At 28.1% G+C, this 234,496-nt stretch overlaps 18 protein-coding genes and 2 long non-coding RNA genes across 25 annotated transcripts in view; 10 read left to right on the top strand and 10 right to left on the bottom strand.

Annotated features, from left to right (window-relative positions):
* Nucleotides 1–38,060: 38,060 nt before the first annotated feature.
* Nucleotides 38,061–44,413, bottom strand: LOC130674340 (beta-1,4-mannosyltransferase egh). Its single transcript, XM_057479642.1, has 3 exons — nt 44,310–44,413; nt 41,857–42,659; nt 38,061–40,906 (listed from the first exon to the last, which is right to left on the bottom strand). The coding sequence occupies exons 1-3, from the start codon at nt 44,323–44,325 to the stop codon at nt 40,334–40,336; spliced, it is 1,392 nt and encodes a 463-aa protein (XP_057335625.1). The 5' UTR covers nt 44,326–44,413; the 3' UTR covers nt 38,061–40,333.
* A 115-nt stretch (nt 44,414–44,528) lies between these two features.
* Nucleotides 44,529–47,365, bottom strand: LOC130674342 (mitochondrial inner membrane protease subunit 1). The gene is made up of 3 exons (XM_057479644.1): nt 47,121–47,365; nt 45,850–46,047; nt 44,529–45,592 (listed from the first exon to the last, which is right to left on the bottom strand). Exons 1-3 carry the CDS (start codon nt 47,223–47,225, stop codon nt 45,443–45,445), a joined length of 453 nt encoding a protein of 150 aa, XP_057335627.1. The 5' UTR covers nt 47,226–47,365; the 3' UTR covers nt 44,529–45,442.
* A 266-nt stretch (nt 47,366–47,631) lies between these two features.
* Nucleotides 47,632–55,978, top strand: LOC130674341 (uncharacterized). The gene is made up of 8 exons (XM_057479643.1): nt 47,632–47,894; nt 50,233–50,434; nt 50,503–50,725; nt 51,706–52,021; nt 52,085–52,202; nt 53,185–53,400; nt 53,466–53,576; nt 55,477–55,978. The coding sequence occupies exons 2-8, from the start codon at nt 50,258–50,260 to the stop codon at nt 55,684–55,686; spliced, it is 1,371 nt and encodes a 456-aa protein (XP_057335626.1). The 5' UTR covers nt 47,632–47,894; nt 50,233–50,257; the 3' UTR covers nt 55,687–55,978.
* Nucleotides 55,979–56,011: 33 nt separating this feature from the next.
* Nucleotides 56,012–59,939, bottom strand: LOC130674339 (prion-like-(Q/N-rich) domain-bearing protein 25). The gene is made up of 10 exons (XM_057479640.1): nt 59,743–59,939; nt 59,426–59,665; nt 59,121–59,294; nt 58,791–59,033; nt 58,544–58,717; nt 58,048–58,290; nt 57,808–57,978; nt 57,455–57,697; nt 57,096–57,386; nt 56,012–57,025 (listed from the first exon to the last, which is right to left on the bottom strand). Exons 1-10 carry the CDS (start codon nt 59,825–59,827, stop codon nt 56,955–56,957), a joined length of 1,935 nt encoding a protein of 644 aa, XP_057335623.1. The 5' UTR covers nt 59,828–59,939; the 3' UTR covers nt 56,012–56,954.
* A 666-nt stretch (nt 59,940–60,605) lies between these two features.
* Nucleotides 60,606–65,089, bottom strand: LOC130674480 (fibrillin-1-like). The gene is made up of 14 exons (XM_057479821.1): nt 64,938–65,089; nt 64,425–64,676; nt 64,099–64,350; nt 63,772–64,023; nt 63,446–63,697; nt 63,122–63,373; nt 62,798–63,049; nt 62,481–62,723; nt 62,250–62,420; nt 61,939–62,190; nt 61,616–61,867; nt 61,179–61,541; nt 60,806–61,099; nt 60,606–60,736 (listed from the first exon to the last, which is right to left on the bottom strand). Exons 1-14 carry the CDS (start codon nt 65,029–65,031, stop codon nt 60,666–60,668), a joined length of 3,252 nt encoding a protein of 1,083 aa, XP_057335804.1. The 5' UTR covers nt 65,032–65,089; the 3' UTR covers nt 60,606–60,665.
* A 6,397-nt stretch (nt 65,090–71,486) lies between these two features.
* On the top strand, nt 71,487–74,894 carry LOC130674438 (uncharacterized). Of its 2 annotated transcripts, XM_057479764.1 has the most exons (5): nt 71,487–71,823; nt 72,259–72,387; nt 74,319–74,468; nt 74,541–74,672; nt 74,739–74,894. In XM_057479764.1, the coding sequence occupies exons 1-5, from the start codon at nt 71,685–71,687 to the stop codon at nt 74,801–74,803; spliced, it is 615 nt and encodes a 204-aa protein (XP_057335747.1). In that variant the 5' UTR covers nt 71,487–71,684; the 3' UTR covers nt 74,804–74,894. The 2 variants fall into 2 exon arrangements, with proteins under 2 accessions (XP_057335747.1, XP_057335748.1); XM_057479765.1 differs by lacking the exon at nt 72,259–72,387 and having other exon boundaries at nt 71,490–71,823.
* Nucleotides 74,895–76,673: 1,779 nt separating this feature from the next.
* LOC130674439 (uncharacterized) lies at nt 76,674–77,349 on the bottom strand. Its single transcript, XR_008991045.1, has 3 exons — nt 77,269–77,349; nt 76,782–77,027; nt 76,674–76,688 (listed from the first exon to the last, which is right to left on the bottom strand). It is a non-coding gene; the product is annotated as an uncharacterized LOC130674439 (long non-coding RNA).
* A 128-nt stretch (nt 77,350–77,477) lies between these two features.
* LOC130674256 (uncharacterized) lies at nt 77,478–78,037 on the bottom strand. Its single transcript, XM_057479525.1, has 3 exons — nt 77,896–78,037; nt 77,614–77,808; nt 77,478–77,509 (listed from the first exon to the last, which is right to left on the bottom strand). The coding sequence occupies exons 1-3, from the start codon at nt 78,035–78,037 to the stop codon at nt 77,478–77,480; spliced, it is 369 nt and encodes a 122-aa protein (XP_057335508.1).
* Nucleotides 78,038–82,131: 4,094 nt separating this feature from the next.
* Nucleotides 82,132–88,972, bottom strand: LOC130674436 (uncharacterized). 2 transcript variants are annotated; one of them, XR_008991044.1, is made up of 7 exons: nt 88,786–88,972; nt 87,708–87,824; nt 87,532–87,628; nt 86,381–86,455; nt 86,042–86,287; nt 84,048–84,403; nt 82,132–82,332 (listed from the first exon to the last, which is right to left on the bottom strand). XR_008991044.1 is itself a non-coding variant. In XM_057479763.1 (6 exons), the coding sequence occupies exons 2-6, from the start codon at nt 87,795–87,797 to the stop codon at nt 84,219–84,221; spliced, it is 693 nt and encodes a 230-aa protein (XP_057335746.1). In that variant the 5' UTR covers nt 87,798–87,824; nt 88,786–88,972; the 3' UTR covers nt 82,962–84,218. The 2 variants fall into 2 exon arrangements, 1 of the variants encoding a protein (XP_057335746.1); XM_057479763.1 differs by lacking the exon at nt 82,132–82,332 and having other exon boundaries at nt 82,962–84,403.
* Nucleotides 88,973–89,445: 473 nt separating this feature from the next.
* On the top strand, nt 89,446–91,552 carry LOC130674255 (alpha-latrocrustotoxin-Lt1a-like). Its single transcript, XM_057479524.1, has 2 exons — nt 89,446–89,449; nt 91,134–91,552. The coding sequence occupies exons 1-2, from the start codon at nt 89,446–89,448 to the stop codon at nt 91,550–91,552; spliced, it is 423 nt and encodes a 140-aa protein (XP_057335507.1).
* A 175-nt stretch (nt 91,553–91,727) lies between these two features.
* LOC130674435 (prion-like-(Q/N-rich) domain-bearing protein 25) lies at nt 91,728–99,062 on the bottom strand. 2 transcript variants are annotated; one of them, XM_057479762.1, is made up of 10 exons: nt 98,969–99,062; nt 95,165–95,281; nt 94,991–95,087; nt 94,304–94,546; nt 93,998–94,144; nt 93,716–93,910; nt 93,371–93,445; nt 92,884–93,129; nt 92,551–92,796; nt 91,728–92,015 (listed from the first exon to the last, which is right to left on the bottom strand). In XM_057479762.1, exons 2-10 carry the CDS (start codon nt 95,252–95,254, stop codon nt 91,831–91,833), a joined length of 1,524 nt encoding a protein of 507 aa, XP_057335745.1. In that variant the 5' UTR covers nt 95,255–95,281; nt 98,969–99,062; the 3' UTR covers nt 91,728–91,830. The 2 variants fall into 2 exon arrangements, with proteins under 2 accessions (XP_057335745.1, XP_057335744.1); XM_057479761.1 differs by lacking the exon at nt 98,969–99,062 and adding an exon at nt 96,181–96,308.
* A 3,398-nt stretch (nt 99,063–102,460) lies between these two features.
* On the top strand, nt 102,461–149,481 carry LOC130674434 (uncharacterized). 2 transcript variants are annotated; one of them, XM_057479759.1, is made up of 8 exons: nt 102,461–103,069; nt 139,925–140,224; nt 144,208–144,357; nt 144,432–144,794; nt 145,657–145,734; nt 145,821–145,866; nt 145,956–146,214; nt 146,988–149,481. In XM_057479759.1, the coding sequence occupies exons 2-8, from the start codon at nt 140,003–140,005 to the stop codon at nt 147,625–147,627; spliced, it is 1,758 nt and encodes a 585-aa protein (XP_057335742.1). In that variant the 5' UTR covers nt 102,461–103,069; nt 139,925–140,002; the 3' UTR covers nt 147,628–149,481. The 2 variants fall into 2 exon arrangements, with proteins under 2 accessions (XP_057335742.1, XP_057335743.1); XM_057479760.1 differs by having other exon boundaries at nt 102,462–103,069; nt 144,432–144,779; nt 146,988–149,480.
* On the bottom strand, nt 114,833–115,698 carry LOC130674440 (uncharacterized). The gene is made up of 3 exons (XR_008991046.1): nt 115,586–115,698; nt 115,352–115,480; nt 114,833–115,151 (listed from the first exon to the last, which is right to left on the bottom strand). It is a non-coding gene; the product is annotated as an uncharacterized LOC130674440 (long non-coding RNA).
* Nucleotides 149,482–154,954: 5,473 nt separating the features above from the next.
* Nucleotides 154,955–161,818, top strand: LOC130674878 (nanos homolog 2). Its single transcript, XM_057480317.1, has 3 exons — nt 154,955–155,346; nt 160,428–160,650; nt 161,572–161,818. The coding sequence occupies exons 1-3, from the start codon at nt 155,208–155,210 to the stop codon at nt 161,720–161,722; spliced, it is 513 nt and encodes a 170-aa protein (XP_057336300.1). The 5' UTR covers nt 154,955–155,207; the 3' UTR covers nt 161,723–161,818.
* Nucleotides 161,819–167,107: 5,289 nt separating this feature from the next.
* LOC130674680 (uncharacterized) lies at nt 167,108–169,168 on the top strand. Its single transcript, XM_057480083.1, has 4 exons — nt 167,108–167,337; nt 168,316–168,348; nt 168,465–168,554; nt 168,993–169,168. Exons 1-4 carry the CDS (start codon nt 167,243–167,245, stop codon nt 169,081–169,083), a joined length of 309 nt encoding a protein of 102 aa, XP_057336066.1. The 5' UTR covers nt 167,108–167,242; the 3' UTR covers nt 169,084–169,168.
* Nucleotides 169,169–179,778: 10,610 nt separating this feature from the next.
* On the top strand, nt 179,779–183,226 carry LOC130674323 (uncharacterized). Its single transcript, XM_057479621.1, has 6 exons — nt 179,779–180,148; nt 180,229–181,397; nt 181,707–181,866; nt 181,933–182,204; nt 182,649–182,860; nt 182,926–183,226. The coding sequence occupies exons 1-6, from the start codon at nt 179,832–179,834 to the stop codon at nt 183,043–183,045; spliced, it is 2,250 nt and encodes a 749-aa protein (XP_057335604.1). The 5' UTR covers nt 179,779–179,831; the 3' UTR covers nt 183,046–183,226.
* Nucleotides 183,227–188,678: 5,452 nt separating this feature from the next.
* Nucleotides 188,679–204,654, top strand: LOC130674715 (uncharacterized). Of its 2 annotated transcripts, none has more exons than XM_057480129.1 (7): nt 188,679–189,261; nt 190,161–190,250; nt 192,163–194,274; nt 195,358–197,497; nt 198,704–199,241; nt 202,014–202,878; nt 204,155–204,654. In XM_057480129.1, the coding sequence occupies exons 3-7, from the start codon at nt 192,249–192,251 to the stop codon at nt 204,454–204,456; spliced, it is 5,871 nt and encodes a 1,956-aa protein (XP_057336112.1). In that variant the 5' UTR covers nt 188,679–189,261; nt 190,161–190,250; nt 192,163–192,248; the 3' UTR covers nt 204,457–204,654. The 2 variants fall into 2 exon arrangements, with proteins under 2 accessions (XP_057336112.1, XP_057336111.1); XM_057480128.1 differs by having other exon boundaries at nt 192,041–194,274.
* A 1,270-nt stretch (nt 204,655–205,924) lies between these two features.
* Nucleotides 205,925–209,862, bottom strand: LOC130674716 (transmembrane protein 230). Its single transcript, XM_057480130.1, has 4 exons — nt 209,629–209,862; nt 207,248–207,399; nt 207,062–207,184; nt 205,925–206,196 (listed from the first exon to the last, which is right to left on the bottom strand). The coding sequence occupies exons 2-4, from the start codon at nt 207,377–207,379 to the stop codon at nt 206,059–206,061; spliced, it is 393 nt and encodes a 130-aa protein (XP_057336113.1). The 5' UTR covers nt 207,380–207,399; nt 209,629–209,862; the 3' UTR covers nt 205,925–206,058.
* Nucleotides 209,863–212,707: 2,845 nt separating this feature from the next.
* On the top strand, nt 212,708–219,904 carry LOC130674774 (uncharacterized). The gene is made up of 5 exons (XM_057480187.1): nt 212,708–213,190; nt 214,712–214,824; nt 215,219–215,335; nt 216,914–217,473; nt 218,081–219,904. Exons 2-5 carry the CDS (start codon nt 214,714–214,716, stop codon nt 218,559–218,561), a joined length of 1,269 nt encoding a protein of 422 aa, XP_057336170.1. The 5' UTR covers nt 212,708–213,190; nt 214,712–214,713; the 3' UTR covers nt 218,562–219,904.
* Nucleotides 219,905–224,163: 4,259 nt separating this feature from the next.
* Nucleotides 224,164–234,496, top strand: part of LOC130675148 (myb-like protein A) — a 33,894-nt gene continuing 23,561 nt past the window's right edge. The window contains exon 1 of the mRNA XM_057480667.1: nt 224,164–224,324. Within this exon, the coding sequence (XP_057336650.1) occupies nt 224,310–224,324 (15 nt within the window). The 5' untranslated portion in view covers nt 224,164–224,309. The remainder of the gene's footprint in view (nt 224,325–234,496) is intronic.

Raw genomic sequence — 234,496 nt, 5'->3', positions numbered from 1 at the left:
CCCTAGACTATAAGAAAATACTACTGTTCTAATCTATTGTGATGTGTAAAATATTTTAAAACGGCCTGGAACCCGAAATTACGGAAAATCTGAATACTTCGCTGTGACCTGTTAATTTTGAATTATTTGAAAGGCCCAATAGATTAGTACAATGGATTCTGACGACAATCAAGACCCTAGACTATAAGAAAATACTACTGTTCTAATCTATTGGAAGGTGTAAAATATTTTAAAACGGCCTGGAACACGAAATTACGGAAAACCTGAATACTTCGCTGTGACCTGTTAATTTTGAATTATTTGAAAGGCCCAATAGATTAGTACAATGGATTCTGACGACAATAAAGACCCTAGACTATAAGAAAATACTACTGTTCTAATCTATTGGAAGGTGTAAAATATTTTAAAACGGCCTGGAACACGAAATTACGAAAAACCTGAATACTTCGCTGTGACCTGTTAATTTTGATGTATTTGAAAGGCCCAATAGATTAGTACAATGGATTCTGACAACAATAAAGACCCTAGACTATAAGAAAATACTACTGTTCTAATCTATTGGAAGGTGTAAAATATTTTAAAACGGCCTGGAACACGAAATTACGGAAAACCTGAATACTTCGCTGTGACCTGTTAATTTTGAATTATTTGAAAGGCCCAATAGATTAGTACAATGGATTCTAACGACAATAAAGACCCTAGACTATAAGAAAATACTACTGGACTAATCTATTGTGATGTGTAAAATATTTTAAAACGTCCTGGGACACAAAATTACGGAAAACCTGAATACTTCGCTGTGACCTAATAATTTTAAATTATTTAAAAGGCCCAATAGATTAGTACAATGGATTCTGACAACAATAAAGACCCTAGACTATAAGAAAATACTACTGTTCTAATCTATTGGAAGGTGTAAAATATTTTAAAACGGCCTGGAACACAAAATTACAGAAAATCTGAATACTTCGCTGTGACCTGTTATTTTTGAATTATTTGAAAGGCCCAATAGATTAGTACAATGGATTCTGACAACAATAAAGACTAATCTAATCTATTGGAAGGTGTAAAATATTTTAAAACGGCCTGGAACCCGAAATTACGGAAAATCTGAATACTTCGCTGTGACCTGTTAATTTTGAATTATTTGAAAGGCCCAATAGATTAGTACAATGGATTCTGACAACAATAAAAACCCTAGACTATAAGAAAATACTACTGTTCTAATCTATTGGAAGGTGTAAAATATTTTCAAACGGCCTGGAACGCGAAATTACGGAAAATCTGAATACTTCGCTGTGACCTGATAATTTTGAATTATTTGAAAGGCCCAATAGATTAGTACAATGGATTCTGACAACAATAAAGACCCTGGACTATAAGAAAATACTACTGTTCTAATCTATTGGAAGGTGTAAAATATTTTAAAACGGCCTGGAACCCGAAATTACGGAAAATCTGAATACTTCGCTGTGACCTGTTAATTTTAAATTATTTGAAAGGCCCAACAGATTAGTACAATGGATTCTGACGACAATAAAGACCCTAGACTAAAAGAAAATACTACTGTTCTAATCTATTGGAAGGTGTAAAATATTTTCAAACGGCCTGGAACGCGAAATTACGGAAAATCTGAATACTTCGCTGTGACCTGATAATTTTGAATTATTTGAAAGGCCCAATAGATTAGTACAATGGATTCTGACGACAATAAAGACCCTAAACTATAAGAAAATACTACTGTTCTAATCTATTGGAAGGTGTAAAATATTTTCAAACGGCCTGGAACGCGAAATTACGGAAAATCTGAATACTTCGCTGTGACCTGTTAATTTTGAATTATTTGAAGGGCCCAATAGATTAGTACAATGGATTCTGACAACAATAAAGACCCTAGACTATAAGAAAATACTACTGTTCTAATCTATTGGAAGGTGTAAAATATTTTAAAACGGCCTGGAACCCGAAATTACGGAAAATCTGAATACTTCGCTGTGACCTGTTAATTTTGAATTATTTGAAAGGCCCAATAGATTAGTACAATGGATTCTGACGACAATAAAGACCCTAGACTATAAGAAAATACTACTGTTCTAATCTATTGGAAGGTGTAAAATATTTTCAAACGGCCTGGAACGCGAAATTACGGAAAATCTGAATACTTCGCTGTGACCTGTTAATTTTGAATTATTTGAAGGGCCCAATATATTAGTACAATGGATTCTGACAACAATAAAGACCCTAGACTATAAGAAAATACTACTGTTCTAATCTATTGGAAGGTGTAAAATATTTTAAAACGGCCTGGAACCCGAAATTACGGAAAATCTGAATACTTCGCTGTGACCTGTTAATTTTGAATTATTTGAAAGGCCCAATAGATTAGTACAATGGATTCTGACAACAATAAAGACCCTAGACTATAAGAAAATACTACTGTTCTAATCTATTGGAAGGTGTAAAATATTTAAAAACGGCCTGGAACACGAAATTACGAAAAACCTGAATACTTCGCTGTGACCTGTTAATTTTGAATTATTTGAAGGGCCCAATAGATTAGTACAATGGATTCTGACAACAATAAAGACCCTAGACTATAAGAAAATACTACTGTTCTAATCTATTGGAAGGTGTAAAATATTTTAAAACGGCCTGGAACCCGAAATTACGGAAAATCTGAATACTTCGCTGTGACCTGTTAATTTTGAATTATTTGAAAGGCCCAATAGATTAGTACAATGGATTCTGACAACAATAAAGACCCTAGACTATAAGAAAATACTACTGTTCTAATCTATTGGAAGGTGTAAAATATTTTAAAACGGCCTGGAACCCGAAATTACGGAAAATCTGAATACTTCGCTGTGACCTGTTAATTTTGAATTATTTGAAAGGCCCAACAGATTAGTACAATGGATTCTGACGACAATAAAGACCCTAGACTAAAAGAAAATACTACTGTTCTAATCTATTGGAAGGTGTAAAATATTTTAAAATGGCCTGGAACCCGAAATTACGGAAAATCTGAATACTTCGCTGTGACCTGTTAATTTTGAATTATTTGAAAGGCCCAATAGATTAGTACAATGGATTCTGACGACAATAAAGACCCTAGACTATAAGAAAATACTACTGTTCTAATCTATTGGAAGGTGTAAAATATTTTAAAACGGCCTGGAACCCGAAATTACGGAAAATCTGAATACTTCGCTGTGACCTGTTAATTTTGAATTATTTGAAAGGCCCAATAGATTAGTACAATGGATTCTGACAACAATAAAGACCCTAGACTATAAGAAAATACTACTGTTCTAATCTATTGGAAGGTGTAAAATATTTTAAAACGGCCTGGAACACGAAATTACGAAAAACCTGAATACTTCGCTGTGACCTGTTAATTTTGATGTATTTGAAAGGCCCAATAGATTAGTACAATGGATTCTGACGACAATAAAGACCCTAGACTATAAGAAAATACTACTGTTCTAATCTATTGTGATGTGTAAAATATTTTAAAACGTCCTGGGACACAAAATTACGGAAAACCTGAATACTTCGCTGTGACCTAATAATTTTAAATTATTTAAAAGGCCCAATAGATTAGTACAATGGACTCTGACGACAATAAAGACCCTAGACTATAAGAAAATACTACTGTTCTAATCTATTGTGATGTGTAAAATATTTTAAAACGTCCTGGGACACAAAATTACGGAAAACCTGAATACTTCGCTGTGACCTAATAATTTTAAATTATTTAAAAGGCCCAATAGATTAGTACAATGGACTCTGACGACAATAAAGACCCTAGACTATAAGAAAATACTACTGTTCTAATCTATTGGAAGGTGTAAAATATTTTAAAACGGCCTGGAACACGAAATTACGAAAAACCTGAATACTTCGCTGTGACCTGTTAATTTTGATGTATTTGAAAGGCCCAATAGATTAGTACAATGGATTCTGACAACAATAAAGACCCTAGACTATAAGAAAATACTACTGTTCTAATCTATTGGAAGGTGTAAAATATTTTAAAACGGCCTGGAACACGAAATTACGGAAAACCTGAATACTTCGCTGTGACCTGTTAATTTTGAATTATTTGAAAGGCCCAATAGATTAGTACAATGGATTCTAACGACAATAAAGACCCTAGACTATAAGAAAATACTACTGGACTAATCTATTGTGATGTGTAAAATATTTTAAAACGTCCTGGGACACAAAATTACGGAAAACCTGAATACTTCGCTGTGACCTAATAATTTTAAATTATTTAAAAGGCCCAATAGATTAGTACAATGGATTCTGACAACAATAAAGACCCTAGACTATAAGAAAATACTACTGTTCTAATCTATTGGAAGGTGTAAAATATTTTAAAACGGCCTGGAACACAAAATTACGGAAAATCTGAATACTTCGCTGTGACCTGTTAATTTTGAATTATTTGAAAGGCCCAATAGATTAGTACAATGGATTCTGACAACAATAAAGACCCTAGACTATAAGAAAATACTACTGTTCTAATCTATTGGAAGGTGTAAAATATTTTAAAACGGCCTGGAACACGAAATTACGGAAAATCTGAATACTTCGCTGTGACCTGTTAATTTTGGATTATTTGAAAGGCCCAATAGATTAGTACAATGGATTCTGACGACAATAAAGACCCTAGACTATAAGAAAATACTACTGTTCTAATCTATTGGAAGGTGTAAAATATTTTAAAACGGCCTGGAACCCGAAATTACGGAAAATCTGAATACTTCGCTGTGACCTGTTAATTTTGAATTATTTGAAAGGCCCAATAGATTAGTACAATGGATTCTGACAACAATAAAGACCCTAGACTATAAGGAAATACTACTGTTCTAATCGATTGGAAGGTGTAAAATATTTTAAAACGGCCTGGAACACGAAATTACGGAAAATCTGAATACTTCGCTGTGACCTGTTAATTTTGAATTATTTGAAAGGCCCAATAGATTAGTACAATGGATTCTGACAACAATAAAAACCCTAGACTATAAGAAAATACTACTGTTCTAATCTATTGGAAGGTGTAAAATATTTTAAAACGGCCTGGAACCCGAAATTACGGAAAATCTGAATACTTCGCTGTGACCTGTTAATTTTGAATTATTTGAAAGGCCCAATAGATTAGTACAATGGATTCTGACAACAATAAAGACCCTAGACTATAAGGAAATACTACTGTTCTAATCGATTGGAAGGTGTAAAATATTTTAAAACGGCCTGGAACACGAAATTACGGAAAACCTGAATACTTCGCTGTGACCTGTTAATTTTGAATTATTTGAAAGGCCCAATAGATTAGTACAATGGATTCTGACGACAATAAAGACCCTAGACTATAAGAAAATACTACTGTTCTAATCTATTGTGATGTGTAAAATATTTTAAAACGGCCTGGAACCCGAAATTACGGAAAATCTGAATACTTCGCTGTGACCTGTTAATTTTGAATTATTTGAAAGGCCCAATAGATTAGTACAATGGATTCTGACAACAATAAAGACCCTAGACTATAAGAAAATACTACTGTTCTAATCTATTGTGATGTGTAAAATATTTTAAAACGGCCTGGAACCCGAAATTACGGAAAATCTGAATACTTCGCTGTGACCTGTTAATTTTGAATTATTTGAAAGGCCCAATAGATTAGTACAATGGATTCTGACGACAATAAAGACCCTAGACTATAAGAAAATACTACTGTTCTAATCTATTGGAAGGTGTAAAATATTTTAAAACGGCCTGGAACACGAAATTACGGAAAACCTGAATACTTCGCTGTGACCTGTTAATTATGAATTATTTGAAAGGCCCAATAGATTAGTACAATGGATTCTGACAACAATAAAGACCCTAGACTATAAGAAAATACTACTGTTCTAATCTATTGTGATGTGTAAAATATTTTAAAACGGCCTGGAACCCGAAATTACGGAAAATCTGAATACTTCGCTGTGACCTGTTAATTTTGAATTATTTGAAAGGCCCAATAGATTAGTACAATGGATTCTGACAACAATAAAGACCCTAGACTATAAGAAAATACTACTGTTCTAATCTATTGTGATGTGTAAAATATTTTAAAACGGCCTGGAACCCGAAATTACAGAAAATCTGAATACTTCGCTGTGACCTGTTAATTTTGAATTATTTGAAAGGCCCAATAGATTAGTACAATGGATTCTGACGACAATAAAGACCCTAGACTATAAGAAAATACTACTGTTCTAATCTATTGGAAGGTGTAAAATATTTTAAAACGGCCTGGAACCCGAAATTACGGAAAATCTGAATACTTCGCTGTGACCTGTTAATTTTGAATTATTTAAAAGGCCCAATAGATTAGTACAATGGATTCTGACGACAATAAAGACCCTAGACTATAAGAAAATACTACTGTTCTAATCTATTGGAAGGTGTAAAATATTTTAAAACGGCCTGGAACACGAAATTACGGAAAACCTGAATACTTCGCTGTGACCTGTTAATTATGAATTATTTGAAAGGCCCAATAGATTAGTACAATGGATTCTGACAACAATAAAAACCCTAGACTATAAGAAAATACTACTGTTCTAATCGATTGGAAGGTGTAAAATATTTTAAAACGGCCTGGAACACGAAATTACGGAAAATCTGAATACTTCGCTGTGACCTGTTAATTTTGAATTATTTGAAAGGCCCAATAGATTAGTACAATGGATTCTGACAACAATAAAAACCCTAGACTATAAGAAAATACTACTGTTCTAATCTATTGGAAGGTGTAAAATATTTTAAAACGGCCTGGAACCCGAAATTACGGAAAATCTGAATACTTCGCTGTGACCTGTTAATTTTGAATTATTTAAAAGGCCCAATAGATTAGTACAATGGATTCTGACGACAATAAAGACCCTAGACTATAAGAAAATACTACTGTTCTAATCTATTGGAAGGTGTAAAATATTTTAAAACGGCCTGGAACACGAAATTACGGAAAACCTGAATACTTCGCTGTGACCTGTTAATTATGAATTATTTGAAAGGCCCAATAGATTAGTACAATGGATTCTGACAACAATAAAAACCCTAGACTATAAGAAAATACTACTGTTCTAATCGATTGGAAGGTGTAAAATATTTTAAAACGGCCTGGAACACGAAATTACGGAAAATCTGAATACTTCGCTGTGACCTGTTAATTTTGAATTATTTGAAAGGCCCAATAGATTAGTACAATGGATTCTGACGACAATAAAGACCCTAGACTATAAGAAAATACTACTGTTCTAATCTATTGGAAGGTGTAAAATATTTTAAAACGGCCTGGAACCCGAAATTACGGAAAATCTGAATACTTCGCTGTGACCTGTTAATTTTGAATTATTTAAAAGGCCCAATAGATTAGTACAATGGATTCTGACGACAATAAAGACCCTAGACTATAAGAAAATACTACTGTTCTAATCTATTGGAAGGTGTAAAATATTTTAAAACGGCCTGGAACACGAAATTACGGAAAACCTGAATACTTCGCTGTGACCTGTTAATTATGAATTATTTGAAAGGCCCAATAGATTAGTACAATGGATTCTGACAACAATAAAAACCCTAGACTATAAGAAAATACTACTGTTCTAATCGATTGGAAGGTGTAAAATATTTTAAAACGGCCTGGAACACGAAATTACGGAAAATCTGAATACTTCGCTGTGACCTGTTAATTTTGAATTATTTGAAAGGCCCAATAGATTAGTACAATGGATTCTGACAACAATAAAAACCCTAGACTATAAGAAAATACTACTGTTCTAATCTATTGGAAGGTGTAAAATATTTTAAAACGGCCTGGAACCCGAAATTACGGAAAATCTGAATACTTCGCTGTGACCTGTTAATTTTGAATTATTTGAAAGGCCCAATAGATTAGTACAATGGATTCTGACGACAATAAAGACCCTAGACTATAAGGAAATACTACTGTTCTAATCGATTGGAAGGTGTAAAATATTTTAAAACGGCCTGGAACCCGAAATTACGGAAAATCTGAATACTTCGCTGTGACCTGTTAATTTTGAATTATTTGAAAGGCCCAATAGATTAGTACAATGGATTCTGACAACAATAAAGACCCTAGACTATAAGGAAATACTACTGTTCTAATCGATTGGAAGGTGTAAAATATTTTAAAACGGCCTGGAACACGAAATTACGGAAAACCTGAATACTTCGCTGTGACCTGTTAATTTTGAATTATTTGAAAGGCCCAATAGATTAGTACAATGGATTCTGACGACAATAAAGACCCTAGACTATAAGAAAATACTACTGTTCTAATCTATTGTGATGTGTAAAATATTTTAAAACGGCCTGGAACCTGAAATTACGGAAAATCTGAATACTTCGCTGTGACCTGTTAATTTTGAATTATTTGAAAGGCCCAATAGATTAGTACAATGGATTCTGACAACAATAAAGACCCTAGACTATAAGAAAATACTACTGTTCTAATCTATTGTGATGTGTAAAATATTTTAAAACGGCCTGGAACCCGAAATTACGGAAAATCTGAATACTTCGCTGTGACCTGTTAATTTTGAATTATTTAAAAGGCCCAATAGATTAGTACAATGGATTCTGACGACAATAAAGACCCTAGACTATAAGAAAATACTACTGTTCTAATCTATTGGAAGGTGTAAAATATTTTAAAACGGCCTGGAACACGAAATTACGGAAAACCTGAATACTTCGCTGTGACCTGTTAATTATGAATTATTTGAAAGGCCCAATAGATTAGTACAATGGATTCTGACAACAATAAAGACCCTAGACTATAAGAAAATACTACTGTTCTAATCTATTGTGATGTGTAAAATATTTTAAAACGGCCTGGAACCCGAAATTACGGAAAATCTGAATACTTCGCTGTGACCTGTTAATTTTGAATTATTTGAAAGGCCCAATAGATTAGTACAATGGATTCTGACAACAATAAAGACCCTAGACTATAAGAAAATACTACTGTTCTAATCTATTGTGATGTGTAAAATATTTTAAAACGGCCTGGAACCCGAAATTACGGAAAATCTAAATACTTCGCTGTGACCTGTTAATTTTGAATTATTTGAAAGGCCCAATAGATTAGTACAATGGATTCTGACGACAATAAAGACCCTAGACTATAAGAAAATACTACTGTTCTAATCTATTGGAAGGTGTAAAATATTTTAAAACGGCCTGGAACAGGAAATTACGAAAAACCTGAATACTTCGCTGTGACCTGTTAATTTTGATGTATTTGAAAGGCCCAATAGATTAGTACAATGGATTCTGACGACAATAAAGACCCTAGACTATAAGAAAATACTACTGTTCTAATCTATTGGAAGGTGTAAAATATTTTAAAACGGCCTGGAACACGAAATTACGAAAAACCTAAATACTTCGCTGTGACCTGTTAATTTTGATGTATTTGAAAGGCCCAATAGATTAGTACAATGGATTCTGACAACAATAAAGACCCTAGACTATAAGAAAATACTACTGTTCTAATCTATTGGAAGGTGTAAAATATTTTAAAACGGCCTGGAACACGAAATTACGGAAAACCTGAATACTTCGCTGTGACCTGTTAATTTTGAATTATTTGAAAGGCCCAATAGATTAGTACAATGGATTCTGACGACAATAAAGACCCTAGACTATAAGAAAATACTACTGTTCTAATCTATTGAAAGGTGTAAAATATTTTAAAACGGCCTGGAACACGAAATTACGGAAAACCTGAATACTTCGCTGTGACCTAATAATTTTGAATTATTCAAAAGGCCCAATAGATTAGTACAATAGACTCTGACGACAATAAAGACCCTACACTATAAGAAAATACTACTGTTCTAATCTATTGGAAGGTGTAAAATATTTTAAAACGGCCTGGAACACGAAATTACGGAAAACCTGAATACTTCGCTGTGACCTAATAATTTTGAATTTTTTAAAAGGCCCAATAGATTAGTACAATGGACTCTGACGACAATAAAGACCCTAGACTATAAGAAAATACTACTGTTCTAATCTATTGTGATGTGTAAAATATTTTAAAACGTCCTGGGACACAAAATTACGGAAAACCTGAATACTTCGCTGTGACCTAATAATTTTGAATTATTTAAAAGGCCCAATAGATTAGTACAATGGATTCTGACGACAATAAAGACCCTAGACTATAAGAAAATACTACTGTTCTAATCTATTGGAAGGTGTAACATATTTAAAAACGGCCTGGAACACGAAATTACGGAAAACCTGAATACTTCGCTGTGACCTAATAATTTTGAATTATTTAAAAGGCCCAATAGATTAGTACAATGGACTCTGACGACAATAAAGACCCTAGACTATAAGAAAATACTACTGTTCTAATCTATTGGAAGGTGTAAAATATTTTAAAACGGCCTGGAACACGAAATTACGGAAAACCTGAATACTTCGCTGTGACCTGTTAATTTTAAATTATTCAAAAGGCCCAATAGATTAGTACAATGGACTCTGAGGACAATAAAGACCCTAGACTATAAGAAAATACTACTGTTCTAATCTATTGGAAGGTGTAACATATTTAAAAACGGCCTGGAACACGAAATTACGGAAAACCTGAATACTTCGCTGTGACCTGTTAATTTTAAATTATTCAAAAGGCCCAATAGATTAGTACAATGGACTCTGAGGACAATAAAGACCCTAGACTATAAGAAAATACTACTGTTCTAATCTATTGTGATGTGTAAAATATTTTAAAACGTCCTGGGACACAAAATTACGGAAAACCTGAATACTTCGCTGTGACCTAATAATTTTGAATTATTTAAACGGCCCAATAGATTAGTACAATGGACTCTGACGACAATAAAGACCCTAGACTATAAGAAAATACTACTGTTCTAATCTATTGGAAGGTGTAAAATATTTTAAAACGGCCTGGAACACGAAATTACGGAAAACCTGAATACTTCGCTGTGACCTGTTAATTTTAAATTATTCAAAAGGCCCAATAGATTAGTACAATGGACTCTGACGACAATCAAGACCCTAGACTATAAGAAAATACTACTGTTCTAATCTATTGGAAGGTGTAAAATATTTAAAAACGGCCTGGAACACGAAATTACGGAAAACCTGAATACTTCGCTGTGACCTAATAATTTTGAATTATTTAAAAGGCCCAATAGATTAGTACTATGGACTCTGACGACAATAAAGACCCTAGACTATAAGAAAATACTACTGTTCTAATCTATTGGAAGGTGTAAAATATTTTAAAACGGCCTGGAACACGAAAATACGGAAAACCTGAATACTTCGCTGTGACCTGTTAATTTTAAATTATTCAAAAGGCCCAATAGATTAGTACAATGGACTCTGAGGACAATAAAGACCCTAGACTATAAGAAAATACTACTGTTCTAATCTATTGGAAGGTGTAACATATTTAAAAACGGCCTGGAACACGAAATTACGGAAAACCAGAATACTTCGCTGTGACCTAATAATTTTGAATTATTTAAAAGGCCCAATAGATTAGTACAATGGATTCTGACGACAATAAAGACCCTAGACTATAAGAAAATACTACTGTTCTAATCTATTGGAAGGTGTAAAATATTTTAAAACGGCCTGGAACACGAAATTACGGAAAACCTGAATACTTCGCTGTGACCTGTTAATTTTAAATTATTCAAAAGGCCCAATAGATTAGTACAATGGACTCTGAGGACAATAAAGACCCTAGACTATAAGAAAATACTACTGTTCTAATCTATTGGAAGGTGTAAAATATTTTAAAACGGCCTGGAACACGAAATTACGGAAAACCTGAATACTTCGCTGTGACCTGTTAATTTTAAATTATTCAAAAGGCCCAATAGATTAGTACAATGGACTCTGACGACAATAAAGACCCTAGACTATAAGAAAATACTACTGTTCTAATCTATTGGAAGGTGTAAAATATTTAAAAACGGCCTGGAACACGAAATTACGGAAAACCTGAATACTTCGCTGTGACCTGTTAATTTTAAATTATTCAAAAGGCCCAATAGATTAGTACAATGGACTCTAAGGACAATAAAGACCCTAGACTATAAGAAAATACTACTGTTCTAATCTATTGGAAGGTGTAAAATATTTTAAAACGGCCTGGAACACGAAATTACGGAAAACCTGAATACTTCGCTGTGACCTGTTAATTTTAAATTATTCAAAAGGCCCAATAGATTAGTACAATGGACTCTGACGACAATAAAGACCCTAGACTATAAGAAAATACTACTGTTCTAATCTATTGGAAGGTGTAAAATATTCAAAAACGGCCTGGAACACGAAATTACGGAAAACCTGAATACTTCGCTGTGACCTAATAATTTTGAATTATTTAAAAGGCCCAATAGATTAGTACAATGGACTCTGACGACAATAAAGACCCTAGACTATAAGAAAATACTACTGTTCTAATCTATTGGAAGGTGTAAAATATTTTAAAACGGCCTGGAACACGAAATTACGGAAAACCTGAATACTTCGCTGTGACCTGTTAATTTTAAATTATTCAAAAGGCCCAATAGATTAGTACAATGGACTCTGAGGACAATAAAGACCCTAGACTATAAGAAAATACTACTGTTCTAATCTATTGTGATGTGTAAAATATTTTAAAACGTCCAGGGACACAAAATTACGGAAAACCTGAATACTTCGCTGTGACCTAATAATTTTGAATTATTTAAACGGCCCAATAGATTAGTACAATGGACTCTGACGACAATAAAGACCCTAGACTATAAGAAAATACTACTGTTCTAATCTATTGTGATGTGTAAAATATTTTAAAACGTCCTGGGACACAAAATTACGGAAAACCTGAATACTTCGCTGTGACCTAATAATTTTGAATTATTTGCAAGGCCCAATAGATTAGTACAATGGATTCTGACGACAATAAAGACCCTAGACTATGAGAAAATACTACTGTTCTAATCTATTGTGATGTGTAAAATATTTTCAAACGGCCTGGAACACGAAATTACGGAAAACCTGAATACTTCGCTGTGACCTGTTAATTTTGAATTATTTGAAAGGCCCAATAGATTAGCACAATGGATTCTGACAACAATAAAGACCCTAGACTATAAGAAAATACTACTGTTCTAATCTATTGGAAGGTGTAAAATATTTTAAAACGGCCTGGAACACGAAATTACGGAAAACCTGAATACTTCGCTGTGACCTGTTAATTTTGAATTATTTGAAAGGCCCAATAAATTAGTACAATGGATTCTGACAACAATCAAGACCCTAGACTATAAGAAAATACTACTGTTCTAATCTATTGGAAGGTGTAAAATATTTTAAAACGGCCTGGAACCCGAAATTACGGAAAATCTGAATACTTCGCTGTGACCTGTTAATTTTGAAGTATTTGAAAGGCCCAATAGATTAGTACAATGGATTCTGACAACAATAAAGACCCTAGACTATAAGAAAATACTACTGTTCTAATCTATTGGAAGGTGTAAAATATTTTAAAACGGCCTGGAACACGAAATTACAGAACCTGAATACTTCGCTGTGACCTGTTAATTTTGAATTATTTGAAAGGCCCAATAGATTAGTACAATGGATTCTGACGACAATAAAGACCCTAGACTATAAGAAAATACTACTGTTCTAATCTATTGTGATGTGTAAAATATTTTAAAACGGCCTGGAACCCGAAATTACGGAAAATCTGAATACTTCGCTGTGACCTGTTAATTTTGAATTATTTGAAAGGCCCAATAGATTAGTACAATGGATTCTGACGACAATAAAGACCCTAGACTATAAGAAAATACTACTGTTCTAATCTATTGTGATGTGTAAAATATTTTAAAACGGCCTGGAACCCGAAATTACGGAAAATCTGAATACTTCGCTGTGACCTGTTAATTTTGAATTATTTGAAAGGCCCAATAGATTAGTACAATGGATTCTGACGACAATAAAGACCCTAGACTATAAGAAAATACTACTGTTCTAATCTATTGTGATGTGTAAAATATTTTAAAACGGCCTGGAACCCGAAATTACGGAAAACCTGAATACTTCGCTGTGACCTGTTAATTTTGAATTATTTGAAAGGCCCAATAGATTAGTACAATGGATTCTGACGACAATAAAGACCCTAGACTATAAGAAAATACTACTGTTCTAATCTATTGGAAGGTGTAAAATATTTTAAAACGGCTTGGAACCCGAAATTACGGAAAATCTGAATACTTCGCTGTGACCTGTTAATTTTGAATTATTTGAAAGGCCCAATAGATTAGTACAATGGATTCTGACAACAATAAAGACCCTAGACTATAAGGAAATACTACTGTTCTAATCTATTGGAAGGTGTAGAATATTTTAAAACGGCCTGGAACACGAAATTACGGAAAACCTGAATACTTCGCTGTGACCTGTTAATTTTGAATTATTTGAAAGGCCCAATAGATTAGTACAATGGATTCTGACAACAATAAAGACCCTAGACTATAAGGAAATACTACTGTTCTAATCTATTGGAAGGTGTAAAATATTTTAAAACGGCCTGGAACACGAAATTACGGAAAACCTGAATACTTCGCTGTGACCTGTTAATTTTGAATTATTTGAAAGGCCCAATAGATTAGTACAATGGATTCTGACGACAATAAAGACCCTAGACTATAAGAAAATACTACTGTTCTAATCTATTGTGATGTGTAAAATATTTTAAAACGGCCTGGAACCCGAAATTACGGAAAATCTGAATACTTCGCTGTGACCTGTTAATTTTGAATTATTTGAAAGGCCCAATAGATTAGTACAATGGATTCTGACAACAATAAAGACCCTAGACTATAAGAAAATACTACTGTTCTAATCTATTGTGATGTGTAAAATATTTTAAAACGGCCTGGAACCCGAAATTACGGAAAATCTGAATACTTCGCTGTGACCTGTTAATTTTGAATTATTTAAAAGGCCCAATAGATTAGTACAATGGATTCTGACGACAATAAAGACCCTAGACTATAAGAAAATACTACTGTTCTAATCTATTGGAAGGTGTAAAATATTTTAAAACGGCCTGGAACACGAAATTACGGAAAACCTGAATACTTCGCTGTGACCTGTTAATTTTGAATTATTTGAAAGGCCCAATAGATTAGTACAATGGATTCTGACAACAATAAAGACCCTAGACTATAAGAAAATACTACTGTTCTAATCTATTGTGATGTGTAAAATATTTTAAAACGGCCTGGAACCTGAAATTACGGAAAATCTGAATACTTCGCTGTGACCTGTTAATTTTGAATTATTTGAAAGGCCCAATAGATTAGTACAATGGATTCTGACAACAATAAAGACCCTAGACTATAAGAAAATACTACTGTTCTAATCTATTGGAAGGTGTAAAATATTTTAAAACGGCCTGGAACACGAAATTACGGAAAACCTGAATACTTCGCTGTGACCTAATAATTTTGAATTATTTAAAAGGCCCAATAGATTAGTACAATGGACTCTGACGACAATAAAGACCCTAGACTATAAGAAAATACTACTGTTCTAATCTATTGGAAGGTGTAAAATATTTTAAAACGGCCTGGAACACGAAATTACGGAAAACCTGAATACTTCGCTGTGACCTGTTAATTTTGAATTATTTAAACGGCCCAATAGATTAGTACAATGGACTCTGACGACAATAAAGACCCTAGACTATAAGAAAATACTACTGTTCTAATCTATTGTGATGTGTAAAATATTTTAAAACGTCCTGGGACACAAAATTACGGAAAACCTGAATACTTCGCTGTGACCTTATAATTTTGAATTATTTAAACGGCCCAATAGATTAGTACAATGGACTCTGACGACAATAAAGACCCTAGACTATAAGAAAATACTACTGTTCTAATCTATTGTGATGTGTAAAATATTTTAAAACGTCCTGGGACACAAAATTACGGAAAACCTGAATACTTCGCTGTGACCTAATAATTTTGAATTATTCAAAAGGCCCAATAGATTAGTACAATGGATTCTGACGACAATAAAGACCCTAGACTATGAGAAAATACTACTGTTCTAATCTATTGTGATGTGTAAAATATTTTCAAACGGCCTGGAACACGAAATTACGGAAAACCTGAATACTTCGCTGTGACCTGTTAATTTTGAATTATTTGAAAGGCCCAATAGATTAGTACAATGGATTCTGACAACAATAAAGACCCTAGACTATAAGAAAATACTACTGTTCTAATCTATTGTGATGTGTAAAATATTTTAAAACGGCCTGGAACCCGAAATTACGGAAAATCTGAATACTTCGCTGTGACCTGTTAATTTTGAATTATTTGAAAGGCCCAATAGATTAGTACAATGGATTCTGACAACAATAAAGACCCTAGACTATAAGGAAATACTACTGTTCTAATCTATTGGAAGGTGTAAAATATTTTAAAACGGCCTGGAACACGAAATTACGGAAAACCTGAATACTTCGCTGTGACCTGTTAATTTTGAATTATTTGAAAGGCCCAATAGATTAGTACAATGGATTCTGACAACAATGAAGACCCTAGACTATAAGGAAATACTACTGTTCTAATCTATTGGAAGGTGTAAAATATTTTAAAACGGCCTGGAACCCGAAATTACGGAAAATCTGAATACTTCGCTGTGACCTGTTAATTTTGAATTATTTGAAAGGCCCAATAGATTAGTACAATGGATTCTGACGACAATAAAGACCCTAGACTATAAGAAAATACTACTGTTCTAATCTATTGTGATGTGTAAAATATTTTAAAACGGCCTGGAACCCGAAATTACGGAAAATCTGAATACTTCGCTGTGACCTGTTAATTTTGAATTATTTAAAAGGCCCAATAGATTAGTACAATGGATTCTGACGACAATAAAGACCCTAGACTATAAGAAAATACTACTGTTCTAATCTATTGGAAGGTGTAAAATATTTTAAAACGGCCTGGAACACGAAATTACGGAAAACCTGAATACTTCGCTGTGACCTGTTAATTTTGAATTATTTGAAAGGCCCAATAGATTAGTACAATGGATTCTGACAACAATAAAGACCCTAGACTATAAGAAAATACTACTGTTCTAATCTATTGTGATGTGTAAAATATTTTAAAACGGCCTGGAACCCGAAATTACAGAAAATCTGAACACTTCGCTGTGACCTGTTAATTTTGAATTATTTGAAAGGCCCAATAGATTAGTACAATGGATTCTGACAACAATAAAGACCCTAGACTATAAGAAAATACTACTGTTCTAATCTATTGTGATGTGTAAAATATTTTAAAACGGCCTGGAACCCGAAATTACGGAAAATCTGAATACTTCGCTGTGACCTGTTAATTTTGAATTATTTGAAAGGCCCAATAGATTAGTACAATGGATTCTGACAACAATAAAGACCCTAGACTATAAGAAAATACTACTGTTCTAATCTATTGTGATGTGTAAAATATTTTAAAACGGCCTGGAACCCGAAATTACAGAAAATCTGAATACTTCGCTGTGACCTGTTAATTTTGAATTATTTGAAAGGCCCAATAGATTAGTACAATGGATTCTGACAACAATAAAAACCCTAGACTATAAGAAAATACTACTGTTCTAATCGATTGGAAGGTGTAAAATATTTTAAAACGGCCTGGAACACGAAATTACGGAAAATCTGAATACTTCGCTGTGACCTGTTAATTTTGAATTATTTGAAAGGCCCAATAGATTAGTACAATGGATTCTGACAACAATAAAAACCCTAGACTATAAGAAAATACTACTGTTCTAATCTATTGGAAGGTGTAAAATATTTTAAAACGGCCTGGAACCCGAAATTACGGAAAATCTGAATACTTCGCTGTGACCTGTTAATTTTGAATTATTTAAAAGGCCCAATAGATTAGTACAATGGATTCTGACGACAATAAAGACCCTAGACTATAAGAAAATACTACTGTTCTAATCTATTGGAAGGTGTAAAATATTTTAAAACGGCCTGGAACACGAAATTACGGAAAACCTGAATACTTCGCTGTGACCTGTTAATTATGAATTATTTGAAAGGCCCAATAGATTAGTACAATGGATTCTGACAACAATAAAAACCCTAGACTATAAGAAAATACTACTGTTCTAATCGATTGGAAGGTGTAAAATATTTTAAAACGGCCTGGAACACGAAATTACGGAAAATCTGAATACTTCGCTGTGACCTGTTAATTTTGAATTATTTGAAAGGCCCAATAGATTAGTACAATGGATTCTGACGACAATAAAGACCCTAGACTATAAGAAAATACTACTGTTCTAATCTATTGGAAGGTGTAAAATATTTTAAAACGGCCTGGAACCCGAAATTACGGAAAATCTGAATACTTCGCTGTGACCTGTTAATTTTGAATTATTTAAAAGGCCCAATAGATTAGTACAATGGATTCTGACGACAATAAAGACCCTAGACTATAAGAAAATACTACTGTTCTAATCTATTGGAAGGTGTAAAATATTTTAAAACGGCCTGGAACACGAAATTACGGAAAACCTGAATACTTCGCTGTGACCTGTTAATTATGAATTATTTGAAAGGCCCAATAGATTAGTACAATGGATTCTGACAACAATAAAAACCCTAGACTATAAGAAAATACTACTGTTCTAATCGATTGGAAGGTGTAAAATATTTTAAAACGGCCTGGAACACGAAATTACGGAAAATCTGAATACTTCGCTGTGACCTGTTAATTTTGAATTATTTGAAAGGCCCAATAGATTAGTACGATGGATTCTGACAACAATAAAAACCCTAGACTATAAGAAAATACTACTGTTCTAATCTATTGGAAGGTGTAAAATATTTTAAAACGGCCTGGAACCCGAAATTACGGAAAATCTGAATACTTCGCTGTGACCTGTTAATTTTGAATTATTTGAAAGGCCCAATAGATTAGTACAATGGATTCTGACGACAATAAAGACCCTAGACTATAAGGAAATACTACTGTTCTAATCGATTGGAAGGTGTAAAATATTTTAAAACGGCCTGGAACCCGAAATTACGGAAAATCTGAATACTTCGCTGTGACCTGTTAATTTTGAATTATTTGAAAGGCCCAATAGATTAGTACAATGGATTCTGACAACAATAAAGACCCTAGACTATAAGGAAATACTACTGTTCTAATCGATTGGAAGGTGTAAAATATTTTAAAACGGCCTGGAACACGAAATTACGGAAAACCTGAATACTTCGCTGTGACCTAATAATTTTGAATTTTTTAAAAGGCCCAATAGATTAGTACAATGGACTCTGACGACAATAAAGACCCTAGACTATAAGAAAATACTACTGTTCTAATCTATTGTGATGTGTAAAATATTTTAAAACGTCCTGGGACACAAAATTACGGAAAACCTGAATACTTCGCTGTGACCTAATAATTTTGAATTATTTAAAAGGCCCAATAGATTAGTACAATGGATTCTGACGACAATAAAGACCCTAGACTATAAGAAAATACTACTGTTCTAATCTATTGGAAGGTGTAACATATTTAAAAACGGCCTGGAACACGAAATTACGGAAAACCTGAATACTTCGCTGTGACCTAATAATTTTGAATTATTTAAAAGGCCCAATAGATTAGTACAATGGACTCTGACGACAATAAAGACCCTAGACTATAAGAAAATACTACTGTTCTAATCTATTGGAAGGTGTAAAATATTTTAAAACGGCCTGGAACACGAAATTACGGAAAACCTGAATACTTCGCTGTGACCTGTTAATTTTAAATTATTCAAAAGGCCCAATAGATTAGTACAATGGACTCTGAGGACAATAAAGACCCTAGACTATAAGAAAATACTACTGTTCTAATCTATTGGAAGGTGTAACATATTTAAAAACGGCCTGGAACACGAAATTACGGAAAACCTGAATACTTCGCTGTGACCTGTTAATTTTAAATTATTCAAAAGGCCCAATAGATTAGTACAATGGACTCTGAGGACAATAAAGACCCTAGACTATAAGAAAATACTACTGTTCTAATCTATTGGAAGGTGTAACATATTTAAAAACGGCCTGGAACACGAAATTACGGAAAACCTGAATACTTCGCTGTGACCTGTTAATTTTAAATTATTCAAAAGGCCCAATAGATTAGTACAATGGACTCTGAGGACAATAAAGACCCTAGACTATAAGAAAATACTACTGTTCTAATCTATTGTGATGTGTAAAATATTTTAAAACGTCCTGGGACACAAAATTACGGAAAACCTGAATACTTCGCTGTGACCTAATAATTTTGAATTATTTAAACGGCCCAATAGATTAGTACAATGGACTCTGACGACAATAAAGACCCTAGACTATAAGAAAATACTACTGTTCTAATCTATTGGAAGGTGTAAAATATTTTAAAACGGCCTGGAACACGAAATTACGGAAAACCTGAATACTTCGCTGTGACCTGTTAATTTTAAATTATTCAAAAGGCCCAATAGATTAGTACAATGGACTCTGACGACAATAAAGACCCTAGACTATAAGAAAATACTACTGTTCTAATCTATTGGAAGGTGTAAAATATTTAAAAACGGCCTGGAACACGAAATTACGGAAAACCTGAATACTTCGCTGTGACCTAATAATTTTGAATTATTTAAAAGGCCCAATAGATTAGTACTATGGACTCTGACGACAATAAAGACCCTAGACTATAAGAAAATACTACTGTTCTAATCTATTGGAAGGTGTAAAATATTTTAAAACGGCCTGGAACACGAAATTACGGAAAACCTGAATACTTCGCTGTGACCTGTTAATTTTAAATTATTCAAAAGGCCCAATAGATTAGTACAATGGACTCTGAGGACAATAAAGACCCTAGACTATAAGAAAATACTACTGTTCTAATCTATTGGAAGGTGTAACATATTTAAAAACGGCCTGGAACACGAAATTACGGAAAACCAGAATACTTCGCTGTGACCTAATAATTTTGAATTATTTAAAAGGCCCAATAGATTAGTACAATGGATTCTGACGACAATAAAGACCCTAGACTATAAGAAAATACTACTGTTCTAATCTATTGGAAGGTGTAAAATATTTTAAAACGGCCTGGAACACGAAATTACGGAAAACCTGAATACTTCGCTGTGACCTGTTAATTTTAAATTATTCAAAAGGCCCAATAGATTAGTACAATGGACTCTGAGGACAATAAAGACCCTAGACTATAAGAAAATACTACTGTTCTAATCTATTGGAAGGTGTAAAATATTTTAAAACGGCCTGGAACACGAAATTACGGAAAACCTGAATACTTCGCTGTGACCTGTTAATTTTAAATTATTCAAAAGGCCCAATAGATTAGTACAATGGACTCTGACGACAATAAAGACCCTAGACTATAAGAAAATACTACTGTTCTAATCTATTGGAAGGTGTAAAATATTTTAAAACGGCCTGGAACACGAAATTACGGAAAACCTGAATACTTCGCTGTGACCTAATAATTTTGAATTATTTAAAAGGCCCAATAGATTAGTACAATGGACTCTGACGACAATAAAGACCCTAGACTATAAGAAAATACTACTGTTCTAATCTATTGGAAGGTGTAAAATATTTTAAAACGGCCTGGAACACGAAATTACGGAAAACCTGAATACTTCGCTGTGACCTGTTAATTTTAAATTATTCAAAAGGCCCAATAGATTAGTACAATGGACTCTGAGGACAATAAAGACCCTAGACTATAAGAAAATACTACTGTTCTAATCTATTGTGATGTGTAAAATATTTTAAAACGTCCAGGGACACAAAATTACGGAAAACCTGAATACTTCGCTGTGACCTAATAATTTTGAATTATTTAAACGGCCCAATAGATTAGTACAATGGACTCTGACGACAATAAAGACCCTAGACTATAAGAAAATACTACTGTTCTAATCTATTGTGATGTGTAAAATATTTTAAAACGTCCTGGGACACAAAATTACGGAAAACCTGAATACTTCGCTGTGACCTAATAATTTTGAATTATTTGCAAGGCCCAATAGATTAGTACAATGGATTCTGACGACAATAAAGACCCTAGACTATGAGAAAATACTACTGTTCTAATCTATTGTGATGTGTAAAATATTTTCAAACGGCCTGGAACACGAAATTACGGAAAACCTGAATACTTCGCTGTGACCTGTTAATTTTGAATTATTTGAAAGGCCCAATAGATTAGCACAATGGATTCTGACAACAATAAAGACCCTAGACTATAAGAAAATACTACTGTTCTAATCTATTGGAAGGTGTAAAATATTTTAAAACGGCCTGGAACACGAAATTACGGAAAACCTGAATACTTCGCTGTGACCTGTTAATTTTGAATTATTTGAAAGGCCCAATAAATTAGTACAATGGATTCTGACAACAATCAAGACCCTAGACTATAAGAAAATACTACTGTTCTAATCTATTGGAAGGTGTAAAATATTTTAAAACGGCCTGGAACCCGAAATTACGGAAAATCTGAATACTTCGCTGTGACCTGTTAATTTTGAAGTATTTGAAAGGCCCAATAGATTAGTACAATGGATTCTGACAACAATAAAGACCCTAGACTATAAGAAAATACTACTGTTCTAATCTATTGGAAGGTGTAAAATATTTTAAAACGGCCTGGAACACGAAATTACAGAACCTGAATACTTCGCTGTGACCTGTTAATTTTGAATTATTTGAAAGGCCCAATAGATTAGTACAATGGATTCTGACGACAATAAAGACCCTAGACTATAAGAAAATACTACTGTTCTAATCTATTGTGATGTGTAAAATATTTTAAAACGGCCTGGAACCCGAAATTACGGAAAATCTGAATACTTCGCTGTGACCTGTTAATTTTGAATTATTTGAAAGGCCCAATAGATTAGTACAATGGATTCTGACGACAATAAAGACCCTAGACTATAAGAAAATACTACTGTTCTAATCTATTGTGATGTGTAAAATATTTTAAAACGTCCTGGGACACAAAATTACGGAAAACCTGAATACTTCGCTGTGACCTAATAATTTTGAATTATTTGCAAGGCCCAATAGATTAGTACAATGGATTCTGACGACAATAAAGACCCTAGACTATGAGAAAATACTACTGTTCTAATCTATTGTGATGTGTAAAATATTTTCAAACGGCCTGGAACACGAAATTACGGAAAACCTGAATACTTCGCTGTGACCTGTTAATTTTGAATTATTTGAAAGGCCCAATAGATTAGTACAATGGATTCTGACAACAATAAAGACCCTAGACTATAAGAAAATACTACTGTTCTAATCTATTGGAAGGTGTAAAATATTTTAAAACGGCCTGGAACACGAAATTACGGAAAACCTGAATACTTCGCTGTGACCTGTTAATTTTGAATTATTTGAAAGGCCCAATAAATTAGTACAATGGATTCTGACAACAATCAAGACCCTAGACTATAAGAAAATACTACTGTTCTAATCTATTGGAAGGTGTAAAATATTTTAAAACGGCCTGGAACCCGAAATTACGGAAAATCTGAATACTTCGCTGTGACCTGTTAATTTTGAAGTATTTGAAAGGCCCAATAGATTAGTACAATGGATTCTGACAACAATAAAGACCCTAGACTATAAGAAAATACTACTGTTCTAATCTATTGGAAGGTGTAAAATATTTTAAAACGGCCTGGAACACGAAATTACAGAACCTGAATACTTCGCTGTGACCTGTTAATTTTGAATTATTTGAAAGGCCCAATAGATTAGTACAATGGATTCTGACGACAATAAAGACCCTAGACTATAAGAAAATACTACTGTTCTAATCTATTGTGATGTGTAAAATATTTTAAAACGGCCTGGAACCCGAAATTACGGAAAATCTGAATACTTCGCTGTGACCTGTTAATTTTGAATTATTTGAAAGGCCCAATAGATTAGTACAATGGATTCTGACAACAATAAAGACCCTAGACTATAAGAAAATACTACTGTTCTAATCTATTGGAAGGTGTAAAATATTTTAAAACGGCCTGGAACACGAAATTACGGAAAACCTGAATACTTCGCTGTGACCTGTTAATTTTGAATTATTTGAAAGGCCCAATAGATTAGTACAATGGATTCTGACGACAATAAAGACCCTAGACTATAAGAAAATACTACTGTTCTAATCTATTGTGATGTGTAAAATATTTTAAAACGGCCTGGAACCCGAAATTACGGAAAATCTGAATACTCCGCTGTGACCTGTTAATTTTGAATTATTTGAAAGGCCCAATAGATTAGTACAATGGATTCTGACGACAATAAAGACCCTAGACTATAAGAAAATACTACTGTTCTAATCTATTGTGATGTGTAAAATATTTTAAAACGGCCTGGAACCCGAAATTACGGAAAACGTGAATACTTCGCTGTGACCTGTTAATTTTGAATTATTTGAAAGGCCCAATAGATTAGTACAATGGATTCTGACGACAATAAAGACCCTAGACTATAAGAAAATACTACTGTTCTAATCTATTGGAAGGTGTAAAATATTTTAAAACGGCTTGGAACCCGAAATTACGGAAAATCTGAATACTTCGCTGTGACCTGTTAATTTTGAATTATTTGAAAGGCCCAATAGATTAGTACAATGGATTCTGACAACAATAAAGACCCTAGACTATAAGGAAATACTACTGTTCTAATCTATTGGAAGGTGTAGAATATTTTAAAACGGCCTGGAACACGAAATTACGGAAAACCTGAATACTTCGCTGTGACCTGTTAATTTTGAATTATTTGAAAGGCCCAATAGATTAGTACAATGGATTCTGACAACAATAAAGACCCTAGACTATAAGGAAATACTACTGTTCTAATCTATTGGAAGGTGTAAAATATTTTAAAACGGCCTGGAACACGAAATTACGGAAAACCTGAATACTTCGCTGTGACCTGTTAATTTTGAATTATTTGAAAGGCCCAATAGATTAGTACAATGGATTCTGACGACAATAAAGACCCTAGACTATAAGAAAATACTACTGTTCTAATCTATTGTGATGTGTAAAATATTTTAAAACGGCCTGGAACCCGAAATTACGGAAAATCTGAATACTTCGCTGTGACCTGTTAATTTTGAATTATTTGAAAGGCCCAATAGATTAGTACAATGGATTCTGACAACAATAAAGACCCTAGACTATAAGAAAATACTACTGTTCTAATCTATTGTGATGTGTAAAATATTTTAAAACGGCCTGGAACCCGAAATTACGGAAAATCTGAATACTTCGCTGTGACCTGTTAATTTTGAATTATTTAAAAGGCCCAATAGATTAGTACAATGGATTCTGACGACAATAAAGACCCTAGACTATAAGAAAATACTACTGTTCTAATCTATTGGAAGGTGTAAAATATTTTAAAACGGCCTGGAACACGAAATTACGGAAAACCTGAATACTTCGCTGTGACCTGTTAATTTTGAATTATTTGAAAGGCCCAATAGATTAGTACAATGGATTCTGACAACAATAAAGACCCTAGACTATAAGAAAATACTACTGTTCTAATCTATTGTGATGTGTAAAATATTTTAAAACGGCCTGGAACCTGAAATTACGGAAAATCTGAATACTTCGCTGTGACCTGTTAATTTTGAATTATTTGAAAGGCCCAATAGATTAGTACAATGGATTCTGACAACAATAAAGACCCTAGACTATAAGAAAATACTACTGTTCTAATCTATTGGAAGGTGTAAAATATTTTAAAACGGCCTGGAACACGAAATTACGGAAAACCTGAATACTTCGCTGTGACCTAATAATTTTGAATTATTTAAAAGGCCCAATAGATTAGTACAATGGACTCTGACGACAATAAAGACCCTAGACTATAAGAAAATACTACTGTTCTAATCTATTGGAAGGTGTAAAATATTTTAAAACGGCCTGGAACACGAAATTACGGAAAACCTGAATACTTCGCTGTGACCTGTTAATTTTGAATTATTTAAACGGCCCAATAGATTAGTACAATGGACTCTGACGACAATAAAGACCCTAGACTATAAGAAAATACTACTGTTCTAATCTATTGTGATGTGTAAAATATTTTAAAACGTCCTGGGACACAAAATTACGGAAAACCTGAATACTTCGCTGTGACCTTATAATTTTGAATTATTTAAACGGCCCAATAGATTAGTACAATGGACTCTGACGACAATAAAGACCCTAGACTATAAGAAAATACTACTGTTCTAATCTATTGTGATGTGTAAAATATTTTAAAACGTCCTGGGACACAAAATTACGGAAAACCTGAATACTTCGCTGTGACCTAATAATTTTGAATTATTCAAAAGGCCCAATAGATTAGTACAATGGATTCTGACGACAATAAAGACCCTAGACTATGAGAAAATACTACTGTTCTAATCTATTGTGATGTGTAAAATATTTTCAAACGGCCTGGAACACGAAATTACGGAAAACCTGAATACTTCGCTGTGACCTGTTAATTTTGAATTATTTGAAAGGCCCAATAGATTAGTACAATGGATTCTGACGACAATAAAGACCCTAGACTATAAGAAAATACTACTGTTCTAATCTATTGTGATGTGTAAAATATTTTAAAACGGCCTGGAACCCGAAATTACGGAAAATCTGAATACTTCGCTGTGACCTGTTAATTTTGAATTATTTGAAAGGCCCAATAGATTAGTACAATGGATTCTGACAACAATGAAGACCCTAGACTATAAGAAAATACTACTGTTCTAATCTATTGGAAGGTGTAAAATATTTTAAAACGGCCTGGAACACGAAATTACGGAAAACCTGAATACTTCGCTGTGACCTGTTAATTTTGAATTATTTGAAAGGCCCAATAGATTAGTACAATGGATTCTGACAACAATCAAGACCCTAGACTATAAGAAAATACTACTGTTCTAATCTATTGGAAGGTGTAAAATATTTTAAAACGGCCTGGAACACGAAATTACGGAAAACCTGAATACTTCGCTGTGACCTGTTAATTTTGAATTATATGAAAGGCCCAATAGATTAGTACAATGGATTCTGACAACAATAAAGACCCTAGACTATAAGAAAATACTACTGTTCTAATCTATTGGAAGGTGTAAAATATTTTAAAACGGCCTGGAACCCGAAATTACGGAAAATCTGAATACTTCGCTGTGACCTGTTAATTTTGAATTATTTGAAAGGCCCAATAGATTAGTACAATGGATTCTGACAACAATAAAGACCCTAGACTATAAGGAAATACTACTGTTCTAATCTATTGGAAGGTGTAAAATATTTTAAAACGGCCTGGAACACGAAATTACGGAAAACCTGAATACTTCGCTGTGACCTGTTAATTTTGAATTATTTGAAAGGCCCAATAGATTAGTACAATGGATTCTGACAACAATGAAGACCCTAGACTATAAGGAAATACTACTGTTCTAATCTATTGGAAGGTGTAAAATATTTTAAAACGGCCTGGAACCCGAAATTACGGAAAATCTGAATACTTCGCTGTGACCTGTTAATTTTGAATTATTTGAAAGGCCCAATAGATTAGTACAATGGATTCTGACGACAATAAAGACCCTAGACTATAAGAAAATACTACTGTTCTAATCTATTGTGATGTGTAAAATATTTTAAAACGGCCTGGAACCCGAAATTACGGAAAATCTGAATACTTCGCTGTGACCTGTTAATTTTGAATTATTTAAAAGGCCCAATAGATTAGTACAATGGATTCTGACGACAATAAAGACCCTAGACTATAAGAAAATACTACTGTTCTAATCTATTGGAAGGTGTAGAATATTTTAAAACGGCCTGGAACACGAAATTACGGAAAACCTGAATACTTCGCTGTGACCTGTTAATTTTGAATTATTTGAAAGGCCCAATAGATTAGTACAATGGATTCTGACAACAATAAAGACCCTAGACTATAAGAAAATACTACTGTTCTAATCTATTGTGATGTGTAAAATATTTTAAAACGGCCTGGAACCCGAAATTACAGAAAATCTGAATACTTCGCTGTGACCTGTTAATTTCGAATTATTTGAAAGGCCCAATAGATTAGTACAATGGATTCTGACATTAATAAAGACCCTAGACTATAAGAAAATACTACTGTTCTAATCTATTGTGATGTGTAAAATATTTTAAAACGGCCTGGAACCCGAAATTACGGAAAATCTGAATACTTCGCTGTGACCTGTTAATTTTGAATTATTTGAAAGGCCCAATAGATTAGTACAATGGATTCTGACAACAATAAAGACCCTAGACTATAAGAAAATACTACTGTTCTAATCTATTGTGATGTGTAAAATATTTTAAAACGGCCTGGAACCCGAAATTACAGAAAATCTGAATACTTCGCTGTGACCTGTTAATTTTGAATTATTTGAAAGGCCCAATAGATTAGTACAATGGATTCTGACAACAATAAAGACCCTAGACTATAAGAAAATACTACTGTTCTAATCTATTGTGATGTGTAAAATATTTTAAAACGGCCTGGAACCCGAAATTACGGAAAATCTGAATACTTCGCTGTGACCTGTTAATTTTGAATTATTTAAAAGGCCCAATAGATTAGTACAATGGATTCTGACGACAATAAAGACCCTAGACTATAAGAAAATACTACTGTTCTAATCTATTGGAAGGTGTAAAATATTTTAAAACGGCCTGGAACACGAAATTACGGAAAACCTGAATACTTCGCTGTGACCTGTTAATTTTGAATTATTTGAAAGGCCCAATAGATTAGTACAATGGATTCTGACAACAATAAAGACCCTAGACTATAAGAAAATACTACTGTTCTAATCTATTGTGATGTGTAAAATATTTTAAAACGGCCTGGAACCCGAAATTACGGAAAATCTGAATACTTCGCTGTGACCTGTTAATTTTGAATTATTTGAAAGGCCCAATAGATTAGTACAATGGATTCTGACAACAATAAAGACCCTAGACTATAAGAAAATACTACTGTTCTAATCTATTGTGATGTGTAAAATATTTTAAAACGGCCTGGAACCCGAAATTACAGAAAATCTGAATACTTCGCTGTGACCTGTTAATTTCGAATTATTTGAAAGGCCCAATAGATTAGTACAATGGATTCTGACAACAATAAAGACCCTAGACTATAAGAAAATACTACTGTTCTAATCTATTGTGATGTGTAAAATATTTTAAAACGGCCTGGAACCCGAAATTACGGAAAATCTAAATACTTCGCTGTGACCTGTTAATTTTGAATTATTTGAAAGGCCCAATAGATTAGTACAATGGATTCTGACAACAATAAAGACCCTAGACTTAAAGAAAATACTACTGTTCTAATCTATTGGAAGGTGTAAAATATTTTAAAACGGTCTGGAACCCGAAATTACGGAAAATCTGAATACTTTGCTGTGACCTGTTAATTTTGAATTATTTGAAAGGCCCAATAGATTAGTACAATGGATTCTGACAACAATAAAGACCCTAGACTATAAGAAAATACTACTGTTCTAATCTATTGGAAGGTGTAAAATATTTTAAAACGGCCTGGAACACGAAATTACGGAAAACCTGAATACTTCGCTGTGACCTGTTAATTTTGAATTATTTGAAAGGCCCAATAGATTAGTACAATGGATTCTGACAACAATAAAGACCCTAGACTATAAGAAAATACTACTGTTCTAATCTATTGTGATGTGTAAAATATTTTAAAACGGCCTGGAACCCGAAATTACGGAAAATCTGAATACTTCGCTGTGACCTGTTAATTTTGAATTATTTGAAAGGCCCAATAGATTAGTACAATGGATTCTGACAACAATAAAGACCCTAGACTATAAGAAAATACTACTGTTCTAATCTATTGTGATGTGTAAAATATTTTAAAACGGCCTGGAACCCGAAATTACAGAAAATCTGAATACTTCGCTGTGACCTGTTAATTTTGAATTATTTGAAAGGCCCAATAGATTAGTACAATGGATTCTGACAACAATAAAGACCCTAGACTATAAGAAAATACTACTGTTCTAATCTATTGTGATGTGTAAAATATTTTAAAACGGCCTGGAACCCGAAATTACGGAAAATCTAAATACTTCGCTGTGACCTGTTAATTTTGAATTATTTGAAAGGCCCAATAGATTAGTACAATGGATTCTGACAACAATAAAGACCCTAGACTTAGAGAAAATACTACTGTTCTAATCTATTGGAAGGTGTAAAATATTTTAAAACGGTCTGGAACCCGAAATTACGGAAAATCTGAATACTTCGCTGTGAACTGTTAATTTTGAATTATTTGAAAGGCCCAATAGATTAGTACAATGGATTCTGACAACAATAAAGACCCTAGACTAAAAGAAAATACTACTGTTCTAATCTATTGGAAGGTGTAAAATATTTTAAAACGGCCTGGAACACGAAATTACGGAAAACCTGAATACTTCGCTGTGACCTGTTAATTTTGAATTATTTGAAAGGCCCAATAGATTAGTACAATGGATTCTGACAACAATAAAGACCCTAGACTTAAAGAAAATACTACTGTTCTAATCTATTGGAAGGTGTAAAATATTTTAAAACGGTCTGGAACCCGAAATTACGGAAAATCTGAATACTTCGCTGTGACCTAATAATTTTGAATTATTCAAAAGGCCCAATAGATCAGTACAATGGATTCTGACGACAATAAAGACCCTAGACTATAAGAAAATACTACTGTTCTAATCTATTGGAAGGTGTAAAATATTTTAAAACGGCCTGGAACACGAAATTACGGAAAACCTGAATACTTCGCTGTGACCTAATAATTTTGAATTATTCAAAAGGCCCAATAGATTAGTACAATGGATTCTGACGACAATAAAGACCCTAGACTATAAGAAAATACTACTGTTCTAATCTATTGTGATGTGTAAAATATTTTAAAACGTCCTGGGACACAAAATTACGGAAAACCTGAATACTTCGCTGTGACCTAATAATTTTGAATTATTTAAAAGGCCCAATAGATTAGTACAATGGACTCTGACGACAATAAAGACCCTAGACTATAAGAAAATACTACTGTTCTAATCTATTGGAAGGTGTAAAATATTTTAAAACGGCCTGGAACACGAAATTACGGAAAACCTGAATACTTCGCTGTGACCTAATAATTTTGAATTATTTAAAAGGCCCAATAGATTAGTACAATGGACTCTGACGACAATAAAGACCCTAGACTATAAGAAAATACTACTGTTCTAATCTATTGGAAGGTGTAAAATATTTTAAAACGGCCTGGAACACGAAATTACGGAAAACCTGAATACTTCGCTGTGACCTGTTAATTTTAAATTATTCAAAAGGCCCAATAGATTAGTACAATGGACTCTGAGGACAATAAAGACCCTAGACTATAAGAAAATACTACTGTTCTAATCTATTGGAAGGTGTAACATATTTAAAAACGGCCTGGAACACGAAATTACGGAAAACCTGAATACTTCGCTGTGACCTAATAATTTTGAATTATTCAAAAGGCCCAATAGATTAGTACAATGGATTCTGACGACAATAAAGACCCTAGACTATAAGAAAATACTACTGTTCTAATCTATTGGAAGGTGTAAAATATTTTAAAACGGCCTGGAACACGAAATTACGGAAAACCTGAATACTTCGCTGTGACCTGTTAATTTTAAATTATTCAAAAGGCCCAATAGATTAGTACAATGGACTCTGACGACAATAAAGACCCTAGACTATAAGAAAATACTACTGTTCTAATCTATTGGAAGGTGTAAAATATTTAAAAACGGCCTGGAACACGAAATTACGGAAAACCTGAATACTTCGCTGTGACCTAATAATTTTGAATTATTTAAAAGGCCCAATAGATTAGTACTATGGACTCTGACGACAATAAAGACCCTAGACTATAAGAAAATACTACTGTTCTAATCTATTGGAAGGTGTAAAATATGTTAAAACGGCCTGGAACACGAAATTACGGAAAACCTGAATACTTCGCTGTGACCTGTTAATTTTAAATTATTCAAAAGGCCCAATAGATTAGTACAATGGACTCTGAGGACAATAAAGACCCTAGACTATAAGAAAATACTACTGTTCTAATCTATTGGAAGGTGTAAAATATTTAAAAACGGCCTGGAACACGAAATTACGGAAAACCTGAATACTTCGCTGTGACCTAATAATTTTGAATTATTTAAAAGGCCCAATAGATTAGTACTATGGACTCTGACGACAATAAAGACCCTAGACTATAAGAAAATACTACTGTTCTAATCTATTGGAAGGTGTAAAATATTTTAAAACGGCCTGGAACACGAAATTACGGAAAACCTGAATACTTCGCTGTGACCTGTTAATTTTAAATTATTCAAAAGGCCCAATAGATTAGTACAATGGACTCTGACGACAATAAAGACCCTAGACTATAAAAAAATACTACTGTTCTAATCTATTGGAAGGTGTAAAATATTTAAAAACGGCCTGGAACACGAAATTACGGAAAACCTGAATACTTCGCTGTGACCTAATAATTTTGAATTATTTAAAAGGCCCAATAGATTAGTACAATGGACTCTGACGACAATAAAGACCCTAGACTATAAGAAAATACTACTGTTCTAATCTATTGGAAGGTGTAAAATATTTTAAAACGGCCTGGAACACGAAATTACGGAAAACCTGAATACTTCGCTGTGACCTGTTAATTTTAAATTATTCAAAAGGCCCAATAGATTAGTACAATGGACTCTGAGGACAATAAAGACCCTAGACTATAAGAAAATACTACTGTTCTAATCTATTGGAAGGTGTAACATATTTAAAAACGGCCTGGAACACGAAATTACGGAAAACCTGAATACTTCGCTGTGACCTAATAATTTTGAATTATTCAAAAGGCCCAATAGATTAGTACAATGGATTCTGACGACAATAAAGACCCTAGACTATAAGAAAATACTACTGTTCTAATCTATTGGAAGGTGTAAAATATTTTAAAACGGCCTGGAACACGAAATTACGGAAAACCTGAATACTTCGCTGTGACCTGTTAATTTTAAATTATTCAAAAGGCCCAATAGATTAGTACAATGGACTCTGACGACAATAAAGACCCTAGACTATAAGAAAATACTACTGTTCTAATCTATTGGAAGGTGTAAAATATTTAAAAACGGCCTGGAACACGAAATTACGGAAAACCTGAATACTTCGCTGTGACCTAATAATTTTGAATTATTTAAAAGGCCCAATAGATTAGTACTATGGACTCTGACGACAATAAAGACCCTAGACTATAAGAAAATACTACTGTTCTAATCTATTGGAAGGTGTAAAATATTTTAAAACGGCCTGGAACACGAAATTACGGAAAACCTGAATACTTCGCTGTGACCTGTTAATTTTAAATTATTCAAAAGGCCCAATAGATTAGTACAATGGACTCTGAGGACAATAAAGACCCTAGACTATAAGAAAATACTACTGTTCTAATCTATTGGAAGGTGTAAAATATTTAAAAACGGCCTGGAACACGAAATTACGGAAAACCTGAATACTTCGCTGTGACCTAATAATTTTGAATTATTTAAAAGGCCCAATAGATTAGTACTATGGACTCTGACGACAATAAAGACCCTAGACTATAAGAAAATACTACTGTTCTAATCTATTGGAAGGTGTAAAATATTTTAAAACGGCCTGGAACACGAAATTACGGAAAACCTGAATACTTCGCTGTGACCTAATAATTTTGAATTATTTAAAAGGCCCAATAGATTAGTACAATGGACTCTGACGACAATAAAGACCCTAGACTATAAGAAAATACTACTGTTCTAATCTATTGTGATGTGTAAAATATTTTAAAACGTCCTGGGACACAAAATTACGGAAAACCTGAATACTTCGCTGTGACCTAATAATTTTGAATTATTTGCAAGGCCCAATAGATTAGTACAATGGATTCTGACGACAATAAAGACCCTAGACTATAAGAAAATACTACTGTTCTAATCTATTGGAAGGTGTAAAATATTTTAAAACGGCCTGGAACACGAAATTACGGAAAACCTGAATACTTCGCTGTGACCTGTTAATTTTAAATTATTCAAAAGGCCCAATAGATTAGTACAATGGACTCTGACGACAATAAAGACCCTAGACTATAAGAAAATACTACTGTTCTAATCTATTGGAAGGTGTAAAATATTTAAAAACGGCCTGGAACACGAAATTACGGAAAACCTGAATACTTCGCTGTGACCTAATAATTTTGAATTATTTAAAAGGCCCAATAGATTAGTACAATGGACTCTGACGACAATAAAGACCCTAGACTATAAGAAAATACTACTGTTCTAATCTATTGGAAGGTGTAAAATATTTTAAAACGGCCTGGAACACGAAATTACGGAAAACCTGAATACTTCGCTGTGACCTGTTAATTTTAAATTATTCAAAAGGCCCAATAGATTAGTACAATGGACTCTGAGGACAATAAAGACCCTAGACTATAAGAAAATACTACTGTTCTAATCTATTGGAAGGTGTAAAATATTTTAAAACGGCCTGGAACACGAAATTACGGAAAACCTGAATACTTCGCTGTGACCTGTTAATTTTAAATTATTCAAAAGGCCCAATAGATTAGTACAATGGACTCTGACGACAATAAAGACCCTAGACTATAAGAAAATACTACTGTTCTAATCTATTGGAAGGTGTAAAATATTTTAAAACGGCCTGGAACACGAAATTACGGAAAACCTGAATACTTCGCTGTGACCTAATAATTTTGAATTATTTAAAAGGCCCAATAGATTAGTACAATGGACTCTGACGACAATAAAGACCCTAGACTATAAGAAAATACTACTGTTCTAATCTATTGTGATGTGTAAAATATTTTAAAACGTCCTGGGACACAAAATTACGGAAAACCTGAATACTTCGCTGTGACCTAATAATTTTGAATTATTTGCAAGGCCCAATAGATTAGTACAATGGATTCTGACGACAATAAAGACCCTAGACTATGAGAAAATACTACTGTTCTAATCTATTGTGATGTGTAAAATATTTTAAAACGTCCTGGGACACAAAATTACGGAAAACCTGAATACTTCGCTGTGACCTAATAATTTTGAATTATTCAAAAGGCCCAATAGATTAGTTCAATGGACTCTGACGACAATAAAGACCCTAGACTATAAGAAAATACTACTGTTCTAATCTATTGTGATGTGTAAAATATTTTAAAACGTCCTGGGACACAAAATTACGGAAAACCTGAATACTTCGCTGTGACCTAATAATTTTGAATTATTTGCAAGGCCCAATAGATTAGTACAATGGATTCTGACGACAATAAAGACCCTAGACTATGAGAAAATACTACTGTTCTAATCTATTGTGACGTGTAAAATATTTTCAAACGGCCTGGAACACGAAATTACGGAAAACCTGAATACTTCGCTGTGACCTGTTAATTTTGAATTATTTGAAAGGCCCAATAGATTAGTACAATGGATTCTGACGACAATAAAGACCTTAGACTATAAGAAAATACGACTGTTCTAATCTATTGTGATGTGTAAAATATTTTAAAACGTCCTGGGACACAAAATTACGGAAAACCTGAATACTTCGCTGTGACCTAATAATTTTGAATTATTCAAAAGGCCCAATAGATTAGTACAATGGACTCTGACGACAATAAAGACCCTAGACTATAAGAAAATACTACTGTTCTAATCTATTGTGATGTGTAAAATATTTTAAAACGTCCTGGGACACAAAATTACGGAAAACCTGAATACTTCGCTGTGACCTAATAATTTTGAATTATTTGCAAGGCCCAATAGATTAGTACAATGGATTCTGACGACAATAAAGACCCTAGACTATGAGAAAATACTACTGTTCTAATCTATTGTGATGTGTAAAATATTTTAAAACGTCCTGGGACACAAAATTACGGAAAACCTGAATACTTCGCTGTGACCTAATAATTTTGAATTATTCAAAAGGCCCAATAGATTAGTTCAATGGACTCTGACGACAATAAAGACCCTAGACTATAAGAAAATACTACTGTTCTAATCTATTGTGATGTGTAAAATATTTTAAAACGTCCTGGGACACAAAATTACGGAAAACCTGAATACTTCGCTGTGACCTAATAATTTTGAATTATTTGCAAGGCCCAATAGATTAGTACAATGGATTCTGACGACAATAAAGACCCTAGACTATGAGAAAATACTACTGTTCTAATCTATTGTGACGTGTAAAATATTTTCAAACGGCCTGGAACACGAAATTACGGAAAACCTGAATACTTCGCTGTGACCTGTTAATTTTGAATTATTTGAAAGGCCCAATAGATTAGTACAATGGATTCTGACGACAATAAAGACCTTAGACTATAAGAAAATACGACTGTTCTAATCTATTGTGATGTGTAAAATATTTTAAAACGTCCTGGGACACAAAATTACGGAAAACCTGAATACTTCGCTGTGACCTAATAATTTTGAATTATTCAAAAGGCCCAATAGATTAGTACAATGGACTCTGACGACAATAAAGACCCTAGACATTAAGAAAATACTACTGTTCTAATCTATTGTGATGTGTAAAATATTTTAAAACGTCCTGGGACACAAAATTACGGAAAACCTGAATACTTCGCTGTGACCTAATAATTTTGAATTATTTAAACGGCCCAATAGATTAGTACAATGGATTCTGACGACAATAAAGACCCTAGACTATAAGAAAATACTACTGTTCTAATCTATTGTGATGTGTAAAATATTTTAAAACGTCCAGGGACACAAAATTACGGAAAACCTGAATACTTCGCTGTGACCTGGTCAATTTGTGATATTGGAAGCAGTTACCTGGGAAAAAATTATTTTGCCTAATTATATGTAATTATACATCACAAATTACTGTAACAGAGGTTAACATTTAAGCTTCTAGCTCGGTGGAATACGAAGGTAGATAAAAATTGATAAGGACCTTTTTTGTAGGCAATGAAATTTACTACAAAAAAGGTCCTTAAGTATTTTAGTGTAGGATTCATCCTTAACCTGGAAAAGGTCAAAGAAAATAAATACAGTTATATTTGAAAATTTGATTTCAAAATTCTCTTTTACTAAAATTGTAGGACAAGTTACAGAAATTGAGGTAAATTGATGAGGACCTTTTTTGTAGACAATTGAATTTACTAAAAAAAATGTATTATAACATTTTTTTATATAACGCATCCTTTAGCCATAGAAATGATTTAATTAAAATAGTTATTTAAAAAATTACCTCAGCGTTGCCCAATATTTTTACTATCAAATTTTCTTTATAAAAAAAAATTACTGACGTCGGCTGGGATTGAACCCGGGACCCGTGAGTTAGAAGTCTCGCCTCTGACCTACGGCGCCGACGTAGTAAATTTTTAATGACTAACTTAAAATGTTCCCTTTTATTGTTTAAATATTGATCTGGGAAAAAAGTCATCAGGAGCTTTTTTGTAGGAAATTTTACGCTCTACAAAAAAGGTATCTCTGACTTTTTTGATATTTTCAATCCTTGAGGCTTAAAATTAATAAAACACAATTCTAATGAATAATTTTTTTTAATTATCTTTATTTTAATTTAATATTTAAATACAATCTAACAAAAGTTATAATTAATTTCACAGTTGACTTATTTTTATAATTAACCTCATTTTTTTTACATTACATACATTTATTAATCTACAATAATGAAGACAGTTGATAATTTAAAGAAATTAATTATGTGCGTTCATCAAAAAAATAATTAACTCGATTTTTAAATTATTATTATTAATAATAACAATAATAATAATTGCTCATTTATTAGTAATACTTATTTTTATCTTTGATATGATTGTTATTATTAATTTTAATTATTATTATTATTATTAATACTTTGGTAAAATAAAAAAAAATTTGTTTGATTGCTTACGAATCTCATTTTGTTCAATGATTACTAATTTCTTTCTCTAATTAATAATTTTAATTGGAAGATTTTTTATTTTACTAAACCCCGCGAAATTTTCAAAAATTTAAATTTCGTTATTTTTTTATTTAATAAAAATTAAAATTCTAAGCGAATTTTTGAAATTACGTAAAAATTCCTCAGGATCTTTTTCGTAGGAAATTAAATTCTCTACAAAATTGCTTTCATTAATTTTTTTCGTATCCGTGATATTTCGCCCAGAATTTGAATTCAAAGTTCAAAAATTTTTCGTACAGGTTACGAAATTCTGTACGAAGTATTTTTTTCGAAATAATTTCAAAACTAACGTACAGATTGACTTCAAAATTTGATGAGCTACAGAACACAGCCCTCTTTTTCAATTCCCGCGAAAAAAATTCAAATAAATTAATTAGTTTTCCAGATATACGCAACTCGTACATCCGTACATCCGCCCGCGGGCTTAAATTTAAACGCGAACACTCAGAAATTGACTGATAATTTTTTTTTTCGTTGTTTATAAATTAGTTAATAATTTAATTGATCAGTTGATTGATTAATTTTTAAAATCAAAAATTTATGCCGCCTATGACTAGACATTTAAAAAAAAACCAACAAAATTAATCAATTAATTAAACATAAAAAAAGTCAAGAGCAAAGATGGCACTAATTTAATTTAATCAAAGTGTTGATCTTAAATACTAAATAATAAAAGCGTTTTTTAACATTAATTGATTGTTTGTTTCTTTGAATAATTTAATACCCATGTAATTAATAATTAAAAATATGTAACTATCAGCGATTGTCGTTTTTTAAAGTAATTATTAAGTTAATTAATAAATGTAAATTAATTGATTGATTTAAAAAAAATTGTGGGTGTCCACTTGTATGAAAAATTATTTTACGTTGGCGCGGTACGAAACTTGGCATCACGAGCCGAAGGCAAGCGCTGCCAACGCGCCGCTTTTCTACTCAGAGCGTCTTATCATTTAGCTTCTAGATCGCTAAAATATGAAGATACGTAAAAAGTGATGAGGACCTTTTTTGTAGACAATTAAATTTGCTACAAAAAAGGTTCTTAGGTATTTTAATGTAGGTCGCGTCCTTGAGGCGCAAAAGGACAAAGAAAATAAATGTAGAAATATTCGGAAATTAGTGATTTAATTTTTAAAAATTTAAAAATTAAATTGCGAGTGAAGTTACAGAATTTAAGGAAAATTGATAAAGACCTTTTTTGTAGGCAATTGAATTTGCTAAATAAAATGTATCTTAACATTTTTTCGTACAACGCATCCTTCAGCCGTAAAAATAATTTAATTAAAATAATTATTAAAAAAATTACGTCCGCGTTGCTCAATATTTTTACTTTCTAATTTTCTTTATAAAAAAAAAAATACTGACGTCGGCTGGGATCGAACCCGTGACCTGCGAGTTAGAAGTCTCGCCTCTGACCCACTAGGCCGACGTAGTAAATTTTTATTGACTAAGTTAAATTATTTAAATTTAATATTTAAATATTGATCTGGGAAAAAGTCATCAGGAGCTTTCTTGTAGGAAATTTTACGCTCTACAAAAAAGGTATCTTTGACTTTTTCGATATTTTCAATTCTCGATCCTCAAAATCGATAAAACAAAATTCCCATTGCTATTTTCTATCAATTTCATTACTCGAGCTTCTAACTCTCTACAATATGAAGATACGCAAAAATTGATGAGGACCTTTTTTGTAGACAATCAAATTTGCTACAAAAAAGGTCCTTATGTGTTTTAATGTAGGATGCGTCCTTAAGCCGCAAAAGGTCAGGGAAATAATCATAGAAAAATTTGAAAATTAGTGATTTGATTTTTTAAAATTTAAAAATTAAATTGCGGGTGAAGTTACAGAATTTAAGGAAAATTGATAAGGACCTTTTTTGTAGACAATTAAATTTGCTAAAAAAAATGTATCTTAACATTTTTTTGTACAACGCATCCTTCAGCCGTAAACGTTATTCAAATAAATACATAAATAAATAATTCTCAAAATTGACCCATACAAGTGGACATTTTATCAAAACGTTCAAATCTAAACAGTAATCGCCGGTCCTAGTTCCTTACTGACAACATAAAATTTATGTTTCTTACCAAAAAGTGCCCAAATCACAGCAATATTTTCAGTTATCAAATTAAATGGAATAATAGCCAGGGCACCGGAAATAAATACTAAGTACCTCATTAACCCAAAGCGGTTTAACGAGAATGATTTAACTACACCAAATATATACATATATATACTTATTGCACCGATGAACGCACAAAGTGCGTCCATTATCACCGGACAGTTGATAGGACAGAGTCCAGCCAACAGAATGTTTGAAGTACTAAGAGGTAAAGTTACCCACGAGTACCAGGAAATCGCTAGGAATATTTTTTTTTTCAAAGGAATTAGCTTGGAGTGTACGACTAAGTAGATACCTTGGATCCAGCGCTTGCGCTGCTGGATGAAGTCCGATATCGTGAATGGCGACTTTTCCCACATCTCGCCCTCGATGAAGTTGAAGGTGTACCCGAGGCTGTAGGCCTTCAGCGCGAAGAAACAGTCCTCGGCTATGGAACCGTCTAGCCCATTGTCAAAGGACACGTGTTTCTCGGCACCAGTCTGTCAGGTCAGAAGAAAATTAATTAAGGGGGGGGATAGGGTTTTAAAATTATTTTTTTTTTTATTTTTTTTCTGAATGAACAATATGTCGAGAATATTGTGTACAAATTTTAAATCAATCCGAGTAAAACTAACGGAGTTACAGCGTTTCAAATGACCGGCCGGTATACCTGATTTTTAAACCTGCCCGACCTGCCCCTACATACCCCTAGTAGAAATCAGCTGCAATTTTCTTTGTTCTTCCGAATCCCTTTCTCCGGCTGTGTGTCTTTCAAATGATGTAAACTGATGACTCAATATAAGTATAAAAATTCATATTCTTTTATTGATAGTTTATTTCAAATTTTCACGAATAAAAAACTTTAAATGGATTTTCCCGAAAACGTTATTTTTAAAGTCCGTGAACATCATAACTCAAAATGTACTGAACCGATCCCTTTGAAAATTTGAACATTACTTCTTCACATAAATCAACAGGTAACTACGAAGAGTTTTTTTTTGTTTTTCATTTTTTTCTATTTTTTAATAACAAATTAACCGCGATTTTTTGAGCTAAAATCGCGTTTTTCACTTCCAAGTGCTGCAAAAAATCGAAAAAAAAAAAAAAAAAAAAAACTCTTCGTGGTTACCTCGAGAAATACATCAACTTTAAAATGCATATCAATTTTTTTTTTCCGATGATCCGGTAACGAGTTATGATGTTCACCGCAAAACGACTTTTTTTCGAGGCGCCTCCGGAGATTCAACGTCACCGGCTTATTAATAAATATTTTTCGTTGAAAATTTTTTCTGATATTCTTTAAAAGTTGTACAATAATAAGTGATTAAGTTTAATAAAATTATATTACTCATCTCGCCGGGAAAAAATCACAAAAATATGCTTCTTTTTCGCCTTTAAAACCCTACTCCCCCTAAATGAATATCAGCTGGAGCTTAAATGAATTACTGACCTGGGTGACGACGTAGGAACCTTTCATACTAAAAAGCGGCCTGTGGAACATGACGAACTGGAACCTGAGCTTGCCCATGTCGTCAGCGACCCTGAAGCTGTCGGCCATGGTGGTGATCCAGTTGACGACATTCTCGTTCGCGTAAGTGATGAGACCCTGGCCGAAAGGATGCTTGCCGTCGAGGACAAAGTTCAGGATCCCGTGGATCGAGTTTTCTGTAAGAAGAGTTTCTTCGTCGAGATGGACGATCCAGTCATGGTCAGCCAGCTCGTTGACCCCGTCCTCGAGGCAGTACTGGAGCGCGCGCGCTTTGAACAAGGCCCCGGACTTGGTCCGGTACTCGCTCGGAACCACCAGCTCCCGGATTCTTCTGTGCGACATCAATCCAATCGGCTTGTCACTGACGACTTCTATCTGGAAGTTCTCCAGACCCGCGTCTATGCACTTGTTCAGGTTACGGGTCACATTCGTTTTGACCAACTGCGGATAATCCCCGCGGGTCACTACCCGTATGTTTATAAATGGCGCCAACAATGGCGAGCCTTTGAGCGTTACCTTGTCGGGAAACGCGTTGTATATTGTCAGTCCCAGGAAATTGAACAACGTTTGTGGCAGTGCCAGTAATGTTAGCAGTCTCAATAAATACAACAGCAAAGTTATGAAGCCATAACGCTCCCAGGAATCCACTACTGGCTTTGGTTCCGCGAATGAAAGTACTCCGGATGTGTATTCGAATGTTGTTATTAATAGTATTAGAAAACAACAATGTGACACGTGTTTTACTGTACTTGTTAATAGTATACCTGAAAAATAAATGAGATAATATTAATTAATGTAGGGCTTGTGGGTACTCTTTCCAGAGAGAATTTAATTTCCTACAATTTTTTACTCTTTGAATTTTTGGATAAAGTTGATAGTTTACGAGATAAATATACTGGATACTAATATATGTTCTTACTACTTCTGTAAATATCAATGAATATATGTCTTGTGGGTACTCATTCCAGAGGAAATTTAATTGCCTACAACTTTTGACTCTTTGAATTTTTTGATAAAGTTGATAGTTTACGAGATAAGTATACTGGCGACCGTCTTTTTCTTCTCATGCAATAATTTCTTGCGACAAAATTTCTCAGCAATAATTTCTCGAGGCAGATTTTCTCACCACAAATATGAAGAAACAACAGCAGGTAAACAACAGCGAGAAATTTTTGTGTCGGATCAATTTTTGTTTGAGTAATTATTGCTGAGAAATTTTTGCATGAGAAATTATTCCGGATTTATAAAGGCAGGGAGCCAGTATATTTATCTCACAAACTATTAATTTTATCCAAAAATTCTAAGAGTAAAAAATTGTCGAAAATTGAATTTCCTCTGGAAAGAGTACCCGCAAGACATATATTCATTGATATTTACAGAAGTTGTAAGAACATATATTAGTACCCAGTATATTTATCTCGTAAACTGTAAATATCAATGAATATATGTCTTGCGGGTACTCTTTCCAGAGGAAATTCAATTTCCGACAATTTTTTACTCTTAGAATTTTTTGATAAAGTTGCTAGTTTACGAGATAAATGTACTGGGTACAAAGATATGTTTTTATTACTTCTGTAAATATTATTAAAAATATATCTTGTGGGTACTCTTTCCAGAGGAAATTTAATTTCCTACAATTTTTGACTCTTTGAATTTTTTGATAAAATTGATAGTTTGCAAGATAAATATACTGGGTAATAATATATGTTTTTATTACTTCTATAAATATTAATAAAAATATGTCTTGTGGGTACTCTTTCTATATAAAATTTAATTTCCTACGATTTTTGCCTCTTTTAATTTTTTAAGAAAATTGATAGTTTGCGAGATAAATATACTGGGTGCTAATGTATGTTCTTACTACTTCTGTATATCAATGAATATATGTCTTGTGGGTGCTCTTTCCAGAGGAAATTTAATTCCCTAACACTTTCAACTTTTTGAAATTTTTCATAAAGTTGATAGTTTACGATATAAATATACTGGGTACTAATATATATTATTATTTTTGTAAATATCAATAAAAATATATCTTGTGGGTACTCGTTCCAGAGGAAATTTAATTCCCTACAACTTTTGACTCTTTGAAATTTTTCATAAAGTTGCTAGTTTACGAGATAAATACTTTAGGTACTAATGTATGTAATTATTACTACTTTTATAAATTTTAAAAATAATTAAAACTTGTGGGTACTCTTTCCAGAAGAAATTTAATGGGCATCAATAAAATTATACCGAAATTTTTATAATTTTGCAAAAATAAAAATTCATACATTTATGAAGTGCGAATAACCAACAAATTTCGCAAATACAATTGATAAAAATTTAGCACTATTTTAAAACCACAAATTAGTGTTTTTCGTAATTACGTAATTACGCAATTACTTACAATTACTACAAATAGTTTAATTTACCTGATAATATCGTCATGTTGTTGATAAAAAAATTTTAATTGTTCAAACTTTTATCTAGCGTCTTTATATTTATGTGAATATAATACATGTACATATATATGTGTATATATTTATATATATATGGCCTGGAGTCGGGACTAAAAAGTAATTAGTGGCGCTAGTGTCTAAGTCTAGCCGATAGTGGGATTTCCTAAATTACTGGAATACGATAAAATGTTCAATGATATTTTGACATTAGTTTCATATATTTATTTATTTATATAAATTAATAAATTATTAATTAATTAATCCAATTAAAATAAATTAAGAATGGAAAAAATTTACTACTGGTAATTTTTTTTAATTTATGAATATTAAAATTAAAATACTGGCGAAATTATTGAAGATATGATAAAAATGATGAGGAATGAATTTGTAGGAAATAAAATTCTCTATCGAAATGATTTCGATAAAATTTTTGATAAATTTTATAGTTTCCGAGGAATTTTGATTCAAAGTTTTGCTGTCAAATTACGAAAATTTTTTACTCGAACTGAATTTGAATTTTCAAGGAAAGTATCAGAGATACGATAAAAATGATGAGGACTAAATTTGTAGAGAATAAAATTTGACATCAAAATGGTGTCCGTGAATTTTTTGATAAATTTGATAGTTTTCGAGAAATTTTGAGTCAAAGTTAATTTACATTAAAACTACAAGTTTTCTACGAAAATTTTAAACTCTACAAACTTTGAATTCAAATTTTCGAGGAAACTATCAAAGATAAGATAAAAATGATCATGAATAAATTTGTAGGGAATAAAATTCTGTAAAAAAATGGTCTCAATCCATTTTTCTCTAAATATCATATTTTAGCTATTATTCGAATCCAAAATAAACTTCAGTCAAAACTAGGCTTCAAAATTCTTCCCACAAAATTTCTTATCAAAAAATATAAAATTCTGGGACAACTATCAAAGATACGATAAAAACTATCATGACCTTTTTTGTAGGAAATTCAATTTCCTTTAAAAAAGGTCCTTGTAAATTTTACCGTAAACTCATTAGTTTAGACAGAATTCAATATCAAAAGATAACTATATAAATTTATTGTTAAAATTCCGTTTAAAAAAAAAAATTAATTATTCAATAAATTATTTATTCAAAAAAGTGATATCACTAAATGGCCAGACTTTACAAACCGCACGACTTATAACTAATCCTTTGGGTATTGCTCCGTAAGAACGTGAATCTGATGAATTACTAGCATTATCTCCTTCTAACCATAAGTGTCCTTGCGGTACCTATTAATTACACCAATTAATTATCATACATACATAAAATGATAGACCATTCAATGCCCTGTAAAATGAGTACCCACATGCCGTACTTATATTCCACATATTTTTGATATATATGCAAAAATATATATAGGTCTTATAAAATATGAAAAATAAGTATGGCTTGTTGGTACTCATTTGAAAGGGCATCAAATTCTCTATCTAGTCATACATTCATATATCTATATATATTTATATTAGATGAGTAAAAATAATCTTACGACATAAGAAGTGAATCCGCAGTAAATTCTGTCACCTTCGACTCCACCAATACGCTTGCAAATAATTTCACGTGGATTTGTTGGACTTTTGGCAATTATTATATCTCCCTTTGACAGTTTATCAAAACGTGGAGATATATGTTCGGTAAATAATACATCATGTGTATGGATCGTTGGCTCCATTGATGGGCCGATGCACTAAAACGAAAATCATTACAGAGGATAAATTTTTACTTTGAAGTGAAATTGCTGAAGAACTATAGAATCTATTAAAAAGTTTATAAGGACCTTTTTTAAAGGAAATTTAATTTTACACAAATTTATTTCTCATCATTTTTACTGTATCTTTGATAGTTTTCAAGAAAATGGGAATTTAAAGTTTGTTAAGCCGGAAATTTTCATTATTTTGGTGAAAATTCACTTGGAATTAAAATTTCTTGGAAACTATCGAATTTATCAAGAAATTGATATGAATATTTTTTATAGGAAATTTCCTTTCCGACAAATTCATGTCTCTTCATTTCTACGGTATCTCTGATAGTTTCCTTGAAAACGGAATTTAAAGTTTGAAAAGTTGGAAATTTTCATAAGTTTTGTGAAAATTCACTTTGAATTGAAATTTCTTGGAAACTATCAGATTTATCAAAAAATTTCTATGGACTTTTTTTATAGAGAATTTTATTTCCTACACTTTTACTCCTTATCATTTTTATCGTATCTTCAATTCTTTACCCAGAATTTCAATTCAAAAATTTTAAAATTAATTCTAAAGAAAATTATAAAATTTTAAAAAGTTCCCGAAAATTCTTCAGAAATTTTCTTTTAAAAATTCAAAATTCCCATCAAATTATCCCCCTCCCCCACTCCCCCAAACCAAACAAAAAATTCAAAATTCAAATTTTCCCAAAAATTTCAGAATTTAATTTCCAAATTTTCTGAAAAATTCCCAGAATTTCCCTTTAAAAGAAAAACCACAAATAATTTCCTACAAAAATTTATTCCCACTATTTTCTTCACTTTCCAAAATTCTTATTTTCAAACTAAAAAATTTTCCCGCCACAGTTAAAATTTCCCGCGAATTTCAAATTACCCAGATGTCATTACTGTGAAATTTCAAATAAAAACAACAAACAATTAGTTTTTATTTACAATTACAGTGCGAGTCACATAACCCCCAAATTTTCCGAAATTTAAATTTTTAATTAAAAAAAACAACAATTTTTATTAATTAATTATAATTACAATTAAAAGTAATTAATCAAAATAATTACCATATAAAATTCTCCACCATAATTAAATGCGCAGTGCACAATACACGAGTATTTAATAACAGTGCCCGCAAAACTTAATATTTTAATAGATAAATTTTTAACCATTTTTTAAAAAATTTGAAAATCCCGCGGGAAAAATTTAAAATTTTAAAATTAATAATTTATCTCAACAAATAAAAAATTCTATTAGAACTTTAACCAAGAAAATTTAGTAAACAATCGATTACTCGACAGTTCGATATATCGAGAGTTCTAGAACACATATACATATATATATATATATCTTATATATTTTTTTATCTCATAAATATCACGACTCATTTTTTCCTACGAGTTGAAGTTTTCAGCAAAAAAAAAATTATCTAAAGATATAAAAATATATATGACGTGAAATTTTTATTACTCATTAAATAAAATTAATTAAAAGTGTTTTTTATATAAATATAAATATATATAAATATATATATAAATAATTACATAATAAAATTGAATATTTAAAAATTGTTTTGTTGGTTAGAAAAAAATTGTGATCAGTGAAATTAAAAATAGTTTTTTTAAAAATAATAACAAATGTAATTAACGATAAATAATTAAAGTTAATGATGTGGAAATTGAAATATATGAAATGTATGAATGATAAAATTTATTTTGCCATTTTTGGTTTCGATAATTTAATATTTTCTTAATTAATTTGAATTGTCAGTTTAATTAACGAGTACGTGGTGAAAAAAGTATTTAATTAATCGATTAATTGTTAATTGATTCGTGAGTAAGGTGAGAATTTTTTTTTATTAATTAGTCATTAAAATTATTTTAATTATGAAGTTTACAGAATTCAAAATTTGACACTGAAATTAGCCGATTAACTTTTGGATTTTTTTACCAGACAAATTTGCAAAAAAAAAAATATTTTGGAAAATTGCACTTATAGTTTTTTTGATTCTCTACATGTGCATTTTTTTAGTTTTTTTTTTTTTTTAAATTAAACTCTAGAAAATAAAATCCGAAAATTTTTAATTGTCTGCTAATGGAATCATAAAAATTTTTGGATTTTTTTTTTTTTGACAAATTAATTCAAAAAATAAAAAAACAAAAAAAATGCACATGTAGGAAATTTAAAAAACTACAGGTGGAATTTTTCAAAATAATTTTTTTTTTGTAAATTCGTTTTGTAAAAAAATTCAAAAATTATTTAACGTCGACTGACTCCAAAATCATTTTTTTTTTATTTTTTCTTTCAATGAGTAGATTTTGGGATTTGATTTATTATATAAGTATTTATATATATTTAGTTGTGATGATAAATATAGAAATTTGTCATATTTATATATATTTTATATAAAATTTTTGAACTAAGATTTGAAGATTTATAAATTTTTGACATGGAAATCAAAAATTTTTTTAATTGATTCATGTGTTATATGTATATATATTTATGTATATATATTGTAATATATGTTCATAAATTTAGCCATGAATTAAATTCCAATAAAACAACAACCAATATTTTTCCCAATAAAAAATTAGAATTTAAATTCCGTCTCTCCCTTAAATATCTCGGTAACTAACAAATATATCAAAAAAATCACTGATATCTTTTTTGTAGAAAATTTAATTATCTACAAATTTGTTCTTATACATTTTTGTCGTATCTTGATAAATTAACCCACTAATCTTATTTTAAACCCAACAACAAAAATAATTTTTTTTCTTCTACGATTTCTTATAAAATTATTTTGTAGAAAATTAAAATTTCATAGAAAAAAAAAAAATCTGTAATTTTTTTTTAAATTTACTTAATAGTTCACTCTTAATCTAAAGTAATCGAAATAAATCTAGTCAATTTAAATTTAATTTTATAGTTAATCGTCATGGGATTTTTATTTCTATGCTCTGATTCATTAAACTAAATATGTATATAGATATATACATATGTACATACATATGTATATGTAATACTAAGAAATAATAAATTTAAATTATTTTTTCACGAAAGTTTTTTAACAAAACAACAGATTAAATTTGTTTGAAATTTTTCTTAATAAAATTTTCTATGAAAAAAAAAAAAATTTTTTTAATAGATTGAAAAATATATAAATACTTGTAAGATAATAAAGAATAAATAATTTTTTTTTGACTTATCCTAAGATTAAGTGATTTACTTATGATAAAGAAACAAAGAGATAAGTTTTAGTAATAAGTTTGTTCTTTATTGTTATTATTATTTTTTTTTTTTTCACGTAATCGAGTGATAAGATTTATGAATTAACTAATAAATCTAGGGTAGCTTGTATTTTATCTGTATTTATTTATGTTTGTTCAAAAATACTTTTTTTAGGCATAGTTTCTATATTTTAAATTTTTGATAATTTTAAATTCGAATTCTCAGAAAATTATTGAAGTTACAAGAAAAAGTTTTAGACATTTTTTGTGGGGAATTTTATCCTTTACAAAATTATCTCAGTAACTTTTTCTTGTATCTCTAGTAGTTCGGCCAGAATTTTCAAAATATTGATTGATTACTTATATTTGCTGCGTGAGCCTATGGCGCGTGCTGCCAATACGCTCTAAATTAAAATTCTGACGAAACTATTGAACTTACAAAAAAAAGTTGTGATCATTTTTTGTAGGGAATTTTGTCCTCTACAAAATTATCTCAGTAACTTTTTATCGTAGCTCTGATAGTTTGGTCAGAATTTAATTTAAAAGTAAACGAAATCAAAATTAAAAAAATGAAATTTTGTAATCCACTTTTACTTAAAATTCTGACTAAAATCTTGAAGTTAAAAAAAAAAGTCATGAACATTTTTTGTTGGAAATTTTGTCCTCTACAAAATTATCTCAGTAACTTTTTTTCGTATCTCCAGCAGTTTAGCTAGAATTTTAAAAATACTGACAGACTACTAATTTTTGCTGCGCGAGCCTATGGCACGCGCTGCCAACATACTATGGATCAAAATTCTGACTAAACTATTGAATATACAAAAAAAAGTTGTTGACATTTTTTATAGGAAATTTCATCCTCTACAAAATTATCTCAGTGACTTTTCCTCGTATCTCGCGTAGTTTACCCAGAATTTAAAATAAAAAATTTATAAATTTATAATTACAGATAAATAAAAATATAAAAACAAACAATGGGTCGTTACACTGGTAAAAAATGTCGTTTATTGACGATGTTATGGCTGACAGCATTTTTTTTCCTAGTCGAAATAATAGTCGGTTACGTAACCAATTCGATGGCATTAATCGCGGATAGTTTTCATATGCTATCGGACGTTGCTGCCCTCGTTGTTGCATTTCTTTCTGTCAAAGTAAGTCTGCAGTTGATTAATACCTCAACTGATTAATTAATTAATTAATAACAAATAATTAATTACAGATGTCGCCAAAAAAATGGTCGAAAAATACATTTGGATGGGCACGTGCTGAAGTATTAGGTGCATTAGTTAATGCTGTATTTTTAGTCGCATTATGTTTTAGTATAACAGTTGAAGCTTGTAAGAGATTTATTGAAGTTGAAGAGATTCACGAAGCTAAATTACTTGTTATCGTTGGCGCATTGGGATTATTTGTTAATTTGATAGGCTTGTGTTTATTCCATGGTAAGTTTACTTCTCTACACTTCCTCTCAAATTATTATTAATGAAAAAACTCTACAAAGTCATTAATCCTGAGGTCTTTGCTGCATAAGCCGAAGGCTCGTGCTGCCAACACTTTTTTAAATTTAAGTTTCTGACTTAAATATCACAGTTATGAAAAAATTGATGAAGAGCTTTTTTGTTGGAAATTTAATTCCCTACAAAAATATCTCAGTAACTTTTTTTCGTATCTCTGATAGTTTACGTAGAAATTTAAATTCAAAGTTTTGGGGAACAAAAATTTTTTTTAAAAATATAAAAAAAATCAGTTTATTAAAATTCAAATTTCTGGCAGAAATATCAAACTTATGATAAAAGTGATCTGGACATTTTTTGTAGTAAATTAAATTCTCTACAAAAATATCTCAGTAACATTTTATCGTATCTCTGATAGTTTACCCAGAATTCAAATTCTTGGTTTGGGAAATAAAAATTTTTTTAAAAAGTATAAAAAAAATCAGTTTACTAAAATTGAAATTTTGTCAAAACTATCAAACTTACGGTAAAATTTACTCAGACCTTTTCCGTAGTAAATTCAATTCTCTACAAAATTATCTCAGTAACTTTTCCTCGTATCTCTGATATTTAACCCAGAAATCTAAAATATTATAAATCTCTCACTGTTTGCCGCACGAGCCAAAGGCGCGTGCTGCCAACCTGTCACTGACCGGCTTCCCACCCCCACAAAAAAATTCCTCCATATAACAGTACCTAAAATAAGTACTTTATACTAAATAATAAGTGTATTTTCCTCCAGAAAAAAAAGATAAAAAAATAATAAAACACGAAGAAATAAATTTATATCGACTGTGTCCTCTGTCATGTCCACACACGTGTCCTTACATCCTTCCTTCAACTTCCTATCTAGGTTTGACTCACTTCCTTTTCTACATGACCTCAATTTAAATTTTCCATCTAAAAATTAAAATTTTTTTAAAATTTAGAACATGGGAGTATGCACGGACACTCGCATGGAATATCAAGAAGTCACAATAGATTGAGTACACTAGTAGGTACTGATGAGAATGACCCTGACCCTGACCATGACCATGACCATGATCATGATCATGAGAATGATAAGAGTACAAGCAAGGGAACTTATCGCAGCGCGACTCCAGTAAAAAAAGCTCATGGGCACAGTCACGATGCGAGTCAGATGAACATGCGCGGAGTATTTCTTCACGTTTTGTCAGATGCTCTGGGATCAGTGATCGTCATTGTGTCGGCGCTGATTGTCTGGAAAACTCAGTGGGAGTACAGGTAATTAATTAGAAATTGATAGAAATTTTTAGTGGCAGTTTTATTAAATTATTTATTTTACAGGTTTTATATCGATCCAGCTTTGTCACTGCTCCTGGTACTTCTTATTCTAAGATCAGTGTGGCCGTTGCTGCAGGAATCGGCTTTGATTCTCTTGCAGACTGTGCCGACGCACATTCAGGTCATTTCATTTTTGGAGTTTTTTTTTTAGAAATTAAATTGCGGGTGAAGTTACGGGTTTTGGGGAAAATTTATGAGGACCTTTTTTGTAGGAAATTTAATTTACTACAAAAAAGGTCCTTAGGTATTTTAGTGTAGGATGCGACCTTAAGCCGGAAAAGGTCAAAGAAAGTAAATAAATAAATATTTTTAAATTGGGGAATTTGATTTTGAAATTTAAAAAATTTAATTACGGGAAAAGTTACGGAGATTAAGGAAAATTGATAAGGACCTTTCTTGTAGAAAATTTAATTCTCTACAAAAAAGATTCTGAGGTATTTTAGTGTAGGATGCGACCTTAGGTCGGAAAAGGTCAAAGAAAGTAAATAAATAAATATTTTTAAATTGGGGGATTTGATTTTGAAATTTTTAAAATTAAATTGCGGGAAAAGTTACGGAGATTAAGGAAAATTGATAAGGACCTTTCTTGTAGAGGATTGAATTTTCTATAAGAAAGGTCCTTAGGTATTTTAGTATAGGATGTGTCCTTAAGCAAGAAAAGATCAAAGAAAGTAAATAAAGAAATATTTTTAAATTTGAGAATTTGATTTTGAAATTTTTAAAATTAAATTGCGGGAAAAGTTACGGAGATTAAGGAAAATTTAAAAGGACCTTTCCTGTAGAAAATTTAATTTCCTACAAAAAAGGTCTTTAGGTATTTTAGTGTAGGATGTGACCTTAAGTCGGAAAAGGTCAAAGAAAGTAAAAAAATAAATATTTTTAAATTAGGGGATTTGATTTTGAAATTTTAAAAATTAAATTACGGGAAAAGTTACGGAGATTAAGGAAAATTGAAAAGGACCTTTCTTGTAGAGGATTAAATTTCCTACAAAAAAGGTCCTTATCCATTTTGACGTATAGTCAATACTTGGGCAATAAAAATAATAAAAATGATAATCATTTTATTTAACTGACACAAAAATTAAAAATTTATTTAAAAACAGGTTGAAGCCATTCAACAGCGACTGCTAGAAAACATTGACGGTGTATTAGCAGTACATGAATTCCACGTATGGCAATTGGCTGGTGATCGTATTATTGCCTCGGCACACATTCGCTGTAGGAATTTGTCCGAGTACATGAAAATCGCTGAACAAGTCAAAGAATTCTTCCATAATGAGGGCATACACTCTACGACAATACAACCAGAGTTTATAGAAGTAATTTTTATTTTTATTTCTATTGAAAAAAAAAAAATTATTTCTAATTAACATTTTTTTTATAGTATCATTCAAATAGTGAAGTTAAAGAAACTCCTACTGAAGACTGCGTATTAGATTGCCCTAAAACAGACAAACCATGCAATCAAGCAACTTGCTGTGGCCCATCTAAACAGGTATTTAATATTTTTAATTAATCATTCCGTCACCTCAATCATCAATTCAATGCGTAATTAAAGTTATGGCTCAGGTCATATTAAATTTATGTTCCTTATTCGAAGCCCTTTAGAATGAGTACCAACATGACTAGGTTCCGCTTAAAAAATTTTTGAAAAAAAAAAAATTCAAAAATTTTGCAATTTTTTTTTAATTTACATTTTCTTGGGTTCCTGGAGAAATTTCCTCTAGAATGAGTACCCACAAGCCATAACTCTGATGAATTTTTAAAAATGTGGAAAGCCAAAATTATGCATTGAATAAATAAATAATCCATCCTAAATTTAAAAAATTATCCTTCAGTATGATCTCAAGAGAAATCCTCCACCTTTATCACTTTTTGGCCGTTGTTGCGAAGCATTACAGTCCGAATCCAGTTCCATTGATTATTCGTAATCCAAAAATCCATTTTTTTTTTTTTTATCAAAATAGGGCAGCATTGAATAATTACATGGCCATTTTACCCAAATATTTAATACTGCCCTCATTAGTTTGCATATTTTTTTACGCTTCTAGTAAGAATAGAAACTTTTACTGACGTTGGCAGCACTCACCTTAGGCTTTCGCGACAAACAATAATCCCTAACACTATTTCCTACTAAAAAAACTGATTACATTTAGTGACAGTAACGATGTGTATTTTTTAATTAAAATTACACAATTTTACTTACCTTGTCATCACGGACCTTCGGCTTTGGCATCAAAGAAAACCTTCTATGACTACTTTTTACTAAATACGCTAGTGATTACTTTGAATTAATAATAAAATTCCTGATGTTTATCACATAATGACAAGTTCACTTACGTTGGCAGCACAAACCTTCGGCTTCTGCAGCCAAAGTTTTTTCTTACGACTTATTTTAACTACACAATCTATTGATTACTTTTCTTAGACCATAAAAATAACAATATTGAGTGTAATAATCCAATGTCACTAACGTTGACAGCACTGACCTTAGGCCTATGTCGCAAAGAACACTTCCTATGACCAATTTTTACTCAATCAACTAATAATTACGTTTACTTTATAATAAAAATTTGAATTTTCATTACAAAAAGACAATCACACTTACATTGAGTGCACGAGCCTTCGGCTTCTGTAGCCAAAACGTCCCTTCTTTCGACTTATCTTTATTAAATAATCTATTAACTACTTTTTTGACAGTAAAATATCAACACTGAGTATAAAAAGTCAATTTAACTTTCATTGGCAACACAAGCCTTTGGCTTATGCGGCAAATATCACTTCTTATGACTAATTTTTACTGAATCAATTAACAATTACGTTAACATTAAAATGGAAATTCAAATTTTCATGACAAAAAGACAATTTTGCCTACATTGGCAGCACTAGCCTTTGGCTTATGCAGCAGATATCACTCCCTATGACTAATTTGCACCAAATAAATAACAATTACGGTGACTTTCTAAAAAAATTTAAATTTCCATCATAAAAAGACAATTTTGCTTACGTTGGCAGCACAAGCCTTTGGCCTATGCGGCAAATATCACTTCCTATGACTAATTTTCACTAACTAACCTGATGATTGCGTTTATTTTACCATAACAATTCAAGTTTTCATCACAAAAAGACGATTTTGCTTATGTTGGCAGCACAAGCCTTTGGTTTCTGCGGCAAGTATCATTTCCTATGCCTAATTTACACTAACTAACCTGATAATGGCGTTAATTTTACCATAACAATTCAAGTTTTCATCACAAAGAGACGATTTCGCTTATGTTGGCAGCACAAGCCTTTGGCTTATGCGGCAAACAAGACTCGCTACCACAAATTCTTACTAGACGCGGTAATAAATGGCTTGAAATTAATACTAAAAATGTATATTTACTTATTTTAAGGGCCGTGAAACACCATCACCAGGTGAAACACCATATATGTGTAGACAACGTAATAGCTTAGCCCGTTCAAATATTGCAATAAGTGGTATCGGTTTTAACAGTAACGTAGTAGGTGGTAGTGGACAAGAAAATCAGGAAGTTAATGAAATGGAACGTGGATATTTACTGTCACAATTCCGTCCGACTGCACCAAATGATCCTCAAGTTTAAATAATTATTAATTATAAGTTAATAGACCAATAAAAAATTTGAGAATTTTTTTTTTTATTGACCCAAATTTTTGCAAACAATTCAGAAAGATTATAATTATTATTGATTAATAAGTAATTATTTAATAGAACTGATCATTATTATAGTGATAAAATTTTTTACTGTTTTAAATGTACGCTAATTTTTAAAAAGAAATTTTTCATTACCATATAAATTTACTGAACTATCGATGCATCGTTTTTCAATTTTTTTCTATGTAAATACAAAACTTAATAAATAAATTTTAAAAATATATTTTTTATTTATTTATATATTAGACTGTGCCGAAAAAACCGACTATTTTTTTCGTGAATGGTCTTAAAATTTTGGTGAATGGTACAAAAATTAAGGTCCTGTTTAAATTTGAGCCCTTAATATTAATATCAAGAGGTCGCTAATCGTAACTTTTCATTTCCCATTTAAATAACATGGGAAATTTTTTTTTTTCATTTGGAATTTTATAACTCGTCAGCGAATCAGTGGATCGAAAAGGTCGACTTACATTTTTTGTTGGAAATTGAACGCTCTAAAAAAAAGGTCTCTTATTATTTTTCGATAAATTTAAGTTTTCAAAAGTTATTCGAGGTCAAAGTTGAATCCATAGTAAATTTTAGTATTATGTGACTTTTCCGGCGAAACTATCAAAGTTTTCACAAAATGTTATCAGACCTTTTTTGTCGGTCATTTTATTTCCTACAACTTATCTCTGACAAAGTTTTCAAAATTCCTGAAAGCTCTTTAGCTATTTGCATTTAAATGTCAATTTGACAGGAAATCCTCTGGCCGATTTTAATTCATTACTTTTCAATGCGAATAACTAAAGAACTTTCAAAAATTTCGGAAAATTTGTAAAAGATAATTTGTAGGAAATAAAATCATCTACAAAAAAGGTCCTATAACATTTTGTGATAAGTCTGATAGTTTCGCCGGAAATGTCACATAATACTAAAATTCACTATAAATTTAACTTCGGCCTCGAATAACTTTTGAAAAATTAAATTTATGGAAAAACAATAAGAGACCTTTTTTGTAGAGCGTTCAATTTCCTACAGACAATATTCATCGAACTTTCCAATCCACTGATTCGTTGACGAGTTATAAAATTCCACAGAAAAAACAAAATTTTCCATTTTATTGAAATGAGATATGAAAAATTACGAGTAACGACCTTTTAATGTTAATACTGACACAGTATAATAGATATAATATATATACATATGATTTGTAAATTACATAAAAAATTCGAATACAAACATTAAAGTTATTAACAACAATGAGGCAACGACGCCCCCAGCGCCATCTACAAAAAACAAAATTTCGATAATTTACAAACTTCTAATCTTATAAATTGATACAAACATCAAACTTACCGCAATATGTCTCATTTAATCTCGTAAACCCTTCAGCACAAGTGCATTGACTACGACAATCAACACTAGCATAGTGGGATGTGACGAAACATTGACTCACATGATCACAATCGTCACCTAATTTTTTCGTCACATGGCATTTGCTGCCATGATGATGTTGTCCGGCACTGCATTGACATTTTTTTCCTTCGCCGTTGCCAGTGCCATCTGTCGCGCTTGATATACAAACTGCATTTTCGGTGTGCGCATGACATTGTATGTCGTACTCACATTGTTTGTCGAACAAAGAAACTGCAATGAAAAGTTTTTCATAGAATTTCGTAAATTTATGTGACGATGCACTATAGCAATAAACAAACCGGCTACGCAGCGCCCGGTTGATTGTTTAACATAATTTTCTTTGCATTGACACTTATGATCAACGCAACGGGCGTTTTCTATCGCTGAACAATCATTGTTGCTGATACAAAATGCATCGAGCCCTTGTTTGCATCGACCGTCATGAGAAAAGTAATCTTTTATACATTGACACTTATTATCAATACACTTTGTATTAAGAAGTTGCATACAATTGTCGTCGTTGTCGCACTGAGCGCCAATATCTGAAACAAAGCGATTTACTATGTACTACAACATAGCCTCGAACTCAAACAATGAACAAACAATGCATTGACACAAATTTTAAATAAACAAACATTGTTTGCGTTGGTACCTTGTGCGCTGTGGACACAAGCGGTTCTTCTGAACGCATAGTGAAAGTCAGCAGGGCAACCACATTTATGGTCCCAACAAACAATATCCTTGTATGACTCATCCAGCCGACACTTGTTAAACAAACACGAGCATTGTTCATCTTGTTCACACGGTTCGCCATAAGATCTCACTGTAAATCCATAAATATTAAAAATATTGTTCGAGTCAATGTAATTGTTTTATTGTTTTTAAAGTGTACCGGGAATACAGCGATCGATCGAAGCAAAAATATGTCTCGGGTGACAAATACAATGCCCAGTTGTCGCACACATGGAATTGTTTGCTCGACATTCGCTGCCCGAACAAGGCGCTCCGATTCCAGGCAAACAATATTTTCCTACTTCATAGTAATATTGTTTACAGCTGCATTGACTATTAGTACACTCCGTATTCACGAGAGAACAGTCCGTGTTGTTCGAACAATGGCCACCTAGATCTGAAACTAAGATTGCGACAAATAAACAAACAATAAAAGTCCATTGTTTTGGGTTGTATAAAATAATCGATTGTTTGTTATAAGTGTTGAACTAGATGAATTACTTTGTTTGGTGATTACTGACAAGTTCTGACAAGAAACAATGAGAAAAATTCAACTAATTCTATTAGAACAAAAGGAACAAAGTTATGTATCATGAGGTTTCTTTAGAAAACAATCAAATAATCAAAGCTTTGTATAAACAATACATTCGTCCTACCTTTTGGAGCAGAAACACAAGAATATCTTTCGGGGTCATAAAGATAGTCAGCTGGGCAATCACATTTGTTGTTCAAACAAACGAGATCTTTGTTCGTCCCGCCTAAGTAACAGTTTGTTTCATGCTTACAAGAACATTGTTCGTTTATTTCACATGATTCGTAGAGTGCTTTTGCTGTAGAATATTAAACATTTAAATTACACATTGTTTATATACAAACAATCAATTTATCTTTGTTTGAACCTACTTGGAACACATTGTTCGACAGATAACTTAACGTGATTGGATTCACAACTGCAACCATTGAATAGCGAACAGTATGAATTGGTCGCGCTGCAGTTACTGCTCAAAGAACAAGAAGCGCCGATTCCAAGCAAACATTTATTGTTTTTTATAAAATGATTTTCAGGACACGCGCATTGTTTGTTAATACACCGCGAGTTTGGAACAGTCAGACAGTTGTCATTTGTTTCACACTCGTCATTTAATTCTGAAATGATTCTATTTGTTACGACCGAACTTAAATTCGTATCAAACAATGAAAAGATTTTCATTGTTCTGTACTTTGTTTGTTTACCTTTTGCACTTTTAATGCAGGAATTTTTACTGGGCACGTAATGATAACCTTCGGAACAGGAACAAAGTTTTTCTTTGCAGGTAAGATCGACATATGTCTCATTAACAATGCAGTTATCATTGTTTTGACATGCGCATTGTATGTCATGCTGACAAGAATCTCCGTGAGACAGACCTGGAAATAAAATTTTTGAAACAATAGAACCCTGGGAAGGGATTTGGGCGTTTGTTGGCAGCACTCGCCTTAGGCTCGTGCAGCCAATCGGCGCGCTAGAGGTCATTCAATCACTCAGTAATAAAACTTACGTTCCAAACATTGTTTGTTGTCCAAATTAACATGAGAGTAACGGCATTGACAATTGTTCTCAATGCAACTTGAGTGATCCATTAGACAATCGCTGTCACCTTCACACCCTGTTCCAATTAACGCAATACAATTTCCATTCTGCTCAAAATAACCTTCCTCACAGACGCATTTGTCATGTAAACAATGCGACCCTCTTAGATTTTCACAATCTAAAGTTTTATTGCATTTGTCACCAAGAACTGAAACGAAATCAATGCAATTTAATTCTACGAATTAAAAAACTTTACTATGTACGATAACAACAAATGAATATTACCAGTAGCTGATGCACTTTGATACAAATATGTGAAAGTTAGTAAATAAACACTAATTATTGCAATCCATTTATTCAAATTAGACATTTTCGGTCTCTGATTTTTTTCAATCTGCTACTGGAGCCGTAGAATGAAAAGAAAAGTCAATTACTTTAAATTCAAAGTTCGATTTTATATTGCGTTTAATTTCAATCATTGATAGACCTCTATAATCTGGATTTGGTGATAAGCGAGTGATAGCGCTATCATATGTAAAGATATTCGCGATTATTCAAAATAAATTATTGCGTTTATTTAAAGATACGTTAAGATTTTTGTATTTAATCCAAGATAAATTGGACTCGGCGCCCGAATAGGTCATGTTTGATCATAACCTTCAAAGTTACCCTCATATTTTTTGGGTACACACGTCCCGTAGATCCCCATCTTCTCCTAGTCGAAACCTACATCGGAAAATGTAATCAAGTGACGACCAGGCTGTAGGTTAACTGGACGTTCAAAGAACTCCTGCATTGATATTTAGTGACTAATCACAATCACAATCACTATAAATCCTTGCATTATTGGTCTAAAATATCTTCCGTCTCAGGAAATAAAGAGACTCTGGACAAATTAGGCTTAGGAAGGCCTGCCCATGGCGCCCATTCCCCGTAGTGGTCAACAGGCCGCTTCGAAATAGAATGATAAGACGCAACTTTGTCTTTTTACACTAAAACAGACCCTAAGCAACAGACTTTTCCAAGCTTTCGGGTATTTTGATTTTTTTTAGTCAAAACAAAGATGGCGCCCACTCGGAAAACTCGAGTTATCAACAAAATTGCGAATAAAAAGCGATTGGAAAATGAAATTTGTGAAAAAAAAACACTAGAATTAATATTTTTATTAAATTATCGGAAAAAAATTACACTGTAACAATAATATCTTATTAAAATATATATTTGATAGTAAACATTGAAATCATTAATAAAATTGAAGCGACAATACTTCCTGCGCCACCTGTAAAAACACAAATTTGATAAGAGAAATAACAATAATTATATAGATAAATTAAAATATTCAACTTACTGCAATAAGTATCATTTAGTGCCTTATATTCTTCAGAACAAATGCATTGATTTTGACATTTAACCGTCTCAGGTTTGGATGTGACGAAACATTCATACAAATTATCACAATTTTCGCCTAATTTTTTAGTTGCATAGCAGCCGTTGCCTTGATAGTGTTGACCGTCGCTGCATTGACACTGCTTTTGTTTTTCGCTATCAGCGCCATCTGTTGGATGTAATGATTTACAAATTGCATTTGGTGTGAGCTCAGTACATTGTACATCATAGTCACATCCCTCGTTGAAAGCAGAAACTGGAATGAAAATAAAAAACCAGTAACTTTTGTAACTGCATTGATTTTGGATGACGATGTAAGTTGATAACAAACAAACCTGGCATGCAGCGTGTAGTTGATACTTGAACGTTATGGACCATACAGTTACAAGTTTCATCAATACACCGAGCATTTATTACCCCTGAACAATCATCGTCACCTGAACAAGGTGTGTTTAAAGCTTGTTTGCAGCGACCATCAGATAGAAAGTAATTTTCGATGCATGAACATTTTTTATCAATGCAGTTTAATTTACTTTCTGTATCACAATCTGCGATATTGCTGCAAGAAGCGCCAAGGTTTCCAACACATTTTCCATTTTTCTGGCAATAATCATTTTTGCATACGCAATTATTTTTTTGACAATTTGTATACATTACGGAACCACAATCTTCATTTTTTTCACAGAAATCGTCAACAGCTAAAGCGAATTTCAGTATAAAAGTATTTTTTTTTCAATCAAAACCATAAAAAATATGGGCGCCACTGACTTACCTGCAGCGTTTCTTATACAAGAAGTTTTATTTAGAGCTAAATGCATGTCTTTTGGACAAGAACATTTTTTGTCTGAACAAGAGACATTTTCAATGTTACAATCTGAAGGTTTGTCGCAGGAAGCGCCAAGTTCTGCAACGCATTTTTCACTGCTTGCAAAATACTGTTTCTGGCACTTACATTTGTTGCCTGAACAATTTGTATGCATTACGGCACTACAATCTTTATCTTCTTCACATAAATCGGAAGGAACTAAAACAAAATCAAGTTCATAAACTTTCTTTATTACAAGACCCGGGAAAATATGGGCGCCACTGCATTACCTATAGCGTTTTTTATACAAGAGGTTTCATTTAGAGCTAAATGCATATTTTTTGGGCAACTGCATTTAGAGGCAGTACAAAGAGAATTAATCACTCGACAGTCGCTGTTACGTGAACAATCGGCGCCAAATCCTTTGACGCATTCTTCGTTTTGCACAAAGTGATTTTTCGCGCATGTGCATTTTTTATTAGAGCAAATTGAATATCTTAGTAATTTACAGTTGTCATCGGTATCGCATTGGTCATTTAAAGCTGAAATAGTAGTCGAAGAATGTACTCAAAATTTTATTCTAACCTCTCAAACTTTTTACCTTTTGCAGTATGAACACAAGAGAATTTTTCGGGAATATAATGGTAATCGTTTGGACATTCGCATTTTTCGGAACAAACAAGATCAATATAAGTCTCGTTCAGGAAACAATGGGGGTAGTTTTTACAGGCACATTGTTTTTGATCGGTACAAGAATTTCCGTAACTGGAAACTGTAAAAAAATCATTTGTATTTTTGTTTTTGTCGAGAATTGTTTAACAAAGAAACTTACTCTCCTTGCATTGTTTGTTGGACAAAGCAACGTATTGCTTTTCACACTGACAAGTGCTTCCGTAACATAAAGTATTCAAAAGTTGACAATCATTATTTTGTTTACACGGAATTCCGATTGTTGCAACACATTGTTTGCCTTGTTCCACATAGTTCTCTATACACTCGCACTTACTACTATTAGAACAAATTGAGTGCATAACATTCTGACAATCTTGAGATAGTTCACAAAAATCACCAGGAGCTAAAAAAAAGTTCCACAACTTATTTGTATTGTTTACAATATTGTACAATCGAAACTGGGCGCCATTGATTTACCTGTAGCGTTTCTTACGCAAGAAGTTTCATCTACAGCTAAATGCATGTTTTCTGGACAAGAACATTTTTTGTCTGAACAAATGGCATATTCAATATTACAATCTGTATGTTCGTTGCAGGGTGCGTTAAGTTTTACAACGCATTTATCATATATCGCGGAATAATTTCCTTTACACATACATTTGTTATTCTCACAACTTGTATGCATTATGGGACTACAATCTTTATGTTCTTCACAGAAATCGAGGGGAGCTGTACCGAAATTCAATCTATAAGTATTTTTTATTACCAAATCAATAATAAATATGGGCGCCATTGACTTACCTCTAGCGTTTTTTATACAAGAAGTTTTATTTTTATCTAAATGCATGTTTTCTGGACAAAAACATTTCTTGTCAGAACAAAAGACATTTTCAATGTTACAATCTGAAGGTTCTTCACAATAAGCGCCAAGTTCTGCAACGCATCTTTCATCGCTTACAAAATACGGTCCCTGGCACTCACATTTTTTATCATCACAACTTGTATGCATTACGGCACTACAATCGTCATCTTTTTCACAGAAATCGAAGGGAACTGAAACAAAATCAAATTAATAAACTTTCTTTATTAAAAGACCCGTAATAAATATGGGCGCCATTGCATTACCTGTAGCGTTTTTTATACAAGAGGTTTCATTTAGAGCTAAATGCATATTTTTTGGGCAACTGCATTTATTTCCAGTACACTCAGAATCAATTACCATGCACTCAGATTTATTTGTACAATCTGCGCCCATTCCTTTAACGCATTGTTTGTTCTGTTCAAAATAATTATTTTCACACTCGCATTTACTACTAGAACAATTTGAGTGCTCAACTTTCTGACAATCTTCAGCTCGTTCACAAAAATCACCAAGAGCTAAAACAATATTGATAAACTTGTTTACATTGTTTTTGAGCAAGAACAATGAAAACTGGGCGCCATTGACTTACCTGTAGCGTTTCTTATACAAGAAGTTTTATTTTCAGCTAAATGCATGTTTTCTGGACAAAAACATTTCTTGTCAGAACAAAAGACATTTTCTATGTTACAATCTGAAGGTTTTTCACAATAAGCGCCAAGTTCTGCAACGCATTTTTCATTGCTTGCAAAATACGGTTCCTGGCACTCACATTTTTTATCATCACAACTTGTATGCATTACGGCACTACAATCGTCATCTTTTTCACAGAAATCAAAGGGAACTGAAACAGAATCAAATTAATAGACTTTCTTTATTATTATAATACCCGTAGGAAATATGGGCGCCATTGACTTACCTGCAGCGTTTCTTATACAATAGGATCGATTATTAGCTGGATGCATATTTTCTAAGCAGTGGCATTTTTTTTCAGTACACTCTGAACCAATTACCTTACACTCGGAATCCTGTGTACAATTTGCGCCTATTCCTTTAACGCATTGTTCGTCCTGTTCAAAATAATTATCTTTACACTCGCACTTGCCACTAGAACAATCTGAGTGCTCAACATTCTGACAATCTTTAGCTTGTTCACAAAAATCACCAAGAGCTAAAACAATATTGATAAACTTATTTACATTATTTCTGATCCCGAACAATGGAAACTGGGCGCCATCTAATTACCTATAGCGGTTTTTATACAAGAAGTTTTATTTCTAGCTAAATGCATGTTTTCTGGACAAAAACATTTCTTGTCTAAACAAGAGACATTTTCAATGTTACAGTCTGAAGGTTTTTCACAATGGGCGCCAAGAGTTGCAGTGCATTTTCCATATGAAAAAGTATATGAACGTTTGCAAACACATTTATGACGACGTGAACAACGACCGTTTATTGAAGCACAATCGCTATCTGTACTGCATTTATCTCCATGACCTAATATTGTTCCGTTAAATTAATAAATAATTATCAAAATTAGGCAAATGCAAATAATTCAAATTTCGAAAGTATTCGAACCGAAAAATTCAAATTATTGGTAACATTTGATTTCAAATTAATCAATTCAAATTCGGTGTTCGGTTCGAATAAGTTAATTTGAACTATTCTTGCACCGCTCATGCGTATCAGAAAAATCTGGATAAAATAAAGTCCCGAGAAACTTTTTATTGTCAAGTGAAAATAAAAAAAAATCATTACCACGAAGAGAAGAATTCCTGGGTAGCCCAGATGAATTTTTGACAATTATAAAGCAAATAATCAATGCAAATATCCACTTATTTAATTTTAACATATCGATATTAGACCCGGAATTTATTTTACTGGAAAAAATTTGAGAACTGTCTTATGTAAATTTAATTTTGCCTTTTATATAAATTGATATCAAGATGTAATAAATATTCAACACTATCTGATCCAGTCGATAATTTCAGCTGATAGTGCTATCGAATTTGGTTATATTCGATTATCTAAATACCCAAAATACCAACAGGGCTAATTGTATATTTGTATATAATTGATTTGTACTCGAATTCTCGGAAATGATAAATCCGTTATATAAAACTTTATAATATTACAGTATTGCAATCTCTTAATTAGCGATAACGACACTGTGAATAATGTTTTTTTTATCATGATTATGATAACTAGCGGGATAAAGATTTATATATTAGCAAATTTTATTAAAAGTATTTTTTTAAGAAAAGATTTGCAAAACAACAAGAGATAATTTTTATAACTTTTTTTACGAATATTGATTGTGATCAATTTAATTGAGACTGACTGACTAAAACTTGGTATCTCAAGTCCTAGTTTAGCAGAACGAGCCTACATTTGCCTAAATTGTCATCCCCAATTATCAGAAGAATTATTTCTAGAGTTTTCGTATTTCTTTGACTAGAAGACATCATTAGGAATAAAAAACGTCGCTACTACTATCTGGTCAAAGTATTGGACATAATTCAGAAAAATCGCGATCAGCATCAGTCATCGCTCACTTAAAATATTCAATATCGCTTTCTGCGTAAATACAAATTTGAATCTAATTCGTATCTTAATTAGATCCCAAGATGGTCCGTGACGATAAATTATAAATTATAGCAATAATTTATAAAAAATAAAATTTTTTTTTTCGTGAATTCTACTCGGCAAGGATTTACTATAGACAAAAAAAATCAGCGTAGCAACAGAACAATTATTTACCAAGTTATAAACAATCAAAAATGGCGCTTAAATTTATACCCCTCCAAAACCACGTTTTTTAGGCTTCAATTGTTTATATCTCGGGTAAAAAATTTTTTAGGTTCATGAAATTTTGGATAGCAATAGAAGAGACTTTAATCTAACGATCTATATGTTTCATGTTCTAATACGATTTTTTTAAACACAAGCCCTAGCAGATCCGAATTACAGTAAATTACAGCAATTTACCGTAAATTACCGCAACTTACCGTAATTTCGCCGAAACTCTACGATAATTTACCGTAGATTACCGTGATCTACCGCAATTTACCGTAATTTCGCCGAAAATCTACGATAATTTACCGTAGATTACCGTGATTTACCGCAATTTACCGTAAATTGCGGCAAATTACCGTACCTTGCGGTAATTTACGGTAAATTACCGTAGATTTTCGGCGAAATTATGGTAAATTGCGGTAATTTACGGTAAATTGCTGTAATTTACCGTAATTCGGATCTGCTAGGGTAACATCTAACACCGCAAAATAAGATCATACTACGGGAAAAATAGCGTAAATATACTGGAATAGAAATACGGCATTCTATATTGATGAATGTAGATCAAATTATTAATTTTTTACATTTATTAGAAAAAATCAAAGTAGATCGAAAAATTAAAAAATTATTAAATTGTATAGATTCTAATCTATACCTTTAATGTGAGAAAATCTAAGTTATCTGAATACTTATAATGATATCAATGTAGATCTACAATTTGAAAGTTCGGTCAACACCGATGAGAACAGATTTCTTTACGATTTGAATAATATCCAGCACTACACAATACTAAATCCTAAAGACACGGTACCGAAATGTCAAGTAAAGTCAGTTGTTTACAGTCAAATATCCGATTATCAACAGACATTCCAGTGAAAAGCTTCACATTACAGTAAAATACAGCAAATTTACCGCAATTTTATGGTGGAATACCGCAATTTTACAAAACTTCTACGGTAAAGTACTGCACTGTTACCACAACTTTACGGCAAAAATGCGGCACTTTGCCGTAAATTACGGAAATTTACCGTAATTCGGATCCGCTGGGGGTTATTCATGTTTTAAATTTAGGGTCAATACTTTATGACCCGATAGTAGGTACAGTTATTTCCAACAAAAAAAAAGTTAAGGGCAAGTTTCCATAAAAATACTCGAGTGTCCTCCATATTAAGTCTCGAATGAGTCATAAAAGTCAAAAATAAAAATTTTCTGGGACTTTCTGGGGTTTCTTCCACCAGAGGGCATCATAACAAACGAAAAAACGTCTGTCTAATTCGTTAATTAATCAAATTTTAATACGGCTATGACGCTACTTTTAGGTTATGAAATATTTTCAACAAGCGGGGGTAGGGGGGGGGGCTTTGACAAGACCCTTAATTTTCCAAGGCATATATTTTTCTCCCATTCTAATTACATTACATTAATATTTATATTATTTTGTTCACCTAGTTATTAATTAATTTTCATACTCGAGGATCGTGACTTATAACCTTGACCTCTGAGCCACAATATAAACCTATAATAACTATTATATTGTACAACAGCGTTTAAATAACGCAAAACTCAATTCCATTTTAATCCACCCCATTTCTACCCAGTCTCCCTCCCCCAAACGACCTGACGTGTGTTCACACACGCGATCCAATAATACAAAACGACTAAATAACTCAGTGTTCAAATTACACTGTAAATTGTATTTTACAAATTAACATTAATATTACTTTTTTATCTCCATACTTATTTTATATTATTTTTATTTCCGTTTTATTGATTGCTATTGATATGAATATCATATTTTATGAGGGATATATATATTAGACTGTGCTAGAAAAAAGCGACTACTTTTTTTCAGAAATGGTCTTAAAATTTGGTGGATACCAAAATAAAGATCCTGTTAAAATTTTAGCCCTTAATATTAAAGGTCGCTAATGATAACTTTTCATTTCCCATTTAAATAAGATGGGAAAATTTTTTTTGTCATTTGAAATTTTATAACTCGTCAGCAAATCAGTGGATCGAAAAGGTCGACTTACATTTTTTGTTGGAAATTGAACGCTCTACAAAAAAGGTCTCTTATTATTTTTCGATAAATTTAATTTTTCAAAAGTTATTTGAGCTCAAAGTTGAATCCATAGTAAATTTTAGTATTATGTGACTTTTCCGGCGAAACTATCAAAGTTTTCACAAAATGTTATCAGACCTTTTTTGTCGGTCATTTTATTTCCTACAACTTATCTCTGACAAAGTTTTCAAAATTCCTGAAAGCTCTTTAGTTATTTGCATTTAAATGTCATTCTAACAAGATATCTGCTGGCCGATTTTAATTCATTACTTTCAAATGCAAATAACTAAAGAATTTTCAAAAATTTCGGAAAATTTGTTGGAGATAATTTGTGGGAAATGAAATGATCTACAAAAAAGGTCCTATATCATTTTGTGAAAACTCTGATAGTTTCGCCGGAAAAGTCACATAATACTAAAATTTACGGTGGATTCAACTTTGACCTCGAATAACTTTTGAAAAATTAAATTTATCGAAAAATAATAAGAGACCTTTTTTGTAGAGCGTTCAATTTCCAACAAAAAATGTAAGTCGACCTTTTCGATCCACTGATTTGCTGATGAGTTATAGAATTCCAAATGAAAAAAAAAAAAAAAAAATTCCATGTTACTTAAATGGGAAATGAAAAGTTACGATTAGCGACCTCTCGATATTAATATTGGGGGCTTAAATTTTAACAGGTCCTTCATTTTGATATCCTTTACCAAAATTTTAAGACGTTTCATGAAAAAAAAAAAATAGTCGTTTTTTTGGCACAGTCTAATATAAATATTTAAATTCACCGGTTGAATATCGACAATATGGCGGTCAATGGCGTGCGCTATCAAGATAGCGTCGCTTCCTTAACCTCAATCTCTTTGTTCATCACTCCCCTTCATTCGGACTTAGATCGACGGTGGACGTCAACGAAGACGAGGTTGGCTGTTTGCATGGATGACCTTTCAGTAAAAAGGTCACGTGTGTTGGCTGTAATTTGTTGGTTCTCATTCTCACAAACTGATTGACTGATTGAGTTTAAGTTGATTTTGGCACTCAATAAATTCTTATATATATTCATATATTTAAAGAGAGGGGATCAATTAGAATCGATATTACTGCCACAGTATTGAAAATATGACAAAACTTATGAGGAATGATTTTGAAAAGGTCAAAATTCTCTACAAAAAAGGTCTGATTGATTTTTAACGAGAATTTAATAGTTTGGCGGGAATTTCAAATCAAAGTTTTTTCAAACTCGCGAGTTGAATAACGCGATTTAAAATATGAGTACAAAAAAAATATTTAATCCTCAGGGCGTAATGAGAGTCGATACTAAAACACCTTGACCTCACATCCTCGGCGTTAAGCTTGATGACGTCACATTTCTTAGGGAAAACGTCATCAGAAACCGGTATTATAACAAAGGACGCGCTTGCACGGACATTTTGTTTGCCTCTGTCGCACATTCGTGTTTCGGTTAAATTTAAGGACGTTGCGTGTTAACAATCGTGATTTTTCAGCTTTCTTATCACACAAGGAATTTTTTTTTCTCTATTATTTTCTTATTTATTATTATTTTATTTTTTTTATTGGTTTCTTATACTTATCTAGAATTTTTGTAATTGCTACTTAGATACACTTATTCGGTACCTATTATTATTTATCGCATTCTTTTATAATTTTGTTGCATTTTTTTTTTTAGGTCATTTCATTCTTAGAGTAATGTGGGGCAAGTGTGCGCAAACCCATTCATTTCGGACTTAAATGCATGGGGTTTGCGCACACTTGCCCCATATGAATCTAATGTTATTATTTTTATTGTGAGTAAATTCAATTTATTATTATACTTATTTTGTTGTCATATTTTTATTGTTGTTGTTGTTGTTGTTGTTGTTGTTGTTTCAGTTGTTGTCTTTATTGTTACCGTTGTTGTTTTTGTTGTTGTTATTGTGGTAATTGTTGTTGTTGTTGTTGTTGTTGTTGTTGTTGTTGTCGTTATTATTATTGTTGGTGTTGTTTTTGTTGTTGTTGTTGCTGTTATTATTGTTGTTGTTGTTCTTGTTGTCGTTATTATTGTTGTTGTTGTTGTCGTTGTTGTTGGTGTTGTTGTTGTTGTTGCCGTTGTTATTTTTGTTTTCGTTGTTGTCCTTATTGTTGTTTTTTTTGTCTTTGTTGTTGCTGTTGTTTTTGTTGATGTTGTTGTTGTTGTTGTTGTTGTTGTTGTTGTTGTTGTTGTTGTTGTTGTTGTTGTTGTTGTTGTTGTTGTTATTATTATTATTGTTGTTGTCCTTATTGTTGTCGTTGCTGTCTTTGTTGTTTCTGTTGTTGTTGCTGTTGTTTTTATTGTTGTTATTTTTGCCGCTGTTATTTTTGTTTTCGTTGTTGTTGCTTTTATTTTTGTTGTTGTCCTTATTGTTGTTGTTGTTGTTGTCTTTGTTGTTGCTGTTGTTTTTGTTGATGTTGTTGTTGTTATTATTATTATTGTTGTTGTTTTTGTTGTTTTCCTTATTGTTGTCTTTGTTTTCGTTTTTGCTGTTGTTGTTGTTGTTGTTGTTGTTGTTGTTGTTGTTGTTGTTGTTGTTGTTGTTGTTGTTGTTGTTGTGGTAGCTGTTGTTGTTGCTGTTGTTTTTATTGTTGTTTTTGTTGTTGTTTTTGTTGTTGTTTTTGTTATGGTTATTGTCGTTGTTTTGTTGTCGTCGTAGAGACTGCGTTGTTATTGTTGTTATTCTAATTGACATGCAATTACATACAATTCGAATAAAATCGATTATAATTATTTATGTATTCAAGTAAAATGACATTGCAAATACTGCGAAAGTATAAATAATTCATCAAACAAAAAATAATCATCAAAAAGTAATATTGCAATAATTACTCTGAAAAATATTTAAAAAATTACTACATCCGATTGAAATATTCACAGATAATAGAAGTAAATCAATACTATAAATACTTCTAAATAATTCGATTATTGAATTATTAGAAGAATTAATTATTATATTAAAATGTCAAATTGAATGCTAATATTTTTTATAATTTTATTCGTAAATAATTCCTGCACCTCTAAAATTCAAAATAAAAAATTCTATCATTCCCGCCATTATTTAAATGTCATTTGTACCTTATTATAAACAAATACTTATAATAGCCTACTTATGTTAATGTACTTTTGAATATAAATGTAATTAACATTAACATCAACAACAAAATAAATATTTTATTTATAAATAACAAAATAATTACAGCTATTATTCAATTTTTTTCGTATCATTACATATGTTTATTTAATTTTTACTTTTATTCTGCGGCATTAAGGATCAGGATAAAAATAAATTCAACGGCAATAGTACGTACTTTCGTTCACTTTTCTAATTTATATTCGTAAAAAATATAATAAGTTAAGAATAAGGAGTAGGGATTATTTTAAGCGGGGGAATTCGAGCGAAGCTTTAAAAGGACTTAACTTTATTGACTACCACTCAGTACAATCTTAACTCGCGTCTTATAAATATCCTGCAATTAATCCTGTCGCTTAATAATTTTATTTGGATTCAAATAATTAACTGGTGACCTTACAAGTGCTCAGTGTAAATTTTATTTATATCAAAATTTTTTTGTAAAAAGAAAGAAAAGAAAATTAGTTTGATTTTTTTTTAATTTTCTCAAAAATGAAAAAATATTTTTTGTTTTTAAATTTATTGAGTTTTATTATTTTTTTGGTTTTATTTCCGGTGAAAACAAGTGCGTTGACGACTTTTGGTAAAACTAATCCACAAAATCAAAATCCACCCCCACCACCTACTCCAGGTAATTTTTTTTTAAATTTGTATTTTTTTGTAAATAATTCAAAATTATTTTTTTTATTTTTCAAAAACGATTGTTTTTAATTTTTGTAAATAAAAAATGTTTTTCTTATTTTCTAATTTTTTGCACTTTTTTTAAAAATTTACTTCCTTATTAAATAAAAAAAAAAATTTTGAAAAATCAAAATTTTTTTTTTTTCGAAAAATCAATTTATGCAGAGCAAAAAACGAGGGGGTAAAATGGGCCTTCAAAATTTTTCAAAAGTCTACTGGTCCATTTTGCCCCCGTTCTTCTTCAGTATAAAAAAAATTATTCCAAAAAAAGCTTAAATTTATAATGATCAATTTTTTCTCTTTACTAAACAATATTTAGCTGTTTTATTACGTAGTTAATATGTAGATAGTAGAGTTAGCCATAGATAGTATTTTTGTTTTATAGCTTACAATAACGAGGTGATAGTGGTCAATAAAACAGCTTTTGAATTAGCACGATTAACTAGTATGGGAAGAAGCGGAATGAGACCTACCGGAATGAAGAGTTCTTCAGCTCATGTAGGACATAACAGCTGTAAATAGTTTTATAGATTCATCAATAAAAAAATATTTCAAATTAATATTTTAATAAGCACACTTTATTTATTTATTTATTCATTTTCTGCTGTAATGGGGGTGAAATGAAACCATCATAAATTTTAGGCGCAAAATGAGACGATTTACAAAAAAATATATATATAGATATATATGAATTCATAAAAAGATAGAGAATTTTATGCCCTTTCAAATGAGTACCAACAAGCCGTATATATTTTTTAATATTCTGATACATATATTTTAGTAAATATATATATTATCAAAATATGAAAAATAAATATGACTTGATGGTACTCGCTTAAAAGAGAATTTTACGCCCTTTCAAATGAGTACCAACAAGTCATATATATTTTTTAGTATTCCATTACATATATTTTACCAAATATATATATATACATATATATCATACAAAATATGAAAAATAAATATGACTTGATGGTACTCTTTGAAAAGAGAATTAAATGCCCTTTAAAATGAGTACCAACAAGTCATTTATATTTATTAGTATTCCAATACATATATTTTATTAAATATATATATATCATACAAAATATGGAAAATAAATATGACTTGTTGGTACTCGTTTAAAAGAGAATTAAATTCCCTTTGAAATGAGTACCCACAAGCCGTATATATTTTTTAATATTCTGATACATATATTTTAGTAAATATATGTATCAGCAAAATATGAAAAATAAATATGACTTGATGGTACTCGTTTAAAAGAGAATTAAATTCCCTTTGAAATGAGTACCCACAAGCCGTATATATTTTTTAATATTCTGATACATATATTTTAGTAAATATATGTATCAGCAAAATATGAAAAATAAATATGACTTGATGGTACTCGTTTAAAAGAGAATTTTACGCCCTTTCAAATGAGTACCAACAAGTCATATATATTTTTTAGTATTCCATTACATATATTTTACCAAATATATATATCATATATATATCATACAAAATATGAAAAATAAATATGACTTGATGGTACTCTTTGAAAAGAGAATTAAATGCCCTTTAAAATGAGTACCAACTAGTCATTTATATTTATTAGTATTCCAATACATATATTTTATTAAATATATATATATCATACAAAATATGGAAAATAAATATGACTTGTTGGTACTCGTTTAAAAGAGAATTAAATTCCCTTTGAAATGAGTACCCACAAGCCGTATATATTTTTTAATATTTTGATACATATATTTTACTAAATATATATATATCATACAAAATATGAAAAATAAATATGGCTTGTAGGTACTCATTTGAAAGGGCATTTAATTCTCTTTTAAACGAGTACTAACAAGTCATTTATATTTATTAGTATTCCAATACATATATTTTATTAAACATATATATCATACAAAATATGAAAAATAAATATGACTTGATGGTACTCTTTGAAAAGAAAATTAAATGCCCTTTAAAATAAGTACCAACAAGTCATATATATTAATTAGTATTCCAATACATATATTTTATTAAACATATATGTCATACAAAATATGAAAAATAAATATAGCTTGTTGGTACTCATTTTAACGGGCATTCAAATCTCTATCTATATATATTATATATAAAAATTTTCACCCGTTTAGAGTGACCAATTTACCCAATTTTTTAAATTTTCCTTCCAAAATTTGTAACACAAATTTTTGTATAAATATAAGCGACTTATTTCGCCCCGCCATACATAAATTTAATGATGGTCTCATTGAACCACCGATTCTTTTGGACTTGCCGCTAATTAAAAACGCAATTTTATTTATATATATTATAGAAATTAATAACTATAGATTTCAACATCACGGCCAGCATGAAGTAATTTTTTAATTTAAAAATTCCATAAATTCAATTATAAGTAAATCATAAAAAATTTTTTTCGTAATGTTCAAGTGGGCAAAGCGCGAGAATGCAAAATAGAGTCAGATTGCAGTGCAATACAAAACACAACATGTGTGCAAGATCCAAATGGTGACAAAAAACGTTGTCTCTGTGGTGATTTATCGGCTCCTGTCAATGGATACTGCAGTTATCAATATAAAGGTAATTAAAATAATTATTTTTTTTTTGGGCTTTTGAAAAATTATTATTCAGTATTATAATTAATATATGCAGCATTACATTCAATGTGTAATGACGATAACGATTGTGGTGAAGGCGCGGAATGTATTCCCGAAAACACAACATCTTCAGTAAAAAAATGTACATGCAAGGAAGATTGGGTCGAGGAAAATTTCAAGTGCAATGGTAATTTTTTTACTGTACTTCGACTAACTATTACTATTCATATATAACAATATACATTTTTTTCAGGATCTATAACATTGACTTCGTCATTATTTCTATTAATTTTTTCTATATTAATTGTAAAACATTAAAATAATTTAAAACGATCATAATTAATTTTGAGGACATTTCGATTTATTTGATACTGGACAAAGAAGAATTGAAATTATTCATATATATTTATTATAATTATCATTAAAATTATTATTTTGCTTGAATAAATATCTGTTTTATTTAAAATAGCCTCTGCCAAAATTTATTTATTACCCCAGTCCTCACCTAGAGGGTCGCATTATCACGATTAATAGATTTTTTCATAATATAGTTTTATAATTTTGATATTTCAGTAGCTTATTCAACTTTCAACCCGGCTCGAAGGACCAGAAAGTAGTTTTTAGTGACAGAAATTATTTTAAAAGAATTATTCATGGATTTACTTATAATAATATGGTCAAAAAATGTTACTTTCCATCTTTTTGAGAACTTTTACGTTGGCTCGAAAGACCATTAAATTTTTTGTGACTTAAATCTTTTTTAAAAACGTGATTTATACATATGTTTACACTATTGTGGTTATAAAATGACACTATAAACTTTTTTGAGGACTTCTAAGTTGGCTCGAAAGACCAAACAAATTTTTTGTGACTAAAATCATTTTTGAAAACATCTTTTATGTATTTGTTTATGCTATTGTAGTTATAAAATGTAACTATGAACCTTTTTGGGAGCTTATAAGTTGGCTCGAAGGACCAAAACAATTTTTTGTGACTAAAATCATTTTTGAAAACATGTTTTATATATTTCTTTATGCTATTGTAGTTATAAAATGTAACTATGAACCTTTTTGGGAGCTTATAAGTTGGCTCGAAGGACCAAAACAATTTTTTGTGACTAAAATCATTTTTGAAAACATGTTTTATATATTTCTTTATGCTATTGTAGTTATAAAATGTAACTATGAACCTTTTTGGGAGAATATACGTTGGCTCGAAGGACCAAAACAATTTTGAGTGTCAAAAACTAATTTATTTTTGCTTTGCATCGTAAAGTATTTTTTAAAATCCACAGAAATATTGGGAGTCAAGATGGCGGATGTTGAAAATTTATTCTAAAACTAGCGGATTAAATAAAAAAGAAGTATTGCATTGTCAACAAAACTTTATTCAATATTTTTGTTTGGTCGTGTTATGACAATTTTTCTGATTATTTATGTAATGTTACAACAGATTTGTAATGTTAGACATTGACATGAATGCTAAAGCTATGAACGCCGGTATTTTACACATTTAGTTCTTTCATTGACGTATCCTGGAGGACAAGCGCATTTACGAGTTCTGAGGTCGCAATCTATTCCGCTCTCGCCAGTGCAGTGAACACCATCCTTGCCGCAGGTTTTTGTGGGGATTCCTGAACACGCCATAAAGTTGTAGCAGTGATCACCCGGATCTGAAAAGAAATGATGATCATAATAATCATAATACATCAGTAAATTATGACCTTCGTTTTATTGTAATTACGGAAATATATAATGTATGTCAAGTAAGTTTAGCGGCTAAAATCTTTTTAGAAGTAAGATTTATATATTTGTGTATACCATTATGGTAAAAAAATGTTACTTGACGCTTTTTTGAGGACATACAGGGTGGCTCGAAGGACCAAAACAACCTCAGAGTAGAAACAAGTAACTAAATTCTGGTTTGGATAATGAATTGGTTAAAAAAAAACACTTACAATAAGCTCTCCGATAACACTTGCTTCTTTCTTGATAATGAGTGTCAGGACATTGACAGTAGTGGTGTCTGCATTCAGCGATTCCTTCAATACATTCAGTTTTATTTTCACACTGGGCATTGAGTGTTGCAAAGCAAGTACCGTTAATTTCAACATAACCTGGTTTGCAATGGCACTTCATACCCTGACAACTCGCGTACTTGAGGCCCTTGCATCCCAAATCGAGTCCGCAGGTATCACTTAACTCTGAAACATTCGAAATAGTCGATTTCGGAGGCTGGTTATAAATAGGGACCACCTAAGCTTTAGATAGATTGCAGGTAAGAAAAATCAACTCACTCTCGGCAAATTTCCAGCAAGTGTGTCCTCCTAGGTAATGATTTTCGGGACACTGACATGTCTGATTACAAATCGAGTTGGTCACTATACAGTCGGAAACTTCTCCACAGACAGCTCCGTTGTACCCAAGACAGACACCTCCGATGTTCTCATATTTTGGTTTACAGACACACATATTCTCAGTGCAGTTTGCATATTTCAAATTACGGCAGTGATGGTCGATTTCACAGTAGAAGTCATCAAGTTCTGGTTTTACATATTAATTAATAAATATCAATGTATATTTGTATCTATGGGAACTCTGGATTCACATGAGAATCCACGGGGATCAGCATAGGAAAATAATGGTTTATATATGAACCTAAAGGAAACCACCCGAAAACGCCATATGGGAATCTAAACTGGATTCCCACGTGGATTTTTTTGATAGGTAATATTTATAAGAATAGCCTCGTTATTGTCTTTATGTATGAATATAAAAATTTACCTTCCACGTATTCCACACACTCTTGTCTAGTCGGATCATAATAAAATTCTTCATCATCACATACAAATTGGGGATCTAGAAATAAATAATTAATCAAATTACGAAATTATAACATCTTATATTTATTAACATATGTATGTAAATTGTACGCATGACTGGTTTCACTTAAAAGAAATACTCTTTTGGTCCTTCGAGCCAGATCAAAAATCTCAAAAATCAGTCATGCTGACAAAATATTGAACTATTGAATGCAAAAATATATTAATAGTGTGAGTAAAACCCTCCAGATTATGAAAACTATCCCATTCTAGCTTTGTATGTAGGGAAAAATAATTATTTCCTTACCAGATACACATTCGTCACTAGCCACGTAAGTGTGATATCTCTGACATCTGGTTACATTGAATTCATTACAAATGGTAGTGGGTGTTTCTACAGCAGTAGATTCTTCAGTTGATTCTTCAGTAGATTCTTCAGTGGACTCTTCAGTGACACTTGTAGTGTTGACGGAATCCGGTTGACTGCAAGTTTTTCCAATACCTGGATGTTTTTTAATACTTTATGTTAACAATTATTGCTTACTTTGGCTAATAAATTTCACCAGAAATAAAAATATAAAATAATAACCTGCTGTGCTGTTTTTACATGACAATTCTGGCAACAGAAATTGGGTGTCTTTAGGGCATTTACATTCGCCTTTGTCACAAATCACGTTTGGGAGATGTAGATTAGCACAATCTTTATTAGTTTCACAATATTCTCCGTACATCAATACTATAAAAAGAAAAATAATATAAAAAGCCATTTGAATCTCCTCCGTACATGCGGTCGCATGACTATTAGACTGAATAAAAATAAAAAGATGGCAATGAACTAACATTATTTTCAATAAGCCTAAGGCTATTGCTACCAACAAACTCATAGTAGAGTTTTGTGTGCCTCATTTTTCGATTTAATTTAGTTTTTTGGCCCAAAGGCTAATGCTACCAACCAACCATGGGATCTTTGAGGCTAGTTTTATAAGCCTTAGACTAGTGCTAATAAAGAATTACTGTATCAAATTCTGAATGTGTTTCAGTAGCCAATGGCTAATGCTACCAATTAACTCATAACATAAAATTATAATATTTATTTATCAGCCTAAGGTTACTACTATCAAAGTACAAATTATCATATCATTACTCAGGACAGTTGTTTGCATCACCAGCCTAAGGCTAACGCTACCAACAAATTTTAAAGACTCACTTGATTCTCTTCGTTGTGCAGTTGCTGACAAATAACTTTTCCTTAAATGACAGATCTTGTAGCCGCAATCGTATTCCTTATAAAATTCGTAATTGGGATCGTTTTTAATTGTTTTCGGGATACATGTTTTTTTATCATACTCAGCTGTTCCGAACTGACAGATACATGTATTATTTTCAGAACATTTTCCAAATTCAATAAGTGTACAATGAGAATTTTGTTCACAGTGTGATCCTAATGTGCCTGCAATATTAATTTTCGGATGTTAAAACTTCGCTTGCTTATATCTTCATAAATATATAAGATACATATACATCATATGAGCTTGTTGGAAAGCAAATTTCCTGAGTTACAACTTTAGTCCTCACAACAATTGCGATAAAATCAATAGTTCAAAAGTTACAGGCCTTTAAAACTAGCGCGCAATTTAAATTATTTGAAAATTCCCGCGATTTCAACAATTGAAGATTTTGAAATCTTTAAACGGCCATATCTTTTAAACTGTTGGATTTACGAGAATTTTTTATCAGACCAAAGTTGTAGGAAATTAAATTTCCGTTTCAGTGACCACCTTAAACGTTCATTTATTTCATATACCAACTGAGATATAGCCACTCATTTAATTTTTGGAAAAAAATATTACGATTTCATTCGAGTATTTACTTATCAGTTTTTTTTTAATTACCTTGTGCAATACAAATATATTGGTATAAATCGATGCCGTTTCTCATACATTTATCATGCGGACTGCTACACGCATCTGTTTTAAAGCGGGGATCACACTATTTTATAAAAAAAAATTTATTGTTTACTTCTCAAAGAAAAAAAAATAATAGACAATGGTAATAATTCATTACTTACTGCTTCATCTGTAAGGGAGAATTTACTCGGGAATTCTACTGATGCAACATAAGTTGCCAGCACAAAAAAAATTAAATAATTGATGATCATTTTATAACAATTTAGCTTCGATTGTTTCTATAAAGCATAAAATAGTAATCGATTAATTATCTTAGAAATTTGGGAATTTAATAAAAGTTTAAGCTCTGCAACTACGGGCGCCACAGCAACCGGGCGGTCGAGGGTTCGAGTCCTGGGCGTTGATTTTTTTGGAAAAAAAATTTTTTATTGAAAAAACTCGTTATTAGTAAAGTTATTAATTTTTTTATAATAAACGATTCATTTAAAATAACAATAAATTTGTAATTATGTGGGCGGACGTTGTACGGAAATTATTTTTATATAAACTCGACAATATTTATTAATTTATGCGTTGCAAACTCGTGTTATTTATTTATTTTTTGAATTGACCGCGAAATAACCGCCAGCAAATAAAATTCAATTGATCCAGATTTCGACTGAAAAATTTCTATTATTATTTCTCGTTCTGTTTAATAAAAGTTGACAAGCCAAAAGTATTAAATACTGCGCGACAAAAAATATTTATTATCCTCTTAATAATTAATAATCTAATTAAATATTATCATAATTATTTTTATTTTAAATTTCCCTCCATTTTAATTCATCGAAAATTTAAATTTTAATTATTCCCTATCAGAGATACGTGAAAAATTACAATGACCTTTTTTATTCAGAATGTAATTCTCTACAAAAAAGGTGTCTTGTAATTTTTTCACAAAATCAATAGTTACCCCATAATTTTAATTTAAACCCATCGATAAAAATAAATCCCCCAAAATTAAATATTGCTAAAAATTTCCTTCCTTCCAACCTTCGACTTAAAATTCTAGCCAACCTTTTAAAGATACGACAAAAATGTGTATGACCAATTTTGTAGCTTATTAAATTCTCTACAAAAAAGGTCTCTTTTATTTTTTATATAAAACCGATAGTTTTTTCGTAATATCATTTTGAAATTCAAAACTACGCAATTGTTGAAATAATACATTAATTTACGTCGTATATTATTTGTACTCACGTTGGTTTTTTTCGAGCGTCTATTCTGAACGAAAAGTGACCACGTATTAATTAAAAATTATATTTATAATAATCAAATTTACTTTGTCCCTCATCAATTATAACAATAAGGATAAAAATGCTGATGTCAGCAGTTTCTGATTAGTCGAAACAAACAACAAATTTATCAAATTATGAAATTTATTTCCGCACTTAGACGCTAATGACTTCTAAAAGACATTAAACTCATAGAAAAATACAATACTGCTCTTATTAGATTTTTTTAACGACAAAAGTAATTTCATTAACAGAATTCCATATTTTTATCGTTTCTTATAAATCTACTAATGACTTGTTATTTAATTAAAACTATCTCAAGTTCTCCTCTTACCAACTTGTCACAGATAATGCATCAAATTTATATTAGAATGTCTAACGCTTATATTTCTATTGTTGACCAAGAATCTATCACGTATAAGATTTTTATTACTTGAAATTCATACGAAACTTACTTTTCAAGTCAATCTTTTTCGAACACAAAAAAAAAGTTTCAATTTTTTTTTTCTTCGATTTTTTTTGACATTTTTTGGAAATTTTTTTTTTTTTGTTATTTCCTTGCATTTGCTGAGTCACCAACGTAAAAATTTGTGAAAAGTCGAAAAAAAATAATTTTTTCATTTTGATTATGATTTCACAATTAAAGGAACAAAACTTGTTCATTTAATTGTTTAGCAAAACTTGGATCGGTGATTTCCAAAAAACGGTTCAATAGATCAATTTAAAAATTTACAGGGGTCTTGGGGGTACATTAAGCTAAAAAAGTCCCTGGCAACATTATTTTTTTTATCGATATTTGCAGAGTAGCAGTTGATTTACTAAAAAACCAAAAAAAAGTCATTTTTTTGTGCTTACTTCTAATGGATGTTAAAAATAAAAAAAATTTTTTTTTTCAAAAATGATGACAGGATCTTGTAGGGAATTCATTCAAGTTTTCAACGCTGCCCTTCAACTTTCTGTGCGACCATTAGTTGCTGAAATATCGAAAATCAAAGCCAAAAGAATTATTTTTTGTTTGAAGGCTGATGTCTCTGCGACAAATCGTCCTACGAGGTTAAAAAAAAACCAAATTAAAGCTGAATAAATTTGCTAAACGAGATATGCATTCGTTTAATTGAAAGAATTTTTTCACGGTCCGTGGGCTCTTTGGAAAAAAAAAAAAAATCTAGAAATTTTTTGTCTCGCGGTATTTCTCATGTTTGCGTAATAACCGGAGCTTTAAAAAAATTTTGAAAAAAATGCACCAAAACTAGAGATTTTAAGCTATAAAATGCGTTTTTTTAATCTTGATACGATTATTTTTCACCAAGTTACAGCCTTCCAAAAATCACTAAAAAATTTATAAAATTTTTCTGCTCCTTCAATTTTTTGCATTCGTGTATTTAAATTCGTTTTAATTTGGACAAAGTCTGGTTTTCCTGCCGAATTAGATAGAATTCATTTTTAAGTTAGCTACCGAATTAACAGAATTCATTTGAATTATATAGGATTAAAAATTCAATTCTGTTCAATCTGATCTAATTCAGTTGTTTAATCAGGGTAATGCTTATTTATTTATTTACACATACTTTTATTAATTATCAATTTATCATAAATATTTTATTATTTAATTTTTAAATCATACATTCATTAATATTTTGGCGCTGTCTACTTGAATTTAAGAACATTTAATAACTTAGATCTACGATCGGCAAGTAAGCAAGTCGACAACATATGTATGGTATACAGAAGAAGGAGCCATAAAATATCCTACTTGTAAGTGGAAATAAAAACAGAGGTTAGGGATTAGAGATTCCGAAATATCTAGTGTAATCTTTACGAGTGGTAAATTTCTGAGGCTAAAACCTACAAAAATTAATCAATATTAATTTTAATCTTAAGCAGTTACGAAGTAAACCCTGGTTAAAAAAGAGAATTAAAAATGAATTGAATCCTTTTTAATTCTCTTTAGAGAATTAAATAGAATTAAGGAGAATTCATATTTTGAAATTTTTAATACTTTTAAATTCTCTTCAGAGAAATCGAATAGAATAAAGAACTATTCCCAAGAAAAATATAGAAAGCCCGAACTGGGATGGATATCCCGAATTGTTCATGGAGAAGACCACTGGTTATACCAAATATAATATATTATCTATACCAGATATATATACATATATAGGAGAAGTCACAAGTTCGGAACCTCAGTCAATTATCACTTTTTTTTCTTTCTTTTTTTGAATTATTTATTTAAAAAACATATAAATAAATTATTCAACTAATATTCCTACTTAAACACATTAAACATATCGATATCTAAGAAATTAATTTTTTTATCTCAGTATAACTTCGGTATAATTTGTTCAAAAAAATACCTAAATTATTATTATGAATAAGTATAATTTGAGTATACTTTTAGAATTCTACTGAAAACATACCAAAATGATACTCAAATACCAGGTATGTTTTAGATATTTTTTCGGTGTAACCAAATTCGCTAGGGATTAAAAAGAATTAGTTAGAATTAAATTTTTCCGAATCCTCTTTTATTCTCTTGAATCCTCCGCGAGAACAGAAATTGAATATTATTTTAGAATTAGTTAGAATTATACTTTTTGAATCCTTTTTTATTCTTTTCAATCCACCGCGAGAACATAAATTGCAACATTATTTTAGAATTAAAAAGAATTAGTTAGAATTAAACTTTTTCGAATCCTCTTTTATACTTTCGAATCCTCCGCGCAATCAGAAATTGCAATATTATTGCACGCCTCGGAAGCGAAGCGGAGAGGTTGTGCTTTATAACCGACCTGTCAAGGTCACACGATTTCCACTCATTAAAGTGCATATATTTTTTTTCTATTACTCTTACACATTATGAAAAACACATCAATATAAAGCTGAAACACTAATAAATAATCCTGATACTTTTTTTAATTTGTCTAATATGTATTAATATAAAAAAAAGTTCATTAAAAAAAATTTATCGTGGACGTCCATTAGTCTGTGGTTCAAAAAAACGGCGTGGTACGGATATCTCGAGAACGACTTGACGAAACTACTTAATTTTTTTTTTTAAATTTTCAGAAATAAGCAAAGAAGGTTCCTTTCGAAAATCACTACTGTAGGCCTTCTCGTTTTTTTAAAAATAAATCATTACGGTTAAAACCGGCAATCTTACATGTAAACAAACACACACTGCCGCCATTTTTCATTAGGAATGTTCTCCTTATTTATTTTTTTTTTTACTTTTATTACCGTATATTTACCATGGAAATTTCTATGGGAAAAGAGCGGGATATTCAATTTTATTCGAAATTTCACTTTTAAAAAAAAACATAACATGAGCGTTCGAGGCGTGCACTTTTGGATTTTCCAAATTTTTTAGAATTAAAAAGGATTCATTTTATGTTCGATCTGAATTCTCCGGAGAATTAAGAGTATTGAAGAGTATCAAGTAGTATTAAATATGTGTGCTTTTTTAATCCACTTTTTTAACCAGGGATGTAACTATGAACTTTTTTGAGAATTTATAAGTTGGCTCGAAGGACCAAAACAATCTTTTAGTGTCAAAAACTCACTTATTTTTGGTTTGGAACGTAAAGCATTTTTTTACAATCCACAAAAATATTGAGAGTCAAGATGGCGAATGTTGAAAATTTTTTGTGTAGTTGTGTAATCGCAATTTTTATGATTATTTATGTAATGTTACAACAGAATTGTAATGGTAGACATTGACGTGAATGCTAAAACTAATAACGCGCATATTTTACACATTTAGTTTTTTCATCGACGTATCCTTGAGGACAAACGCATTTATGAGTTCTTCGGTCACAATCTATTCCAGATTCGTCAATACAGAAATCACCATTACTGCCGCACCATTTCTTAGGGACTCCAAAACACCCGACATTGCTGTAGCATTGATCTCCCGGATCTAAAAAAAAATGATGTTCATAATTATCATAATATATGAATGAATTATGACTGTCTCATTGTAATTACGGGAATATAAAATGTATGTAAAGTAAGTTTATCGGCCGTGTAGTTGACTAATCATTGTACAGAAGTATATTTAATATACATCGTATAGAATACGCACGCGCGCTTGCGCGAGTAAGTTCATAATACACAGTTGAGTTTATGTCGCACTAAATATGACTAATTATATTAATAGCTTAATGAATATGTTCGTTGATAAATCAGTAAGAAATATATGACTTTTTTTATTAATGAACACTGCTATTACGATTAACTACCCGATGAAAAAAGATTTTATACAATTGTATAGAATTATATATCAATTATATATGGACTATATATAATTATATATAGACTACATATAATTGGATAGAAAAAATGGCCCGATCCAATTGTATACAACTTGTATAGAAATTGTATACAATTCTATACAAATTGTATACAATTCTATATGATTATATACAATTCTATATATTGCAATTATATAGAATTCTATATATTGCAATTATATAGAATTCTATATAATTTGTATAAAATTGTATATAATTATATAGACTTGTATACAATTTGTATAGAATTGTATACAATTTCTATACAAATTGTATACAATTCTATATATTGCAATTATATAGAATTCTATATACTGCAATTATATAGAATTGTATATAATTTGTATAAAATTGTATATAATTATATAGACTTGTATACAATTTGTATAGAATTTTATACAATTTCTATACAAATTGTATACAATTCTATATAATTATATACAATTCTATATATTGCAATTATATAGAATTCTATATACTGCAATTATATAGAATTGTATATAATTATATAGAATTGTATGTAATTTGTATAAAATTGTATATAATTATATAGAATTGTATATAATTTGTATAAAATTGTATATAATTATATAGACTTGTATACAATTTATATAGAATTGTATACAATTTCTATACAAATTGTATACAATTCTATATAATTATATACAATTCTATATATTGCAATTATATAGAATTCTTTATATTGCAATTATATAGAATTGTATATAATTATATAGAATTGTATATAATTTGTATAAAATTGTATATAATTATATAGACTTGTATACAATTTGTATAGAATTGTATACAATTTCTATGCAAATTGTATACAATTCTATATAATTATATACAATTCTATATATTGCAATTATATAGAATTCTTTATATTGCAATTATATAGAATTGTATATAATTATATAGACTTGTATACAATTTGTATAGAATTGTCTACAATTTCTATACAGTTGTATACAGTTGGATCGGGCCATTTTTTGTATATAATTTTATACAATTGTATAAAATCTTTTTTCATCGGGTAAAAAAATTAAAATCTTCTTAAAAGTAAGATTTATATATTTGTGTATACCATTATAATGAAAAAATGTTACGTGGCATTTTGAGGACTTATGAGTTGGCTCGAAGGACCAAAACAACCTCAGAGTGGAAATACGTAACTAAATTCTGGTTTGGATAATAAATTGGTTTTTTCATAGAATTTTTCGATTTTTTAAAATTATATTATAGTTAAGAAAATAAATACTTACTATTAGCATTCTGATAACAGTTGCTTCCGACTTGATAATGACTGCGAATACATTCGCAGGAGTTGTGTCTGCATTCAACGAATTTACCAATACATTCGGGTGTATTTGTGCACCGGGCATTGAGTGTTGCAAAGCAAGTACCTTTGTTTTCAACATAACCTGGTTTGCAATGGCACTTCATACCCTGACAACTCGCGTACTTGAGGCCCTGGCAATCCACATCGAGTTCGCAGGCATCATTTAACTCTGAAACATCAAAAACAGTCGATTTCGGAGGCTGGTTATAAATTCGGACCACCTAAGCTTAAGATGGATTGCAGGTAAGAAAAATAAACTCACTTTCGGTTAACTTCCGGGGAGTGACTTCCGTTGGTGGAACGGGAGTCAATGAATTGATGTTGGAACGTTGATTCCCTATATTTTCGTAAATACATAAGATAAATAGACGTTAGAAATATAATAGACGTGTATATACGCTTTTTGGAAAAAAAATTTTCTGAGCTACAATTTTGGTTCGTAAGTTACGGCCCGGGAAAAAATGATCAGACCTGATCAGACATGAACAGGCATGAGTCTTCAGGCCTGATCAGACATGAAAAATGACCATGCCTGACCAGGCCTGATCAGGCATGTTCAGGTCTGATCAGGTATGTTCATGTCTGTTCATGCCCATCCGGGTAAAAAAATTATATATAAAAAATGGCCCTATATAATTATATATAATTATGTATAACTATATTCAATTATACATGTGTATAATTATTGCTATAAAAATAAAAAAAATAAAAAATTCGGGCGTGTGCAGGATTTGAACCGTGGACCTTGCGCTCGATAGTGTAACTCGCTACCCACTGACCTAAGAGATTTAGTTGAAAAGTAAGTTTCGTATGAACTTCAAGTAATAAAAATCTTATACGTGATAGATTCTTGGTCAACAAAATTTTAGATCTATGAGCAGACATGAACAGTCATGAACAGACATGAACATATATGATCAGGCATGAACAGGCATGGACAGGTATGATCAGGCATGAGCGTATTTAACGCTTCAGACATGAACAGACATGAACAGGCATGGACAGGTATGATCAGGCCTGATCATGTCTAATTTCAGGCCTAATCATACATGAACAGGCATGATCAGGTCTAATTTCAGGCCTGATCATACATGAACAGGCATGGTCAGGTCTGATCATTTTTTCCCGGGGGGCCTTAAAAACTACTGCGCAAGGTTAATTGTTTAAAAATTCGCGCGACTTTAACAATTGGAGATTTTGAAATCTTTAAACGGCCATATTTCTTAAACTGTTGGATTTACGAGAATTTTATATCAAACCAAAGTTGTAGGAAATTAAATTTCCGTTTCAGTGACCACCTTAAACGTTCATTTATTTCGTATATCCACTGAGATTTCATTACTCATTTAATTTTTGGAAAAAAACATTACATTTTTATTCGAGTAATTACTTATCAGTTTTTTTTTTTATTACCTGGTGCAGTACAAATATATTCATATGAAACGATGCCGTTTCCCAAACATTTATCTTGCGTACTGAGGCACGCAGTTTTTCCGAAGCTGGGCTCACACTATTTGATTAAAAGAAATTTATTGTTTACTTCGAAGAACAAAAAAAATGGTAGATAATTGTAATAATAAATTACTCACTGCTTTATCTGTGAGGGCAAGCCTTCCCGGGAGTTTTTCTGATGCAACATAAGTTGCCAGCACAGACAAAATTAAATAACTGATTATCATTTTATGGAAATTTAGCTTCGATTATTTCTATAAAGAATAAAATAATAATCGATTAACTATCGTATAAATTTTGGAATTAAATAAAAGTTTAAGCTCCGCAACTACGAGCGCATCGGCAACCAGAGGATCGAGGGTTCGAGTCTCGGGCGTTGGTTTTTTTGAAAAAAAATTTTTTATTCAAAACATTCTCGTTATTAGTAAAGTTATTAATTTATTTATAGGAAACGATTCATTAAAAAAAAAAAATGAATTTATAATTATGTGGGTGGACATTGTACGAAAATTATTTTAATTTAAACAACAATATTTATTAATTTATGCGTTGCAAGCTCATGTTAATTATTTATTTTTTAAATTGGCCGCGAAATAACCGTCAGCAAATTAAATTCAATTGATCCAGACTTCGACTGAAAAATTTCTATTATTATTTCTCGTTCTGTTTAATAAAAGTTGACAAGCCAAAAGTATTAAATACTGCGCGACAAAAAATACTTATTATCCTCTTAATAATTAATAATCTAATTAAATATTATCATAATTATTTTTATTTTAAATTTCCCTCCATTTTAATTCATCGGAAATTTAAATTTTAATTATTCCCTATCAGAGATACGTGAAAAATTACAATGACCTTTTTTATTCAGAATTTAATTTTCTACAAAAAAGGTATCTTGTAATTTTTTCACAAAATCAATAGTTACCCCATAATTTTAATTTAAACCCATCGACAAAAATAAATCCCCCAAAATTAAATATTGCTAAAAATTTCCTTCCTTCCAACCTTCGACTTAAAATTCTAGCCAACCTTTTAAAGATACGACAAAAATGTGTATGAACAATTTTGTAGCTTATTAAATTCTCTACAAAAAAGGTTTCTTTTATTTTTTATATAAAACCGATAGTTTTTTCGTAATATCATTTTGAAATTCAAAACTACGCAATTGTTGAAATAATACATTAATTTACGTCGTATATTATTTGTACTCACGTTGATTTTTTTCGAACGTCTATTCTGAACGAAAAGTGACCACGTACTAATTGAAAACTATATTTGTAATAATCAAATTTACTTTGTCCCTTATCAGTTATAATAATAAGTATAAGAATGCTGATGTCAGCAGTTTCTGAGTGGTCGAAACAAACAACAAATTTATCGAATTATGAAATTTATACACGCACTTAGACGCCAATGACTTCTAAAAGACATTAAACTAATGGAAAAATACAATACTACTCCCATTAGATTTTTTTAACGACAAAAGTAATTTTATTAACAAAATTCTACATTTATATCGGATCTTATAAATCTACTAAGGTTATGGACATAATATACTAGTAGGAAGCCCAAGACCCACTACAGCATTCCATAGAAGCTCACAACACAAAAGCGGCCCTCGGAGGGGTTGACCCCGCAGCAAATTTTTTTTTTTAACTTCCGACATTGAAAAGTTGGTTCTCAGGCACCTCTAAAAAATACTCAGAAAGTTTGAGCTCTTAATATTAATAGGAAGATCCTCCTCATCGCAGTTTTCCATTTTTTCTTTAGTCCCTTATAACAAACATCATATCTCATTATTAATCAATTTTTTAATAAAATCTTTGTACACTTTTTTGTAGGAAATTGAATAATCTACAAAAAAGATCTGATATGTGTAAGCGATTACTTTAACCATTTCAAAGATATCCGAGATCAAAGTTTAAAGAATTTATCAAAAAAAATTTTTTTTATTTTTAATTTTCCACCTCATCAAAAAATAATTATTGTCGAATGAGCGTGACATGTTTTTGTAGGAAATTTAACGCTCTACAAAAAAGGTCTGATGTGTTTAATTGATTACTCTAAACGTTTAAAAGATATTTGTATTCGAACCCTAATGCTTTCTGATTTTAATAACTTTTTCAAATTTATCCATTAAATTTATGAATTTCACTCATATTAATAGAATTAAAGTATTTCCTTTATACTTAATTTTTTTTCTAGGTGTATAATATTTTCTCATTAACTTTTATTAAATATTTATTTTTGAATTTATTTTTCCTTCAAAATCACGACTTACTATTTTTAACTGGTTTATTAAAAATTTTATTCTAAATTTTTTTCTCATAAAATTAATAATTGAATATATTTTTCCGGTTAATCTGAGAGTTTTATTTTAAAATTTGAGAATTTTATTTTAAACGTTGGTAGTTCTGTTTTTTTTTTTTTTTTTTTAATTAAAGCGAGCCTGGTCACTTTTAAACAAGAACGCTTGGGAACACAGATCCATTGAGCTCAAGAAAACCCAGTCCACAGATTACATCACACCAAATTAAATTCATTTTCTTTATACCGATCTTATTTAAATGTCTGCATCGGGACGAATCTCAGGTCCAAAAGACCTCACACTTTATGCGTGAAAAATTCTTTCGGCTTCCACTGGGATTCGAACCCACGCCTGGCCAACGATCGTGTTCGAGAGATCTAAGTCTTACGCCTTAGACCGCTCGGCCGGGATCGCCGGTTAGTAGTTATAAAGAAGCTCCAATCACGGCAGCAGCAAAGACCTCCTAATAGAGCCTATCATTAGACCCCAAAAAGAATTATTGATCGTGCAATAGCATAAATATTATCTGTACATATTGTAAATATTACATAAACTCGTTCCCACCTAAACCCACATCCTATCCCTCCCTTTACCTCTCCTTAAGATTATAATGCCGTAAAGGCAACCTAATATTACAATGGTTTTTTTTATATTTAATATTTATTTTTTTTACCATAGCTCATAATTATAATGAAGAATTTAATTCATATTTAAAAATGTTAATGATCAAAAATAAGGAATAACTAAAGAAATAAGTTAAGCAAAGGTTAATTGGCAAGACTCATCGCTAGATGACAACCAATCATAAATTATTAAAATCTAGTGTTTAAGTTGTTATAAGGATCTTTATTACTTATATATTATGTAATTGAAAAATTTTATAAATAAACATCCTTTTGAAAACCAAAAAAAAGCCGGTTAGTAGTTGTCTGATGGTTTTTTTGTATTTATTATTTTTACTTTTTTTTACCATCATTTATATTAACTGTATTAGTCATTAATTTTATTACTATAATTAAAACATTCATTTAATATTTTTACGGAGTCCTAGAGAGACGCATCAGCAGATGACCACTAGGCGCATATGCAAATTAGAGATTAAGTTGTTTATAAGATGTTTTTATTACTTATATATGTAAAAAAAAAATTTGGAAAAATAAATAACCTTTTTCAAACCAAAACCAAAAAAAAGCCGGTTAGTAGTTCTGTTGATTAACTTATCGTACTGATGAGATTGTTAAATATTTGATAGATAAAGGTGCTGATGTAAATGCTGTTCATTATGATGACTCGCCATTAAATTTTGCTATTGAGACCAGGCGAACTGACATAGCTAAATATTTAATAGATAAAGGTGCGAATATAAATCGTGTTTGTAAAGATACATCACCATTATATCTAGCTATTCGTGAGAATGCAACCGATTTAGCTAAATGTTTAATAGATAGAGATGCCAACATAAATTTCATTTCGGACTCGGACAATTTAACGTTACTACATTTAGCTATCAAGAGTAGAGAATATGATATAGCTAAATATTTAGCAGTTAAAGGTGCCGATGTAAATGCTGTTTGTAATGATCAATCGCCATTATATTCTGCTATTATTAACAGTGAAACGGATTTAGCTAAATATTTAATCGATAGAGATGCCAACAACAATTTATGCTGACAAGCTCTTTCGATAGCCGCCGTAACAATTAAAATCAGTTGATTCGTTAAAAAGTTATAGAGAGTTTACAGACATGCACACACACACACATACATACATGCAAACACACACACAGAATTTTTCAAAATCTTCGATTTTCTTAGCGGGAAGTTTAAAATTGCATTATTGAGAAAACTTTATTTTATTCATTCGTCTGGTTTTATTATGACAATTATTATGATTATTTGTGTAATGTTACAATAGAATTGTAATTTTAGACATTGAATTCAATGTTTAAATTATAATTTCAGATATTTTACACATTTAGTTTTTTCATCGACGTATCCTTGAGGACAAACGCATTTGTGAGTTCTTAGGTCACATTCTATTCCAGATTCGTCAATACAGAAATCACCATTACTGCCGCACCATTTTTTTGGGACTCCAAAACACCCGGCATAGTTGTAGCAGTGATCTCCCGGATCTGAAAAAAAAAAAATATAATAATTATAATATCTTTGTTATTAACAAAATATACATTTTATGTAGAGTAAGTTTATCTGTTGTGTGATTGGTTAATCAATCTACAGTAATACACATTGTAGTTTATGTAACTTTTATTCGGCTCGACGGACCAAAAAACATTTTTTTGGTTGAAATCTTTTCAAAAAAATTATTTATACTTATTTGTTTATACTATTATGGTCTAAAAATGTCACTTGCCACTTTTTTGGGAACTTATATGTTGGCTCGAAGGACCAAAGTAACCTTTCAGTGGAAGTAACCAATTTATATTTGGTTGGGGTTGTAATTTTATTTTTGTGAAAGTGTTTTTTAATTCGCTACTGTAATTATTAATAAACTATCCTGACTATCTCGAGCCTCTATTTTTATACTGTTTTTATAATTATATGTAAATAAATCAAATCTTCCGCTGATACTAATAACCCTTGAAGTTAATGTTGAACAAGCATACGATTTTTTGATATCGTATTATAGATAAGGAAAAAAATGCTTACGCTGAGCCATCGGATAGCACTTGAACCCATCTTGATAATGACTGTAAGGACATTGACAAATATTGTGCCTGCATTGAGCGATTCCTTCGATACATTCGGAGTGGCTGTCGCACGCGCCATTAAGTTTTGAAAAGCATGTACCGTTGATATCAACATGATTTTGTTTGCAAAGGCATTTACCATTCTGACAACTTGCGTACTTCAGGTCCTTGCATCCTAAATCGAGTGCGCAGGTATCATTCAAGTCTGAAACATTCAAAATAGTCGGAGGTTGGTTATAAATAGGGACCACCTAAACCATAGATAGATTGCAGGTAAGAAAAATCAACTCACTCTCGGCAAATTTCCAGCAAGTGTCTCCAGCTAGGTAATGGTTCTCGGGACACTGACATGTCTGATTACAAATCGAGTTGGTCACTATACAGTCGGAAACGTCATCACAAACAGCTCCGTTATACCCAAGACAGACACCATCGATGTTCTCATATTTTTGTTTGCAGACACACATATTCTCAGTGCAGTTTGCATATTTCAAATTACGGCAGTGATGGTCGATTTCACAGTAGAAGTCATCAAGTTCTGGTTTTACATATTAATTAATAAATATCAATGTATGTTTGTATCTATGGGAACTCTGGATTCACATGAGAATCCACGGGGATAAGCATAGGAAAATAAAGGTTTATATATGAACCTAAAGGAAACCACCCGAAAACGCCATATGGGAATCTAAACTGGATTCCCACGTGGATTTTTTTGATAGGTAATATTTATAAGAATAGCCTTGTTATTGTCTTTATGTATGAATATAAAAATTTACCTTCCACGTATTCCACACACTCTTGTCTAGTCGGATCATAATAAAATTCTTCATCATCACATACAAATTGGGGATCTAGAAATAAGTAATTAATCAAATTACAAAATTATAACATCTTATATTTATTAACATATGTATGTAAATTGTACGCATGACTGGTTTCACTTAAAAGAAAGACTCTTTTGGTCCTTCGAGCCGGAACAAAAATCTCAAAAACCAGTCATGCTGACAAAATATTGAACTATTGAATGCAAAAATATATTAATAGTGTGAGTAAAACCCTCCAGATTATGAAAACTATCCCATTCTAGCTTTGTATGCAGGGAAAAATAATTATTTCCTTACCAGGTACACATTCGTCACTAGCCACGTAAGTGTGATATCTCTGACATCTGGTTACATTGAATTCATTACAAATGGTAGTGGGTGTTTCTACAGCAGTAGATTCTTCAGTTGATTCTTCAGTAGATTCTTCAGTGGACTCTTCAGTGACACTTGTAGTGTTGACGGAATCCGGTGGAATGCAAGTTTTTCCAATACCTGGATGTTTTTTAATACTTTATGTTAACAATTATTGCTTACTTTGGCTAATAAATTTCACCAGAAATAAAAATATAAAATAATAACCTGCTGTGCTGTTTTTACATGACAATTCTGGCAACAAAAATTGGGTGTCTTTAGGGCATTTACATTCGCCTTTGTCACAAATCAGATTCGGGAGATGTAAATCAGCACAATCTCCATTAGTTTGACAATATTCTCCGTACATCAATTCTAAGAAAGAAAAAATAATATAAAAAGCCATTCGAACCTTCTTCGTGAAATTGCTCGCATTACTATTAGTATTGAATATAAATGTAAAAACGGCAATAAAGGAACATTTTTTTCAATTAGCCGAAGGCTAATGCTACCAACAAACTATTAAAAACTCACTTGATTCTCTTCGTTGTGCAGTTACTGATAAATAACTTTTCTTTAAATGACAGGTTTTGAAGTCACAATCGTACTCCTTGTAAAATTCGTAATTGGGATCGTTTTTTATTGTTTTCGGGATACAAGTTTTTTTATCATACTCAGCTGTTCCGAACTGACAGATACATGTATTATTTTCAGAACATTTTCCAAACTCAACAAGTTTACAGTGAGAATTTTTTTCACAGTGTGATCCTAATGTGCCTGCAATTATCATTTTAAGATGTTAAAATTTTGCTTGCTTATATCTTCATAAGAATATAAGATAAGTATACATCATATGAGCTTTTTGGAAAGGAAATTTCCTGAGCTACAACTTTAGTCCTTACAACAATTACGATAAAATCAATAGTTCAAAAGTTACAGGCCTTTAAAACTAGCGCGCAAGTTTAATTATTTGAAAATTCCCGCGAATTCAACAATTGGAGATTTTGAAATCTTTAAACGGCCATATCTTTTAAACTGTTGGATTTACGAGAATTTTTTACCCAACCAAAGTTGTAGGAAATTAAATTTCCGTTTCAGTGACCACCTTAAACGTTCATTTATTTTATATACTTACTGAGATATAGCCACTGATTTAATTTTTTGAAAAAAACATTACATTTTTATTCAAGTAATTGTTTATCTGTTTTTTTTTTTTATTACCTTGTGCAATACAAATGTATTCGTATGAACCGATGCCATTTCTCATACATTTATCATGTGGACTGCTACACGCAGCTTCTTTGAAGCCGGGCTTACACTAGTTTATAAAAAAAACTTTATTGTTTACTTTCAAAAAAAAAAAATGATTGAAAATTGTAATAATAAATTACTCACTGTTTCATCTGTAAGTGCAAATTTACTCGGGAGTTTTACCGACGCAACAGAAGTTGCCAGCACAAAAAAAATAATATAATTGATGATCATTTTATAACAATTAAGCTTCGATGATTTCTATAAAAAATGAAATAATAGTCGATTATTTATCTTAGAAATTTAGGAATTTAATAAAAGTTTAAGCTCTGCAGCTACGGGCGACGTAGCGTCTGGGCGGTCGAGGGTTCGAATCCCGGGCGTTGATTTTTTGAGAAAAAAAATTTTTTATTTAAAAAACTCTCGTTATTAGTAGAGTTATTAATTTTTTTATAATAATCGATTCATTTAATCAATATTTATTAATTTATGCGTTGCAAACTCGTGTTATTTATTTATTTTTTAAATTGACCGCGAAATAACCGCCAGCAAATAAAATACAATTGATCCAGATTTCGACTGAAAAATTTCTATTATTATTTCTCGTTCTGTTTAATAAAAGTTAACAAGCCAAAAGTATTAAATACCGCGTGACAAAAAATACTTATTATCCTCTTAATAATTAATAATCTAATTAAATATTATCATAATTATTTTTATTTTAAATTTTCCTCCATTTTAATTCATCGAAAATTTAAATTTTAATTATTCCCTATCAGAGATACGTGAAAAATTACAATGACCTTTTTTATTCAGAATTTAATTCTCTACAAAAAAGGTATCTTGTAATTTTTTCACAAAATCAATAGTTACCCCATAATTTTAATTTAAACCCATCGATAAAAATAAATCCCCCAAAATTAAATATTGCTAAAAATTTCCTTCCTTCCAACCTTCGACTTAAAATTCTAGTCAACCTTTTAAAGATACGACAAAAATGTGTATGACCAATTTTGTAGCTTATTAAATTTTCTACAAAAAAGGTTTCTTTTATTTTTTATATAAAACCGATAGTTTTTTCGTAATATCATTTTGAAATTCAAAACTACGCAATTGTTGAAATAATACATTAATTTACGTCGTATATTATTTGTACTCACGTTGATTTTTTTCGAACGTCTATTCTGAACGAAAAGTGACCACGTACTAATTGAAAACTATATTTGTAATAATCAAATTTACTTTGTTCCTTATCAGTTATAATAATAAGTATAAGAATGCTGATGTCAGCAGTTTCTGATTGGTCGAAACAAACAACAAATTTATCGAATTATAAAATTTATCCACGCACTTAGACGCTAATGACTTCTAAAAGACATGAAACCAATGGAAAAATACAATACTACTCTCATTAGATTTTTTTAACGACAAAAGTAATTTTATTAACAGAATTCCATATTTTTATCGTTTCTTATTAATCTACTAATGACGTATTATTTAATTAAAATTATAATAAGTTCTTCTGTTATCGACTTGTCATAGATAATGCATCAATAATTATATTAAAATGTATTTAACGCTTATATTTCGATCAAGAGAACTGATTAATTAAGGTAAATGTCCCTATACCCGAAGAAGACTCAATACCGGAACGATTTGATGATCATTATATTATATTAGGAGTGTGCAAATACTCGAAACTTCGAATTATTCGAGGCGAATCGAATCGCCCGCATGAAAAAAATTTATAAAAAAAATATATGTTAAAATATAAAATAAATATATTTTTCATATAAAAAAAATATATTAAAAATACATAAAAAATATATAAATATATATAGAAGATGTATAAAAAATATATTTTAAATAGCTAACTTTTGGCCGATTTTCGTACATATTTTATATATTTTAAATATATTATGTTAAATATATGATATTAAATATCTAATGAATTCTATTGTAATTTATGTACAAAACCAAATTCCTCATTAGGTGGATATCATATGATATCTCACGAACGAATCGACCGATTTTGATGGTTGAGGCGGCAATCGACGTGTTTTATTGAGTTCTAGAGCTGACTAGATTTTGAAGTCGATCGTTCGAGTCGTTTCTGAGAAATCACTAAAAAACTAAAAAAAAACAAATTTTTTTTCCGTAATTCGCCAATATTTTCGAGTCTACGTGATCAAATGATCTGAAATTTTCAAAAAATTTGATGGCCAACAAGCTCTTTCGATTGCCGCCTTAACCATCTAAATCGGTTCATTAGTTAAAAAGTTATAAGCCGGTCACACACACATACACACACACACACACACACACACACACACACACACACATACATACATACAGACACTCGGACATCATTCTGAAAATAGTCAGAATAACTTCCTATGACCTCAAAACGTCGACATCTGATGAAATTTCGATTTTCGCAAATCGGGGTGAAAACAATAACTTCCCAATTTTTCGAAAATCGTCGATTTTCTTAGCGGGAAGTTAAAAAAATAAATTATGCCCTAATGGACCCAAATTACGGTAAACCCACCGTAAATTACGGTAATCCACCGTAAAATACCGATTTACCGTAATTTACGGTGGATTTTCCGTAATTTACGGTGGATTTACCGTAAAATACGGAAATACGGTAATCCACCGTAAATTACGGTAATTCGGTAATCCACCCGAATTTTTTTACGATAGATTTATCGTATTCGACGGTAAATTTACGGTATATCCGCCGTAATTTACGGTAATCCACCGTAAAGTACCGATTTACCGTAAATTACGGTGGATTTACCGTAAATTACGATAAATCTACTCGAATTTTACGGTATTCTACGGTAGATTTACGGTAAAAATACCGTGAATTTACGGTAACTCAGGTCTGCTAGGGCAAATGTATTTCCTGACTCAGCTCGTTGAGCTGAGTTTAGAGGTAGCAAAATTTTTCGAAAATTCCATCATGAAGACAAATACAATAGTTAGATTTTTATGAAATCTACTAAAAATATACTTTAGAATATATGAATATTATAATGTGATATATTGCACAATATATAAAATAATATTTATATTTTCGCCGTATTAATATATGATAATATATTGAAAAAAAATATATTGCTACAATATATTAATTATATATTTATCAATATAACTTTTCTTATGTATGTTCAGCATATATATCTTGATATATTTATTATATATTGATATATTGTACTGAAAATAGTATATTTATTAACATACAGTATGATGTATATTTTTTATATAAGTTTTCCAGTATATTGCTAAATATATGGTACTATATATATTTTGCAATATATAACGTCCAATATATTGCAAAATATATGGTACTATATATATTTTGCGTACTATAATATGTTACATAATAAAAACCAGGCATTTTAGTTTGTAATTTTCATTTCTATGCTATCGGGCAGCTTTTCAAAAAATGCAGGTATATAAAGACTAATTTTAAATATATCGAGAAAAATATATTTTTTAATATATTGGAAAAATATAACTTAAATATACCGCAAACCATAGATTTAAACATATAAGTTCTTCCATGTATGATCAATTATATACAGACAATATATCACTAATTATATGAGTCAAAATATATATAAATTTGATTATATTATACTTTATAAATTACATATATACCATCTATATATGACAAAAATATATTGAGCATTATATGAGATAATATATATAGAGAAATATAAAAAGAAATATATTATTAAAAATATATAATCCAATATATGTAAAAAACATATATTCATAAATACATATATTTTTGCCGCCATATATTTATCACATATTCACCATATATATTTTTATATATTTTTAACAATATATAGCTTTTCCATGCGGGTCATAGTTGACCTGTAATCGAAATTTGAAGCTTTGAAAAATAAAAATTGTAAATTTGTTGACTTATACCTGAATATTTAAACGAACTATCACACGACGAATGCTAAAATGTAACTGCGGAAGTATTAAAATTTACAGAAGTAAATGGTCACTTTTCATGACGTCAGAGCTTGTTGATGGAAAAGTAATTATCTGTAGATCGTAATTACAAAAGACATTAGTCCCGACGGCCTACACAGAAAACAGAGAATTTGTTGGCACAAAATAACTTTCGCTCTTCTTAAGAAATTTTTGCATGATGAATTCAAAACAGTAATTTTTTGTGCCAATTATTTTTTCGCAGTCTCCAGAATCAGTACATTACACATCGGGGGAGAAAAGTAGGACATTTTCTGCCGAGCGCGTAATCGCCTATCCGATCCCATGTCGGTCGCAAACATGCGTATTGCCCCCTACTTTCCTGCAGGAAAAATTGGAACCCGACTGGTTACTCCAGAGAGGAAAATACGACGGGCCCAGGCTTGGCCCAAGCTTGTAAGCCAGCCTTGGCCCAGCCTTGGTAGGACTCTGGAATGATAACATTGGGCCAGACCTGGTTGCTAGACCTGGCCCATGCTTGGTTGCCAGTCCTGGCCCAGCCTTGGTAGGACTCTGGAATGATAACATTGGGCCAGACCTGGTTGCTAGACCTGGCCCTGACTTTTTTGCCAGACTTTGCCCATTCCTCGAGGAAACGAATAAATTTAATAAAAAAAAAATTTATTATTATTAACCTCGTAGAATTTGTGATCATTAACATTTAAATAATAATCTACTCTTTTTGGGTATAAGTATTATTACGGTATACCCACGGTATAAATGCGGTATGTTTGTGAAATTTTATTACCGTATTTACGCTCTTGCTATACCGTATTTGTACGATGATTAGACTCCATTTATATGGTTTTTATGCTGTTTTTAAACGTTTTATAATCCCACTACACACTTAGAAATTGCACATACGCTTAACTTATTAAATATAATTTATTAAATATTTTCGCCCTACCCGAGATTCGAACCTACAACCTAACGCTCGCCAGACTATCGCTTTACCTCCTACGCTACGGCCGATATATTTGGACCTTGTCTGAGGTGGGTTATAAGTTAGTCGTAAAATAATAATAAGTCATAATAATAATAATAATAATAATAATAATAATAATAATAATAATAATAATAATAATAATAATAATAATAATGGGTGCGTTAAAAAATAATAATAATGGTACATCTTTTGATAACCTTTACGATTAAAACGGTACTGCTCAGGTCTGGTTTAATCGTATTTATTTTCCGAAACCGTCATCTACGCTCAAAACAGGTCTCGTTTTAGGTAAATGAGACTTCAAAGGGTTTGGAAACTGTTACGATTAAAACAGCCTCCCTCACGGAATTGCCATAACGGTATTTCTACGGTATTTTCCTAGTATTTTTTGGGTATAAGTATTATTACGGTATACCCACGGTATAAATACGGTATGTATTTTTGCGACACTTGTAGCTACTCCAAAACAGATATGTAATTGACAAATATACTGTATATTTATTATGGTTCAACATTTATATTATTTATGGAAAACATCATATAGTTGATCATAAATTTGAAAATTTCTTGGGTTTTTTTTTCTAAATCACTCTAGAACAAATTTTTTGTCTTTTTAAATTTGACATTTAAAAATGTGCGCTCGACGAAATTCGCGATTGTGCTGCTCTCTTGCGGAGGAGTTTGGCAAAACGGAACTCCATTGATACGTCAAACTTAAGACGCTAGATAATTTACCTGGAGTCAATATTACCACTAATTGTTGGTAAAAAAAATTTCCTGCGATAACCAGCCAAAGTTAAGTTGGAACTCATCCAATTTTTTAAAGTAATTGGAAGGGAAAAATTGACATCCAAAAAATTATCATCCGTATGCTGTCAATTTGTCTGAAATTTGGATTTTAAAAAGTTAGAGTCAGATTGATGTCAAAGCACGGGAGGGTAAATTGGTTGCGAGTGGATGTCAATTTGTTGATGCTGGTAGATGTCAATTTTACAGGTAAAAGTTGCTGTCAGCTGGGATTCTATTAAATTTAAATCTGACCGTCACAATTTTTGACAGCCATTTGACATCCATGGGACAGCAGATTGACCTCGAATTGGTAAAAAAATTTGACGTTATTTTGCTATCAAGTAATTGGGGTACCGAAAAAAATAATTCTTAGATCTTAGGTAACTGTAGGGTATATTTTTTTATTGTGAATTTCGGATTTAGGGAAATTTGTCATGGGGAACAGCTGCAGCTTTTCCGGATTTCAAGAAATGGTTGGGTTGAGTTTTCTTGAAAATGTGTCCGTTAGAGTAAACGATGATCCGATTCATAGTCTTTTTGATGCACATTCATCAACTCTTGAGTTTAATTGATGTATTTTCCGAGTTTTAAATTTTTCTTATGACTTTTTTGAGTTTTTCCTACTAGTAGCCATCGTAAGAAACAGAAAATGTTTATATTGTATGGAGTTCCTCCTAACACAAGAAAAGTTACAGGCCATTTTCCAAAAATACAAAGACAGTTTCATTTGCCCCCAACTGCCTCATGCCTGAATTTCAATAAAAACTTTTTTCCGAATTTTCTTCTTTCTCCTCCAAAACGTCATCATAGAAAAAACATTTAAATCCTCTAGTTATTTCCAGAAAACCGAAATTTCCCATTTGAATTATTCAAAAAATTTCAAATTTCCCGCTTAAAAATTCAAATTTCTCCTCATCTAAAAAAAATTTAGGAAATTCGCTTTCTACAAAAAAATCAAAAATTTTCAAAACATCAATTTCCTTTCCAAACTTTCTCCCAAAATCTCAAAATTCAAATTTTAAATTTCCCGCTTAAAAATTCAAATTTCTCCTCATCTAAAAAAAATTTAGGAAATTCGCTTTCTTCAAAAAAATCAAAAATTTTCAAAACATCAATTTCCTTTCCAAACTTTCTCCCAAAATCTTAAAATTCAAATTTCAAATTTCCCGCTTAAAAATTCAAATTTCTTTTCCATCTAAAAAATTTATAAAATTCGCCTTCTACCAAAAAATAAAAAATTTCCAAAACATCAATTTCTTTTCCAAACTTTCTCCCAAAATTCTAAAATTTAAATTTCAAATTTCCCGCTTAAAAATTCAAATTTCTTTTCCATCAAAAAAAATCTATTAAATCCGCTTTCTACCAAAAAATAAAAAATTTCCAAACCATCAATTTCCCTTTCAAACTTCCTCCCAAAACCCCATAATTCAAATTTCAAATTTCCCGCCAAAAATTCAAATCCCTATTTTCTAATTTTCTCTCTCTCTCGACTCCCCTCCCCTTCTTCCCAAGCCCTACCCGCCACTAAATTTAATTTCAAGTCTTCCCGCCTTCCCCCGAGCGCGTCCCCCCTCCCCACCGACTCTCAACCGACGCTTCCCCCTCCAGTTCACTTTATAATAAAATAAAATAAAAAAATGAATTTTAAACGGCATCTAGCGACTTGGAGTCCGTTAGTTAGTCGCCAGTGCTGCCAGTCGATCTTTAGCCCGAGACTACGCAGCATCGTAACAAAACCGTGTGTGTGTTCTGTGCGCTCAGTGTCACTGTGTGTGCTCTGACTCAGTGCTGTGTGTGTGTTTTTTTTTTTTTTTTACTATAGTCCAGACCAAAGACTATACACAATATACTATACACATATATATATATATATACATATATATATTTTTACCATACGATCACGATCTCACGACATTCCGGCATTTTCCACCTGATTGTGTGCGGGCGGGTTAACGCCATCTTGTATCACACGTTTTTTTGTTATTTTTTTATTATTATTATATATTAATATATATATTAAACATATATATATACATATATTAATTATAAAGACCAATAATTACTGATAATAATTTAAAACAAGTGAATTTATAAAGTGAAATTTAAAAAATTTAAATTAAATGTATACGCGACACAAAGCGTCGCCTCATTTGTGGGGTTAATTTTTTTTTTTAAAATTAATTATTTATTTTTAAAAATTCTAAACAAATAAGTGAAGTGCAAGTGCCAGAATAATTGACATTTTTAAATAATTTTTTTTATTATTTTGGTGTTCAAACGGAAATTATTTAAATTTGGTGAGTTTTTGAATTTTTTTTCTTTTTTTTTTTTTTCATTGATGGAAAGTTTGAAAAAAAATATGAGGAATTTTTTGAGGGCAATTTAATTGAGTTAATTTCTGTCATACTTTTGGGGACAATTGTCAAATTTTAGGAAATTTTTAAATTTTTATGAGAAATTTTTGAAATTAAAAATTTTTTTTTTGTGGTTATGGAGAATTCTAGAGTTTTTTCAGATCCTATGGGAAATATGGAAAAAATTTCTAATACTTTTTTTTAGGAAATTTAATTTTCTGTAAAATTTTTGGAATACATTTTTTTTGTATCTGTCATATTTTGTGAGATATTTATATATTTTGTAGTAAATGTCACAAATGTCAGTTTACTTTTTTTTTGTAATTATTAATTATCTGGGTAATTATTGAAGCTACTGAAAAATTTTTTTAGACTTTTTTGTAGGAAATTTGATGAGCTACAATTTTGAATAGAGATCATTTTGAGCTATCTGTGATATTTTAAGAGATATGAGCAATTTTAGAATTGGCTGTATAAAACTTGAAAAGTCAAATTTTGACATCTTAATTAAAAGTAATTAAATATCTGGGTAATTATTACAGATAGAGGAAAATGGTTCTATACTTTTTTGTAGGAAATTTTATAAGCTACAATTTTGCAAAGGGGCTATTTTGAGCTATCTGTGATATTTTGAGAGATATGAGCATTTTTAGTGTTTAGTGTATCATAAGTGAAAAATCAAATTTGGCATTTCAATTAAAAGTAATTAAATATCTGTGTAATTATTACAGATAGAGGAAAATGGTTCAATACTTTTTTGTAGGAAATTTTATAAGCTACAATTTTGCAAAGGGGTTATTTTGAGCTATCTGTGATATTTTGAGAGATATGAGCATTTTTAGTGTTTAGTGTATCACAAGTGAAAAATCGAATTTTGACATTTCAATTAAAAGTAATTAAATATCGAGGTAATTATTAGAGATAGAGAAAAATTGTCTCATAGTTTTTTATAGGAAATTTAACGAGCTTCAATTTTGATGAGGAGCTATTTTCAGCTATCTGTGATATTTTCAGAGATATGAGCATTTTAAGTGAAGGCAATCGAGTGCCGCGAAAAATATATTTGATATCGCGTTTTATTTTTTTTACTGCACGTGTGGAAAAGAATCGCGAGTTAGTCAGACTATTGTATTGTTACATATATTATTGTTATATACATATGTATATATGTTGGTATGTATATATAGGGTTAGGAACGGAAATAACAGAGTTTCTCACTCGTGCATTGGAGTAAAAATAAAAAATAATAAAAAGTAAAAAAATAAAAAATTTTTATAATAAAAATGATAATGATAATAATGTTGTAGTAAGCGAAAAATTAATTAAGTTTAAATTAAATTCTTGGAACTCATTTCTTGTCATATATATTTTTTTTTTTCTTTTAGTCAGTTTTAATTTATAAAAATGACATTTTTATTATCGTTATAAAATTTTTTTTTAGATTTAATTAAAATTAATAAAAAAACAATTTTTTATTATTATCAATTTGAATTAGAATTAGAATTTTAATTGATTAGTTTTTTTTTAATTACGGAGATAAAAATAATCGATTTATTTTACCATTCGATATATCGATGAAAAATTTTTTATTAAAAAAATTTTACTTGTTTGAGAAATTTGAAAATTTGAGCAATCGATTTTTTAATCGATTATCGATTTAATTAATCGATATATCGATTTGGGTAATTCGACCTAATATTTAATTTTCATTATATCTGATTATTATTATTATTTTTTTCTAAATTTGAAAACGAGTGATCGATTTCTTAAATCGATTATCGATTTAATTAATCGATATATCGATTTGGGTAATTCGACCTAATATTCAATTCTCATTATATCTGACAATAATCATTTTTTGTTAATTTGAAAACAAGTGATCGATGTCTTAAATCGATTTTCGATTTCTTAAATCGATTATCGATTTAATTATTCGATAAATCGATTTTATTTTCCCGTTAGTTGACATGTCATTTCAATGATACTTGATTCAAATTTTTTTTTAAGATTATCGATTTAAATCGATACAAGATTGTAATCGATATGAGATTTTAATCGATGCATCGATTTATTTCGATTAATCATTAATCTAAGAACTGTAATATTTGAAATAATTTTTTTTACGACGACAATTTTCTTCACTCTCATTTATTGATTCGGTTTAATAAATCGATACCTCGATCTGTTCTAGTAAATCGATTCCTCGAACACTTTCGACATATCGAACTCAAAAATTCCATAAACACAAAATAATTCAAATTTTGTTTTTAAATATTCTTAGCCAAATTTTTTTTCAAATCGACTGATCGACTTTCGATGTATCGAATCGTTCCAATAAATCGATATCTCGATAACCTACGATCTATTGAATTTGAAATTTTCCAATAACTAAACAATTTTTAATTTTCTGAAATTTTTTTGTTTATATTTCTTGAAAATATCGACTAATCGATATTCGATATATCGAATCGTCCAAATGAATCGATATTTCGACCACTTTCGATATATCGAAATCAAAAAAACTAAAAAATTCCATCATCAAATTTTTTTTACAAAATCGACTAATCGACATTCGATATATCGAATCGTTTAAATAATCGATATATCGAAAAAAAAATCTAAAAATTTCAAATTTTTTTCTGATTTAAGTTTTCCTCACAAATTTTTTCGTCTTCCACATTCGACTAATAAATCGATATATCGAATAATAAAACCATAGCAATTCGATACATCAAATCGATTAATAAATAACAATAAAAATAAAAAAAAAACGAATAATAAAATAAAATAAAAAATTACAATTCTATACAGCAACAATAAAAAAGTTTAATTAAAATTTTTTTCTATCGTTCAATTCCGTCCAATTTAAAAATTAAATTCATAAAGTAAAGATGAGATACCTCCCCCTTTCCCTCCTTTCCCGTCGCCTTCCTCTTTCCTCCCGCGCCTTCACTCCCACCCTCCCTTCTCTCCCTCTGCCCCTCGCCCTCTACCTCCTCCCTACAACCTTCTCCTTTCCTTCCCTATCTCTCTCTCCTTCCCTCCGTCTCTCCTTCTCTCTCTTTCTTCTTCGCTTCCTATACATCTTCGTCTTCTCCTCATATTTTTTATTACCATTTTTTATTTTTTTTTATTTTTAATATTTTTATTTTTTAACATTTTTATTTTCCTCTCCTACTTTGCGTTCGATAACAGCCAGACTTCCCTCCCGCCTTTTTTCCTCTAGTTTCATTCCCCCCTTTTTTTTTTTTTTTTTTTTTTTTTTTAATTTTTTTATTTTTCTCGTTTTTACTTGAACTTTTTTTTTTTTTTTTTTAAATTAAAAAAGAGGGGCCATTGAATCGATATTAATTTTGTACTCGACGACAACGTCGATGAGTAATATATATATATATATAAATATATGATTTATAATTAAGTTAATTACATTATATTAGAAATTTATTAGTTTACACAGTTGATTTCATTTTTTACTTATTTTTGTGACTAAACTATTGGAATTAGAGACTATTGGTATTTAACTTTTTTATTTATAATTTTATCGTCTACAAAAAAGTATAAGAAGATTTTTTAATATTTTTAATATTTGAACCGGAAACTCGAGTTTATTAGTGTAATAATTCGATATAAATTTTATTTTTAATTATTTTTATGACGATATTTGATAATTAGAGCTCTTAACTATTTTAGAAAAAAATAACTGTGGAATTTTTTGTAGAGAATTTTATGAGCTAAAAATAAGCTCTGAGTAATTATTTTGATATGGGGAATTTTGGGGCCAGAATTTTAAATTTTCTCAAATAAGTTTTGGAATTGAATAATTTTTACTTCAGAATTTGAGTCTTGAAAGCCTCTAGAGCTTTGGGATTGAATTTTATCAAAAATATGAATCAGACATTTTTTGTAGGAAATTTCGTAAGATACAAAAAAGTTCTGAGTGATTTTTTAATATGGGGAATTTTTGAGCCAGAATTTTAAATTTTCTTAAATAAGTTTTCGAGTTAAATAATTCTTACTTCAAAATTTGAGTCTTGAAAGCCTCTAGAGCTTTAGGATTCAATTTTATCAAAAATATGAATTATACATTTTTTGTGGGGAATTTTATGAGCTACAAAAAAGTCCTTAGTGATTTTTTGATATGGGGAATTTTTGAGACAGAATTTTAAATTTCCTCAAATAATTTTTTGAGTTAAATAATTTTTACTTCAAAATTTCAGTCTTGAAAGCCTCTAGAGCCGTAGGATTCAATTTTATCACAAATATGAATCAGACATTTTTTGTAGGAAATTTCGTAAGATACAAAAAAGTTCTGAGTGATTTTTTAATATGGGGAATTTTTGAGCCAGAATTTTAAATTTTCTTAAATAAGTTTTCGAGTTAAATAATTCTTACTTCAAAATTTGAGTCTTGAAAGCCTCTAGAGCTTTAGGATTCAATTTTATCAAAAATATGAATTATACATTTTTTGTGGGGAATTTTATGAGCTACAAAAAAGTCCTTAGTGATTTTTTGATATGGGGAATTTTTGAGACAGAATTTTAAATTTCCTCAAATAATTTTTTGAGTTAAATAATTTTTACTTCAAAATTTCAGTCTTGAAAGCCTCTAGAGCCGTAGGATTCAATTTTATCACAAATATGAGTCAGGGATTTTTTGTGGGGAATTTTATAAGCTACAAAAAAGTTCTGAGTGATTTTTTGATACGGGGAATTTTTGTGCCAGAATTTTAAATTTTCTCAAATAAATTTACGACCAAAATATTCGCCACTCAAAAATCAGAGTTTCAAAAGCTTCTAGGGCTTTAAAATTCACTTTTATCAAAAAAACATCTCTAATCTTTTTTGTAGAGAATTCAAAGCTCTACAAAAAAGGTCTCTATAAATTTCTTCATATTTTCAAAACTACGTCCCTAATTTAATTAATTAACAAAAAAATTCCTCAAATCTCTTAAGTTTTATCTCTTCTCCCGCTTCTCCAGCTCTAAATTCAAATTCTACAGCAAAAGTTCCCAGAGCTTTTTTGTAGATCTCAAAATTTCCTAAAAAAAACCTCTGATTAATTTTTTCTCTAAACTCGATATTTATCCCAGAATTTTGATTTGAATCATAAAAAATAAATAAAATTTAAATTTAAAGTAATGAAAGCTAATTATTTATTCGTACTCCATACTAGAGTAACTCATACATTTCGTTACACGTCGGTAATTACATTTTTATTGGCAATATTTTTTTTATTATATTTAATAACACATATATAAATATAAAAGTAATGACAAGGGGAATTTAAAATTATAAAATCGTATATCAAGTCTGGGAAAAAAAAATATAATAATAATTAATTATTTAAATATATGTACAAGTGTAATTTATTAATAATAAATAATAATAACAATTTAAGAGGGATAAGGAGAAAAAAAAATATATATGTGATATTAAATATAGCAAGAGTAATATATATAAGGGCTCTTTAGCTCACTTGTGTACACTCACTTGTAAAAGACCTCGATCGTTGCACCGGAAGTGAGATCTGTAATGAAAAAAAAAGTGTAGCAATAATGATGATAAAAAAGTTGAATTAAAAAAATTAAAATAAAAAAAAAGGAGGAATAAAAAATTAAATTTATTTAAGTCAGAAAAAACGTTTGACTATCAAGGTCAGTGCTCTTATTTTTATTTTATTTAAATAACAATTTTTATTTATTTATTTATGGAAGTGAAATTTGAAGGTAATCTTTTTTAGTAGGGGTTTTGGAAAGGAAATTTAGTGAACTATGAAATTGGTCTGATAAAAAAATTTCGTAGGATTGATGGTTTCGGAGATATTGAGGTTTGAAGAATGGGAAAAATGGCGGGAAATTTAAAATTTTGAAAATTATGATGCAAGAAAATTTTTTTGAACGGCGAAAATTATTAAGGAAAAATATATTTTGTGGTTCAAAAAAATTTTTCGGTAAAAAAATTTGGGTTCTGTCGAATTCCAGAAATTTTCTTGATTCAAGAAATTTTTTAGTTCAAAATTTCGATTAATATTGAGTCTTGATTCAAGAAAATTTGGACAGATTCCAGAAATTTTTTATTTTAAGAAAATTCGGTTTTTTGATATCGAGTTTTGATTTAAGAAAATATTTCCTGTAACAAATTCGACATTTTCTTGATTCAAAAAAATTTATTTTAAAGAAATTTTTCTTTCAATATTAATATTTTAGATGCAAGAAAATTTCTCTTGCAAGATTCCAGAAATTTTTAAGTTCGTAAAAATTTATCCGATATCGAGTCTTGACTCAAGAAAATTAAAACTGAAATTCTAGGAATTTTCTTGCTTTAAGAAATTTTTTACTTCAAGAAAATTCTGCTTTTCGTTATCGATGGTCTTGATTTTTAAAAATTTCCCCTGTAACAGATTCTAGAAATTTCTTGACTCAAGAAATTTTTTCTATTCATATCGACTTTTATGTTTCAAGAAAATTTCCCTTACATTAGATTTAAGAAATTTCTTAGTTCAAAAAAATTTTTCTGATATCAGTCTTGACTCAAGAAAATTTAAACTGACATTCTAGGAATTTTCTTGCTTCAAGAAATTTTTTACTTCGAGAAAGTTCTGCTTTTTGTTATCGATGGTCTTGATTTTAAAAATTCCCCCTGTATCAGATTCTAGAAATTTCTTGATTCAAGAAAATTTTCTATTGATCTCGACTTTTTCTTGATTTAAGAAAATTTCTTTCGCATTTGATTCCAGAAATTTCTTAGTTCAAAAAAAATTTGTCCGATATCGAGTCTTGACTCAAGAAAATTTAAACTGTGACAGATACCAGCAAATTTCTTGATCCAAGAAATTTTTTTAGTTGAAAAAATTTATCTTTTGAAGTCGAGTCTTGATTCAAGAAAATTTCTGTTGTACGAAATTTCATAAATTTCTTAGTTCAAGAAAATTATTTTCAAAATCGATATTTTTGATTCAAGAAAATTTATTTACAAAAATTTTTACTTAAAATTAATTCATTAAATTTCTTAATTAAAAAAAAATTTCTGCAATCGACCGTACGTTAACTTAAAAAAATCCCATTTTGAACTAAAAATTTTTTTATCGACTCAAGAAAAATTATAATTCCATAGAAGTAAAAGGCAATGGATTAAAGTCTTGATAATTAAAACTCTAAAGACTCATCTTCATATAAATATTGACCCATAACTTGACTCCAATCACTCCCACGCAAATTTTCAAAGAGACCTAAATTGTAGCCCACAAAATTTTCGTTTTAATGACATACTATGATATATATTTATCTCATATATTTTATAAGTAATAGCAATACAAAAAAAAATTTATGAAAATTAATTCAAAAATTATATATATTTAAAACAATGAAGAATAAATTAGATAATAAAATACAAGTGCTTTTAATAACTCGCGCTTATTGATATGAATATATATATCATATATTTACATTTACATCATATGTATGTTTATTTTGTTACTCATTCATTTACACTATTTTAATTTTTATATATACAATATGTATATATATTTTTTTTTTTTTAATATATTCTCATATTTTAAGTCTGCTACTGCACTCAACAATTACAATGCAATCGTAATTGTAACGTCAATGTACGCTACGGATCATTGATAAGATTTATTATTATTTTATATAAATGAATAAAATTTTATATAAAAAAATTTGAGTCCCAAATTTTATTAATGAAAACGAGGGAAATATATGAGATAAATATATGTTATAGGTGATGGTTGGAAAGGAAATTTTGAGGGCTACAATTTTTGTTTCTGTGAAAATTTTGGTGGGAGTGATTGTTTTTGAGTTACGAGCCAAAAATAAGACGGATACTAGTTTTGAGTTTGAAGAAATTTTTGATTCCTAAATTTTATTAATGAAAACTAGGGAAATATATGAGATAAATATATGTTATAGGTGATGGTTGGAAAGGAAATTTTAAGGGCTACAATTTTTGATTCTGTGAAAATTTTGGTAGGAATGATTATTTTTGAGTTACGGGCCAAAAATAAGACGGATACTAGTTTTGAGTTTGAAGAAATTTTTGATTCATAAATTTTATTAATGAAAACTAGGGAAATATATGAGATAAATATATGTTATAGGTGATGGTTGAAAAGGAAATTTTAAGGGCTACAATTTTTGATTCTGTGAAAATTTTGGTAGGAATGATTATTTTTGAGTTACGGGCCAAAAATAAGACGGATACTAGTTTTGAGTTTGAAGAAATTTTTGATTCATAAATTTTATTCATGAAAACTAGGGAAATATATGAGATAAATATATGTTATAGGTGATGATTGGAAAGGAAATTTTAAGGGCTACAATTTTTGATTCTGTGAAAATTTTGGTAGGAATGATTATTTTTGAGTTACGGGCCAAAAATAAGACGGATACTAGTTTTGAGTTTGAAGAAATTTTTGATTCATAAATTTTATTAATGAAAACTAGGGAAATATATGAGATAAATATATGTTATAGGTGATCGTTGGAAAGGAAATTTTAAGGGCTACAATTTTTGTTTCTGTGAAAATTTATAAAAATCATTTGTTTAAAAATTACAACACCAATGAATTTAATTATTTTTTCAAAACTTCAAATTTCAAATTTTGGTTTTTTAAACCAGGTTTAAAATTGATTAATTTTTTTTTACAGAGTATAAATTTATTCGGTATCTAATATCCCTTTCCGCCCTCTCCTTTCCCAGCATCAAATTCCCAAATTTTTTAAATTTCAAATTTCCCGCCAATTTTCCCGCACTTCAAACTCCCATATCTCTGAAACTATCAATCCTACGCCTTTTTTCCTCAGGACCAATTTTGTAGCCCAGTAAATTTCCTATCCAAAACTCCCCCTTACTCCTCAAAAATTTTTTTTTTTCTCTAAATTTTTTAAATAAAAAAAAGAGCGCCAAATTTTTTTTTTATCGAAATAATTTAAAATTTAAGCGAATAAATAATTCCATTAAAATTTATAATTAAATTTCATTTTACTTAAAAAAATAAAATTTCTATTTACAGAAATATATATATATATATATTTATATATATTAACTGCACTTTCTCTTTCACAATTTTTTATTATTTTATTATTTATTCATTTTTTTTTAATTTTTTACTCGACTCTGCTTAACTTTACCCGACATTTTTTTTTTTTTTTATTTTATTTAATTTAACTTTTTTTTTTTTTAACACAACTCGGTCTATATAAACTCAGTCGGTCTTTTTATGTTACAAGACTCTTGAACGTCAAAAGCGTGTGTAAGTCCACTTGTGTAAATTGTATGACGTATATATACATATATATATAGGTATACAATATATGTACTTTATATATTACTGTGTATGCAGTTTAAATAAAAGTGATAATAAAAAAATTTGACAAAAAAAAAGATCAAATAAATATGAAAAATTTTATTTGCTATTTAAATCGATTTAATTGAATTAATCAAATCACTCATTCATTAATTTTTTTTTTTTTTAAATAAAATGAATCGATTTTTTACAAAAATTGGTCGATAATCGATTTATGAAATTCTAAATTTTTGTTTCTTAAGCAAAAAATTAAAAAATATAAAAAACCATCAATTTATTAAATCGATTGATCGATTTAATGTTAAATAGATTAATCGATTTGATGTTAAATCGATTGATCGATGAAATGAAATATTGTAATTTTGAACTGTAGAATTTTTTTCTAAAAATTAGAAAATAATTTTACATTTAATAGAGATATCGATTTGTTGTAAATCGATGCATCGATTTAATGTTGAATCGATTAATCGATTAGATGTAGTTTTGGTATATTGAAATGTTAAAATTTTTTTCAAAGATTGAAAGATAATTCTATGTTGAATTAAAAAATTGATTTATCGATTATACTATATATCGATTTATCAAATCGAGTTTAAATCAATAACTTACGTGTAATTTTTAAACTGATGCATTTATAATAATTTTTTAAAAGCGTGACTTTAAAATAATCGATTATAAAGTAATCGATAAATCGATTAGTTAATATTAAGTAATCGATATATCGATTAGTTAATATTAATCAATCGATTATAAAGGAGGTAAAAAATTTAAACTTAGAAACAAAATCAAATCGATTTCTCGAATATCATCTAATCGATATATCGATATTCATTTAATCGATATATCGATTTTCACTTAATTGATATATCGATTTTAAAATCATTGAAAATTTATTAAGTCAACCACCAAAAAATACTCAATCGATTATCAACTAATCGATGTGTCGATTATCAATTAATCGACGTATCGATTATCAACTCATCAATGTATCGATTATCAACTAATCGATGTATCGATTATAAACTAATCAATATATCGATTGTCAAATAATAAATGTATCGATTATCAACTAATCGATGTATCAATTGAAAAATAAAAATGTATCGATTATCAACTAATCGATGTGTCGATTATCAATTAATCGACGTATCGATTATCAACTCATCAATGTATCGATTATCAACTAATCTATGTATCGATTATAAACTAATCAATATATCGATTGTCAAATAATAAATGTATCGATTATCAACTAATCGATGTATCAATTGAAAAATAAAAATGTATCGATTATCAACTAATCGATATATCGATTGTTAGTACAAGTATATCGATTTCCTGTTTTGGATTAAAATTTTTTAATTTTCCGAAAAAAATTAATATATCGATTGAATCAATAATCGATGCATCGATTAATCTAAAAGTTTCTACGTCAATTTAAAAATAAATTAAAATTGAGGAGATAAAAATTCTATTTCTCCGGTAATTAATAAAGTAATAAAATAAACATCTCATAGTAACGAAATCGACAAAAATAAATTTTTTTTATTTTTAGTGATAAACTAAATGTTTTCTGACGATAAAATCGATTTAAAAAAAAAGTAAAGTGTAATGACCTTTTCTTCTTATAAAAAATTAAATTTACAACAGAATCATTACTTACAATTTTAATGATAAAATCGATAGTTTAAGCTCTAGGAAGTATTACAGCTATACACGGAAAAAAAATTCACGGATTTTTTACGATTTAACTATCGTAATTTTCATTATATAGTATTGTAACGCTGGACTATAAGTTTTCAATAATAATTTTTACAATAGACTATCGTAATTTTTATTTTATAATTTATACTACTACCTGAAAGAAAAAATCAGATACTATAGAGTAAATTATACAATTTGCGTCAACATAAATTCTAATACAACTATCGTAAAATGAATGAGTCGGTAATGTAGAATTTCTTTAAATATAAAATAATAATTAGAAGTCAATGGAGTAAAATATATTTTTCTCCTCGACGGGCGGAAAGCGTCAACTTTCGTCCCGCTGTGCAAAACAAAGTTGCCGCTTTCCGCCTCCGTCGAGGAGAAAAATAGCATACACTCCTCGGGAAGTAAATAAGAAAGCCTCAGATCACATGTTTGTTGACCTCGGCTTCGCCTCGGCCAACAATTACATGTGATCTGAGACATTTCTTACTTTACTTCCCTCAGTGTGTAATATACTATTCTTAAGAAAGTAGAACTTATAATTAATAGAAAAGAAAAATTTATCATTTGGAATTTTTTTTTTTTTTTAACAGTTAAATTAAGAAGGAAAATACAATCTCGAAATAAAAATAAAACATGTTGAAGTAGTAATAATAAAATATTTATTTAATATTTTTTCAAATATATTTTTTTGGTGTATATAAAATTTAGTATTAATTATTTTAACTTTATAAGTTATAATATTACATCAGATTCCAAAAGTATTATAATTTTTTCCTTTTGAATAAATAACTCATTTCTTTGTATTCAAAATACGCACATGTAGAAAATTTAAAAAAACCATAGGTGCAATTTTTTCGAATACTTTTTTTCTATAATTTATCATTTGTAAAAAAATCCAAAAATTATTAGGCGTCTGCTAACTTCAGTATCCATAAAGAAACTTTAAATGTCCATAATTTGAGGTTATTGTCGACAAATGAAGAATATCCTGTAACAAAATTAGGAGAATTGAATTTATTAGAAAAAATAAATTTTCATTCATTTAGAATCATTTATCCTATGACCACATAATACTACTAAATTGTTTATAAAAATAAACTTCATGTCCAGATAAATAATTTTAAAACGAACGATATACCCACAGAATATTCAGTTTAATAAAAATTAAATAGTATAAATTATACTTACACTACCAAATTATTATATTCCAGAATCTATGTAGGTTTGTTATGAAGAAAGCACAGTTTTTTTTTTAAATTTCTTATTTACAATTGTCCGAAAAACGTCATGAAAAATAACCTCTATTTCTGCACTACACTGTGGATAAAGATGACCTGATTTATAAATATATATAGTTGAACCACAAATAATACAGACAAAGTAGATGTCATCATTTGTATATATATATATATATATACTCACACAAGCATCACATCATGGTATTGTGACATTTGTCTTTCATACGGAAACGCTTCAGATGGCATATACTATACCATGTCAAAAAATTTACAATTCAACTATCGTAATTTTTGTGACTTGTATTGTAAAAACATAGAGGCAGCACTGTAAATTAAGAGGAAGAATAAAAGAATAAATATTATAATTAAATCTCATTTTTTATTCTTTTACTATTTACGATAGTAACATTGTAATATTTCTTATTGAATTTTATACAACAAGCTCTTAATAAAATTACGATAGTGAATAGTAAAAAATCTTTTACAAACTGTAAATTTTCGTATCATATATTTGAAAGTTACAGATAATAAAAGTATAGTCCAGGATTACGATAGTAATATTGGAATTTTTCGTCGAATTTTTTTTCCGTGTAGTAGTATTAAAATATATATGTGTATACATATTAATAATTTTACAAATATCAAAGATACGTTAAAATTCCAGAGGACGAATTTTATAAAGAATTTAATTTTGTATAAAAAAGGTCCCAATGACCTTTTACGTAATTTCAATATTTTACCCGCTAGAGGAATTTATTCAAAATTCCAAGCGTATAATATTTGACGTCTTTTGTTGGCACCAACTGACCGATGTAAAAATAGTGTAATAAAAAAAAATTTATACACATATATATCCCTCACATATATATCTATGAATCTATACAAATTTTTTTTAACTCAAAATAGGAATTCTGGGTAAACTATCACAGATACGAAAAAAATTAATCAATAAAATTTTGTAGAGAATTAAATTTTCTACAAAAAAAGTCTCTTATAATTTTCCATTAAAATCAATAGTTTAGGCGTAATTTCAAATTAATTAATAAATTCGCGCCGGAAATTAATTTGGTAAAAAATTTTTTCGAACTGAAAAATCAAATTCTGGGTGAACTATCAAAGATACGAAAAAAATCAATGAATACAATTTTGTAGAGAATTGAATTTGCTACAAAAAAGTTCTCCTTTAATTTTCCATTAAAATCAATAGTTTATGCGTAATTTCAAATTAATCGAATTAATTAATAAATTCGCGCCGGAAATTAATTTGGTAAAAAATAAAAATTTTTCGAACTTAAAAATCAGATTATGGGTGAACTATCAAAGCTACAAAAAAATTCAATGAATACAAATTTGTAGAGAATTAAATTTGCTACAAAAAAGGTCTCCTTTACTTTTTTTTTTAAATCAAAATTTCACTCAGAATTTTGATAAAATGAAAAGTAAATTTTAAAAAAATTATTTAAAAATTTATTTAAAGAAATATATATATATATGTATATATATATATATATGTATGAAGATTAGAAACGAAATAAATTGAGTATAGAAAGCTGAATAAATGCTAGGGACTGTACATGTGACAAAAGGGGGGCAAAGAGGCCGTGAGTTGCAAGGGGGGTGCAATCTAACCCCCTTTTTATTGACGTTATTACTCACTCGCCGTCACACAATTTTTAAACGAATAATGCAAATTGATTTTTTTTTTTTTAGCCTTTATGTTTTTAGTATCATCTATCGTTTATTTTTAATTTTTTTCATTTATTGTTATTTTTATAAATAACTTTATCAATCTAAAAAAAAAAGTACTCATGTGACATCAATCCGAGTTCTTATGAAAAAAAAAAAAAAAAAAAAAAAAAAAAATAGATTTTTTTTTTCACATAAAACCGTAACCTGGATTCGATCCGCGTACTTCAGGCTCGAAACCAAAAATTTTAATCTACTAGTTAATTTTGGAAAAATTGATAATTAAAAATGGCGCGAAAATTTTCAATTTTAAACTTTAATTAATTTGATTTCAAATATTGGATTAAAAATTATTTTTTTCATTCTATATTTACAAAATTTACGAATGTAGAAAATTTTCAATTTTAAATTAATGAAAAAAAAATTTTTATTTTTCTTTATTCCGAAAATCCCTAACGTGGATTCGATCCGCGTACTTGAGGTTGCGAATATGAAAATTTTTATTTACTAGTCAATTTAAATTTAAAAATGGCGGGAAATTTTTTTATTTATTTCTGAATCAATTTTACTTATAAATTTATAAAATGAAATTTTTAATAAAAAAAAAAAATAATAAATAAATTTGGAGGATTCGAACCCAGTTCTTAAGATTTAAGAAAAAATTTTAATGATTATTTTATTAAAATACTGAGGTTTGGATTCGAACTGTGTTCTTTGGAGTTTAAAAGTTTTTTCAAAGGTATATTTTAGTTTTCTTTATATTTATTGGACAGTGGGGGGGGGGGGGGGGTATTGGCATTATGGTCATAAGAGTTCAACCTACATAATAATAACAAAGGATCTGTACAATTCTCGCTTTCTTTCTTTGTTTGTACTTGTGTTTTTTTTTCTTGTTTATTTTTACTCCTAAATTTTTCATTTAAAATTGGAAATTGTCGCGCCAAATGTCCGCGAAAATGCCATTACGGATATTAAATGCCAAGAAAAATAAATAAAATTGCAGTAAAAAAAGTCAAATTATAATAAATATAAAAATAAAAAATAGACATAAAATTACCCATAAACTAAATCCATCGAGACTATTTTATAACCGCCATAAATAACGTCTATAAAATGTATGAAAAAATAATAATAATGATAAATTTATATGATATATTAAAGAACAAATAATAATTGCAATTAATTAATTTTCATTTTTAAATTCAAAAAAAATTTTAACTATCCATATAAATCTCGATTCGATATATCGATTTACACTATATCGAGACATCGATTTTAGTTTACTTCAATATTTTTTTGAATTTTTTAAAATTGAAATTCGATTAATCGATTTCGATATATCGATTACTCACTTCGATATATCGATTGTAAACTTTTCATATTGATATTTTGACACAAAAAAAGAGGAAATCTGATTAATATCGATATATCGATTTTGTAATTCGTTATATCGATGTATCGATTATGTAATTCGATAAATCGATAATTATAAAAATTTAATTTGAATAATTTTAAACAATTTACAAATTTTTGGATTTTTGGACAAAAATGATCACATCGATTTATTGTTCATTCATTCGAGATATCGAGATATCGATTCATTTCGATTTATATCGATGTAGTTTTTTTTCATAAATATTCATTGATAACAATGAAATTATTAAAATTTTTATTGAATCGATTATTTTTGTTCAATCTCTCGATCTTACGTGTTTCGAGATATCGATTAGCGTCAAGTCGAGATATCGATTTTTTTGTTATAATTTATAAAAATTTCCAATTCTTCTCACAATTAATAATTCGACTAAAATAATTTCGATGTCTCAAAAATTATTCATTCGAGATATCGATTATTTCGATAAATCGATTAAAAAAAAAAAAATTTTACAAAAATTAATACTAATTTACAAAAAATCATCAAATTACATTCGATCTATCGATTTAGATTTTTCGAGATATCGATTGGTGTCGATTCGAGATATCGATTTTTTTTTTTAAATTTTTTTTTTCTCTTCAACTAAAAAAATTAAAATTAATTTCTTTATATAAACTTCTAGACCTTTAAATATCGATCTTGGGCAAAAGTCATCCAAAACTTTTTTGTAGAAAATTCAACGGGCTACAAAAAAGGTCTGAATAATTTTTTCGATACTATTAATATTTGAGCAGTTATTTTAATTATAACAAATAAATCGAAATTAATTTCGAATATTATTTTAAATTAAAAAATTCCTTTCAAATAAATTGACGCTAAAAATTCTAAAGCTTTAATTAATCACCCAACATATATATATACACATATATATATATATCTATATATATACATATTTTCCAATATATCCACATTTCCCGTCCCTTTTTCTCTCCACATCTGCCATTTCTCCTTGACTCCAAAAAAAAAATAAAAAAATACTAAAAAATTTCAAAAGTATATCCAACAATTTTTTCTCTATAAACTTCCCCTCGCTCAGTCACGTGGTAACCATCCGCGATCTAACGGTAGTGGCGACGCGGGGGTCGCGGAGTCGCGGGATATGCGCACGATTTACCCCCACTTTTAAAAAAGTAGTAGCCAATGATAAACTTGAATTGAATGGTAAAAGTTATATAGTAATCCCCACTACTAACGCTTCTCCGATCGGCGAGTTCTTTAGCCCGCGTCTTTTATCCCTACTCTTAATAAATGAAAAAAAAAAATTTTTTTTTTTTTTTTTAAATATCGAGTCTACTCTGTCGTATGTTGATAAAAGAAAAAGGGGCGATGTAAAAAATAAAAATAATAATAAAATACAAAAATTAAAAATAGGGTGAGGGTGGAAGTGGGGGTGGGTAAGGATGGGGAGTTAAAATTTAAGTTGAAGTGGGAGTAAAAGTAAGAGATTTTTAGTAGTGGGGGAAAGTTCACTGGTTGTTCGTACGTCCATCCGCTTATATTGCTCGTTCGTTGGCTTGGCTTGGCTTATATATATATATATATGTACATATATATGTGTATATATATATATTGCTATACTTTAATGTTACATTAATAAAAAGCAACAATCAATATCTTGCCGGTAAAAAAATTTAATCTATAACAGAATTCCCGAGGAAAGCCGCCCGGCGAGTCGCGTCATTCCGCGCCGCAAGCGCCGCCTCGATCACTACAGACTACTCAGGAGAAAGACCACGACCACGACTATAACTATCACTATGACTATGAGAATACAGGACGGTCATGTGCCACTGCGATGTTGCCACAGTCAACCTTTTTCATTTTTTACTCCCCATTATTTATTATACTATAAATTAGTGATTACTTGTCTAGGAGCTACGGCCGTTGGTATTGATTTTAGGCTAAAAGACACTCAGAGCTTTTTTGTAGGAAATTTAAAGCTCTACAAAAAAGGTCATTGTGAATTTTTCGATATCTCTAATATTTGAGCTGTTATATTAAATTTTTTAATTTATTGAGTACTTGTGTTTAAGCTCGAAATTTTTCCATAACTTTGAACAGCTCCTAGAGCTTTGGTATCGATTTTAGGAGGAAAGGCAACGAGAGCTTTTTTGTAGGAAATTTAAAGCTCTACAAAAAAGGTCATTGTGAATTTTTCGATATCTTTAATATTTGAGCTGTTATATTAAATTTTTTAATTTATTGAGTACTTGTGTTTAAGCTCGAAATTTTTCCATAACTTTGAACAGCTCCTAGAGCTTCAGTATTGATTTTAGGGAGAAAGTCAATGAGAGCTTTTTTTGTAGACAATCTAAAGCTCGACAAAAAATGTCATCATAAATTTTTAATTATCTTTACAATTTAAAGCGTTATTTTAATTTTCGGTTGCTCAGAATATTGAGCTTGCAAACTTATGGGTCTAGGGAAAGGGGCTTGAAAGCTCGAAAATACAAAATGGCCGTAAGAGCTTCTAATATCCGGAATAATATTAATAAGCTCTCCTAAAAGCTCTGCAAAATGTATATCTTGCAAATTTAACAAATTAATTTTTGTTTTTAAAAATTGAGCTTGCAAGTTTTCAGCCCGGGATGGGCTTGCAAGCTCACAAACAAAATGTCTACAAGCTCAAAAATTCGAGAATTACCGTCAACGATCCCTGTACTTTCAGAGCTTTCAGTACCAATTTTGCCAGCCGAAGCTTTTGGCAAAATCGAAAGCTCAAAAAAGCTCGCGCGAATTTTCATTTTTAAAACTTTTGTTGACAATAAAAAATGAGCTTTAATTTTCAAGCTCTAAATTTTGCTGGCGACCGCAAGCTCAGCCGCCCAGCAACTTTGCAAGCTCCCAGAGCTTTCGGGATCAATTTTTTGGTAAAAATGAACTGGAATCTTTTTTACAGGAAATTTAATTCTCTACAAATTTGCTCCAGTAAATTTTTCTCATAAGTCCACTAGTTTCGTCAGAATTATCGATTGAAATTTAAATTTATCTTAAAAAAAAAAATTTGTTTCTAAAATATATATAAGATAATAATGACGTAGATTACTGAATTACGTCAAAAAAACCAATGGCCTCGGGCAATCTCGTGTCGCTCATACAATTCATTCTTTATACATATACATATGTATAAATATATAACAGTTACAATGCGTAGGTCAGGTTATGTTACAACCGCGTGTTCACTAGATTTCAATCACTTTTACACTTTTACTACAATAAATTATTATTATTATTATTTTTATTATTATTAAAATATTACAACGAAATTTATTATTTATAAAACGCATTAAAGTGTAGTACGCATTACAAAAGCGATAAAAACAATTTAAAAAAAAAAGTTAAAATAAAAAAAAAAAAATTGCCATGACGTCTAATCTACTGTGATAAGGAATTTGGTCGTTAGAGCGTTTTATTTAATTTAAGTACAAAATGAAAAACAGTAATTACAACAAAAAAATTATTATTATTAATTATTGAGGTCATTTTTAATTATTTGTTTAATTTATGGAAAGTTTTTCATTTCTTATCACCTGTTAGTTGTACATAAATTAATTACCTGTAATTCGATAATTTTTAATTTTTTTATATTTTGTTGAGAAATTTTATTCCCGTTTCTAAGACCAGTAATTAAGTGTCATTTTTAATTACGCGACAGAAATTTGAAAATTGGTAAAAAATCAAAAGTTGGTACACCGATGGATCGGAAATTTTCCGCAGTACAATTTTGGATTCATTGAAAAATTCTGTAAGATTGATAGTTCAAAAGTTACAGCCATTTTTAAATTTTAAAAAATCAAATTCTTAAAAATCATAATTTTTTTTTTTTCAAAGCGACGTAACTTGGAAAATAATGAATTTTTGAAAATTTTCTAAGAGACCAAAATTGTAGCTCATTAAATTTCCTTTGAAATGATACTAAACTTTTTCAAATTTGGATCTTTTTGACCGTTTTGTAAAGTATTTTTCAAAAATTTCGTGATTTTCATTTGGTCATCATGCAGAATCGGGTTCGAATCCCGGCGAGGGTAAAAAAATTTTTATTAAAATTATTTATAGACTAAAATGTGGTTCAGTAGTCAATCCTATGAAAATATAAATAATAATAATAAATTATAATTTAAAAAAATTAAATATGCATTAAAATGGTAACGGAAAAATTCCCGCAAAAAAAATTATGCCGAATAAAAAAGCCGGTTAAAATTTAAATTAAAAAATAAAAAATAAAAAAACATGATACATTTGGTATAAATGGGGGATCTTTATCAAAGTCGAGGCAAGTCGGTCGTCATGGCAACAAAATTGGATTTTTTTTTTGTTAAATTTTTTTTCCTCGGTACATTTTTATTTTTATTTCATTTTTATTTTAACTTTCTCTTTTTTTTTTCTTTTCTTTTTCGACCCTCCGACCATTTCCCCTTCCGTTTTAGTGCCCCCGTGTCCCCACGTTGCGGCGCATCGTGTTCTCGGGCCATCTAGACTTTTTTCTTTCTCGCTATTTCTCATCCTATATTTCTGCCCCTACATTTCTTCCCCTTTATCTGGCGACCGGCCCCTCCGCCAGTTTTAGTTGAGTGTGTGGAATATACCGGCGCCCCTTTGCCGCCAAACTTTCACCCTGTACCGGGAGAGAAAGTACCCAAGACACAGCCCCAAAAGTCGGAGAGAGAAAAAAATTATTAAAATTTAATCTTTTTTTTTTTTATTTTTTAAAGCAAATTTGATTACTTCTAATGCTTTTTTTTTAACTCAAGTATTGATTTTATGTTTTAAATGCATACTTTTTTTTATTATATGCTCTCAAGAAATTAGTTTAATATTTTTATTAGACAGAGCTTTCAAAGCGTCTAGAGCTTTGGATATTTAATTTCTGATAAAAGTGTCTGAGGCTTTATAGAAAATTTTAACCTCTATAAAAAAAGAATTTTATTAATTTTATTGTATTTTGTGAACTAAAGCCACAATTTTTATTCCAAATATTAAAAAATAACTTTTACAATTTTTTAGTAGAAAAATTTTGTTTCTCTATTTTAAAGACTAGACCTTTTAGTTATGATTTTAGTAAAAAAATGATCAAGTCTTTTTTGTAGGAAATGTAAAGGGCTACAGAAGTTGTCTGATTAACTATTTTGATATTTTTAATATTTAACAAGTTATTGCAATTTTCAAAACTCGGATTTTTAAAATCGGTCATTATAGATTTTTGATCATTATTAATTTATATAAGCTTCTAGACCTTTAAATATTGATCTTTGGGAAAACTTATCTAGAACTTTTTTGTAGGAAATTTAAAGGGCTACAAAAAAGGTCTGATTGATTATTTCGATATTTTTGATATTTAATTAGTAATTATAAAAATTCAAAATTAGTCATAATAGATTTTTGATCATTATTAATCTATATCAACTTCTAGATCCTTCAATATTGATCTGAGAGAAAAATTGTCTAAAACTTTTTTGTAGGAAATTTTGAGAGCTACAAAAAAGGTCTGGTAACTTTTTTCGATATTTTTGATATTTAACAAGTTATTCTAATTATAAAAATTCATAATTAGTCATTAGGGATTTTTGATCATTATTAATCTATTTTTGCCTCTAGATTTTTAAATATTGATCTAGGAAAAAAATTATCTAACACTTTTTTGTTGGAAATTTAAAGGGCTACAAAGAAGGTCTGATTAATTATTTCGATATTTTTGATATTTAATTAGTTATTCGAATTCTAAAACTTCCAAATTGTCAAAATTTGTCATTACAGAGTTTTTGATCATTATTAATCTATATAGGCTTCTAGATTCTTAAATATTGATATGGGAGAAAAGTCATTGAGAACTTTTTTGTAGAAAATTCAAAGGGCTACAAAAAAGGTCTGAATAATTTTTTCGATACTATTAATATTTAAGCAGTTGTTTTAATTATAAAGTTTCTATAATAATAAAAAAAGTTTATTCGAAAAATATAAATTTTAAATTATTCACCCCTCAATAAAAATTCATAATTAAAAAAAATTTGGTTATTTAACGTATTCACATTTTCGGCCGCAAGTAAATAAATTTAAAAAAATGAAATTCGTACAAAAAAAAAGAAGTTGAATTATTTCTGTAAATTTATATTTTTTATTTTAGTATTTTTTATTCCATAAAAACTTTTAATGTGAGTTTACTGTGGGGAATTTATAATATAATACATGTACACACACAAATCTACATGTCTGTTACAAAATAAAAAATTATAATAATAATAAAAATGAGGGTGAAACGAAGAAGGAATAAAAAAAAATGAAAAAAGGCGAGAATTTTTTTTTTGTTTTTTGCACTAGAGGTCGTAACTTTGAGTAATAAAAAACTTTTTTTGTTGTTATTTATTACTACACCGTATTTTTTAATTAAAAAACTTATAAACAATAATTACTTTTAATATATTTATATTTAAATGGAATAAAAGTTTAAATTAAATTTTTTTAATAGAATCAGGATATTCGATTTTATTTTTTAAACTTTTAATAACCCGTTAAATATTGATATTACGATAAATATGAATCTGTACTTTTTTATAGAGATTTCTATTCTCTACAAAAAATGTATCTTTGGTTTTTTTGTTAAAATTAATATTTAACGCGCGAGGGGCGTTTGAAGTTTACAATTAAAAGTTCAAAATTTATGTCTATTTGGTTTTAAAAAATATTTAAAAATTTGTCGGAATCTTTTTTTGTAGTTTCCAAAATTCCCCATAAGAATGATAAACTTTTCAAAATTTCTTTCCAAAAATTCCATTAAATTTGCTCTGATTAAAATTTAAAATTCTCCAAAAATTTTCAAAAATCACAACTTTGTGAAAATCAAAATTCCCCATAATTAATTTGTCAAATTTCCCTAACTTCGAAATTCCTACTTCTGCAAACTTTCGTCTTCCAAAATTTCAAAAAATGCCCCATAATTATTTGTCTCCCTTTTTTTAAAATATCCCATCAAAAAATCACCTCTGACATTTTTTGTAGCTCTCAAAATTCCCCACAAGCATCTGCCCACAAAATTCCCTTTACTTAAAAATTCCCCATAAGCATTTTTCTTTTTTTCAAAATTCCCGCTCGAATATCCCCATTATTAAAAAATAACCTTTTACCTTTTTTGTATCTCTCAAAATTTCCCACAAAAAAGCTGCCCATAAAATTCCCCTTACTTAAAAATTCCCACTCCCGCAGGCATCCAAACCCCTCAAAATCTTTCCAAAAATTCCCCATAAGCCTTTTTCCTTTTTTTCAAAATTCCCGCTCAAATATCTCCATTATTAAAAAATCACCTCTTACCTTTTTTGTAGCTCTCAAAATTCCCCACAAAAAATGCCCCATTAATTTTTTGCCTAAACCAACTTTCAACATTCCAATTCTTAAAATTTCCATTCCCAAGTAATCAAAAAAAAAATTGTAATAAAAATTTCCCTCAACTCTTACATTCTATACCATAAATAATTATATTAATGAACCAATTAAATCAATTACACATGTAAGCTCAATTAAATCAATTTATAATTATAATTCATAAGAAATAATAATAATAATAATAATAATAATAATAATAATAATAATAATAACACCATGAGAAATATTATTATTTTATTTACAACAATAAAAGTAATTATAACAGTACTACCATAAGTGTAAGCATAACTATTATTATTATTATTATTATTATTATTATTATTATTATTATTATTATTATTATTATTATTATTATTATTATTATTATAGAGCATAAATATGTGTATGATAGTCTCACGACACGAGTTAAGTAAATTAGAAAGAGAAACGTATGATAGTAAACATTCAAGTTCAACTTTACCTTTATTATTATTATTATTATTATTATTATTATTATTATTATTTCATCTCTTTTTCCTTAAAAATATTTTTATTCTTATGTCTTACTTTGTCTTACTCACTTGTTTATACCGACAAATATATATATATATATATATATATATATATATATATGTGGTTTTTATTTGTTCTGTAAGTTGTAAAGAGAGTAGAGCGTGAGGTATTTTCTTCTCTTTTATTCGCGCTCGCATCGCGTCCTGGGTCAACTTTGTCTGTTTGTCGTAGTCTCACAATCTTTAACATATATATTACTTTACAGTAATAACTATACTTAACTATACTAACAATAATAATAATATATATATATATAATATATTTATTTACTTATTGAGATTTGAAATTAAATTTTTGAAAATTTGCTTAAAATCGTAATTATATTTTTTTAAATTTCTACACGGGATTTAAATATGAATTTTATGCGTTATTATTATGGGTAATTAGAATTCAAGGGCCCAAAGAGGGATCGGGTTTTCAAATGGTGTGAATTTTAGAATTTTGTAGGTAATTTAGTTTTCGCGGGAAATTTGAATTTTAAAATAGATTGTTTTTTAATTATAGATCGCAGAGCTGTTAATTATTATTTTAGAGAAAAAAGTTGTGATAACTTTTTTTAGGAAATTTAATGGGCTACAAAAAAGGTCTTTATGAATTTTTTGATATGAGCGATATTTATCGAGATATTTGAATTTTACGCGGGTGATTACGACAAACTTATTAATAATGTTTATTTTTGAAAATTCTTACATTACTACTTATTTAACTATTCTATTGGTATTTTTTATTGATAGAATATCGATTCTTATTAACAGAATATTCAATAATTACTAACGTTGAGTAATACCTTTAATTATACGATAAAACTATTTTTGTTATGTTAAAATATTAAAATTAACTAAAAGTATCTATCAAATACTGGACGATATAAAAAAAGTTTCTGTCTCTATAGTAATTTATGTAAATCAGATCAATAGGATAGTGTTGAGTATTACACAGCAACTACTAATTACTGTGCAGTTTGTAATTATTCTAAAGCAGACAGATTTAATTAACAATTGCTAGAGACATCCTATAAAAATCTATAGTACAAGTTCAGAGACTGTCGTTCAAAGGAGACGTCGGGCCGGCAGACTGAGGGCAGAATTCCCGCGCGGGAGATCAGGGTTCGAATCCCGGCCCAGTCTAATTATTTTTAAAATATTTAAATTCACGCCGACACTAATACACTTGCCGTTAATAATAATCATATTAATAATAACAATAATAAGAAGTTTAAAAACCAATAAAAATTAAATTTTATTTAATTCCATTGTAATAGAGTTAAATTAATCTAAATTTATTTGTAAAATTTACTATACTACATAATAAAATTTATTAAATAGATAGTAAAGTTTGCTAACGCAGTTTATATTTAGTTGCATACCCACATTATAAAAATTATAAAATATAAATAATAATAAAATTAATATCAGATTGTAGAAATTATAAAATTTCAATAGCGTTTTCCCTTAACGATATAAATTAACTATTTTTATTCCATACTTTTTAACAAATGATCCGATCAATCAATTCCAAAATAAGTCGGTAATTCATTAAGAAATATCGCTTAAGAAATAATCAAAAAATTATACTAGAAATTTTTCTACAATTTATTTTAATTACTTCATAATGTAACCAACTCGTAGTTTAAGGCAAGAATTTTTTCGAGTTTCTAAGCTCGAAAATAGAGGAAAGTTTTAGGACTGACCTTCAAGGTCAGTCGTTTTTAAGATATTTTTCTCCGTACATAGAAAAAAAGGATTTCTTCAAGCAGAAAATTTTTGCTCATCTCAAGAAATTCTTTTCTTGCTTCAAGAAAATTTTTACATTATGAATTGGAAACAAAAATTTACTTAGAATTAGAAATAATTTCTTGCCTCGGAAAATTTTTTTTTGTTCCAAGAAAATTTTTGTTGTTTTTAATTCGTAATGCAAAAATTTTCTTAGAATTAGAAATAATTTTTTACCTCAAGAAAAATTTTTTTTTACTCCCAGAAAATTTCTGTTGTTTTCAATTCGTAATGCAAAAATTTTCTTAGAACTGGAAATAATTTCCTACCTCAAGAAAATTTTTTCTTGCTACAAGAGAACTTTTTCCTGTTCCAAGAAATTTTTTTTTTGTTTTTAATTCGTAATGCAAAAATTTTCTCAGAACTGGAAATAATTTCCTACCTCAAGAAAATTTTTTCTTGTTACAAGAGAAATTTCTCCTGCTCCTAGAAAATTTTTGTTGTTCTCAATTCGCAATGCAAAAATTTTCTTAGAACTAAAAATAATTTCTTACCTCAAGAAAATTTTTTCTTGCTCCCAGAAAATTTTTTTTTTTGCTCCAAGAAAATTTTTGTTGTTTTCAATTCGTAATGCAAAAATTTTCTTAGAACTAGAAATAATTTCCTACCTCAAGAAAATTTTTTCTTGCTACAAGAGAACTTTTTCCTGTTCCAAGAAATTTTTTTTTGTTTTTAATTCGTAATGCAAAAATTTTCTTAGGACTAAAAATAATTTCTTACCGCAAGAAAATTTTTTCTTGCTCCCAGAAAATTTTTTTTCTTTGCTCCAAGAAAATTTTAGTTGTTTTCAATTCGTAATGCAAAAAATTTCTTAAGACAAGTAAAAATTTTTTGCATCGAAAAATTATTTTCCTCTGTGCTCATTATTAAAGTAAATAATTAAAAAAAAAAAATTATGAAAATAATCTCATACTTATATTTATATCCATACCCTAGAAAACCGTTTAAAATATAAAATAGCAAAAAATCGTCCAACTCACTTCCTCAATCCCATGACCTCAACATTGAGGTTAGATCACATCGTTTTCTTACAATACTTTCACACACTACACATTCTCAATACATATATATACACATATATATATATATATATATATATATATATATATGCCATCTAATGATTACCAAGAATCTCTTATACATTACATTACATTAGCGTGGGTTCAATGTAATTTTTTATTTATTTATTTTCTTATTTAAAAAAAAAATCAAAATTCGTAAAAAACGAAATTCAGTAGAATAAAATGAAGCGAAAAATCTTTGGAATTTTTAATTAAAAAAATTCACAATTTTTTATTTTATTTTTGTCTGTACTTTATTAATCTATTCTTACCGCACCCCTTTACCATTTTATATTTTTAAATATTGCTATACTATTATTATCATTATTATTATTTTTTTTTATATTCTCCCACTTGGGGCTCGAGACAGACCCCCAACTCTTATAAAGTCGAATGAAGCTCTTCCATTATGGAAATTTTGAACTCATTCGAAAATCAATACTCAACCCGATCGCCATTTTAACTATGCTATTTAGCTAACTTAATTAGATTTATGATACATTACCTATTATTATTATTATTATTATTATTATTATTATTATTATTATTATTTATTATTAATTATTATTGTTGTAATAATTAGTAATTTCTATTGTTGCAATTATTCATTTTTGTGCGATTGTTGTAATTTTTGTTATTGCCATTCTTCGATTTTTTGCTGTTGGGTGGGTTTTTTAATTATTGTTTTTGTTGTTGTTGTTGTTGATACAATTTTTCATTTTTGTTACTATTTTTGTCGTTGTAATTTTTGTTGTTGTTGTTGTTGATGCAACTCTGGTTTGTTGTTGCTATTTCGGTGGTTTTTGTAATTTTTTTTTTTTTATTGTTGCGATTCTGCATTTTTGTTGCTGTTTCTGTCGTAATTTTGTTGTTGTTGTTGTTGTTGTTTTTAATGCAACTCTTCATTTTTGTTGTTATCTTGTGGTTGTTATGATGTTTGTTGTTGATGTCATTTGTTATTATTGTCGCTGTTGCTGTAATTTTCACCACTTTTGTTGTTGTTGTTGTTGTTACAATTTTTAGTTATTGTTGCTATTGCTGCAATTATTATTATTTTTGTTTTTGTTGCTAGTCTTCATTTTGTGGCTACTTCGGTGGTTTTTGTTGTGATTTTTCATTTTAGTTGCTATTCCTGTCGTAATTTTGTTGTTGTTGTTGTTGTTGTTGTTGTTAATGCAACTCTTCATTTTTGTTGTTATTTTGTGATAGTTATGATGTTTGTTGTTGTCATGTGTTAGTGTTGTCGCTATTGCTGTAATTTTCATCACATTTGTTGTTGTTGTTGTTGTTGTTGTTGTTGTTGTTGTTGTTGTTGTTGTTACAATTCTTAGTTATTGTTGCTATGACTGCAATTGTTCTTATTTTTGTTTTTGTTCCTAGTCTCCGTTTTGTTGTTATTCCGGTGGTTTTTGTAATTGTTGTTGTTATTGTTGCGATTCTTCATTTTTGTTGCTGTTTCTGTCGTTGTAATTTTGTTGTTGTTGTTTTCGTTAATGCAGCTCGTCATTTTTTTTATTATGATGTTTGTTGTTGTTGTTATTATTGTCGCTTTTGCTGTAATTTTCATCACTTTTGTTGTTGTTGTTGTTGTTATTGTTGTTGTTGTTGTTGTTGTTGTTGTTGTTGTTGTTGTTGTTGTTGTTGTTGTTGTTGTTGTTTATAAAACTTAATTTACAAATCATTAAAATGTAAATTACGAGCTAATTATAAAAAATTTCAAAAAATCTATAGAATACTTTTTTGTAGAGAATTTAATTTTCTACAAAAATGTATTGATTGATATTTTATCTAAAATCAATAGTTAAAGCCCCAGAAGCGTTTGAAAAATAAAAACCTACAGAAAGTTCAAATTAAATTTTATTTGAAAAAAAAAAAAAAAAAAATCATAAAAATATTCAGAGGACATTTCCTTAAGATTACATGGAACAAAGAAGGTTCAGTAATAATAATAACAATAATAATAATAATAATAAAAATGTTAAAGAATTTTTAAAAATTACAGTTGAGTAAAAAAATAAAAATGAAGAATTTAAGCTAGCGGTTTTAAAATAAAAATAAAAATATATAAATGTAAGATAGATTTAAAAAAAAAAAGTAAAAGATCGGAAAGAAGGGTTCGGTTTTTTAGTTTCACAAACTGGTTCGAATTTTTAATGAAAAAGGCGGGTGAATGTGCGCTCGCGCACAACTCCATGGAAAAACCGGTTATTTCTACTCTATAACCCTCTATATTTTGCTTTTGTACGTATAAATTTACCTTTTATATCTAACATTATATTTTTATAATATTTCAACTTTATTTAATTTATCAAAAAAACAACTCATTATTTTTTTTTTCTTTATCAGACATTTAATTTTTAATTACGAGTTATCTCTTAACTATCAAAAGTTTAAAAAAATTCCTGATTTGTGAATTTTTTTTTTATTGATAATTTTCTTAGGTCGTTGTTACTTTCTGTAACATTTAATTATACACTCAAAAAAATCGATCACTTGTTTGGATTTTCTGCAACAATTTTCAAAATTAGTCATAAATTTTTTCATCATTATTTATCTATATAAGCTTTTAGATCTTCAAATATTAATCTGGGAGAAAAGTCATCAATAACTTTTTTGTAGGAAATTTTAAGGGCTACAAAAAAGGTCTGATAAATTTTTTCGATATTTTTGATATTTAACAAGTTTTTGTAATTTTAAAAATTCCGAATTTTCAAAATTCATGATAAATTTTTGATCATTATTAATTTACATCAGCTTCTAGATCTTCAAATATTGATCTGGGAGAAAAGTCATCCAGAACTTTTTTGTAGGAAATTTTGAGGGCAACAAAAAAGATCTGATAAATTTTTTCGATATTTTCAATATTTAACAAGTTATTGTAATTTTCAAAATTCCAAATTTTCAAAATTCATTATAAATTTTTGATCATTATGAATCTATATAAGCTTCTAGATCCTTAAATATTGATCTAGGAGAAAAGTTATCTGGAACTTATTTGTAGGAAATTTCAAGGGCTACAAAAAAGGTCCTTATAAATTTTCGAATATCTCTGATATTTATCGGGATATTACAATTTTTAAATTATAAAATACCAATTTTTTTCTTACATGTAAATTATTGATACTTAGTACCATTTTTTTGCAAGTATGTAAAGATATATGTATTGATGAATAACATATAATAATATATATATTACTAAGAGTATAGAATAGTGTAAAGACATATGTGTACAATACAAGGAACGTTTTAAATGTGTACAGTAACTCCATATCTGTACTCTAGTTTATAAACGCGTGATATCTATAGTAAAATACATACACGCAATTTATATTATACATCGTGGAAATATGGCGGAATTTACCGTACTTGTAGTAAGTACACGCGACTATAAGCTAATACTTAGTAGTACAGCAAATTTATAAAATTTTTAATAACTCATTTTTAACTTCGAAAATAATTTCTTTTTGCATTTGACATTTTAACCTCGTAGAGTTTCAAATATCGATTTTTGGAAAAAGGTCATTAAGTCTTTTTTGTAAAACACAAAATTTCCTATGAAAAATGTCTTATTGAAAATTTCGAAATTTTTGATAGGAAAGTCAGAAAATTAATTTTTTAATTCATTCAAATCTTGAAAATTTTTCGGACTGCGGACAATTTTGACAAATAATTGAAATAACTCATAAATTTATAGAGATACGTAAAAATTTATAAGAAACTTTCTTGTAGAGAACAAAATTTCCTATAAAAAACGTTCTATTGAAAATTTCAAAATTGAGCATAGGAAAGTCGGAAAATTAATTTTTTAATTCATTTAAATTTTGAAAATTTTTTGGACTGCGGACAATTTTGACAAATAATTGAAATAACTCATAAATTTATAGAGATACGTAAAAATTTATAAGAAACTTTCTTGTAGAGAACAAAATTTCCTATAAAAAATGTTTCATTAAAAATTTCAAAATTCCCCATAGGAAAGTCAGAAAATTAATTTTTGTAAATTATTTAATCCTAGAAATTATTCGTACTGCGGATTATTTTTACAATTCATTAAAATAACTCATAAATTTATAGAGATACGTAAAAATTTATGACAAACTTTTTTGTAGAGAACAAAATTTCCTACAAAAAATGTCTCATTAAAAATCTCAAAATTCCCCATAGGAAAGTCGGAACATTAATTTTTGTAAATTATTTAGTCTTGGAAATTATTCGTACTGCAGATTATTTTTACAAATACTTAAAATAACTCATAAATTTATAGAGATACGTAAAAATTTATGAGAAACTTTTTTGTAGAGCACAAAATTTCCTATAAAAAATATTTAACACTTTTCGATGTAAAGAGATTAGTTTCGATGTAAATGTTAATTAAAAAAAAAAAAATAAAATAAAAAATAAAAAATAAAATAAATAATAATTAATTGAATAAATAAATAAACGTTAGAAGTCACCGACATTTGCGAGTAGCGTCTGTGTAGTAATAGTTGTTGTGTTAAATTTTTAGTGGGAGAGAATTCACCGAGGGGGAATGTACACGGAATAAAAGAGAATAAGCAAAAAATTAGTAGTAGGGGAATGAAATTCGCGAGGGGAATTCGCGTCGCGAGTTTAAGAGTCACGGTGCGGGAGTTAAGGGGTACAAGACGTAACAGAGGGTAATATAGCTATACTACCGGCCAGAGAGCGTCGGATGGAACAACAAAAAGTATAAAAAATTAAAAAAAAAAAAAGTTTAATAAAAAAGTAAAATAAAAATGAAATAAAAATAAAAATAAAAACGCGAACGAACGGAGGAAAGATTAAAGAGTGGGGGTAAGAGAAAATGACCAATATAAAATTGTGTGGGTGGGGGGTAATGTATAAAGAAGAAAAAGTGGGGGAGGAAAAAGAAAAGACGATGTATAGTATCGAAGAGGAGGTGGTGGGGGTGGGAGAGGGGGAGGGGGAGGTACATCGTTGCATTTCGTTGTTGCTGTATTAGTAGTTATTGTAGGTCGTTGTATTTTATAACGTTATTTATTATTATTATTTTTATTCAAATGTGTGGGTATCAGAACTCGAGATATTCGGGAAATATCGAAGTTGATTTCGATATCTCGAAATTACGATAAAAATGACAAATTAAATTTTTTTTTAATAAATTATTGTAGAGGTTTTTTGACAGATCTTATTCGATTAATCGAATTTTGAAAAATCGATTAATTGTTTTCTAATAATCGATTAATTTTTAAGTAATTCGAGTAATCGTATTTGCTAGAGAATCGATTTACTGAATTTTTTAAAAATCGATTAATTTATATTTCATTCGACTAATCGAATTTTTTAAAAAATCGATTTATCGAAATTTTAATGTCGATTAATTAAATTTTCAAAAATCGATGTTTAATTTTTATCCGATTTATCGATTTTTTAAAAAATCGATCAATTTAATTTTCAATCGATTAATCGAATTTTTGAGAAAGATCGATTAATTGAATTTTCTAACAATCGATTAATTTCTAATTCATTCGAGTCATCGTGTTTGCTAGAGAATCGATTTACTGAATTTTAAAAAAATCGATTATTTTATATTTCATTCGACTAATCGAATTTTCTAGGAAATCGATTTATCGAATTTTTAATGTCGATTAATTAAATGTCAAAAATCGTTACGTTTAATTTTTATCCGATTTATCGATTTTTTTTTAAATCGATTAATTTTCATTCGATTAATCGAATTTTTGAAAAAGATCGATTAATCGAATTCTCTCAAAAAAACGATGAATTGAAATTTAAAAAATTCGACTCAGAATTTTCGAGAAAATCGATTAACTGAACGTTTATTTGATTAATCGAACGTTCATTCGATTAATCGAACTTTTATTCGATTAATCGATCCTCTAAAATTTCTAAAAAAATTAATTTACTATATTTTCAATTCAAACTAATCAAGATGACTCATTAATAAAAATCGATTAATCGACTTTCGATTACTGTTTAAACTTCCGAATTTCCCTAAAATTTTTTTTTTTAATTTTAACGTAAGAAATAATTTTTGAACATACTTTTAAAGTATCAATAATAACACTAATAATAATAATAATAATAACAACAATAATAAAGTTTATAAACAGATGATTGTTTTTTAATCATTGAATTTTTTTTTTTAAATGATTAAATAAAGTCAATATACTTAATATTTTTGTTTACTAAATTCTACGAACGAAAACGATAAAACATTAATTGTTATTTAATTATATACGCGCACTATATATGTTTGCGTATATAAATAATAATTGAATGTCTATGTATCAGTAATACGATATATTAGTATGTATATCTTAATTGTTACGATAACGATGACTCACATTTTTCTAATTTTTATTTTTCATTTTTAATTAAATTTTATATCTTTCTCGCCTTATCTACGCCTGTTTCTTTTTTTATTTTTTTTTTTTTTTCATATCAATCTTTTAAACATTTTTTATATTAAATTTATGCACTACATTTCAATTTAAGCTCCTACATGATTTTCAAATCTCCCGCTATTATTTTTAATTCCCAGCTGTTTTAGTCTTTTTTCAAAATTTTCTGAGCTCACACGTTTTAGAACCAGACATTGAAATTTCTTTTATAAAACCCTTACACAACTTCTTAATATCTACCCCTCCTCAAAATTTCTCAGACTACAGTTTCTGGATCAGAAATTAAAATTTCAAAACTCCCCATAATTCCATTATTTTAAACTTTACTTCTAACCCTCATATCTTCTAAAATATCTACCCTACCCCATTTTTTCTCATAACCAATTTTATTCCTCATCAAATTTCCTATCCAAAACCCTCCCTAAACCTTTCAAAATATTCCTACCTAACCCTTTTTGAAAATCCCCCATTATTCCATTATTTTAAACTTTTCTTTAAATCCTCATATCTTCAAAAATATTCATCCTATGTAATTTTTCCTCATGACCAATCTTATTCCTCATCAAATTTCCTATCCATAACCCTCCCTATACTTATGAAAATATCCCCACCTAACCCAGTTTCAAAATTCCCCATTATTCCATTATTTTAAATTTTTCTTTAAATCCTCATATCTTCCAAAATATTCATCCTGTGTAATTTTTCCTCATAACCAATCTTATTCCTCATCAAATTTCCTATCCATAACCCTCCCTATACTTATGAAAATATCCCCACCTAACCCAGTTTCAAAATTCCCCATTATTCCATTATTTTAAATTTTTCTTTAAATCCTCATATCTTCCAAAATATTCATCCTGTGTAATTTTTCCTCATAACCAATCTCAATCCTCATCAAATTCCCTATCCATAACCCTCCCTATACTTATGAAAATATCCCCACCTAACCCAGTTTCAAAATTCCCCATTATTCCATTATTTTAAATTTTTCTTTAAATCCTCATATCTTCCAAAATATTCATCCTGTGTAATTTTTCCTCATAACCAATCTTATTCCTCATCAAATTTCCTATCCATAACCCTCCCTATACTTATGAAAATATCCCCACCTAACCCAGTTTCAAAATTCCCCATTATTCCATTATTTTAAATTTTTCTTTAAATCCTCATATCTTCCAAAATATTCATCCTGTGTAATTTTTCCTCATAACCAATCTCAATCCTCATCAAATTCCCTATCCATAACCCTCCCTAAACTTCTCAAAATATCCTTAACCAGCCTAGTTTCAAAATTCCCCTTACTCCATTATTTTAAAACTTTCTTTAAATCCTCATATCTTCCAAAATATTCATCTCATATAATTTTTCCTCATAACCAATCTTATTCCTCATCAAATTTCCTATCCAAAACTTTCCCTAAACTTCTCAAAATATCCCTCCCTAGCCTAGTTTCAAAATTCCTCATAATTCCATTAGTTTAAACTTTTCTTTAAATCCTCATATCTTCCAAAATATTCATCCTATGTAATTTTTCCTCATGACCAATCTTATTCCTGATTAAATTTCCTATTCAAAACCCTCCCTAAACCTCTCAAAATATCCCTACCTAACCCTTTTTGAAAATCCCCCATAATTCCATTATTTTAAACTTTTCTTTTAATCCTCATATCTCTAAAAATATCCATCCTACCCCATTTTTCCTCATGACCAATCTTATTCCCCATCAAATTTCCTATCCAAAACCCTCCCTAAACCTCTCAAAATTTTTCTCCCCTCTCAAAATATCCTCACTCAAAATATCACTAAAAAAAAAAATTAAAAATTTCCATACAAAATAAAAATAAAAATAGTAATAATAATTACGCCGAACCGGAAGTGACTAATTTTCTCTAATTTGACACGTAACATCTCAAAAAAAATTATTATTAAAAAATTTTTTTTTATTTAAATCCGTACGAGTTACGTGCAAGTATTCCAGTACATATTTATAAATTAACTATGTAATAGTCATATATGTATTCACTAGTATATATAGCAAGTGGTATATATCCATGTGCGTTTGTTTTGAAATGATACGAGTGAGTAAAAGAGTAAAAGAGTTTAAATAGAGTTGAGTGAATTCATTTAACGCGGGTTAAAAAGAGACAAACAATCGCATCGAGCTCGCGGTGATTGAAGGAGTAGAGGGAAAAAAGGGTCTTGTGAATGGAAGCTTTTACGTGTTACGTACGTGATAACACACGCTATCATATATACATATATATTATTATATATGTATTTAAATTTTATTCAAAAATAAATTTTACAAACTTCCGTTGTTATCTACATCTTTTACGGATATATCGATAAATATCAGAGATACGTAAAAAATTATTAAGACTTTTTTTTAGAGAATTTAATACCGAATAAAAAAGGTTCTTATCAACTTTTTTTTATCTCCAATATTTGAGCCGTTATTTCAATTTAATAAAAACGGAAATAGTGAAATTTTGAATCAAGCAAAAAATTTTTGATGAATTTTTATGTCCAGAGCTTAAAATTTTGAATTTTGAGAAAAAATTATTAAAACTTTTTTTTAGAAAATTTAAAGGGCTACAAAAAAGGTCATCTTCAATTCTTTGATATCTGTGATATTTATTGAGATATTTGAATTTTAATTGGGGATAGATGGAGAATATTTTTTTTGTTAATTAATTTTTTAAAAAAAATATTTAATGAAAGTTTTCGCATTGAAATAAAATTTTATAATCATGAAATCGTGACGTTATACAATAGAAAGTTGTTGTAATATAAGTTAGTGTACACTAGTAAACTATTTAATAAATATTAAAAATACTTTAGAAAGTTTTTATTACGAAAAAAATAAATAAAAAACTTTTTTTTTTAATTTAGATTATTATTGTACAATTGTACGATTTACTCGTTAAATAACGGTTTCATGAAAAAAATTGTTGATAACTTTTTTGTAGAGCTTTCAATTCTCTACAAAAAAGATTCCTGGTGTTTTTACTTTAAAATCAAAATTATAAGCTCGCTATCAAATTTTTGATGCAAGAAAATTGTAGATAATTTCATAGACTCAGCTATCGATTTTAAAATTCGAATACCTTAAGAAATATCGATAATATCGAAAAATTTGTAAGGACCTTTTTTGCAGCCCTTTAAATTTCCTACAGAAAAGTTCTGGATCACTTTTTTCCTGGATCAATATTTGGGGATCTAGAAGCTTATATAGATTAATAATGATCAAAAATCCCTAATGACTAATTATGAATTTTTATAATTAGAATAACTTGTTAAATATCAAAAATATCGAAAAAAGTTATCAGACCTTTTTTGTAGCTCTCAAAATTTCCTACAAAAAAGTTTTAGACAATTTTTCTCTCAGATCAATATTTAAGGATCTAGAAGCTTATATAGATTCATAATGATCAAAAATTTATTATGACTAATTTTGAATTTTTATAATTACTAATTAAATATCAAAAATATCGAAATAATCAATCAGACCTTTTTTGTAGCCCTAATAATTTCCTACGAAAAATTTCCCGATAACTTTTCTCCTAGATCAATATTTAAAGATCTAGAAGCTTAAATAGATCAATAATGATCAAAAATCTATTATGACTAATTTTGAATTTTTATAATTACTAATTAAATATCAAAAATATCGAAATAATCAATCAGACCTTTTCTGTAGCTCTTTCAATTTCCTACAAAAAAGTTTCAGATAACTTTCCTCCCAGGTCAATATTTAAAGATCTAGAAGCTTAGATAGATTCATAATGATCAAAAATCTATAATGAACTTTGAAAATTTGGAATTTTGAAAATTAGAATAACTTTTTAAATATAAAAAATATCGAAAAAATTAATCAGACCTTTTTTGTAGCTCTTAAAATTTCTTACAAAAAAGTTCTTGACAACTTTTCTCCTAGATCAATATTTAAGGATCTAGAAGCTTAGATAGATTCATAATGATCAAAAATCCATCATGAACTTTGAAAATTTGGAATTCTGAAAACTAGAATAACTTCTTAAATATCAAAAATATCGAAATAATCAATCAGACCTTTTTTGTAGCTCTTAAAATTTCCTAAAAAAAAGTCCGGGTCATTTTTTCCCTAAAATCAAAATTGAACCCTCTAGAATTTTTCAAACTCAAAAATTCCATTTGTTCTCCATTTACATGTCCAAAAAATTGATTAATAAACAAATTGTTGTTTTTTTGTTTCAGATCGATGACACCGACTTCTACAGTGTATAGTCACAAAAACGTAAATTAAAATAATAAACTAAATGTAAAAAAAAATAAATGCGTATGAAACCTAAAGCATATATCCGCAACTCAGACGGAATTTATCACAACATTGAAGACGTATCTAAAGAAATGACAAACATGTTTCCACAACAATATTGTTTGAGGTGGAAGTACCACCATAGTAATTTACAGACAATGTTCTCACAGCTGTTAGAAAGACAAGCGTATTGTGATGTTACGCTTGCCTGTGAGGGACAAACTCTACGTGCACACAAGGTATATATTTATATATATATTATATTTACTTTACTATTAAATTTTTATTTTTTTTTCAAAAAATTATGAATATTAAAAAATTATGTCGAGCTCATAATTTTTTCTACTTTTCTTTATAATTGAGAAAATAAAAAAATTTCTTAGTCTTTTCCCCGGAAGTGGAAAAAAAAATTTCAGTTGGTAATGAATTGGAAAATTTTCTTTTCTATTATTTTAAATTTTTTGATGAAGAATAAAAATTGTCAGCATGACAAGGATTTTTTTTTGTTAATTTTCTTATACATTATATACATTTTTTGTATAAGAGCGTATTTCAAAATTGATTATCTACAGTAAAATAAAAATGATATTGACGCGCTGATAAAACCTTAGAAAAAAAATTACAACACATTTTATCGTGACCTGAATAATTTTTAAAATTTAATGAGAAAAAATTTAGTTTTTAAAAAAATATATGAGTCCATAAGTATTTTTGTTAATTTGTCGGTTTTTAAGATTTGAGGAGAAAAAAATTTTGAAAATTTGATGAGAAAGTAAATATCTTGGAAAATATGAGAGATATGAAAAAAATGAAGGAGAGCTTTTTTGTAGAGAATTTAATTGTGCATAAAAAAGGTCCTCATGGCATATTGTGTAAAGTTGATAGTTTGAGGACTAGAAGCTGTGGAAGATGAAAGCAAATTTTTGGAAAATGTGGTTTTTATTCAAAATGAAAATTTTAGGTTAAATATTTGAAATTTCAAAAATATTGTCTGGACCTTTTTTGTTCGGCTTGAAATTCTCTACAAAAAAGCTCTGGGACATTTTCATGTCACTTTTATAGTTTACGTTCTAGAAGCTTTTAAACCCTAGATCTTCAACTCAAAATTACCCATAAATATTTTTAAACTCCATTATCAAAATTACTCCCGAATATCAAAATTTTCATCCGGGTCTTTTTTGTTCTCCTCAAAATTCTCCATAAAAAAGTCCTCATACATTTTTATCTCAAACCATTGAAAGGTCTCTTAAAAATCCCCATCACTATTTTCCTATTTCTTCCGATTTAAATTCTTTAAACTCCAATTATCTCTCGACCTATCACTCAAACTCAAAAATTTCTCATAACTTTTTTTTTAATTTAAAAATTACCCACAAAAATTTCTCGTCTATTTTACTCAAGACCTTTTAAACGCTCTCTTAAAAATCCCCATCGCAAAATTTCTAATCCCTTCCAATTTAAAAATTTTAAACTCTTCTTATCTCTTAGGCTATCACTCCTACCTAAAAATTTCTCATGACCTTTTTTATTCCTCTCAAAATTCTCTACAAAAAATTCCTCATCCATTTTTACCTCACCTTCATACTTTAACCTCTATCCGCTTTTAAACCCTTACTCACTAAAAATTCCCCATAACCATCTTTATCTTAATTCTCCCATAACTCCTAAAATATCACAAATATCAAAAATATCAATCAGACCATTTTTGTTCCTCTCAAAATCCTCTACAAAAAATTCCTTATCGATTTTTACCTCACCTCCATACTTTAACCTCTATCCGCTTTTAAACCCTCACTCGCTAAAAATTCCCCATAACCATCTTCATCTTAATTCTCCCATAACTCCTAAAATATCACAAATATCAAAAATATCAATCAGACCTTTTTTGTTCCTCTCAAAATTCCCTACAAAAAAGGTCTCTTTACCATTTTCCCTAAACTCAATATTTCCACCCCTAGCCCTTCATCCCTTAAAATTTTTCGTCATAAAATTCATAAATTTAAATAAAAATAATGATAATAATTAATAACAATAATATTAGTAATTAAAAATAGTAATCAATAAAAAAATGTCAATAATAATTAAAAATATTTATAATTAAAAAAAAAAGTTATGATTAAAACCCCGCCCAGAATTTTCGATTGACGACAGGTACGACGTTGTTGTCAACGTCAACGTCGACGATCACACTACAACCACATTAACTAAATATATATCTAGTATATATATATATATATATGACTACTAGTACATAGTCAATATAGCTTGAATATTTAATATCCAAGTCTTGTGTATTGATTTTCTTGAATTTTATATACCGTCCGCAAAATAAGGTAGTAAAGAAAATGGGGCCGAAAGGCGTCAACTTTTCACTACACATTTATCCGCCACTTTTATTATTATTTACTTTTTTTAACCCCCGTACTATTTTTTTTTATTCTGTCCTAACTCTCTACCACCCCCACTGCCGGAGCTTTCCACGAGCTTTTTTTTACCGTCCTCGAGCCGAGCGGTCTATTACTTTTTTTTCTTTCCACCCACTCACGATCCGCGACGAGCTCTTTATTTAGTTTTTTTTCTATGCACTTTTTATCTATTTTTAACGGTCTGTAGATATCTATATGGGTTTATTACATTTCGAGGTACCGAGCTTTTATTACTGAGTATATAAAACTTAAGCTTACTGATGCTATACCTCATTATTTTTATATACTTTTATATGCTAATTAGGGGGCAGAGGGAATTGAGGACTTGAAAGGTCTGTAAGTTGGTAAAAAATGGTTGTAGAGAAAAAAATTCTAGATGTTTTTTGTAGGGAATTTTGAGAGGAACAAAAAAGGTCCGATTGATATTTTTGATATTTGTGATATTTTAGGAGTTATGGGAGAATTAAGATGAAGATGGTTATGGGGAATTTTTAGCGAGTGAGGGTTTAAAAGCGGATAGAGGTTAAAGTATGGAGGTGAGGTAAAAATGGATGAGGAACTTTTTGTAGAGAATTTTGAGAGGAACAAAAAAGGTCTGATTGATATTTTTGATATTTGTGATATTTTAGGAGTTATGGGAGAATTAAGATGAAGATGGTTATGGGGAATTTTTAGCGAGTGAGGGTTTAAAAGCGGATAGAGGCTAAAGTATGGAAGTGAGGTAAAAATGGGTAGGGAACTTTTTGTAGAGAATTTTGAGAGGAACAAAAAAGGTCTGATTGATATTTTTGATATTTGTGATATTTTAGGAGTTATGGGAGAATGAAGATGAAGATGGTTATGGGGAATTTTTAGCGAGTGAGGGTTTAAAAGCGGATAGAGGTTAAAGTATGGAGGTGAGGTAAAAATGGATGAGGAATTTTTTGTAGAGAATTTTGAGAGGAACAAAAAAGGTCATGAGAAATTTTTAGGTAGGAGTGATAGCCTAAGAGATAAGAGGAGTTTAAAATTTTTAAATTGGAAGGAATTAAATAATTTGCGATGGGGATTTTTAAGAGAGCGTTTAAAAGGTCTTGAGTAAAATAGACGAGAAATTTTTGTAGGTACTTTTTAAATTAAAAAAAAAGTTGAGAAACTTTTGAGTTTGAGTGATAGGTCGAGAGATAATTGGAGTTTAAAGAATTTAAATTGGGAGAAATAGGAAAATCGTGATGGGGATTTTTAAGAGACCTTTCAATGGTTTGAGATAAAAATGTATGAGGGCTTTTTTTATGGAGAATTTTGAGGAGAACAAAAAAGACCCGGATGAAAATTTTGATATTCGTGAGTAATTTTGATTATGGAGTTTAAAAACATTTATGGGTAATTTTGAGTTGAAGATCTAGGGTTTAAAAGCTTCTAGAACGTAAACTGCAAAAGTGACATAAAAATGTCCTAGAGCTTTTTTGTAGAGAATTTCAAGCCGAACAAAAAAGGTCCAGACAATATTTTTGATATTTCAAATATTCAACCTCCAATTTTCATTGTAAACAAAAACGACATTTTCCAAAATTTGCTTTTACCTTCCAAAGCTTCTAGTCCTCAAACTATCAACTTTACACAAAATGCCATTAGGACCTTTTTTACGCACAATTAAATTCTCTACAAAAAAGCTCTCTTTCATTTTTCCCATATCTCTCATCCTTTCCAAGATATTCACAATTTAATTAAAAATACCATAGTAGACATTCTTCATTGCATTCAATTGCAATTAATTACCGATAATTGTCAATAAATAATTGAATAATTTTTTTCAGGTGGTACTAAGTGCCTGCAGTACATACTTTGACACAATATTATCACAGTACGAGGAAAAAGACCCGATCGTAATAATGCGTGACGTCAAATTTTCCGACATCAAAGTACTGGTGGAATTTATGTACAAGGGAGAAATAAATATCGATCACGTAAGTATCAGTTATACTCAGTCATATTATTCGATAATCATAATAATAATAAATATATAAATATTTAAATACAGACAAGACTGTCATCATTGCTGAAGACCGCTGAAGATTTGCACATAAAAGGATTAGCGGAAGTGAGTTGGAGAAGCGACTCAGCGCAAAATGATTCAAATAACAGCGGGCATAGTCCTGGCAGTGGTAGCGGCGGTAGCGGAATCGGCGGCAGTGGAGGTGGCGGAGGGGGAGGGGGTGGTAGTAGCACCGGAACGCCGGGGGTTGAAACGGTACTGAGAGAAGGCGATTTAGATGACACACCACCACCACACAAACAGCGACGTCGGGGTCGACCGCCGTTAGATGATCCACCTTCTCAACATGACGTATTTACACCAAAAGTATCGTGTATTACTGGAAGTGGAAACGTACGAACTTTTTCCGTAAGATTTTATTGAGAAAAAAAAAAAATTTTTTTTGATTTTTTTTTTTCGATATATCGATTTATTTTTATGGTTATCGATAGTTCGATAGTTATCGATAACATCAATTTATAATATAATTTAAATATTTTTTTAATGAATTCATTTTTTTTTCATTTTCGATATATCGATTTATTGTGATATATCGATTTATTTCTTGATTTTGATATTTTTGTAGTGCATCGATAAATCGTTTTTTTTTGTAATTATTGATATATATCGATATTTTTCATGATATCGATATATATCGATATATTAATTTTTTTCGATATATTTATATATTATTTTTTTGATATATCGATATCTCGAAATATCGATATATTTTGAAGTATCGAAATATTTTGATAAATCGATGTATCGATATATCGATATATTTTGATAAATCGATGTATTGATATATCGATATATTTTGATATATCGATGTTTCGATATGTCGATATATTTTGATATATCGATGTCTCGATATATCGATATATTTTGAAATATCGATGTCTCGATATATCGATATATTTTGATATATTGATGTCTCGATATGTCGATATATTTCTAAGTATCGATATATTTTGTAAATCGATGTCTCGATATATCGATATATTTTGAAATATCGATGTCTCAATATGTCGATATATTGTGATATATCGATATATTTTGTAAATCGATGTCTCGATATATTGATAAATTTTGATATATCGATGTATAGATATATTGCGATATTTATTATAATCTCGATATATGTACACAATTTTTTTTCTACATATCGAAATATTTCGATATATCGGTATATTATATCGAGATAAAAAAAATTTTATTGTTTTAATTACAGGAAGAAATGATGAGTGAAGGCGATCATGAGAGTTGGGATGACGAAACAATGATGACTGACAATGAACCTGGACAAACGGTAAGTTTACACCCAAAATATTTAAAATGAATAAAAAAATAAAAATTATTATTACAAATTAAATTTTTTTCTCTGGTTTTTGTCAGATGCCGTATCTAACAAAGGAAGAAAATGCTAATGAAGAAAAAAAATGTAACCACTTATTAAATAATTGTAATTACGTTGATAACAATATTAATAATAATAATAATACTAATAATTATTTTCGTTTTAAATTTTAGCAAACCAACAAGCGACGAATTCAAATGCAACAAATCCAGCAGTACCAGAACAATTTCGCGATGTAATTAAAATGAATGATTATTTAACAACTGGAAGACGACAAGAATTCTGGGAAGAACCTTTTACTCGTCGGGTAATGGATGCTATTAAGAGTAAAGAATTAGAGATGAAGACTGCTGCTGAGATTCTCGGCGTATCTTATGGTACATTGTACGGTAGATATCGTGACAGTTATGGTTGCCTTAAACATCCTTATAGGTAATTATTTTCTTCAATTATTATTCTTTTACTGTATCTCAAAAAAATTCCTTTCATTTTGCTATATATCGAAAAAAAAATTTTTTTTCGATATATCGATTATGTTCAAATATCGATATATCGATTGTAACGTTTCGATGTATTGATTCTGTTCAGATATCAATATATCGTTTCCGCAATTTCGATATATCGAATGTGTTCAGATATCGATATATCGATTGTGCAGTTTCGATATATCGAATGTATGCCTGATATCGATATCTTGACTGTGTGTCAGATATCGTTACATCGACTGTTCAGATATCGATACATGGATTCTGTTCAGCTATCGATGTATCGATTGTACAGCTTCGATATATCGATTGTGTGTCTGATATCGATACATCGATTTTGTTTAGATATCGATTGTGTTCAGATATCGATACATGGATTCTGTTCAAATATCGATATATCGATTCTGTTTAGATATCGATATATCGATTGTACAGTTTCGATATATCGATTGTGTTTAGATATTGACTGTGTTCAGTTATCAATACATCGATTCTGTTCAGATATCGATATATCGATTGTGTAAAGGCATCGATATATTGACTGTGTGTTGGTATATCGATATATCGAATTGTGTCAGATGTCGATTTATCGATTTTCCAATCGATTTATCGACCATAGTCTTCGATATATCGATTCAAAATTTCGATATATCGCAAAAAAAATTCGATATATAAAAAAAATGTCTGAGAAAAAATAAAAAAATAAAAAATTATTTCTAGAGTTCGTGATTTTTGGTCTGAGCCCGGACCAGCAGATGTCCTCGCAAAGTTACGCCGCAAGGAGATAACACTTTTCCGAGCAGCCGAATTTCTAAACGTAACCGTCCACACACTAGCAACATATTTATCAACATTACAAGGACCAGACCGCATATCTCTAGCCGGTGAACTGAACGCGAGCGTTCTCGACAGCGTAAACGACACCGACGACATTAACGACGTGATACAAAAGTACAATACGTCGGAAAAAAATTCATCGACACCAGCGTCACCAACTCTACCACCAACAACTTTATCACTTTCATCAAAACGTAGCAGTAGCAGTAGCACCGAATTAGTTAGTAATTTAGTCGACGTTAGTATTAAAGCCAGCGCTGCAGTCTTAGAAAATAATCCTGACATAACTATCGTTAAAACTGAAAATCTACAGCAAATTTCAACATCATCATCATCATCATCACGTAAACGTGATCACAACAAATCATCAACGGCAACAGTCACCGCCATTACACCGACAACAACAAATTCTGATAACAATAACGCGAAATTAATGAGCGGGGGCGGTTGCATCAGCGACTCATCATCATCACATAAATTAAATGATCATCAATTATCATTAAATAATGATCATAAACCCTAACTATTCAGGCCTTATTTAATTATTAATAATAATAATAATAATAATAACAATAATAATAATAATTATGATATCAATCAACAATTAAATATTAATAATAATAATAATGATTATTATTTAAATGACTATTTTAATGATTATGATAACGGTAGATTATATAATAATAATTATAATGGTGGTAATCGTATGCAATTTTATCAACGTAAATTGTCACGTAAATTGGTTCGATTTTTAACGAATAATTTGCGTATGAACTGATAATTGTGTAATTATATATTAATGTATGTAATTTTTTTTTTTTTTTTTTTTAGGTTAAGTTTTTATTTTTTATGTTTTTGTGAGAAAACTTGGGATCGATACAATCGAAATGGGAGAGAAAATAGAGAAATAACAATTTTTTGTTGATATATCGATATATCGAATTTTTAAAGATCGATATTTGGAAAGAGGGATGAAATTTAGAAATAAAGATTTTGGGGTTAATATATCGATATATCGAATTTTTAAAGATCGATATATTGAAATTCGAGAGATCGATGTATTGATTTCGATATTTGAAAAGAGGGATGAAATATAGAAATAAAGATTTTATGGTTAATATATCGATATATCGAAATTTTAAAGATCAATAAATTGAAATTTGAGAGATCGATGTATTTTTTTCGATATTCGGAAAAAAGGATAAAATATAGAAATAAAAATTTTTTGGTTGATATATCGATATATCGAAATTTCAAATATCGATATATTGAAAATCGAGAGGTCGATGTATTGATTTCGGTATTTGAGAAGCAGAGTAAAGAAGAAAAATGACGATTTTTGGTTGATATATCGATATATCGAAATTTCAAATATCGATATATTGAAATTCGAGAGGTCGATGTATTGATTTCGATATTTGAAAAGCGGAGTAAAGTAGAAAAATGACGATTTTTTGGTTGATATTTCGATATATCGAAATTTTAAAGATCGATATATTAAAATTCGACCGGTCGAATTTTTGCATACTTACAAAAACTTAAAAAAATTCCTACTTAATGTTTTCAATCAGTACATCGATTCAGATTGTCCGTGTATCGATATCGAACTTCAATAAATCGATCTATTAATTCGATTCTTGAACATTTTATTTCCTACTATATCATTTATTACTTTTTAAACAAAAACCAAACAATTGAATATAAAAACAATCGATAGACCCAACAATAATCTATAAATCGATCCATTAAAAATTGATGTATCGATAATCAAGGTATCGATAGTTGAGAAATCGATGTATCGAAATTTTTGAAAATCGATCTATCAACAGTTAAAAAATTTATCTATCGATACATCGATAGTCAAAACATCGATATATCGATAATCAAGGTATCGATAGTTGAAAAATCGATGTATCAAAATTGTTTAAAATCGATCGATCAACAGTTGAAAAATTTATACATCGATACATCGATAACCAAAACATCGATATATCGAACATCAATATATCGATAATCAAGGTATCGATAGTTGAGAAATCAATATATCGAAATTGTTTAAAATCGATCAATAAACAATTAAAAAATTTATATTTCGATACATCGATAACTAAAACATCAATAATCGATATATCGACAATCGATGTATCGAAAGTTCAAAAATTCGATTTATCGAAATTAAAAAAATCGATATATCGATACATTAAAATTCGATATTTTTTAAATTTTGTACTTTATAATAAAAAAAAATTTTTTTTTCGTCTTTATATATTTTCATCAATAAAAAAATTCCATTAAATTTTTTTTTTTTTTTTTAATTTTTTATAAAAAAAAATGCATTTATCATAATAGTAATACAGCCATTTCTAATTAAACGATAATAATAAATAAAAATAAAAACACAAAATACAGAATGAAAAAAAAAAAAAAAAAAAAAATTATTTATAATAAAAAACTAAAAATAATGACATTAAAAATAATATATTCTATACAACAATTAAATAATAGTAAATAAATGAATAAATATATAATAATAACAATTAAAATAACGCAGTACATAAACAAAGAAAAAAAAAAACAAAAAATGTATACACTAGAAATATTTTCTGCATGTCTGTATTTTTAGGCATTATTATTATATTATATAAACAATAATCATAAATAAAATAGACTAATAATATTAATATTAATAATAATAATTAATAATTAATAATACTTATAGTAATGAACAATTAAAAAAAAATAAAATAAAATAAAGAACAAGACAAAAAAAAATATAATGAACAATTGAAAAAAAAAAAAAGTAAACAATAGGACAATATATATCTTGTTTTATTTATGCAGTAACAATTGAACAATTATTTTAAAACAAATGGTTATTTATTTAAATTTTAAACAGATGGTTAAATAATTTAATTAATAAAAAAAAGCCTTAAATGACACTTATCTATAACATGAGCAACTAAAATATATCAGTAATTAAAAAATATATATAAATATATATATACTGTATTTATAAAATGTCTGTTCTATTATTTTTCGTGTGATATTTATTTGACTAAAAAAATTCATTGAGAAAACGAGCGCCATTTTCTCCGGAGTCAATTTTCTTTTTGTTAATGAGTATTTTGGGGGTAAGGAAATTTTTTAAAAATAAAATGAGGGTGGGATTGGAAAGGAAATTTTATGCTGGACAAAAAAGGTCCTCAGGAGTTAAGCGATAGGACGAAGGGTTCGAGAGTTAGAGAGCGGGAAAGTTGGGTAGTAAATTGGCTACTGGGAAAATTTTGTGGAGTCAATTTCTTTTTTGTTAATGAGCATTTTGGGGGTAAGAAAATTTTTGAAAAATAAAATGAGGGTGGGGTTGGAAAGGAAATTTTATGCTGGACAAAAAAGGTCCTCAGGAGTTAAGCGATAGGACGGAAGGTTCGGGAGTTAGAGAGCGGGGAAGGTTGGGTAGTAAATTGGCTACTGGGAAAATTTCGTGGAGTCAATTTTTGGAGGAGGGGGGGGGAGAAAATGGCAGCTTGATTTTTTAAAAAATTTTTTTGAAAATATTCAGCACACGGAATATTAAATCCAGTGTAAAAATTTCACGGAGTTAATTAACTCCGTACTGTAAAATTGACTCCGTTTTAAATTTTATTTATACTGAGTTTCTAGTTTTTTAATTATAATTTTTTGAAGTCATAATTTACTCCGGGTGGAATTTTAAATTGACTCCGAATAGAATTAAAATTGACTCCGGTGTTAAATGTAAGAGACCTCCAGTCTCTGATAATATTTTGTGGGAATAAAAAATTGACTCCTGTGTCTGAGTAAAATCCGAGCAAAAAAAGTTATAAAATAATTATTGAGACTGGAGTGGAATTTGACTCCATTTTTAAAAATTAACAGAAATTTAAACCGGAGTTAAAAGTGACTGGACAAAAAACGGAGTTAATTTTTAACTAAAAAAATCTGTATTTTAAAAAAGTCTGAAATTTAAATTTATTTGACTAACTGGAGTTAAAATTTACTCTGACTTTTGAAGTCAGAATTGAAAAGGAGTTAAATTAAATTCCAAAATAGACTCCAGTTATTAAAATATAAATAATTTCAAATCATTGGAATGAAATTTTCATTTAGAAATGGAGTTAAAATTGACTCTGGTCTCGGAGTTAATTTTGAACGCAGTCGGATTTAAAATTCACTCCGCGAATCAAAAATTGACTCCGGAAATTCTGGATAAAAATATTTGGGAAAAAATAATTTTTTTAAAGTATAAAATTAACTCCAGGCCAGAGTAAAAATTGAGCCCAGTCCGGAGTCGAAATTGACTCCAGTCCGGTCTCAAAATTGACTCCACTCTGGACTCAAAATTGATTTCAGTCCGGAGTCGAAATTAAGCCCAGTCCGGGGTCAAAATTGACTTTAGTCCGGAGTCAAAATTGAGCCCAGCTAGGAGTCAAAATTGAGTACAGTTCGGAGGCACAATTGAGCCCAGTCCGGGGTCAAAATTGACACTAGTCCGAACTCAAAATTGAATTCAGTCCGGAGTCAAAATTGACTCTAATCTGGACTCAAAATTGATACCAGTCTGGACTCAAAATTGATTTCAGTCCGGAGTCAAAATTGACTCCAGTCTGGACTCGAAATTGATTTCAGTCTGGACTCAAAATTGAGTACAGTTCGGACTCAAAATTGAGCCCAGTCCGGAGTAAAAATTAACTCCGGATAGAAATCAAAATTAACTCCAAAATTTGTAACTAAAATAATTCCGATAAAAATTGACATCTGTGACCGGAGTAAAATTAATTTTTTTAAAATCGGAGTTAAAATTGACTCCGTACTAAAAATTTTTTTTTAATTGTAAATTAAATTTTTTAAAATCAGAAATAAAATTAATATTAATAATTAATTTTAAATTAGAACAGAGACTGTAAAATAACAATAATTATAACATTTAGTTAGAAAAATTAATTAATTTATTAATTAATTATTAAAAAAAAAAACAAGACGAGAAAAAAATTAAAAATGCAAAATTAAATGAAAAAATTGCAAAAAATTTGAAATTAAAATTAATAAGTAAAAAATATATAAGAAAACAAAAAAAATACACGCAAGAGCGACAAATTATATTTTTTTCTCCTTTTTATATAAAAAAAAAATGAATATAAAATATATATTATATATAAAAATAAATTATAACAGTAATAAAAAAATAATAATTAATTAGTAATTTTAAATTTAAATAATTATTAATGATAATTAATTGTGCGTGAATTATTTTTAATTGTTTGACTTTTTTTTCTCAACGATTCTACTAATTGTTTTCTTTTTTTATTTATTCTGACTGAAATATCAGAGATACGGTAAAAATGTATGAAATCAAATTTATAGGAAATTAAATTCCCTACAAATTTGGTTCTGTTAATTTTTGTCGTAACTCTCATAGTTCCCGCGTAATTTAAATTTAAAAATTAAATAAATTTCAAATAATCATTTTTTGTCATCCAATTCCGGTATCAATTTATAAAAATAAAATTTCCCAGTTAAATATCAAAAATATCGTAAAAATGTACTGAGATAAATTTGTAGAGGATAAAATTTCCCATAAAAAATCTCTCATGACTTTTTCCCGATTCTCAATTCCCAGGTCACAAAATCCATTCAAACATTTCCTGTACGGACGTACGGATTCACTGGATCTCCATAACTCCGCCCCCAGTTATCCGATCATCAAAATTTCTTTTTTCACTTCCAGTTCTCCCCTGCCTCTGTAGCCCGCAAAAATTTCCCTTCAATCTGACCTCAATTTTCCGACTTATCGCCATTTTTAAATCCGTACACTAAAAATTAATTTCCAAAATCCGCGAATTAAATTCACGCACTAATTAATTAAAGTAGTCATTTTTTTTTTAGAAAATTATATATTTAATAATTATAAATTATATCAGCTTTTTTATATAAATAATTTTTTTTAAACTTAATTAATAATTAATTATTAATTATTAATAATTATTATTATTAAAATATAAAAGACATAATTAATAAATAATTTTTATTTCACATATTAATTATAATTAATTTTTGTATATTTATATTTATTAATTAATTAATTAATCAATTCACCAATTGATTAATTAATTAATTAATTTTTCTAGCAAGTAAGCATCACGTCCATTGTAAATATGATGCGTATTCATTTAAAAATAATTTCTTTTTTTTATTAATTATTAATTAATGATTAATCGTTTTAATTAATAAATTAATGGTTAATTAAAATTGACTGGATTATAAGTATTTTTATTTAGATTTTTATTCATTAATTGGAAACATGTATATATATAAATATATAGTCATATATATTTATATATATATATATACATTAATAATAATAATTAATTAATGATTAATGATTAATGATTAACGTGTAATTATTTATAAATAATTATTATATAAAGATTTATTGTGAACAATTTAATATTAAGATTAAAATTATTGATTAATTATTAATGATTAATGGTAATGAATAATTATAATGATAATAATTTACATAAGCGTACATTTGTATTAATTAAAATAAAATAAATTTGAATAAATAAAATTTGACTTCTTTTCATTATATTTCAGGAGGGGGGGGAGTTAAACATATGTTGTGGGGGTGGTTTTGAACGGAAATTTTACGGGCTGCAAGATTGGTAAGAGGGTAAAATTGGCTGGGAGTGATAGGAAAGGAGATAGAGAGAGTTAAAGAAATAATTGGAGTAATGCATCCATGGGAAATTTTTCTAGGTTATGGTTTGTGATTAATGGGCTGTAACTTTTGAACTAAGGGGTTTAGGAAATTTTTATAAGAGAGGAAAATTGTGGGAAATTAAATTTCCTTTCCGATGACCATAAATGATGTATAGTTATTCCAATTTTTATGTGCGATATTCGAATTTTGAAATTGCAATTGTGGACGTGGGAAAATTGTGGATAATTTTTTGGAAAATTGAGATTTTGAGAAAAGTGGGTGGTCAGTAAAAAGGAAATTTTAGGGGCTACAATTTTTCTTCTTTAAAAATTTTCTAAGATCGACAGTTTAGAAGATATTTTTTAAACTCATTTTTTAATTGACTAAGAAAAAATTACAAAATTTTACCTGAAATTTTTTTTTAAATTCAATTTTCCTATTAAAATTTTCTTTCTAATTTTATCAATTTCCACTTTTCCTCATCTCAATTTTATAAATAAATTTTCTCAAATTTCTAATGAAAGAAATAAATTTTTAACTATTGCGGAAAAATTAAAAAATTTTTCCTGACATTTCTTTAAAATGAAATTTCCCAATCGAAATTTTCTCTAATTTTCCTAATTTTTCCTTTCCCCCCATTATCTCAAAAAAGTTTCCATTAAAATTTTTTCAAATTTCAAATAAAAGAAATAAATTTTCTAACTACTGCGGAAAAATTACAAAATTTTTCCTGACGTTTTTTTTTAATTAAATTTTCCAATCTAAATTTTCTCTAATTTTCCTAATTTTTCCTTTCTCCCCATTATCTCAAAAAAGTTTCCATTAAAATTTTTTTGAATTTCAAATAAAAAAATTTATAAATTTTCGCTTTTAATTTTCCTTTTTCCACTTGAATTTTCCATTTTTCATTTGAATTTTCCCTTTATTATTTGAATTTTCCCCTTCCTAATTAAATTTACAAAAAAAAACATTTTTCAATTTTAAAATTCCCGCCAAATATTTGAAATTCTCTACCCCGCGCACTAGCTCCCTCTACTGCGCAGGTTTAAAAAACCGCGCAGTTCCCCTCCTAAATTTTTCCCGCCACATCTGAACCGACAGCCGGCTTCCACTCAACCTCACTCTCAACTCAATCTCAGCCTCAGTTTTCTTTTGTTACCCAGCCTTGAAACATCTCAGCCAAATTTTAATTTCACCAAATAAATAAAATCCTCCATTACAAAAGATAGAAATTAAAACTTCAAATAAAATAAAATAAAATAAAATTGAATTTTTAAAAAATCGTGACAGTGACAAACTAGTAAATTGTGTCGTAAATTATTTCTTTTGTTTTTCAAATTTTATAAATTAAATTTCTAAAATAAAATAACAGCAACAAAATAAAAATGTTGCAAGTACATTTATCACAACAATTACCAATACCGCGAATACAAAACGCACTTTATCCATATAATCCAAGTTTATATGATGAGCTGCTGCGTTTATTTGCTACAAATCCTTCTTTTGAACCGATACGTCAATCATGTAAGTAAATTTATTTTATTATTATTATTATTGATTACAAGTTTGAATTAAAATTCCTAGATAATTAGTCAGGATTAAATTGCTATTGAATTACAAGTCATTGATATTTGATACCAGTCATATATATATATATATATATATATATATATATATATATATAAATATATATGCATTTAATATTTGTAGAGTTAAAAATATTTTAGGTGATGAAATTTGAAAAATTTAAATTTTTGAATCGTGAAAATATTTTTTTTTATGATCCTGAAGTTAGCAGACATTTAAAAATTTTTGAATTTTGGTATTTCAACAAATCAATTGCAAAAAAAAAAAATAAAAATATGCACATGTAGAAAATTTTAAAAACTACAGGTGAAATTTTTTCAAATATTTTTTTTCTTCTGGTTTATCGTGTAAAAAAAAATCAAAAAATTATTAGACGTCTGCTAACTTCAGTATCATTTTTTTTTTGACTTCTGAATTTTTTTGGTAAAATTCTAGAATATTAAGAAAAAAAATTATGTAATAATGGACATCTAGATAGTTTATATTTGTCATATTATTTATGAAATTGTATATAAAAATTCTTGATTATGAAATTAGAAGACAATTAAAAATTTTCGGATTTTATTTTCTAGTTTAATTTAAAAAAAAAAAAAAAACTAAAAAAATGCACATGGAGGAAATGAAAAAAACTACAGGTGCAATTTTTTCAAATTTTTTTTTAAATAAAATTTATGGTTTTTAAAAAAAAACAAAAATTATTCGACGTCGGCTAACTTCTGTATCATTAAAATTCTTCTGTTTCTAGAAAGTTTTTGAAAAAAAAATTCTAGAAAGTTTGAAATAAAAAATTAATTATATTATGGACTTCTGGATACTTTGTAATTGATGATTGATAAAATTTACAAAAAAAATTCATACACTTCTAGAAAGTTATGAAAAAAAAATTCTAGTTTTGGGAAAAAAATTTCTAGAATGTTTGAAATAAAATATTAAATTACATTAGGAACTTCTAGATACTATGATTGATAATTGATAAAATTCGAAGAAAAATTTACACACTTCTAGAAAGTTTTGAAAAAATTTTCTAGAATATTTGAAATAAAAACTTAAATTATATTATGAACTTCTAGATACTTTATAATTAATGATCGATAAAATTGAAATTAAAATTCATACACTTCTAGAAAGTTTTGGGAAAAAATTTCTAGAATGTTCGAAATAAAAATTCAAATTACATTATGGACTTCTAGATACTTAATAATTGATGGTTGATAAAATTAAAAAAAAAATTCATATATTTCTAGAAAGTTTTGAAAAAAAAAATTCTAGAAAGTGAAATATTAAAGTAAATGATTACAAACTTCTAGATACTTAATCTTTTTTTTACAGTTCAAATTTAAACTAAAATTCATTAACTTCTAGAAAATTTACCTTCAAAAAAATCTAGAATGTTTAAAAAAAAATAATTTATTATAATTGTAAACTTCTAGATAAATTTTAATGTTTTCTGTGAACATTCAATTAAAAAAATATAAACTTTTAGAAAGTTTATAAAACAAAATTCTAGAATTTTCTAGGAGAAAATTAATTGTAGACTTCTAGATATTTTTTAAAATTTGTATAAAATTTAAAAAATATTTATAAACTTTTAGAAAATTTATTTTTTCAAAATTCTAGTCAAAAGAAATTATACTCCATCATTAAGCTCTAGATAATTTATCTTTTTTTTACAATTACCATTAAAAATAATGTCCACTTCTAGAAAATTATTAAACCTTCTAGACAATTCAAAGTTACAGAACATAAACTTATAATTCTAGATTTTCTATAACTTTTAGTTATTTAATTCTAGACTTGAGTTTTATATTTTTTCTTTACTTAAAATTTTCCATAACACCAGATAAATCCATTCTAGAATCTCATAGAATTCTCCCCCCTCCCCCTTCTCACTGCAAAAAAAAATTTTTTCTCTGATCATTTGCGTCATTCATTAAATTTCCAATTTAATAATCACAGATTTTATTTTATTAAACTTTAATCGTTTTTAAAAATTGAAATTCAAAAAAAAAAAATGTACATGTAGAAAATGAAAAAAACTATAATTGCATTTTTCAAAAATATTTTTTTTTTTAAATAATTCATCGTATTTTAAAAACCTAAAGTTTTTGATGACAGTAAAGTGTCAAGTTTGCAGACATTTGAAATTTAAATAAATAAATAATAAAAAAAAAAATTTCCAAAAAAATGCACATGTAGAAAATTTAATAAACTATACGTGCAATTTTTCAAAAATTTTTTTTTTGTTAAAAAAATCAAAATATTGTTAAATGTCCACTAACTTTATTGTCATGTTTTTGACGTCTGCTAAATTTAGTATCAATAAAAAAAAACGTCGCAATTTTTTTAAATATCTACATATTTATTAAAAAAAAAATGAACATTTTTTTTTTATTTTTGAATAAAATTTTGAGTCTACCAAAAATTTTTTACATGCAAATATCAAGATCCTGCAGTTAGCAGACAAAAAAAAAATTTTTGGATTTTCTTTCAACAGTAAAAAAAAAAAAAAAAAAAAAACTAAAAAAATGCACATGTAGAAAATTAAAAAAACTATAGGTGCAATTTTTTTAAATATTTTTTTTTTATAATTTATCGTTTTAAAAAGAACTCAAAAGTTATTAGTCGGTTAATTTCAGTATCATCCAAATATTTATTTAATTTAATAAAAATAAATTTATTATAGCAGTAAAATTAAAACCACAGTACAATCTTGGCCTTGTATAGAACCATAAAATGTAACAAGAGACAAATTGTTGTGTCAATAAACCAACAACTAAACAGAACAACCGTAACATAAAAATTTTTTTTAATAATTCACAGACAAAAGAGACTGTTTACACTCTTACGTCTCTCCATATGTCTATATCTATATATATATATATGTATACGTATACAAACAAATACGAATATGAGACTAATCCTGTGTTAAATTTTAGGTTGATTTTTTTCTCTGCATACTTAAAATAATAATAATAAAGTAGTAAATAACCCTAAGGAATTGAGTAGAGAAATTTCTTAAACTTTTATGTATTTTTGTATTTATATTTTTTTTTTTTTTTTTTTTTTGTATGATTTCTTTTCTAAGAAACTTTGTTTTAGTTTATATACATATATATCTAGTATACATATATATAAAATATGTCTTATTTTTTTTCTTGGAATAAAATTTTTCGGTGACGATCAAAGAATGACAGATTTTAAAATAAATATAAATATTTTAATTCCATCTAATTATTATTACACTTAATATTAATAATAATAATAATAATGATGAGTGTGAATAATACTGACATTTGGGAATGTTTTGAATTTTTGAATAAATAAATAAAATGTTGAAAGATTTTTTTTTAAACAATTTCATTTTAAAAAAAGAAAAAAAAAAATGCTTAAGTGTGAATGTAACAGGCATCAGAAAAATTTAAAATTATAAATAAATAAAGTAAATAATTTAAAAAATAACATTTATAAAAAATGCACTCATTAATTTCAAAATTTTTTTAATGCGCATTTTTTAAATATTTTATTTTATTAATTATTTAGTCGGTTTATTAATAATTTTAAATTTGTCTGATGGCTGCTACGTTCACACTCATAGTAAATAAAGTAAATAATTGAAAAAAAAAATTTTTAAATATTTTATTCTATTAATTATTTAGTCGGTTTATTAATAATTTTAAATTTGTCTGATGTCTGCTACATTCACACTCATAAAAATGCACATGTATGAAATTTAAAAAACTACAAGTGCAATTTTTTAAAATAATTTGTTTTTTATAATTTATCATTTTTATAAAAATCAAAAATTATCAGACGTCGGCTAACCTCAGTATCATAAATTAACTGACGTTTAATAATTTTGGATTTTTATAAAAATGATAAATTTAAAAAAAAAAATATTTAAAAAAATTGCACTTGTAGGAAATTAAAGAAACTACAAGTGCAATTTTTTTGAATATTTTTTTTTTTATAATTTATCGTTTTAAAAAAAATCTAAAAATTATTATAGGTCGGGTAACTTCAGTATCATAAATTAACTGACGTCTAATAATTTTGGATTTTTGAAAATGATAAATTATAAAAAAAAAAATACTAAAAAAAATTGCACTTGTAGTTTTTTTAATTTCCTACATGTGCATTTTTTTAGTTTAATTTTTTTAAAAAAAAAAATAAACTAAAAAAATGCACATGTAGGAAATTAAAAAAACTACAAGTGCAATTTTTTTGAATATTATTCTTTTTTTTAAATTTATCGTTTAAAAAGAAATCTAAAAATTATTAGACGTCAGCTAACTTCAGTATCATAATTAACAGACCATTAAAAATATTCGGATTTTTTTTTAAACAGATAAATTACAAAAAAAAAATTAAACTAAAAAAATGCACATGTAGAAAATTAAAAAAACTACAAGTGAAATTTTTTTAAATATTTTTTTTTTTTTATAATTTATGTAAAAAAAAAAAAATCCAAAAATTATTAGACGGCTAAATTATGAGTGCGAATGTGGCAGACATACAAATTTAAAATTATTAATAAATGGAGTAAATAATAAATAAAATTAAATTTAAAAAAAATACGCACTTGAAAAATTTCAAAATTAACAAGTGGATTTTTTTTAAATTTTATTTTTTAATTATTTCCTCTATTTGTTTATAATTTTTAATTTTTCTGTCTGCTACATTTACACTCGTGGCTAAATTCAGTATCACGTAGAAAAAAAAAAAAAAAAAAAAAAAATGCGTATTTCGATAATCGAAAGATCAGCGCGCGCATTTTTTTAAATTTCATTATTTATTTATTTAAAATTTATAAACTATCTGACGCCTGTTACATTCACTCTCATTCAGGGAAAGAGGGGGTGTCGTTTACTGCGGCAGGGGGGGGGGGGGGGGGTCTGCGTTGAAAATTGATAATTTTCTGATTTTTTAAAAAAAAATTTCGTTAAAAAAAAATGCACATGTAGAAAATTTTAAAAACTACAGGCGCAATTTTTTAAAATATTTTTTATTTTATTTTAAAGCTGAAGATGTTATGGCAGACTTCAGATCAAATGGCAGAGACTTTGAATACTGTCCGGAATTAGAAAATGGGGAATTGCCGCCAGTTTTGAACCGGCGTAAAAAAAACCGCAAGCCCTTGCCGACTGAATGCGCATTTTGTAAAAACAATGGGGAAGAAATTCAATTTTACAAGCAGCATATATTGAAAGACTTGAATGGTCGAACTGTCTGTCCAATACTGAGGTAATTAATTATTAATTACATCAATTAATTCATTAATTTATCATATTTTTTATTCAATATTACGATCATTTTATTTTTATATTTAAATATCTCATTAAATATTCATCGTAAGTAAAAAGTCACCTGATACTTTTTTGTAGATAATTTAATTCTCTACAAAAAAGGTCTCAGTGATTATTTCTGTAAATTTGAAATTTCCAGCTCTAATAGTAAAATTACAATTTTTAAATTAAAAAAAAAAAATTATCTTCACTTTTTATTCAAAATTCGAATAAAATTTTTTTTCGTAAAAACGATCATCATCCCCGAGTTCTCGGTCAAATTTCCTTTCAAACGAGTACCCACAAGCCCTAGTTCCAATTTTGATTTTTTAAACTTCCTCTACCCGGGCCACCTTGCCTCGGATTTTTTACCATCCGAAATATATCGATGTGGGTACTCAAACTTCAGGAAATTTGCTCTCGAACTCAACTGCACTCATTACTAAGCTCTCAGTTTGAAAAAAAAAATTCAAGACTCGAATTTCACGAGAGATTATAAAATTAACTTCAATTACAGTAGATTAATTTTACAGAGAGCTTAGTAATGGGTGGAGTTGAATTCCAGAGCAAATTTCCTGAAGTTTGAGTACCCACATCGATATATTTCGGATGGTAAAAAATCCGAGGCAAGATGGCCCGGATAGAGGAAGTATAAAAAATCAAAATTAGAACTAGGGCTTGTGGGTACTCGTTTGAAAGGAAATTTGATCGAGAACTCAGATATGATAATTATCTCCACATGAAAATAATTTTCATATGAAAAATCTCTACATTTTTTTATACTGAATTTGTGGCTTTCATGGTCCAAACTCTTTTTTATTGCCAAGCGACCAGATAAATAAAATTATCGATATCATTCGAAATAAATTAAAAATTACAGACGTTACACATGTCCAATCTGTGGTGCAAATGGCGACGCTGCCCATACAATAAAATACTGCCCAGCAAATAAAAGCCCGGAGCCAATTCCGCTGTCCAATGCAATGAAACGTCAGGTCAGAAATTCTGCCGGCAAAACTCGATCTAAGTAATCGTACACTCGAAATTTTTTTATATATATATATACACCTATATATGTACACACATATTTGTATATATATATTTACTCATATATATATATATATTTTTTACATCATGTTTCCAAAAATTTAAATTTGTATCTTAAAACGCTTATAACTTTTTTTCTAATCAAAATAAGAAAATTAACAATAGATAAAAAATTGTAGATAATTTAATTATCTACAAAAAAGTACTGATTGTTAATTAGCGTAGCTTGAGTCGTTTAGAAGTTATAGTCTATTTAAAAGTTTAAATCATTTTTTTTACGTACTGAGTGTGATGCCGTTTGTTTAAATCGATTGTAACTTTTGAATAATCGATTTTACGATAATTTTTAATGAATACTTTTTTGTAGATAATTTAATTATCTACAAATTTTTATTCATTACTTTTTTTCGTAGGATCGATTGTTTAAAAGATATCGGGGTTTAAAAAGTTTATAATCGTTGATTTGAGAAATTTTTTTATTTTATTATTTAATTATTTAAATTGATAATTAGAATTAATTATTAATTATAATTAATATTAATTGTTAATTATAATTAATGTTTTTTTTTATATTTTTATATAAAAAAAAAATTATTGAGACAAAGAATTATGTGCCAAAATTAATTAATAGATTAATTAATCAATTGATTAATTGATTAATTAATTGACTGATTAATTAAGAGTTAATTAATAATTAATAGAGACTTAAGTCCAAGTAATTATAATTTTAATTATGAGATTCAAAGAAAAAAAATTTAATTATTTAAAATTATAAGAATAGAAAATGATAAATATGAGGATAAATATCAAAGATATGAAGAAATTGATAAGGAGCTTTTTTGTTGCTGATTAAATTCTGAATAAAAAAGCTCTGATGTGTTTTTTTATTAGAGTTGATATTTTAGGAAAAAAAGCTCGCAAAGAAGAAAACTTAAAAATTTCGAGTGATGGGTAATTGGAGTTTTTATTTTTTATTTTGAAATTCAAATTGTGGCCTTGGGAGTGGGAATTTTGAAAAAGTGTAGGAGAGCTTTTTTGTAGCTGATCAAATTCTGAGTAAAAAAGTCTCAAGTCATTTTTTTGTAAAATGAAAATTGGAGGCTCTAATTAATTTTAAAGATGACAACTTTTTTTTGTTGGAATTTTGATCAGAAAAATTTGAATTTAAATTTAAAAATTGAAATTTCAGCTCAAATATTAAAAATTTTGAAAAATTCAAAGAGAGCATTTTTGTAGCTGAGTAAATTCTCTACAAAAAAGTCTCATGTCATTTTTTTGTAAAATGAAAATTGGAGGCTCTAATTAATTTTAAAGATGACAACTTTTTTTTGTTGGAGTTTTGATCAGAAAAATTTGAATTTGAATTTAAAAATTAAAATTTCAGCTCAAATATTAAAAATTTTGAAAAATTCAAAGAGAGCATTTTTGTAGCTGAGTAAATTCTCTACAAAAAAGTCTCATGTCATTTTTTTGTAAAATGAAAATTGGAGGCTCTAATTAATTTTAAAGCTGACAACTTTTTTTTGTTGGAATTTTGATCAGAAAAATTTTAATTTAAATTTAAAAATTGAAATTTCAGCTCGAATATTAAAAATTTTGAAAAATTCAAAGAGAACATTTTTGTAGCTGAGTAAATTCTCTACAAAAATGTCCTCAGTCATTTTTTTGTAAAATTAAAATTTGAAACTCTAGACGAGAAAAAAAACCTGATAATTTGAATTTAAAAAAAAAAAAAGACAATTAATGATAATTAATATTTATAATTAGATTAATAATTACTACGATCTCAATTAACAAAATAATTTTTTTTTGCAAGAAAAAAAATTACAAAAAAAAAAACAATTATGATTTTGATTTAAAAAAAAAAAAAAAAAAAATGGAGACGATAATTGTGTGCCAAATTTACGAGTAATTATGTACTTAATAATTAGTATTTAATTAATTAATTAAGAAAAAATAAAAAAAAAAAGAATTAAAATTAAGAAAATTTAAAAATTTGAATGAAAAAAAAAATATTTTTGAATACTTATTTTTACAAATGAATGATATTAATTATTTGCGTAATTAGTAATTAAGCGAATGAAGAAATAATGAAGGTATTAATTAATACTCAGTAGTTAATAATAATTAGTTAATTAATAATCGAAATAATTGAAATTATTTTGGAATTTTTATTATTGTGGGTTAAATATTAGAGATAAAGGGAAAGTGATAAGAAGCTTTTTTGTAGGAAATTTTGTGAGCTACAAAAAAGGTTTGATTGACTTTTTTGATAGGAGGGAAATTTAAAGCTCTGGAAGCATTTGAATGTGAGAAAATGAAATGCGTTTCATTTTTTCGCGAGATGAGAATTTGAAATTGGAAATATCGCGATAAATATCAGAGATAAGAACAAAACGATATAGACTTTTTTGTAGAGGATTTTATTCTCTATAAAAAAGGTCTCAATGATTTTTTTTGGAAAATCAAAATTTGAAGCTCTGGAAGCTTTTAAAGAAAAAAAATTTCTGGTTTAAAAATTCGTGTCATTTTTCCGCGATATCGGAATTCGGAAATTGAAATTTCTCGATAAATATCAGAGATAAGAAAAAAAAGATAAGGACTTTTTTGTAGAGGATTTAATTCTCTGCAAAAAAGGTCTCTATGTATTTTTTTGTAAAATCAAAATTTAAAGCTCTGGGAGCTTTTATTTGAAATTTTTAAGCTCAAAAATTTACAGTACTGAGAAATTTTGAATTTAAAATAAAAATAAATTTTTACAGACGAGTAGACTTGCTCTGGGGAATTTTTTGACGATTTGAATTTTCAGTTAAAAAATAATCAATTGAAAATTTCGTTGAATTTCTTTTAAAAAAAATTTCAAAATTTTTAAATTTAAAATAACCGGTCAAATATCAAAAATTTCAAAATTTCATAAAAGATATTTTTGTTCCATTTTTAAATTTTCTAAAAAAAAGTTCTCATGAACTTTTTTCTAAAATCAATATTTTAAGCTCCAGCTTAAAAATAAGTCATCAGATTACTCAGCTTAAAATCGCAAAATGTCATCGCACTTTTAAACTCAAAATATCTCGTAAAATATCAAGAATTTGAAAAAAGTCAATCAGACCTTTTTTGTAGCTTGCTAAATTTCCTACAAAAAAGCTCTTGTGAACTTTTTTCTAAAATCAATATTTAAAGCTCCAGCTTAAAAATAAGTCACTAAATTCCTCAGCTTAAAATCGCAAAATGTCATCGCACTTTTAAACTCAAAATATCTCGTAAAATATCAAGAATTTGGAAAAAGTCAATCAGACCTTTTTTGTAGCTCACAAAATTTCCTAAAAAAAAGCTTCAGTGAACTTTTTTCCCATATCAATATTTAACCAATAATTAACAATTAATCATATTTACATACAAAAAACTCGATACTAATTAATCAATTAATAATTTAACTAATTAATTTATCGATAATTTGAAAATTTGCAATAATGGGCGTAGTCAAAAATAAATATGCCGTTTGACAAATAATTAATTAATTTAAAAAAAAATGAAATGAATTAAATTAATTTGTAAATTAATTAAAATTTTTAAAATTCATTTTTTTTTTTGCTACTGACAGCTAAATTTAATTGTATAAATAAAATTTTAAAATTTAAACCGTTGATTGAATTCGAAAAAAAAAATAATTGGTGATGTCACATAATTTTTAAACATTTTTTTAAACAATTGATTACACAGAAAAATAATTATTGTAATTGCAAATATATATATTTTTATATATATATATATTAATTGTCCATATTTTTGATAATTTGAATAGCTGTCAATTTTGTACTTTTTTTTACACGCGATATTTTATTTAAAAAAAAAATTTTGAATATTTATTTTTACTTCTGTTTACTGCGCCCATTTAATTATTTATGTTTATTAACGAAGTTTAAACGTTAGTATTATTAATAATAATTATAATTAATAGTTTTTGTAATTTTTATATTTGTATGAGAAAATTTTGTAATAAAAAATGTTAACAAATTATTGTTTTTTTTATTTAACTACCCCGTTTCCGTTAGTTTAAGTACCCACATGCTATACTTTTGATTTAAATTAAAAAATTTTGAGTTTTGGAAATTTTGGAAAATAATTAAATTTTTTTTTTGTCTTGATTTTAATTCTTTATTGTTAACTAGCTCATTTCCGTTAGTTTGAGTACCCACATGCTATACTTTTAAATAAAACTAAAAAATTTTTAATTTTTGACAAGTGTGACTTTTCAAATTTTTTTTTATTGTCTCGAAATGCATTTATTATTGTTAATTAACTCATTTCCGTTAGTTTAAGTACCCACATGCTATACTTTAGAGCAAAACAAAAAAATTTTGAACTTTTGATAAATGAAAGATTGGTCAAATTTTTTTTTTTTTGTCTCATATTAATTTTCAATTGTTAATTAACTCATTTCCGTTAGTTTGAGTACCCACATGCAATACTTCTGATTCAAATTCAAAAATTTTGAATTGTGGAAATTTTGAAAATTAATTAAATTTTTTTTTGTCTTGATTTTAATTTTCTATTGTTAACTAACGAATTTCAGTTAGTTTGAGTACCCACATGCTATACTTTTGAATAAAACTCAGAAATTTTGAACTTTTGATAAAAGCAAGATTTGTCAAATTTTTTCTTTTTGTCTTAATATTCATTTTTTATTGTTGACTAACTTATTTCCGTTGGTTTGAGTACCCACATGCTATACTTTAGAGTAAAACAAAAAAATTTTGAATTTTTAATAAATGAAAGATTAGTCAAATTTTTTTTTTTGTCTCATATTAATTTTCAATTGTTAATTAACTCATTTCCGTTAGTTTGAGTACCCACATGCAATACTTCTGATTCAAATTCAAAAATTTTGAATTATGGAAATTTTGAAAATTGATTGAATTTTTTTTTTTGTCTTAATATTCATTTATTATCGTTAATTAACTCATTTCCGTTAGTTTAAGTACCCACATGCTATACTTTTGAGTAAAACTCAAAAATCTTGAATTTTTAATAAATGAGACTTTTCAAATTTTTTTCTTTTGTCTCGATATTCATTCCTTACTATCAACTAACTTATTTCCGTTCCAATGAGTACCCACATGCGATATATATACATACATTCATACATATGTGTATATATATGTATATATACAAAAAAAAATATGTGACATCAATGTTATTAATGTGTTATTTATTTAGCATTTTACCTTGGAATGTTTATGAGTTTTGTCACTGCGTCATCACGTCAGTAGGTCTATAAAATTAGTCATATATTATATATATATATTTATAATTAATAGGCTATCAAATTATTAACAGATTGTACAAATATTACATGCGTATTAAATTGTCTTTATCTCTATACTAATAACTATTATTATTTTTATTAATACGTGTCATTTTACGCGGGTATAAAAACTTGAAATTTAATTTCCGAGTTCAGTTTAAAATTTTTCTTGATCCAAATCAGTCGAAAAAAAAAAAAAATGAAATTATTTATAATTATTTGTGTCATTGGTATTGCGATTGGGTTTCCGGCAATGGAGGATACTAATCAAAACTGGGGCTTTGTTATTAAAGAGTAATTATTTTAATTAATCAATTAATTAATTAATTGAATTTTTTAATTCATTTTTATTGAATTTTAATTCTTTGAAGTAAAATATCTGAGTAAATATTGATTTTACAGTAAAATTGAATGAGACCTTTTTTATAGAGAATTAAATTTTCTATAAAAAAATTCAGAGACATTTTTTTGTAAAATTGAAATTTTAGACGTGAGAATTTTTTTAAACTTTTAAAATTTTTGTGGGAATTTTGAATTTCGTTAGTCGTGAGTTTATAAGAGGAATTCTGGGCCGGGAATTGAAAATATGAAAAATTTGAATGAGAGCATTTTTGTAGAGAATTTAATTCTCTATAAAAAAGTTTCGAGACATTTTTTTGTAAAATTGATATTTGAGACACTAGAAGCAAAATTAGAAAAAAAATTTTTTTTTTCATTTTAATAAAAAATATGAATGAGAGCTTTTTTGTAGAAAATTAAATTTTCTACAAAAAAGTCCCGAAGCATTTTTTTATAAAATTGAAATTTTAGACGTGAGAATTTTTTTAAACTCTCAAAAATTTTGTGAGAATTTTGAATTTCGTAAGTCGTAAGTTTGTAATAGAAATTCTGGGCCGGGAATTGAAAATATGAAAAATATGAATGAGAGCTTTTTTGTAGAAAATTAAATTTTCTATAAAAAAGTCCCGAAGCATTTTTTTATAAAATTGAAATTTTAGACGTGAGAATTTTTTTAAACTTTTAAAATTTTTGTGGGAATTTTGAATTTCGTTGCTCGTGAGATTGTAATAGAAATTCTGGGCCGGAAATTGAAAATATGAAAAATTTGAATGAGAGCATTTTTGTAGAGAATTTAATTCTCTATAAAAAAGTTTCGAGACATTTTTTTGTAAAATTGATATTTGAGACACTAGAAGCAAAATTAGAAAAAAAATTTTTTTTTTCATTTTAATAAAAAAATTAATATTTTTTTTTCTTTCAAAAATATTTTAGTGATATTCCCGAGGACGATGAAGCCTATGGAAGGTAATTATCCATTTATTATTAAATGTTTATAAATAAAAGTAATTGAAATAAAAATATTTGGAAATTTAAAACTGAAAAAAAAAGAAATTTTAAAATTACATTTTTATTTTTTTTAGCCGGCCACTAAGTTTTGACCCAATTCCACCCAGACCTCGTCGCTTGAATAAGCCAGTGATGACATCACCACCGAGTCATGTTGATCCGAGGTAAATAAATAATAAATTTAAATTATCTATTTATACAAAAATATAAAATGTTGATTTATTTCCTGCTATTAATTTTTTTTTTTGCAAACTGATTCTTTTTTATTACAAACTAACTCATTTCCGTTAGTTTGAGTACCCACATGCTATACTTAAAATTTTGAAAAAAACTTAAAAATATTTGTATCAAATTTTTGTTTTTGTTAATTTTTACATTTCTTTTAAAATCATTACCCGCCTGCGCGATATCAAAGTAAGAATAAAATTTTGGACTGACTGATAAAAAAGTTTATCTTTATTTTTCAAAAATTTTTTTTTTCAAAAACTGATTTTATTTTCTTGAAAACTAACTCATTTCCGTTAGTTTGAGTACCCACATGCTATATTTTAAATTTAGATAATTTTCAGAAATTTTTTTAAAAATACTTTTTTTTTTTACAGACCATCAGTACCATTGGACATGAGTCTTCACCCAGCTGTATGGAATGAAATGAACAAAGATGCAATTTATTTTAGAGACTCTGATTATTAAGGATATTAAAATCATTAATAAAAGTAATTACTAATTTTTAAAAAATAATAAAAAATTGTAATAAAATAAATAAACTTGACGGTAGAAATAATTAATTAATAATTTTTTTTAAGAATTACTGATAATTCGTGCAAACCAACTCATTTCCTTTAAAACGAATACCAACAGCCTCTCCTTTGGATTTCAAAATAAAAATTCAAATTTGAAAATTTTCAAAATTCATAAGATTTTAAAAAATAATATTCGTTCTACATCGATTTTCCTCTTGAATGAGTACCCACAAGCCATACTTTGAATTCCAAACAAAAATTCAAATTTGAAAATTTTCAAAATTTATAAGATTTTTAAAAATAATATTCGTCTGTACTCTACACCGAATTTTCTCTTGAATGAGTACCCACAAGCCATACTTAGAATTCCAAAATAGAAATTCACATTCGAAAAATTTCAAATTTCTCAAAATCGTTAAAAATAATATTCAACTTTATTCTGCACCGAATTTCTGTTTGAATGAGTACCCACAAGCCATACTTTGAATTCCAAAACAGAAATTCAAATTTAAAAAATTTCAAATTTCACAAAATTTTAAAAAATAATATTTATCTTTAATCTGCACAAAATTTCCTCTTGAATGAGTACCCACAAGCCATACCTTGAATTCCAAAACAGAAATTCAAATTTAAAAAATTTCAAAATTTCCAAAATCTTGAAAAATAATATTCTTCTTTGTTCTACATCGAATTTCCTTTTGAACGAGTACCCACAAGCCATACTTAGAATTTCAGAAAAAAATTCAAATTTGAGAAATTTCAAATTTTACAAAATGTTAAAAAAATTAATAGTTTTTGTTTTACACAAAATTTCCGGTGGAACGAGTACCCACAAGCCATACCTTGAATTCCAGGATAAAATTCAAATTTGAAAAAAAATTTTTTTTGGACTCACCTTAACAAATCTACAATAAAATCAATGACGTCAATCTTAATTACAGCATTACGTTGGAATGTTAATGAGTTTTCTTACTACGTCAGTATGCCAATACGTCTTAATCACATTATATATAGTGTATATATATGTATGTATATATATATATATATATATATATATATATATATATATATTTAATGGGCTTTCAAAATATTCACAAATTCTACAAATACTACGTAGGGATTAAATTTTCTTTATCTATAATAATAATTATTTTTGTAATTAGTGCGCGTCATATTAAGTATGAATACTTGATATTTTACTTTTACATTCAGTACAAAATTTTTCTTAGTCGAAGTCAGTCGTAATATTTTTTTGTACTTAGAAGAGAAGAAAGAAAAATGAAATTATTTATAATTATTTGTTTAATTGGTGTTGCAATTGGGTGGCCGATCATGGAGGATACTAATCAAAATTGGGGATTTGTTATTAACGAGTAAGTATTTTAATTAACCAATTAATTAATTAATTAATTAATTAATTAATTAAATTTTTTTATTCATTTTTCTTGGATTTAAATTCTTTGAAGTAAAATATCTGAGTAAATATTCATTTTACAGTAAAATTAAATGAGACCTTTTTTATAGAGAATTAAATTTTCTATAAAAAAGTTTTGAGACATTTTTTTGTAAAATTGAAATTTTAGACGTGAGAATTTTTTTAAACTTTTAAAATTTTTGTGGGAATTTTGAATTTCGTTGCTCGTGAGATTGTAATAGAAATTCTGGGCCGGGAATTGAAAATATGAAAAATATGAATGAGAGCTTTTTTGTAGAAAATTAAATTTTCTACAAAAAAGTCCCGAAGCATTTTTTTGTAAAATTGAAATTTTAGACGTGAGAATTTTTTTATACTTTTAAAATTTTTGAGGGAATTTTGAATTTCGTTGCTCGTGAGATTGTAATAGAAATTCTGGGCCGGAAATTGAAAATATGAAAAATATGAATGAGAGCTTTTTTGTAGAAAATTAAATTTTCTACAAAAAAGTCCCGAAGCATTTTTTTATAAAATTGAAATTTTAGACGTGAGAATTTTTTTAAACTTTTAAAATTTTTGTGGGAATTTTGAATTTCGTAAGTCGTAAGTTTGTAATAGAAATTCTGGGCCGGGAATTGAAAATATGAAAAATATGAATGAGAGCTTTTTTGTAGAAAATTAAATTTTCTACAAAAAAGTCTCGAAGCATTTTTTTATAAAATTGAAATTTTAGACGTGAGAATTTTTTTAAACTTTTAAAATTTTTGTGGGAATTTTGAATTTCGTTGGTCGTGAGTTTGTAATAGAAATTCTGGGCCGGGAATTGAAAATATGAAAAATATGAATGAGAGCTTTTTTGTAGAAAATTAAATTTTCTACAAAAAAATCCCGAAGCATTTTTTTATAAAATTGAAATTTTAGACGTTAGAATTTTTTTAAACTTTTAAAATTTTTGTGGGAATTTTGAATTTCGTTGCTCGTGAGTCTGAATAGAAATTCTGGGCCGGAAATTGAAAATATGAAAAATATGAATGAAAGCTTTTTTGTAGAGAATTAAATTTTCTACAAAAAAGTCCCCAGACATTTTTTTGTAAAATTAATATCTAAGACACTAGGAGTTAAAAAAATTAAAAAATTTTTTTTTTTTATTTTTATACAAAAATTAATTTTTATTTTTCTTTTAAAAATATTTCAGTGATACTCCCGAGAACGATGCCGCTTATGCAAGGTAATTATCCGTTTTTTATTAAATGTTTATAACCAAAAGTAATTGAAATAAAAATTTGAAAATTTTAAACTTAAAACAAAAATAAAAAAACATTTTCTAAATTTTTTTAGCCGGCCAATGAGTTTTGATCCAATAAAATTCGTGCCCTACACTCAGATTCATGCTGATCCAAAGTAAGTAATTAATAAATTTGAATTATCTAAATTTACAAAAATATAAAATGTTCATTTATTTCCTGCTATTAATTTTTTTTTTGCAAACTGGTTTTATTTCCTTGAAAACTAACCCATTTCCGTTAGTTTGAGTACCCACATGCCATACTTAAAATTTAAAAAAAAATTCAAAAATATTTTCATCAATTTTTTTATTTTTGTTAATTTGTACATTTATTTTAAAATCATCATCATTCATTACCCGCCTGCGTGATATCAAAGTAAGGATGAAATTTCTAAATGACTGATAAAAAAAGTTGTTATTTATTTTTCAAAATTCATTTTTTTCATAAACTAATTTTATTTTCTCGAAAACTAACTCATTTCCGTTAGTTTGAGTACCCACATGCTATATTTTAAAATTAGATAATTTCTAAAATTAAAAAAAAAAAATTTTTGTTACAGCCCACCAGGACTATTCGAGACGATTTTCTTTAGAGATGATGATTAAATAATTATCATTATTAAAAAATTATTAATTTTTTGAAAACAATGAATTGTAATAAAATGAATAAAATTGTCAACAGAAATAATGAAATAATAGTTTTCTAAAGTTATGTAAAATAAAAATTAATCAATATAAAAAATATCTTTTTCAAAAATTACTAACGGAGTTTTGGGAATTAACCCGTTTGCTTTAAAATAAGTACCCACAGTCCCTACTTTGAATTCCAAAACAGAAATTCAAATTTGAAAAATTTCAAAATTTACAAAACCTCAAAAAATAAAATTTTTCCTTATATTACACCAAATTTCCTTTTGAATGAGTACCCACAGTCCCTACTTTGAATTTCAAAACAAAAATTCAAATTTGAAAAATTTCAAAATTTACAAAACCCTTGAAAAAAACATTTTTCTGTGTATTACACTAAATTTCCTTTCGAATGAGTACCCACAAGTCATACCTTGAATTCCAAAACAAAAATTCAAATTCGAAAAATTTCAAAATTTACAAAATCTCAAAAAATAACATTTTTACGTTATATTACACCAAATTTCCTTTCGAATGAGTACCCATACGCCATACCGTGAATTCCAAAAAAAAATTTCAAAATTTTCAAAAAATATAAAAATATATACATTCTGTTATTCAGAATAAAATTTCCTTTGGAACGAGTACCCACAACCCCTGGTTAAAATAAAAAAAAAAACACTCATTTTTTTTGTAAAAAATATTTTTTTATTAAATTGAATAAATACTATAGTGACTAGTAACGGTGGCTTCCGCGACGTCCACGATTATTATACGACCTATGGAAGGTCCCAGAATATGGATTTGGTCTGCATACGTAACGAAATCCGCACCATATGTATAATGAACAACTGTGACGTTCAAAAGGATGAATTCTTCTACAATCACTGTCGGTATTGCACTAAAAAAAAAAACAATTATTAAAAACTTGATACTAAATCAATACTTTTTAGATCAAATTTACTATTTTTTTTTTCGGAAACAGGTTCGAAGGCTTCATTTAGATAAAAATAGCCTGTAAAAATTAGAGCTGAAAATTAACATTAAGAGGTTCCGCATCGCACTTTTCTATTTTCCATAAGAATAACATGGAACAAAATTTTTTTTACGTCTTCTGATTTTTATAAGTAGCTAACGATGCGTCATAGGAATAATTGGCAGGCATATTTTTGTAGGGAATTGAATGCTCTACAAAAAAAGTTTCTTATCATTTTTTGATAAATCTATTTGTTCAAAAGTTATTTGAGGTTGAAGTCGAATTCATATTAAATTTTGAGATCTTTTCACTTTTCCGGCGAAACTATCAGACCTATTACAAAATATCATGGGACCTTTTTTGTAGACAATTTTATTCCCTAGAAGTTATTTCCAATAAAGTTTTTTCAAATTCCGCATTATTTTCTAGTTATTTTCATTTTAATGTCATGCTCATAAAAAAAATAGTCTTCTGATCGATTTTAAGAGCTTGACATTAAAATTAAAATAACTAGAAAACAATACGGAATTTGAAAAAACTTTATTGGAAATAACTTCTAGGGAATAAAATTGCCTACAAAAAAGGTCCCATGATATTTTGTAATAGGTCTGATAGTTTCGCCGGAAAAGTAAAAAGATCTCAAAATTTAATATGAATTCGACTTCAACCTCAAATAACTTTTGAACAAATAGATTTATCAAAAAATGATAAGAAACTTTTTTTGTAGAGCATTCAATTACCTACAAAAATATGCCTGCCATTTATTCCTATGACGCATCATTAGCTACTTATAAAAATCAGAAGACGTAAAAAAAATTATTTCCAAGTTATTCTTATGGAAAATAGAAAAGTGCGATGAGGAACCTCTTAATGTTAATATTCAGCTCTAATTTTCACAGGAGTCTTTTTTTATCTAAATGAAACTTTTGAACCTGTTTCCGAGAAAAAAAAAACTTGTTATTTTTTGGATCACCCCAATTATTATACAGAATCATTATTTATCGGGGTCATTATTAATTTTTTAGTTCAAATCAAAATTTCTTGAATTACATTCCCGTGTAAAAAAAATTCGTTCTAAAAAGATTCCAAAAAAGTTCCGCATGTGGAACTTCTAAACATCAGACAGATTAGAACTTCGAATGGAACTTTTTTGGAACTAATTTTGATGGTAAAAAAAAAATTTTTATGAGCAAATTTAGAGTCAAAAGAGGACGTTTTTGGAATTTTATATAGACATTCCGAAAAAGTTCCAAAATCACTACTTTTGCATTTTTTCTAGACTAAAGACGTTCCAGAAACATGCCAAAATAGTTCAAAAATCACTACTTTTTAATTTTTTGAAGAACAAAAAAAAGTTCCAAAAAAGTTCCCAGAACGTCCTTTTTTTTCTCTAAATTTGCTCATAAAAACTTTTTTTTTTACCATCGAAATTAGTAACGTTCCAAAAAACTATCTGTCTCATTATTAGAAGTTCCACATGCGGAACTTTGTTGGAATCTTTTTGGAACTAATTTTTTAAACACGGGTTCACTCGCTATTATTTTCTCAGTTAAATTTAATTTTTCTTAAATCAAATTTATTTTCCACATAAAATCTAAAAATTCTTAATTTAAAAAAAATTTCTTTTTTCGATCCCGGGAAATTCTACTCAGTTCAAAAATTCAGTTCCATCCACCAACAGGTGCCATATTACCTCACAATTTACACCCTAGCACCAATTGACCGGAGTAAAAAATTCTTGAATAAAAAAATCTGTTTATTTTTTTCGAATCAAAAATTTTTTTTTCCGCCAAAATTGAAAATAACCGAATTTTCTCGCAGTAAAAAATTAATTACTAATTAATACTCACCCAATTATCCGAGCAATAATAGTCACTTTTCGCAATTGTAATTAAAAAAAATAAAATTACTCCAAGGGCTAAAATTTTTTTCATTTTTTTTTTTCGAATTTTCAATTTGTTTAATTAAAAAAAAAAAATAATTATCGGCTTGTCCAAATCAATGCACTGCAATTAAAAAAATTTAATTAATAATTTTCTTAATTTTTACTCGCGCACTTTCTTCTGCAATTACTCAGCTTCTAATTATTTAAATTAATTAAAATTTTTTTTCCATCGATACCTCGCGAGTTAAAAAAGTCGATTACAAAATTAATCAATCATTAAAATAAAAAATTTAATTTAAATTAAATTAATTAGAATCCGCGTAATTACCGGGAAGTTTTCCCGCGAAAATTTTTTTATTCAAATTTAAAAAAAATTTTAGTAGAATTTTAGTAGAATTAATAATAAAAAAATTTACTTACTGTAAGGAAATAAAAGATCATTAAAACTCAGTAATTAATAAAATTAATTAGCCGGTCAATTTAAAACTGAAATTAAATTTAAAAATTCCCTCTTATATAACAAAAAAATATGAGTCGATCATGAATAAATTTAATTTATGACTACTTTTTAGTCCATTACACAAATATGTCATTACCACACATGATATATATCGCGAGCTAGTAATTAATGACTCATTAGCCCGCGGATAAATTTATCACAAAAAAATCATTTATTTTTTCTAATCAAATTTCATAATTTTTTTTTGTGTTAAGAAATCACTTGGTAATTATGTATTCGAATTTATATCTCGTGCATTAGATCATTTTTTTAAAAATAGAAATTATTCGATCATTTTTTCCGCGGGAAAACGCGAGGGCTCGCGTTAAAAATTAAATTTTAGAGTTTTTATTTAATTACTCAGTAATTATTTGATAAAAATACAAGTCATGGGGGTTCATTTCAAAGGGAATTTTACGGGGAATTCAAAAAAAAATATCCGGTTTCTTAATATTGATTTCGAAAAAAGTAACGAATTTTTAAAAGTCAAAAAATGGATAAAATTAAAAAAATTTAAGATTCGAAATGTTAATTTGGAATTAGCGGCTTAAATATTAGAGATAGGAAAAAAATTAGTGAGTAATTTTTTGTAGAGCTTTAAATTTTCTACAAAAATGGTCTGATTGAATTTTTTTGTAAAGTTGGTTTTTGAAGCTCCAGAAGAGTTTGAAAATTTGGCAGCGAATTTGAGGTGAAAAAGTAGATGGAGTTTTTATGTTTTTTTTATCGGATGGTAAATTATTTTGAAAAAAAAAATATACAAGCTCGTAAAAAGACAACGGGGTACCGGAGATTCATAAAAAAATTTTCCAGACCTTTTTAAAATACAAACGGTTCAGTCACAGCCGGAAAATTGAGATCCGGGACCCGAAGTCGTAAATTTTAAATTTTAATGGCGCGGTTTCAAACAAACTTGAAACATTATATTTCATGTGCAACATAAATTTTAATTATATATACAGACCTTAAAATAAAAATATGAAAAAAAAAAATTAAAAAATTTGAATTTTATTTTTGGAAAAATTTAACTTGAGATCAAATATTAGAGAAATTACAAGTGATTTAAATTTTTTTTTAAACTCACGGTTGAGTCGCGGCCGCGAATTGACCGCGGATTTAATTTTCAAAATTAAAAAAATTGCGGTTTAAAATAAAAAAATTTGAAAAATATTTTTTTTTTTTAATTTATTTTGCGGGTAAAACTTTTTTTTTTGTCGTTAATTTGACGTAATTTTTATTATAAAAAAAAAAATTACTATTATTATTTTTATTGATTATGAGATAAAAAAAATTATGTCGCACGTAAATTATTTAATTATTCATCAGTAGTACTCATTAATATTTTTCACGCTATATATAAGTGGCCTGCAATTGATCAAAGATAAAAAAATTAATTAGTTAATTTTTTTTCTAATTTTGAATTTAAAATTCTTGTAATTTTTTTTCGGGGCAAAAAAATTTTACATTCAAAATTCGATATCTCGGAAGCTAATGATCAAAAGTGTATCATGTATGAATGAAAATTGTAGCTGGAAACCCAACCTTTGAAATGAGACCTAAAACGGCCCAAAATTTAAATTTGGTCAAAAGTTATGAATTTTTGAAACTCAAAAACCAAAAATTTGTTGAAATATTCTTGACTAAAATTTTGATCTTTTACCTAAAAAATTCGATATCTCGAAAACTATTGATCCCAGATCGATGAAACACAAATGAAAATTGTAGCCTGAAGTCTAAGCTTTAAAATGAGCCCTATAACGGCCCTTAATTTGCATTTTTTCAAAAGTTACGAATTTTTGAAAATTTAGTTACTAAATTTTTAAACGATTTTTGATAACTTACTTTTTCTTAATCAAAATTTTAAGTAAACTATCGATTTTCATGAAAAATTGTAAGAGACCTTTTTTGTAGGAAATTTAATTCTCTACAAAAAAGTATTCATTAATTTTCTTCATATCTTTGATAGTTTACCCAGTAATTGATTTTTAAGTTAAAAAAAAAATTTGATTTTTTACCAAATTAATTTTTGGCCCGAATTTGTTGATCATTTTCATTAATTTCCAATTACTCATAAACGATTAATTTTAATGGAAAATTATAAGAGACCTTTTTCGTAGAAAATTTAATTCTCTACAAAAAAGTACTCATTAGTTTTTTTCATATCTTTGATAATTTACCCAGTATTTGATTTTTAAGTTAAAAAAAAATATATATAATTCAAATTCAAATTACATAAAAAATTAAAAAAAAAAAAAATGTTTCGCAATTTAATGAAAGTAAAAAAAAAAGAATAATAAATAAATAGTAATGTTGTCATACATTTATAATACATAATAGTATGCATAATAGATGAACGGAGACAATAAAAGGTAATTATCTGATTCAGTCACTTTTACTCTCTTCTATTTGTCGGGTGAAATAGTGAATTATTTTCTCTACACTCGAGTGCTATTCAATAGAAGTATAAAAATAATAAAAAAACATAGTTAAGCTGAAATTGAAATTGAGTAAACTTTCGGACACGTGTTGACAATAAAAAAAAAACATATTTACCCAGTGACCTAAAACTTCTTTAAAGCATATCTCCATGTTGATTATTTCATTTTAATTTAATTTACATTTTTTTTTTTGAGGAAATTGTTAATGTGGAAAAAACCAAAGTTACTAAATTTGTGGTGGATTGAATTGGTCATTTAATTGTGAACCTTCGCGGGTGTTACGTTGAAGAGAAAAGAAAAAAAAAGTTGGTTCGATATCTCGAAGTTGATCGCGATATATCGAAGTGAAAATAATCGAGTTATAGTTTGGTATTAAGTGGAAATTTTGGATTTGTTGAGATATTTATTTATCGATGTATCGAAGTTGAGGATCGATATATCGAAGTTAAGGATCGATATATCGAAGTTGCAAATCGAAAATCGAAGTTTTGATATTGGAAATTTGAAAGTAAAGTTTGAAAAAAATTAGTGTTTGATATCTCGAAACTAGAGATCGATATATCGAAAGTGAAGATCGATATATCGAAACTGAAATCGTGGATCGATAATCTAATTTTTGTACTTCAAATTTAAAAAAACAGTTTAAAAAAATTTAGTGTTAGATGTCTCAGAACTTAGGATCGATATATCGAAATGTAAAATCGATGTATCGAAGTTAAGGATTGATATATCGAAGTTGCGAATCGCGAATCGAGGTTTGGATGTACTTTAAATTTGAAAGTAAGTTTGAAAAAAATTAGTGTTTGATATCTCGAAACTAGAGATCGATATATCGAAGTTGAGGATCGATAATCGAATTTTAGTATTTCAAATGAAAAAAACAGTTTAAAAAAATTTAGTGTTCGATATCTCAGAACTTAGGATCGATATATCGAAATTTAAAATCGATGTATAGAAGTTGAGAATCGATATATCGAAGTTCAGAATCGATAATCGCGGTTTGGATATTCAAAAATAGAAGAAAAAAGTTAAACAAAATATTTAGTATTCGAGATCTCGAATTAGGCTACGACACATCTATATTGGTAATCGATAATCGAAACACTAGAGATCGATACGTCGAAATTTTGGTATTTACATAAAGATTCATTAAATTTTTAAAGCCGTAAATATTAAAAAATATATTTAATAATCGATGTCTCAAATCGATGCTTCGATACATCGATATACCGATATTGAAAATTTTAATTTCTACGAACAAAAAATCGTAAAATTATAATTATAATAATAATTTTAAAGATCGAAAAAAACAATAATCGATATATCGATATTAGTAATCGATATATCGATATTAGTAAACGATATATCGATACTTCTGATAAATTTCTTTTTAATAAATAAAAATACTAACAAATCATTTTCAGATATTTCGATATATCGCAAATATCATAAATCGATTAATCGAATTTGCAAAATAAACGAGTATTCAAATCGATAAAAAAATGAACATAAAATTGTCAATAACTCTTATCATACTGAATGTCAAGTTAATAATACCTGACAAAGTACAAAGTATGCAACTATGTTCAAGATGGCGGCCGCCACAAAATCACGACTTCATTAAACCTCAAATTAACAAAAATAACAATAACAATAATAACAATGACTATCACAACAATACTTTCATTAATAACGAGAAAAACAACAACTTCAAAAATTTGGATAACCATTTTATATTTCATATACTAAAACATAAATTAAAAGTACATCAAGTACCCAAAATACCAACAACGACATCTGCAACAACACCCGATTGTATTTGCGTACCTTATTATCAGTGTGATATAAACAACACCATTATAAGCGACGGTATTGGTTTAATCGATGTACGGTAAGTAGAAACAAAAATGAAGTACAAAGTGAAGTATGAAGTACGAACTACGAAGTACGACATAATTAATTTTTTTTTAGAATTCGTCGTTGTACAGGTGATTTAGAAGTTTGTTGTAAACCACCAATAGTACGCCCAACTTCGCCCCCTACTTCACCACCAACTTCACCCCCTACCTCGCCACCAACTTCACCCCCTACCTCACCACCTACCTCACCACCAACTTCACCTCCTACCTCACCACCTACTTCACCACCAACTTCTCCCCCTACTTCACCTCCCACTTCTCCGCCAACTTCACCCCCTACTTCGCCACCAACTTCACCACCAACGACATTAAAACCATTTCCAACATTACCACCATTAAAATGTATGTGCGTTGAAAAATATCAATGCGGTCCTGATGGTTTTATAATAACTTCAGGAAGTGGAATTATAGATCCACGTCAAACTTCATTTTTATGCTCTGAATGCGCATGCGAATCATCATTAATGTGTTGTCGTATACCACCAAATAGTAACAACGTATACTTCCCACCTTCATTACCCATCGCAACTTTACCACCAACTTCAATTTCACCGCCAACTTCACCACCAACTTCACCGATAACTTTTTCAACTTTGCCTATTCCACCCCCAACTTCACCATCAACACCATCAATTATTTTTTCAACGACACCATTTCCTATCCCAGCTCCAACTTCACAACCAACTTCACATATATGTAAATGTGTACCAACTTCACAGTGCGATAAAAATGGATTTATAATCGTATCTGGCGCTGGTAATATCGATCCACGTTATCCAGCTCGGCAAATACAGATTGTCGATATTAGTTGTGCCGATAATGAAGTTTGTTGTTACTTACCATTGAATGGTTACGACAGTATCTCATTTCCTGATATCAATAATCAAGATGGCGGAAATTTTGGGCCCAATATTGATCCACGGGCAAATTTGACAATTAAAAATCCCGGTACTTCAAAAGCTTGTAAATGTGTTAAATCTAGTCAATGTCAAATTGGAAGTGAAGTTCAATTAGACGCCGCGGGATTTATTGATCCCCGTTTCCGGTATTGCTTACCTATGGATGAAGTTTGCTGTAAATTAAGTGGAATTTTGAAGGAAATGAGTGTTGAGGTAACTCAGGGTAATGTTTTGCCTGGGAGCAATCTAATAGTCAATAGATTTGATGGCCCAGCAGCAACGCAGCCATTTTGTGGCGTCAAGGGCCCGAAATGTAGTACAGGTAATTCTCGAATTTGTATTTGTAGGAAATGTGACTTCCGGGTACTCATTCCAGAGGAAATTTTGTAATCATTAAGCCCGACATTTTTTTTTTCAAAAATTTTGAATTTTGAAAAATTACTTTTTTGAAACTTTATTTTGTCATGTGGGTACTCGTTCTAGAGGTTTTTTGAAAATAAATAAAAGCCAATTTGTAAATTTTGATTTTTCAAAATATTTTTTGAAAAATCAAAATTTTCAAAAATATGACTTGTGGGTACTCATTCGAAAGGATTTTGAACCCGGAGTTGAAATATGTAATTTTTTTTAGGTAATTGTCCTGATATCGGTGGACAAACTTATTTTGCTGAATTTCCATGGATGGTTGCGTTGATTGTCCGACCAACGGAGACTGGTACCAATGAATTTTTGTGTGGCGCCTCAATGATAAATAATCGCGCTGTACTTACTGCTGCTCATTGCGTTCTGAAGTAAATTTTTGAAAAAAAAATTTTGAATTTTCGAAAAAAACAAAAATTGTTAAAATTTTTTTTCAGACGAAAACCAGGACCAATAATCGCACGATTTGGCGACTGGGACACAGCTTCAACTAGTGAGCCGCTGCCTTTTCAGGAATCAGTAGTGCAGGCCATTGTAACACACCCACAATATTACAGCGGGGGTTTATACAACGATATTGCAATTTTAATACTCGAAACACCGGTCACTTATGCTGTCAATGTAATGCCCGTTTGCTTGCCTAATCAAATGATGACTTTTTCTCCCGGCACTCGATGTTGGGCTACCGGTTGGGGTCGTGATGCGTTCCGTAAGTAAATATGTCATGTGGGTACTCATTTAAAAGAGTTTTTGATACTAAACAAGGCTACACACTCATTTTTTCAAAAAATTCAACTTTCGAAAATTCAAAAATAAATTTTCAAAAATATGTCATGTGGGTACTCATTTAAAAGATATTTTAATACCAAACAAGGCTACACTCATTTTTTCAAAAAATTCAAATTTTCAAAAATTTAAAAATTAATTTTCGAATTTTTTTTTTGAAAATATGTCATGTGGGTACTCATTAAAACGAGATTTTTACGTCACACATGACCATACACTCACTTTTTTAAAAAATTCGAATTTTGAAAAAAAAAAAATTTTGAAAATTTTTTTTTTTAAAAGTATGTCATGTGGGTACTCATTCTAGAGGAAATCACCTCAGAAAGAAAAGTCTTCCATAAAAAATTAAAAATATTAAAATTTGTAGAGGGAAAATACCAGTCGCTGCTAAAGAAAATCGACTTGCCGCTGATTGATCGATTTGAATGTCAATTACGTCTGCGAGCGACTCGTCTCGGTCAGTTCTTTCAATTACACTCGAGTTTCCTCTGCGCAGGAGGCGAAGAAAACAAAGATACCTGCACAGGTGACGGCGGGGGCCCTCTTCTTTGTTCGATTCCTACCGGACAATTTGTTCAGGTTAAATAAATAATGTAAATATTTACTTGTTAATAATTACTTATAATCAAAATATTTGTTCACAGGTAGGAATCGTGTCCTGGGGAATTGGTTGCGGTGCCTCAAATGTACCAGCAGTTTACACCGACGTCATTAAATATAGATCTTGGATCGATCAACAATTAGCTAATTACGGTGTTTTGTAATTTTACACCAAAATATCACAGATACGATGAAAATATAAGAGATAAAATTTTTAGATAATTTAATTTTCTACAAAAATGTCCCTATACATTTTTATCGTATCTGCGATATTTTTATCAGAATTTTGTATTATAGAAAAAATTTAATAAAAATTTGTTTGAATAAAAAAATAATTTTTTAAAAAAATTTTTTTTGACGGTGGAATTTTTGAGGGGGTAAAATTTTACGACCCTGATGTTTTTTTTTATTTTAAAAAAAATTTTCTTAGAAAAAAAAATTTAATAATGATAATTAATGAATAAATTCTTGATGATTAATCATGAGTAAATAAAGAATCAGTATTAAGTTTCAGTTTATCGATAAGTATAAATATATCACTTATATATATATGTGATGTATATACGAACATATATATTATAAATATAAGAAGAGATTAGTGAGCATGAGCAAGAAAAGTCAGAAAAGCTGAATATAATATTTAAGTCTTATAAAAATTAGTATATAGGCTAAAATATCACATATATGATAAAAATATATGAGACAAAATTTTTAGGAAATTTAATTTCCTATAAAATTGTCTCAGTACTTTTTTGTCGTATCTCTTATAGATACGGAGTTATTTTTAATTTAAAGACAGAATTTTTTTCTTTGGATGAGATCTTGTTAAATTTAAGTGTTAAAATTAATTAATGTTAATAAATATGACGAGTTAACAGTGTTAACATACTTGAGAATGTTAATTAAGTGTGTAAAAAAGTTTGTTGAATTTTATAGTAAAACAAGTTTAACATTTTAGTGGGAAATAATTTTTATATGTTGTGTTAAAATGGAAAATAATGTTAATGAGGAATGTTAACAGTTAACACTGTTAAAAATAAATTTTAATTGTTTAGTGTTTCAAAAAATTTATATAAAGAAACGTTACGATTTAATAGTGCTGTTTTGTAATTTAACACTGTTAAATAATGTTAACATTTAACGATGTTAAAAAATTAAAAGCGTTAAAATTAAATAATGATATTAATTTTAAGGGATGTTAACAGTTAACAATGTTAAACAATTAAGAAATTTAAAACTGTTATACAGTGTTAATATTTAACAGTGTTAAATAATTTAAAAATTAACTAATAAAATTAATATTGAGAATTGTTAACTGTTAACAATGTGAAGTAGTTAAAAAATTGAACTCTGTTATAAATGTTAAAATTTAACAGTGTTAAAAATAATTAATAATGTTAATAGTAGGGAATTTTAACAGTTAAAGAATTTAATACTGTTAAAAAATTCTACAATTTAACACTGTGAAAAAATGGTAAAATGTGTTAAATTAACAGTGTTAAAAAAAATTAATAATGTTAATAGTAGGGAAATTAAACAGTTAAAGAATTTAACACTGTTAAAAAATTCTACAATTTAACACTGTAAAAAAATGGTAAAATGTGTTAAAATTTAACTGTGTTAAATTTAATAAATAATAATAATATTAATATTAAGGAATGTTAAATAATAAAATAAGTTAACACTATTGCAGTGTTAAAATTTAACAGTTAAAATAAAATAATTCTGAGAAAAATGAAATATTAAAACGATTAAATAAAATTTTCATACAAGTCTACTTAAAATTGAATTTGTGATCAAACTATTGAATTTACGATAAAAATGCACTGAACTAAATTTATAGGAAATTTAATTCTCTACAAAATCACTCATATACATTTTTGTCATATTTTCAATACTTTCGCTGCAATTTAAATTTAAAGATAAACATTTTAATAAAATTAATCATCTAACAAATTTTCATACTCGAGAACTTAAAATTAAATTTGTACCTTACCATTGATAGTTACAATAAAAATGCACTAAAATAAATTTATAGGAAATTTAATTCTCTACAAAATTCATCTCATTCATTTTTCCGATATTCTCACTAGTTTAGTCACTATTTAAACATTTATATTTTTTTTTATCCTTTTTAATTTTTCCTCAAGTATCAGCCCTTTCATTTTTTAAATTTGCGTTTTCTCTTTTATTTTATTTTATTTCCTCTCTTAAAATCTTAGAGTAGGTAATAAAATGTACCATAAAAAAATTTGTTTTTACAAATGACAATAAATCAACAGATTTTAAAAAAGTAATAAAGATAGAGAAGCTTAAGGACTTAAAACCCAGACCTAGACCCAAAGCCAGACCCAGACATGACCCAAACTTTTGTACCTAAACCTTTATTTACTTTTTTAGTACTTAAATATAAGTCCACGTGTATATATGCATACAAATAATTTTTTTTTTTTCAATGAGATAAAAAAAGTTTTTTTTCTGATTTTCTATTCTATTTTTAAAATTAAAATTTTTAACGCCTGGGTACTGAGTACTAAGGACTTTATTGGTTACGAATTTTAAGAAAACTTGAATTTTTTTTAATTAAATTAATTTATAAATAATTAAATTCATAATCAACTAAATAATTAAATTTTTAATTTTTAATTTTCCCGCCTTTTTATAAAAATTAATTTTTATTTAATTCATTAATTAATTTATCGATTACTTAAACAAATAAATAAATAATTAAGTTTATTAAAAAAACATTAATAATTCAAATTTAAATTTTCCCGCGTCAAAAATTAATTAATTTATTTATTTATCTATTAATTTAATAAATAAATAATTAAGTCTTATTAAAAAAACATTAAAAATTTAAATTTAAATTTTCCCGCTTCAAAAATTAATTAATTAATTAACTTATCTATTAATTAAACAAATGAATAAATAATTAAGTTTATTAAAAAAAACATTAAAAATTCAAATTAAAATTTTCCCGTTTCAAAAATTAATTAATTTATTCATCTGTTAATTAAACAAATGAATAAATAATTAAGTTTATTAAAAAAACATTCAAATTTCAATTTTTCCCGCGTCAAAAATTAATTAATTAATTTATTTATCTATTAATTTAATAAATCAATAATTAAGTTTTATTAAAAAAACATTAAAAATTTAAATTTAAATTTTCCCGCTTCAAAAATTAATTAATTAATTAACTTATCTATTAATTAAACAAATGAATAATTAATTAAGTTTATTGAAAAAAACATTAAAAATTCTAATTTAAATTTTCCCGCTTCAAAAATTAATTAATTAATTAACTTATCTATTAATTAAACAAATGAATAAATAATTAAGTTTATTAAAAAAAACATTAAAAATTCAAATTAAAATTTTCCCGTTTCAAAAATTAATTAATTTATTCATCTGTTAATTAAACAAATGAATAAATAATTAAGTTTATTAAAAAAACATTCAAATTTCAATTTTTCCCGCGTCAAAAATTAATTAATTAATTTATTTATCTATTAATTTAATAAATCAATAATTAAGTTTTATTAAAAAAACATTAAAAATTTAAATTTAAATTTTCCCGCTTCAAAAATTAATTAATTAATTAACTTATCTATTAATTAAACAAATGAATAATTAATTAAGTTTATTGAAAAAAACATTAAAAATTCTAATTTAAATTTTCCCGCTTCAAAAATTAATTAATTAATTAACTTATCTATTAATTAAACAAATGAATAAATAATTAAGTTTATTAAAAAAAACATTAAAAATTCAAATTAAAATTTTTCCGTTTCAAAAATTAATTAATTTATTCATCTGTTAATTAAACAAATGAATAAATAATTAAGTTTATTAAAAAAACATTCAAATTTCAATTTTTCCCGCGTCAAAAATTAATTAATTAATTTATTTATCTATTAATTTAATAAATCAATAATTAAGTTTTATTAAAAAAACATTAAAAATTTAAATTTAAATTTTCCCGCTTCAAAAATTAATTAATTAATTAACTTATCTATTAATTAAACAAATGAATAATTAATTAAGTTTATTGAAAAAAACATTAAAAATTCTAATTTAAATTTTCCCGCTTCAAAAATTAATTAATTAATTAACTTATCTATTAATTAAACAAATGAATAAATAATTAAGTTTATTAAAAAAAACATTAAAAATTCAAATTAAAATTTTCCCGTTTCAAAAATTAATTAATTTATTCATCTGTTAATTAAACAAATGAATAAATAATTAAGTTTATTAAAAAAACATTCAAATTTCAATTTTTCCCGCGTCAAAAATTAATTAATTTATTTATTTATCTATTAATTTAATAAATCAATAATTAAGTTTTATTAAAAAAACATTAAAAATTTAAATTTAAATTTTCCCGCTTCAAAAATTAATTAATTAATTAACTTATCTATTAATTAAACAAATGAATAATTAATTAAGTTTATTGAAAAAAACATTAAAAATTCTAATTTAAATTTTCCCGCTTCAAAAATTAATTAATTAATTAACTTATCTATTAATTAAACAAATGAATAAATAATTAAGTTTATTAAAAAAAACATTAAAAATTCAAATTAAAATTTTCCCGTTTCAAAAATTAATTAATTTATTCATCTGTTAATTAAACAAATGAATAAATAATTAAGTTTATTAAAAAAACATTCAAATTTCAATTTTTCCCGCGTCAAAAATTAATTAATTTATTTATTTATCTATTAATTTAATAAATCAATAATTAAGTTTTATTAAAAAAACATTAAAAATTTAAATTTAAATTTTCCCGCTTCAAAAATTAATTAATTAATTAACTTATCTATTAATTAAACAAATGAATAATTAATTAAGTTTATTGAAAAAAACATTAAAAATTCTAATTTAAATTTTCCCGCTTCAAAAATTAATTAATTAATTAACTTATCTATTAATTAAACAAATGAATAAATAATTAAGTTTATTAAAAAAAACATTAAAAATTCAAATTCAAATTTTCCCGCTTCAAAAATTAATTAATTTATTTATTTATCTATTAATTAAATAAATAAATAATTAAGTTTTATTAAAAAATTATTAAAAATTCAAATTTAAATTCTCCCGCTTCATAAATTAATTAATTAATAAGTTTATTTATCAATTAATTTAATAAATAAATAATTAAGTTTTATTAAAAAAAACATTAAAAATGTAAATTCAAATTTTCCCGCTTCAAAAATTAATTAATTTATTTATTTATCTATTAATTAAATTATTAAATAATTAAGTTTAAAAAAAAACATTAAAAATTCAAATTTTAATTTTCCTGCTTCATAAATAAATTAATTAATTTGTTTATAAATCCAATTTATTAAAAAAACATTAAAAATTCAAATTTAAATTTTCCCGCTTCAAAAATTAATTAATTAATTAATTTATAAACCCAATTTATCAAAAAAGCATCAAAAATTCAAATTTGAATTTTCCCGCTTCAATAATTAATTAATTAATTAATCAAATAATCAATTAATTTACCAATTAAATTTTTAAATAATTAAATTTATTATAAAAACATTCAAAATTTGAAATTAAATTTTGAAATTTTCCCGCGTAATATAAAAATGAATTTTAATTAATTACTTAAAATATTAATCAATAAATTAATTAAAAAAATAAATTATCCGTAATTCCAATCACCCCGCGTATAAATTTCCATTACCGCGCATGCGGGTTTAAAAAGCGCGCGCTCCCTCTCAGTATCCACTGGCTGGCTGTCATGCTCTCGCTAAAAATCTAAAGCACAGCAACTCAGTACTTCAGGTCCTTAGTTCGAGCTCTTTGTTACTCGTCTCCTACCGTCTTACCCCTCATATTTACTTACATACCTCAGTAATAAAAAAAAAAAATAAAGAAAATAAAATCCTCTAGTCAGTTAAAGTTCTGACTATCGCGCTATCGATACCCGACACTAAATCTCTCAGCGATCGTCTCCGGTTTAAATTTCTCTACTTCGTAGAATTTTACACAAAAGAAAAAAATAAATTAATATTTAATATACATATGTATAAATATATAAATATATATAAATATATAAATAATACCAGTGTTGATAAATAATTAAATTTAAATTTATTATTTTACGCCATTTTTTTTTCCGGCATTTGTTTTTTTTTCTTTATTATTTTTTTTTTTAACAATTAATTTTGTGGTTATTATTAAGAGTGTTTATGTTGTAATTGAGTGCCAGTGCAGTGTAATTATAATATTAATTATTATTTGTAAATTTATTAATTAATTAATTAATTTAAAAAATTGGGAACCGAAGAAATTTAAAAAAAAACCTGAAGATTGAAAACGTGCACGAGGTTTTTTTATAATTTTTATTATTTTTTATGGATGTAAGTTTTTTTTTTATTTTTAATTAACGAAATTATTGCAATTAATTTAAATAATTAATTGGAATTTTTGATACTGAAGCCGAGGTCTAATAATTTTGAAATTTTTTTTTTTGCGATCCTGAAGTCGGCAGACATTTAAAAATTGGGTTTTTTTTTTACAATTAAATTTAAAGAAAAAAAAAAATTAAAAAAATGCACATGTGGAAAATTTTAAAAACTACAGTTGCAATTTTTTTAAATATTTTTTTTTTTATAATTTACTGTCTAAAAAAAAGTCCAAAAATTATTTGTCGGCTAACTTCAATATCATTTTTTTTGGATAAATTATAAAAAAAAAAATTTTTTGAAAAATTGCACCTGTAGTTTTTTAAATTTTCTACATGTGCATTTTTTTATTTTTTTTATTTTTTGTAATTTAGTCGGAAAAAAATCCGAAAATTGTCAATTGTCTGAACCTCAGGATCATTTTTTTCCGACGGACAAAAATTAAAAAAATTTTCTTTGTTTTCATTTTTTTTTGTAAATAAAAATATTAAAAATTTCGGTAATTAGTAATTAGTAATTAATATTTATAATTAATTTGAATTTGAATTTAAATTATTTGTCATTTAATTTTTTTTGTCGAGTAAAATTTTTTATTTTGTCGAGGTTAAGAATTTTTTGAATTTTTTTTAAATTAAATAATTAATTAATTAATGAAAAATTAAGTGGTTTTCATTTTTTTAATTAATTTTTTTTATTCGACCACGTGGTGAATTTGCGGAAATTAATTTTGTTTAAAAAAAAATTAATTTTCAATTTTTTTAATTACTTAATTAATTATTAATATTAATTACTATTGAACTTAATAAATTAATTGATTTATTAGTTAATTAATTTTGTTGTTTTTTTTTTTCTAGATCAAAACCGCGTGGTCGCGATGGAAAAAAAATTTTCATATTTTTTTCATAAGGAATAAAAAATTAATTAAATAATTAATTCAATTACGCGTAAGTTAAAAATTTGTCTGATTTTTAATTAATAAATTAATTTATTAATTAATTTAACATGAATGTGAATGTAGCAGACATTAGACAAATTTTAAATTATAAATGAATAGAGTAAATAATTAAAAAAAAAATATTTTGAAAAAATGCATATATTAATTTTTTAAATTTAATTTTATTAATCATATACTCTATTAATTAGTAATTTTAAATTCGTCTGATGTCTGCGACATTCACATTCATAATTTAATTACCTAAGGGTTAGAAATTCTGCATGATTTTTATGTTTTGTTAATTAATTAATTATTTATAACAAATTAATTAATTTTCTAATTAGTCTTCAGTTGTCCTAGAATTGAAAAAAAAAATTAATTATTTAAATTTTTTGAATTACCCGCGAGTTTAAAATTATTTAAGTCATTTTTTATTTTCATTAATTAATTAATTGTTTAGAGTAAATTAATTAATTATTTAAATTAATTTCAATAGTCTGCAAGTTCAAAATTTTATTTTCAATATTTTTTCTTAATTAATTATTTTAATTAAGTAAAAAGTTAAGTATTGAAAATTTGCGGCCGCGGAGTTTAAAATCTTAAGAATTAATAAATTTTTTATTAATAATTTAATTTTTTTTTAAATTTTACCTTTCAAATTAACCAAAAGTGCTTTAGACATAATAAACATTTTTAATTGCAGTTACAAAATTCAAAATTTTTAAAATAAACTTTTTTTTAGTCGAAATTTTAGTGCAAAATTTTCTTTTGCTCCTGTAACCTTCAACTAATTTATTATAAAAAAAAATTAATCAATACAAAATTCTGTATAAAATTTGGTGCCCTACAAAATTGTTATCTTGAAAAATTATCGTATGATCAGTAGTTTTGAAGTTACAACCGTTTGAACACAAGTAAAATCGCTGAAAATTTAAATAAATTTTCATTTTTTACGTTTCAAAATCTTCAAATGCTTGTAGCTTTTTAAAATCAAAATTTTTTGACAAAAGTTCTGAATAAAACTTATAGAGAATTTAATTCTCTACAAAAAAGGTCCTGAGCATATTTCCCATAACTCCCATAGATTCAAAGTTATCGTCGTTATGAATCCAACTTTTAGAAAATCGAATCATCAAATTTAGATTTCAAATTTCCATTTTACTTTAAATTCAATAACTCATAATCTATCAACTCAACATTGAAAACCCTAAGGACCTTTTTTGTAGAGAATTCATTTCTCTACAAAAAAAGTCCTTATCAAATTTCCCTTAACTCCCATAGATTCAAAGTTATCGCCGTTATAAAATCAAATTTTAGAAAATTGAATCACCAGATTTCGATTTTCTAATTTCCACTTTACTTTAAATCCCATAACTCATAATCTACCAAACTTACGTTGAAAATCATCAGAACCTTTTTTATAGAGAAATAAATTTCCTACAAAAAAGGTCCTTCGCATCTTTCACATAAGTCCCATAGATTCAAAGTTACCGACATTACAAATTCAAAAAATTAAAACACCAAATTTCAATTTCCAATTTCCTTTTACTTCAAGTCCAATAACTCCTAATCTATCAAACTTACGTAAAAATTCCTCAGGACTTTTTTTGTAGAGAATAAAATTCCCTACAAAAAAGTATCAGTACACTATATCTCTAAATTCAATACTTTCCCCATAATATACCATTTAAAAAAAACTACACTCCCGTAACTGTAAAAAAATGTATATATTTTAAATTTAAAGCACTTTAGTAATTATAATTAATAAAAAATATATCTAAAATAACTAATTATACACAGTATAATAATCACCAAGGGAGCTGGGAAATTCCACGAGGTCAAAATGGCTAAACCAAAACGTTTTCAAAGTGAATTAGATCGTTTGAAATCGGATTTAACTGAAAAAATAATATCACCACCAGGTTCACGTCGTCGTACCCAATCACAGCCGTTATTATCAAGCCCATCACCGTCATTATCATCGTCTACCTCTTCTTTATCGACCACAATGACCCAATCGCAACAACAGCAATCTTCGTCTGCTTTACCGACCGCCAAATCCTTACCGGCCGATAAACTAAAACTTATCCCCCGAGTTAAATTAATCGACTTGACAAAAACAAACGACTTATCGTTATCTCTTAAAGATAAACTGCGTAAAAAAACATTCGAACGTACAAATAAATTATTAAATAATTATGTAAGAACATCCAAGCCATCGCTGACCTCCCCAGAGCCATCTGATGACGAATACAGCACTCGAAGTTTAAATTACTCTCGTAAAAAAGTAACGTTTGCTTCAAATCGTTCAAAAAAAACTAAAAAACGTGATAAGCGTTCGATTTCAACGGATGCTAATTTTTGGAAAAATAAATCGGCAAATAATTGGAAATTTGATGAATTCGATGACTTGGATTCGAATAAAAATTGTAGAGCTAAGCTCAGTATTGCGTCCCAAGGTTCAAAATTTGAAAAATCGGCAGAGATCGGTAACGATTTTGATGCTGAGGTGATTTCCGGTGAGTCGACAATTTTGAAAAAATTGGAAAAAGTCAGAAGTCAACCCAAAGACAATAATTTGTCAGGAGTTTCGAGTATCATGGCGCTGGAATTTGAAGAAGAGCCAACCGATTTTTGCAATACATTATCGGTATCCTCTGAGTCTGATAAAAATTCACTGGCATGCTTGAAAAATTACAGAATACCAAAAAAGAAGAAAAGTATCGACTTAGAAGATGAGATCGGTAAAGAAAATTTGGATATTGGAAATAATAATTTGAAAACTGGAGATGAGAAGTTGGAAATTGAGAATAAAGTGGAAATCGAGAAGAAAAAACCAGAAGAAAAGAAAATCGGTAACGAAAAATCGGTAGTTACTGAAAATATCGAAGCTACGACTGAAAATATGGAGATCGAAACTGAAAATATGGAGATCGGTATCGAAAATTTGGAGATCGGTAACGACGCGAGTAGAGAAAGTTCAAAAATATCGGCAGTCGATAGAATAATCGCGATAAAATCATGCCGTCGTTTATCGGAAGAGAATTCTGACACTCAATCGGTATCATCAGGACGCAGCGGACGCTATAGTCTGCGTAAAAACATACCGATTAATTACAGCGAAGGTTTTTACGACGAAATTGTAGAAGAAGTAACTTGTGATCGATTTCTTAAAAATAATCAAAGTCGAGAATCTTTACCGGCTGGTACTAGAAAAAATCGCAGGTTATCGGCTGAGAAGTTACCGACTGAGAAGTTACCGACTGAGGCCGAGCCGACAGCTAAAATCGATAAGGCAGAGAAATTATCGACTGATTCCGAGCTGACAATGGAAGTCGATAAGCCAGAGGAAGTGCCGACTGTCACTGAGCCTGCAGTGGTAGTCGATAAGGCAGAGACGGTACCGACTGAGGTCGAGCCGATGCCGGAAGTCGATAAGGCAGTGAGTGAAATCAGTCGGGAAGTTATCGAGCCCGAGAAGGCTGGAGAAGAAATGGCCGTGATACCGATCGAGATCACTATCGGAACTTCTACTGGTAAGAAGAGCAAAATATTTCCACGGGAGGAATTTCCAAAGAGGACTGTAATTATAGAAGACAAGGCGGAAAAAAAGAGATATTTGTATACATTCAATACGAGAGCCGGAAGTGATTTGGACGCAAATGAAACCCAGAAGCTAAAAAATACTCAGAGCCGTCGAAAACGCGGGGTCGATTCTCGATCGCCGTCGCCAGATAGTATGTCGGTTAAGCCGCCGGCAAAAAAAAGAGGTAGGCCGTGCAAAGCTGCCGGTAAGAAAGAGGTTACAGTTAAGGTCAAAGGTCAGCGTGGTCGTAAAAAAAAAGTACCAGTTGTGGTTGAAAAGGTTTGTGAGGAATCGGATTGTAAGAAAGGTCGGTGTCGATGTAAACAGGATTCTGCTGGACAGAAGCTTCCGTCGATGCCACGTTTCGATAATACTGTTGAAGATACAGGCGAGCAATCGGTATTGAGTCAAGAGATCGTTAACAGGATTTGTAATTTAAATGATCAAGGTAAATTATTTTTCGCTATTTTTAATTTAAAAAAAAAATTGATATCGAATGTCGGGTAATCGATGCATTTCGATACATCGATCTATCATATTTTGGATAATCGATACTTATCAATAAATCGATTATGTGTTAGGTGTATCAAATTTTACGATTCAATGAATCGATATTATTCGATATATCGAATTTTCTTCGTTCGACTAATCGATACGTTTCTATGTATCGACTATACATTGATATATCGATCTATCATATTGTACATAATCGATTGTTATCGATCAATCGATTGCATTTGTTATATAAATTTTTACGAGTCAATTGATCGATATTTTTGATATCTCGAATTTTCACAGTTTGATCAATCGATATATTTAGATGTATCGACTATATATTGATCGATGTTTCGATGGATCGATTATATATCGATCTATCATACTTTTTAAATAATCGATACTTATTAATCGATCGATTATGCGTTATTTGGTATATCAACTTTAACGATTCTATTAATCGATTTTTTTCATATCTCGAATTTTTATAGTTCGATTACTCGATATATTTTGATGTATCGACTCTATGTTTATCGATATATCGATCCATAATATTTTTAAATAATCGATACTTATCAATGAGTCGATTTTATGTAGTTCGATGTATCGATGTTTTACATATTTAATCGATTGATATTTTTCGATACATCGAATTCATAAAGATCGACATTTGATCTATTATTGTAAATGTATTTATATTAAATTCTTTAATTAATCGAATTTTTTAAATTTAATTATCTATTTTTACAATGTATCGAATCGATTCATTACGATAAATTGATAAGATTCGATATACAGGAATTCTTTAGATTTTACATGTAGAAAAGAATTTTTATTAAAAAAATTTTTCCTATCGATATCTCGAATCAAATTATCAATTCGATAACTCGAAAAAATCGATATATCGATAAAATTTTTTTTTTCGTCATTTCACTTGAAAAATTCAATTCTACAAAATTTAATCGATTTATCGACTAAAAAAAATCGATAGTCGAATTTCAGACTTATCTCTAAAACTTTTTATTTTTTTTTAAAGGAAATCCGAATCTCGAGGCTGAAATCGATTCAGCTTTAGCTCTAGCCTGTCCAATAAACGCAAACCGTCAGCATTTAAAAAAATTATTCACCCACTTCCTAACCCCAAAAGTCGTGCAAAAAATTGTCTCCGACCCCGAGCCCGTCTCTCAAAAACGTAAACTAGAATCAACTACACCCTGCACTAGCAAAAAACCTCGAAAGACAAAACTAATCGATATGTTCGCAGCCGAAGACGAAGTTTTCGGGATTCGCATCGCGAGACCCTCGCGACCCCGCGCTTTGGTCAGCGACGAATCGGTACACAAAAAGCTGATGAAGTCTTTCGAAAACTGGTCGAAAATACCCGAACTCGCGCCTCTTTTAGCTTCGAGTCGTTCCATCAGCAGCGTAACCATTAATCTTAATAATAACCAACAGCCAGTGGCGTCAACTTCCAAATCTCAACAAAATGGCGGCCAGCCCCGACGTAAACACTCGCCAATAAAAATTCCGGTCGTCGAAACTCGTGAAGAACCAAAACCACGCGAAACTAAACTTCGTATTGTGACGAATGTTGCCACCCAATTAACGATCAAAAAAGTCCCAATACGGCCCATTTCACCCCCCAGAAATATCCCCGATAATTTAGACAGCCTGGAAACTACTTGCCGCGACCCTAGTGACCTGAGATCAAAACTAAGCCGCGGATCGAAAGAAGAAACGGATAAAAAACCCGAAAAATCTCGAACTCGCGATCGGTGGAGAGACGACAGTTCGGATTCGTCAGGTGACGACGAAGAAAGTTCGAGATTATTTAAATATTTCGAAAAAATTAACGACAGTGACGACGATGATGAGGAAAGTTCGGAAAATGTCACTTCTAATGAAAAAGAAACCAAGAAATTCGATGACCGAAGATGGTACGCGTGGAATTTGAGTGAACAAAATGGCGGGTCCATTCAAACTACTGATCAAGATGGCGGACTAACTCTAACTTCCGATCAAAATATCGAAAATCCTGACAATAGTTCAGCAAATCGCGATTCGGGTGAACAAAATGGCCGCGAGAAGAGTCAGAATCAAAATGGCGGCCAGGATCGACTTTCTGACGGCCATCTTGTGAACACGGAAAGTAAAAATGGGGAAAATGACAACCAGATTAAGGAAAATAGTGATCAAGGTGACAAAGATGGAAGTCAGAAGAAAGAAAATGGCGATTCAAATATCGAGGGTAAACAGGACGATTTTGAACAAGATGGCGGGAAAAATAAATTAACTGGTAGTAAAAGTCAACAAGATGGCGACTTAGATAAAGAAGATGGCGCCCTAGGTGTCGAAAATCTAGATTTGAAGGAAAATAAAACTGTACGTCAACAAGATGGCGGCCAATCTCAACAAGATGGCGACGTAGATAACAAAGATGGTCCTCTAGAGGTTACTAGCCGTAATTTAAATCAAAATGACGATGAAAGTCAACAAGATGGCGACCAACCTAAACAAGATGGCGACCAGCAACAACAAAATGGCGACCAAAGACGACAAGATGGCGCTTTAGGTGTTGAAAGTCAGGATATGGAACAAAATGGCGCCATACGACAACAAGATGGCGGCCAAAAGTGTTTAGTTGATGATTTAAAGGAAAATGAAGTCACGAGTCAACAAAATGGCGTCGAATGTCAACAAAATGGCCGCCAGGATGAAAATGATGAAATAGATCGTAGTCTTGATGATGATAATGATGATACGTTGACGGATGATGATAGTAGTAGTACTAGTAGTAAAAGTAGTGTAAGTAGTAGTGATTCGAGTAGTAGTTCGGATTCAAGTTCAAGCGGCAGTAGTCAATCCTCGGGTTTTGTTGATGCGTCGCAAAGTAGGAGTAGGTCGGATTTAACGAATGCATTTAATAGTACTCTTACTAATTCTGGGGAAAAGGTTGACTTGAATGAGGACTTGAACTTGAATAGTGATGATGATGATGATGATGATGATGATGATGATGGTCGGAGAAAGCTTGAGGAGAAAGGGGATAAAGAAGATTTGAATTCGCAAAAGAGGTTGGAGTCGGACAGTGAGACGGAGGATCAGGAGAAGGAAAAAGCTGATGATGATGATTTTCTTGATATTCATTGCGAGGATGATTCATTGGATGCTGATTTGTAAGTTCAATTTTTTCTTAGGTTGCAAATTTATAATTTTTTTAAAAAAATAATATTTTGAGAATTTTGAAATTTTGAGAATTTTAGTTGTAAATTTTTGGAAAAAATATTTTATAAAATTTTGAGTTATGAATTTTGAATAAAATTTTTAAAAAATTGTTAGTTTCGAAATTTTGAAAACATTTTATTTAAATTTTGAAATTTATATATTTTTGATATTTAAAAAAAAGACATTTTGTAAATTTTTGTTATGAATTTATAAAAAAAAACTATTTTAATTTTCCAATTTTTGAAATTTTTAGTTATAAATTTTGAACGAAATATTTTTGAAATTTCGAAAATTTCTAGTTAAGAATTTTCTAAAAAATATTCTTGATATGTTCGGAATATTTTGAAATTATTTTCATTTTTTTTTAATTTTTAAAGTTTTCAAATGTTTGAAATTTTCAAATTTTGTCATTTTTTTTTTTAAATTTTCTAAATTCTCTAATTTGTAAATTTTTTAAATGTTCAGAGATAAATTTTTGGAGAAATTATTTTATAAAACTTTTAGTTTTGAGTGTCTCAGAAAACTTGTTTCAAATTTTGAAATTCATAAATTTCTCAAACTTTTGCTTTTGAGGTTCTCAGAAATTTTTCTTTCAAATTTTGAAATTCATAAATTTCTGAAATTTTTGGTTCTGAGTTTCTCAGAAGTTTTTTTTTCAGATTTCGAAATTTATAAATTTCACAAATTTTTTTTCAGATTTCGAAATTTATAAATTTCACAAATTTTTTTTCAAATTTTGAAATTCATGAATTTCTGAAATTTTTGGTTCCGACTTTCTCAGAATTTTCTTTCAAATTTTGAAATTTCTAAATTTCTGAAATTTTCGGTTCTGAGTTTCTCAAAAATTTTTTTTTCAAATTTTGAAATTTATAAATTTCACAAATTTTGAGTTTTGTCTCAGAAATTTTTTTCAAATTTTGAAATTCATAAGCTTCATAAATTTTTGATTTTGAGTTTCTCAGAAATTTTTTTTTCAAATTTTTAAATTCAAAAATTTCCTTAAATTTTTAGTTTCGAGTTTCCCAGACATTTTTTTTTCCAAATTTTGAAATTCATAAATTTCGCAAATTTTTAGTTACGAATCGTGAAAAAAACTAAATTAAAAAAAACTTGATTATAAAATTTGACGTAAAAATAAAATAAATAAAAATTTACAGAGCAGAATTCGATGACGTCGCCCCACAAAAAAGTCCCAAACTGGAGCGTTTTAATGCCATGGAATCTGTCAATTTTGACGCCTATTTTACTCAAAACAATAACGAATTTGAGTCTTCATACAACGCGATCAATATTCAGCCCAACAACAACAACAACAACAATCAAAACAATGTCACCAACAACAACAACAACAACAATTGGAATCAAAAACACCAACGTGAATTACTTGAGCGCAGGAAGCAAAGGTTTTCACAGGACGCAAACATAAACAACAACAATAACAATAATAATATTGCAAACAATAATTTTACTAGAACAAATAACAATAGTTTTAATTGCGTAACAAGTATAAATAATCCGAAATTGCAACCGCTGAATGGGAACCCAACGAGACTCCGTAACGTCTACGACCCGCAAGTTGATGGCAATAGCGCGCATTCGGATGCTAAATTTCAATTCAGGAATCTGTGCCACTGTCAATTGAAATATGGTAATTGTGCGCGATTACGTGCTGGTAATTGTCAATTTGGTCATACGGTGAGTCATTGATTTTTTATTTATTTTATTTTTCATTATTTTATTTTGTCGCTGATAAGGATTTTAGTCATTTCTATCCTCGTAAGTCAGATCTTTTCATTGCTAATTTTTTATTTTGTAAGAGAGATGTTAATTTTTATGTTGCTGTTTTTTTTGTCGAAGTTTTATTTCTGATTATTTATTTTTGATTCTTCAGTTGCGACTTTTTATTGCTGATTTTAATTCTTTATTTTTTGATGCTAATTTTAGTTTCTTATTTTTTATAAGTTTGCTGCTAATTTTTTATGCCTAAGTTTTATTTCCGAGTTTTATTGCTATTTTTTATTTCTGATTTTTGGTCGGTTATTTTTATTTCTGATTTTTCATTTGTGTTTTTTTATTGCTGATTTTAATTCCTGATTTTTTATTAATTTGCTGCTGATTTTTCATGCCTAACTTTTATTTCCTATATTTATTGCTAATTTGTATTTCTGATTTTTTGTTGCTAATTTTCATTTCTAACTTTTGGTTGCTAATTTGTATTTCTGACTTTTGGTTGACAATTTGTATTTTTGATTTTCGTTACTAATTTGGATTTCTGATTTTTTCTTGCCAATTTGTATTTCTGATTTTTAATTTCTAATTTGTATTTCTAACTTTTGGTTGCTAATTTGTATTTCTGATTTTTAATTTCTAATTTGTATTTCTAACTTTTGGTTGACAATTTGTATTTTTGATTTTCGTTACTAATTTGGATTTCTGATTTTTTCTTGCCAATTTGTATTTCTGATTTTTAATTTCTAATTTGTATTTCTAACTTTTGGTTGCTAATTTGTATTTCTGACTTTTGGTTGACAATTTGTATTTTTGATTTTCGTTACTAATTTGGATTTCTGATTTTTTCTTGCTATTTTGTATTTTTGATTTTTAATTTCTAAATTGTATTTCTAACTTTTGGTTGTCAATTTTGATTTCTGATTTTCTGTTGCTAATTTAAATTTCCCTTTTTTATTCCTATTTTTTAAATCTAAATTTTATTTCTGATTTTAGTTGCTATTTTTTATTTCTGATTTTTTTATGCTAATTTTTAATACTGACTTTCTATTTCTAATTTTAGTTTCTATTTTTTTGATAGTTGGCTGTCAATTTCCTTGCCGTTTTTCGTATTGCTTATTTCAAATTCGTATTTCTAATTTTTCTTATTAATTAGCTGATAATTCTTAGTATGTAGAATTTTTTTTGGATTCCTTATTGCTAATTTTTATTTTCACTGCCGATTTACTTTACCACTCAATTTCAAATTTTTTGTTGCTAAATTTTCCCTCCTCACTTTTTTTCCAATTTCCATTTTTATTTCTAAATTCAAGTTTTTATTCACATCATTTTTCACGAGTTGCTGATTATTGTCGCTGATTCTTGATATTGCTGCTAATGTTTCATTGCTAAATTTTATTTTTATTACTGTAAATTATCAGCTCATTGATTGCTAATTTTCACGTCTCTGATTTCTTATTGCTGCATTTTAGTTTTTGTTGCTGATTTACTTTCTAATTTTGATTTTTGTTGTCAACTTTCCATTGCTAATTTTTTATTCTCTGCTGACTTTTTCTATAAATTCGTTTATAATTCCGTTACTAATTTTCTTTCATTGCTAAATTTCTAACCATTCGATTGCTAATTCTATGCATTATTTCCTTCACCTTGTGTTTAATTTCCAATTCTAATTTTCCCTGATTGCTGATTTTTTTCCTACTCTACCTCTCTTCCTAATTTTTTTTATAACCAACCCACAGTTTTACTCGTACTGCTAATTTTTATTTCTAAATTCCTCAGATGCTAATTCCCCCCCCCCCTACTTATTTTCCAATTGCTGATTAATTACTAGGGCTGTACATCTAAACCGGCTTAACCGGTTAAAAAAGTTAACCAGGTTAATTAGCTGGTTAGCTGGTCAGCTTAGCTAATTTAACCGGTTAACTTCATTAGCTTGGCTAAGCAGCCAAAGGCTTAACCGGTTAACTTAAATTAGCTAGGCTAATTAGCTGAGGGTTTAACCGGTTAAATGGTTAATTTTTTTTTTTCATCTATTCACTACTCAATCTTAGAAAATGTATTGGAAATATCATATTTCTTAAATTTTAGACCGAAAAAGCTATAACAAAAAATTTATACTATTAGTTCAAAAAAAAATCACTCCAATTTTTCAAATTATTCAATTAAAAATATATCGCGTTACTAAAGCCAAAAGAACGTATGTCAAAAAAAATTTTATTTTCGTTTTTTTCTGGATAAATTTTGTTGTAACATTCCCAAGTTTATCCGAAAAAAAAAATTTTTTAATACGCCTTTTTGATTCTACAGAGCCAAAAGGGCGTATATTTTGATATACGCCCATTTGGCATTAGTAACGCGATTTATTTTAAATTAAATAATTCGAAAAATTGTAGAGAATTTTTTTTTAACTAATAGTATAAATTTTATGTTATAGCTTTTTCGGTCTAAACTTAAAGAAATATGATATTTCCAATACATTTTCTAAGATAAAGTAGCGAATAGATGAAAAAAAAAATTAACCATTTAACCGGTTAAACCCTCAGCTAATTAGCCTAGCCAATTTGAGTTAACCGGTTAAGCCTTTGGCTGCTTAGCCAAGCTAATGAAGTTAACCGGTTAAATTAGCTAAGCTGACCAGCTAACCAGCTAATTAACCTGGTTAACTTTTTTAACCGGTTAAGCCGGTTTAGATGTACAGCCCTATTAATTACCCCGCTAATAATTCCTAAAAATTTGCAGATTCCTGCCAAACTGACTCACATTCACATCGCGCCCGAGCTTGAGGCGAAGCAGATCCTGGAGCACGCGATCTCCCAGAACTACGTCGCCTTCCTCGAAAATGTATACGAAAACACTATAGCAAAATTCGACACCACCTACATCTACATGATCCTGTCGAAACTGATGGTCAACTTCGCAGTAGGAAGCCTCAGAACTTTCCTAACCTTTACCATAAAAGTCCTCCTAAGTAAGAATCGAACCATCAGTCAAATTGCAAGCCAACTTGCCGACCTGGTGACTCCGTTGGTAATCGGACCTCCTGTTGACGAATCGACGGCCGGTAAAACAGATCCCGGGTCACTGCCGAATATAATTTTTGACGTCATATCAGAAAAAATCGAACCCGGGCAGTACTGGGAGACACTGAGAAGATTGTTTTCGATTCTTCCCCGTCAAGATGCCGCTCGAGTCGCCATTGTTCTGCAGGAATCGCTTGATTATAAAAAATCACTGCAACATAATTCCGATATTCATAATAATTTACTAATACATTTATTTGATAGCACTAGAGATGACATTGACCAGACACTTCTAGCAGATTTCAATAATTATTATGATGATCAAGTGAGACAGGCCAATGGCACTGACACCCATCATGATGATCAGTCGGAGCAGCATCTGAATGTTGAAATTTCCTCGCCGTCGCCGGATCGCAGGGCGAATTTCAATTCCGCGGCCGGTAATGCAGATCCGCGGCCGGTAAGGCAGCTCAGGGAGGAGATACCGATCGCGCATGTCGAGTTCGATGCACCCAGGAGGGTCTCCAGAGGGGGCGCTGATGGACGGAATTTATTTGATGGTAACCGCGAGCTATCTTTGATCGGTAAGTTAGAGAATTTTTAGTCTATGAGCTTTGATGGGGAATATTGAGCTGGGGATTGGAGATACGGGAAAAGGGCCAAGGAACTTTTTGTAGAGAATTTCAAGAGCTACAAAAAAGATCTCGGACCTTTTTTTGTAGGGCTTCTAATGCAGAAGTTATGAGGGTTTTTTTGTTTCATTGTTCCAAGTTCTGGGGAATTTTGAGGTGGAATTTTGAATTTTTGGGAATTTAGATCTGGGGAATTTTGGGGTCAGTTCTGGTTGGGTTCTGAAGGATAAGAAAAAAATTTTAGTGCTTTGAGTTATGGGGATTTTGGATTTACTGAATTAGGATCTGGGGAATTTTTATTGTGAAATTAAGCCTCTGGGTTCTAAACGGCTGGAGATACGAAAAAATTTATTGATATCTTTTTTGTGGAGAATTTTAAGGCCTACAAAAAATGTCTACAAAATTTTTTTGTAAAATTAAAAACTTTCAAGTTATAGAATTTTTAAATTTCATTGATCCAAGAATGGAATTTTTTGAATTTCTACTGCACCGGCTCTATCTTCCAAACGACTAAAGATACGAAAAAATTTATTCAGGCCTTTTTTGTAGAGAATTCGAAGGCCTACAAAAAATGTCTACAAAATTTTTTTGTAAAATTGAAAACTTTCAAGTTATAGAACTTTTAAATTTCATTGATCCAAGAACGGAATTTTTTGAATTTCTACTGCACCGGCTCTATCTTCCAGACGGTTCAAGATACGAAAAAATTTATCCAGACTTTTTTGTAGAGAATATTAAGGCCTACAAAAAATGTCTGCAAAATTATTTTGAAAAATTGAAAACTGTCAAGTTAAAGACCTTTTAAATTTCATTGATCCAAGAACGGAATTTTTTGAATTTCGACTGCACCGGCTCTATCTTCCGAACGGTTCAAGATACGGAAAAATTTATTCAGACCTTTTTTGTAGAGAATTTTGAGGCCTACAAAAAATGTCCTCAAAATTTTTCCGTTAACTTAGAAACGTACAAGTTACAAAACTTTTAAATTTCATTGATCCAAGAACTAGTAAATTTTTCAATTCCTACTGCACCGCCTCTATCTCCCAACCGGCTAGAGATATGAAAAATTTCATAAGGACCTTTTTTGTAGCTCTCAAAATTCTCTAAAAAAAGTACTCACGCCCTTTCACCGTATCTTCAATATCTACCAAGATATGAATCATCAAAGTCTTCCCCGCGAATAATTCCCACTTCTAAAAAATTCAAACAAAAACTTTAAAAATTCCAGAGTACAATAGACCAGAGCCGGAGTACAAATCCCTCGTACTGCAATTGCATCGTGACTTGGACGAGCTAAAAGCCTCATTGCACACAAAGGATTACGACAACGCAATAAAAATACTGAAGAAAAACAAATTAAATCACACGGCCGCCAATTCGCATCCGTTTGCTCGCGGGTTCTACCGAATAATTTGCGACCTTATAACGGCCAACAACACGCATCTAGATGAAATAATTACCAGGACAGGTAATAATTATTTCAAGTTATCGGCGGATGGTACAACAGTTTCCATTAATTACGACGAGTAATTAACCTATTAATTAAAGGTGAGCAAATTAACGCCAAATTTAAGTGCCAATTTAAATAAAATTTGTTTTATTTTATACGGTTATCATTGATAAATATATATATAGATATATATAAAATATATATGAGTATATATATGGTCATTTTTTTTATATTTTTTATTAATGTAAGAGCTTTCAATAAATATATCATTTTTTTTACTTATCATTTTATAAGTTTTGTTCTTTTATTTATCTTTGAAGGCTTGTAATTTTTAAGTTATCAGAGATAATGGAAAAGTGATAAGGACCTTTTTTGTAGAGAATTTAATTTAGTACAAAAAAGTAATCAATGATTTTTTTTGTGCGACTGATATTTCACGAGTTATTTTGTGAGAAAGATAAAAAGTTTAAAAAATCGCGGGAAAAATAAATAAGGGAGTGATTTTGAATTTTGGTTTTAGCGATAAGTGATATATCTTTGGTACCATTGGAGATTGACGAAAAGTCAAAGAGACCTTTTTTGTAGATAATTTAAAGGGCTACAAAAAAGGTGTCTTGTGATTTTTATATATTTTTGATATTTAATGAGTTATTTTATTTTTAAGTTTTAAAAATCTAAATATCGCGCGGGAGGAGAAATTTATTTAATAAATATTTAAATGCCGGTATCTTTCAAACGCCTGAGATAAATTTAAAATGATAAGGGTCTTTTTTGTAGATTATTTAATTTTATGTAAAAAAGTATCAGTGACTTTTAATCGATAATAAATATTTAAAAAGTTACTGCGAGTTAAATAAATAAAAATATATTTTTTTATTTATTATTTTATTAATTATTAAACATTTTAACTGATGGTTTTTTTTGACACTGTTAAACTGAAAATTAATAAAATAATTAACAACCATAATTATTTTTTCAGTGTAATTAAAATAAATAATTATTTTTCGTAAATTAATAATCTTATAATTACAAACTTTTTAAATTAACTCATAAAATATCGATTGTACGTTGAAATTACTGATGACCTTTTTTGTAGCCCTTTAAATTTCCTACAAAAAAGTTCTCTATGACTTTCACCATAAAACCATAAATTACCCCGATAATCGTAATAAATTATTTAAAAATACAATCACACTTTTTTTAATCCCATTAATTTTAAATAAATAATTAATTACCCATTAAAAAAAATTATTAAAATCACTAATCACTTTTTTTTACATCCTTTGAATTATCTACTAAAAATATCTAAATAAATTTGTCCTATAAGAAAAATAAAAAATTAATTTTAAAAATTTATCATTTAAATTTTGCCGCTAAAATTTAAATCTAGTCTCCGTGATAATTAAACTTAATAATTACTCTAGCTCATTAAATATTAAAAATATCGAAAAATTTATAGAGACCTTTTTTGTCCAGCATTAAATTCTCTACAAAAAAGTCCTCATCACTTTTTACCCAAAATCAATATTTACTCCAATAATTAAATAAGTATATAATTAAGTGTTAATTTATTAAATAAATTGTGCATTAATCATTAATTAATAATTACATGTTAATAAATTAATTAAAAATATAGTCTATAATAAATAACTCTTTCATATTGATCATTAATCAATAAATGATTAATCAAATTCCGGTATGTCATCAAATGAATAACCGGGAATTTTTCTGTACGCCATTAATGCGACTCGTACATGATAAGCACCTGGTATGAACATTAATATACCGAGTATTATTATTGGCCACATGCGGTCACTGTACTGTAAAAAAAATAATTACACATCATTATTAATTACTTAATTAATAATTAATGATTAATTAACTATTTTACTTATTGATATTTTGTTTTTTAATGTTATCTCGCTAAATATTAACATGATGGCAAAATTGATAAGGACCTTTTTTGTAGAGGATTTGAAGCTCTACAAAAAAGGTCCTTATCATTTTTCACCTCCGAGTGATGGGTAATCAGATAATCGTAATTAAAGAATAAGTTGATTAATTATTACTTATTTTTAAAAAATGATTGATTTGTTTATTAATTAATTACTCGGTAATTATTAAGTATTTTTAAAAATTGATAAGGGCCTTTTTTGTAGAGAATTTAAAGCTCTACAAAAAAGGTCCTGATCATTTTTCACCTTCGAGTGAACGGTAATGAGATAATCGTAATTAAAGAATAAGTTAATTAATTTTTCTTTTTTCTCCCGAAATAATTAATTTGGTAATTAATTAATTACTCGGTACTTATTGAGTATTTTTAAAAATTGATAAGGACCTTTTTTGTAGAAAATTTAAAGCTCTACAAAAAAGGTCCTTATGACTTTTCACCTCCGAGTGATAGGTAATGAGATAATTGCAATTAAAGAATAAGTCAATTAATTTTTATTTTATTCTAGAAAAATAATTAATTTGTTTATTAATTAATTACTCGTTAATTATTGAGTATTTTGAAAAATTGATAAGGGCCTTTTTTGTAGAAAATTTGACGCTCTACAAAAAAGGTCTGATTACTTTTCCACGTATGTTCAATATTTAGCAAGTTAATCAATTAATTAGAAATTGAGATTGAAAAATTTATTTTATTACTATTCAATTAATTTGATAAATTAATTAATTAATTACCTTGGTATCAATATGACCGCTGACAATTAAACTACCGATAATTAACATGACTGAACCACCAATAAATAATAATGATGCCAAAGTAATTGCTTTCCATGGAATTTTAATCGGCGGTCTCGCGAACTAGAAAAATTGAATTTTTACTGTTTTAATTAATGAATTTATTATTACTAATTAATCAAGTACCTGGGAGTCAACGAATCCATTGTGGTCAGCCTCTGTCAATTGTGTGTAATCCACGTTGTCGTATTCACGGTAATTATTATTATTTATACTTAAATTACTCCAACTATTTATCAAATTTTTTCTTCTTGACATAATAAATTTATAAAAATTACCTGGGAACAAAAAAATTCATTAGTAATTAATAATTGATCATTTAGACACAGAGAAAAAATGATACTTTAGTTAAAAAAAAATTTTTTATTTTTATAATTTATCATTTTTTTGATTATTAATGATAAAGGAAACATCGATAGCATATTCGTGTTCCTGACTTAATTCCCTGTTGTTTGAGTACCCACATCACTATATTTTGACTAAAAAAAAATTAGTCATATATATGATCTATGAAATATATCAAAAATGACTTCTTTTAAAATATAGCGATGTGGGTACTCGTTTCACGCGGAATTTTATGAACTTTAGTAAAATCGTGTCTTCGTTCACTTAAAAAAATTACTGCCCTAAATTAAGTTGAAAAAAAATTTCATTATCATGATTATCGGTAAGTATTATTATGTATCAGTTATGAAGGCAAAATGAATAGCGTATTTGTGTTTCTGATGCAATTCCCTGTTGTTTGAGTACCCACATCACTATATTTTGACTAAAAAAAAAAATAGTCATATATATGATCTATGAAATTTATCAAAAATGACTTTTTTATAATATAGTGATGTGGGTACTCATTTGACGCAGAATTTCTTCAACTTCAACAATATGATAGTTTTAATTCCATAAAAAAATTTGTATTCTGATTTAACTCGAAAAAAAAAATTAATAATCATGAGTATCTGTAATTATTAGTACAAATCAAGTATGAAGATAAAATTAGTGACGTATTCGTGTTTCTGATGCAATTTCCTGTTGTTTAAGTACCCACATCACTATATTTTGACTAAAAAAAAAATTAGTCATATATATGATCTATGAAATTATCAACTTCAACAAAATCATACTTTTATATTTTTCTCTTAATTTTTACTCCTAATCAACAAAAAAAAAATAATTAACAGTTATGAGTATCTCAAATTTTTATTACATATCAATTGTAAAGGCGAGGTGAATAGCTTATTTGTGTTTATCACACAATTTCCTGTTGTTTGAGTACCCACAGTCATATATATGATCTATGAAATTTATCAAAAATGACTTTTTTATAATATAGTGATGTGGGTACTCATTTGACGCAGAATTTCTTCAACTTCAACAATATGATAGTTTTAATTCCTTAAAAAAATTTTTATTCTTAATCAACTGAAAAAAAAAATTTGATAATTATGATTATTGTTAATTGTTATTAAATTTCAATTTAAAAATCAAAATCAATAGCGTATTTGTGTTCCTGATGTGATTCTCTGTTGTTTGAGTACCCACATCACTATATTTTGACTCAAAAAAAAAATAAGTCATATATATGAGCTCTAAAAATATATGAAAAATGACTTTCTCATAGAATATGATTGTGGGTACTCATTTTAAGCGGAATTTTATCAACTTCAACAAAATCATACTTTTATATTTTTCTCTTAATTTTTACTCCTAATCAACAAAAAAAAAATAATTAACAGTTATGAGTATCTCAAATTTTTATTACATATCAATTGTAAAGGCGAAGTGAATAGCGTATTTGCGTTACTGACATAATTTCCTGTTGTTTGAGTACCCACATCACTATATTTTGACTAAAAAAATAATTAGTCATATATATGATCTATGAAATTTATCAAAAATGACTTTTTTTATAATATAGCGATGTGGGTACTCATTTTACGCGGAATTTTCTCAACTTCAACAATATTATACTTTCAATTCCATTAAAAAATTTTTATTCTTAATCAACTGGAAAAAAAATTTAATAATCATGATTACTGTTAATTTTCATTAAATTTCAATTCAAAAATTAAAATCAATAGTGCATTTGTCTTCTTGATGCAATTTCCTGTTGTTTGAGTACCCACATCACTATATTTTGACTGAAAAAAAAATTAGTCATATATATGATCTATGAAATTTATCAAAAATGAAATTTTAATTATCATTCCTTGTGGGTACTCATTTTACAGGAAATTTTATCACGAATTTTAATATTAGGGTGTCGTGGAAATAATTTTCAAATTCAAAAATTCAAATTATTTACAAGTTTTCGAATAATTTTTATTCTTCATATAAATAAAAATGAATATATATCCAGAGTATTAAATAAAACCTTGATATTTTTCATAAATTTAAAAAAAAAAATTTTTTTAGTGGCAATATTTGAATTATCATTTTTTAAAAATTGAATTTGAAAAAAAGAAAAAAACTTCGATATTTCTTTCAAGTTTAAAAATTGAAGTTCTTACCAAAGTTCTTATGACATCAGTGGCAGTAATAATGATAATAATAATTATTATTATTATTATTATAAAAATTACAAAAATATATAATTTGCATATACGTAACTAGAGTATTTATAATTCTAGTTATAATTGATAATCATAATATATAATATAAGAAATATAAAATCCAATAATTTAACCATGGAACGAAACTATGGATTTATTCAACTTCGTAATAAATAAACAAACGAGAAGTTGGCTGCGACCTACTTCCTGTACAACTGCATACAGTAAATACCGACGATACTCGATAGATCGATTCTCGTTTTGTATCTCTGTGATATCAGTCCTCTCAATACAAAGAGCGGGAAAATTCAAATTTTTCAAATTTAAATAACGGGATTTTATAGCCCAGGCTGTGTATGGAGGAAAATTTTATTAAAAAAGTATGGAATAAAATTAGTAAATTTATATCGTTAAGGGAAAACGCTATTGAAATTTTATAATTTCTACAATCTTGATATTAATTTAATTACTATTTATATTTTATAATTTTTATAATGTGGGTATGCAACTAAAATATAAACTGCGTTAGCAAACTTTACTATCTATTTAATAAATTTTATTATGTAGTATAGTAAATTTTACAAATAAATTTAGATTAATTTAACTCTATTACAATGGAATTTAATAAAATTTAATTTTTATTGGTTTTTAAACTTCTTATTATTGTTATTATTAATATGATTATTATTAACGACAAGTGTATTAGTGTCGGCGTAAATTTAAATATTTTAAAAATAATTAGACTGGGCCGGGATTCGAACCCTGATCTCCCGCGCGGGAATTCTGCCCTCAGTCTGCCGGCCCGACGTCTCTTTTGAACGACAGTCTCTGAACTTGTACTATAGATTTTTATAGGATGTCTCTAGCAATTGTTAATTAAATCTGTCTGCTTTAGAATAATTACAAACTGCACAGTAATTAGTAGTTGCTGTGTAATACTCAACACCATTCTATTGATCTGATTTACATAAATTACTATAGAGACAGTAACTTTTTTATATCGTCCAGTATTTGATAGATACTTTTAGTTAATTTTAATATTTTAACAGAACAAAAATAGTTTTATCGTATAATTAAAGGTATTACTCAACGTTAGTAATTATTGAATATTCTGTTAATAAGAATCGATATTCTATCAATAAAAAATACCAATAGAATAGTTAAATAAGTAGTAATGTAAGAATTTTCAAAAATAAACATTATTAATAAGTTTGTCGTAATCGCCCGCGTAAAATTCAAATATCTCAATAAATATCGCTCATATCAAAAAATTTACAATGACCTTTTTTGTAGCCCATTAAATTTCCTAAAAAAATTTTTTACAACTTTTTTCTCTAAAATAATAATTAACAGCTCTGCGATCTATAATTAAAAAACAATCTATTTTAAAATTCAAATTTCCCGCGAAAACTAAATTACCTACAAAATTCTAAAATTCACACAAATTTAAAACCCAACCCCTCTTTAGGCCCTTAAATTCTAATTTTCTATAATAATAACGCATAAAATTCATATTCAAACCCCGGGTAGAAATTTAAAAAAATATAATTACAATTTTAACCAAATTTTCAAAAATCAAATTTTAAATCTCAATAAATAAATAAATATATTATATATATTATTATCATTGTTAGTATAGTTAAGTATAGTTATTACTGTACTACTATTCTATTGATCTGATTTACATAAATTACTATAGATCTATGTAAATATAAATCTATATAAATGATTGTTAAGGCCATCTAGAAACGAAAATTTTGAAAAAAAAACCATTAGATTCCGACCATTATTACGAAAGTTTTGATCAAAAAACCATAAAAAGAGCGGTTTTTTTGAAAATTTAATATTTTTTGAACTATTGATAAAAAAAATCTCAAAATTTATTAGGAAGCCTCTTTCGAGGGCTACTAAAAAATACAAAAAAATTAAGAAAATCCGAAAAGACAATTTTTGAAACCGTCCGATTTGGCGTGGAATACCTCATATATATTTATTGAACCGGAAGTATTCGCAATTCATCGAAACTGAGTAAAAAAAGTTGGCCATATGTTTCTAAACATGAACGGTATCAGCGCCCTTGTAAATCCTAGCGGTGACTTTTGGAACTAATTTTTTTTTTTTTTTCATTTTCTTCGTCACTAACCAATCACTATTATATATACATATTTATATATATAACCCCAGTAATTTCCGTCTACTCAATCATTCACAACTGTCTATAGTCATATATTTCAAATTTTCATATATGACCGTGTACATAGTCATATATTTTGTTTTTTAATTGTAGATTATATTTATTGAACCGGAAGTATTCCCTATTCATCGAAACCGAGTAAAAAAAGTTGGCCATATGTTTCTAATCAGGAACAGTAACAGCGCCCTAGTAAATCCTAGCGGTGACTTTTAGAACTAAAAATTTTTTTTGCTGCTGCGTGCTCTTTCAGACACAAATAATTTATAATCGCGTGCTTATGATTACAAATAATAATAATAATAATAATAATAATAATAATAATAATAATAATAATAATAATAATAATAATAATAATAATAATAATAATAATCATTATTATTAATTTTCTAAATAATAATTAAAATAAGAATACAAATAAATAAAAAAGGACTGAATCCATGCGGACTAAAATTAAAATCGAACGAAATATATATCGATACTATAAATTTCGATTATTATTTAAAATTCTTATATATTTATATGAAGTCATAAATTTTCTCGACAGGCAACTAAAAAAGAAAAGAAAAAAAAGAAAAATTTATATAAATAAATTAATTCATATATTTTATATATACATACGAACATCTATATATACACACATATATATATAAATATCGATTTATTTAACATGTCATATATTTACTATCTCTAGTGGGGAGTTAATGCGACGCCTGCGTCAACTCATACATTTCACCCCTTTATACATATATACAATTCATCCCCATCTACACATATACATATATACGAATACATATATATTGAGTACAACAGAGAGTAAAATTTTGTTCAGTGCGGGCTCTGGGGGCGGCGAGGGCGGGTCGGCCTCCTCTAAATATTTCTTATATATATTTAATATATAAATATACATATATATTAAAATTACACCATCTAAATATTGATAAATACCTTAATATATGAACATTCATATATATTTAAAAAAAAAATTTTAATCTCAAGCTTGAAAAATTCTTTTTTTTTTCAATCATAAAATATATGAGTGATATTTTTATATTATTATTAATTATCAGTCATTATTAATAATAATAAGTGTGTAATTAACGAGTATTAATCGATAGTATTAATTAAAAATAAAAAATATATATAATTAATATTATTTTAATTAAGGGAGTGACGTAATAAATTAATTATTATTTTTATTAATAAAGGGAGTGAAGAAAAAATTTTTTTTTACTGGGTTATGACTTAAATTATTTTATTTTAATTATTATTATTAATTAAAAATTTTTTGAGCTAACCCGCGACCAAATCGTCCCCACCTCGCATCAGGTAATTATTATTTTTATTATTATTGTAATTAATTTCTTAATTAATTAATTAGAAAAAAAAATTAATTGAATTTTTAGAGGCAGTAAAATTAAAAAAAAAAATGAATGATAAAATTTAGACGACGTAATTGTAGAAAAAAAAAAAAAAATGAGTAGATATAATTTTAATGCGGAGTAATGTCGGAATATTGACAATAATTGTTGTTATTAAAAATTTATGATAATGGTAAAATTATTGAGAAGGAGCAAAAATATGAGAAAAGTGATAAGGACCTTTTTTGTAGAGAATTTAATTTAGTACAAAAAAGTAATCAATGATTTTTTTTGTGCGTCTGATATTTCACGAGTTATTTTGTGAGAAAGATAAAAAGTTTAAAAAATCGCGGGAAAAATAAATAAGGGAGTGATTTTGAATTTTGGTTTTAGCGATAAGTGATATATCTTTGGTACCATTGGAGATTGACGAAAAGTCATAGAGAACTTTTTTGTAGACAATTTAAAGGGCTACAAAAAAGGTATCTTGTGATTTTTATATATTTTTGATATTTAATGAGTTATTTTATTTTTAAGTTTTAAAAATCTAAATATCGCGCGGGAGGAGAAATTTATTTAATAAATATTTAAATGCCGGTATCTTTCAAACGCCTGAGATAAATTTAAAATGATAAGGGTCTTTTTTGTAGATTATTTAATTTTATGTAAAAAAGTATCAGTGACTTTTAATCGATAATAAATATTTAAAAAGTTACTGCGAGTTAAATAAATAAAAATATATTTTTTTATTTATTATTTTATTAATTATTAAATATTTTAACTGATGGTTTTTTTTGACACTGATAAACTGAAAATTAATAAAATAATTAACAACCATAATTATTTTTTCAGTGTAATTAAAATAATTAATTATTTTTCGTAAATTAATAATCTTATAATTACAAACTTTTTAAATTAACTCATAAAATATCGATTGTACGTTGAAATTACTGAGGACCTTTTTTGTAGCCCTTTAAATTTCCTACAAAAAAGGTCTCTATGACTTTCACCATAAAACCATAAATTACCCCGATAATCGCAATAAATTATTTAAAAATACAATCACACTTTTTTTAATCCCATTAATTTTAAATAAATAATTAATTACCCATTAAAAAAAATTATTAAAATCACTAATTACTTTTTTTTACATACTTTGAATTATCTACTAAAAATATCTAAATAAATTTATCCTATAAGAAAAATAAAAAATTAATTTCAAAAATTTATCATTTAAATTTTGCCGCTAAAATTTAAATCTAGTCTCCGTGATAATTAAACTTAATAATTACTCTAGCTCATTAAATATTGAAAATATCAAAAAATTGATAGAGACCTTTTTTGTCCAGCATCAAATTCTCTACAAAAAAGGTCCTTATCACTTTTTACCCAAAATCAATATCTACCTAATTATTTAACATTAACCTATTTTTTTAAATTTTATTTTCAACTAAACTGAAAGTGATTAATCAATTAATTTTTTTAAGAGTTATGGAGTGTCCTGGGCCAGTTGAAAGTGGCCGGAACTTTCGTCTACTCTCAGAAGAAGAGTTACCTCAGCTTCTAGAGTTCCTCAATGGCTACTTACCCGAGTCTCTTAAGGTAATTATCTCAAATTTAAAAAAAATTAAAAATTCCCGCGAATTTTAATTTTTTAAATTTTCGCGGGAAAATTTGAAAAATCTTTTTTTTTTTAAATTTATCGACTGCGGTTTTTTTATTGACGTTCTTTTCGTGCATGCAGTGAGAAATAAAAAAAAAAGAGAAATAACTTTACGTGCAGTGAAATTCAACCTTGACCGTAAACCTTTTGTCCTTAGCATGCAGTAGTTTAATAATCATTAATAAATTCACTATGAATAAATTTTATCGCCTGTTAAATTACAACTTAATATTTTATTTATTTATTATTTTTTTTTTCATAATTAAAAGAATTAAAAAAAAAGTATGAGTTGTTTTTTATATTTTATCGACTGATGATAATTTTTTTTTGCAGTTCCACCAGACAGTATTGACGTACATTAACAATAAAGTATGGGATTTTTATTTTTATGTCGCTAACGATTGGCCTGAGGTGCCAGTATGCTTACACTTTCCTGGTATGACACTATCGGTAAGATTTAAGTTATGTTTGACTTTACAGTTTAATTGTGCAGATAATTTCGTGAAGTTTGAGTACCCACATCGATATGTTTCGGCGACAAAAAAAAAATTTCGAAAAAAAAATTTTTTTAGAAATGGAATTCGGTTTTGGGATTTTTGAGTTTAGAAATCAATTTCTGGGGGACATTTTGTGAAGTTTAAGTACCCGGAGTGCGGGGTTTGGGGGAAGAAATTCTCAGTATGAAAAAATTAATTTTTATAATTTTTTGAAAAATTGAGAAATTAGATGATAAATTTTTTTATTGTAATATAGGGGTGTGGGTACTCGTTTTAAGTGAAATTTTGTTAGAAACAAGAATATTATACTCATTGCGCTCTAAATAATTTTTTAACGAAAAATAAATGTGTGTTCCACTTGATAGTAATTATTGTTGCCTCTACTGAACACAGAATGAAAAATGAACATGATTACTAAATTTGTCATCAAATTTCCGTTAATTTGAGTACCCACATCATTATATTCTGATAACATTAAAAATATGTTATTATTTTAATTACCAAAATTGATAAATTTTTAGATTTATTTAATATATCGATGTGGGTACTTATTTTACGCAGAATTTCATCAGTTTTTCGAATATTATAGCCTTCATTATGTTCAATGATCGGTATCGTAAAAAAATTCACTATTTACTAACAATGAGAGTAAATAATAATAATTTTTTATTCTAATAAATACCAAATAAAAAATGAACATTTTTATTGTATTAGTGACCAAATTTCCTGTAATTTAAATACCCACAACAATATATTTGAAAATCATGAAAAATTAATTGTTGTCAACTATTAATAATTAATTAAATTCATTAATTTTAATATATCGATGTGAGTACTCATTCTACGCTGAATTTCATCAATGTTTCAAATATCATAGCCTTAATTTTATAAAATAATATTAAGAAAAAAAAATTTCACTATTTACCGAGAATGAGACTAAATAATAATAATTTTTCATTCTCATTAATAAAAAAAAAAGATTACTACCGTAGCATTTGTGACAAAATTTGCTTTAATTTGAGTACCCACATCAATATATTTAAAAAAATGAAAAATGCCTAATTGTTGCAAACAATCAATAATTAATTAAACTAATTAATTTTAACAATTTTTTAATATATCGTTGTGGGTACTCATTTTACGCAGAATTTTACCAGCCTTTCGAATATCATAGCCTTCATAATGTACAATGATCGGTATCGAAAAAAAATTCACTATTTACTAACAATGAGAGTAAATAATAATAATTTTTCATTCTAATAAACACCAAATAAAAAATGAACATTCCTATTACATAAGTGACCAAATTCCCTGTAATTTGAGTACCCACATCAATATATTAAAAAAAATAAAAATTACCTAATTGTTGCAAACAATTAATAATTAATTAAACTAATTAATTTTGACAATTTTTTAATATATCGCTGTGGGTACTCATTTTACGCAGAATTTTGTGAACTTTAAGAATATCGTATTTATGATGATGTAAAAAAATTTCCGGAAGAATAAATTTGAAAAAATATGATTTCAGCCTCACGGTTTACTGTACGAGAGTTTTGGCGTTTATTGTCCAACAGATAAATTAGATAATTTATCACTATTACGTGATGAAGACATACTCATTGATTGGACAAAGCCATTATATATAAATTTCATTCATTGTGATATTGCTGATGAATTATTTCGTCTTTACAACGATATTGGTACAATTGAACGTGTATTGGGCGACGTATGGGCGTACAAAAAATTTGACAGTGAAGACAATGACGATGAATCGACGTCTTTAATGAATGAATCTGATGAAAAATTAGATAATCAACAGGAACTTAAACAATCGGATGAACAAACAGATATTGTTGAAGTATTGCCATTGAATAGTGAACACGCTGAAGGAATACACGAATTATATCCGGCCAATGATATGGAATGTCATGAATTATTTCTCAGGCTTATTAGAATCCTTCCAGCAGGTGGCGTTTTTGTAAACAATATTCTCGCTGCTTGGATGATACAATCTTATTATGGTGCTATGTTTTCCATGCAAACTAAACCGGAATATCGGCGTAAGGGTTACGGTACACGATTAGCGAGGTGTGTAAACTTTTTATTTTTTTTTACTGAAACAATAAAATTTTTTTTTTTTTTTTTTTTTTTTACCAATAATCGATAGTACAGTCGATTTTGTGAGGAAATTTCCGCTCATTTGAGTACCCACATCAATAGTTTTTGTCATAGTTGACCGGAAGTACAATGATGCGGTTGTTCGAAACAATAAAAATAGTGTTATAAATTTTTTATTTGAATATATTATTGTGGGTACTCATTCTACGCAGGATTTCTTACTGAAGACGACAAGAATAATTGACAAATAAAAAAAAAAGTTTTTTGAATTTTGAAAAAATTTTCTTTGTTCATCAAATTTAAAAATCTAATGATGAGTCGATTCGTATTTCTGAGAAGATTTCCATTAGTTTGAGTACCCACATCATGATATTTGGAGAAAATCAATCGGAAGTTCTAAATACCGATTTTTGAAAATTGTCGAAAGTGACCAGAAAACATGAAATTGTAATGTAGTCTTGTTGGTACTCATTTTACGGGAAATTTTGTCTACTATTCGAAAATCCTAGTGATTTTTGAAAATATTATTTTACTTGGCCGCTATAGCGAGAATCAATGAGATCGTTTATTTTTTTAGGTTTCTAACAAAAGTAGTATCCGATCGCGGTTACATTCCGTTCGTAGTAATACGTCCAGAAAACGAAGCTAGTCAAAGTTTATACAAAAAATTAGGCTTCCATAAGTTATATCAAACGGTAAGAGCGACAATGACTCCACATGGATGGGAAGAAGAGGCGGTGGGAATAGTCGAAGAACTGGACCAAGTACAAAAAAATGATAGTGATTGTGAAAAATTTGATAATATTGTACGTAAATTGAGAATCGAAGAGCGTGTTATTGATGCATTTACTAGTGAAAATGACGAACAAACTGTTGTACCGACTGTTGGTCAAGACGATGATGACAACACGATACTCGATACGTCTGAGTCACCCAAAGATGACGATGATAATGAATTAGAAGGTGAAAATGGTTATGGAAAATGTCACGATGAAATTCTTGAACCGATTGATGAAAATGTTGAAGATAAAATTACGGATGAATGTGATAGTGGTTAAAATAACTTTTTTTTTATTTTAAATGATGAAAAATCTTCAAACTTCTTTACCGACGTCAAAATCTGCTTTACTGACTTCAAAATCTGCTTTACCAATTTTTTGAAATCTGCTTTATCGGTAATAGAAAAAAATCACCAGACAATTTTGATTACCGATAGTTCGATCTGCTTTCACTTGTCCCACAAACCTGCTTTTTTTTTTACAGAAATCTGCTTTCGTCTTACCAACGGATTTTTTTTCCATTTTATTAAAACTACTAAATATTTTTATAAAAAAAAAAACTAAAAGTAATTTGTAAAAAAAAAATAATAATAATAAAGAATTTTTGGGGATTTGATAACTATATCGACAGAACGTAGGGAATTTTTTTATATATAGATATAAAGAAGTAAAGAATAAATATAAAATAATAAAAATTAAATTACAGATAATTTTTTTACTTGAGTAATTAGTTTAAATTTTTTAAATAAAAAAATTCTGTTTTACCGGCCGTAAGTTCTGTTTTATCGGCACTTCTTTATTATCAAGTATTGATTTAAGTACAAAAATTATTTAAGGAATCTGTTGTACCGCTGGATTCTATTAAAAATAATCAAAATTTACATTACGTATATTTTAGCTCTGTCGGTACAAATAATAGTTTTTTTAACTTGAAAATTTGGAAAAATTTTAATTACTTATTTTGTGCTCATGACGAACATTTTGAAAAATTATCGCTACTTTACCGACGCGTCTTTTTTATCGACAGTAGTTAATTTTTTTGTTCATAAAAAAAATTGATTTCATTATTTTCAGCCAATCGGTTATTTTTGATTGGCATCAAAATTTTTTTTTTACTGACACGGGATAATTTTTAGTAAATTTCAAGTTAATTGAAAAGAATACAAAAATTTACTGGAATTAATATAAAAATAACTCAAAAAAATTACGATTTGTTTTATCGAAACTCAAATCTACTGTACCGGCATATTAATTAACTAATTTTCTAATTAAAATCTTGCCGCGTTTTTAAAAGAATAATTTTTTAAATTTAAATAATTCTTATATTTAATTTGTAATTTTTTATCGGCGTTCTACGCTACCGGCAACAAGAATCTGTTTTACCGACACTGCAAATTATATTATTTTTTATTGTTTTTTATAATTATATTTTTATCAATAAATGTTTTATCAGTATTGTCTGCATTACCGGCCGCCTGTTTTACCGACTGTCGATTTTTTTATTATCACGAGATTCTGGTACAATTAAATAGTAAAATTGATCTCATATCATATTTTTTATTTTAATAAATAGGATAATAAAAAAAAATTGAAAGTAAATAGCGTAATTTTTTTTTTTACTTTATCAGAATCTCAATAATTTATTTGTCTCACGCGCAAATTTCTAACTATTAAATTTTTATTGTATTTTTTATTTTCAATTCAATTGACCCGGGGGCCAGCTGTGATACATTTATCCAATCTACTTAATGTTCTTGATAAATAATAATTATGAAAATAAATAATTTAAAAAAATAATAATAAAGTTAAAAAGAATAAATTACAAAATACGTAGACAACAAAGTAAAATAAAAAAAAACATGACATTTTTCTAGTGTACTCATAAATAAATTTTCAAATAAATATTATTAATGAAGCTTTAGTAATTTTTTTTTTAATATTAATTATTAATTACTATCATTTTTTTTTATTTTGGTGATTAAAATCATGTAAGATAAATATATGTTATGGGAGTTTAAATATTTTAATTTTTTACAAGTCACAAAAAAATCATAATTACGTTAATTGGCTGGAATTTTAACCTCTAGTTAAGTTAAAAAAAAAATGACCACTTTCAGTAAATTTGTGATAAAATTTCCTTTAAATTGAGTACCCACAACATTATATTCAAAAATTACTAAAATTCGTTAATTAATGTAATTAATTACAGTAATTAATTTTGTCATTTTTTAAACATAGTGTTGTGGGTACTCATTCTACGGGAATTTCTATGAATTTTTCGTATATCAAAGACATTTTCTCGAAAAAAAGTAAATGGTCAGAAAATTCAAATAATTATGAACAATTACAGTAAATAATTAAAATTTCTTGTTCCAGTTGATTCATATTTCAAACTTAATATCTTCCGTGAATTCGTGACCGAGTTTCCTTCAGTTTGAGTACCCACATCACTATATTTTGAAATGTCAAAAATATGTAATTATTTTGAGTAATTAAAGTAATGAATTTTGATATTTTCTAAATATAGTGTTGTGGGTATTCATTTTACCCAGAATTTCATGGAGTTTAATAATATCACACTCGTTTATTTTTACATACAAATTTCATTGAAAAAAATTAAATTATTGTAATTGCGCTGATTAATATTAAGTTTTATTGGCATGCAGTAAAAACTAATCATTTTCTTAGAATTTCCGTTGAAATTCCCTCTGATTTCGGACCCACATCGATATATTTAGATAACTTTGAAAGTAAGTAATTTTTGAAAAATAAAAAAAAAATTAATTTTGAAATTTTTTAAGTACTCTAATGTGGGTACTCATTTAACTCAGAATTTAATTAGCATTTTCATGAATTATGTCATTAATTTTTACAATAAATTTAAGATCAAAAAAAAATTTTACTGCAAATTAAACTTGGAATTAAAAATAAAATACAAGTAATTAAAAAACGTCATAGGAAGCCATTGTAAGGAAATTTGATTTCCTACAACTTTTGTGTCTTATAAAAATTCTGTAAAACCCTTTTTTTCAAAGTTACAGTCCCGCCAAAATTTGACCGCGAATTTTAAAAATTTTCCCATCGATTCCTCTTTCCTTCAAATCATTTTATCTCTGCTCCTATCAATCCTAGCCTATTTTACCCCCTTACCAATCTTGTAGCTCTTCAAATTTCCTTTCCAATGAACCCCCATAACATATATTTATCTCTCATAGTTGCTGAGAAAAATGTAAATTTTCTTTGATCATTTTCCGAGTGTAAATGAAATAAAAAAAAATTAATTTGAAATTAAAATAAATAAAAAATTCCTCCCAGAACGCGTCAATTAGTGCATATAATTACTTATTACCAATAATTAATAAATTAATTACCAAAAGCTTCCACTTGTTATTAAAAATAAATAAAAAAAATAATAATAGAGCAAATAAATTTTAAATTGCGTTAGTGGCCTAATTAAATTAAATAAAATATTTTAAAAATCAATTAATTATATAATTAAATTTTTCAATTGATATATTAATGAATAAAAACAAATTCAATTAATTTATTTAATTAATTAATAAATTATTAAAATCACTATAAAAATTTTTACACACTTGCAATTTATCGCTTTATTTTTTTTTTATTTAAATTAATTAAATTAATTAATTAAAAATTGTAAAAATTAAAATTTGAATAAAAATGAAATGTATTTTTGTTCGTATTAATTAGGTGGATAATTATAATTGTAATTGTAATTTATTAATTTAATTAAAATAAATAAAAAATAAAATTTATTTAATTTGAGTTTTTTATTTTTCACGGAAATGCTGATAACGAGGTAAGAATGGGAGATAGAGGAAAAGTGAAAGAGAGCTTTTTTGTGGAGCGGAAAATTTCCTGTAAGAAAGGTTATGATGAATTTTAGTGAAAAATTGATATTTTAAGCTCTAGAAGAGTTTGAAGGTGTAGAGTTTATTTTATTTTGGATCGTTGCCAGAAAATTGGGTTAGTATTTTTTAAACTTCGAATATCTCTGTAAATATCGGGAATATCACAAAATGCATGAGGACCTTGTTTGTAGCCCTTTAAATTTTCTACAAAAAAGTTCTCTGTACTTTTTTTCCAAATTTAATATTTCAGGCTCTAGAAGATTTTGAACTTTTAAAGAATGATAAAAATAATGAAGGTCAAAAAATTGGATCAGTATTTTTTTAAACTATCAATATCTTTGTAAATATCAGGAATATCACAAAATTTATGAGGACCTTTTTTGTAGCCCTTTAGATTTTCTACAAATTAGTTCTTGATGATTTTCTTCCAAGTCTCATATTTTAAGCTCTAGAAGATTTTAAACTTTTTTGAACAATCAAAATTAGGACCTTGTCAAAAAATTGAGTTAGTATTTTTTAAATTTCGACTATCTTCGTAAATATCAAAAATATCAAAAAACTTATGAGGTACTTTTTTGTAGGCCTTTAAATTTTCTATAAGAAAGTTCTCTATACTTTGTTTCTATATGTCGTAGTTTGAGTTCTATAAGATTTTAAACTTTTATAATCAATCAAAATTAGAACTATGTCAAAAAATCAGAGTAGTAATTTTTTAAACTCTAAATATCTTTGTAAATATCAAAAATATCGAAAAACTCATGAGGACCTTTTTTGTAGCCCTTTAAATTTCCTAGAAAAAAGTTCCCCATACTTTTTTTCCAAATCTCATATTTTAAGCTCTACAAGATTTTAAACTTTTATAATCAATCAAAATTAGAACTGTCAAAAAATCACTAGTACTTTTTAAACTCCAAATATCTTCATAAATATCAAAAATATCGACAAACTCACAGAATCCTTTTTTGTAGCCCTTTAAATTTCCTACAAAAAAGTCTCCCATGATTTTCTCCATAAAATCAATATTTCCATCTCTAAAACCTTTTGAAGCTTTACCATAAAATATAATGAAAAAAAATCGTTTTTCATTTAAACAATTCCATTTAAAATTTCAATTATTTAAAAAAAAATTCAAACCCGCAATAAATTCTAGTCTTCTAAAAAATTATCTATCCAATTACAGAAACAAAATCAAAAAAACAATAATTAAAATTCAAAAAAAAATTTCTGTTTTTTTAAAAGTTCACGTTCAATTAAAAAAAAAAAAACAAGAAAAACAAAACAATTAACTCAAACAAACAATTAAATACCCATCAAATAATAACAATCAATACCAAATAAAAAAAAAAAAAAAAAACAATAACAACCTTCAATTCGTATAATTTCGTTAAAATTCGATAGTACTCGTACATATTCGGAAATATTAACAAAACTTACTATAGATTAATATACCCACTCATATATATATATATATATATATACATATACACATACATACATGCATACAAACATACATACATATATCCATGTATATATATATATATATATATATATATATATATATATATATATATATATATATATACTAAAACTTATACTAAAATATGAGGATAGTAGTGGGGGTATAGAAGCACGTTCGGGTTTGGACTAGCAGACTAGTGAGTAGTAAACTCTTCAGTATCTCGCTTGGCAGCGTTAGAGTTAACGTTCGTGCCCGTGCTCGCGCGCATTAATTTAAAAAAATAATTTAACCGACTCTCTTTATCACATTCTAAAATATTCTGTCTCTATCAGTGCCTAGTGTGTGTCGTTTACTTTCTATCTCTCTTCTCTAAAGTGACGTCACATAATTAGAGTAAATACAAAGTAGTTCTGATGGGACAGTGGCGTGCGCGTTATCGTTATTCATTTTATTAACAAAACATATTTTATTTTTTACTAAAAAAAAAAAAAAAAAAAAAAAAAAAAAAAAAAAAAAAATTGTTTTTTTTTTATTTTTAAATTAATTTATTAATAATTTTAATTAATTATTAATAAGTGATAAGTGCAGTGTAATTAAACTTTAGTTAATTAAAAAAATTATTTTTTTTTGAAAATTAATTATTGATAATTAATTACTAATGATTGTGAAAAATAATTGTGATTTTTATTTATTGCAATGGATAAAATAGAGGTGAGTTTTTAAAAAAAATTTTTTTTTTTATATATTTATATATATATGTATATATATATATATATGTATATATTTATATATAAATTGATTAAATGATATTTAGATTGAATTTTCGGATGGCTTTGTCTTACACGTCGACGAGCGGGAGAGGGGGCGACAAAATATATATTTAGAGGGTGGGGGTAAGGGGGGTGGGGGCGGGAACGAGAGCGGGTTTAAAAGTATCTAGCTCGTTTGCACTCGCGCGCATTGTGAGTACGTGGGTAAGAGAAAGAGGGAGAGAATTTGGTTTATGTGTGAGTGCGTGCGCAGGTGAAGAGGAGGCTGGGGGGAGGGGGTAGAAGAGTGGGGATAATTGAATTTTTTTTTATATTTGAATATTTGAATTTTTGTTGTTGTTATTAATTATTATTGATTTTTTTTTAAATAAAAAGTATTATTGGGAAATTTTAAACAAATTTAGGAAATTTATGTAGAGTATTAATTTAATTATTGTTAATTAATTAGTGAAATTAGAAAAATAAAATTTTTTTGAGAATAGGAAAATTGAGGAATTTTTGGAGTAGACGAAGGGAAGACGAGTAAAATGAGTACCCACATGACTATGATGAGAAAATTTTGTAATTTGATGGGGTAATTGTTAATTACATGTGGGGAATAATTAGTTATTTTTTAGAAATTAAATACAGGGATGTGGGTACTTGAATGAGAGGGAATTTTGTGAGGAAGATGGTTTGAGTGGTTTGTTTTTATTTTAGAGGAATTTAAAAATAAGCCATTGGAGTCGAATTACGGAAGCTATGGAGAGTAAGAGATTATTGATTATTTTTGATAAATTTTTTGGTTTCTTAATCTGATGATTGGATTGAAGGAAATTTTATGATAAAGATGAGAGATTTTTTTATTTTTTTTTACTGCGAAAAATTGGTATTTAGATGGCTAATTATTTTTAGTTTAATGATTAAAAGTTTAAGTGACGTTGGTTGGAAAGTTGATGAAGAGACGCGTGGAATGAGTACCGACAAGGCTAGATTTCGAGGGGGGAGTGATTGCTTAACTTGATTGTTAATTAATTGTCTATTGAACAGCTTCTTGTTATTTGGGGACTATCGGTTAAAATATATTGATGCGAGTACTCATTTTACTCGCGCTCACATCCTCGGACCATAAAATTTACACTTTTTAAAAAAAAAATTAATTTGTTTACAAAAAATATTTTTGCAACATTATTTTAGTCACGGAAATATATCGATGTGGGAACTCAAGCAAGAGGAAATTTCTTAGAAAAATTAATTACACCAGTCAGCATTCTAGTAAATTTAAAAAAAAAATGATTATTATAATTATTTTTGAGAAAATATTTTTTTCGACAAAAATAAATTTGATATCTGAGTCACTGATGAAATAACGAGTAAAACGAGTACCCACAACGTTATGTTGTGATATCATGTTTGTTATAAAATTCATATGTTAACTCATTGTTTACAATTCGCGGTTCAGTACTTTGGTAGCTCTTGTTTTAAATATATCGATGTGGGTACTCATTTTACTCGCAATGATCTCCTCTGTCACTTGAAAATATTTTTTTTTTATAAAAAAAATGAGTTTGTTAAAAATAATTATAATTAATACCTTCTACTTATTTTTTTTTCTCATTTTTTTTTTTCCAAAAAATAATTATCATTTTTCCAAAGTTCATTAAATTCCCCATTGAATGAGTACCCACAACCCTATACTCCGACCATAAATAATTACTCTTCTCCATTTGTCAATTAATTATTTATAACAACCGCCATTTTATATCAATTATTTTTCCATAAAAATATATCGATGTCGCAACTCAAACTTCCGTGAATTCTCGCAACAATCCAATGCAAGCATTCGCTTTACAAAAAAAAATACTTTTTTTAAAATAACAATCATTTAATTAACATGTTAACTCATTGTTTATAATTCACGGTTTAGTACTTCGATATAGATCTTATTTAAAATATATCGATGTGGGTACTCATTTTACTCGATATTGTTTCCTCTATCACTTAAAAATATTTTTTTATTAAAAAAAAAAAGTTCATTTTGTAAAAATAAATTTATTTATTACTATTGATAATTTAATAAAAAAAAAGTTATAATTTATTTAGATGATCAATGTATATATATATACATATATATATACTTATCAACTCTCACCAACTTGTGATTGTATTCGTTCTAGACCCACGGACTTGTAATAATAATAATATACTCATACATTTCCTTCCTTTATATATGTATATACATATATATATATATGAAGTGGGGATGGAGTTTAGTCTCACGAGAGATCAAACACGAGCATGCAAGTAATTTTATTTTTATCATTTTTTTGTGGACTTTACATATAAATACGTTGTGATAAATTTAAAATTTTCATTAATTTAAAATTTGATTGGTAATAACTTATAAAATATATATGATAAATATATATAATATATGATCGTTGGAAAGGAAATTTAATAAGCTATAAATTATGTCTCTTAAAAAAACTCAAAAAAATCAATAGTTTTAAAGTTATAACGTTTTAAACCTTTTTAAATTACTTTCATATAACAATTTTTTTAAAAAGCTTCAAACGGTCGTATCTTTGAAACTATTGATTTTATGACAATTTGCAAAGACACAAAAGTTGTAGAGCGGAAAATTTCCTGTCCGATTACGGCCCAGTCTACTTTTCAAAAAATTTTTTTTACTTTAGTTTAAAGAATTAATTTTTTAAACCAATTAAAGTTTTAATTTTTATTATTCGATTATTTTAAGGAGTAATTGAAATAAATTCATGTTGTTGGTGGTCATTGGAAAGGGGATTAAATTTCCTACAATTTTTGTTTGGAAAATTTTTTTCTAAAACCGTTTGTTTAAAAGTTAGAGGCCTTAGAAGAGGTTTTTAAAAATGAACAATAAATCTGTCTAGTTTTTATCTTCAAACGCTTGTATTTAAAAAACTATCGGCTTAACGATAATTTTCATAGACATTAAAGTTGTAGAGAATTAAATTACCTCTCTAATGACCACCTTTGAAGTCTCATTATTTTTACTACACACTGAGATATATTCAATTTAAAATTAATTGTTTTCTTTTCCTTTGATTTTCATTCTTCATTTTATTATTTTTTAAAATAAATATTAATAATAATAATTATCGAGTTAAAGAAAAAATAATTTTCACTCAAATGAAAAAAAAAAATATATAAAATTTATTTTTAACATACGCCGGGTGGGTTGGAGAGAGGGGAAAGTAATAGGGGGTGGAGCTGAGCGAGGGAGAAAAAAAATTAACGAGGGTGAGGGTTGACATGAAAAAAAAAAATAAAATAAAATGAAATGTAACATTCGCTACAAAAATAATGAAAAATTTTTTCAACATTTTAATTATCTATTATCATGATTTATTACGATCATAATTTTTATAAAAAAAAAATTGATACTTTTTAAACTTCAGATTTCATCATAAATATTTTACATAAATTCGAAGCATGGCAGGGTTTCAAAAAGGAAATTTAATTCTCTATAATTTTGGTCCTCATACATTTTTTTTAAACTCAATAGCTTACGAGATGCAATCATTTGAACAATTTTAGAAATATTGGGGGTTTAAAATGAATTTAAATCGTTTAAAAGCCTGTAGCTTTTGAAAAATTGATGTTAGCAAAATTTTTAAAGAGACAAGAATTATAGCCCTTTAAATTTCCAATCCGATGATATACTATGACTTATATTTACTTTATAAATTTGATAAATTATAAGTATTTGAAGTCGATTTAAAAGTTTTGATGTCGAATTTATTTCTCAATTATTATTTAAATAAAATTATTCATCAACAACAAAAATAATAATAATTACAGTAAAAACAACGATATATAGCAATAATTACAGCAATAACATGAACGAGAACAACATGAACAACAATAACAACAACAATGATAGTAACAATAACAAAAACATAAACAACGACTAAAACTACGGCATCAACAACAACAACAACAACATGAACAATAATAACAGCAACAAGATAAACAACAACAATAATTACAGTAACAATAGTAACAACAAAAACATGAACGAGATAACGAGAACAAGATAAACAACACAAACCTGAACAACAACGACAGAAAAAATGGCAACTACAACAAAAACAACAGCAACCACAACAGAAACAACGGTAACTACAACAAAAACATGAACAACAGCAACGACAGAAACAATGGCAATTACAGCAACAACAAAAACATGAACTATAACAACAACAACAACAACAACAACAACAACAACAGAATCAAAGTAAACAACAACAACAACAACAACAAAAACAAAAACAGTAACAACAGAAACAACGGCAACTACAACAAAAACAACCACAACAACAACAACTACAACAACAAAAACAACCACAACAACAAAAACAACCACAACAACAACAACAACGGCAACTACAACAACAAAAACACGAACAACAACAACAGAATCAAAGTAAACAACAACAACAACATAAACAACAACGAAAAAAAAACAGTAATAACAGAAACAACGGCAGCTACAACAAAAACACGAACAACAACAACCAAAACATGGACCATAATAACAACGTCAACTACAACAGCAACATAAACAACAACAAAAACAGTAACGACAGGAACAATGGCAACTACAACAACAACAACACAAACAACAACAAAAACATGGACCATAACAACAACAACATCAGAAACAACATCAACTACAACAACAACAAAAACTGTAACAACAGAAGCAACGGCAACTACAACAAGAACAACGAAAACACGAACAACAACAACAACAGAAACAACGACAACACCATCAGCAGCAGCAACACGAACATAAACTGCAAAAACAACAATAATAATACTAATATCCAGTAATAGACAATATTAATAATAAAAATAATAATAATAATGAACAATTGGTAAATTATAAAATTAGCATTAATTGATAAATAAATCAATATCATAAATGCGTAATTACTATTAATGTTTTTGCATTCACTTAAATATAAATATATATATCTGTATATATTTTCATGTACATAAATTTATGTATGAGCAAGCAAAAGAGAATTAAATGAATACATTTTATATGCTTGTGTGTTTAGTTATATACATACATGTATGTACGTATATGGATGAGTATATAAACGAGTTTGAGTATACAAATAAAAGTTAAATATCTGTTGCAATATTTTTATTTATTTAAGTCTTTAAAGTTATTTATTTATTTAAATGAATTTTTAAAAAATAAATTACATTAATTTGTTTATGTTTACTTATATTCTATTTAATTATGAAAAAAAATAGTTTTTAAAAATCAAAGTATTTTAATTAAAGTAATAATTTAATTTATTTTGTGACTAATTTGACTGGAAATTTTTTTGAATTTGAAAAATATATTTTTAGAACTTAGTAATGATTATTATTATTATTATTATTACAAAGTTTAAATTGCTGATATCTCGGAAAATATATAAGATAAATATATGTTATGGTATATCATTGAAAAGGTAATTCAATTTCCTACAATTCAAGTCTCATTGAAAAATTCAAAAAAACCATTTTTTTAAAAGTTACCGGGTTTTAAACAATTTAAACACTTTTTCGACATTTTATAGCTTAAAAACTCTTCAAACGGCTGTATCTTTAAATCTATCGGTTATTAAATATTTTTTCTAAGGACCAAAGTTCTAGATCATCAAATTTCCTTTCCAAAGACCTCTGATGATCCAAGAATATCTCAAAATTTTAAATTAAAAAAATAAAATTATTTTTCAATCTCCAAATTTTTCATCAATAAATAAATAATCTCAGGTTGTAATTAAAAAAAACCATATAATTAATATTTATACCCCAGTAAATTTAATTTTCTACAACTTTAGTCTCTTAAAAAAAAACCATAAAATAATAAACTAAAAAGTTACAGTCCCTCAAAAATCTACTCCGCGAATTTTATTTATTTTCCATCGATCCCTCCTCCCTTAAATCCTCTCTATCTCCCTTCCTATCAATCCTAGCCGATTTTGTCCCCTTACAAATCTTGTAGCTCTTTAAATTTCCTTTCCAAAACCCTCCCATAACATATATTTATCTCTCATACTTTTCTCATAATTTTGAAAAATTCCTTTGACTCAAATTAGAAATTCAATATTACACAGTAATAACATTCCAATGTTATTACTGCGCTATCATATAATTACGCCTTTAAATTATTTATAATATATATACATATATATGTACATATTTATATATATTAGTGTTATTTTAAATGTTATCGCGTCATATAATATCAAGTTACAGTTAAAATAAATGTAAAAATGGAAATTGAATTTTAATTGGAGCAAAAAATTTAAAAAATGAAAATATATATAAATATATATGTATATATTTTCATAAAAAATTAGTAAATATATAAAGGATAAAAGGAAAATTGTTTTATTGTTGAAATAGCCTTGAGATGGTTACTCGGGTACGAGAGAAAAGAGAGAATCTGGTAAAGCCAATGAGTGAATAAAGATAGAATATATATATATATAAATATATATAGATATATGGCAAAGTATAAGACAAAGAAAGAAGAGGAGCAAGAGGAATGAAATGAAATAATAAATATAAATGTTTGGATGTAAGAGAGTGAAAAAGATAACGAGTGTCTTGTTTTCTTTACTGGAGTGAGCGAGAGAGGAAGGGGTAGAGTAGGGGAAGATTTGGGTGGGAGAGAGAAGGAAGGAGAGTGGGGGAGGGATGGAGGGAGATAAAAAATTTGGTAAGTCATAAAATTAATAAGAATAAAAGAGAGAGAGCTGACGGTAAAAAACGTAGAAAAAATAATAATAGTGAGGTAGGAGAGGGGGTGGGAGGGGGGGGGGGGGTGAACGGTTATAATATAGAGGGGATTTGAACTTAACATGAAGATGAGAAAGATAGATGTATTTAAGACGTGTTTATATATATAATTTTTTTATGAGAGAGAGAGTACTTACATGATTTAATTGTTAGTTTTTTTTTTATTTTGAAATTTAATATTTTTAAAGATTTTTAATTATGATAATAATTATTATTATTATTATTACTAATAATAACTATAACGATAATAATAACATTAATAATAATAATAATATTAATAACGTTCGATAACTTAATTATTATTATTATTATTATTATTATTATTATTATTATTATTATTATTATTATTATTATTATTATTATTATTATTACTATTATGATTATTATTATTGTTAATGTTATTAGTATCAATATTGTTATTATTAGCAATACTAACAATAATAATACTAATAATAATAATAATCACCACAACTATTATTGTTAACACTACTGTTATTATTAGTATTATTACTATTATTATTATTGTTATTATTAATATTAACAGTGACGATAGTGACAATATTATTATTATTATTATTGTTATTATTATTATTATCGTTATTGTTAAGATTTGTAATAATAACAATAATAATAGTAGTAATAACAATAATAATAATAATAATAATAATAATAATAATAACAGTAGTGTTATTAATAATAATTCCGGTGATTATTATTATTATTACTATTATTATTGTTATTATTACTAATAATAACTATAACGATAATAATAACATTAACAATAATAATAATATTAATAACATTCGATAACTTTATTATTATTATTATTATTAATATTATGTTTATTATTATTGTTAATGTTATTATTATCAATATTGTTATTATTAGCAATAGTAACAATAATAATACTAACAATAATAATAATCACCACAACTATTATTATTAACACTACTGTTATTATTAGTATTATTACTATTATTATTATTGTTATTACTAATATTAACAGTGACGATAGTGACAATAATATTATTATTATTATCGTTATTGTTAAAATTTGTAATAATAACAATATTAATATTAATAATAGTAGTAATAATAATAATAATAATAATAATAATAATAATAATAATAATAATAATAATAATAATAATAATAACAGTAGTGTTATTAATAATAATTCCAGTGATTATTATTATTACTATTATTATTGTTACATTGTTAATAATAACAATATCGATAATAATAACATTAATAATAATAATGACAATAACTATAATAATAATAATCATCATCACTATTATTATTATTATTATTATTATTTTTTTAATGAAAAAAAAAAAAAGAATTATTATTATTATTGGTATTAATAATAAAATTCGAGATTTATGATAAACGTTAATTTTAATAATAATGATTATTAATTCTATTGATTATTATTATTATTATTATTCATTAGATTACGAATTTTATGTTGAATTTTTTTATCAAAATTAGAAAAGGATTAATAAAAAAATACTATTTATAACGTCTGTAAATATGAATAATAATAATATTATAATTATTATTAATTTAAAAAAGTTATAGTTATCTATAAATGTCCATACTTTCTAATAGTATAAAAAGTATAGCTGAAAATGATAAAAATAAATATATACAATATAGTAGTAATATTCATAATTAAGATAGTTTACTATTATTATTATTAAAATTATTAATGGCAATAATTATCTATAATATAGATATCATTGAATGTAAAACATAATAAATTGTAGTAAAGAATAATAATTTTTATTTTTTAATTATAATTATAGATTATTATTTACTATCGTATATTTTTTTTTTTTAATGTAAATATACATATATTCTGTTATTATGACTTAAAAATATACTGATAATAATTTATATCAGATTTAATAATAATAATAATAATAATAATAATAATAATAATAATAATAATAATAATAATAATAATAATAATAATAATAACAATAATAATAATAATAATCGTGGTTATTATTATTATTATTATTATAGTTATTGTCATTATTATTATTAATGTTATTATTATCGATATTGTTATTATTAACATTGTAACAATAATAATAATAATAATAATAATAATAATAATCACCGAAAATATTATTATTAACACTACTGTTATCATTATTATTATTATTATTATTATTATTATTATTATTATTATTATTATTATTATTATTATTATTATTATTATTATTATTATTATTATTATTATTATTATTATCATCATTATTATTATTATTATTATTATTATTATTATTATTATTATTATTATTATTATTATTATTATTATTATTATTATTATTATTATTATTATTATTATTATTATTATTATTATTATTATTATTATTATTATTATTATTATTATTATTATTATTATTATTATTATTATTATTATTATTATTATTATTATTATTATTATTATTATTATTATTATTCTTATTATTATTATTATTATTACTATTACTACTATTATTATTGTTATTATTACAAATCTTAACAATAACGATAATAATAATAATAATAATAATAATAATAATAATAATAACAGTAGTGTTAATAATAATAGTTGTGGTGATTATTATTAATATTAGTGTTATTATTGTTTTTATTGTTAATAATAACCATATCGATACTAATAACATTAACAATAATAACAATAATAATAATAATAATAATAATGATAATAATCGTATTTATTAATATTGTCATCGAAAGTGTTGTTATCATTATTATTATTATTATTATTATTATTATTATTATTATTATTATTATTATTATTATTATTATTATTATTATCATTATTATTAATAATATTACTAAAAAAACTTACTAATATCCATTTAAAAATTTATATTTTAATTAATAAATTTTTTATATGCATAAAAATACAATTTTTTTTATCTTATTTTTAGCTTTAAATATATTTATACATATATACATACATACAAAAAAATTCTAATTTATACACCGTACAGTCCAGCGCAAAATTTTATTCGTATCTTTATTTACTTCAAACAAAATTTATTTTAATTTATTATTTATTTTTTAAACTTTATTAATTATTTTTTTTTTATTATCATCACAATTACCCAATTGTTTAAACAATTATTTTATTTTTATTTAAAATTTAAACTAAAAAAAAAATACGTTTAAAAAATTTAATTACTCCGTCAACTTTCTAAAGTAAATTAATCACTAATTTTTTTTTCTTTTTTCTACAAAAGAAAAAAAATTTTAATTCAA

The sequence above is a fragment of the Microplitis mediator genome, chromosome 9 (genome assembly GCF_029852145.1).
Source record: "Microplitis mediator isolate UGA2020A chromosome 9, iyMicMedi2.1, whole genome shotgun sequence".
In the NCBI taxonomy this organism is placed as follows: domain Eukaryota; kingdom Metazoa; phylum Arthropoda; class Insecta; order Hymenoptera; family Braconidae; genus Microplitis; species Microplitis mediator.
This window is presented reverse-complemented; position numbering and strand designations above follow the sequence as displayed.

Coding starts and splice junctions, on each gene's coding strand:
- LOC130674434 (XM_057479759.1), top strand. CDS start 140,003: ATGCGTATGAAACCTAAAGCATATATCCGCAACTCAGACGGAATTTAT. Junction 144,795..145,656: donor GAAACGTACGAACTTTTTCC/GTAAGATTTTAT, acceptor TTTTAATTACAG/GAAGAAATGATGAGTGAAGG. Junction 145,867..145,955: donor TGCTAATGAAGAAAAAAAAT/GTAACCACTTAT, acceptor TTTAAATTTTAG/CAAACCAACAAGCGACGAAT.
- LOC130674256 (XM_057479525.1), bottom strand. CDS start 78,037: ATGTACGGAGAATATTGTGAAACTAATAAAGATTGTGCTAATCTACAT. Junction 77,809..77,895: donor ATGTAAAAACAGCACAGCAG/GTTATTATTTTA, acceptor AAAAACATCCAG/GTATTGGAAAAACTTGCAGT. Junction 77,510..77,613: donor TAGTGACGAATGTGTATCTG/GTAAGGAAATAA, acceptor TGCATTCAATAG/TTCAATATTTTGTCAGCATG.
- LOC130674342 (XM_057479644.1), bottom strand. CDS start 47,225: ATGGTTAAAAATTTATCTATTAAAATATTAAGTTTTGCGGGCACTGTT. Junction 46,048..47,120: donor ATGGTGGAGAATTTTATATG/GTAATTATTTTG, acceptor TTTTCGTTTTAG/TGCATCGGCCCATCAATGGA. Junction 45,593..45,849: donor GCGGATTCACTTCTTATGTC/GTAAGATTATTT, acceptor TGTAATTAATAG/GTACCGCAAGGACACTTATG.
- LOC130674680 (XM_057480083.1), top strand. CDS start 167,243: ATGAAATTATTTATAATTATTTGTGTCATTGGTATTGCGATTGGGTTT. Junction 167,338..168,315: donor TGGGGCTTTGTTATTAAAGA/GTAATTATTTTA, acceptor AAAATATTTTAG/TGATATTCCCGAGGACGATG. Junction 168,555..168,992: donor CCGAGTCATGTTGATCCGAG/GTAAATAAATAA, acceptor TTTTTTTTACAG/ACCATCAGTACCATTGGACA.
- LOC130674774 (XM_057480187.1), top strand. CDS start 214,714: ATGGAGTGTCCTGGGCCAGTTGAAAGTGGCCGGAACTTTCGTCTACTC. Junction 214,825..215,218: donor ACTTACCCGAGTCTCTTAAG/GTAATTATCTCA, acceptor TTTTTTTTGCAG/TTCCACCAGACAGTATTGAC. Junction 215,336..216,913: donor TTCCTGGTATGACACTATCG/GTAAGATTTAAG, acceptor ATATGATTTCAG/CCTCACGGTTTACTGTACGA.
- LOC130674435 (XM_057479762.1), bottom strand. CDS start 95,254: ATGATCATCAATTATATTATTTTTTTTGTGCTGGCAACTTCTGTTGCG. Junction 95,088..95,164: donor TTGCACTTACAGATGAAACA/GTGAGTAATTTA, acceptor TTTATAAACTAG/TGTAAGCCCGGCTTCAAAGA. Junction 94,547..94,990: donor ATACATTTGTATTGCACAAG/GTAATAAAAAAA, acceptor TGATAATTGCAG/GCACATTAGGATCACACTGT.
- LOC130674716 (XM_057480130.1), bottom strand. CDS start 207,379: ATGTCAAGAAGAAAAAATTTGATAAATAGTTGGAGTAATTTAAGTATA. Junction 207,185..207,247: donor ATGGATTCGTTGACTCCCAG/GTACTTGATTAA, acceptor CAATTTTTCTAG/TTCGCGAGACCGCCGATTAA. Junction 206,197..207,061: donor GCGGTCATATTGATACCAAG/GTAATTAATTAA, acceptor TTTTTTTTACAG/TACAGTGACCGCATGTGGCC.
- LOC130674341 (XM_057479643.1), top strand. CDS start 50,258: ATGGGTCGTTACACTGGTAAAAAATGTCGTTTATTGACGATGTTATGG. Junction 50,435..50,502: donor TTGCATTTCTTTCTGTCAAA/GTAAGTCTGCAG, acceptor AATTAATTACAG/ATGTCGCCAAAAAAATGGTC. Junction 53,577..55,476: donor GCTGTGGCCCATCTAAACAG/GTATTTAATATT, acceptor ACTTATTTTAAG/GGCCGTGAAACACCATCACC.
- LOC130674438 (XM_057479764.1), top strand. CDS start 71,685: ATGAAAAAATATTTTTTGTTTTTAAATTTATTGAGTTTTATTATTTTT. Junction 74,469..74,540: donor CTGCAGTTATCAATATAAAG/GTAATTAAAATA, acceptor TAATATATGCAG/CATTACATTCAATGTGTAAT. Junction 74,673..74,738: donor GGAAAATTTCAAGTGCAATG/GTAATTTTTTTA, acceptor CATTTTTTTCAG/GATCTATAACATTGACTTCG.
- LOC130674436 (XM_057479763.1), bottom strand. CDS start 87,797: ATGATAATCAGTTATTTAATTTTGTCTGTGCTGGCAACTTATGTTGCA. Junction 87,629..87,707: donor TTGCCCTCACAGATAAAGCA/GTGAGTAATTTA, acceptor TTAATCAAATAG/TGTGAGCCCAGCTTCGGAAA. Junction 86,456..87,531: donor ATATATTTGTACTGCACCAG/GTAATAAAAAAA, acceptor ACGAAAATATAG/GGAATCAACGTTCCAACATC.
- LOC130674323 (XM_057479621.1), top strand. CDS start 179,832: ATGCAACTATGTTCAAGATGGCGGCCGCCACAAAATCACGACTTCATT. Junction 180,149..180,228: donor ATTGGTTTAATCGATGTACG/GTAAGTAGAAAC, acceptor ATTTTTTTTTAG/AATTCGTCGTTGTACAGGTG. Junction 181,867..181,932: donor GCTGCTCATTGCGTTCTGAA/GTAAATTTTTGA, acceptor ATTTTTTTTCAG/ACGAAAACCAGGACCAATAA.
- LOC130674340 (XM_057479642.1), bottom strand. Junction 40,907..41,856: donor GTTCCTACGTCGTCACCCAG/GTCAGTAATTCA, acceptor CTGACCTGACAG/ACTGGTGCCGAGAAACACGT.
- LOC130674480 (XM_057479821.1), bottom strand. CDS start 65,031: ATGTTAAAATTAAATAAGTGGATATTTGCATTGATTATTTGCTTTATA. Junction 64,351..64,424: donor TTGTATAAAAACCGCTATAG/GTAATTAGATGG, acceptor ATATTGTTTTAG/CTCTTGGTGATTTTTGTGAA. Junction 63,374..63,445: donor TTGTATAAAAAACGCTACAG/GTAATGCAATGG, acceptor ATTTTGTTTCAG/TTCCCTTCGATTTCTGTGAA.
- LOC130674715 (XM_057480128.1), top strand. CDS start 192,084: ATGGCTAAACCAAAACGTTTTCAAAGTGAATTAGATCGTTTGAAATCG. Junction 194,275..195,357: donor TTGTAATTTAAATGATCAAG/GTAAATTATTTT, acceptor TTTTTTTTAAAG/GAAATCCGAATCTCGAGGCT. Junction 202,879..204,154: donor CCGCGAGCTATCTTTGATCG/GTAAGTTAGAGA, acceptor TAAAAATTCCAG/AGTACAATAGACCAGAGCCG.
- LOC130674339 (XM_057479640.1), bottom strand. CDS start 59,827: ATGTCTAATTTGAATAAATGGATTGCAATAATTAGTGTTTATTTACTA. Junction 59,034..59,120: donor CTGCATTAAAAGTGCAAAAG/GTAAACAAACAA, acceptor GAATCATTTCAG/AATTAAATGACGAGTGTGAA. Junction 57,026..57,095: donor ATTAAATGAGACATATTGCG/GTAAGTTTGATG, acceptor TGTTTTTTGTAG/ATGGCGCTGGGGGCGTCGTT.
- LOC130674878 (XM_057480317.1), top strand. CDS start 155,208: ATGTTGCAAGTACATTTATCACAACAATTACCAATACCGCGAATACAA. Junction 155,347..160,427: donor TGAACCGATACGTCAATCAT/GTAAGTAAATTT, acceptor TTTATTTTAAAG/CTGAAGATGTTATGGCAGAC. Junction 160,651..161,571: donor ACTGTCTGTCCAATACTGAG/GTAATTAATTAT, acceptor TAAAAATTACAG/ACGTTACACATGTCCAATCT.